At 37.9% G+C, this 288,358-nt stretch overlaps 4 protein-coding genes and 1 pseudogene across 18 annotated transcripts; 2 read left to right on the top strand and 3 right to left on the bottom strand.

The window, feature by feature from the left end:
- Positions 1 to 55,469: 55,469 nt before the first annotated feature.
- LOC101126444 (putative myc-like protein MYCLP1) lies at positions 55,470 to 59,261 on the bottom strand. Its single transcript, XM_055377069.2, has one exon. It carries the CDS (start codon positions 59,244 to 59,246, stop codon positions 58,173 to 58,175), a length of 1,074 nt encoding a protein of 357 aa, XP_055233044.1. The 5' UTR covers positions 59,247 to 59,261; the 3' UTR covers positions 55,470 to 58,172.
- On the top strand, positions 58,242 to 201,712 carry NUP62CL (nucleoporin 62 C-terminal like). Of its 3 annotated transcripts, none has more exons than XM_055377067.2 (9): positions 58,242 to 58,276; positions 156,154 to 156,258; positions 163,510 to 163,645; positions 170,959 to 171,109; positions 171,702 to 171,751; positions 171,896 to 172,030; positions 174,201 to 174,312; positions 177,352 to 177,418; positions 200,870 to 201,006. In XM_055377067.2, the coding sequence occupies exons 2-9, from the start codon at positions 156,201 to 156,203 to the stop codon at positions 200,959 to 200,961; spliced, it is 801 nt and encodes a 266-aa protein (XP_055233042.1). In that variant the 5' UTR covers positions 58,242 to 58,276; positions 156,154 to 156,200; the 3' UTR covers positions 200,962 to 201,006. The 3 variants fall into 3 exon arrangements, with proteins under 3 accessions (XP_055233042.1, XP_055233041.1, XP_018875193.1); XM_055377066.2 differs by lacking the exon at positions 58,242 to 58,276 and adding an exon at positions 86,134 to 86,900; XM_019019648.4 differs by lacking the exon at positions 58,242 to 58,276 and adding an exon at positions 125,079 to 125,394 and having other exon boundaries at positions 200,870 to 201,712.
- Positions 88,454 to 125,043, bottom strand: DNAAF6 (dynein axonemal assembly factor 6). 3 transcript variants are annotated; one of them, XM_063703072.1, is made up of 7 exons: positions 124,977 to 125,043; positions 118,634 to 118,792; positions 114,909 to 114,981; positions 112,677 to 112,782; positions 109,049 to 109,145; positions 92,808 to 92,893; positions 88,454 to 88,694 (listed from the first exon to the last, which is right to left on the bottom strand). In XM_063703072.1, the coding sequence occupies exons 2-7, from the start codon at positions 118,787 to 118,789 to the stop codon at positions 88,565 to 88,567; spliced, it is 648 nt and encodes a 215-aa protein (XP_063559142.1). In that variant the 5' UTR covers positions 118,790 to 118,792; positions 124,977 to 125,043; the 3' UTR covers positions 88,454 to 88,564. The 3 variants fall into 3 exon arrangements, with proteins under 3 accessions (XP_063559142.1, XP_063559141.1, XP_055233043.1); XM_063703071.1 differs by lacking the exon at positions 124,977 to 125,043 and adding an exon at positions 124,246 to 124,745; XM_055377068.2 differs by lacking the exon at positions 124,977 to 125,043 and adding an exon at positions 124,246 to 124,743 and having other exon boundaries at positions 118,637 to 118,792.
- On the bottom strand, positions 192,823 to 194,925 carry LOC115932314 (general transcription factor 3C polypeptide 6-like; annotated as a pseudogene).
- A 3,934-nt stretch (positions 201,713 to 205,646) lies between the features above and the next one.
- RBM41 (RNA binding motif protein 41) lies at positions 205,647 to 273,126 on the top strand. Of its 11 annotated transcripts, none has more exons than XM_055377058.2 (10): positions 205,647 to 205,745; positions 206,305 to 206,440; positions 208,438 to 208,554; positions 209,150 to 209,342; positions 209,647 to 209,851; positions 211,733 to 211,804; positions 236,355 to 236,758; positions 255,796 to 255,943; positions 257,503 to 257,640; positions 272,517 to 273,119. In XM_055377058.2, the coding sequence occupies exons 1-10, from the start codon at positions 205,715 to 205,717 to the stop codon at positions 272,534 to 272,536; spliced, it is 1,464 nt and encodes a 487-aa protein (XP_055233033.1). In that variant the 5' UTR covers positions 205,647 to 205,714; the 3' UTR covers positions 272,537 to 273,119. The 11 variants fall into 11 exon arrangements, with proteins under 11 accessions (XP_055233033.1, XP_030861832.1, XP_055233037.1 ...); XM_031005972.3 differs by lacking the exon at positions 272,517 to 273,119 and adding an exon at positions 259,438 to 263,313; XM_055377062.2 differs by lacking the exon at positions 257,503 to 257,640.
- The last annotated feature ends 15,232 nt before the right edge of the window (positions 273,127 to 288,358 follow it).

The raw sequence follows: 288,358 nt of genomic DNA, 5'->3' as shown, positions 1-288,358 counted from the left end.
AGCCCAAAGTCTTCAGTGGCTCAATGCTATCTGACAAATGAAGTCCACACTGCTGATCCCAAGCCTTCTTTCCAATTATGTTTCTTACCATCCCAGCATGAGCTTTTTATCCTTTCCCATCTTGGAACTCACCCTTCTCTGAAACCCCCACCCCTTTGCTGTCCTACATCTGTGCTTGACTGGAGGATTCCTTCCACCTGGCACGCTTTTCACCAATCTCTCCCTCCAGCAAAGTATAGGCAAGTAGTGGTAAGTCCATACTCAGAGTCAAGTCCAGGCCCTCTCACTTACTTTCAGGGCAATATTGGGCAAGTTATGTTGCCCACCCCCTCCCCCAAGTTTCAGTTTCCTCATCCTTAAATAGGGATAATCCCAACACCAGAGTATTGGGAGAAATACAAACATTTTTAAAAATATTATTCAGTCTTATTGCAAATGACAAAAAAAACCTCTAGTTGTATTCAGAAGAGTGATTTATTGAAAGAATAGCAAATTATTCACAGAATCAACTGAAAGGCTGGCTTTCCAGTTCATAAAATGGTTAGGCACTATGGTGACCCTTAACTGGCTCAGGGCCAGCGTAGCTAAAATGCCACTGCTGATGCTACCATGTCACTGGCACCATCCATAGACTTCTGACTCATCTCTGTCTTTCTGCTACTCCTCTAAGATTCAAAATCCTGGACAGAAACATCAACTTGGCCAAACATATTGCATGCGCCTGTGTTCTAGGAGCCAAGGAGCTAGAAGGCAGACTATCTGCCTCCTCTGCTTCCAGTATATATACATAGCCTGGCTCCTGGCATTTGGCTAAGTGCTTAGTAAATGGTAGCTTTCATGTTAAATCTTTACTATCCTTTAAGGCTCAACTCAATAACAATAATAATATCCACAGTTTTAAATATCCTTAAATGTTTATTATCTTACATGATCCTCCCAAGCACCTTGTCAGATAGTCAGCAGGGGCAGAACTTATTTGCCGTAGGATACATAACTAGTAGTGACAGGCTGAAACTCAGGTCTTCTGTCCCTAAATACTATAACAGTAAAATTTACCTGGTGATTACTATGTGCCAAGCACTGTTTTAAGAGTTTTGTGTGTATTAACTCATGAAATCCTAATATAACCATATGCGGTAGGTATTATATTTAGTCCCATTTTACAGATGGAGTACCTGAGCAACAGAGAGGTTTAGTAATTTACTAAAGTCATTTAGCTATTAAGAAGCACCAGATTCCAACCCAGACAATGTAGCCTCAGAGAACGTCTTAACTGCAATACCTAGGCAGTCTGATTTCAGAGTCTAAGCTCTTAACTGCTACACCGTATTGCATTGCAAGCCCTAGATCTTTTTTTAATGCAGAATAATGTTTCTCCTCCTTCACTGACTAGTCCAATCACCCCAACTAGAAGTGATGCCACACACCTAGTTCATCTCTAACCTTACAGGTAGATATGTACCAGTTATAAGACTTTAAGCTCATTAGGGCAGGGTGCTATATACCTTGCAGCACCTCAGAAACTGTTCAATGAGGAGTGAATGAAGGAAGGAAAAAGAGAAATGAATTAAACTATGAAGAAATGGACAGTGGGCCTGGGGTGAGGGTGTGAGGAGGAGCACAATAGTAGATGCCCAGAAGATTCAGGCTCAGGGATGGGCCTGAGGTTATCCTAGGCATTCGAAGGCTGAACTGGAGTCCAAGGTTTACCTATGAATGGACCCTGCCTTAGTTTGCTAAGGTTGCCATAGCAAAATACCAAGGACTGGATGGCTTAAACAACAGAAATTGATTTTGTCACAGTTCTGGAGGGTAGATGTCCAAGATCAAGGTGCTGGCAGAGTTGGTTTCCTCTGAGGCTGCTCTCCTTGGCTTGTAGATGGCTGCCCTCTTGCTGCCCTCTGTGCCTGCATGCCCCTGCTGTCTCTTATGTGCCCAAATTTCCTCATCTTATAAGAACACAAGTCAGATTGGATTAAGGCTCACCCAAATGGCCTCATTTTAACTTAATTATCTCTTTAAAAACCTTACCTCCATATACAGTCACATTCTGAGGTACTGGGGGTTAGTGCTTCAACATGTGCATTTTAGAGGGACACAATTCAAGCCATAACAGTCTCCAACCCTCATCTTCCCTTGGCTTTCTTCCAACAGTGGTAGGTGGGAAATGGTGTGGAGTGAAGCTGGCTTAGTCTCCCAGGGTAGGTAAACAAGAACCTGAGTGACTCCATGCATTTGCCTCCACCCAGAAGTGGGTAGAGAGAGTCTTTTGAGACTGGACTTAAGGCTGAACAGGACAATGCTGGCACTTAGTGCTTCTCTTTCAGATATATACAAAATGAAATTTGTGCCATCTGGCTTTTAATATTCCACATGGGTGCTGTCTATTTAGTTAATAAAAGAAAACCCTCATAGCTGTCCTTTGCTAAGTGAGCTACTATAACATCTGTTTGAACTCCCCCACACACAAGTAATTAAATAAGCACAGTGTCCTTTGGGTGTGAAGCAGGGAAGTCCTAGTTGCACTCTCAAAGTTCTCCAGCGGTACAGTTCCCAATGTCCCAGAGTCCTCGTTCATTTAGCAACTGTTTCCTCAGGGCCTACTACTGACCAGGCCTGGGCAGGGGTGGCAACAGAGACAGAGACAAGGCATAGCTTTTGCCCTTAAGGAGCATACAGTCTAGTGGCAGAGAAAGACAAGTTACCAGACCATGACAGTATGGTAGGACCAGCGCTATGACAGAGAGAGGCACTGGGAGCTGTGCATGCAGAGGGCCACTCAGCTGGCTTTAGGGGCCAGAGCGGGCTTCCTAGAGGAGGAGAAGATGCAAGAGCTCAGTCTAGAAGAAAGATAAGTTAGCAAGTTAAAGAAGGGACAGGCTGGGGTAGGGAGGTCACTAGATGCTGCAAGCCAGGAGATCGTGTGGCATAAATCCAGGGGGTGCCATTCACACTGTGGTGTATGAAGTAAACAGTGCTCACTGAAGTTGTGGTACTTAGTCACCCAAGGGAATTAGTCTCCCAAATTTCCAGAAAATCTTCAAGAAGTTAGGCTGAGAATGTGGCCAAGGTCATATGATAAAGGCAAAGAAGAAGTCTTTAGGAGGGGGCTGCAGCAGAAAGGATGAGAGTGGGAATGGACACATAGATTCCTACAAAGATCAAGTCTGAGCCCTCCACTGAAAGCATTTAAAAATGCCACCAGGACCTGTAAACAGTGCTAGGACTTGACTGGTGAAAGGTGAGGCTATCAGAAGGTAAAGCTAGAGAATGCTGGAACCTCACACCCAGGAATACTAATAGACTTGGCTCATGCCTATCAAAACCAGGCAAAACATTCACACTTAGTCTCGTGTTTTACAATGTGGAGTTGCTCATTTTCATAAGCTCACTTTCAATAAGTGATAACCCTGGGCAAGATTGCAAGATAAATTCATACTGCCTTGTATAATCTACATAAAGTTTTGTTATTCATTTTTTTATCTGAGCCTTATAATAACTCCATGAGACAAGTAGAATAGGGATTGCCATTCTTATCTGGCATATGAAGAAACCAAGGCCCAGAAAAGTTAGGTTACCCAAAATCAGTGAGCCCTTAAGTAGAACAGCCAAGCTAGATCTCAGGCCCTTGGAGATCTGGTCCGTGCTGTTTCCTCTAGGCCATGGAAAAAGGCTTGCCTTTAACAACCTTCCCACCTGCTCCCTTGCCCATGCTTCCTGCCCTGCCTTGGAGCGCCCCACTCCTTATAAGCACTCCTTGGAACCTTCTGATTTTCCTCCCTCTCTCAAGTCTACCTTTTCTAGGCCACAGCCCATTCTTCACACCTAGCCTTTCTCTTATCTCAAGAACCTGTTCATGCAGAGGAGCTCTTTTGAAGGTTCTATCCACATGAATTTCGGAGTTGATGGGGGAGAACCTATCCACTGACATCATTTACTAATTCTTTCTAAGAAGTTTAGGAAATGATTGTTATCCCTTTAAGTTCATAATGCTTTAATCCAAACGATAGATCCAATGGTGGGAATTGTAGCATTTTGAAGCAACTTTGAAGCACCTTGGTATAATATCATGTAACTGCCCCCATCCTCCCATCCCTAACACACACAAACACTTCAGGGACCCCACCTGGATGAGCTAACAAGCTACTCATCTAGTCCTTTGTGCACAGGCAAGACAAGTGCCTTCTTCCCTCTGAACACTGCGCACCCAGTGCGCACTCACTGCAGAAGGCTGGCACCTGTGGCCAGCCGGCACCAAAAGGAAAGACACCCAGGGACAGCAGCTTGTAGTGAGCTAACAGAATGCCTACTTAGTCTGCAGCTCCCTTCTCCCTATCATAGGTCTCCCCTGCCTGTCACTTCATCCCTTATGGTAGCTGGGACTTCCCATTCCATCCCCCTGAGATGCTCTGAGATCTTTGTCAGGTAAGAACCAGGAGGCAGGCCGCCCAGATTTGTCAAGATGGGAAAACAGAAACCACTGAGCCCACATGCTCTGTGCTGAGCCAAGGCCCATGTCCTAGGGCAGGTCCACTCGAGCCCCTGAGGAGACTCTAGGAAGAGAAAGACAGGGAGAGTTCCTTTTAAACAAACAAAACTCAAGCAGGAGAGCAGCTTTCTTTAGGAAGGCCTTATGCTTGGCATTGAGCTGGACAGTGGTGTGGAGTCCCAGGGGTTCATCTTGGCCTCTGTGATAGTTTCCTTCCAAGTGGGAAAAGGGAAGGGGCGCACACAGACATGGTTGGGGTGTAAGGGTGCTGAGAGGGAAGTGAAGGAGACTCTAGCACTTTGCTCTCCCTCAGACTGGCAGGTACACAGGGTGAGCTCTGACCTCTCCCCCAGCAAGCCTTTGCTTCTGTTTTCAGGACACACCTTTGCCCACTTGGCTCTCATGCAGCCATCGCTCTGGCTGGGGAGGGAAGTCCTTTATCAGGCCACACTTTCAGACTTTAGTCCTGAGACCCTGGCTCTGCTCTGCCCTCCCGGGCTTCACCCACAGAGCTCTCTTAAGGCCCCGGTGTCCCTATCCATGCCCTCAGCCAGCCCTGCCATGTCCCACTCCTCTCCTTCCTCAGCGAGGGCTCCTCAGCTGAATCATGCCCAAGCCCCGTCCCTTGTCCCCTTCACTGTAAAAAAGCCTGACTAATTGAGCTCCCTGGATCTGTTTCGATCTCTAATTTATCTGCCAGCTGGGGAATAGGCCTCCCCACTTCTGCCCCTTATTTTCTTTATTTTCTGAAATCCCTGAGTCTTCACAACTGGAACTGATATCAGCTGTAAAACATGCCATGTCAGTGGCTGTCATGAAAGTGGTTTAAATCTCTGTTGGAAATGCTTGTTTGTATTACAGTCCAAGTGTTCTGTGTTGTGTGCCAAGGCTTTTACCAGTGGCAACAAGCTATTGGAGAAATAAGTATCAAGTACAAATCAAGTGGGACCAGCCACAGGTCCCGTTTAAAATGAATGGACAGAACAGACAAATCCAAACAGAAGAGTGGAAAGGGAGTTTCTTCTAATTAGGAGGCATGGCTTTCTAGATCCTCTCATCAGCAAGCCTTTGTCTTACTTTTTATCTCCTGTGTAGTAAAGAAGTAACCAGAGAATGGGAAGGTTTAAAAAGCATTTTTTTTTCTTGAGACAGAGTCTTGCTCTGTTGCCCAGGCTGGAGTGCAGTTGTAATCATGGTTCACTGCAGCCTCGACCTCCTGGGCTCAAGCAATCCTCCTGCCTCAGCCTCCTGAGTAGCTGGGACTACAGGTACATGCCACCACACTCAGCTAATTTATTTATTTATTTAGTTAGTTAGTTAGTTAGTTATTAGTACAGACAGGAGTGTCTCACTATGTTGCCCAGGCTACTGTCAAACTCCTGGCCTCAAATGATTCTTTTTCCTTGGCCTCCCACAGTGCTGGAATTACAGGCATGAGCCACAGCATCTGGCCTAAAAGGCAAATTAAGTTAAATTTGTTTGCAAAGTCTAGGCCAGTAGTTTTCAAACTTGAGCCTGTATCAGAATCACCTGTAGTAGGTCTGGGGTGGGGCCTGAGAATTTGTGTTTCTAACATTGTTAAGGGATCTTTGGGGTGTCGTCGTTCTGGCTGGAAACTTCTGTGGCCAGTGGCGCCTTTGCCTGAATTTTGCTTGGGCCTGATGGGCTTGTTTCGCCCACTTGGCCTGGCAGGGGCGCTCAGCTCATGCTACCAGCCTGGGCCCCATGCCTGCCAAGGGTGAGTCAGGTGTGGAGTGGTGAAGGGTGTGCGAGCGAGCATGGGGTCCAGCCAGTGTGCATTCAGACACGCCAGCTGCTGCAGTGGGGTGGGCAGCTCCAGGTGCCAGCATGGGTGCCAGCTCTCTGCAAGGCTGTGACCAGACCAGGCGCACTACAAGCAGCTTGCATGCTTGGCACCAGGCAACATGTTGGCACCTGGAAGATTAGAGATGCCAGGAACCACAGGGCCCCAAAGAGGGAGTCACAGCCCTAGTTTGGGGAGCTCCCAGGTCTGGGCTCCCTGCAAGGCTGTAGCTCTTCTTTCTTTCTCTTCTTCCGCAGCATAGTGAGCAAGGGACATGCCTCAGCCCTGTTTGTGTTAGCCTCGCTATTCAGCAGGTCCCGAGTTTTTGTCCTGCAGGAAGAATGAGGTACACAGACAAGTGAAAGGTGGGCAAAATGAAGAGGTGCTTTATTGAGCAATAGAACTGCTCAGAGAAGACCTGCAGGGGGCAGCTCCTTTCCGCAGCCAGGGTGTCCCATCAAGTATTTAGCTCCTAGCAGAGAGGGTAGCTCCTCTCTGCAAGCAGGTCGTCCCCACAAGTGTTCAGCTCCCAGCAGAGAGGGCAGCTCTTCTCGGCAGCTGGTTGTCCCATCGTCTCTCCTTCCTCTGCTCTGCTCTGGCTGATCCCAGGGCTTTCATGGGCCTCAGAGGGGAGGAAGTGCATACCGATTGGTCCATGGGTGACCATAGGCGGGCCCGGAGAAGGCACCACAAATCCCTACTCTGGTCTGCCGGCCTGGCAGCCCGGCCCCCAGCCTTCAGGCACACCCTGTCCTGAAGATGGGGCCTCACTGGGGACCCGCCCCCTTCAGCCCAGAAGCCGGTCGGCCTCCTGCCGCTGTCCATGGTGCCCAGCCTGCTTATGCCAAGGGGCTCCTGCAGGCCAGCGCGGAGCTGCTCTCAGCCCCCACCTTGGCGTCCCCTCCTGTGTGCGTCTGCACCCAAATTCTGGAGAAGTCTGAGGCAGCAGGGCGCTGGCATGTCAGCGCTGGCCCCAGTACATGCACCCCTGGCCAGGCTGCGAGAACACCAAGGCTTGGCCCCACATTGCTCGGAGATTGGAGTGGGTGCCAACAGCGGGGAAAAGCCAGGCAGCAGGAGCAGGCACTTCCAAGCCTGCAAGGGTGGAGGGGCAGCCTTCCCAGGCCCTCAAGAGGGCAGAGAGGTCTGGGTCCACAGCCCTGACTTGGGCGCCTGCTGCTGCACCCAGAGGGGTTGGGTGGGGCTGCTGCCTGCTCCTAGCTCCTGCCGGCTCCTTGGAGTGTGCAACACCGGCTGTGCCCCCTCGCAGCCTGAGGCAGGGGCTTCAGGTCCTCGCTGGGCCCGGGGTGTCATCCAGGGCAGGGGCGACGTTGCCGCGAGCTTTCCCCACAGCCCTGTTGCTCAGGTGTGCCCCAGGGGTCCCCCTCACCTGGCTCGTGGCTTTATCTGGGCGTGGAGGGGGGCGGGGCGCCTCCGGGAGCAGATCGCGGCCACAGGCCCTGGGCCTCGGCCCTGGCTGTCGGGACTGTCAGGCTCGACAGTCACCCGGATGCTGGGCGGACCCTGGGGAGGCAGTCCCAGGTGGCCTCGCCCAGAGCCTCCTCCCAGGGCACAGGAACCTGGCACCCTCGGCAAGGTGGGCACAGTGGCTGCACCACTGGCTGGGTCCCCAAAGCGGGCACTGCTCCTACTTCCAGCCCCGGGCCCCGAAGTACGGTCCCAGCTCTGCACCCCTCCTGCCTCTCGTACTCCATGTGCAAGCGCAGCACCACCCTGGGCCCAGCTCCGCCTCGGGGCCCCTCTCTGCTAGACCACATAGCTCCGTCGCTGACGGGTGACCTGGCCCAGCTCCACTGAGGCAGTCCCCAGGGCGGCAGGCTGCGGGGGAGGTAGGGAGGGTGGGCGGGGGCGGGTTGCCTGCCTCTTCCCCACACCCTCTCCACAGCCGTGGCGTAATGGCAGCAGCCGCTCTGGACAGCACACCGCTGTCATCAGCATCTTTCCAGGTGGGGCTGATGTTGGTCTGGGACCACACTTGGAGAACCAGTGCTTTAGGGGTTGTGCAGAGTAGGCGTGAAGGTCAGGGGTCTCTGGTCCTGCAAGGCCTTGTGCAGAGGCAGGGACTGTGCCACACGACCTGGAGGAGGTTCTAGTTCTGATAGGCAGGGCTCTGGGAGGAGCTCCACAACCTGCTCCTGAGGCTCCTACAGTTGTCAAACAGCACGGGCCACCTCCAGGCCTCCTGGCAAAAGTTCAACCTCTTCTAGAGTTCTCTAGCTGCTACTGTCATGCCTCCCTCTTCTTGGGTGGGGAGAGGGTGATGGAGGGAACCCTGGGGCACATGGCCCAAGAGGAGCCCTGAGCCCTAGAGCAGTGATGGTTCTCAACTTGAGCAAGCATCACAGTCACCCCGGGTAACATGCAGATTACCGGGCCCATCCCCAGAGTTTCTGATCACAGGTCTGGGCTGATGGTGGCTGAGAATGTATATTTTCAGCAATTTCTCAGGTGTTGCTGGCTGTTGCTTCTTGGCAAAGGGAATAAAAAGGTGTCTATGTTCTCATGTTTTTATGACTAGGTCCTAGAGGCCTTGGACACTGACAGTCGCAGTCCAGGGAGCAGTCTGAACAGAGACTGGGAATTCATCTGGTGCCAGCTTAAGAATTCAGAATGACTTGATTTTTCTTGAGTGAAGGTTTGGCAAAAAAGCTACCAAATTACATACAACATTTATTCTTCAAAAATATTTTTGAAACTAATCATTGGTTGATGTTGTTTAGGTTCAGCCATTTCAACAAAGGGAGGAGGGAAGAGAACTCACATTTATCAAGCTCTACTAAGCTTTTTGCTAGGCGCTTCCCCTATATTATCTCATTTGCTTCTTGAAACGACCATCAGAAGAGGAGGAAATAGGCTCAGAGAGCTTAAGTGACCTGCCTAATGTCACACAGCTTATGAGAGCCAGACTTGGATTCCAACTAAGGTCTGGCTCCAAACACTTCTCACTATACTGGAGAAGGGCTAAGAGGGTACTCCTGACCCCACCTGCCAATCAGGAGGCCAATCTCTTGGGAGCGTACAAAGCTTTTGTTTAAACACTAAATCCCACAAGTAGTAAACACGCCGATACACCACGCCTGACAGCAAGGAAGACAGACAGGCCATCTAAGCACATCTTTTAGAAGGCAGTAAATGGGCATTTCTAGAGGTGCAGAGTTTTGAGTCGAACAAGAGTGAGGGCTGAGCAAGGCTTTCAACATGTGCTGTGCTTGGGGAGGAAGAAATGGCAGTGGGTCACTCCACAAGGGAGACTATGAATACTCAATCCAGACATAACGGTTCTGGTTAAAATGACTCCAGAATAGACATCTATTGTCCTTGCTTCTATGTCCTACTTAATACATTTCCCCCACCTGGAAAGATCAATCTCTGTTTTTTAAAAATATTTTATCATGAAATAATAAGATATACAAGCAAAGTGTACAGACTCGTATGATGAACACCTATTTACCACCGTGTTTAAGAAATAAAACCCTACTGTGATTGTCATCTTCTGTTTACTTCATTCCCATCCACTTGCCCATTCCCAGTAAATAGCACTCTGACTTCAGAGTTTGTCATCCCTACACATGTGAAAGCCCTTCTTTCATCTATGTAAATCCATATTCATCATATTCATCAGTAATTTTAAATGTAGTGCAAAAACTCACCTCCTTCGCAAATTGTCCTTGATTAACCCCACCACACTTAATTTCTTCACTGTCTCTTTCCTAGCTTACATCTTTCATTTTTTTAAACTCTATTCACTTTTACTTGTGGATTCATTCTTTGGAAGTAGTTCACTTCCTCCATGAGCTTTTTTGATCACTCCAGGCAGCACTAATATCTGTTCCAAAGGCGAAATATAGGTGGCTTTTAAGTTAAAATGGTTCTGGATTCAAATATGGACTCTGTCACTTACTAGCTCTGTGACCTTGAGCAATTGACTCCTTTCTCTTGGTGTCTAGTGGCTCATTTATAAGATGAGGTTATTGTAAAGATCAAGTGAGTAGTATATTGTGGTGATTCATTTACATGCATGTGAATGTTATCTTCAAGATATTTAAATCCATGACCATCACCAATTTTTAAATTATAAGCATTGATTTGGGTGCTTGAGCTTTTTTGGTTCATTTTTTTGTTACATACTGTCTCCTAATATGCTATAATGGCTCCATGTGCATAAATAAGACTTGTCTTCCCCCAGAAAAGCTGTGTTCTCATGGAAAGCAGAGCGTGAGCCATGCAGAATGACAATATAACTTACCATTCAAACCAAGACACTTTTGCGAGTGAGAAGAGGTGCTATTAATAATAATTGCCCCAGGTCTCATCACAAACCAGGACTGTCCCTGGGAAGCCAGGACACATGGCTATCCTAATCATATATTTCTTCAGAGTCTCTCCAACCCTCAGCCCAGTGCTAGCTAGGAAGTAAGTACTTGCTAAATCAATACTTGTGGAGTGGAATTGAAGGCCTGGCAGCCTCAGAAGTTAGCAAACATGGCTAGTCTTATGTAGCTCCTCCTTTCCTCCCTCTGTCTCTTGTGTGCTCTTCTTATTCAGCAGTAATGTCACCCCCAAATGGCACATTCATCATCCCAAATTAGCCATTATTAAAGCCATCCATTTGCGGGGCTGCAGCTAAAATGAATTGTGTTATTATTCCAGTTACAGCAATGAATGGCTGAACATCAAAAGCCATTTTGATTTTGTAGCTAGAAGGCAATCAATTATTGTGTTCTGTCGGCTTGTCCAAAGTAGTGCCCAGCCTGCTGCTTGTGAGTATAAGCGTCCTTCTCCATCTTGTCATACACTCACACACCTCCTTAGACCTCCCCTCACAATACTGGAGAGCCCAGGAAAGGGAAGGATATATTCTTTCTACCAGTCTGGATCAACTCTTCCTCCCAAAAGTTAGGGTCTTCTCGGCTTTGAGGCTAAAGAGGCTTCTCCTGACTTACACTGCCTTTCTCTCTCCCACTCCTGATCCCTATAGGCCTGGGCAGTGAGCCAGCCTGAGTTTCAGTCTTGGTTCGGGTCCCCCTCCACTACCCTGCTACCTACACTACAGATTGGTCTTATCTGAGGCAACTTTGTGAGGCTCAGCACCCCCAGTGACTTCATTTCTCAACCCCTCCTTTTGGAGTCACACAGTTCTCAGGACCCCACCCCAGCTGCCCAGTCTCCTCACTCCGGAAAGTTACTGATGAATGAGAGGCTTAAGGCAGCTCATCTCCCAGAAAACCCCGGAACTGTAATAGGGTCTTCACTATTTTACCTCAAAGGAATGATTTAAGCTCCCCAGAGTAGGACAGTGCACAGGAAAGGAAGAGGGTGATGGGAAGCACTGCCTAGACGGGGGACTGGAAGAGGTATTGATCAGAAGGCCCTTTCTGTGGTGGAAATAATGATAATGTTGGTGAGAATAATAGCAGCTACTGCTTTTCAGCTGTTTATACTGTGCTAGACATAAACCTAGCAGTCCAGGCCCCTCTAAATCTCACTGTGCCCAACCTCTTGCTGTTGGAAAGACTAAATGAATGAAGGTACTGCAACTCTCCAATGCATATTTCCTGTGGGCTACACTGGGTGAAGTGCTGTGAGCTCTGCTACTTCACATCACATTACACTGCAGCTCTGCTGCCTTTAGCCAAATCTCCCCATTCATAGCCTCATCTCCCTGTCACCCACTTTGCTTTAGGAATCAGGCCTGAGAGTAAGATTTAGCAGGAGTGTGTAAAGTAGAGCAAATTTCCCCGGCTCTTCTCCCCATCAACAAGTAGAAGGCAACTAGGACCATGTTGATTACCTGAAATTAAGTTCTCTCAGCTGGATAATGTCCCCAAGGGCTACCAGTATAGAATTCATTTGCCTGCGCCCAGTGACAGAAATTACGCAAGACCTGACATCTCCCTCAAGCCCCTAAAACAGGTTGCCAGCCCAATGGCTCTCTGATCACTAATATCTCCCTATCATCCCCCCCCCCCAAACACACACACACTACAGACACACAGTCACACATTCTGATGAAATTATCTAATGAGATCCTTCTAAGATGTTCACATTGCTTGTGGGGACAGAATCAAGATTGTGAAGTATTTGACGATGATTTTTGTTTATGGTTTTAAATTCCTTTCCTGTCATTACCAGGAAGAGGAAGAGTAGAAGGAATTCTCCCCACTTACAGGTGAGAAAACAAATATGAAAGATGAGAGACTTGTCAAAATTACGTTAAAAAAACAGACACTGGACTTGAGTGACAAATGTAGCCTTAGAGTTTCTGATTTGTTTTCTCACCTTAAGTAATCTGAGTTGCGAGTACTTGGCTATTTGTTCTGTTGGGCCAGGAAGATCCAAAGATTACTATGATCCTTCAGGTATCGAGTTGACTCAGATTCAACCTTGTTTTGCTCTGTTCCAACCTCTTTTTCTCTCAATAGGGAGCAAGAGCTTTCAAAATACAAATAATTGCTTTTCACAATTTAACAGCAAGGCCAGCTTATTGCAGACATTTAGAAGCTGAAGATAAGCAAAAATATATATAATCTGCAGTTTCACCACTCAGTGGTAACTGCTGTAATCATTGTGGTGCATTTCCTTTTTGTCTTTTTTCTGTGTCTATATACCCATATGTGTACATATTTTATACCATATTTCCTGCATTCTAATACACATATTCTTCATTTCTGAAATCAGGATGCATCTTATAATGATGTCAAAATGACTTGCGAATGGCCAGGCAGAGGAATCTACTGTGATATTGTTGTCATTGCTTATAAGCGTGCAGACTTAGCTGTACTGAGACTCTATCTGTACATCATGTTGTCACTTCAGCTGAGTTATTTGCATTGGTAGAACCATCATGGTTAAATTTTTAACTTAAATTTGGCTTTCTCCTTAATTGTCACTTAAAATGTCTTCTAAAAATTACACTATGATGCATCATTGAAATGAAAAATTATTGTGTCTGCAGAATATTGCCTGTCACACTCCAGACAATGCAATTAAAGGCAGTAGGAATTGCCAAATCTCTTGGAATAGATCATAAAAATTTCAAAGCTAGGAAAGGTTGGTGTGACCGTTGCATGCATTGTGAGGGACTATCACTCAGGCACTGAACGTCTATACATCAACAGTTTCTTGGTGACTTTCAAGAGAAAGTGATTGATTTCTGGCTCATGTAATTGAATTGAAAAACAAGACAAATAAAAGAAAAAAAGGAAAAAATATTAACAATGAGTTTAGCCAAACAGGAAATGTGGATAAACCCCCAGGATTCTTCTACATGCTTTGATAATCTTCTTGTCACATTATCACAAGGGGAGGTTATGAAAAGCAGCAACATGTCAGCATAGTACACTGCATCCCTGCCAATGGTCAAAAGGAATTCAGAAGAATCTTTAGAGTCTGGAATGCGAAGAAAGCTTAGACTCTGTTTCTGGTAATGTTACTTAAGAAGAAAGTGGTATATAATTATATGGATATATAGGTATGTTACCATCAGCAGAATAAAATTTTGGTATATTAAATATGCTGTTTTTTTCTTTCTACCAAAGCTATTAATAAATCAGAGTCTTACAATATATATTATCTCTGATGAGGAAGTAGTTGGGATCATGCTGTATGTATAGTTTTACATTATGATTTTTAAATTAATATTATATAATGAGCATTTTTAATGGCATTGAATATTTGAAAACATGGTTTGATGGCTTGCTATATCGAAAAATTGTTTCTCAGAAGGTTGTGCCAACTTACAATCCTACCTGTAGTGAATAAGAGTATACTCTAATTAACACAGTTAGTGGACCCTAATTAACATGGTTTTCATTAATTAAAAAAAAATTAGTGTTTTCTAATTTGACAGGCAAAAAAGACAGCATCTCATTTTTATTTAGAGTTCATTGGCTACTACCAAGTTTAAATTGAAAATGTAATTGGTGGCCATTTAAATTTTGTGTGCACAATTTGCCAGTTCATATCCTTTGCTCATTTGTCTATTGGGGTCTCAAGGTCTATCATATTTATTTCCAACAATGCACCAAATGCTGTTGATGATGCCCCATCCCATGTTCCCCTGGCCCACTGATTTTATCTGCATCTGCAGTTTCCAGCATCACCTCAAGTTGCTAGTCTCTCTTTTTTGCTTCAGAGTTTTCTCAAGCACAGTGGCAGCTTACTTTGCTACAGTCAGTTGCAACCTGGAAGTGCAGGACAGTTGATGTCACTGGAGCTAACCTTCAATCAATGGGGGTGGAAGTCCATGGATAAATACCACAGACTCTCCATCCTCCAGTGGGATGATTCTAAGAGTGTTCCACAGTTTCTCAGAGAGTCTCCAGAAGGACTGAGTCCCAGTTGCCCACAGGGTAAGCGTCTCATTGACACACTATTAACTTTCCTCCCTCGTTACACTTTCACCATTTCCTTTTTGTGTTTCCTAAGATCACCTCCCAAATAAGCCACCTCTCTCCAGATCTTTTCCTCAGGGTCCACTTTTGGGAACTGAAAATAAGAAAAAACAATAATATTTTCTGTCCACACAGTTTTTTATGGCAGTGATCACTCTCTCTCAAATTGAACTCCTCAATACGAATGGCATATTTGAAAACAAGCACTGTCCCACGAATAAACTTTGGAGTGCAGGACACAGCAATACAGAGGCCTCTATCACCTGGAGAATGCCAGTTGGTTGCTTCTAATACCCTTGCAGGAGATGGCTGGACTCTCTAAGTAGAAACAAAACTGGCTCCCTGAACTGCGAGGCTGAAGAACAGGCCCAGACTGAGTACATTCAATAAAGCAAAGTCAACTTAAGCAGGCTTACATGCCTGTTTGATATATAGAGACTTTTTAAAATGTTTGTATTTGTATATTTGTATCTGTCTATCCCCATATATATAGGCATTATACACACACACACACACACACACACACACACACACACATATGTATGTATTTGCCAGGATGCCAATTTATTAATTTGCTACAAGAAATACAATTGTTAAAAAGGCCAAAATGCTTGACTAAGCAGATCAGTGCATTCTTTCCCTGTAGACAAGTTGTGTAGGGAGCCAAATAAATTATCAAAAGATTGCTTGGTGAGCATAAAATCAGCACAAGGGAGTTAGTTCATCTTAAGAATGGTCTCTCAGCTAAGACAACTTGAAGCACTCTCATCAACTATAGGGCCAGCCTTGCCAAGGAACCCATCATGTTGGGTTCACTTGGCCAAGATCATTCTCCTGGATAGAGCTTGGCTGGTAACTGTCATTTCTTTGCATTTAGCAGGCCAACTACTTTCTATTCATTCCAAGTAGTGTATAACACAATTAACTTGGTTCCCACTCAGAAAGTTACAATTGAATTTCAGTCCTGCCTCCTTAAGATTTGTCCTAGATCACCTTGAACAGAGTTTTGAGTGTTCCCAAAATTTTTAGTCCCACTTTTACAGATAACTTCTTGGTTAATTTCCACAGATATCTAACCATATATCCTACATGTGGATTTTTGCTAGTTTAACTCTCAGATGGCAACTGCATTTGCTTTTTGTGGGAGGGGGTAAAGTGTGTATAGAGAGCATCAGAAATCTGTCCCCTTCCTGTTGAGATGGGAACTAATTTCAACCCAACAGATTTCTACCTTTTTTCCAGCTTCATCTTCCACAATCACTCTGTGTTCTAACGTACTTTTCAGCTTACCACTCCCAGCATAGTCCATGCTCTCTCTCTCTCCAATATGCCATAATGCTAGATTGTTTTCCTGCCCTCATTTCCCAATGAACTGATTCATTTTTCAAGATCCAGCTCAAATATCTCTCACTTCCCCTAAGATTCTGTATTAGGCCATTCTTGCACAGCTATAAAGAAATACCTCAGACAGGATAATTTATAAGAAAAGAGGTTTGTTTAGTTGGCTCACAGTTCTGCAGGATGTAAAGGAAGCATAGAGGCATCTGCTTCCAGAGAGGCCTCAGAAAGCCTCCACTTATGGCAGAAGGCAAAGGGGGAGCAGGCATTTCACATGAAGGGAGCAGTAAAAACAGTGAGAGAGTGGGAGGTGCCAAACACTTCTAAATGACCAGGTCTCATGAGAACTTACTCCCTTTCATGAGGACAACACCAAAGGGATGGTACTAAACCATTCATGAAAAACCATCCCCATGATCTAATCACCTGCCACCAGGCCCCATCTCCAATACCGGGGATTACAATTCAACATAAGATTTGGCAGGGACACACATCCAAATTATATCACACTCCTTCCTTGAACCACTGCCATCTCTGCTCCAACATCAAAGAGTTGGACCTTTTCTCCTTAGTGTTACCACAACACCTAATTCGAACTTGTAACATCCCATTGTACTACAGTTATTTATATGTCCATTTTCCCCACAAGAGTATACATTATTGAGAGCAGAGGCTATTGTATTATTTATTTTTATATTCCCAGAGCTTAGCATAGTGCCTGGCCCTTAGAAAATGCTTGAATAAATGAATTATCCAAAGTCCTACAGCCAGATATTCAGGAACTGCTATATTTCAAAAACTATAGTCCCGAAAGGTATATGACAGCAAATCACCATTAGTCATTTAGCAAAACTGACAGTGAGCTAGGGACTAGAATCTTGTGCCATCCATTTACTAATTTAACAAATATTTATTGAGCGCCTACTATGTGCCCAGTGCTGGGGATATAGTAGTGAGCAAGACACACAAGACCTGTACTTTCATGGAAGTTACATTGTACTGGGGGAAGACAGATGATAAGCACATAAACAATTAAAATAATTTCTAGATTTTCGTAGCTATTGTGAAGAAAATAAAACAGGGTGACATAAATGTAAGTGACTTGAAGGAAAATATTTTTTTGGGGGTGTTGAGTGTTAGGAAAAGCATTTATGAGAGAGTGACATTTGATCTGAGAGCTGAATGATGAGAAGGAGCAAGCTATGTAAAGATGTAGGGACACAGTGTACCAGGCAGAAAGAGCAGCAGGTGCAAAGTCCCTGAGGTAGAAATATGTGGTTATAAAACAGAACATTTTGTGGTGCTAAAGAATATGTGAGTGCTGGAGGCACGGTACAAGATGAAATCAGAAAGGAAGGCAGAGGCTAGGGCATGTAGGGCTTTGTAAGCCATGGAAAATTGTTTGGATTTTCTTCAAAGTACAATGGAACGCCACTGGAGGGTTTTCAGTGAGAGAGTGATGAGTTTTGATTTACATTTCTAAAAGATAACTAGCCTGTCACAGGATAATTATACATAGAAACAAAGATTCTCATCTGCAACACAAAACTAAAAGCTATCACTGAATTCTGCTACTCCAGCAGCACTTAGTATAATGATGTACTGATTCACAAGGGAGTGAAAAACCAACTTAAGGCTCTAGTATATCCTCTAGAAAGTTAATTTACAGATGGTTGGGGCAGGTCTTGGAAGCCATACCCCTTTTCAAAAAAAGATCTTTAAGCTGAAGAATGCAGAATTCATCCCAGCTGTATACTTAAAAGACGAGGAGGAAAGAAGAGTAGTCAGCAAAATGGCCTAGAATAAGCTTTCATTATTAAGGTGTAATTAGCTTTCAGCTTACTGCTAGTGGTCAATAATCTGTGCTGAAAACTCCACCTCAACTCCCTAAGATTCAGGAGTTTAGAAGAGAAAAGGGCTAAGCAGGCAGTAGTCCACAGAGCATCTACTTTCCCCTCTTGATAAATCACTGCAGAGAAAACACATAGCAACCAGGTCTCGTTCTCAGCTCCTCTCTGCCAAGTACAGGATTTGTAGCAATATAGGTGCAATTACAATTCCACCATAACATATTCTATGTACCCTGTGAGGTTCTGTATGTGGAATTTTCCTTAAATAAACCTTAGGAGAGATATTGGAATGCCGTCCCACTGGAATATTCTATCAGGAGTTAAGCTTTTTGCTTAGAGTGAACCAAGGCTTCACGCTTCTGCTGACTCCTAAGCAAGACAGAACAATATCACCAACTAGGGAGACTTTTGAGAGGACAGAACCATGGAGGCCATTTCAATCCCAAGTCCCCAACAGAGGCAGGAGCACTGGATAAGGAAGGCAGCCCTAGGACTCATAGCCTAGGAACAGTAAACATGGAGAGTTGAGCCCAGAGAGAGAAAGTAGATTTAGAAGGCAACAAGGAGGAGGGCCAGATGGAAGCTGCAAACTGCCAGGAATCTAAGGGAATGGACTGCCAGATGTACTAGCGATGCTGATAAGATGAGGTCTTCACAGGTAAAAGAAGAAAATAAAAAGTCCAAAGTATTGGGGCTGCCTAGGTAGAAGAAGGGGGCTATTCATATTGTTTGTCCCCAAAGGACACTTAAAATCCAGGGTATTACAGGCAAGGGGATCAGGGACCAGTAGTGGAAGTGAGGAAAGGTTTAAAATTCTTTCCCCAATAGGTACACAAAATTAAGCTAGCATCCAGTCCATGGATGCAATTGAAATGTTAGGTGGGAGAATTGAAGTTGTTTCCTAAAAATCCAGGGGTGTTTGGCCACCCACATAGATTACATTCAAGACACAAAGACTTAAACAGTAATCTGGCATCTATCTGGGAGCCCTAAAGAAGGGAAAGACCTGAAAATTTTAGAAATGAGCGTCTGGGGAGAGGTTATGATGGTCCCTGAGTGAAAAGGAGCCCCAAGATGAGGTCAGGAAGAAAACTGAATGGAGGAGTTCCATGCTGTGAGTAAAATGGCCTACCTAGTGAGAGGAACCTAATGGCAGTGTGTGGGAAGAGCTGATTAATTAACTGAATTGTATGAAAGGATATAATTATAAATCCACCACAATTCTATTACAGTCACTCCAGTAGGGGCAGCTATTTACTTCACAGCCCTTGAGCACCTGAATCAACAGTGCATTCAGTGCTCCTTCCCCTCCATATGAGACTATCATCCAAAATTGACTGGAGAAGATTACAGATCAGGTAGGGGCAGTGCATGAAATTATATTCAGCCAGGCACATGTGGGTTGGAGGGTGGATGGAGAGAACAATGACCTCAAGGTGGGGAGCCCATTTTTGAAGCTGCTGATTGGCCACTCTGGTGCCAAGGGCCTTTTCTTATGCACAGAAGGCCAGGATGACGGGCTATTAAGAAATATCCGAATTAGTTTCAACCTCCCCCATGCTTTTCCCAACATACATTGCAGAGCTACTTCAGGCTAGGGAAATATGACACCTGGTAAATTGGTGGGAAGACAGGATAGCAATTGGATGATATGCTGTCCATACACGGCTGAAACTGCAGGTTGGACACAAGATATTAGGGGAAATAGTGAATATCACAGCTCCTATAAAGGGACATATCACAAAGGAGTCAATTTTTATTATATTGTTTGACCCGATGTGTTTGAAGTATAGCAAACTGTCCAACTCTATGGCACTTGAAAGATTTTGGCTTGACAGTTCCTGAGCCCTTCAATATGGGTGGCATTTCATTTAGAAAAATATATGACCATTGTCAGAGGAGATATAAAACTGAAGGAGCAATTCCAGAGATAGTTAGCCAAAGCTCTCTTGGCCTTTTTCTCAACTTTGGGTTGATCTGTTAAGTTGAAATCGTATTGCATTTTCACAGAGCCTTTAGTAGTTCTTCCAAAGTGTTGAGAGAGTCAGTGGGCTATAGGGTCAAAACACTGAATCACATTCAGACCATCTGAGTTCTATCAAGTGATAGAGCAGGGATATGAGTGGCTTAACCTCACCAAGTTTCCCCCTCTATGGAGAGGAATAACACCTCATCTACTTCACAAGGTTGTTCTGGAAGTCAGCTGAGAGAAAAATGGATGTGCCTTGTAAACTGAAATGTGTGCTATAAATGTAAGAGCTTATTGTTTATCATCACCATAGATAAGGATCAATAATCTTTTTCAGTAAAGTGCCAGATAGTAAATATTTTAGTCTTTGTTGCCCTCAAAAGTTCTCCATCACAAAACCTTCTTTGTTTTTGTTGCTTTTAACCACTTTAAAAAATATAAAAACCATTTTTAGCTTACAGGCCTTATAAAAACAGGCTACTGGCCAGAATTCACCTGTAGGCTACAGATTACCAAGCCCTGTCCTAGATAATTGACATACGATGGTGCTGATGCTCCATCCTCTCCATATTTGGTAAGATTCCCCATAAAGTCTACTGTCTTGGCTATATGACTGTAAGAATTACCTAAATCTTTGAATTTTTTATTGAGGCAAAATTTGTATAACGTAAAATTCTCCACTTTATCTATATTAAAGTGTATAATTCAGTGGTTTCGAGTACATTCCCAATGTTGTGTAACCACCAGCACTAATTCCAGAATATTTTGATCACCCCCAAAATGAATCCATACAACTAAGCAGTTATTCCCCTTTCCCCACTTCCTCCAGCCCTTTGCAACCACCAATCTGCTATCACTACCTATGCATATTTTATATAAATAGAATCATGCAGTATGTGGCTTTTTGTGTTTGGCTTCTTTCACTTAGCATAATGATTTTAATGTTCATTGATGTTGTAGCATATATCAGTACTTCATTCCTTTTTATGGCTAAATATTCCACTATATGGACATTTTGTTCATTCATTAACTGATAGACATTTGGGCTGTTTCCATTTTTGACTATTAAAATAATACTGTTATAACATCCTTGCATAATTTTTTGTGTGGGTATATATTTTTATTTCCCTTGGGTATATACTTAAGACTGAAATTGCTGGATCATATAGTAATTGTATGTTTAATTTTTGAAGAACTATCCAACTGTTTTCCACAGTGACTCTACTGACTGTTTCATTTTATATTTTTGCTAGCAATGTATGAGAATTCCAATTTCTCCACATCCACACCAACACTTGGTAACGTCATTAAAAAATTACAGCCATCCAAAGGACATGAATAGACATTTCTCAAAAGAAATACAAGCAGCCAACAGATACATGAAAAAATGCTCAACATCACTAATAATCACAGAAATGTAAATTAAAACCACAATGATTTATTATCTTACAACAGTGAGAATGGCTTTTATTAAAAAGTAAAAAAGCAAACAAATGGTGTTGACATGGATGTGGAGAAGAGGGAACACTTACACACTGTTGGTGGGAATGTAAATTAGTTCAACCTTTATGGAAAATAGCATGGAGATTTCTCAAAGAACTAAAAATAGAACTACCATTGGACCCAGCAATCCCACTACTGGGTATTTACCAAAGGAAAATAAATCATTATATAAAAAAGACACTTGTGCTTGTTTGTTCACCACAGCACTATTCACAATAGCACAGTCATGGAATCAACTGAAGTGTCCGTTAACAGTTGACTGCATAAAGAAAATATAGTACATATCCACTATGGAACACTATTCGGCCATAAAAAAAGAATGAAATCATGTCCTCTGCAGCAACATAGATGGGGATGGAGGCCATTATCCTAAGTGAACTAATTCAGGAACAGAAAATTAAATACTGTATGTTCTCACTTACAAGTGGGAGCTAAACAGTGGGTACACTTAGACATAAAGATAAAAATAATAGACACAGGGGACTTCAAATGGGAGGGAGGGAAGAAGGGGGGAAAGAGTTGAAAAATTACCTATCAGGTACAACGTTAACTATTTGGGTAATGGGTACACTAGAAGCCCAATCCCACCAGTACACAATATACACAGGTAACAAACATGCACATGTAATCTGGTAGATACCCAGTAGAGGGATTGTGCACCTGAATATAAAATAAAATAATTTTTTTGAGACAGGGTATCACTCTGTCACCCCGGCTGGAGTGTAGTGGCACAATCCTGGCTCACTGCAACCTCTGCCTCCTGGGTTCAAGCGATTCTCGTGCCTCCCAAGTAGCTGGGACTACAGGCCCATGCCACCATGTCCAGCTAATTTTTGTATTTTAATAGAGACAGTGTTTCACCATGTTGGCCAGGCTGGTCATGAACTCCCGACCTCAGATGATCCACCTGCCTGGGCCTCCCAAAGTGCTGGGATTACAGGCGTGAGCCACCTCATATGGCCTAAAATAAAGTAGAAATTTAAAAATAATTATAGCCATCCTAGTGGATGTGAAATGGTATCTCATTGTCATTTTGCTTTCCATTTCCCTAATGACTAATGATTTTATGTGCTTATTAGCCATTAGTATATCTTCTGATGTCTACTAAAATGTCCACTAAAATCCTTTGCCCATTTTTAAATTGGGTTGTTTTTTGTAGTTGAGTTGTAAGCATTATTTTATGTATTCTGGATACCGGACCTTTATTTTAAATATTTTTACATCCAGTGGGTTGTCGTTTAGCTTTCTTGATAATGTCTTTTGATGCTCAAGAGTTTTTAATTTTGATGAGTTCTAATTTATCTATGTTTTTTCTTTTGTTGCTTGTGCTTTTGATGTCATATTAAAGAATCCATTACCAAATCCAAGGTTACAAATATTTCCACTTAAGTTTTCTTCCAAGAGATTTATAGTTTTAGCTCCTACATTTTAGGCCTTTGATCCATTCTGATTTAATTTTTATATGGTGTGATGGTAATTTTGTGGGTCAACTTGACTGAGCCACAAAGTGCCCAGATAATTGGTCAAACATTATTCTGGGTGTCTATTTGAGGTGTTTTTGGATGAGATTAACATTTAAATCAGCAGACTGAGTAAAGCAGATTGCTCTCTCTAATATGAGTGGATCTCATCCAATCAGTTGTAGGCCCAAATAGAAAAAAGGCTGACTTTCTCTTCCTGCCTGACTTGCCTTTGAACTGGGAGTTCAGCTTTTACCTGCCTTTGTACTTGAGCTGAAACATTGACTCTTCCTGGGTCTTGAGCCTGCTGGCCTTCAGAACGAACCTACACTATCAATTCTCCTGGTTCTCAGTCCTTCAGACCCAGACTGGAACTACATCATTGGCCTCTCTTGGGTCTCCAGATTGCTGACTTACCCTGCAGATCTTGGAATTTGTCAGCTTCCATAATTGCATGATCCAACTCCTTATAATAAATCTTTTTCTAAATATACATATATACATCCTATTTGTTCTTTTTCTCTGGAGAAGTCTGACTAATAAATATGGTGTGAGTTAAGAGTCCAGCTTCATTCTTTTGCATGTGAATGTTCAATTGTCCTGGCACCATTTGTTGAAAAGATGCTTCTTTCCACATTGAAGGGTATTGGTCCCATTGTTGTAAATCAATTGACAATAGATGTATGGGTTTATTTCTGGACTCTCAATTCTATTCCAATGATCTATATAGCTATCCTTATGCCAGTACCACAGCGTCTTGATTAGTGTAGTTTTATAGTAAATTTTGAAGTATAGAAGGGGGAGTCCTCCAACTTTGCTCTTCTTTTTCAAGATTGTTTTGACTATTTGGAGTCATTTACAATTCAATATGAATGTTAGAATCCCTTTATGCTTATAAAAAGGCATTTGGAATTTTTACAGAGATTGCAATGAGTCTTTAGACTCCTTTGAGTAGCATTGTCATTTTAATAATATTAAGTCTTCCAATCCATGACCATGAGATGTCTTTCCATTTATTTAGGTATTCTTTAATTTCCACAATGTTTTGCAGTTTTTAGTTCACAAGTTTTACACCTTTTTGGTTAAATTTATTTCTAAGTATTTTATTTTTTGATGTTTTTATAAATGAAATTATTTTCTTAATTTGCTTTTAGGTATGTTCATTTCTAGTGTATAGAAATGTAACTGACTTTTCTGTGTTAATCTTATATCCTGATGCTTTGCTGAATTTATTTATTAGCTCTAATAGTAGTTTTTGTGTATGAATTTTTCTTAGGGTTTTCTATATGTAAGATTATGTAATCTGCACATAGAGATAGTTTTACCTCCTTCTTTCTAATTTGGATGACTTTTATTTCTTTTTGCTTAACTGCCCTGATTAGAACCTCGGGTATAATATTGAATAGGAGTGGTGAGAGCAGACATTCTTGTGTTGTTCCTGACTTTAGGGTGAAAGCTTTGTTTTTCACTATTAAGTATGATGTTAGCTTTGGGCTTTTAAAACAACACTACTGAGGTATAACTGACGTGCAAAAACTGCAAATATTTAATGTATACAATTTGATGAGTTTGGACCTATGCATATATCTATGAAACTATCATCACAATTGAGGCAATAAACATGTTCAAAATCACCAAAAATTTCTTCATGCCTTCCTTTTTTTGTGGTAGTAACACATGAGACCCACCCTCTTACAATTTTTAACCTCACAATATAGTATTGTAACATCTCCTCTTTCATTTCTAATTTTATTTAAGTCTTCTTTCTTTTTTCTTAGTCTAGCTCAAGTTTTGTCTATTTATTTGTTTTTAAAAAGCCAACTTTTAGTTTTGTTCGTTTTTCTATTATTTTTCTATTCTTTATTTTGTTTGTTTCTACTGTAATCTTTATTATTTACTTCCTTCTGCTATATTTGGGCTTAATTTGTTCTTATTTTTCTAGTTCCTTGTGGTATAAAGTTAGGTTGCTTATTTGTGATGTTTCTTCTTTTTAAATGTAGAAGTTTATCATTATAAACTTTTAGTAGTGCTTTTGCTGCTTGTTTCATTTTCATTTGTCTCAAGATATTGTCTGATTTCCCTATCGATTTTTTATTTGACCAGTTGATTGTTCAAGAGTGCATTGTTTAAATACCACATATTTGTAAATTTTCCACTTTTCCTTCTTTTATTGATTTCTAGTCTCATTCCACTGTCGTCATAAAAGAGATTTGGTATGATTTCAATCATCTTAAATTTGTTAAGATTTGGCATGTGATCTATCCTAGAGAATGTTCTTTGCACACTTGAGAAGAATGTGTATTTTGCTCCTATTGGGTGGAATGTTCTGTAGATGTCTGTTAGGTCCACTTGCTCTATAGTATTGGTCAAGTCAGTTGTTTCCTTACTGATCTTCTGTCTGGATGTTTTATCCATTATTGAAAGTTAGGTATTGAAGTTTCCTAATATTATTGTATTGCTGTGTGTTTCTCCCTTAAGTTCTGCCAATGTTTGCTTTATATGTGTGTTACTCTAATGTTGGGTGCATCTATATTTCCTGATAAATTGGTCATTTTATCTTTATTATATAATCTACTTCTTTGTCTCATTTGACAGTTTGATTTAAGGTCTACTTTGTCTCATCTAAGTATAGCCACCCTGATTTCTTTTGCTTACCATTTGCATGAAATATCTTTTTCCATCCCTTCACTTTTAACCTATGTGTGTCTTTAAATCTAAAGTAAGTTGCTTATAAGCAGTGTATGATGGCATCTTTTTTAAAAAACCATTGGTCCACTCTCTGTCTTTTGATTGGGAAATTTAATCAATTTACACTTAAAGTAATTATTGATAGGGAAGGACTTACTATTGCCATTTTGTTAATTGTTTTCTGTCTGTCTTGTAGTTCTTTTCCTTTCTTACTGTCTCCCTTTGTATTTCATTGATTTTTTTTGTAGTGATATGCTTTCATTCCTTTCTACTTCTCTTTTGTGTATCTTCTGTAGGTATTTTCTTTGTGGTTACCACAAGGCTTACATAAAGCATCTTATAGTTATAACAGTCTATTTTAAGCTAATAACAACTTCAATCACATTTTACAAACTATATTTTTACTCTCCCCACTTTATATTATTTACAGCTTTTGTATTATGTATTCATTAAAATTTTTTTGTAATTATAGTTATCCTTATTAACTCAATAACTATTTTAACTTTTATACTAAAATTGCATGATTTACATGCTATCATTACAGTATTCTGTATTTGCTTATAAATTTACCTTTACCAGTGAGTTTTATACTTTTATATGCTTTTTGTGTCATTGTTTAGCACCCTTTCATTTCAACTTGGAAAACTCTTTAGCATTTCCTGTAAGGTAAGTCTAGTGGTGAAGTCTAGTGGTGATTAACTCCCTCAGCTTTTGTTTGTCTGGGAAAGTCTTTATTTTTCCTTTATTTTTTGAAGGACAGTTTTATCAGGTATAGTATTCTTGTTTAGCAATTGGTTTTCTTGCTCTCTCAGCACTTTGAATATATTATCCCACTCTCTCCTGGCCTACAAGGTTTCTGCTCAGAAATTCACTGATAGTCTCATGAAGTTCCCTTGTAAGTGGCAGGTCACTTTTCTCTTGCTGTATTCAAAAACACTTTCTTTGTCCTTGACTTTTGATAATTTGATTATAATATGTCCCAGTGTAATCTTCTTTGGGTTGGTTCTGTTTGGGGGTGCTTGAGCTCAATGAATCTGAGTGCCTATTTCTCTCTCCCAAGACTTGAAAAGTTTTCAGCCTTTTTTCTTTAAATAAGCTTTCTGCCCCTTTCTCTCTTCTCTCTCTTCAGCTCCCATATTGCATATACTGGTTTACTTGATGGTGTCTAATAAGTCATTTAGGTTTTCTTCACACCTTTTCATTCTTTTTGTTGTTGTTGTTCCTCTCACTAGTTTCAAATGATCTTTCTTTGAGTTTGCGGATTCTTTCCTCTGCTTAAGTATGCTGTTGATACTCAATTAAAAATTTCAGTTTAGTTATTGTATTCTTCAGCTCCAGAATTTGTTTGCTTATTTTTATGGTTTTAATCTCTTTATTGATAGTTTCATTTTGTTCATGTATCATTTTCCTAATTTTATTTAGTTGTCTGTTTTCTCTTGTAACTCACTGAACTGCTTTAAGATGATTATTTTGAATTCTTGTCAGGCAATTTGTAGATCTACATTTCTTTAGGGTCAGTTAGCAGAGATTTATTTTTTTCTTTGGATGTGGCATGGTTTCCTGATACTTCATGTTCCTTGCGCTTTGCATTGGTGTCTGTACATTTGAAGAAACATCCACCTCTCTCAGTCACTGACTTTGATAGAGAAAGACCTTCACCAATCAGTCTGGCTAGAGATCCTCAGAGCCGCTCAAACGTTTACTATAGATGTGCACACTCCACTCCTCTCCCTCCCTCCCTCCCTCCTGGGAAAGGACTGTCAGTGTTGTGCACCTTCTTCCAATCTTGCAGAGACATGGTGACTTGCAGTAAGCTGTCCAACCCTTTTCCCTAAAACAGTGTGCTGAAAGGCTGCAACATTGAAATAACACTCTACTCCTTTCCCTTCATCCTGGGGGAAAAGTCTCATGGTTGTTGTCATAAGTTTATTTAACGTTGTTGCTGCCTCAGTATCCATTTTTAGCCCTGACACAAGTTGTTTGAAACCCAATCATACCTTGTCATCTTTGGTCTAGTAAAAACTTCCCTATGTGGTTGTCTATGATACAGCCTGCTTCTTCCTCATCTCACTGACCCTAAACCCAGCACATGCCACAGCTGCTAACCATGATAAAAACCTAATGGTCAACACCAGAGTCATCCAAATAAGTTCCCCCCCCTTTGCTTGTGCTTTCTTTAAACGAGCCAATTTAGAACTCCCATGGGAAAGCCTAAGGAATAATACCCATGGACCTTGATCAAAGCATAGCCTCCAGTCTCTCCCCCACCCACCCTGCTCTTTTTTGCTTCTTACCCACTGTTTGAGCTCCCAGCTTTCTCTAGATTTGCTGTCTGCCTTCCAATGGCACTCCTAAGATTTTGTTTATCTGGAAATGTCTTAATTTTTTCTTCATTTTTGAAGGATAGCTTTGCCATATGTATAACTATTGGTTGATAATCTTTTACTTTCAGCACTTTGAATATGCCATCCCACTGCCTTCCAGCATCTGTGGTTTCTGATGAAAAATGAGCTGTTAATCATAAGGATCCCTTGTATGTGATGGCTTGCTTCTCTTTTGTGCTTTCAGAATTATCTTTATCTTTTGACAGTTTGTTTATAATATGTCTTAGTTTTGATCCCTGAGTTTCTCCTTCTCAGAGTTCTTGAGCTTGACATTCAGATTCATGACTTTCGTTGTATTTGCAAAGTTTTTTGCCATTATTTCTTCAAATATTTTTTGTTTTCTCTTAGGTCCTTCTGGGACTACTGTTATGCATTGTAGATATCCTTGCTGGTGTTCCACAGGTCTCTGAGGCACTGATCATTTCTCTTCATTCTTTTTTTCTTTCTGTTGCTCAGTCTGGGTAGTTTCAATTGTCCTGTATTCAAATTCACTTGTTCTTTCTTCCTCCTGTTTAGGTATGCTGTTAAACCCCTCTAGTGATTTTTAAAATTTCAGTTATTGTATTTTTTAGCCTGAGAATTCCTATTTTGTTCCTTTTTATAATTTCTATCTTTTATTCATATTGTCTATTTGCTAGACATCATTATCATGGTTTCTTTGATTTTTATATTATTTTATCTATTTGAATATATTTAAGAGAGTTGACTTAAAAGTTTTTTTCTAGTAAGTCCAATGTTGGGGATTCCACAGGAAGTTTCTACTAATTTTTTTCTTGTGTATGGGCTCTACTGTCTTGTTTCTTTGCATACCTTGTAATTTTTTGTTGAAAACTGTACATTTTAAATATTATGATGTGGCAGCTTTGGAAATCATGTTGTCTCTTATTTCCATGGCTTGTTGTTGCTGCTTGTTGTGGTTGCTCTTGTTTGTTTAGTGACTTCTAAACTAATTTTGTAAAGTCTATATTCTTTATTGTTTATGGCGATTAAAGTCTCAGTTAAGTTAGCTTAGTGGTTAGGTTAGTTAGTGAATAAAAATGCCACAAAGCTCTCCTTTCAATATTCAGCCACCTTCATCTTGATTAAACCTTGGCCTGGTTGCTATACACCTTTGATTAGTTTCCAGAGCTCCAATAAAGTTAATGATAGCTTTTGCCCATTTATTCACTCTTTTTTGTGGAGAGATGGGCTCTTGGAGATTCTTAATCTGACATTTTCATTGTTATTACCTGAATCTTTAATTTTGAAACAGAATTATAAATCTGTAAGTGTATGTAGTTTTTTGAGTTGGATAAGTCATTGAAATAATGGTATCATATGACAAGCCTGGACTCAAATCCCAGTGCCTTTATTTGACTTGTTCAATTTACTTTGCCCCTCTAGCCTCAGTGTACTCATCTGATAAGCAGGAAGAATAGAATTTATCTCATCAGGTTGTTGTGGAAATTAAACGGTGCAGTCTAGCACAGTAGGTCATGCTAAACCATTATGGATCATTACCACCTTTGCTCTAACTGGTTTCTAAGGAGAAGGTACACCTTAAGAAAAATGAGACTCAGAACAGGTCAACTGGATTAAGTAGAGGACAGCAACTTGGGTATCATTACTTATCTTCTAAGCAACCTGAACAGTATTAGCACCCTGCCTAGGGTCGGGGAGGATGAGAAGGCAGGAAAAACAACTTCTTTCTTCCTAATTTTGTCCTAGGTCAATCACCAATGGCCACCACTTATAACTTAACTTCACAGAAAGCCTCCAAAACACACACCCAAAAAGCCCAAGGTACTTTTTGCTTATAAGACCACACTTAATTTCGTACTTTTTCCCTAAAGCTTTCCTGATTTGTCCAATGAACAAAGATTTGCCCATCATTAACCTGACTCTTTGCTTGTGTCATTAATTTGGCATTAAATTTTAAATCACTCTTGTACCATTGTAGTGTTAACTTTTCATGGATTCCAACTCAACTCATCCTTCACTGCCCCTCCCTAATTGTACCATAACCTCCTTGAGAATGTGTTTGGCATGTTGTTCATTGTGTTTTTTTATAGCTCTCAACACAGTGCTATGCATGTAGAAGGTATCCAATAAATATTTTTTAAAATATTTTTTAAATGATAAAAACTTCTATCTCAAAAGATAGATGGAATTCTTCCAGCATCTCTATGTCAATGCAAATCATTTGAGTGATCATTAGTTCTCCGAGCTCAGCTACGAGCTTTCACATGCTTCAGCAGAGAACAAGTATCCTAAATAAGACTTCAAACAAACAAAGCAAAATTCTTAGCCCAAATGGAGGGAATTATCTTTCAAAGAGAACCCATTCTATCTTCAAGTCCTACTGTTCTCTGTTAATCCAGAGCTACTTCTTGCTATATCAAAAGCTCTAGAGGCTCTTCTAGCTCAAACAACCCTGGATTCAAAATCAAACTTCCTAGCACATGAAGTGTTGCTTCTCTATCTCAGACTTTGCAACAAGCAGCAGAAACTTTGCACTTGCCCATTCCTCCGCAGCCTATCAAGTCGGTTATCTCTGGGACACATCAGTCCACCCCTACAGTATCCAGGCTGTCAGAAAGTGATTATTAATGATAGGGATACTTCCTCAGCCTGTTAGTTTCCTTACCCCTTTTGATTATATAGGGCAACCTGGCCCATTCTACAGGACTGCATCTTGCCATCATATTATTGGCCCTGAGTTATGAAAGCTTTTGCCTGGAAAGCTGTGTCAGAGGTTAATGTGACTATTTTTCCTCTCTCTTCAAATTCACTTTACTGGAAACAAACTCCCCAGAATGATGCTTAGAGAGTTATTTATCTTTATAACTTGAAAAGGCCATGTTCATGCCAGGGACTCTGGGTAAATCTTACTATTGTTATTTTTCCTCTGTCACCTCTCACCAGTCTCTTCAGCTAAAAAGATCCAAAACAGACTGTGAAAGGGAGTAGGTCAATAGAGTGCAGGCTGGGCCTTCTAAAGGGCATGGCCTTTTTCCCAAAATGGTTTGTTACTGGACACTGGAAGACAAGGACCTGGATGGCTCTCTAGGGCTTTTCCATCTTGAATTTGAATGAGCCTGGCTCAGGGTGAATCAATAATGATCTTTGCTTCATGCTTTTCATCCACCCTAATATGCTGCTCAGATCTACATTACTGTTAAAACATGAGGTGGAGGGCAGTTTCTTTCTCCTGGAAGGGCAGTCACTCACTTTTTTTTTCCCGGGACTTTTCAATCTTCAACTCACGATCTCAGCTTAATCATTTCTCTAAGGCTTGAGTTTTGAGGGGAAAGTGAGTGGTCCATCCTATTTCAGAAACCAAATTGCAGCTTCTCTAGAAATGCCCCCTTCATCTGGAAGGACAAGAATATGAGAATTTGAACTATGTACTAGATATGAGAGAGCCATAGGGATGGATGGAGAGCAAGGAGTAGGCTAGCCCCAAAATCTGTTTCAAAGGCTGCCTCCTCTGGGAAGACTTAATGTTTCTCTTTCGTTTCTAGTGTACTTGCCTAATCCCCTGGCCCTGCAATCCTAATCCCCTCTACAGAGGTAACCCCTGTTACTAACTTGATATATCTGCTTTTAGAATTCCTAAAAGCAATTTATGCTTTTAGGCATAAATTGCATTCTATGAATATGCAATGCAAATATACATGAAACATAGGTTTTTTTTTCTTTCTTTCTTTTGAGACCGAGTCCCACTCTGTCACCCAGGCTGGAGTGCGCTGGTGCGATCTTGGCTCACTGCAACATCTGCCTCCCGGGTTCAAGTGATTCTCATGCCTCAGCCTTCCAAGTAGCTGGGATTACAGGCTCGCTCCACCATGCCCAGATAATTTTGGTATTTTTAGTAGAGACAGGGTTTCACCATGTTGGTCAGGCTGGTCTTGAACTCCTGACCTCAAGTGATCTGCCCACCTCAGCCTCCCAAAGTGCTGGGATGACAGGTGTGAGCCACTGTGCCCAGCCTAAACACGTAGTATTTTAAAAATAAATACTATCATGCTGTACATTTCATTTGGCAACTTTTTTTTCCTTCTAAACCAGTGGTTCTCGAACATCAGCATGCATCGGCAACACCTAGGAGACTTGTTAAAGCACAAATTTCTTGTTTCCACCTCCAGAGTTTCTGATACAGGAGGTCTGGGGTGGGACCTGAGAATTTGCATTTTTAAAAAGTTCTCAGATGAGCTGAAGCTGCTGGTCCGGGGACCATACTTTGAGAATCACTGCCTTAAATAATAGGCAGGGAGACTTTTCCATGAATACATTTCATTTCTACAACTGCTGTATAGCATTCCGTGGTAGCACTTTGTACATACTCCTTCTATAGTGTCTATACTGTATCATTACAGTTAGGAATCCTCCCAGCCATTATTGCCAACTCACCTCGCCAGTACACTCACAATAGATTGAACTCTGAAAGAAAACATTGTGTCTTTTGCCTTTATTGTGCCTGGCATGTAATGTACACCCAATATATTAATGAATGAAAGGATGAATGACTAACTGATCTGAAGCCCCTCAGAAGCTGAATGGGTATGTGGGCTTTGGGGGAAGTCCAGTAAAATTTCTTGATATCTGGGACTCCCTCTGGACTCTGATAAGACATTGATATTATATCAGTGGGAAGTATGTGTACACATTGGGGTGAGGATGGTGTATGTATACTTGTGGGAAAAGCTTGTAAGATGATTCCTATATTTCCCTCACCTTTTCCCCAACCCTCCACCCCTCACTGTCCACCTGCCGTTAAAAAAAAAGAAGTGGCTATATAAGAGGGCAAAAGAAAGATCCTCTCTCTGTGCTCAGATGTTAATTCTTTGCTGGTTACACGTTACCAGAGGTAGAAATCACTCATCCTGCACTTTAGCATTTTCATTTGCAATATGAAGTGGTACTGGGAAAGGATACTAGTTTTACACTTTGAATTTAGCACTTTTCATTTGAGAATCATAACGCATTCTTATCACTTTGTCTCCTCTGCCTAGAGTGTGATAGTTTGCTCTCAGAAATACACTTTACTACAGTCATATGCAGATACATGACATTTCTACAGTGGACTTGCAATATGTTTCTTCTGATCAGCCACATTTCTTTATTAGTGTGTGAATTACAATCCTCTGCTCATTGAATAAGCTAACTAAAATCACTTATTCATAATATTACCTACTACTAGTGTGGCACCATGCTAAAATTTGAGGGCCACAAAAGAATTTTAAAGCAAGATTTCTGTTCTGAAGGAGATTATTTGTTAAGTGGGAAGATTAGACATTTACACATGAAACATTCAAGTAGTAATATATGATGATGTGTTATTAGATGCCAGTATGTATAGAACAAATCTGTGTTGTCCAGTACTGTAGCCACTAGCCACATGTGGCTATTGAGTAGTGACAAAGATTCTGCTTGGCCAACTTTAGTCAGGTTCCTGAACCTTCTCCTAAGTCAATCTATGCACTTCCCTGTAAAACCCGGTTTTAGCAAAGGACCCTGCTAAGTCTGTTTAGCAAGAACCTCCTACCATTCTTCTCCTCCACCATCCCCCAGATGATGTCAGATCACCCTGGCCTGCCTTCAGCAAGAATCCTGTTAGGTTGGTTTAGCCAGAATCCCCTTCACCCCTGATGTTTCCTCTTAGTAATTTTCCATCCACTGACCGCCCCACCCCCACACCCTGCTCCTTGGCTATAAAATTCACTAGCCCATGCTGTATTCAGAATGAACCCGATCTCTTTCTCCTACTGCAAAATCCCATTTTCGTGGTCCCTATATCTATCACGATGGTCTTGAATAAATTCTTCCTTACCATGCTTTAACAAGTGTCATTAAATATTTTTTTCCTTTAACAATATCTGAAAAGTGACTAGTTAGAATTGAGATGAGTTATAAATGTAAAATACACACAAGATTTTAGTCTTAGGACAAAGAAAGAATGTAGAAATAGTTCATTAAGAATTTTTATATTTATTATATGTTAACTGATACTTAAAAAATATATTGGGTTAAGTAAGATATATTATTAAATGTATTTCACCTATTTCTTTCTACTTTTAAAAATATGGTTACTAGAAAATTAAAATTATATGTATATATGGTTCATACTTTCTATTGAACAGAGTTGTTATAAATAAGTGTTGTAAGAACTTGTAGGAAGAAAGGAATAATGAGCTGGAGTAGTCACAAAGGAGATGGAACTCTTGATTACAAATGATGTAAAGTCAACTCAGACTAGTTTATTCACACACATACACATACAGAGAGAGAGAGAGAGATGGGGGAGGGTATTTTGTTGGCTCACATAACTGGGAAGTCTACGGAGTATTTTGGGACTGTAGGTGGCCATCTCATCCACCATGTGAAAAGAATAGAGTCAAGACAGGCAGAATTCTGATGATGCTGTTTGATTCCCAGCTTCACAATGTCCTAGGTAAGCAAGGCAAGCAGGAAAAAAAAAAATCTCTTTTCCTCTAGCTTCAATAGAAGTTTCCTAGAGAAGATCCTAATTGGCTTGGCCACACCTGTGGTTGGGAGCGGCCAGAGCACTGTGATTTATAGCTTAATTAGGGTCACACCGAAAGGGGGAATTGTTCTCTAGCAGAACCAGAGGAAAGGAAGTAGGAAAGAGTATGTGGAAGACAAAAACCATAGTTACTATGCCCACCACAGTTGGACTATACACATGTATATACAAGCTAATGTGCTACACAATGCCAAGGACAGACATTTTTTTTTCTTTGATTAACTTTCTTTTCTTTTAATTAAAGTCAAGGAAATTTTTTTTTAAGTTTTGCCTCTGCTTCTTTCTGACATTAATGTTTCCTCCCCCCTACAGAGCCAATGTGGTATAGTGCAAAGACAAGATTTGTATTTGTCTTAGACTCAAGAATGAATTTAGGCTCTGCCATTTACTTCGTACACAACATTGATAGAATACTTAATGTCTTGAGTCTCAGTTTCCTCATCTACAATATGGGTAGAATAACATATACCTTACAAAGTTGTTACAAAAATTATATCAGCTAACAAATTTAGTTGGTGCACAATTGATAGTTCCTCATCTCCTTCTTAATATTAGAGAATATGTTTTGGAAAGAAATGCACAGAAGTGAACTATTAAATGTTTATGAACCAATTTCCTGGGTTAAAAAAATGCTATAATTTGTAGTGTTTGCCATTTTCTGTGGTGTAAATTCTCCTGTTACCAGTAGAGGGTCTTGACTATAAGTCGTCCAGTTTCTTGGCATTTTGAACAGAGTTGGACAAAACGTGCAATAAAGCAAGGAAAGAATGAAGCAAGGAAAGAACGAAAGCAGGGATTTGTTAAAAATGAAAGTACAGGCCGGGCACGGTGGCTCACGCCTGTAATCCCAGCACTTTGGGAGGCCGACGCTGGCAGCTCTCTTGAGTTCATGAGGTCGAGACCAGCCTGGCCAACATGGTGAAACCCTGTCTCTACCAAAAATACAAAAATTAGCCAGGCGTGGTGGTGGGTGCCTGTAATCCCAGCTACTTGGGAGGGTGAGGCAGGAAAATTGCTTGAACCCAGGAGGCAGAGGTTGCAATGAGCAGAGATCACGCCAATGCACTCTAGCCTGGGTGACAGAGCAAGACTCCATCAAAAAAAGAAAGAAAGAAAGACAGAAAGAAAGAAAGAAAGAAAGAAAGAAAGAAAGAAAGAAAGAAAGAAAGAAAGAAAGAAAAGAAAAGGAAAGGAAAGGAAAAGAAAAGAAAAGAAAAGAAAACAAAAAAGAAAAGAAAAGAAAAGAAAAAAGAAAAGAAAAGAAAAGAAAAAGGAAGTACATTCCACAGTGTGGTAGTGGCAGAGCAGCAGCTCAAGGACCCAAATACAGAATCTTCTCAGGTCCAAATATCCCCTGGATGTTTCTCATTGGCCACTTGGTGCTCACCTTATGTAAATGAAGTGGTGGCCTGCAATCAGTCTGATTGGTTGTGAACAGCAACCAATCAGAGGCTGAAGTGAAGTTACAAAGGTTGCACTCCTGTGCAAACATCTGATTGGTTGCAACCAATCAGAGGCTAAAGTGAAGTTATGAAGTTGCATTTCTATGCAAATGAAGACATTGAGTATTTTATTAGTTGCAGAAAGCAACCAATCAGAAGCTAAAGTGAAGTTATGAATTGCACTTCTATGCAAATGAAGACTTGGCTGGCTATCAGTCTGACTGGTTGCAGGCAGTAACCAATCAGAGGCTGGAGTGAAGTTACAAAGTTACACTCCTATACACACGTCTGATTGGTTGCAAAAAGCAACGAAGTGGAAGTACTTTGAATTTCCCATCTGCCGGGCAGAAAACGTGGGGCTTTGCAAAGGGAGTAGCCTCTGGTCGTTTTGTTACTTAGGCTTGGATAGTTAGGGTTTTCCTTTCAATTTAGTTCTAGGCGTGGATAGTTAGGGTTTTCCTTTCAATTTAGTTCTAGGAAGTCCACACGAAAGGGCCCTAGGTTCCCTGCCTCCAGACCCTATTCTCCTGCTTCATTCCCACCATGGCAGATTTCAAGATATCAATGTAAGGTCACTTAACACAAAGTTGGGAGTAGATGTGCATAATCAACTCTCATTATACCACCTTTATGACTCAATTCTCTCCTCAGATATTTAAATCAGACTGCTGTTCCCTTCAAAGGGGACTATAAAACAAAATGGAAAAGTAATTATTTGCAAATATTGTCACCGAAATTACCTCTTATACCCCTTCTGTGCCTGCTTGTTCTGCTTCCTCAAATGAATCCATAGCTATCTCAGCTTTTCTTTAGGCATAGAAGAAGATTAGTAATTGCTTTGTGGTGTTAGGGAAGCTGGCTCCCAGATGAACGGAGAAGATCTTTTAGTGTAAAAATTCAAAACAGCTTTCCAGGCAAAACCAGTTAGGAGGAGCTTAAACTGAAACAATAGGAGATCTTATTTCCAAGAAATTCAAAATAGTTTCTCCTCTCTGGTTTACCTCTTCTAAAAATAAAAGATTAACACCATTACGTACTTATCAAAATGACTAACATAAAAGATAGTGACACCACCAAATGCTGGTAGGAACGTAGAGAAACTGGATCATTCATTCATTGCTGGTAAATATGTAAAATGATATAGCCACTCTAGAAAACATTTTGGCAGTTTCATAAAAAAACTAAAAATGCAAGTGCCATATCACCCAGCAATTGCACTCCTGGGCATTTATCCCAGAGAAATGAAACTATATTCATACAGAAACCTGTATAAAAATGTTCATGGCAACTTTTACATTTGTGTTCCCCTATCTTCCCCCAAATTAATATGTTAAAATCCTAATCCCCAAGGTGATGGTATTAGGAGGTGGGGCCTTTTGGAGGTAATTAGGTCATGAGGATAGAGCCTTCATGAATGGAATCAATGCCTTATGTAAAGAACCCCAGAGAGCTCTCTTGCCCACTTTCTGGCATGTGGGGATACAACAGAAGTCAGCAGTCTGCAACCTGCAGGACAGCCCTCACCAGAACCCGATCATGCTGTCTGATCTCAGATTTCCAGTCTCAATAAATGTGAGAAATAAATTTTTTTGTTTATAAGCCACTGAATCTTTGGTACAGCAGCCTGGACTGACTAAGACAAGAGTAAAACTGGAAACCCAGATACCCTTCAACAGATGAATGGTTAAACAAACTGTGGTACATCTATACTATGGAATACCACCCTGCAGAAAAAAAAAAACTATCGATACACACAGCAACTTAAATGAATCTCCAGGGAAATTATGCTGAGTGAAAAAAAGCCAGAGTGACAAAAGGTTGCATGCTCTGTGATTCCATTCATATAACGTTATTGCAATGACAAAAATATAGAGATGGAGAAGAAAGTTGTTGTTGCCAGGAGTCAGGGACTAGACATAATGTGAGGTAGAGATAAGTTTGGCTATAAAAAGCAACATGAGGGATCTTTGTGATGTTCCAACTGTTGAGTATCTTGACTGCGATGGTGGATACATGAATCTACATGGGTGACAAAATTGTATAGAATGTAACACACAACACAGACAATGAGTACAGGTAAAATTCGGGAAATCTGAATAAAATAGATGGATTATATCAATGTCAAGATCCTGGTTGTGGTAGTATACTATAGCTTTGCAAGATGTTACCATTTGGAGAAATTGGCAAAAGTGTGCAAGGGATCTCTCTGTATTGTGTCTTATAACTGCATATGAATCTACAGTTTGAATTAAAATTTCAATTTAAAAAGAAGTCAGAGAAAAACCAAAAAGGAAAAGAAAAGAAAAACAGAGAAGTTTCTCAACTCCAGAGTTCTCCAATGAGAAGTCTTATTTTAATAGAGGAATTTAACTTACTTGCTTCCCCCAGATGTCCCCTCTCCAGCACTGACCTTTTTGTCCATTAATATTTTCATTTAAATGCCTATGGGTATTCAGTTTCTCCTAATTTGCAACTGCGTGTTACATGCATCACACACAGTGTTTCTTGGTTATCTTCTCATGTCTCTCATCTCACACACTTATTCCCACCAGTAGCATTCTTATTGGTTAACTGTTTTACAAATCTGGTGACTTAAACATAACAACAGTGTTAACAACACTGGCCCAGGCCATTGCACGACCAGCCTATTTCAATCTGACCTGGCAGCCTCACTTCATTTTCCAGGGCAAGCCTTCTTTAAACTATGCCACTCTCATGCATGTTATCTACCAGGAAGTAGTCTAGAAAAGTCTTGTATTCCAGTCATTTTTGAGAGTGTTGGTTAAGAATAAGAGCTTTGGAATTTGACGGATCTAGGTTTGAATCAAGAGGTTGTCATTTATTAGCTGTGGCCTTAGGTTGAGTGTTTTCTCACCTGTAAAATGGGGATAAAAGTAGTATCTATCTCATAGGCTGTTGTAAGAATTAAATGAGATAATGCATGTCAAGTGCCTAGCATACAGAAAGTACTTGTTTATTATTATTCTATTACTCTTTTTCTTACTTTCCTTGGACCTGCATTTCCAGCTTTATGCCCATGGGCTATTTAGGTATCTAAGTCTAGGATCCATTGCTTCAGTCTTTTGCCTCCCAGTGCCTTGCATGCTTTTGCTACCTGGTGCCTTTGTAAAGCTAAAACAGAAGACTATTGACAGAATAGTGGAGGAATGTGGTTATTGACAAGAGATATCTGAAGGTTCAGTCTCACCTTTATTTGACTCCTAAGCCTAGACTACAGTGCAGCCTTTTCTTGCCTTCTTAGCCCTTGAGTGGTATTAGTAATAGCCCATGTGGGCCACCGTAGATGTGGGGAAACCAACAAGGAGTTTATAGGCTTATCCGTTTTTTGTTTTTTGTTTTTTATTTTCCAGGTCCAACCACATCCCTCAGGCCCTAGAGCTCAACTAATCAAAAATGTGGTTTATTTGCTCAGATAATTCTGGATAGGGTGGTAGAGTAATTATTCCCCTGAAAACTAAGGGAGAATCTTTCAAAGCCCATTGGAAAAAGCAAGCAATATCAACAATGTTATCACAAGCCTTTTTTTTTTTTCCCACAGAAGAGGTAGTATATGGTAGGACAGTAATTCTCAAAGTGCAGTCTCTAGACCAGCAGCATCAGCATCACCTAGGAGTTTGGTCAAGATGCAAAATCTTGGGCCCTACCTCAGACATTCCGAATAAGAAACTCTGGAGGTAGGGCCCAGGAATCTGTGTCTTAATAAGCTCTACAGATGACTCTGATGAACACTGAAGTTTGAGAGCCACTCACTGGGGTAGTGGTTAGGAGCACAGACTCTGAAGTCAAATTGCTTGGATTTCACTTTCTGCTCTTCCATTACTAGCTATGTGACCTTGGGCAAGCCAATTACACTCCCATGCCTCAATTTCCCTATCTGCAAAATGGGAATAATAGTATTCTGTCCTTGATCCTCCTTTTATTCCCCTTCTGGCTTCAGTGACACTAAATTGTCCTCCTGGTTTATCTTCTACCTCATTGGCTCCTCCATCTCTTTTGCTAGTTCCTTGTTCTCTGCTTGATTTCTTTTTTTAAAAAATTTTTTTACATTATACTTTAAGTTCTGGGATACATGTGCAGAATGTGCAAGTTTGTTACATAGGTATACATGTGACATGGTGGTTTGCTGCACTCATCAACCCGTCATCTACGTTAAGCATTTCTCCTATTGCTATCCCTCCCCTAGCCCCCGACCCCGCAGCTGGCCCCAGTGTGTGATATTCCCCTCCCTGCGTCCATGTGTTCTCATTGTTCAACTCCCACTTATGAGTGAGAACATGTGGCGTTTGCTTTTCTGTTCCTGTGTTAGTTTGCTGAGAATGATGGTTTCCAGCTTCATCCATGTCCCTGCAAAGGACATGAACTCATCCCTTTTTATGGCTGCATAGTATTCCATGGTATATATGTGCCACATTTTCTTTATACAGTCTATCATTGATGGGCATTTGGGTTGGTTCCAAGTCTTTGCTTTTGTGAACAGTGCTGCAATAAACATACGTGTGCATATGTCTTTATAGTAGAATGATTTATAATCCTTTGGGTATATACCCAGTAATAGGATTGCTGGGTCAAATGGTATTTCTGGTTCTAGATCCTTGAGGAATTGTCACACTGTCTTCCACAATGGTTGAACTAATTTACACTCCCACCAACTGTGTAAAAGCTTTCCTATTTCTCCACATCCTCTCCAGCATCTGTTGTTTCCTGACTTTTTAAAGATCACCATTCTAACTGGTGTGAGATGGTATCTCATTGTGGCTTTGATTTGCATTTCTCTAATGAGCAGTGATGATGAGCTTTTTTTCATGTTTGTTGGCTGTATAAATGCCTTCTTTTGAGAAGTGTCTGTTCATATCCTCTGCTTGACTTCTAAATGTTGGAGGCTCCAGGGCTCAGAACAGGAACCTCTTCCCCGTTTCCATTACATTTTCTCCCTAGATAATGTCATGCAATCCCAAGGCTTTAAATATCACCTATGTGCTATTGACCCACAAATTAATTAATATATCTGACTCTGACATCCCCCAGAACTTGAGACATGTATATCTGACTATGTGATGCCTCAATTTGGAATATTATTAGGCATATCAACTTTTACATGTCTAAAACAACTTGTGGTACTTGATCACCCCCCCAACCCCCACAAGTCCCTTCTCCTTGAATCTTTCCCATTTTAGTAAATAATCCCATCATTCATCCAAGTTAAGAAACTTGGGAGTACCTTTGAATCTTCTCTTTTATACCCTACATCCAAACCATCACCAAAACGTGGTAGCCCTAAATCCAAAATACATACAGAATTGTCCTTGGTTCTGCTCCCAACCAAATTACTTCAAGCCACCACCCTCTCTCATATTGTCTTCTTGCAGTAGTCTCATAACTGGTTTCTCTGCTTCCACTCTCACTCTATTATAGTCTATTCTCCAGAAGTATCAGAGAGATCTTTAAAAATGCAAATCTGCTTAAGACCATCCAATATCTTCCCTGAACCAGTGTTCAGAACAAGAATAAAAGCCAAGCCCCTGACCCAGGCCTACAAGGCCTCCATGATCTGAACTCTGCCTACTTCTCCAACTTCCTTTCTCCCAACTCTCTCCATTGTTCCTGACACTCCCATCACACCAGCCTTGTCAGCATTTCTTCGCATGCCAAGCTCCTTCCTGCCTTTAGGCTCAGGCACTACCTATTCCTTCTGCCTAGAACATTTCTCCCCTGGGTATGCAAATGACTGGACTTTTATGATTTATATCTTGGCCCAAATGTCACCTCCTCAGAGAGGCGCTCTTTTACCAGCTAATCAAAAGTAGACTGTCCATTTCAAACACACCACCCTGTCTATTTTTAAGGCACTTATTAAAGCACTTGTCATTATATATTTGTTTGTGTTTACCTGTCTTTCTGTACTAGAACGTGAGCTCCATGAGAGCAGGGACCTTGACTATCTTGCTCACTATGTTATCCCAGTGCCTAGCACAGTGCTGGCACATAAAAGATCCTCAGTAAATATTTGCTGAGTTAATGAATATTCTCAAATAGTCGTAGCTCTTGGAAATTGGGTATTTCTCCATCTATATGCTGAAACATGCCAGACATGTTCCTACATGCATGTCTATGTTCACACCTAATCTTAGGATCGTTTTCACTCTGAGCAACTTATGGTATATAGAAAGGTGCTCAATAAATGTTCATAAATGAATAAATGAAGAAATAAACTTCTTCACGCCCTCATTTTTCCTAGCACATAGACATGAGCAACCATGAGTCTGTTACTTGTTTGACTATTTTTAGGGCATAGCCCTAAAAGCACGGCCCTCCAAATGAAGGGAGAGAGCTGCCTACACGTAATAATGGAAGAAAGTAACAGTTAAAGGAGTTAGACAAAGCAGTTCCAGAATGAGCTGCAGGCTGGGGGCAGCCAAGGGAGGGGATGGTGGGGTGGTGGTGAAGTTCAGTGAGGAGTGAAGATGGAGTGTTTTTGCCACTGTATTGGTTCTCAAACTTAAGTTTTTATACAAAAGCAGGGATGCTTATTCAGAAGGTCTGAAGCAGAGTGACCACCCATCCTGGTTTGTTCAAGACTTTTCCAGTTTTATCACTGAAAGTCTAGTGTCCAGGGGAACCCCTCAGTCCTGGGAAACCCCCAAATGATCGCTCATGCTAGTTCTGGGGTGAATTATTTTAATATAACACCCCCAGCTGTTTCTGATGCAGGTAGTTCCCAGGCCACACTTTTAGACGACACAGGAAAAAGCCTTGGTGGCAGCCCAATTTACCGCACTAACTCTGATCCCAAATAATAGGGTTGGCTCAGCTCCTTTTGTTCTCTTTCCAACCTTAGCTAAAAGGAACACTCTGTAAGGCTTCAATTGATTCAAGAAGATTGAAAATTCAGGGCTAAGTGATTAAACCTCTTACAGATGGAAGAACACTTAAATGCCTAAATTGCTTGAGTACTTTAAAAATAGGGAGAAATGGCCAAATTGTATCACCCAAAAAGTTCTAAAATAATCAGCTAAAAGGAACCACTCAGAATGTGGGTGGCATAGTGTCATTTCTTCCCAGTCTGCTGACCTCTTCGCTTCAATGGCTATGGGCAGCATAGTTAAGTGATCTATGAAATGTTAACCTTTCTATCACGACTGCAGATACTGTCACCGGAATAAATTGGAATTCAGCCTATGAAAGGGTGTAAAAGGACACCAATCTCTCTTTCCTCAATCATCTCCACTTCTTTCAAACATTTTCTGCTGCACTGTCACCGTAGCTTGAGATCCATTCCAGTTTCTTCACCCTAGATTTCATAGTTGAAGTGTACGATTAAGGATACAAGGATACAACATTTAGTTTCAAATAAGTCACAGTGAAGAGGGCCAACTACCTAAGTAAAAGTATATTTTTAATACATATGTTATTTATGGCTTGGGGTATGTGTTGGTGGAGAAGTGGAGAATTGGAACGCACATACATTGTTGGTGGGAGTGGAAAATTGTGCAGCAGTTCTGGAAAAAAGTTTGGCCGTTCCTCAAACAGTTCAACATAAAGTTACCATATTACCCAGCAGTTCCACTCCTATGTATATGCCCAAAAAAATTGAAAACAGGGACTCAAAACAGATATGCTGATGTTCATAGCAGTATTATTCACAATAGCCAAAAGGTGAAAACAATTCAAATGTCCATTGGTGGATGGATGGGTAGACAAATTGTGGCAAATATTATACATACAATGAAATGTTATTCAGCCATAAAAAGGAAGGAAATTATGATAAACATTATGACATGGATGAACCTTGATGACATTATGCTGAATGAAATAAGCCAGACACAAAAGGACAAATATTGTATGATTCCACTTACATGAAATGTTTAGAACAGGCAAATTTATAGAGACAGAAAATAGATTAGAGGTAGCCAAGGGCTGTGGGGAGGGGCAAGTGTGGAGTTATTCTTTAACTGATACAGAATTTCTGTTTGGAGTGATGAAAATACTTTAGAAATAGATTGTGGTAATGGTTGTAGAACAATGTGAATTGTACACTTAAAATGGTTAAAATAGAAAGTTTTGGGCCAGACGTTGTGGCTCACACCTGCAATTCCAGCACTTTGGGAGGCAGAGGCAGGTGGATTTGAGCTCAGGAGTTTCAGACCAGCCTGGGCAACACAGGGAAACTCCATCTCTACCAAAAATACAAAGACTTAGCTGGGCATGGTGGCAGGTGCCTGTGGTCCTAGCTACTTGGGAGGCTGAGGCAGGAGGATCACTGGAGCCTGGGAGGTGGAGGTTGCAGTGAGCTGAGATCGCGCCGCTGCACTCCAGCCTGAGCAACAGAGTGAGACTGTCTCAAAATAAGAGAGAAAATTTTATGTTACATATGCTTTACCAATTTTTTTTTAAAATATATGATAATGAGTAGTAATTGGGAAGTTGGGGGTGGCAGTGTGTCCGGGGAGAGAATGATAAGCCTGATACCCTGAACGTAGTTCCCTGGCAAGCTTAGTAGCTTTGAAGATAAAAATTAACTAGGGCCTGGAGCACTGTATGCAACAAAGATACAGAAGGTAGTACACTTCCATCTGCATGTTTAATAAGCCACTCAGGTGAGTCATGCATGTGGTCCTTGAAGCATACTTCCATCAGCTACAACATCTGTGGGTGGGTAAGTGGTATAAGTTTTGCTAAAGAGGAATTTGAGCAAATGAATGGGTATCTAGGAGCCTAGCACAGCACCTAGAAGGTGCTTAAAATAATTGTGTTGCATTATTGATTGGAGAAAATGGAGCGCTCAACAAACATTTTTGAATAAATGAATTTATATCGTTGCCTGTTTCTGAAATGCCTCTTTCTTCTATCTCTAGGAATACCATGCTTCTTCCCTCAAAACTTGACATAAACACAGACTCCTTTGTAAAGCCTTCCCTGATTTCATGTCCCCTACCCCAAGTAGATGTGACCTCTCCTGTAACTATGAGGGGTTATGGAGAGGTATAAGTGCTGGGGTTCAGAGGACTATTAGAAGCACTGGGAAAGGACAGCTGGGCTGGAAATGTCAGGAAGGATAACAAATTTGCACTTGGAATTTTTGCACTGGAGTGGATTGCTACAAGGGCAGGAAGCTGAGGGTCAATCAACAGCAAAGTAAGCAAGGCCAAATTCCCTGATTGGTCAGAAAGATGAATTAAAACTACAGGTTAGAGGGAAACTGGTAAACCAACGACAAAGTAATCCAGGCCTAGTCCCCTGATTGGTCCCAGTAATAAATTCAAAGCATGTAGCAACTGCCCTCTTTAACTTCACATTAATGTCATTGCCTCCTTCTAGAACATTCTTTCCTTCCTGTTTCTGCATGTGGAAATCCTGCCTTGTTCTTCAAGGCACAGTTCTGTTTGAAGCCCCTTCTATGAAGCTTTCTCTGATTTCATGTCTGTCATCTCTAACAGGAAGATGAGCAGACAGCACGAGATCTGGGGTGTAGGGCATTGTTGGAGGTGCCGGGACAAAAAAGATAGGATAGTGCTGTAAGAAGGACATAGGTTTCATATTAAGATTTTGTGCTTGAGTTTGTTCACTTACATTGTGGTTACTATCATTAACGAAGTAACCAACCTGGGCCTCTTATGGTAAGAACTAATTCTGTGAGGTAGGATAACACAGGTGAGTGCAGGGAGTTGGCAGTGACACCTAAGAAGAGAAGGTAGAACTACTAATTGGCAGAGCTGGAATTTGAACTCAGTTTCTTTCTCTCCTGAAACCCATGCTGATAACCTCTATATCAGTTGTTTCCAGAATTTAGTATGCATTAGAATTATCTAGGTAGCTAGTTAAAATGCAGATTCCTGGGGCTCACACCTGAAAATTTGACTCAGTAAAAGGGTCCAGGAATTGAGATTTTAATAGACCCTTCAATTGATTCTGAATCCAGTGATCCAAGGACCACCTTCTGAAAAACTTTTCTCTCTTTCCTTGGTGCCACTGACCTCAATCCTCAACCTACCTTTGTTATTCATGCTTAGTGGTGTCATAGACAACTCATTTTAGAAAAGATTATTTTTCCCCATTGATTGGTCTTGGCATCCTTGTTGAAAATTAGTTGACCACAAATGTATGGGCTTATTACTGAACTCTCAATTTGATCTCATTATGTATTTCAGTTATTTATATGTCTATCCATATGCCTATACTACACATCCTTTTTACATTGAGATAAAGTTCACATCACATATAATTCATCATTGTAACCTTTCAAGCATACAATTTAGTGCCTTTTAGTATATTCGTAAAGTTGTGCAACAATCACCAATATTGAATGCAGAAACACCCCCCAAAAAACCCAGACTTTGTACCCATTAAGCAGTCACTGCTCATTTAATTCTCCTTCCAGCCCCTGACAACCACTATTCTACTTTCTATGTCTACAAATGTATTTTTCAACTTTTAATTTTTGTGGGTACATAGTAGGTATGTATATTTATGGTATACATGTGATATTTTGATAAAGGCATACAATGCATAACAATCACATCAGGGTAAATGGGGTATCAATCACCTCAAGCATGTAACCTTTGTGTTACAAACAATTCAATTATACGGTTTTAGTTATTTTTAAATGTACAAATAAATTATTACTGACTATAGTCACCCTGCTGTGCTAGCAAATATTAGGTCTTACTCATTCTTTCTAACTAATTTTTTGCACCCAGTAACCATCCTCACTTTCTTCCCACCACCTCCACTACCTTTCCCAGCCTCTGGAACCATCCTACTCTCTATCTCCATGAGTTCGATTGTTTTAATTTTTGACTAACACAAATAAGTGAAAACATAAATGAGAACATACAATGTTTGTCTTTCTGTGTCTGGCTTATTTCACTTAACAGAATGACCTCTGTTTCCACACATGTTGTTGCAAATGACAGGATCTCATTCCTTTTCATGGCGGAATAGTACTCCATTGTCTGTACATATCAAATTTTCTTTATCCATTCATCTGTTTATGGACACTTAGGTTGCTTCTAAATCTTGGCTACTGTGAATAGTGCTGCAATAAACATGAGAGTGCAGATACCTCTTCAATATACTGATTTCCTTTCTTTTGTGTATATACCTAGCATTGGGATTGCTGGATCATATGGGAGCTCCATTTTTAGTTTTTTGAGGAACTTTTAAACTGTTCTCCACAGTGGTTTTACTAATTGACATTCCCACCAACGGTGTATGAGGGTTCTCTTTTCTCCACATCCTCACTAGCATTTGGATAAAAGCCTTTTGAAGAGGGGTGAGACAATATCTCATTGTAGTTTTAATTTGCATTTCTCTGATGATCAATGATATTTAGCACTTCTTCATAAACCTATTTGCCATTTGTACGTCTTCTTTTGAGAAATGTCTATTTAAATCTTCGGCCCATTTTTTAAATTGGATTATTAGATTTTTTCCTATATAGTTGTTTGAGTTCCTTATATATTCTGGTTATTAATCCCTTGTCAGATAGATACTTTGCAAATGTTTTCTCCCATTCTGTGCGTTGTCTCTTCACTTTGTTGATTGTTTCCTTTGCTATGCAGAAGCTTTTTAACTTGATGTGATCCCATTTGTCCATGTTTTCTTTGGCTGCCTGTGCTTGAGGGGTATTACTCTAGATATCTTTCCCCAGTCCAATGTCCTGGAGAGTTTCCTCAATATTTTCTTTTAGGAGTTTCACAGTTTGAGGTCTTAGATTTAAGTATTTAATCTATTTTGACTTTATTTTTGTATAAAGCAAGAGACAGAGGTCTAGTTTCATTCTTCTGCATATAGATATCCTGTTTCCCCAGAACCATTCATTGAAGAGACTGTCCTTTCCCCAATGTATGTTTTTGGTACCTGTGTCAAAAATGAGTTCACTGTAGATGTATGGATTTGTTTCTCGGTTCTCCATTGTGTTCCATTGGCTTATGTGTCTGTGTCTGTTTTTATCCCAGTATCATGCTGTTTGGGCTACTACACCTGTGTAGCATAATTTGAAGTCAGGTAATGTGATTCCTCCAGTTTTGTTCTTTTTGCTCAGGATAGCATTGGCTATTCTGGGTCTTTTTGTGGTACCATATAAATTTTAGGAGTGTTTTTTCTATTTCTGTGAAGAATGTCATTAGTAATTTGACATGGAATGCATTTAATCTGTAGATTGTTTTGGCTGTATGGACATCTTAACAATATTGATTCTTCTAGTCCATAAACATGGAATATCTTTCCATTTTTTGGTGTCCTCTTCAATTTCTTTCATCAGTGTTTTATCGTTTTCATTGTAGAGATCTTTCACTTCTTTATTTAAGTTAATGCTTAGGTACTTAATTTTATTCATAGCTATTATAAATGGGATTACTTTCTTGATTTCTTTTTCAGATTGTTTGCTGTTGGCATATAAAAATGCTGCTTATTTTTGTATGTTGATTTTATATCCTGCAATTTTCCTGGATTTATTTATCAGTTCCAACAGTCTTTTTGCTAGAGTCTTTAGGTTTTTCCAAATATAAAATCATATCATCTGCAAACAAGGATAATTTGAGTTCTTCCTTTCCAATTTGGATGCCCTTTATATCTTTATCTTGTCTGAGTTGCTCTAGCTAAGACTTTCAGTACTATGTTGAATATCAGTAGTCAAAGTGAGCATCCTTCTCACTTAGCAAAAAGTTTCCCAATCTTAGCGAAAAGTTTCTGTTTCTCCCCAGTCAGTATGATAATAGCTGTGGGTCTGTCATATATGACTTTTATTGTGTTGAGGTATGGTCCTTCTATATACCTAGTTTATTGAGGATTTTTATCATGAAGTGATGTTGAATTTCATCACATGCATTTTCAGCATCAATTGAAATGATCATATGGTTTTTGTCCTTCATTCTGTTGATGTGATGTATCACATTGATTGATTTGCATATGTTGAACTATCCTTGCTTCCCTGGGATAAATCCCACTTGGTCATGATGAATGATCTTTTTAATGTACTGTTGAATTCTGTTTGCTAGTATTTTGTTGAGGATTTTTGCATCAATGTTCATCAGGTTTATTGGCCTATTGCTTTTTAAAATACGTCTTTGTCTGGTTTTGATATCAGAGTAATACTGGCCTCATAAAATGAGTTTTGAAGTAATCCCTCCTCTTCTATTTCTCGGAGTAGTTTGAGTAGGATTGGTGTTGGTTCTTCTTTAAACGTTTAGTAAAATTCAGCAGCAAAGCCATCCAGCCTCACGTTTTTCTTTGCTGTTGCTGGGAGACATTTTATTGTGGCTTTGATCTCCCTACTTGTTATTGGTCTGTTCAGGTTTTGGATTTCTTCATGGCTCAATGTTGGTAGGTCATTATATGTCTAGGAATTTATTCATTTCTTCTAGGTTTTCCAATTTATTGGCATATATTTGCTCATAGAAACCTATAATGATCCTTTCAATTTCTGCAGTATCGTTTGTAATGTCTCCTTTTTCATCTCTGATTTTATTGATTTGGGTCTTCTCTTTTTTTCGTAGTTAGTCTAGCTAAAGGTTTATCAATTTTGTTTATCTTTGCAAAAAATAAGTTTTTTTTTTTTTGAGATGGAGTTTCACTCTTGTTGCCCAGGCTGGAGTACAATGGTATGATCTCGGCTCGTTGCAACCTCTGCCTGCTGGTTTCAAGTGATTCTCCTGCCTCAGCCTCCCAAGTAGCTGGGATTACAGGTGCATGTCACCATGCCCAGCTAATTTTGTATTTTTAGTAGAGACAGGGTTTCTCCATGTTGGTCAGGCTGGTCTCGAACTCCTGACCTCAGGTGATCCACCCGCCTCGGCCTCCCAAAGTGCTGGGATTACAGGCATGAGCCACCGCGCCTGGCCAAAAAATAACTTTTTGTTTCATTGATCTTTTGTATTGTTTTCTTTATTTCAATTTCCTTTATTTCTGCTCTTATTTTATTATTTCTTTTCTTCTACAAACTTTGGGTTTGGTTTGCTCTTGCTTTTCTAGTTCTTTAAGATACATTATTAGGTTGTTTATTTGAAGTTTTTCTGCTTTTTTGATGTAGATACTCATAGCTATAAACTTTCCTCTGAGTACTGCTTTCACTGTATCCCCTAGGTTTGGTATGTTGTATTTCCATTATCATTTGTTTCAATAAATTTTTCAATTTCCTTCTTAATCTCTTCATTGGCCCACTGATTATTCAGGAGCATATTGTTTAATTTCCATGCGTTTTTATAATTTCCAGAGTTCCTCTTGTTATTGATTTCTAGTTTTATTCCATTGTGGTCAGAGAAGATACTTGATATTAGTTCAAATATTTTGAATGTTTTAAGAATTGTTTTATGGCTTAACGTATGGTCTATCCTTGAGAATGATCCACATGTTAAGGAGAAGATTGCGTATTCTCTAGCCATTGGATAAAATGTTCTGTAAATATCTATTAGGTCCATTTGGTCTGTAGTGCAGATTAAGTCCAATGTTCTTCATTGATTTCCTGTCTGGATGATCTGTCCAGTATTGAAAGTGGGGTGTTGAAGTCTCCAGCTATTATTGTATTGGGGTCCATCTCCTATTTAGCTCTAATAATATTTGCTTTATATATCTGGGTGCTGCAGTGTTGGCTGCACATTCATTTGCAATTGTTATATCCTCTTGCTGAATTGACACCTTATTGTTATACAATGACCATCTAGCTGTTTTTGTAGTTTTTGTCTTGAAATCTATTTTGTCTGATATAAATATAGCTACTTCTGCTATATTGGTTTCCGTTTGAATGGAATATCTTTTTCCAACCTTTTATTTTTAGTTTGTGCATGTTTATAGGTGAGCTGTGTTTTCTCTAGGCAATAGGTCATTGGGATTTGTTTTGTCATCCAGTCAGCAACTCTGTCTTTTGATTGCAGAGATTAGTCCATTTATATTCAATGTTTATTATTGATAAGTAAGGATTTACTCCTGCCATTTTGTTATTTGTTTTCTGGTTGTTTTGTGGTCTTCTCTTCTTTCTTTCTTTCCTTCTTGTCTTCCTTTTAGTGAAGGTAATTTTCTCTGGTGGTATGTATTAATTTCTTGCTTTTTATATTTTGTGTGTCTGTTTTTTTTTTTTTTTTTTTTTTTTTTTTTTTTTTTTTTAGACAGTCTCGGTCTGTCACCCAGGCTGGAGTGCAGTGGCACAATCTTGGAATTAGGAAGAAATTAAATCTCGAATTCTTAGAGACCTACAAAGAGACTTAGACTCCCATGCAATAATAGTGGGAGACTTTAACACGACACTGTCAATATTAGACAGATGAACGAGACAGAAAATTAACAAGGATATTCAGGACTTGAACTCAGCTTTGGACCAAGCAGACCTAATAGACATTTACAGAACTCTCCACCCCAAATCAACAGAATATACATTCTTCTCACATAATTGACCACATAATTGGAAGTAAAACACTCCACACACCGGGGCCTGTGTGTGTCGGGGGCAAGGGGAGGGAGAGCATTAGGACAGATACCTAATGCGTTTGGGGCTTAAAACCTATATCATGGGTTAATAGGTGCAGCAAACCACCACGACACATGTATACCTATGTAACTAACCTGCACATTCTGCACAGGTGTCCCAGAACTTAAAGTGAAATTAAAAAAAAAATTTAAAAAGGAAAATAGCAAATGAAAAATCTTGCAACTACTGGATCTTCTTCTATCTTTCTGTGTATTTATATGTGTTGTATGTGTAATGTTTATATATGAATGAGCTCTGATTAATTAGCATAAAGAAAAGTAACCACTTAAATATTTTGTCATAAAAATAAAAACTGTAATGCCTTTTAGTAGGCTACTGAAAAAACAGTTTTACATGCAAGGTGTGTAAGGAAAGTAAAATGTATTTTTGGTAAAAGATTATAAGAAGGCAAGGGAATGTGAATTTTGGAGGGCCTAGTTTAGAGGGTTAAAAGATTGTTTTAAGTTAGATAGGATAAAGCTGAAGGTTTGAACAAGTTGTGGAAGGTTTGTGAAAAATTAATCTTATAAAAGAAATTCTGTGTGTGAACCTACTGGCTAAAGTTAAAGAAGAATTATTCAGTTTTTCTGTAAATTGAACATTGGAATAAAAGCACAACAGAGCTTTCTTAGAGCACTGATCTGCTCTGTAACAGAAAATGGTAAAGGGTTATTTAAAAAGATTTATGAGAATCTTGCCTTATGGTCATACATTAAAATTGAGTAGATTTTTCTATAAGGTTTTATTAAAAATTGGGTTTAACATCAATGTTATGCTAATGCAAAGGGTGAAATTTGGCTTTCTGTCTTGAACATGATTTTCATGTAATAATAATAAAAAGTAATAAAAAAATTTTTAAATAATTATTCTTGCTGTAGTTTATACAAATAATCAGGCCAAGTATAATAAAGCAAATTGGTCTTACCATAATTTGTCTTTAGTAAAAATAGGAAACTGGAGAGAGAAAAATCACGTTTCAAGAACTATGGTACATCTGTTATTAGACTCTAGTGTCAGTTGTTTTTGCATTTTCTTTCTGCAATTTAGACTGACACTGCTTATTTCTGTGAACCAACCAGTGATCTCTTGCTGTGGCTCAGAAGAAACAAGAGGTATAGGTAATGTAAAAATCTGGATCAGTATTCTAATTCTGGGCACGTTGTAATTGGCAAGCAACCTCACATCAGCTTGGTTCCAACAATTGTCCAGTTCATGGAAAGCCTTATTTAGTTTACTTGGAATAATTTGACTTATTTTGTTTTACTGTTGTGGAATATATTGCAGTTTTATTCTTTTTGTAGGAATGCAGGATAAGCTTACTGAATGTTTTCTTAAACTGAACACTTATTAATCTTCCAGATATCACCTTTTGTCAGAACTCAGAGTTATGAATGGCCCTCGCCATACCTACACTTTCGGACTGAGCTCTTCTCTGCCCTGAATACAAGAGACCCTAAGAGTTAGGCTGGAATATCATTGCCCCATTCAGCCTGAAGAAGTTACAGAAGATGGATCTTCTTCCCTCTACAACTGTTAGGATTAAGGGTTCCCTTGTAAAAGGGAAGGAGGAAATATGTCAGAGGCGTTTAAACCACAGTGACTCCATCTTGAATAGGGGCTGTGTAAAATAAGGATAAGGCCTACTGAGCTGCATTCCCAGTAGGTTAGGCATTCTAAGTCACAGGATGAGATAGGAGGTCAGCACAAGATACAGGTTACAAAGCCCTTGCCCATAAAACAGCGTGCAGGAAAGAAGCCGGCCAAATCCCAGCAAAACCAAGATGGTGACGAAAGCAACCTCTGGTCATTCTCACTGTTCATTATGATACAATGATAAAGGCAAGGGGCAGAGAAATTCTAGGAAGACAGGGACAGGTCCCTGGTGAAGCCCCACCCCTAAGCCAAAAAGCCTGAAACCCTGTCCCAAAGTGAGAACTTATATCCCTCTTTTCGCCTATGGAGTAGCCATTCTTTTATTCCTTTACTTTCTAAATAAACTTGCTTTCACCTTATGGATTTCCCTCGAATTCTTTCTTGCACAAGATCCAAGAACCCTCTCTTGGAGATTGGATCAGGACCCCTTTCTGGTAACATCTGTCCATATCACTATCAGCATTTTGATCAAAACCATTCAACAAGTCTCTAGGAAGTTCCAAACTTTCCCTCATCTTTCTGTCTTCTGAACCCTCCATACTCTTCCAACCTCTGCCCATTACCCAGTTCCAAAGTTGCTTCCACATTTCTGGTATCTTTATAGCAATGCCCACTTCCCAGTACCAATTTTCTGTATTAGTCCATTCTCGCACTGCTATAAATACCTGAGACTGGGTAATTTATAAAGAAAAGAGGTTCAATTGGCTCATGGTTTCTGCAGGCTGTACAGGAAGCATGGCTGGGGAGGCCTCAGGAAACTTAAAATTGTGGCAGGAGGTGAAGGGGAAGCAGGTATGTCTTCACGTGGCCAGAGCAGGAGGAAGTGGGGGGAGGTGCTGCACAATTTTAAACCACTAAATCTTGTGATAATTCACTTACAAGAACTGTACCAAAGGAGAAATCCTCTCCCATGATCCATTCACCTCCCACCAGGCCCCACTTCCAACATTGGGGATTACAATTTGACATGAGATTTGGGTAGAGACACAGACCCAAATCCTATTATATCCCATGTCATTTATGCATTCATCTGTTGATGGATAATTGGATGTTTTCACTTTTCCTGCTATCATGAATAATGTTGATATAAACATTTCTGTGCAATTTTTGTGTGGACATATGTTTTTATTTCTCTAGGAGTGCAGTTGCTGGGTCATATGGTAATTGTTATGTCTAACTTTTTGAGAAACTGCCAAATTGTTTTCCACAATTGCATCATTTTACTTTCTCACTAGCAATTTATGACAGTTCCAGTTTCCACATCTTTGCCAACACTTGCTATATTCTGGGTTTTTTTTCTTAATTATAGCCATCTTAGTGTGTGTTAGGTGTTATGTCATTATGGTTTTGAATTATTTTTCCCTAATGACTAACAGTGTTGAACTTCTTTTCATGTGCTTGTTGGTCATTTGTATATCTCCTTTGGGTAAATGTCTATTCAAGTCTTTTGCCCATTTTAAAATCAGTTTGTCTTTTTTGTTGTTAAGTTGTACAGCTTCTTTATATAATATGTATACTAGAACCTTATCAGATATATGATTTGCAAATATTTTCTCTCATTCTGTAGGTTGTCTTAACTTCCTTGATGTATCTTTGTGCTTAATAGTTTTAATTTTGGGCCGGGCACGGTGGCTTACACCTGTAATCTCAGCACTTTGGGAGGCCGAGGTGGACAGATCACCTGATGTCAGTAATTCAAGACAAGCCTGGCCAACATGGCAAAACCCCGTCTCTACTAAAAATACAAAAATTAGCTGGGTGTGGTGGCGGGCACCTGTAATCCAAGCTACTTGGGAGGCTGAGGCATGAGAATTGCTTGAACCTGGGAGGTGGAAAGTTGCAGTGAGCGAAAATCGCACCACTGCACTCCAGTCTGGGTGACAAGAGTGACTCTGTCTCAAAAAAAAAAAAGTTTTAATTTTGTTGAAGTTGAATTTATGTATTTTTTCTTTTGTTGTTTGTGGTTTCGTCATATCTATTAAGAATCCATTACTAGGCCAGGTGTGGTGGCTCACGCCTGTAATCCCAGCACTTTGGAAGGCCAAGGTGGGCAAATCACTTGAGCTCAGGAGTTTGAGACCAGCCTGGGCAACATGGTGAAACCCTGTCTCTACCAAAAGTACAAAAATTAGCCATGCGTGGTGGCTCAAGCCTGTGGTCCCAGCTACTTGGGAGGCTGAGGTCGGGGGATCACTTGAGCCTGGGAGGCAGAGGTTGCAGTGAGCGGAGATTGTGCCATAGCACTCCAGCCTGGGAAACAGAACAAGACCTTGTCAAAAAAAAAAAAAAAAAAATCCATTACCACATTCAAGGTCATAAAGATGTTTATTTCTTTTTTAAAAAAACATGTTTGATGAAACTTTTATTAGAAGATGTCCCAGAAGGCAACATTTTACAATCAGGCAATCAGAAATCAAAACTAAATACAAAATTTCAGGTAAACGTGCTTTTCAAAATAAATCAGACCCTTTTAACAGAATTTCCCAAGAGTTTTTTTTTCTTGAACAAAAAGAGTTAACACTGCTTTGCAAACAGCATACAAAAATACAATATAAAAAATACTCCCCCCCAGTATACCAAACAGCAGCTGATAAAACACAAGTTATTTAGACCCTTTTAACAGAATTACCCAAGAGTATTTTTTTCTTGTACAAAAAGAGTTAACACCACTTTGCCAAAGGCATACAAAAATACAGTGTAAAAAATACTCCTCCTCAGTGTAATACCAAACAGCAGCTTATAAAACACAAGCTATTCAGACCCTTTTAACAGAATTACCCAAGAGGTTTTTTTTTTTTTTTTCTTGTACAGAAAGAGTTAACACCACTTTGCAAAAGGCATACAAAAATACAATATACACTTTGGGAGGCCAAGATGGGTGGATCACGAGGTCAGGATATTGAGACTATCCTGGCCAACATGGTGAAACCCCGACTCTACTAAAAAAAACAAAAATTAGCTGGGTGTGGTGGCACATATCTGTAATCCCAGCTACTCAGGAGGCTGAGGCAGGAGAATCGCTTGAACCAGGGAGGCGGAGGTTGCAGTGAGCCGAGACTGTGCCACTGCACTCTGGCCTGGCGACAGACCAAGACTCCGTCTCAAAACACAAAAACAAAAACAAAACCCCCCAAAAAATATAAAAAATACTCTCCCCCAGTATAATACCAAACAGCAGCTTATAAAATACAAGCTATTCAGGTGAAACATCAGTAACCTACACTTAACCTGTTCCATAGACAGTTTCAAAAGTCAGCTGGCTCTTGTAAACCATGCTCCAGAAGGGTAAAGAGGCTATTTCCAAACATCCCCTGGAGTTCTCTGAGGGCAAGAAGCAACCTCAGAAAGAAACCATTATGGACAATAGATTTGGAAGTAGCAGCTGGTGTTCCAGAGCCACATATAATAGGACTTACCACTCCCCATCCTCCCAGCTTCCAAGCAGGCACCTGCTGTCCTAGGCAGAGTTCTGGAGAGGCTGGTCCTTCTCACAGGACAGGCTTAGGGGTTTCAGAAGTTACCCACATGACAACTGCGGGGTTGGGTGACTTTCCCAGACTGGAGGCAGCACCTGGATTCCACATGGAGCTGCAGAGTCCAGCTGGGGCAAAATCTATCATGGAGGCAGGTGGATCACCTGAGGTCAGGAGGTCAAGACCAGCCTGGCCAACATGGTGAAACTCCGTCTCTACTAAAAATACAGAAATTAGCTAGGCGTGGTGGCAGGCGCCTGCAATCCCAGCTACTCGGAAGGCTCAGGCAGGAGAATCGCTTGAACCCGGGAGGCAGAGGTTGCAGTGAGCCGAGATCATGCCATTAACCTCCAGCCTGGGCGACAAGAGTGAGACTCCGTCTCAAAAAAAAAAAAAAAAAATCCATCGTAATTGGCTAAGCAGAGCTCCTGGAGGATCCTTTAAAACACACCAGGAGGCAAGTCCACGTTGTGGAGCACTGGATGAGTCCCAACAGCTCTCCAGAAAACTTCAGAAAGGCCCAGATTCTGCGAAAGACATCTGACTCATTGCAGGCTGGTGCGAGGGCCCAAGGGTGGCTGCAGAGCCAGCAAGCTCCTTGGAGATGCACAAAAGGAACAAGTTTTCATGGTTCTAGTAGAACTTCAAATTCATCAGTCAAGGATTGAGATGAGAGGCAGGTGCGAAAGAGGAAGTGTTACAGTTCTCCCTTCTAAGGTGCCTCACACCTGCCTTGAGAAAAGATTGGGCCTCAAGGGCCCCTCAGAAAACACCTGGGCAGGGATTGCGTTCATGAGCCAGGGCTTAGGAACTTTCCCCAGGCCCCAGGCTAAGACCCATTTCCCTGTGTCTTAGGGAAATATTTTTAACCTGCAGGAAAGGGTGCTGTAGAACCCATTGCATAACAGAGGCAGAATGAGACAAAGTCCCTTGTGAAGACACAAAGTCCCTTGTGAAGACAGAAAGTTCCCTCGCTCAGAGAAGAGAGCCCAGAGGGCTTTAAGACAAATTACTTACAGGCGAAGTTCTCTTAAATGTTCTGAGTCACAGCATTGAGAGTGGGAGGAAGGGGGTTAGTCAACATCATAATATATACATATATACATACATACATATATACATATATACATATATGTAAGGTTTCCAACTCCTCAGCTACTGTAGTGTCTGACAGTGAGGTAATGGTCCACGTTGATCAAGTCTCTGAGCTTGTTTTCACCCAAGGCAGCTTGTGTGTCTCCTGGAAAAAAATGGAGCCGCAGGGAGAGCGTCCACACCCAGCTGTCCTTGCATCACCCCAGAGACATCCTTTCCTAGCCTAAAGTTCATGTAGAGTGTGAGATTTCCTCCAGGCTGGAGCCCCCAACAACATCCACCACCTGTTGCATAGCATCTGTCAGCCTTTTCTTTGGAGATAGTGAGCCAGGAAGACCCCAAGTCTCCTCAGTCAGCTGCCTGCTGAGAAGCCAAAGGTGCCAGAAAACACAAAGCACTCCCATGAGTCAGGGAAGAGAGAGAGCTGGGTTTCAAAGTTTCCAAGAATGCAAGCCTTTATATTGTTTGTGCACTGGCTGCAATGCATTCTGCAATCTACTGTCCAGAGTGTCCTGCTGTAACAAAAATGTACAAGTTACTAAAGGGGAGAGGGAGATCAAAAAGAAAACTTGTGTCTTTTTAAGATAGAATGGTCAGGCTTTTTGGTCAGTAGCTACTGAGGTACTCAATTCTTTTCTGCAATTGCCGTCGCTGGCATTCGAGCTGCCTTTTCTCCGTAGCCATCCTCTCCTCGGCTTCCGCCAGTTCTTGTAAGTATTCCGTGGCCTTGACTAGGATCATTACTTTGGAAACCCTAGAGCAGCTGGCCAGGGCGGGTACCTCGTCCCTCAGGGCCAAGAACCGCGAACGTTGATCATTCCGTCTCTTGCGCTCCAGGGAGCTGTGGTACTTCCTGGTCCAATTCTCAGTATCATAATGGATGGGTTTGGGCTGGCAGGACTGGGCAGCCTCACTTTCTGCAGGTGGGAGGCTCACAATGTCTTCATCTTCCTTATCATCCTTTCCCCCTGGAGCTTCTATCTCTAGAGCCTCTTTTGGGGGCATCCTCTTTGGAGCCCCTTCTTGGAAGCAGCTTTCTGGAGGAAAAGGGGCAGCATAGTTGTGCTGTTGCTGGTGGATGGAGATGTGGAAGAGATTCATGCGGGGATCCAGAAGGTCTGCACGCACCGCGATGATGACTGGCTTCCGCGTACTCAAAGACTGCCTCTTCTTTACTGTCACGTCGATTTCTTCACCCTCGGAGTCGCTTGGGCTCTCAGACCTGGAGCAGGCCTGGATCTTGGGCTCGCCCAACAAACACGGGAAGATGGGCGCTAGGTTGCCGGCTTCGAGCTCGGGAGTGTAGTCGGGGGTGGCGAACTCCTTGGGCGAGTATCCCGAGGGCGCGCCAACGGCAAGCAGGTCACTCACCGCTCTCTCCAGCGGCTCCTGGGTGGAGAAGCCGCTCCACATGCAGTCACGGCGGATGAGGGAGGCGTAGTTCGCGTCCCAAGCTTTCCAGTAGTCCTGGGATTCCGTCTCGTCCCCAGCGCACCCTACCGGCCACGGTTCCAGGAGACCAAAGCCGAGAGCTGGGTTCCCGGCTGCGGGACCCAAGTCCCAGGGCGGCGGCACCAACTCGAATTTCTTCCAGATGTCCTCGCTGGGCGTCGTGGAGCGGTAGAAATCCTCCCCGCCGTCATAGTCGTAGAAATAGTGCTGGTACGAGTCGCGGTCCATGTTGGCTTGCTTGCTCACGCAGCTTGCCACCTGGAGCAGACTAGTTCCCCTCCAGCTGGGGGCAGCAGGGAACTCCGCACACGCGCACAACGCGCCACCGAGCGCGCGACCCGCCCTCTGTTTATTTCTAAGAGGCTTACAATTTTAGCTCTTATATTTAGGTCTTTGGTTCATTTTGAGTTATTTTTTGTATATGGCGTGAGGTAAGGGCCCAGCTTCATTCTTTTGCATGTGAGTATCCAAGTATTCCAGCACCATTTGTTGAAGAGACTATTCTTTTCCAATTGCATGGTCTTGACATCTCTTTGAAAATCAATTGACCTTAGATGTATGGGTTTCTGACTCTCAATTCTATTCCATTGATCTATATGTCTATCCTTATGCCAGTACCACATTGTTTTGATTAGTGTGGTTTGTAGTACGTTTTGAAATTGAGAAATGCTAGTCCTCCATCATGCCCAGCTATTTTTTTTCCTTCCTTCCTTCTTCTTTCCTTCATTTTCTTTCTTTCTTGTGTCACCCAGGTTGGAGTGCAGTGGCTCAATCTCTGCTCGCTGCGACCTCCGCCTCCCGAGTTCAAGTGATTCTCCCACCTCAGCCTCCAAAGTAGCTGTGACTACAGGCGCGCGTGGGCCACCACGCCTGGTTAATTTTTTTTTTTTAATTTATTTCTAGTAGAGATGAGGTTTCGCCATGTTGGCCAGGCTGGTCTTGACTCCTGACCTCAAGTGGTCGGTATGCCTCAGCCTCCTAAAGTGTTGGGATTACAGGCACGAGCCAATGAGCTCCACCTGCAGTGCGGCTATTTTAATTATAATTTTTTAATATTTCTTTTTCAGATTGTTCACTGTTAGTGTATATAAATATAAATTATGATTTTTGTATGTTGCCCTTGTATCCTGCGTCTTTGCTTAAATCATTTATTAGCCCTATTTTTTTTTCTTTTTTTTGAAATGGAGTCTCGCTCTGTCACCCAGGGTGGAATGCAGTGATGCTATCTCGGCTCACTGCAACCTCCACTTCTCGGGTTCAAGAGATTCTCCTGCCTCAGCCTCCCAAGTAGCTGGAACTACAGGCGACTGCCACCATGCCCAGCTAATTTTTGTATTTTTTGTAGAGACGGGGTTTAGCCATGTTGTCCAGGAGGGTCTCAAACCCCTGACCTCGAGTGATCTATCTGCCTCGGCCTCCCAAAGTGCTGGGATTACAGACATGAGCCACCACGCCCAGCTTATTAGCCCTAAATTTTTAAAAAAGATTTTCTATATATAAGATTGTGTCAGCAGGGCTCGGTGGCTCATGCCTGTAATCCCAGCACTTGGCCAAGGCGGGCAGGTCACCTGAAGTCGGGAGTTCCAGCCTGGCCAACATAGTGAAAACCCGTCTCTACTAAAAATACAAAAATTAATCGTACATGGTGGCCAGCACCTGTGTTCCCAGCTACTCAGGAGGCTGAGGTAGGAGGATGGTTTGAGCCAGGGAGGTCTAGGCTGCAGTGGGCCGAGATTGCGCCACTGCACTCCAGCCCTGGTGACAATGTGAGACCGTGTCTAAAAAAAAAAAAAAAAAACATGTCGTCTGCAAAGATGGTTTTACTTTTTGTAATTTGAATGACTTTTATTTTTCTTGAATAATTGCTCTCGTTAGAACTTTCAGAACAATGTTGAATAGAAGTATTGAGAGCAGACATCCTTGTGTTGTTACTGATTCCTTTGGAAAAGCTTCCAGTCTTTCACCATTGAGTATGATGTGAGCTATGAGTTTTTCATACATGCTCTTTATCAGGTTGAGGAATTTCAGTTCTATTCCTAGATTGCTGAGTGTTTAAATCAACCTTACATTCCTGGGATAAATCCCACTTGGTCATCATATTATTATATAATTCTGTTTATATGTTACCGGATTCATTTTGCTAGTATTGTAATTTGTTTAGTGTTTTGCTTTAATAATAATAAAGGATATTGGTCATTGGTTTTATTTTTGTGATGCATATGGGTTTAGTTTCAGGATAATACTTACCTCATAAAAATGTGTTAAGAAATGCTCCTTCCAAAAAACCAAACACCGCATGTTCTCACTCATAGGTGGGAATTGAACAATGAGAACACATGGACACAGGAAGGGGAACATCACACACCGGGGCCTGTAGTGGGGTGGGGTGGGGGGAGGGATAGCATTAGGAGATATACCTAATGTTAAATGATGAGTTAATGGGTGCAGCACACCAACATGGCACATGTATACATATGTAACTAACCTGCACGTTGTGCACATGTACCCTAAAACTTAAAGTATAATAAATAAAATAAAAAAAAGGAACAAAAAAAAGAAACGCTCCTTCTTTTCTATTGTTTAGAAGAGTTTGAGAAGGATAGGTGTTAATTTTTGTTTAAACACTTGGTAGAATTCACTCTTGAAGCTGTCTGGTCTTGAGGGGTTTTTTTTTGTGGGAAAATTTTTATTATTAGTTCAATATCTTTACTTGTTCCAAGTCTATAAAGATTTTCTATTTCTTCTTGGGTCTGTCTTGTGTTTCTAGGAATTTGTCTATGTTATCTAGAGTATCCAATTTGTTGGCATTCAATTGTTCATACTATTCCCATATAATACTTTTTATTTCTATATAGGTTGGTGGTAATGTGTCTTCTTTTATTCTGATTTTAGTCATTTCAGTCTTCTGGTTTTTTGTTTGTTTGTTTTTTTGTTTTATTGGTCAGTCTAGCTAAAGGTTTCTAAGTTTTGGTGATAAATACCAAAATTTGGTTTCATTCATTTTCTCTGTTTTTTTTCTTTTTTCCAGATTTATTGGGGTATAATTGACAAATAAAAATTGTATGTATTCAAGGTGTACAATATGATTTGATATATGTATGTGTTGTGAAATGATTATCACAAATTATTTAACACCTCAATCAGTATAGTTACCATTGTGTATATGTGTGTGTATGTGGTGAAGACACAAAAAGAATTCTACTTTCTTTGTAAATTTCAAGGAAACAATGCAGTATTATTAACTATAATCATGATGCTGTCTATTACATTCCAGAATTTATTCATCTTTTTACTGAAAGTTTGTACCCTTCCGTGAACATCTCCCCAATTTTCCCCACTCTCCAGCCCCTGGCAACTACCATTCTACTCTCTGCTTAAATGAATGTGAGTTTTTTATAGCTTTTTTATAGCTAAATATATTTCACTGTATACCAAGTTTCATTTATCCATTCATCCATCGAGGGACCCTTAGGTTGTTTCTATATCTTACCTATTGTAAATAATGCTGCAATGAACATGTGGGTGCAGATATTTTTTGAGATACTGATTTTCTTTCCTTTGGGTATATGCTTAGAGGTGGGATTGACAGATCATATGGTAATTCTATTTTCATTTTTGGGGGGAATCTCCATATTGTTTTCTATAGTGGCTGCACCAAGTTACATTCCCACCAACAGTGTGCAAGAGTTCCCTTTTCTGCAAACCCTCACTAACACTTATTATTGCTTATCTTTTTGATAATAACCATTCTAACAGGTGTGAGGTGATAGCTCATTGTGGTTTCAATGTGCATTACCCTGATGACTAGTGTTGTTGAGCACCTTTTCATATACCTGTTGGGCATTTGTATGTCTTCTTTGGAAAAATATCTATTTGGATCCTTTGCACGTTTGTTAATCAGGTTATTTGTTCTTTTGCTATTGAGTTGAGTTCCTTACACATTTTGGATAAAAACGCTTCATCAGATACCTAAGACATCCATGCCATTGAAACATTTGCCTCTGGGCCAGACACAGTGGCTCACGCCTGTAACCCCAGCACTTTGGGAGGCCGAGGGGGGCATATCACCTGAGGTCAGGAGTTTGACCTCAACATGACTTCAACATGACTTCAACATGGTGAAACCCTGTCCCTATTAAAATACAAAAAAAAAAAAAATTAGCTGGGCGTGGTGGTAGGTGCCTATAATCCCAGTTACTCAGGAGGCTGAGGCAGGAGAATCGCTTGAACCCGGGAGGCAGAGGTTGCAGTGAGCTGAGATTGCGCCATTGCACTCCAGCCTGGGCAACAAGAGCAAGACTCCATCTCAAAAAAAAAAAAAAAAAAAAAAAAAAGAAAGAAAGAAAAAAGAAAAAAAAGAAACATTTGCCTCTGAATGTTTTTGAGAAACATCCCCTGGGGAAAAACTGTTAGCACTGTGTTCCTGATAAAGGCACGCTTTTCAAACCAGTCGTCCAGGGAGCCTCTGAACAAATCAAATAATGACAATTTGAGGAGAATGAGTTCTTCTCTGCTCCCCTCAGTACTAGGAATGTAACTTTTTATTTTCAAAGCTACTGCTGAGCTAGGGAGGAGGGAGTGGAATAGGACACATTAAAATATCACAAAGCTCACTCTTCTAAGATTCAGCCACTTTTTTTGAATATGTGCTTCCCAGGTTGTTGCAAGACTTTGGTTAATTTCCAGAGTTCTGAAATAGTTGAGTCTAACCGTTTTTGTCAGTTTTTCATTGTTTTAATGGAGGAGTGGAATTTTGTAGTTCCTTTCTTTGCTATTTTCACTAACATCACTCCAGCAAATGTTTTAATAATGCACTTAGTAATGGGTTTAGAATCCCTTGCCCTTGACTTCCCTAACCCCCAACATCAAATTCTACCTTTGCTCCTGGGACCCTGCTAGAGAAAGTTTCAAACAGGTAAAGGTCAGGGTATATTATTTATTTATGCTCTCCACCTCAGTTATGTTCTCCACATTGCAGTCTTTCCATTCCTCCCCTATTGACTACAAGTAGCTGTTCCAAATTTCTTCCACTCTCCTCAAGTCTTGCATACAATTCCTGTCTATCTCACTTTGTCCTCATGAATTCCACAATTCAAAATATATTTGTGTCTTATTTGTATTTCTCTTAGTAGCAGAGGTCTGAGGTCAGACCTCCTTAATTTAATTCCTGCCTTGATTTAATTCCTGCATTTATGTTTACTAGCTGCGTGATATTGAACAATTTACCACCTCACTTTGTCTCAGTTTTCTCATCCTCAAAGGGTCAGTGTAAGGATTAGATAAAATAATCCATGTACAGCTCTTAGAACAGTTTCTTCAATACATCTTCGCTATCAGTATCATCATTATCATCATCACCATCATAATTATCCCATTACTCCTATCTTTAAAGCATGTGTCTGTCCTCAATACCAGTGTTAATAACCTGTGCTCTCTTGACCCCATCTCTTCTATTATTTGTACTGAAATGATTTCCTACCTTAAATATTTAGTACTGACTCCTCTACCTTGGCCTGAAACTCATTCAAGTATGCAGATCTTTAAAAATTCAAAAACAAAAGGAAAAGTAAAAATAAAATACAAAAACAAAACAGAAAACCTAATACCACTCTCTCCCACAAACTGCTAGTCCATCTTTTCCTTTCCTGCCAAATTTCTCCAAAGTTCCCTTTTGTTACTCATTGATTTCTTCCAATCTAGATTCTACCCGCCCACAACATTGCTGTAAGGCAGTGGCCTAATCCTTTAATTCAAATAACCTTTTCAGTTCTCATTCTCCTGATCTCACTATAATATCTAACAGGTTTTACCTGGTTTCTCTTAACACTAACTTCTTCTGGGTCTTTGCCCATTTCTTCCTATGTTTTCATTCTGGCTCCTTTATTGGCACAGGGGTCAGTCTTCAGCTGCTTGTCTGCACTCTGGGGAGGGTGGAACATTCTTATGTCTTGTAGTTTTCACTAGTTTCGTTATACCTCTGTTCCAGCCCTGTTAGTGGGAGGCAAATTTAGTGCCTCAGTCCTAAGTAAAACCTGTAAAAGCCATGCCAAGCAAGCCAGCTTTGGTGGGCTAGAATGTACAGAATCTATAGCGTCTTTTAACATTACTCTTGGATTCCTATAACAGAATCTCTGTATCTACCCACTTCCATGCATCCTGCAGATGACTGACAGATTTTCCTGAAACATAAAAATAGTTAACAAGGTCATAGTTAGGAGGGGCAGGAAAAGTAGTAGGGGGAGGGGAAGAAGAAGAGGAAGAACAAGAAGAGGAAGGAGAAGTAGAAGAGGAATGAGCAGCAGCAAAAGCTGCCTTATACATCATAATTATATAAAACACAATTAAAATGCATTTTTATAACTTCATGCAGTTTTAGTAATATAGTTGATAACATTTTATATTTAATTAACATAGGCTTTCTGAAAAGGTTTATTGCTAGGCTTCCTTTAATGAAGAGCTATTTGGGCTGGGCATGGTGGCTCAGCCTGTAATCCCAGCACTTTGGGAGGCCGAGGTGGGCGGATCACCTGTGCTCAGGAGTTTGAGACCAGCCTGCCAACATGGTGAAACCCCGTCTCTACTTTAAGAATATAAAAATTAGCCAGGCGTGGTGGCCTGCACCTGTTATCCCAGCTACCCAGGAGGCTGAGACAAGAAAATTGCTTGAACCGAGGAGGCGGGAGGTTGCAGTGAGCCCAGATCACACCACTGCGCTCCAGCCTGGGTGACAGAGCTAGACTCTGTCTCAGAAAAATAAAAATAAAAAAATAAAGAGCTCTTTATATGTAGCCCTACCTTTTAAACAAAACAATACACATGCTAAAGTCTTCACAAAGTTAATTTCTTAATACGTTGAGGCACCATATCATTTTGTTTACATTATTTCATAGGAAACCAACGGAAGGTAAATTTTAGCTTAGTTCAAGTCAAACTATTTCAAAACAATGAAAATTTCCAAGTATTTTAAATGTAACTGAGGATTATGCTAGCAAGCTTTTGTGGGTCCTGATTGCTCAATCAGTCCTGGATTTAAAAAAAATAAAAGAATACTTAGAACAAGTAGGAGGTGGGAGAATGCTAGCACAGTCAATGAGAGAAAGTGACAATGATGCCTTGCCATACCAGGATTCAAAGATAATAGCTTCAAACCCGTGAAATGGTAAAGGTACAGTAGTCATGATTAAAATAGTCTGAGCCACAATCGAGTCCTAGGTCTGTCTTACTCTAGAGCCTATGCTCTTTAATTACTAGGTTATATACTGCCTCTCTTGTCTCTGTATCATGTCAATTCTCTGATAAAAATCTGGATTTATAGGATGAAGACAAAACTCTGCTGTCTTTCAAGCTCCGCCTTAATTTTTCCTCCACCTACCTAGCCAGTCTTATTCTCTGATAACTCCTAAAGCAATCATGCAATTTAGTCAGATGAGTTTCCATACTGTGCATCAAATCTGCCGTGTTCATTTCTTTTCTCTTTCCTTTTCTTTCTTTCTTTCTTTTTTTTTTTTTTTTTAGGCAAGGTCTCACTCTGTCACCCAGGCTGCAGTGAAGTGGCCTGACCTCTGCTCACTGCAACCTCCACCTCCTGGGTTCAAGCGATTCTCCTGCCTCAGCCTTCCTGGTAGCTGGGATTAGAGGCACCAGTCACAATGCCCAGCTAATTTTTTTTTCTTTTTTAGACGGAGTCCGGCTCTGTCACCCAGGCTGGAGTGCAGTGGTGCAACCTTGGCTCACTGCAACTTCCACCTCCTGAGTTCGAGCAATTCTCCTGAACTGAGGAGGAGTGCCTGAGGAGGAGTGCCTCAGCCTCCTGAGTAGCTGTGATTACAGGCATGCACTACCACACCCGGCTAATTTTTGTGTTTTTAGTAGACGTGGGGTTTCACCATGTTGGCCAGGCTGGTCTGGAACTCCTGGCCTCAAGTGATCTGCCTGCCTCAGCCTCTCAAAGTGCTGGGATTACAGGCGTGAGCCACCGCGCCTGGCCCAGTAAAAAATCAGTTTTAAAAAACAAGATGAAAAAATTGTGTCTACAGATGACAAATTATGTTGGTGTTCAGAGCAATAAGAGATCAAGGAAAGCTTCGTATAGCTAGGTCTTGATTTGGCTTTGAAGGATGGCTAAGATTTGAGAATTCCAGGTAAATGAAGGCCCAGAATTAGAAATGAACATGGCAGGCCAGGTATGGTGGCTCATGCCTGTAATCCCAGCATTTTGGGAGGCCAAAGAGGGCAGATCACTTGAGGCCAAGAATTCGAGACCAGCCTGGCCAACATGGCGAAACCCCGTCTCTACATAAAATACAAAAATTAGCAGGGCGTGGTGGTGCATGCCTGTAATCCCAGCTACTGGGGAGGCTGAGGCACGAGAATCGCTTGAACTCAGGAGACGGAGGTTGCAGTGAGCCAAGATCCTGCCACTGCACTCCAGCCTGGGCAACAGAGCATGACTGTCTCAAAAAAAATATTTTTTATCGAGTTGTACACATAACATACAATTCCCCTTTTTAGAGTATACAATTTAGTGGTTGTTAATATATTCACCAAGATGTGCAACCATGTTTTGATTGCCTGCTCTTCACCCATTGGTGAGGGAGAGAGTCCCATCCTAGGGTTATGGGGATGGCCAGATTGATAGCAGTTTATTTATCACAGATACTCAAAGCCCATAGAATGACACAGCATGCTATACAGGCCCACACAGATGTTATACTCAGGAACAGAGTGAGAGATCAAGTGGGTGAGGTGGGAGGTAGGTTTTGTAGTATCAAGAGGGCAAAGTGACCCTTGGTTTCCAAGAAAGGATGTGATTGGCTTGTTTGAATAATTCCACAGACTGGTGGGGACCTGAAATCTGCTACAGCAGTTTTGCCTAAGGATGCTCCCAGTTGAACCATTAGAGCCACACCCTCCCTCCCATTTCAGACGTCAAAGCAGCACATAATATTGAACCTTAATTTTAGGTCCTACACTACAAACCATCAACTTTTCTTTTTTCTTTTCTTTTCTTCTTTCTTTTTGATGGAGTCTTGCTCTGTGGCCCAGACTGCAGTGCAGTGGTGCAATCTTGGGTCACTGCGACCTCCGCTTCCCAGGTTCAAGTGATTCTCCTGCCTCTGCCTCCTGAGCCACTGCGCCCTGCCGTGTCACCTTTTTCTATGTATAGAACGTTTTAATCACCCCAAAAACAATCCCCATGCTCATGAGCAGTCACTGCATGTCTTAGTCAGTTTGAGCTACTATAACAAAGTACCACAGAGAGGTGGCTTATAAAAAAACAGAAATTTATTTCTCACAGTTCTGGAGGCTGGAAGTCTGAGATCAGAGTACCAGCATGGTCACATTCTAGCAAGGGCCCTTTTCCAGGCTGCAGACTGCTGACTTCCTCACATGTATCCTCACAAGGTAGGAAAGGAAGCTAGCTAGTTCTGTGGCCTCTTCTTATAAGAACATTAATCCCATTTGTGAGGCCTCTACCCTCATAATCAAATTACTTCCCAAAGGTCCCACTTCTTAATGCCATCACATTGCAGTTAGGGTTTATACATCTGAATTTTGTAGGGGACACAAACATTTAGTCTGTAACACTTCACTTCTCTCCTCTTCCCAGACCTAGGCAACCATTAATCCACTTTCTGTCACTGTGGATTTGCTTATTTGGAGCATTTCATATAATGAGAATCATACAATATATGGCCTTTGTGTCTGGCTTCTTTTTTTTCTAATTTTGCTTTTTTCTCATTTTTTTTGTTTATTTATTTTTACTTATTTATTTTTGTGTCTGGCTTCTTTTTAAAATTTTTTGATAATTATTTTTTCTTTATAGAGATGGGGGTCTCACTATGTTCCCCAGAATGGTCTTGAACTCCTGGACTCAAGCAATCCTCCCACCTTGGCCTCCCAAAGTGCTGGGATTACAAGCGTGAGCCACTGCACCCGGCCCTTTAAATTTTTTATTTTTATTTTTACTTTTTTAGAGGCAGTCTTAATCTGTCACCCAGGATAGAATGCAGTAGTATGATTGTAGCTTGCACTAACCTCAAATTCCTGGGCTCAAGGGATTCTCCTGCCTCAGCCTCCCGAGTAACTAGGATTACAGATGTGTGCCACCACACCCAGCTACTTTTTAATTTTTATTTTTTTGTAGAGATGGAGTCTTGCTATATTGCCCAAGCTGGTCTCGAGTTTCTGGCCTCAAGTGATCTTCCCCCAGTCAGCTTCCCAAAGTTTTGGGATTACAGTTGTTAGCTACCACAACTGTCCTCCGGCTTCTTTTACTTAGCATAATGTTTTTGAGAGTCATTTATGTTGCAGCATGTGTCAGTACTTCTGTCCTTTGTGTGACTCTATAATAGTCCACTGTAAGAATCTGCCATGTTTTGTTTATCCATTCATCAATTGATGGACAATTGTGTTTTTCCCCATGTTGGTTGTTATGAATAATAATTCTATGAATATTCATGTACACATTTTTGTATGGACATATGTTTTCAACTCTTTTTTGTACATACCTAAGAGTGTAATTGCTGGATCTATAGAAAATATATGTTTAAACTTTTGAGGAACCTCTAGACTATTTTCCAAAGCACCGTTTTACATTTTACTTTACTACACTAGCAAAATATGAAGCCTCCAATTTCTCCACATCCTTGCCATCATTGATTATTTTCCATCTTTTTTATTATAGCCAGCCTATTAGGTATGAAGTGGTATCTCGTTTTGATTTGTATTTTCTGAATGGCTATTGATGCTGAGGATATTTTCATCTAGTTATTTGCCATTTGTATGTATATTTTTGGAGAAATGTCTATTTGAATTCTTTGTCCATTTGAGAAAACTTTATTTTAAACTTTAGATTTATAGAAAAATTGCAAAGATATCACAGAGAGTTCCCATATACCCCACTCCAAGTCTCTGCTATTATTAACATTTTTCATTAATATGGTTCATTTTCTATAGTTAATGGTCAATATTAATACAGTATTATTAACTGAAGTTATTTTACTAAGTTACTAAAATTACTTTATTTATTAAAAAATACTTCAGGCCAGGCACAGTGGCTCATGTCTGTAATCCCAGCACCTTGGGAGGCTGAGGTGGGAGGATTGCTTGAGGCCAAGAATTCAAGACAAGCCTGGGCATCATAGCAAGAGCCCCATCTCTACAACAAAAAGATTTTTTAAAAAAATAGCCGGACATGGTGACTCACACCTGTAGTCCTAGATACTCAGAAGGCTGAGGTGGGAGGATCCCTTGAGCCCAGAAGTTCAAGGCTGTAGTGGGCTGTGATCATGCCACTGCACTCCAACCTGGGTGACAGAGTGAGACCCCCAACTCAAAAAAATATACTTCAGCTTTTACCTAATGATGTCTTTATTCTGTTCCAAGATGCCATTGAGGATAACACATTGCATTTAGCCATCATGTCTCCCTAAGCTCCTTTTGGCATGACAGTTTCTCATATTGTCCTTGACAATTTGGATGAGTACTGGGCAGGTGTTTTCTAGGATGTCCCACTATTGGGATTTATCAGATTTCTCATTGTTAGACAGGGGTGAGGGTACTTACTGTGAGCATGATTCATCACTGTCGATGTTGATTTGTATCACCTGGCTGAAGTAGTGTTCATCCAGCTTCTCCACTGTGAAGTTACTCTTTGTCTCTCATTTTCTGTAATGCACTCTGAAGGAAGTCTCTATGCACAGCCCATACTTAAGGAGTGAGGAGCTAAGCTCCACCTTTTTGAGAGTAGATTATCTACATAAATTATTTGGAATTCTTCTGCACAGGAGATTTGTCTCTTCTTGTTTATTTATTTATTTAATTAGTTATTTGTTTATATGAGTATGAACACATGGATATTTATTTTATACTTTAATGAGTTATATTCCAATATTTATTTATCCACTTTTACCACTTCCATTCAACATTTTACTAGAGGCACTAGCCAGAGCAATTAGGCAAGGAAAAGAAATAAAAACCATCCAGATTGGAAAGGAAGACTAACTCTATTTTCACATAATATAATTTTGTGCGTAGAAAAACATTAACAAATAAATTTTTTAAAAAAGAAAAAGAAAAGCACAAAGAGGCCAGGCATGGTGGTTCATGCCAGTAATCCTAGCACTTCGGGAGGCCAAGGCAGGCAGATCACTTGAGGCCAGGAGTTCTAGACCAGCCTGGGCAACGTGGTGAAACCTCATCTCTACTAAAAATATGAAAATTAGCCTGGCATGGTGACTGTGCCTGTAATCCCAGCTACTCAGGAAGTTGAGGCATGAGAATCACTTGAACCCAGGAGGTAGAGGTTGCAGTGAGCCAAGATTGTGCCACTGCACTCCAGCCTGGGCAACGGAGTGAGACCCTGTCTCAAAAATAAAAGAAAAAGAAAACCACAAAGAATGCTTTAAAAACTCTTAGAGCTGGAGACTGGGTGCAGTGGCTCACACCTGTAATCTCAGCACTTTGAGAGGCCAAGGGGGGGCAGATCACTTGAGGTCAGGAGTTCGAGACTAGCCTGGCCAACACGGTGAAACCCCTGTCTCTACTAAAAATACAAAATAATAATAACTAGCCAGACATGGTGGTGCACACCTGTAATCCCAGCTACTTGGGAGGCTGAGACAGGAGAACTGCTTGAACCTGGGAGGTAGAGGTTGCAGTGAGCTGAGACCATGCCATCACACTCCAGCCTGGGCAACAGTGCAAGACTCCATCTCAAAAAAAAACAAAAAACAAACAAACAAAAAATATCTTTGAGCCAATAAACAAGTTCAGCAAAGTTGTAGGAAACAGGATCAACATACAAAAATAATTTGTATTTCTATACAGTAGCAATGAACAATCTGAAAATGAATTAAGAAAACAATTCTACTTATAATAGCATTAAAAAATAAAATAGCTAGAAATAATTTTTTTAAAAGAACAGTATGTCTTGTACATCGAAAACCACAAAATATTGTTGAAAGGAATTAAAGAAAACATAAATAAATGGGAAGACATTTCATGGTCATGAATTGGAAGGCTTAATATTATTAAGGTAGAAATACTACAAATTAATCTACAAATTCAACACAAGCTCTATCAAAATCCCAACTGGTTTCATTTTTAAAAATTGGCAAGCTGATTCTAAAATTCATATGGAAATGCAAGTGACCCGGAAATGTCCAAACAATCATGAAAAAGATGAATGAAGAGGAAAGAAATTGGAGAAATCACACATCCCAGTTTTAAAACTTTCTACAAAGGTACAGTAATAAAAAAGTGTGTGGTATTGGCATAAGGATAGTAATATAGATTAATGGGGTAGAATTGATAGCCCAAAAATAAAGCCATACATTTATGGTCAATTGATTTTCAATAAGGGTGCTAAGACTCTTCAATGTCAGGTAACAAATGGTGCTTGGACAACTGCACATACACATGATCCTGACCTCATATCATATATAAAAATTATTTAAAGACAGATCAAAGACCTAAATGTAAGAGCTAAAACTACAACTCTTAGAAGAAAACATAGGTATAAAACTTTATGATCTTAGATTAGGCAATGATCTGGTATAAATTTTCATGACCTGGACTAGGCAACTGTTTCTTAGCCATGACACCAAAAGCACAAGCAACCAAATAAAAAATAGATAAATTGGACTTTGTCAAAATTAAAAATATTTGCACTTCAAAGGACATTATCAAGGAAGTAAAAAGACAATGCATGGAGTAGGAGAAAATATTAATATTTTCAAACTATATATCTGATATGGGACTAATATCCAGAATATATAAAGAAGCATTACAACTGAATAATAAAGTAACAACCCAATTAAAAATGGACAAAGAAAGAAGCCAATCAGTACCAAGGGGGACCGTGGTAAACCATTCATGAGAAATCCATGCCTATGATTCAATCACTTCACACCAGGCCCCACCTCCAACACTGGGGATTATATTTCAATATGAGATTTGGGCAGGGACACACTGTATTACTCTCATAAGAGCTGTATACTGTGTAATTTCAATTATATGACATTTTGAAAAAGGCAAAACATAGAGACAATAAAGGGAACAGTGGTAATGAGCAAAGGGTAGGGAGCTGATATAGTGTGGATGTGTATCTCTGCCCAAATCTCATTGAAATATAAGCCACAATGTCGGAGGTGGGGCCTGGTGGGAAGTCGTTGGCTCATGGTGGCAGATTTTTCATGAATGGCTTAGCACTATTCTCCTTGGTACTGTCCTCACGATAGAGAGTGAGTTCTCATGAGATCAGGTCATTTAAAAATGTGTAGTACCTCCCCACTGGCTCTCTTGCTCCTGCCTTCACCATGTAACATACAAGCTCCCTCTTAGCCTTCCTCCATGATTATAAGCTTCCAGAGGCCTCCCCAGAAGCAGATGTTGCTATGCTTCCTGTACAGCCTGCAGAACTGTGAGCCAATTAAATGTCTTTCTTTTTTTATTTTATTTTATTTTATTATTATTATACTTTAAGCTTTAGGGTACATGTGCACAATGTGCAGGTTAGTTACATATGTATACATGTGCCATGCTGGTGTGCTGCACCCATTAACTCGTCATTTAGCATTAGGTATATCTCCTAATGTTATCCCTCCCCTCTCCCCCCACCCCACAACAGTCCCCAGAGTGTGATGTTCCCCTTCCTGTGTCCATGTGTTCTCATTGTTCAATTCCCACCTATGAGTGAGAACATGCGGTGTTTGGTTTTATTAAATTACCCCGTCTCCGTTTTTTTTTTTTTTTTTTTTTTTTTTTTGAGACGGAGTCTTGCTCTGTCACCCAGTCTGTAGTGCAGTGGTGCTGTCTCAACTCACTGCAACCTCCGTCTCCCGGGCTCAAGCGATTCTCCTAGCTCAGCCACCCGAGTACCTGGGACTACAGGCATGCACCACCACGCCTAGCTAATTTTTGTATTTTTAGTAGAGACGGGGTTTCACCATGTTGGCCAGGCTAGTCTCGAACTCCTGACCTCGGGTGACCCACCCACCTCAGCCTGCCGAAGTGCTGGGATTACAGGCATGAGCCACTGCACCCAGCCTCAGTTATTTCTTTATAGCAATGCAAGAATGGCCTAATATAGAGAGTAAGAAAATTCCCTTCTATTTTTAATTTGTTGAGCATATTTGTCACAAAGGATGTTTAATTTTGTCAAATGCTTTTTCTGTATCTATTGAGATGATCATGAAGTAATTGTCCTTTATTCTATTAATATAGTATATTATATTGATTGATATTTATATGTTGAACCAACCTTCCATTCCTTGGATAAATCCTACTTGGTCATGGTGTATGATCCGTTTTATACGTTGCTGGATTTCATTCACTAGCATTTTGTTGAGGATTTTTGAATCTATATTTGCAAGGTTTATTGGTCTATAGTTTTCTTTTCTTGTTGAGTGTTTTTCTTGTTTAAGTAGCAGAGTAATTCTGGGCATGAAACTCTGAAGAAGCTCTAACTGCATTTTGCTCCCTCTACTGTTTTCCCAGCTTCTTGTTTTTACTTTGATTGAGGTCCACTGATCTTCAAAGCTATTGTGGAACTGGGAAGGGGATGAGGATGGGAATAGGGTAGGTTGAAATGCCACAAATTTTGCTGTTTTTACTCAGATTCAGCTATTTCTCTCGAATAAATGTACCCTGGATTGTTGTAAGCTTTTGGTTACATTTCTAGGTTCTGGAGATTTAATTCTTAGAGTTTTCACTTAATGCTCTTGTTGCTTTATGGAGGAGAGGATTTTTGCAAGTTCTGATCCCACCATTTTCACTAATGTCCTGAAGTACACAATTTAACACTTACATATTGTCGCTTATATGTTTTCTTTTGTATTATGTGTGCTACTCATGTCTTCTAAATTTAATTGCAAATTTTCTTAATGTATACTTCTGTATACCACCCCCACAGTGTCTAGCAAAAAAGTTGATTAATCAACTTTATTGAAATTGAGATTGAGCTATTGTTTATGTCTTTATGTTGAACAGGTTGTATTTGGGAAAGAAAACCAGCTGTAATCTAAAGATTCGCTGGTTTGTGCAATATATCCAGCAAAATTGGAAGCACACCACAGGTGTGGATGATAAAAAATAAAGAGAGTTCAGAGCTGCAAAGGAAGACAGAGCCATGAGGCTAGGATCAAAATCCTGTAGCTGACTTTCTCCTGTACTGACTTTTAAAAAAATTATTTTAATTTGACAGATAAGAAACAAAAAAAAAAAGAAAAACAATAAAAAGAACAAAAATAAAAGAATAAATTGACAGATAACATTTTACGTTTTTATTTTGTACAACATGATGTTTTGAAGTACATAAACATCATGGGATGGTTAAATCTAGCTAATTAATAAATGCATTACCTCACTGAGCTATTTTTGTTGTAAGAGTACATAACATTCACTCTTTTTACATTTTTTAAGAATATGTCACCATTAACTACAGTCACCTTGCTGTATTTCTCTTAAAATTTATTCCTCTTCTGTGATTTGTATCCTTTAATCAACATCTCTCCATCCCCCATCCTCACTGCTAATGACCCCAGCTTATGGTAACCACCATTCTACTCTCTACTGCTATGTGATCAACTTTTTTAGATTCCACATATGAGTGAGATCATGTGGTATTTGTCTTTCTGTGCCTGGCTTATTTCATTTAACATAATGTCCTCCAGGCTCATACATGTTGTCACAAATGGCAGGATTTCATTCTTTTTATGGCTGAGTAACATTCCATTGTGTATATATACCACATTTTCTTTTCTAAATTTATTTTTACATTTAAAAATTCTTTTTCTTTAAAAAATTGTTTTATACATAATAGCTGTACATATTTTCAGAGTACATGTGATAATTCAATATATTCATATAATCAAGTTAGGGTAATCGGGATATCTAGTACCTCAAATATTTATCTTTTCTTTGTGCTATGAATATTTCAATTTTTCTCTCCCAGATAGTTGGAAATGTACAACCGATTCATGTTAGTTATAATCACTGTACTGATCTATCGAACACCAGGTCTTATTTCTTCTAAGTGTATATCTGTACCAACGAATCAACCTCTCTTCATCCTCCCCTCTCCTCTACCCTTCACAGCCTCCAGTAACTCTCTATCTCTATAAGTATGTGGAGATAAGTACTCCACATACTTGCCAGTACTTATTATCTTTTCTCTTTTTGATAATGGCCATTTTAACTGGAGTGAGGTGATATCTCATTGTGGATTTGATTTGCATTTCCCCGATTATTAGCAATATTGAGCATTTTTTCACACGCCTGTTTTCTATTTGTATTTCTTCTTTTGAGAAATGTCTATTCAGGTAATGCACCCATTTGTCAATTGGGTTTTTTGTTGTTGTTGTTGTTATTGAGTTGTTTGAGTTTCTGATATATCTTGGATATTAGCGCCTTGTCAGATATATAGTTTGCAAATATTTTCTTCCATTCTGTAGGCTGTCTTCTCACTCTGTTAATTGTTTCTTTTGCTATGCAGAAACTTATTAGTGAGATGTAATCCCATTTGTCTAGTTTTGCTTTTGTTGTATGTGCTTTTGAGGTTTTATCCAAAAATATCCTTACCTAGACCAACATCATGAAGTGTTTTTCTATGTTTTCTACTAGTAATTTCATAGTTTTGGGTCTTACGTTTAAGTCTTTAATCCATTTTGAGTTTAATTTTGTATATGGTGAGAGATAAGGGTCTAGTTTCATTATTCTGCATATGGATACCCAGTTTTTTTCCAGCACCATTGATTCAAGAGACTTGAATCTATCCCTTTGTGTGTTCTTGGCACCTGTGAACCCCAAAAACCTGAGATAGGTCTCAGTCAATTTAGACAATCAGATATGCATTTATCTCAGTGAGCAGAGGGATGACTTTGAATAGAATGGGAGGCAGGTTTGCCCTAAGCAGTTCCCAGCTTGACTTTTCCCTTTATCTTAGTGATTTTGGGGCCCCAAGATTTATTTTCCTTTCACAAAGGTAAGATAGATATGTCTGTTAACCAATACACTGGATCAGGCATTAGGTCCTGTTTATAATTTGTTATCTTATTGTCACAAAGTCTGTTTTGTTAGTCTTATGATCTCTATTTTAACATTAATGTTGGTCAGTTGTGCATAATCTCCAAAAAGGAGGGAGTATAACAAGGCACGTCTGACCTTCCTTCCCGTTATGATCAAGAATTCAGTTTTTAAGGTTTTTCTGGGATCCCCTTGGCCAATAGTGGGTCTGTTCAGAGAGTGGGGGGGGGGGGCTTAGGATTTTATTTTTAGTTTGTAGGTATATTTGTCTGTTTTTGTGTCAGTAGCATGCTGTTTTGGTTGCTAGAGCTTTGTAACATACTTTGAAATCAGGTATCGTGATGCCTACAGCTTTGTTCTTTTTGCTTGAGTTTGCTTTGGCTATTCCAGGTATTTTTTGGTTCCATACATATTTTAGTACAATTTTTCCTACTTCTGTGGGGACTGTCATTGGTATTTCGATAAGGATTGCATTGAATCTGTAGATTGTTTTCAGTAGTACGGCCACTTTAACAATATTAATCCTTCCAATCCATGAACACAGGATATCTCTCCATTTATTTGTCTCTTTAATTTCTTTCATTGGTGTTTTATATTATTCATTATAGAGCTCTTTCACCTCCCTGGTTAAACTTACTCATAGCCATGCAGCCTGGGGTTGGGGGAGGGGTGAAGTGAGTAATGTAAAACGGCCCTTTCCATCCCCTTCAGTGTGTCTTATTATGCTAAAATTAGGTGGTGTGATCTTGCACCTGGTTTCCTTAGCGCTTATAAAGATTTTTTTCATGTGTTCAAATTGATGTTTCTGTGGGGGGGATGATTAATGGAGAGTCCTACACTGCCATCTCACTCTGCTTTTTAAAACACTACGTTTTTTTAAAAAAAGTCACTACTGACTTTTTAAAACAACCTTTTGTTAAAAAATAATTTTTGACCCACAAGAAGTGGCCAAAATCATACAGAGTTTTCGTGTTTCTTTTACTCAGCTTTCCCTCGTGCTAATGTCTTGCATAACTATAGTGCAATGATCAGAACTGAGAAATTAACATTGGTATAATATTATTAACTAAATTGCAGGCTTTATTTGGATTCCTTAACTGACCGTTAAAGCCTGTAGTACAGCACGAATTGAAGAGGACAACAAAAAGGAGGATGAAGAGAAGGTACTGCCTAAGGTTGTATAGGCCCAAAGGCATTTGAGAAAGAGGCAAGAAGTTGAAGCCAAAAGTCAGCATAGCAATGTTGAGGGCCTTTTCCTAATTTGTCTCCCTCGGGTAGTGGTGGAGGTTGTAATTTGTTTACGAAGGATGCCTTTTTTTTTTTTTTTTTTTTTTTTTTTTACCTTTTCTTCAATAGGGTAGGCTTTTCTTATTGGCATAAAGATTCCATGTTAACCTTGGCCTTGCCTTTCCCTGTACTGTGCGTTATCCACATGGAAAATGCTTTAAACAGAAATAATTATCTTTCTACCGGGTGTGGTGGCTCAAACCTGTAATCCCAGCACTTTGGGAGGCCGAGGCAGGCAGATCACCTGAGGCCAGGAGTTCGAGACCAGCCTGGCCAACATGGCGAAACCCCATCTCTACTAAAAATACAAACATAAGCCAGGCATGTTGGTGGGCACCTGTAATCCCAGCTACTCAGGAGGCTGAGGCAGGAGGATTGCTTGAACTCAGGAAGCAGAGGTTGCAGTGAGCCGAGATCATGCCATTGCACTCCAGCCTGGGTGACAAGGGTGAAACTCCATCTCAAAGAAAAAAAATTACCTTTCACACACTACTCATCCATTCAATTCCCCCTCCTGAGTGTGGGAATATTCAATGTATTTAGGTAAAAGCACTGCTTAGGTTGAAATGTGTTTAAACGAAAAATTATCTGAGACAAGTCTTAACCAATTTAGAAAGTTTATTTTGCCAAGGTTAAGGACGTGCCGCTGACACAGCCTCAGGAGGTCCTGACAACATGTGCGCAAGGTGGTCGGGGCACAGCTTGGTTTTATACATTGTAGGGAGACATGAAACGTCAATCAATATATGTAAGATGTACATTGGTTTTGTCCGGAAAGGCAGGACAACTCAAAGCAGGGAGGGGGCTTCCAGGTCACAGGTAGATAAGAGACAAATGGTTGCATTTTTTTGAGTTTCTGATTAGCTTTTCACTGAATGCACAATTTACAGGAATAGTCGCTTATGCCTTAGTCTGGCTTAGTGAAACAATAGGGCAAAGGAAGCTGTCAGGTATGCATTTGTCTCACATGAGCAGAGGGATAACTTTGAGTTCTGCCTATCCTTTGTCCACAAGGAATTTCCTCGTGGGCAAATTGTGAGGGAGGTATGTAGCTTTTTTATCTTTGTAGCTATCTTATTTAGGAATAGAATGGGAGGCATATTTGCCTGACACAGTTTGCAGCTTGACTTTTCCCTTTGGCTTAGTGATTTTGGGGTACCAATATTTATTTTCCTTTCATAGGTGATACAGTCGTTTTCTGCATGTGAGTAAGAAACAAAAACGCATTTAAACAGATTAGCAGGATAAGGAAAACTGGTTGCTTCCCATCACCTGTCAAGTTGGATGTTCATAATGATGCTTCTGAAATTCGGACTGGTATAAATTTAGTGTAAGACCTATTCATGTATGTGTGAAATGTACATATGTGAAATGTATTTTAAAGTCAAATAGAAACATTTAAAAATTATCTTGTCAGGGGAATTGACTAAAAGTGCACTGCACTCAAATTCCGTTGCTTTATAATATATTACAAATCATCAAATGCTCTTCTAGCAGCAAAAATTATGGATGATTTCATAGTAAAATTAAATGGGAGAAGGCAGAGTGTGACAGTGAATGTTTTAAACATATTTTATAATGTTCAACTTTAGAGTTAAAAAGCCAAAAATTAATTGTTCCAAAATAAATTCCAGCTGGATACAGTTAAAAGTAAAAGATGAAATCTTAATACCACCAGAATAAAAATAAGTGAATAACCTAAGAATATGCTACAAAACATAAAAACTTCATATTAAAAATACTAAACAGAATTAAAAGACAAAAAGTCCTGTGAGAAATGTTTGTAAAATATGTTACAGATAGCTAACTTTACTATTCTTAATATATAAGAAGGTTTTACAAATCAATAAGAAAAAATTAAATACTCTAATAGAAAAATTAACAAAAGACAAGAATAAATAGACCTCAAAACAAGAGCATAAATAGCCAATAAATGTATGGTAAATTGTTCAGCCTCACTAAGTATGTCAAGGAATAGAATTTGTAAAAATGATATAATGTTATTTTTCCTTATTAAGTTGTAAAGCATTAAAAAGGATGATGTTATTCAAGGTTTCTTAGGGTGTAGAGAAATGCGTACTAATATAAGCCTTTTTGACAGGCAATTTGGCTAAATTTATCAAAATATTTAGAAATGTGCATATAGAGCAATTTCACTTCTAGGACTTTAACCTGAGGAATAAAATACAAGATGCGGACAAAGAGAATGTACAATAATGCTCATATTAGTATTATTCATTTATTATTCTTGTAGAAAAAGTAGAAATAATCATTATTGGATATTCAGAGTCCATATATATATGATGGGAGACTTCAAACCATTTAAAATCATTGTTGTGGACACTATTCTGTGCCATCCATATCCTGCTTCAAGACAAAGGGCTTATTCTCCCAGCTACTGAGAGGGCTGTTGGCAGACAGCTCTCTGCTGTCATTCTTCTCTGGCAACCGCCCTTGGCTGAAGAGAGTGACCTAATGTAAGGTTATGCCCCTTCCCAGGTGCAGTTTGCATTCAATGGCCAGTCAGTGCAGGAGTATAGTCTCAGCCTCCTTGCTCCAAATGGAAACAATTCTGGAAGTTTATTCCAGATTCAGAGCTCCCCGTGTGGTCTGCTAAGGCCTTGGTATGACTGCATCATAGCTCAACCTCTTTGTCCAATTTTGCTTCCTTTTCTTCTTCCCACAAGTGTTGATCCCAAGAGTACTCCCCAGTAAACTTTTTGTCTGATTTGGAATCCGCTGTCTAGGAAATTCAGTCTATAACAATCATGTTGAAGAATATTAACATGAGAAGATATTTGAAATGTATTGCTAAGTTAAGAAAGCAGACCAGCCATTTCCAGCAATATGGTCAACTAATTACTTTTTGATATAAACTTCTATTAGCACAAGGTAAGATATACAAAATTTCTTTTAATTGAATAACTGAGCCCCCAATAAATAAGGGAAAACTCCCAAAAGCCAAAAATGAGGAGAAAATTGAAAGCCAGAGTGGTAATCTTGTGAAAGTTGTGGTTGCCCTGGTAAGGGAGTTTCAATTTTTAACAAACACAGAGACAGAAGATGTCTTAGGCCACAGGTCCTATCATAAAGCTCAGATTCTGTGCATCTTGGCACAGGGAAACAACATGGAATCCTATCTGTCTCGTCTAAGCTTTAGGTGGAAGAAAAAATTCCTCTGAGAATTAAAGCACAGGCCTGGAAGTCAAATAGGGTTGTGGTTTTAATTTATTCTACCTGAATGGCCTGGGAACATTAACTCTGAGGTTTTTTGGCAGAAGCAAAGGTAAAACTGCTTTGGAAGGATGCTCCCACAACACAGACCACAAGAGATTTTCACAGATTTTTTTAAAGCCCCATGAAAAGGGATATCACAATAAAAAATACAAGAGTAAATTACCTACTGTTGATATGAACAGGGGGCAGGGAAATACTGGGTAGAAGAGGGCAGTCCCCAGTGAGGGCCATACCCTCAAGCCTGGATCCATGGCCCAAAGTGAGAACATGCATTCCTGTTTTCTTGTCCGAATGTTGCGTTTTCCAAAACCACCCTGGCTCACCTTGCCCCCCATCCTGTACCCATAAAAACCCTAGGCCCCACTGGCAAAGTGGCAGAGTGGCAGAGAAGAAGAGAAGAGAAGAAGTAGCTGGACATCAGAGAGAAGCAACCTGACTTCAGAGGGAGGGCTTGACGGCGGAACCTCAGAGAAGAGTTTGTCCAGGGATGGCTGAGCTCCAGGGGAAGACCACCTTCCCATTCCATCCCCTTTTCAGCTCCCCAGCCCACTGAGAGTTACTTCCATTGCTCAATAAAATCTTCCACATTCACCACTCTTCAATTCATTCATGCAACCTGATTCTTCCTGGACACTGGACAAGGGCCCAGGTGCAGGTGTAAGAGGCTGGCACACTGACCCTCCACTGAACTTTTTAACACTTAAGCTGTCCATGGATGGCAAAGCTAAAAGAGCACACTGTAACACATTCCCTCTGGGGCTCCAGGGGTCATGGGCAACCCCTAGACGCTGCTGCAGGCCTGTACAGAGATCTGCTCAGGCCAGTTGCCCAGAAGCGCTCATCCTGGCCTCTGCACCTGCTGACCTGTGTGCACCCCCCTCCCACAAGGGGTTGAGAGCTGCAGTCTGAGTAAATGAGCCAACGCCTTCAGGAGTCCTGTGAAGGCGTAAAGGGAACTATCTCATTTCACTATGAGGGGGAGTCAGTGGACATAATCACTGGCAAGATTAGAATCCTGAGAATTATTAAACTGGGGAACAGATCTGAGAAAATTACCCAGTATTAAGAACAAAGAGAGATGAAAAATATGACAGAGGCTAAAAGACATGGAGGACAGAATGAAAGATTCAACCTTTACTTAAGAGGACTTCCAGAAGAAAAATACAGAAAATGGGAGAAAGGCAATATTCAAGGAGATAATGGCTGAGAATTTTTATGAATTGATGGAAGACTTAAGAAGTACAAGTGCCAAGTAAAAAAAATAAAAATAAATCTATATCTAAACATATTATAGTCAAATTGTAGAACACCAAAAAATAAAGAGAAAAATCTTTAAAACTACCAGAGAGAAAAGACAGATTATCTACACAGCAACAAAAAGACAGACAACAGACTTTTACATTACAGCAGTATAGGCCAGAATGCAGGTAAATAATATCTTCAAAGTTCTGAGGGAAAATAACTGTCTGAGAGAAATTCCCTGTCTGAGGGAAAATAACTGTCAACCTAGATTTCTAAACCCAGTTAAATTAGTATTCAAGAATGAGGGCAATAAAAATATTTTCAGAAATTAAGTGAGAAAATAAAGAACTCCCTTTGCTGAGGGAAACACTAAAGTGTGTACATTCAGAAAGGAAGCATTGATGTGGAAAAAGGATGGTGAACAAAGATACTGGTAAACACATGGGTAAATCTAGACAAGCATTGTCTGTTAAAAGCAATAATGATGATGAATAATCTGGTAATATACAAACAAAGTGACAGAGGCGTGGTTGGGTTAAAACTAAGTCCTTGAATTATTTTATGGGAGGGTAGCACTACTGAGAAACTTTAGACATTTATGTTAAAAAAACACAGAATATATAATTTTCAAACCAGTAAGAGAAAAAATATTTAAAAATTGACAAATAGCAAGAAAGGAGGAAAAAGAAGAATAAAAGATAAATCTCATGATAAAATGATATAAATACATCCACATGTATCATTAATCACAATAAATGCAACTGGACTAAAACTTGTGAGTTTAGACAGAATCTTCGTTAAATTTTAAAATCCCAGATTTAGCTACATGCTGTTAATAAAAGTCTTATCTAAAACATGGAAAACATGGAAAGTGATAGAAAATAAAGTATGCCTGAAAAATACTAACCAAAATGATACAGCCATGTTAATGGTAAACAAAACATACATTAAAACAACAATTATTAGGGTTAAACAGTTTCACAGCATATTGATAAAAGGAGTAATCCACTAGGAAGATATAACATTTCTAAATCTGTCTGTACCCAAAAATATAGCCTCAAAATATGTAAAACAAAAATGGACAGGATTACAAGGAAAAACTGACAAATCTATAATCAGTGGTAAATTTTAATATACCTGTTAGTGTTGGCAGATAAAGCAGACCAAAAATTATCAAGAATGTAGAAGATTTGAAAAACACAAAAAACTTGAATTGACATATGTACAATTCAGTACCCAACAATTACACAATATTGTCTTTTAAAATACACAGATTATTTATCACATTCTTTTACCACAATGCAATACAATTAGAATTCAGGAAAAAATATGATTTAAAAAGGAATAGACTTGGAAATTAAAATAAAGTGGATTATAAAACCAGTGTGTGCAATATCATCCCATTTGGGAAAAAATAACATCAATGTTAGGCATCGAAAATAAAAGGTTGGGAAGAGGCACCAAAATGATAACAGTGGTTTTTTATGGTTCGTTTGCTTATAGGTGATTTTAAATTTTGCTTCATTTTTAAAGAGCTTTTCTATTGTTAAAGTTTCCTGCCTGGAGCATGTCAGTGTCTTAGTCCGTTTTCAGTTGCTATGAGAGAATATCTGAGACTGGGTAATTTGCAATAAAGAGGTTTAATTGGCTCTAGATTCTGATGGCTCAGAAGTCCAAGAAGCATGGGCCCAGCATCTACTTGGCTTCTGGAGAGGGCCACATGCTGTTTCATCTCACAGTGGAAAGGTGGGAGGGCCAGCAGGCATGTGCAAAGAAAGAAGACATGAAGAGCAACTTCATTCTATAACAATCCACTCTTGCATTGTAATCCAATCCCATGAGAGTGAGCACTCACTCTTGCAAGACAACATTGATCTATTCATGAGGGATCTTCCCTCCATGACCCAAACACCTCCCACTAGGCCCCACCTCCCAACATTGCTGCACTGAGAACCAAGCCTTAGCATGTGTTTGGTGGGAACATACTATATTTAAACCATAGCAGTCTGTATGTATTTTTTCTAATTAGAATGAAATCGATAATGAATTTTATTTAGGCTAACGTATAGAATAATAACCTAGCCTATTGCAGTAGCCTTCTAACTTATCTCTTCTTTTCCATTCTTGCCTCCTAATACATTCTCTTCCCCCAAGCACTTAGAATAAATTCCAAATTCCCAATGTTAGCCTATGAGATTCCACATGACTTTGCTCCAGCCTACATTTCCAAACTTACCTCTAGTTGACCTCCCCCAGGTTTACCCTAGACTCACTGACTTTCATTTCATGGAACTCCCCAAGCTGTACTCACCCTGGGTCTTCATATTTGCTACCCCTTGCACCCAGAAGCCTTACTGTTCTCCTTCCCCCAACACTCTCTTTACCTAAGTCCAGGTATTCTTTATTTGTCAGCTGAAATCTTACATCCTTAAGATAACCTTTTCTGTTACCCCTCCCCAGACTAGGTTTGGTTCTCTGATATTCTCTAGGTACTTGTTCTGTTTCTTCATAGCAGCAATTATAATTTGAACATAGATATTTGTGTGTTTGTTCGGTTATTGTTTGTCTCCCTTGCTACACTGTCTGCTTCATGAGAGCAGCAAACCAGACCACATCTGGTTTGCTGTTGCTATATGCCCAGCACCTAATACAGTGCTAAGCATGTGAGGAGTGCTCAGTGGATATTTGCTGAAAGAATGCATAAATGAGTGAATGAATGAATAAATGAATTATTGAATCCCCACAAATGCTACCGGAGATTATGGAACAAAAAATGAGATAAAGGAGTTCATGAAGGAGATGTGTATGTAGCCTACACTATGCCACAATTGTGGTTTAACTTCCAGTTCTCCTGGTAATGGCTAAGATTCAGTAATAAATGCTGACAAGATAAGTTTCCCTTTGTATTCTCTTTTCTCCATTTGCTTTAGTGGACTATTCCTCTTTAAGGGAAGAAAGCACTGCGAATTAGCTTGAAAACAAAACAACAAAATAACTACTATAGTTGTTACTTCTGAAGCCAAGGACAGTGACCCAGGATGATTTCTAGATGGGTATGTCACTGGATCACATTTCATTGTTCTCAAAGCTGTTTCATTATATAATTGATACAATACCACATAACCAAAGCCCAATTCAAGTTGGCTTGGATATGTTCTATCTCTTCTTCCGGGAATAATCTGTACACATTTAGTCAACTTGGGTAAGAATAGTCTTCGTAATTAGGGCCAGGACATAGGAAAAAGATACATTTTCCACCAGCTTTCTGTTTCTCTCTAGAGAAGAAAAAAATACTGATTACTGTGATGGATAATTTTAGGTGTCTACTTGACTGGATTAAGAAATGCCTAGAGGCTGGGCACGGTGGCTCACACCTGTAATCCCAGCAGTTTGGGAGGCCAAGGCAGGTGGATCACGAGGTCAAGAGATTGAGACCATCCTGGCCAACATGGTGAAACCCTGTCTCTAATAGAATACAAAAATTAGCTGGGTATGGTGGCACGTGCCTGTAATCCCAGCTACTTGGGAGGCTGAGGCAGGAGAATCGCTTGAACCTGGGAGGCAGAGGTTGCAGTGAGCCGAGATCGCGCCGTTGCACTCCAGCCTGGAGACAGAGCGAAACTCTGTCTCAAAAAAAAAAGAAAGAAATGCCTAGAAACTTGATAAAGTATTATTTTTGGGTATGTCTGTGAGGATGTGTCCAGAGGAGATTATTAGCATGTGAGTTTGAGTGGACTAGGTGGGGAAGATCTGACCTCAATGTAGGTGGGTACCTTCCAATTTGCTGGGGGTGCAGACAGAACAAAAACAGAGAAAAGGCAAATGTGTTCATCCAAACTTGTACCTGAGATACACTCTTCCTCTCCTGTCCTTGGACAACAACACCAGGCTCCCAGCCTTTGGACACAAGCACCTCCCCTCCTCACCCCCATCCCCTCCAGTTCTCAGGCTTTTGACCTTGGACTGAGAGTTACACCACTGGCTTCCCTGGTTCTGAAGCTTGTGAATTTGAATTGCGCCACTACCTGCATCCCAGGGTCTCCAGCTTGCAGACAGCTTGTCGTGGGACTTCTCAGCCTCCATAACTGGGTAAGCCAATCCCCCTAATAAATTCCCTTCCATATATCTCTCTCTATATATCCTACTGATTCTGTCTTTCTGGAGACCCCTGACTAATACAGTTACTGCTTAGACTTGCCCCATAGCTTAAATTTGGGGCATCAACTTAAATTCTTAAAATATAGCCTTTTAAAAAGATGCTAAAAAAGCAAAGTATGATGCTCTTTAGGTCCTGTAACATCATGGACCTAAACTCACAGACACTAGCTTCCTTTCAGCTAATCCCACCCTCAACTTTTGCCCCCATAGAAGAAAGTCGTGTTGGTAGCTTAAATGTCAAATTCTCTGTAAGAGCTTAGTGTTCTAACACAACCATTTTTTTTCCAAAATCTCAGTCTTTTCATTCTATTTCATCATTTCATCTAGTCACAAACTAGATGCTTCATAGTTGTACATATATAATTAACTCTAGAAAATATCTGCTATTTATTCCCTTAATAGTTCATATAGAAGTGATGAACATCTTTTCATTGTTCATCTTTTCAAAATTTACTTCTTGGTAACTCCACAGTTCTAAAATAATGTATGAAGCCAAGTCACACAAGCTTTATAATGTATTCATAAATAATTCCAAAATAAACATATGCAATACAGTACAGAAGAAGGAGGGGACATTGAGACAATTCCTAAAATAGATATGTCTATTTAAGAAGAAAGATAGGAAATGAGAGCAAACAGGATTTGTAAATGTGCCACACTTTTCTTTAAATTTATTTTAAAGTCAAGGATTTCAATTGACTACATATAAATACAGTACCCAAAAAGGCAATGCTAATAATTATTAGTGCATATAAAAAATGTTTTTAACCTAACTATATCCAAGCGTTAAAAGCACAACTGAAGAAGCCAAATAATACTGTACGCACAAAAGTGTTCCTTACTCAAGTAAATATGTTGATAGTATGGTACATCAAACTATTTATTACCTGCATATTCCAGAACAATAGTGAGAGCCTAAACAGAGAACACTGTAAATCATTTGCTCAAATCAATGAAAAAGCAACCAAATAAAATTCTCTGGTAATAATAATGACCAATTGCTATGCAACTGATTGTATCACAGTGTAAATGTAAATAATTAGCATAAGTTTTTCAGACTACTGAAGTAAGTGGACCCACCATTTCATGATCATATTTCAATTATGTAATTGACCATGAAATATTCTAATTTTTTAACCTGTAAAGATTCTACTCAGCTATCACTATAAAAATAGAATAGTTTATTTACATAAGAAAACATATTTCCTTTTTTTGGTTGTTTTTTGAGACAGAGTAGCTGGGATTACAGGCACCTGCCACCACACCAGGCTAATTTTCGTATTTTTAGTAGAGACAGGGTTTCGCCATGTTGACCAGGCTGGTCTCAAACTCCTGACCTCAAGTGATCCGCCTGTCTCGGCCTCCCAAAGAGTTGGGATTACAGGCATGAGCCACTGCACCTGGCCAAGGAAACATATTTCCTAACAGAGTAATAGAAATTACTGTAAATGGTCACAATATCACTAGAATTGAATTTTGTCCCTTTCAAAAATATGTCAGAATAATAAAAAGAATATAGAAAACAATCATTTCTTTCAAAGTTTTTTAATTGTTACCAATGCCATTTTACTACTTTTTATCTTTTTCATGCAGTTTCAGAAGAAATTAGCAATATCCAACTCTCTTTTCATAGTCATAGTGATTTCAAGAGTTTCAGTCTCTGGGATATAGAATGCTTTGGCACTGGCACATTCCACCAGCTCAGGAAGAGTTATCAACAGCTTCCTAAAAAAAAACAACAAAATAAAACCTTAGCTTCCTAAAATGATGTATCACTTTCAATAAGACAATTGCAAACAACATATGCCACTAGAGTGTTAGAAACCAACGCCCCCCCAATATTTAGATAGTGTAAATATTGGATCAAAAATATGCCTAAATAACGCAAACAGTGTACCAGTTTTTCTGGACTTAAAAATCCAAGCAGTTGTTTTGGCGCCCCTATTTTTCTCCGAGTTGACCTCATTTTACATAGTCTCAGGCTATGTTTACAGGCATAGAAATAGATACAAATTTGAAAATTGGAATGGCTCTATGACACTTCTGCTAACATAGATTTAAGCAGAGTCTCTACCACAGGTGTAGTTTTTGAAACTGAGGCTGGGAATGATTTCAATACCAAATCAATGAAAGTGCTTCTCTCTCCTTGCTTCTGATTCTTTCTACTACACATTGACAAAAATTCCCTGTGATAGATTGCTAGGTTTATTTTGTGGTTTATAGTTCAGTTGCTGGATAGTTTTATGCTTTAGATGCATTGCTGGGATGAGACATCCATAATTCTGCCGTATTGGCATGAATCTAAATTATGCACGGGGTCAGCACATGCTGGTTTTGGAAGAAAATTAAATGCATGAAACACTTGTTACCTACCTCACATTTTCAGTAGAGAAGGTCTGAGTATCTCTGTAAAAGGTGGACAGGATGCTCTTTTGGAAGGTATAATATCCAAATAAGTAAAGGAATATGGTATTTTTAGGGGCACTTATTGGGTTCTTGAATTGAGAACTAGTATGTATTTGAAAACAAAACCCTTCAAAATCAATTCCTTCTTTATTCCTTTGCAAAAACCTGAGTTCAGAGGACTGGGTTCATTAAAAGTATTTATTACACATTTATGGAACCTGAAGGATAAATTTTCTGTGACTCTTGTTCCATTCCATGTGGGGTAGGAAAAACACTTCGCCTGAATACGTTGCCATTAAGTGGCAATGCATTTTAATGTAGACTGTAATATTTGGCATCTCAGGAAAAAAAAAGTGAGTGCAAAAACCGTTTAGAGTCCATCCTTTAAATCTGTTTACAATATAGGTTGTGCTAGACTTAGATTTCCTTTATACTTTATTCTATAAATGATAATATATTCACTTTTAAAAGAAAGCAAAGCTTAGTATGGTAGCTTCGTTGCACTAAAAGACAACTATAAATCAGCTGAAGAAGGAGTTCCAATGATAATGTGCACTTCTCTGTCCAGAGAGAAATAAATTCAAAAGAGACAGTGGCCGTTGGAATGATCCATCTACGCCTGCATTTCTGTGTAGTTCTAAGTAGTATGGCTTCACATAATAAAATGTTGAACAGTAGAACTGTACAACTGATTTAGGCTCTTAGGAGAAGGGAAATATTTTCGTCGTCTGTTTTACTGTCTTATTATCTGTACTGAGATTTATATTTAAACAAAATAAAAATTCTCCAAATACTTATCCATGTACAATTCATGGAAGGACATTAATGTATCTTATCTCGGTGCTCCCTTAGTGTCTAGTGGAAGACTTTATAAATGTTGAGTGAATAAATAAATGAATGAGTGAGTAAATAAATGAAGCAAGTATTCAGGTCACCACAAAATAACATTTGAATAATTACCATAGATTAGTACTATAAGATATGAACAAACATTTAAACCCAATACCTCTACTTTTACATTGACAATGTATTTGCATTTTCAGAAGTTACAGTCTAGGCAGTGATCAAAGGTTCATCCAGTGTTAATTTTCATTAGAAATTAAATGCAAACAATAATACATGAATGTAAATACAAAAAAAATCTCTACAGTGAACTCAAGTTTAGAGACTTACACTATATTAATATACACTATATTTGCTTATACTTATATTAGAGAGTTTAAGTTGATGTTGCTCACAAGAGATTTAAGCAAAGGACATCCTGGTTCCCAGCATATTCGCATAATGAAATTTTTATCTTATATAATTAACAAAATTATTTGACTTACATATCTGGGTTAAAAACCTTTTTAAGGTTTACTGAAGGAGACATAACTATTTTCAAAGAAAGTGCAGAAATAGCTACTGAGCTGCAACTCAACTATTTCATTTAGAAAACTTCTTTTTTAGCTATCAGTCTTTGAAAATCAGTCAATTCCCAATCCGAACTAAAGGAGCACAGCAAATGTGTGAGTAATCTAAAGCAGCACTCAACCAAAAATTAGCTTACATTTGTCTTTAGAATATGTTATTATTATCACATTCAAGGTATTCATTTATGAAATTCTTAGAATTCACTTAGAAAAATAATGAAATCTCATATGAAGACTTAAGAGATCCCCGTAAATTATCCAATTTTCTCCATCTTTCCTCCTCTCCATTTACTCCATGTTGGGTATCTACATGCCAAAACAACCAATTGAAAAAAGTGAAGAATTTGGTAAACTGCTTTATTTATTTTGGTAAATACCTGGGTTTTATTGGTAATTCGAATGAAATTGACTATTGTTTGACAGAAACCACTGGTCAATTCAGTTAAAATAAATTCGCTTGTTTCTGCCTTATAGATACAAGAACAGAATGCCCTCTCAAATCTTTCTCAGATTGGATAAACATAGCATTCATTATATGATGCCAAAGTTAGAAACTAAAGAAAGTAGGTGTGAATATCAATAAACTCGAAAACAAGACACATTCCCGATAATGCAATTTCAGAGAAAAGCATGGCTCTAAAGGATTCTCAAGTATTTAAGAAACATGATAAAATCCTTAATTATATCTTCTGTCTTCTATCTTAGTTAAGCAGGTTTTCTTAAGAGATGGTACCTCTCTGCACTGCGCATTTAATATATAAGTACATTATGATCCAAAGGACCTAGTGTATAGCCCATGTTCTATGTGGAAAAGTACTTTTAACCCAAAATGTATCCTCACAGAACAAACATCTCATGTTATAAAAATTGTATTCGGTATTTCTGCTGTCTCCATCAATCTTTAGGTAGCTGCTATGGCTGTGCCGTCATTACAGATATCCATCAGAATCCACTAAATGAAAGTCTCACAGACAGTGAGAACTGCTAGGGAAACGGAAATTAACTCCATGGTATTTAGACATGTGTGTGCTTTTAACAAGCTTGCAAATATCTTGGAAGATTGTTCATTTAACCAATTTTCCTTGTAAAGGTTATGTGGAAGAGTAAATTCGTGTATAAAATGCAACAAAAGGGTACAATACTCCTTGAAGTAAACAGCAGAAATAGTGAATATAATTTTTATAAATGAGATGATTGTTCTGTGAGGATACATTTTTGAAATGATGTAAATAATAAGAAAACATTTGATATATATTTATCTGTAGACCATTTTGGGTTAAATGCATTTACTATAGAAGCCAAGATTAAGCCACATATGCATATTGGGTTGTTTACACATAGGAATCTTTTGTATGAAGGATCTCCTTGTCATTTTCTTGAAGTCCTAAGCTCAACAAAGGAGAATTATAGGTACTGATAATGGAAGGAAGAAAATGTGCCAGCAACTGTCTGCCTCCCAAATCCAGTTTGAAATGTTCATGAGTTACAGAGTTAGGACCATTGCAATGAACCAGTATGTGCTCACTGCTCTATATCCAGATAAGATGTGCACAAAGCAGTGAGGTATTTAGATAGTAATTGATGGCAAGACCTTTTAGTTGATTTAAATGAAAACACTCAAATTTAACCTTACAGCCCCACAAAATGACAAAAGTATAAAGATATTGCTTCCCTTATGTAATCAATGTACAAAAACCACATATAAGACTTACAACTTAATGGCATTTTCACTTCTAGTTATTTTTTCTGATAGATAAACTGCATCTGGGTGTCAAGAATTGTGTTTTAATAGCATTAACCCACTCCAAATGCACGGATGCAAAGTAGAAAAAAGTCCAAGTATTTCCAAACATATTTATGTTTATATTAATGTAGATCAAACATCTGAATGATTAACAAAATTTTCCACTTTTCTTCAGACTTTAGGGGTGATACAAAATAACTGTACATTAAAAAAATAATATTGACTGAAGACTCTTTAATATTATAATACACTATTCCAGTTCTAAGTTTTACTCACTTCTGAGGAGTACGAAGGTCAAGGATTGTTTCCTGGATATCAATTTGAATATCAGAAGGGTTTGTATTTGGCAATTTAATTTTAGCCTGAAAGAGAAAATGAGAAGAAAAATACTGATATCTTGGAGAGCAATTAATTTGAAGAATATAAGAATATATGGGGAAAAGAGACTAATATTTATTGTCAACTATGTGCCAGGCTATGCCCTATCTTTATGTCAATCTTGAGCAGCAGAGATTATTATCCCCATTTTACAGATGGAGAAACTACAACAGAGAAATTTAGTGAGTGGCCCAAGGGCAACCTCCTGTAATCTGACTAAGGTTTCTGGCTCCAAAGCTATACAGAAACACTTTGGTTACTTGACCGTAACCTTCATTTTCTGAAGGTACATAGTAGTACACCTGTTAGAGTTGGGGACCTTCAACTGCCTTTATATCAGTTGGCAATTTGTATAAAAAAAAGTTTAGTTCTCACGTTGGGTATGAGTTGGTGATGCCATCTAATAGTCTTCTGGCATAAATTTCCATACCACATTTTCTAGGGAGGTGTGGGAGTTCAGGTGTTATGTTATCAAAACAAAAGAGAAATAACAATATGACTCCCACCTCCCCAAAAGGACAACATATTGGTTTAGTAAGATTTCACTTTAAATGTTTCATCTCAATTACCACATGGCCCAGCAATTCCACTCCTGGGTATATACCCAAGAGCACTGAAAACAGGTTTTCAAACAAAAACATGTACATAATGTTTTTGCTTATAGGAGCCCTATTCATAATAGTCAAAAGGTGTAAGCAACCCAAATGTGCATCAACTGATGAATGGAAAAAACAAAATGTGTTGTATCCATACAATGGAATATTATTCAGCCATAAAAAGGAGTAAAGTACTGTTATATGGATGAATCCTGAAAACATTATGCTAAGTGAAAGAAACCAGGGACAAAATGTCACATATTATAGGATTCTATTTATATGAAATGTCCACAATAGGCAAATTTTTGTTTCTGTTTTTTTTTTTTTTTTTTTTTTGTGGGAGACGCAGTCCTGCTCTGTTGCCCAGGCTGGAGTACAGTGGGGCAATCTCGGCTCACTGCAACCTCTGCCTACCAGGTTCAAGCAATTCTCCTGCCTCAGCCTCCAGAGTAGCTGGGACTATAGGTGCATGCCACCACGCCCGGCTAATTTTTTGTATTTTTAGTAGACGGGGTTTCCCCGTGTTAGCCAGGATGGTATCGATCTCCTGACCTTGTGATCTGCCCGCCTCAGCCTCCCAACGTGCTGGAATTACAGGGGTAAGCCACGCGCCCGGCCCACAATAGGCAAATCTATACAGACAGAAAAGAGATTGGTGGTTGCTAGGGGCTGCGGAAATGGAGAAGAGGGAAGTAACTGCTTAATGGGTATGGCGTTTCCTTTAGCACTGATGAAAATGTTCTGGAATTAGATACTGGTGATGGTTGCACAACATCGTGAATATACTAAATGTCACTAATGGTAAATTTTATACTATGTGTATTTTTACCGCAACACAAAGTCTATCTCTTACTCTCTACATGCTTTCTCTTTCTGATGGAAGTTGATGTCTATATATAGGATAGCATGGCATATGGTTTCCATAAACAAAGAAATGAAGAAAATGCAGCCCAAGGTTCAGGTAAATTATGAAGCTTTCTGTAAAATGAGATAGAAGACTTGAAATATTGGACATCTGGTGAATTCATGGCTCTAATGGCCAGAGGGAAAGCAGTAAGTTATGAGGAAAATACATATCAAATAAATAATGCGACAAATTGAGATTTCTTGTAAGAAGCTTAAAGTAGGCAGTTGTGTTTTTGCAATATAATGTGTTTGGAGCAATACATGCTTGTGAGTTATATTTTACTTTATTAAATCTGTATATAAACAAAGATTTGTAAATAGAGCTCTACAGGTGCTACTATCTAAATACTACGGTTAACATTTTCATTCAACAAAAAATTGCCTCCTAATTTATATTTTGAAAATTTGGATCTTCATAATCAGAGATGCTACAAGTGAGAGACGTACGGTTCTCAGGGGGTAGTTACAGGTGCTCTGCCTCAAAGTAAATAGGCATTCTATTCGACAAAGAAAGTCCCACCCATTTTTACTCTAATACTCAGGTCTGATAGTCAAATTGAGATCTTTAACGTCACTTGTTAACTCATGTCACCTCAAAGAAGAGATACAAATATTTGTTTCTTTAGTCTGAAATGTTTAGAATTTTCATGGCAAAATATTATTTTTCCAGGGTTAAAATGCCAATTGAGAAAGACAAAAATAGATACAATTTCTGGGTAGAACTTTAAAGTGGTTCTTAAAATCATTTGCTGTTCTAGTGAAGGGCAATTCAGAAACAACTCACTAATTTTTCTTCTTAAGGAAATTAAAATTATATACTACAGTGGTTTCAGAGAAGAGACAAGAGAAGGGACAAATTAGGTGGAATCGCACACATTAATATCTTGCAAGACGGAAGACTCAATGAGGAATCTTAACAGAAAAACAACTCCTGACACATGCATGAGATTTTTCCAGCAATACTTTAAAACAAATACCTGGAATACAGACATGGATATTAATGGACCTCTAACTGATTGCGCTCAAGACCTAACTTGTTAAACATTAGTAAATATAGGATGATGTCACTGACCAAACAATTTAAAGGGATTGATGTTCCTTTCTTTACATAGGGTGCAAATTGAATTTGCTTTAAAGAATAAGTTATTTTAATAGGTAAACTAAGGAAAACTTTAAAAATTCATTGGGAAACTTTTAACCTTCTGAGAACTCAACCTTTGGAATCAAACTTAGGTTTAAATTCTGGTTCTGTTACTTTTTAAAAATTAACTGTTTATTTTTGAGACAGGGTCTCACTCTGTCACCCAAGCTGGAGTGCAGTGGTGTGATCATGGATCACTGCAGCCTCGACCTCCTGGGCTCAAGCAATTCTCCTGACTCAGTGTCCTGGGTGTCTGGGACCACAGGTGTGCACCACCACACCTGGCTAATTTATTTTTATTTTTATTTTTGTAGAGATGGGGTCTTGCTATATTGCTCGGGCTGGTCTCAAATTCCCGGGCTCAAGTGATCCTCCCATCTTGGCCTCCCAAAGTGCTGGGATTACAAGTGTAAGCCACCATGTCCAGCCACTTATTATTTATTGTTTACTGGTCATCTATTATTGCATAACAAATTATACCTCCGCCCCAATTTATAGCTCAAAAACAACAATAAACATTTATTATGCCACATGTTTTCGTGCATGAGGAATTTGGGAATGGCTTAGCTAGATGGTTCTGGCTTAGGCTCTATTATGAGACTGTAGTCAAGATGTTGGCTGTGGTTGTAGACATCTGAAGGTTTGACTAGGGCTAGGGGATCTGTGTCTAAGATAGTTCACTTACATGGCTGTTTGTAAGGGGCCTCAGCTCTTCACCACATGGACTTCTCCATAGTGTTGCTTGAGTGTCCTTAGGATACAACAGCTGTATTCTCCCCAGAGTAAAGGATCCAAAAGATGAAGGCAGAAGCAATGCCTTTTTTAGAATGTAGCCTCATAGATTGCACTTTTTCATTAAAAAAAAAATCTTATTAGTTATACAGGTCAGCCCTACTCAATGTGGGAGGGGGCTACACAAAGAGAAGAATATCTGGAGGTGAGAATTATTGGGTGCCATGCTGGAAGCTGGTTACCCCAGTATCCATCACTAACTTTATTTCAAATATCTGCCTTCTGTCCTTATAAATAAAAAGTAACAGGAAAAAAGCCCATAATTTAATGTTTGTGAGATCCCTTCTTCCCACTTTCAGCTTCTCTTCAGGCAAGTAGTAAAAACTACTCAGTCTCTCTCTGGGAATTTACTTTGAGGCTTCCCTCAAGAGAGGTAAAGGAAGGTTAAAGTGCTTGCAAATCGTTTTCCTTGGGCTTCATTTATTGTCCTCTATGTGCTGTAAGAGAGCTGACTTACTAGGGAGTCATTATTGAGTGATTATTATTGTGAGTTTCAAATCTCTTCTTTCCTGTCGTGTTCTTATGAGAGATGTGTATGACAAGATGGTTCCTGAAAGGTCATATAATTTGTAAGTGATTAACAGGCTTCTCAGCTCCTCAGATAAATGTCTACAATTATATTATAAGATGTTTGAAAATTGACAAGAGAAGTCCAAATAGCAGGTGTTCCATGGAGGTCATCCATTCTAGGTTTCCTCTTGAACTGTCACTTCATCACCACTATAAGAATAAGTAAAAAATATCTTATATGTAACTTGACCAGCACTATTTACTGATATTTCAGTGAAGCTGCTTCACTGGAGGGTTTGGACTGACACTTTGGAAGATATTCTAAATTAATTTATTTATGGGTTCTAGATATTATAAGAATATTTCCATTTGACAGAAATACAGCAACCACTCCTCACACATTTGATTCTTAGGAAAGAAGGCTATTTGAGTTCCCATTTGAAACTTAACAATATTAGGAAATTTTGATTAACAGAAAAAGTTTGGGTAGATTTCATTCTGAATTGCTTCAACTGTTTAATTTCCCATTGTTTAACTACAGAAACATGTATAAGATATTTTTTTCCACTGCAGCCATACTAAGTATTTTATAAAAACTCTCATGAAGAATGATAATCTATAGGAAAATTTTAAAAAATTAAAGGCATTAGATCTCTGCTTTGAAATTATAAAAATATTTACTTCTGAAGTATAAAAATATAGAGGTATGTATTGTACAAAACTAGGGCAAAGGCCCAATAGGTCATGTTTTTAAATTGATGGATAAATTTCAATAATGCTACCATTTTTAAACAGTCCAGTACTATATTGCCACACCTGTCTTTTTAAAAATGCTTCATAGATGCATACCTCCTCTCCATCACAGGAGTCAAGAGTAAGCTCAACTCACTCTGTAGTAAGAACATTCATCTACCGGCATCCACATCTCCACTGGCACTCACCTTCTCCCCGAAAATAATCATAGCCTCACCACCACTACCTGTCTTGAGACCATCAGAACTAAATTCATTATACTTTTAACTCTATTTGTCAATAACCACAAGAAGTCTCAGACTCCCAAATCATTCCTTATCACATAACTACCATATGGATCTTCATATCTCCTATTATGTCTCCATTTTCCATCCCTCATCAAATCCTGAGCCTTTTCCATTAGGTCCTCTGGAATACATAGTACATCATCCCTTATCTCTTAAGCCTCTTTGAATATTCTCAGCTTCTTAATCTAACTGAAATCTGGATCTCCCCAATTACACTGCTTCCCCTATAGTCTTCTCAGTTGGCGCCAGTTTTTTTTTTCTCTCCTATTTCCTTTATAACACTGGGCCTGTCCCTTTCTTCCAGTTAAAAAAAACTCATGTCCTCCATTATGCTAAGTGAAAAATGTCAGACACAGAAAGAAAAATACTGCATGATCTCTCTTAAATGTGGAACCTAAAAAATATCTAATACATAGAAATAGAGAGAAGAATGGTGGTTACTAGAGGTGGGGTGGGAGATGAAGAGATGCAGGTCAAAGGATACAAACTTGGGTTATTTAGCATGAATAAATCTAGAGCTCTAAGGTACAGCATGAGGACTATAGTTAATATTATACCAAGTAGTGGAAATCTTCTAAGAGTAGATTTTAGGTGGTCTTATCCCCCACATACACAAAAGATACTATCTGAGACGATAACTACATTAATTAGCTTGACTGTAGTAATCACTTTACTGAGAATATGTATATCAAAACATCATGTTGTACACCTAAAACATATACAACGTAAAAACTCATGTTCTTACGTGATACTACCTATTACCCATCTTGCTGGAATCGTTTACTAATTCCTAGGACACTTCCCCTGATTTCTCTAAGAATAGTTACTTGTTCTTTATTGATATTTCTAAGATTACCTCCTGTCTTAAATCTTGGAGTTTTAAATATTCACTTAGATTAACCTTTCTAGTGTGGGTGTGGTGTGCACACCTACAATCCCAGTGCTTTGGGAGGCTAAGATGGGCAGATCACTTGAGCTCAGGAGTTCAAGACCAGCCTGGGCAACATGGCGAAACCCCGTCTCTACAAAAAATACAAAAGTAGCTGGGCATGGTGGTGCGCGCCTGTACTCCCATTTGCTTGGGAGGCTGGGGTGGGAGGATCACTCGAGTCCAGGAGATCAAGGCTGCAGTGAGCCAAGATCACACTACTGCACTCCAGCCTGGGTGACAGAGCAAGACCCTGTCTCAAACGACAACAACAACAACAACAACAACAACAAAACCCTTTCTAACATTGGAACCTCACTTCCTCATCTCTTTCAGGTGTCTGCTCAAATATTGCCTTCTTAGTGAAGGCTTTCGTGACCACACTATTAAAAATTTCAGCCACCACCAACTCTAGTATGCCCTATCACTTCCTCCTCCTTTTCTCCTCAGAGCATTTTCACCTTCTAATGTACAATACAATTTATGTGTTTATTTTATTTATCTCTTCCACAATAAGGTAAGCTCTGTGAAGGCAGTGATGTTTATGTTTTGTTTACTATGCTATCCTCTATACTTAGAACAGTATCTCTTGATTCCTGTGATGGGAGAGGAGTCATGCATCTATGAAGTATTTTTAAAAAGACAGGTATGGTAATATGTTGGGAAAAAGGTTTATGGGGTGCCTGCATGAACTGGCCATAAAAATATGGGACAATAAGTTGTGGAAAGCCACAAGAGGCCTCTGAGGACTCTTGACTCCTGTGATGGGAGAGGAGTCATGCATCTATAAACTATTTTTAAAAAGACAGGTATGGTAATATAGTACTGGACTGTTTCAAAGTGGTAGCATTATCAAAATTTATCCATCTGGCCAGACACAGTGGCTTATGTATGCAATTCTGGCACTTTGGGAGGCCAAGGTGGGTGGATCACTTCACGTCAGGAGTTTGAGACCAGCCTGACCAATATGGTGAAACCACATCTCTAGAAAAAATACAAAAATTAGCCAGGTGTGGTGGCATGCACCTGTAATCCCAGCTATTCAGGAAGCTGAGGTGGCAGAATCGCTGGAACCCAGGAGGTGGAGGTTGCAGTGAGCCAAGATTGCACCACTGCACCCTAGCCTGGGCAACAGAGTGAGACCTTGTCTCAAAAAACAAAAAGAAAAAAAAGAAATTTATCTATCAATTTAAAAAGATGACCTACTGGTTTTTTGCCCTGGTTTTGGACAATACATACCTCTACATTTTTATACTTCAGAGGTAAATATTTTTATAATTTCAAAACAGAGACCCATCACCTTTAATTTTTTTTTCATTTTCCTACAGCTTATCATTGTTAATGAGAGTTTTCATAAAATACTTAGTGGCAAATCATAGGCACTCAGCAAATATTTGTTGACTGAATGAATGAATGCAAGGATGGTTCCATATTAAGAAATTTGCTAATATAATTTACCAATAGATAAAAACTAAAAAATCATATGATCTTCACAAATGGTAAAAAGGCATTTGATTAAATTCATCATCTATTCTTGCTTAGAACTCTTAAAATCAGAATAGATGAACAGATCCTTAACACATACCCCAAAAGTCAGTATCTAACTAAATGAAGAAACACTAGAACCATTCCAATTAAAGTGAGAAATTTATATTTTTGTTCCCATTAACCAACCCCACACTTCCCCTCCCTCAATGACCCCTCCCATTCTCTGGTAACCATCCTTCTACTCCCTATGTCCATGAGTTCAATTGTTTTGATTTTTAGATCCCACAAATAAGTGAGAAAGTGTGATGTTCGTCTTTCTGTGCCTGGCTTATTTCACGTAACATAATGATCTCCAGTTCCATCACGTTGTTTCAAATGACAGGATCTCTTTTTTTAATGGCTGAATAGTGTATCTCTATTACGTACTCATATTTTTTTAATTTTTAAAAATTTAAAGTGAGAAATAAGAAATAAAGTTCAGTATTCACTATTATTACATAATATAGTTCTGGAGGTACTAACATGCAATTAAACAAGAAATAGGTTAAAATGATTGGAAAGGAAGAAGTAAAATTTCATTATCTGAGGGACTAGGTGGAATACCCAGGTGGAATGAATAACAAGGAATCGGGAAATAACTTGGCATATTGAAGGATCAAAAAGAAGGTCAGGATAAGCAGAACATAATAAACAAGGAAGAAAGTGTCACATTGGATGAAACTGTAAAAGTAGGTAAGGGTCAGATCACACGGGGCCCTTCCCTACTTTTAAGATAAGGAGTTTGGATTTTGTTCTGTAAGTGCAACAGGAAGCCATTGAGGGCTGTAAGCGAAGAGGTGATATGGTCTGATTTACTTTTTTTTTTTTTTTTTTTTTTTTTGAGACGGAGTTGCCCAGGCTGGAGTGTAATGGCGTGATCTCTGCTCACTGCAACTGCTGCCTCCCAGGTTCAAACAATTCTCCTGCCTCAGCCTCCCAAGTAGCTGGGACTACAGAAGTGCACCACCATGCTCGGCTAATTTTTATATTTCTAGTAGAAACAGGGTTTCGCCATGTTGGCCAGGCTAGTCTCGAACTCCTGATCTCAGGTGATCCACCCGCCTCGGCCTCCCAAAGTGCTGGAATTACAGGTGTGAGCCACTGTGCCTGGCCTTGACTTACTTTTAAAAAGGATCTCTTACACTCTGTGTGGAAAGGCTATAGGGAATGAAGAGTCAAAGCAGGGAGATAATGTCATTAGAGACTCGTCAGAATGGTCCGGATAGAGATGATGATCGTTAGTAACATGATAGCAATTGCAGTGGTAATGAAAATTAGATGGATTTAGAATATATTTTGAAGGTACAGCCAGTAATACTTGCTGATGGATTAGACATGAGGTATAAAGGAAAGAGGAATGATGGCTGATTTAGGTTTTTAGCTTGAGCAACTGGGTGAATGTTATTGCCACAAAGAAGATGAATGAGAAAAAGGTTTATGGAAGACAATTAAGAGTTCTGTTTTAGACATGTTAGGTTTGAGTTGTCTATTAAACAAGTAAGAGATGCCAAGTAAATAGTTATATGAGGCCGGGGGTGGTGGCTCACACCTGTAATCCCAGCACTTTGGGAGGCCGAGGCGGGCGGATCACGAGGTCAGGAGATCGAGACCATCCTGGCTAACACGGTGAAACCCCGTCTCTACTAAAAATACAAAAAAATTAGCCGGGCGTGGTGCGGGGCGCCTGTAGTCCCAGCTACTCCGGAGCCTGAGGCAGGAGAATGGTGTGAACCCGGGAAGTGGAGCTTGCAGTGAGCCAAGACCGCGCTACTGCACTCCAGCCTGGGTGACAGAGCGAGAGTTAAAAGAGTTATATGAATCCAAAGCCCATGGGAGAGTTCAGGACTAGAGAGATAAATGATACTTAAAGCTATGAGACTAGGTGAAAAGAGAATAGGTAGAGATAAAAAAGACATAGGTCAAATCTCCAGAGAACTTAAGGCAGAATAGGAAGAGCCAGTGATTTGGGAGTGAAACAGAGGAGGAATGCCTAGTGATTTCGGAAGAAAAGAGTGAAGTCTTTCCTCACTCCTCAGTGAGAATGGGGTCATTAAAGTAAAGAGAAAACTGTGTTTCAAGGAGAGAGCAGGCCGGGTGCGGTGGCTCATGCCTGTAATCTCAGCACTTTGAAAGGCCGAGGCAGGCAGATCACTTGAGGCCAGGAGTTGGAGACCAGCCTGGGAACCCGTCTCTACTAAAAATATGAAAATTAGCCAGGCGTAGTGGTGCGTGCCTGTTGTCCTAGCTACTCAGGAGGTTGAGGCAGGAGAACAGCTTGAACCCAGAAGGTGGAGTTTGCAGTGAGCCAAGATCACATCACTGTACTCCAGCCTGAGCGACAGAGCGGGACTCTGTCTCAAAAAAAAAAAAAAAAAAAAAAGAGTAGTCAACAGGGTGGAATGCTGCTGAGTAGCAGCACCCTCATATCTTCAATCCCTCTTTATCTAATCAGTGTTTTTAAACTAGAGGAAAGCAATATGGGCATTTTGTGTAGGACAATTCTTCATTCTTGAGGACTATAACTCCTATTGCAAGATTTAAGGCAACCCTGGCCCTGAATACTAAATGACAATAATATCCTGTAATCAGCTGGGCATGGGGGCCCTGCCTGTAATGCCAGCACTTTGGAAGGCCGAGGTGAGAGAATTGCTTGATCCCAGGAGTTTGAGACCAGTTTGGGCAACATAATGAGACCCTGTCTCTACAAAAAATAAAAAACAAAAATTAGCAGGGCATTGTGGTGCATGCCTGTAGTCCTAGCTACCAGAGAGGCTGAAGTGGGAGGATCGCTTGAACCCAGGAGGTTGAGGCTGCAGTGAACTGAGATCAAGCCACTACGTTCCAGCCTGGGTGACAGAGCAAGACCTTATCTCAAAAAAACAAAAAATTCTGTAATCATTGTGACAACCAAAAATGCCTCCACCTAGGGGCCCACACCATGACTACTTTTTTTTTTTTTTTTTTTTTTTTTTTTTTTTACTGTTTGTTCATTAGCTCTAGTGACACACAGTAGGAACTAAATAAATATTACATGGATGAATGCATGGATTCTTGTCATCAGCTGAAATGCATACTTAAATCTCTCCTGTCTTAAAAAAACTCCCCTAAATCCTGCCTCCTTCTCAAAAATCATTTCCTCATTCTCCTCCTCTTCACCACTAAACTTCCTCAAAGAACAATCTATATTTGCTGGCTTCTCTTCCTCACTTCCTCTTCACTTCTCAGCTTTCTTCAATCTGGTGTTGGCCATGCCACTGAAGCTGCTCTCTTCCAAAGATCACCAAAGACTTCTTAACTGACAAATCTCAAAGTTCTTTCTGCATCCTAATCCTGCTTGACAGCAGCGGATACTACTATGGTTTCCCTCCCATCTCTGAATATCCTTCTCAGTTCCTCTACCTTTATTCATCCCTCAAGTATTGGTAATTTCCAAGGTCAATCTGTGAATCTGCTTGCATGGAATCGGGAGTTTCTGCCAGGTCCAGCTCAAGGATTCCAGACCATGTGATTCAGATATTTTGATGAAACCTCAAAATGACATCATCAAAATGTAAAATTACTGATACATATATGAAGTAATATGTATATGACATCTTTTACCTTTATTCCATCCTTGACCATAGCCTATTTCAAACACACACACACTCTCTCTCTCAATTTTTCTCCATCTCATTATGATGGACTTTTATCATCAACTCTACTAATTTTGGTATTGCTTAAAATTTTACATATATATTACTTCCATAATCAGAAATATACTGTCTATATGATTAGATTAGCTTTTAAGGAAGTATTTGTTACCATGTCCCACAACCACCATCATTATGAAGGAGTGTTATGACATTAACTATAAATGTATATATTATGAATATATTACTGAAACAACGATTAGAAATTTAAGTGAAGGTTTACTGTGCTGCCTGGAACTGACAATAAGGAATCATAATACAGATCAAATATCCTTCCCTCTGCCACATGGTCTGGTATACAACCAATCAAACAAGGTTAACATAATCAGGAAGCCTACCAAAAAAAAAACTAGGTCCATCCTCTAGAGTGGAATAGAATGGAGAACAAAATCTATTTCATTATCAAGCAGCCAAATACATTTTTTCATTAAAAGTAAACAAATATAGGCCAGGCACGGTGCCTCACGGCTGTAATCCCAGCACTTTGGGAGGCCGACAGGTGGATCACCTGAGGTCAGGAGTTTGAGACCAGCCTGGCCAACATGGTGAAACCCCATCTCTACTAAAAATACAAAAATTAGCCGGGCTTGGTGGTAAATGCTTGGAATCCCAGCTACTCGGGAGGCTGAATCAGGAGAATTGTTTGAATCTGGGAGGCCGAGGCTATAGTGAGTTGAGGCTGCACTCCAGCCTGGGTAACAAAGTGAGCCTCTGTCTCAAAAAATAAAAAATAAAAAATAAAAAAGTAAATAAATATAACTGTTTTAACCTTAAGAAAGAAATCAGGATTTGAAGAGCAGACCATTCAGGAAGCAAGTGAATTCTTAGAGGATGAGCAAATACTTTGCTCAAAATGATTGATAGCACTTTCTGAGATAAATATGTATGATAAACATGTGACTCCTGGTTGTGTCTGCCTGCCAGATGGTGACTGACTTCTATCCCATCCCTGACTCTCATCCCATTCTCAGTGAGATTTAAAGATGGGGGAAGAATCATATCCTAGGGAGGAGGTGATGTTGGGAAAAAATAGGCTTAGTGGCTTGTTTCTTGGGTCATATCAGAATGTCGCCTTATCAATATAGATCTATCAAAGTAAAACATCAAAATATGTGTTCATTCTAGGTCAAAGAGCATCAAGCTATCTGCAAGCTGCCTTTCCCCTCTCCTAGAACAAACAAAGGGTAATTTGGCAGAATACCAATAACCCTAGGCCCATTCATTTTTGGATTTTGGCACCATGGGTGAAAATGAGAATCTGCTGACCTATTTTTCCAATACACCCATCCTATTTCCTGCCACAAATAATCCTATGGAGAATTAGGGTATCTTGCTACATATTTTTGTACCTATAGTTCCTTTTTCCATACTCCTCAACTGGCACCCAAGAGGTCCAGTACTTCAGTCAGTCTGGCAATAACCAGTAGTCAGTAATAGCAAAACTGCAATTACTTTTGCACCAACCTAATATCACACCCATTACAGTGAGAGCTTTGGGGAGAGGGATGGAGAATATAGCTAGAGGATAAAAAGAAAAACAAACAACCAAAACAAAATGAAATAAGCTAGGGCCTTCCACTCGTGGGGTTTAAAGAAAAGCATATATGTCACCAAGGAAAAAGAAGCCCTCTAGATTTCTTATTATTCTTCCATTAATGTATATGAGTATTTGAAACCTTGTAAGCCTAACCTTAGTTTATCAACTGTAATATCAGGATGAGAAATTAGATCAGCATCTTTCAAACTGTGTTCCAAGGAGCCTCAGCCATTCTCCTAAGAGCTGCCTCATGGGTGATAGTACCTTCTTAAACAAGGCAGTGGTACTTTTTATGTTTATTACACTGGGCTTACTCATAGAATTTTATTTGGAAAAAAAAAGCTTGAGAGCTAGAAACAAAACAAAACAAACCTGTAGACCACTGGCTAGCTCTAGCTCTAAAATACATAAGTATAGATTAAGGCAAGGGAAACTTGGTGGCTACAAACTCAGGAGTAAAGCAGTTGCAGAGCATAACAATAGGGCAGGGAGTGTTTGGTTAATGGGGCTCTTTGGGTTTGAGGTTCGAAGGGTTTGCTGAAGACATTCCTAATTCATAATTTTGTTTAGGACCATTGCTTTGATTTAGGATTCATAAATCTTGCTTTCTTATTTGGAGTCTGGGGAGGGTAAAGGAAAGGATGGTCCTTGTGAATTTTTAAACCCCAAATCACTTCTTGTACGTAAACAGATTGTATTCCTATTGCCTTACTCGGTTTAAGTAAGGATTTTTTCTTAAAGTTTTTGGATTGGATTGTTACATATAGACCAGGTCCAGGACACAAATAACATATTTAGGCAATTCTCAGGTACAATTTTCCCCACAGTTTAATGTTTCTGATATTGAGACGAACTGCACAATCAATGGTGGTATAATATGGTATTATATCTATTTTCCTCTGAAACATTGTTATTGTTAAATAAATGGCACATTTACAATTTTATGATGTCTTAGATTCAAGGAAACACCGTATTATCAAGAAGAATGATAAGCATATACATTTGAGCAAGAAATACTTGAGATGGGCTCAACAACCTATTTACTCTGAGACTTGTCAGTGGAGTAAGCAATGATAGTGGATGTCATCATTAGTATGCCTACAGGATAACATTCAAGCTACAAATAAAAGCTACAAGCTTTTATCTTTTTTGAGAGTCAGCTTACTAGTCCATTATTACCGACACTTACTCTTTATTCTTGTTATATTCTCTGTTTACTCAAATATGCCATGCTATTTCATGCCTGGATACCTTTCCACGTGCTCTTACTTCTGCTTGGAATGCCCTTCTTAGAATGTTGTCCACTGTAGGAATATTATCCACTTCAAGTTGATCTCTTCCTGCTTTATGTCACTATGTACCTGATATATGTCTTTATTTTTCTATCTTTAATTTTTATGGGTACATAATAGGAAAATATATTTATGGGGTGCATGAGATATTTTGATACAGGCATACAGTGTATAATAATTACATCAGGGTAAATGGGGTGGGTTTGTATCACCTAAATCATTCATCATTTCTTTGTGTTATGAACATTCCAATTGTACTCCCTCAGTTACTCTAAAATGTACAACAAATTATTGCTGACTGTTATCCTTCTGTTGTACTATCAAATACTAGATCGTATTTATTGTATCTAACTATATTTTTGTACCCATTAACCATCCCCACATTTCCAACTCCCACTGCCCACTGCTCTTCCCAGTCTCTGGTAACCATCATTCTGTTCATGGTGTTTGCCTCTAAATATGTACTTACCATACTGAACTGCAGTGATTTATTAGGTGTCAATCTCCTTTACTGTAAATTCCTTGAGGACAATTGATTGTTTATCATTTATTTTTGTATCTCTAGTACTTAGGACAGTCCCTGGTATGTAGTAACATTCACTAAGTATTTAAAGATGTAATAAATGAAGAAACAAAGAGAAATAAAGGAAAGAAAGAGAAAAGGAACAGTATACACGTGACAAAGTGCCACAGTATCAACAAATGTGTTATTTGCTGCTGCCTTTCAGTGGTGTCCATGACTTATCCCAACCTTCTGAACTTCTAGTCGACTTATAATTGTTTACACTGAGTTTAATTCTTAATAATAAAATTGGTTCATTTATGTTAGTTTTGTCTCCCCAGTTGATTATAAATTCATTTGAGAGAAATATCAAGTCTTCTGTATATACTTATTGAGTTTTAGATAAACCATATATTCCTATTATGAGGTATGATTTAGTTTCCAAGATTCTTCATTCAGGATACCTTTATTATTAAAACTAGTGGCAATTTTTGCATGAGATAAACTGTAAGGCTTGCAACAGTTTTATTTATTTAGGGCCTAGAATTCCTCCAGAATTTAGAGCAATCCCCAACACTACACATCAAAAACACAATTTTACAATAATTTAAGAGAGAGGAATTTGAATATTACTGGTAAAACCCTGGGAGCTAATTACTTCAAGATTACTTGAAAGCGTAACTCATTAGAGTTTGAAAAATCTCCTGAGGTACTTAAAGCCACTATTCCCATTATGTTACTTGATTGAATTGAATGTCGTAGATTTTGCTAATAAGAGAAAACCTGAAGTTCATGCAAAAGAGAAATTCCATTTATCATTTGCTTAAGGAAAAAATATTACACATCTCCCATGGGCACCATGGTATTCTATAATGTATTGTAAGAAAGGAGGAAAAAAAATAGAAGCAAAGTTCCCGATCTCAAAAAATAAAATTTTAACACAAGAATTACTTGTTAATGTTGCTAAAATGAATCAAATTCCACACTCTGGGTTAGGCCCAGATTTTTCAACAAGGTCATTATCAGGATGAAATAAGCAAAAGTAAGGTGGTATCATTGATATTGTTGGTATTGCCACAACTGTTATACAGAAACAGTGACCTGGTAAGGATGCTCTCCAACATTCTGTAGCGTCATTCAGATAAGAAAGCAAAGTAACATTTTAGATGTCTTTCTTAGTGTTTTTAATCAGAAGTCAGATCCCAAAATTAAGAAAATCCCTTTTTAAGTCCCACATTGTAAGCTGAGTCATTATGAGAAATACAGAAATAAGAGATAAGACAGATGCAGGGAAGGAGATATTTCATTCTGATTGTCTGTCAATTCATCATAAGTTAATAACCAATCAGTTGGCATGCATGGGACGGAACTAGGATGGAAGAAAATCCAGTCCAATCCAATTGGGAAGTTTTAATAGGAATAAAAATAGAAATTGTGTATTGTGTCATATGATTCCATTATGTTTATTTGTAAATCTCATCCAAATGTGTAAACTTAGTTTATTTTGTACAAGTTAACAATTTTAAACTGTCTATCCCATTATTACCCTAGTACGTGAAACATAGCAACCACGATTTTTAAAGAGTTTACAATCTTGCCTACAATATTATGTATATAATAGTCAGTCAATTTAGCTACAATGGTTGTATAGAAAATGAAGAAGGGGAGGAGAGGCTTACCACTAGTTCACTGCAACAACCTGTTGAGGAGTCCTTTTTTGACAACCCTAAAAATATATCTTCAGTTCCCACCTGCTGTCTGAATATAATCTCATACCTGAAAAAAATCAATGATTATAGGGACTCAGATGAAAGAGCAATTTCCTGTCACAGAAAAGAAAACTAGTAACTTATGAGGATATGCTATTAGATAAAATAAAAGGACTAAACAAATAAAGTGCTTGCAGGTCTTCAGGCATATAATAGAACATAAAGGAAAAGAAGTCTAGAAATGTGGTCAAAATAAACACTGAAAGGCAGGATTGCTATTATTTTCTAAAATAAAGCTTTAACTGTTTCAGAGCTAGACAAATAAAATAGATTGAGGGAACTTGTAATAAGATTCTAGTAAGATTAAAAGCAGAAGAAAAAAAAAGGAAAGTCTGTTCCTGAAAAACAATAGCTCAGAAAAATACTGAGTCCATAACCTAGGGATTGATAGAAACCTTCCTCTGCCAAGTTTAAACCACAGAGCAGAGGAGAAAATTCAGGTTTAGTACTGTTTCTGTCATTAACTGTGGACCTTGGTCAAGTCACAAACTCATGGGGTCTCAGTTTCTACATTTGTATGATTTATGGGAGGGAGGGGTGAGTTTGAACTGAATGATCTCCACAGCTAAAATTCTACAATAGAAACACTGGTAATGTAGTCAGCACAGCTACACTATAGTGCTTAGAATCTAGTCTTACAGAATTCTGAGTGTAATGAAAGGTTTTCCTGATATTTCACCCCACACATGACAATTCACAAATCATTCCTCCCTCCAAATTTGGGCCTCCAGGAATACAATGGTTTATAGAAGCACCCACCACAAGGTACCCCATCTCTTCAGATAGAATGAAACAAATATTTACAAATTATTATTATTATTATTATGCTTAATGCTACCTTAATGAAGAAATTGTAGATCTCTGGATAGTAAGACTAAAGGACTTGATTGAACTTCTGACCATTTGCCAATAGGAATGCCCAAAAATAAAAAAGGGATTTCTCTGAGTTTGAACATGGCTAACAATAAGCAGCAATTTGCTATGGGGCACTTTTCTCTTAATAGGCTATAACATCTACCAATTATTTATGAAGGTGAAGCCAGGTTAAAACAAACAGAGGATTGATCTATATGTTCATTACTCCTAATGGATTTGCTCAAGCTCCTGCTCTTATCCACCTGTAGTCCCAGCTACTTGGGAGAGTAAGGTGGGAGAATTGCTTGAGCCCGGGAGGTTGAGGCTGCAGTGAACAATGGGCGGGGCCGGGGGGGGCGGTGGTTGGCGAAGAAAAAAAACAAATTTGGTTGGGCACTGTGGCTCACGCCTGTAATCCCAGCACTTTGGGAGGCTGAGGCAGGTGGACTGCTTGAGGCCAGGAGTTCAGGACCAGCCTGGCCAACTTGGTGAAACCTCGTCTCTACAAAAAACACAAAAAACATTAGCCAGGCCTGGTGGCATGCACCTGTAGTCTCAGCTACTTGCGAGGCTGAGGCAGGAGAATCGCTTGAACCTGGAAGGCGGAGGTTGCAGTGAGCCGAGATCACACCACTGCACTCCAGCCTGAGCGACAGAGCAAGACTCTGTCTCAGAAAAAAGGAAGAAAGAAAGAAAGAAAGAAAGAAAGAAAGAAAGAAAGAAAGAAAGAAAGAAAGAAAGAAAGAAAGGGAGAAAGAAAGAAAACAAAAACAAACTCACTGCTTCTTCTTAACCTATAATTCCTATCAAAGTTAATGGCATTATCATTTCCTCAGTCACCCAAGCTAATAACTTCAGCATCATCTTTGACGCTCTCCTCTCATCCATTTTATCTAACCAAATACCAACTCTTCATCCAAAACTCACTCAAATAAAGACCCTCATACTTCTCCCCAAGGCCAGTGCCTTAGCTCAGCTCCTTGTTATTCTTTTACTTGGCCACTTGTGATTCTTCTTTTTTGAACTGCCTGTTCATATTCTTTACCTATTTTCCTCTGTATCCATTGAGAAATGTTGAAATGTATTTTCATAAGGTAGAAGATGAAGATTTTTAAAATCTTATAAAGCAATTTTCCTCATAATAACCTGAAGTTATTATTCATTTAAAGCTTTCATGGATGTTCTATCTACCTAACATCAAACATCAGGATGAAAAGGGAAAAATTACTCAAATTTGAAGTTTGCTGCATATGGATATTTGACATTCGTTAGACAATATGACAAATAAGTGACTTAATTATTACTTTTCATATGATACGTGGACACTATATAAACATAACTTCAAATTTACTCTCTTCGTTCTCTAAGAAATGTTTTAAAATCTCCTTTGATTTTTTATGAGGTTTATGGTCTTGACATTGTTTATTTGAAAGCTGGATACTTCTTTCTAGTTAATTGTCTGCAGTCTCCCACTGCTTCTGTTTTCAGAACTTATGTAGAAGGCAGAAGCATGGAGTTTTTGTTTATTTGCTTGTTTTATACTGGACAATTTTGGCTGGGTGCAGTGGCTCATGCCTGTAATCTTAGCACTTTGGGAGGCTGAGGCGGGCGGATTGCCTGAGGTCAGGAGTTCCAGACCAGCCTGGCCAACATGATGAAACCCCGTCTCTACTAAAAATACAAAAATTAGCTGGGCATGGTGGCAGGTGCCTGTAGTTCCAGCTACATGGGAGGCTGAGACAGGAGAATTGCTTGAACCCAGGAGGGGCGCAGGTTGCAGTGAGCAGAGATTGTGCCACTGCACTCCAGCCTGGGCGACAGAGCAAGACTCTGTCTCAAAAAAAAAAAAAAATACTGGATAGTTTTGTATTCAGTATTAGAAAAGTTGTCAGATCACTTGCCATAGAAGTCTTTAAGAATTTATATAGTACATTATAATTTAGTAAGTGGTGGCTTTATTTTTCCTGCTATTCTAAATAGTCAATCCAAATTTTATTTCAAAATACACATATGTAAAGCTTAGTCTATTTGACCAATAATTTCATCTATGTATATAAATATATTTTAAGGTTCTTAAAAGTATGAGTGCTTTTAAAATCAGAATAAAAGGCTTTTTATAATAATTCTAAATTTCATATTTACAACTTAATTGTATTGAAAAGGCTACAAAGCAAGTCTTGAACCCTGCTTGCAAAATACACTGAACACTAAATATAATCTTAGAATATCTAGTAAACAAGTCTGGGTAATAATTGATCATTGGAGACAGAACATAGCCTTTTACTGAAATTGTGGAACATTGAGTAATTAAAAGCAAGTGCTTGACAAATAAACATGGCATTTTAATTTAGTTTGTATGAATGCTTGCAATTTAATGGGCTGGCTTTCTCCAACTGCTAGTTCCACATTATACAACAAACTGACATTAAATATAAATTTATAATGGAAATGACTATATTTTTCATTTTTGCTAGATAATAACTGAAAGGAAGGTGTTATGCTTTATTATTTGTTTCTGCTCTAGAAGGAAAAAAATAATCAATTACACATGCCTTCCGTGTGTCACTGTAGTTTTATCTTTTATGTGGTATGTTACTTTATGAATCTTGTAAAAAATAAAATGTTATCAGATGACACGGCTAACTTAAACTCCTAAAGACATTCCTGGCTTCATTTGACTTACTCTGGGATTTCTCTAACATCCCACATATCATCATATTCTGCTCCTTCTGGAATCTCTTCTGAATTCCAGATGTCCTTGTTATTTTCCTCGCTGGTTTCAGGGATGACTGTGAAGAAAGGGAAGATAAAGCTGAAGCTCATGCTTTTTTCCTTCTCTAAATTGCTCCTGTTCTTCTTCACACTCAGTTTGGGATCATTGAAATAAAACATTATTTGTAATCGCTAGCTTTTTTTTTTGATCAAAACAAACTAAATTGGTAACTACTGACTAAATGTTTCTATCAATACAGAACCAATACATTGTAGAATTTTAATAACAACTGTAGAGAATTTGGCAAAAACATAAACAAAAAGAAGAAAATAATCTACAATCCAACTGCCTGGAGATAATCAATGTTAGTATTCTGTTGTGTATCATTCCAGTCTCTCTCTCTCTCTCTCTCCATATACATATGCAAAGAAATATTATACATTTTTCCAGAAACATAAATAGGATTATATTTAAAAATATTTTTATATAAAAGAAAAAATCACAACTACAATCAATCTGATGTGGAGAGAAATGTCTTATCTTGCATTGTTTTTACTATATAAAAACGCTTTGATATCTTTTCCATGCAAGCATGACATAATTCTCAAAATAATACTATCAATTAAAGAAACTGAAAGCAGTGGATACAATGATCATTTTTTAGTCCAGCATTTTCCTCATGCAGAGCTGAGCATGAGGTTGGGTTTCTGCATGTCATCTTTAAATGTTTAAAAATGGATAGGCTCCAGTAGGCATGCAAAAACCCAGCTCACATTTGTTTTAACTATTGTAGCATCCGGTGGAGGCCTGCATTAGGTGCAGAACACTGCTTTGAGTCATTTTAAGCATTCCCAGAAATGCACCCGATTGTTAGGTTTTCAATTCTGGCAATTCTTTTGAAATGATCAGCTTCTATCTAGCACGGGCTTTGTAAAGCCTAACTACAGATTTATATATAACATTTTACATATGAATCATTGCCTTCAGAATTTAAAGATTATTAGACCTACATTATCAGAAATACAGGCAGCACAGAAATACATGAAATGTGAACTAGACTGCCATGGAGCGAATATCTCTTGAGTAAGGCAAATAGCCTCTTGAGTATGTATAGCAATAATAACTGAAATTTTAAAACCATCCTTAGACCTCATTTTAGCCATTATTTTAAACATTTGTCCAGATTAATCTTTTGCAATTAACTAAATTGATGAATGAAATTCACTTCCTCTCCCTTCCTATCCTCTGGTTAATGGTGATCATGACCAACAGAATTAGAGCCTTTTATATTTTTAAAGATTTGTAAAATGTTCAACTCCGTAAAAATGTATAGCTCAAAATGCTGGGGAAATGTAAAAATATTATTTAGCCTTATTTATTGGACTTTTAAAATAAGTAAACTCAAAGATGTTAATGTATAAGCCTCTTAATGTAAGATAAAATTGTGTAGTTATTTGTTTTATTGTCTTCTCCAAAAGTCTATTAGCTCAATCAGAACAGGGACTTTTTCTGTTTTGATCTGCATTGTAGTATCAGAGATGGTCATACTGCCTGATACATAATAGGTTATCAATAAATATTTATTAAACAATTCAATGAATGAATTCCATGAAATTGCTAGAATATAGGAAGGTAGAAGGTAAAGAAGCTAAGCATCTTGGTAAATAGACCCTAAGAAATAAAAAATGATCTAACCACACGTAACTTTCTTGGTCTTCTATCTCAGAAAATATGCAAGGAATGTGGATAATTCAAGGCAAATATATTTCCATTATTAGAAAAACTATTTACCTGCAGTGGTAGAGTAAAAACAGCATCTTTATATGTAAATGGCTATTCATCATTTCCATGATTATTTTAGTTCATCTTTTTTCTTTTTAAAAATTATTTATTCATTTCTCCATTTTTAATGAACAAATAAAAATTGTATATATTTATGATATACCATATGATGTTCTGAAATATGTATACATAGTGGATGACTAACTCAAGCTGATTAACATATGGATTACCTCACCTACTTATCATTTACTTGTGATGAGAATACTTAAAATCTACTATCTTAGCAATTTCCAAGTATACAATACATTGTTATTTAGTTCATCTTAATAAATACTAGTATTAGTACTTATTACTCTCCCTATAATTTCTCTACCAGGGAAAAGATTATATTGATCTATATTGCTTTGTTAAATAACTTACCTTTGAGCTCTTCTATTTGGGGTGGTCCAATATTCCCAGGACCCATGGCTCCAATAGTAGATAAACCATTTGTCTGAGGGAGGAGAAAAAGTTCAATATTCTATAATTAATACTTGTATAACCTATATGACTAGTGATACTTCAAATTTGATAGGATTTCCATCAAAAAAACTCATGGAGCTTTCCACTTTAATTACCCATCATTGTTATAAAACAGAAAGACAGATGTCAAGTACTATTCGAATATGCTTTCCTTGTTCTTTCAAAAAGTGTTTGGTTTAATAGACTCAAGAGCAGAATTGATCTTTGGTCAGGCTAAAACCCTAGTTCCAGCTCAGTGAATCATGTATCCCTGGGGATAGAGGAATGAGCCACATTCATCTCTATGAAGGTTAGAACCAAGTATTAGTATAAAGGCATTGACACTTTTGGGGTTTAGCAGTGTCTGGTTGTAGTCAGATGGAGGACAGAGTATGTGAAAGTTTTATAGAAATAAAAACTAACACTAAGCAGAAGCTAAGTATTCAGACTTCAGATTAATCATTCAAAAGCCCTGATAACTGCTTTTACTTTTTTCCAATATAGGTATGAAACACTTCCCTGTCCCACCGCCTCATGACACTGAACTAGTGGATTTAAACAGCAACCACAAATTAATAGTCTCTAATACATGCTGATGTACTTCAGTCTTCATAACTTCATAAGTTTATTTTTCCATCTTCTGCACAAGCATACACATCCCCAAAGGACTTGCCCTGACTCACCAATACAAGCAATCTTCATTTTTTTCAACTAAGTATAACACATATTACACTATTGTTATAGCGACACCACCTCATTGGCCTGTCTCAGGGATTCTTTGATATTTCAAGAAAATCCCAATTTCTTACCAATTGTTTTTTGCTGATGACAGACCCTGCAGCTCCAACTCACTCCACTGCTGGCAGTCAAAAAATTCTTATCTCCTTGCCTACTGGCCAACTAGCACCTCTATCTCTCTTTTCTCAGGCCCCTGTCCTCATCTCCTAAGACTTTAGACAGGTACAAAAGTTAGAATGTCTTGTTTGGGCAAGGAGAGTAGTGTCTGTCCTTGAAAGCTGATGGAACAGCTCACGTGGGTCTTTATTATGTGAAACTATTCTAACAGTTATAAATCAGAAATTAATCTATAATCTCTCAGCAGTGTCTGAGACAGTAACTATTCCTTTCCAAAAGGTGTTTCAAAAGTGCTCTGTCTGCGGTTAAGGCATTACAGGCATTTTTATGTGAAAATCCCAAGATAATATTTGGGATATTTTTTCCCTCTTTTTAATCACTAATGTCATGTAAATGTGTAGTACTTTTCTTAAATTATTTATCATCAGAACACTAATAGTCAGAGTAAAGCATTTCTCAGAACATGAGGGCCTCTTGTTTAGTTGAGTGCTGCCTTCCACAGAAAATTAAAAGCAGTAGAAGTAAAACCTTGGACATTCTTGACAAAAATTGGTATACTCTCCATGGACAGTGATTGGCTCAGAACACATGGGAGTTTCAATTTATTAATTTAATGAAAATAAATGATTAAAAATAAAATTTTCAAGTTAAAAGATGGAATGGGATCATAAAAACATTAAAAACCATCTGGCAATTGTTTTCTATTAGAACATCATTTGAGCCTTTACCATGAATCTACAGCCAATTATCTGAGCAATTTATCATTGCAATTCATGCCACTTTGTAATATGTAAGACAGAACATCCTCGTTATAATGTCTGTGAAGAGCAGTGAACCTTATTTCCCACAGGCCTTAATATCCCCTCATGGCTTTGAAAAATGACAGACACACTCTCTCCCCAATCTCCCAGATTCTTAACAAGTCATATAGAAAAGGGATAGTGTAAATGAAGCAATGTGTATGCAACTGTTCTCTTGCTGTTTTCAGAGAGCATATTTTCAAAAACACATCACTCTTGTAATCATCCCACAGTTCCCAAGATTAATACATGTTAAAAAATGAAAAGCAGTTTCTCTCCTGGAAAATGTAATAGTTCATTAGAAACATTAATTATTCTCCCACTGTTCTGATACTGTATGTCCTCTAATGATATCTGTACTGTGGTGTCTGAATGACCAATTATCTCAAAATTGTTTATAACCCAGATATACAGAATCATACATTATTATAGTAATTTTCCTTTATAAACTGTACAACTCAGTAATATTATGTTAGTCTATTCTCATAAGCACTCATCTTTCCTCCTAGAAACACCTCTAGATGCAAATAAACACCTCCAGCCATAAACACCAAATGGAATAGGCTCTGTAACCAGGGTAAATCCTTATATTTGAATCTGTCCCAGTTACAAGTTCCACTTCACTATATTCAAGGTCACTGTTTCACAAATACATGATATACTTTTTCTATATGGCATAACCTTACCTTTCCTAGGATGTAGGCTCCAGAAAATTATTATTCTGCTACTCAACTAAGGTAGCAAAAATGAGCTTGCCTTCCCAACTTCATTGATACATTGTTCCTAACTTTTTCTCCTGTATCCTGTTTGTTGTGCATAGCTAATGCTGTCATTAACATCCTGATGTTTCTTTGTTTAGCCTCTACTAAGACTTTTCCCTGACTAAAACTTCCTGGTTCCTGATCCTGGCTCCAAGCTGACTCAGTTCTTCTACAAATGTTATTCCCGTTTCACATCTTATTTATTCTGCCCTATTCCACCTAAGCTCTTCCTTAGGGTGGTAGCTCAGTTCAGTGTCAATCTGAGCCACTGAATTTGCTGCCTGTTCATAGCTTGCTTTTTTCTCCACATTGTGGCAACAATAAATTTTGGGAGGAGTAAATTGGTATGTACATTTGTGAAAGATGATTTATTCATGATAAATTGGTCATATAACAAAACACTTCAGTAAAATAATTTTATGCAAATTGACAGATTCTGTTATGATATGGGATTTTTTTGCCCCAAATTTTGTTTGCCCTATCATAGGCAGTCTGATAGCCAAGGCTCACTGATAGTTAAGAAATAGGAGAATGGAGAGCAGGGAGTTTTAAAAGTGTTTTAATTGTTCTGGGAATACTGGCAGTAACCTTGGAGTGGTCAAAGATCAGTTCAATGAACTCTTCTACCCAAAATGAAGCCCATCTTGCTACTGCAAGCCTTGCTGGCATTACCTATCTTGACCCCAAGTGCTACTCAACTAATTAGACTCCACAACTTTATTTGTGCATTACTGGGAAGCCAATTTTGGTAGGCTGAAACTAGTTTGCTCTATTATTTGGCTCAAAAACTTTCTTTTCTGCGTTAATGTGTAGACAAATTAAAAAATTAAGGGACTGGTACTTGGTGGTCCAATTAATACTGTATAACTGAAAATATTTGTTTTATAGAAATATTGTCTGGGCTTAAACAATCCTGGCTACCACTCTGCAATGGTTGTCAAGCATTCTTTGGCTATAAATATAAATGACAACGTTTTGAAATGTGGCTATTGCTACCACAGTTACAGAACTATTTTCCTATTCAGTGTTCAGGTGGTTTAGAAAAATATAATTATCTTTGCTAGAAATGTACTACAGGTTACATTGTCATGCATAATCAGCCTTGTAGCTTCCTGTGAATGTATCAAATGACACAGCTCTGTTCCCACAGCTAGGTGGGAACAGGTTATTCAAATAGAGTTCCACAACTTCCCATGAACAAAACTAATTCAACTGTTAAGTATATGACCACCTGTCCATAGTCAGAATCATCCTCTTCTTCAGGATTAAGTAGCTTAGAGAGGGCTTCCAGAGCTGTAACTGAAGAAACACTCTCAAAGTCTACATTTTGAGATTCCATATTTTCTGTCTTCATATTTTCAGAATCCATATTTTCAGATTCCATTATCTGAAGAAAAAGATAATCAGAAAGAGGTATTTTACTTTTCTGTTTTATTTAAGACATGAAGATGTTTTATTGTCATATCTCCCTTCTTTCCCTGGATCACTCCATTGGTTCTTATACTTCCTTGGAAATCCTTTTAAACTCCTTCAAATATATGTATTTTGCTAACTCACAGACCTGGAGCACCAAGTAAACTCAAACATTCAGCCTGCTTTACTAAAATGTCATACTCAAGCTAACAAGCACTTATTGAGCACCTAGTATAGTGGTTCTCGGGTTTTAATGTGCTTAATAATCACTTGGGGGAGTTGCTTTAAAATGCAGATTCTTAAGCCCTACCTCTAGAAAAAGTGTATGATACATTATGTATCATCATTTGGGAACATATTTTTTAGACATGAGCAGTGCTTCAGGGCAGAAAGGTTGAAGTCATGGTTACAGGGAGACCTATTTGGGGTGAAGAAGGACGCTGGCCTATAGAAGGTGGGGTACAGTTCTTGAGGATTGTGCACAAGTTGACTGCTAGAGATGAAGGTTCAGAATAGGGCAGAATAGGGCTCAAAGTTCCAGCTGGAAAAGAGAAAACAAACCAGGCACTGCATCGGTGGCTTTCTCATGTCACCTAGGTACCCACAGTGGAGGTTATGAAGGAATGTTATGGTTCCTTTGGTACATTGGATACTGGATTTAGAAAAACCAGATTAATTCTAATCCCTACCAGTTATTTGGAAAGGAACTCTGGCCTGGTTCTCATTAGGTGGGAAGCAGGCCAGTGTGAGCAGTGGGAAGCTATACCTGTAGATTTAGTGTCTTTAATAACTGCAGCTGGCACATAGTCAGCAGTTGATTAATACCAAATGAAGCATGACTAAATTCATTTGAATGTTATATTTCAAAATAGTCATTTGGAAGGTTATACACTGATGTAAATTATGCTATCAATGCTCAAAATATTTTGGGATTTTTCTTTTTATTTGGAATTGCATTCATATGTATCACCAAGAAAATAGGTATCATTATGGTATCATTTGGTTTGATTACACATCAGATTTGTCGCCAAGTGATTTCTAGATATATTTAGATATCATGTCTACTTTCAAAATATGAAGATTTTCTTCTTTGAGGATATTCAAAAGAATGTGCTACATGCCTCAAGGTGATTCTAAAACAGAAGTTTCAAAAGCAATTTTAGCAATAACAACAACATTAGAGTAAATAGATTAGTCTCCTAAAGTGACTACTTCGAAGGGGATGGTCCTCCTTGGAATATGTACACTTGTTTTTGTTAAATTATTCACAATAATTCTTAGTAACACTTTATATATCTGAAGCATATTAGGAGTTAGACTTCTTAAAGTACAATTGGACTTCCAAATTATGCTGGAATAAAATGCCATAGATTTGCACTATAGCTCAATTAAAATAGAAATATAATAATAAAATTACCACTTTAGCCAAAATATTTTTACCATATCAAATGTAATAATCTGTAAACACAAATTAATAAATCATGACAACAAAAATAAATAAATAAATCATGACAAGTTTGTTGATATTGTATTTTGATAAACAAAAGAATCCCAAATATTTTGTGACTAACTAGTTAAATGGTTCAAAGTATCAAAAGAGAAAAACAGTTTGTGAATTTTTAGAAAAAAACATTCAAAATTCAGTGGAAAGGAAGATTCTACTAGCTTTTTAAGAAGTCTAACATATTAAGAATAACTTATTCAACTTTATTAAAAAACATTTATTAAAATTCATTTGACACAAGTGGATCACAGCTGAAAAACTAAAACAGGAGGACTTTTTAGGAACTACAAAGAACTATTTGTAGGGAACTATCTTCACTACAATGAACTATGCAGTGTTAGTTTATAGCTCTATCTTTTATTTCTAAATGTGATATACATTTAAGTTCATCCTGAGTCTGGCAATTAAGGTCCTTCAGGATATAGTCCCAACGTAATTTTCTGTCCTTCCCTTCTATTATTCTCCTACATATTCTGTTAAAAACTAAACTGCTTATTAAACATACTCTATAATTTCCTGCCTTTGTACCTTGGAGTGTATTCTTCCTTTTGCCCTGACTTATTGGATAGTACAGTGTAGCGATTTTTAAAAAGAAGATTCTGGCCGGGTATGGTGGCTGACTGACGTCTGTTAATACAAACACTTTGAGAGGCCAAGATGAGCTCACGGGTCACGTGAGCTCAGAAGTTCAAGATCAGCCTGAGCAACATAGCGAAACCCCGACTCTACAAAAAATACAAAAATTAAGACGGGCGCGGTGGCGTGCCCCTGTGGTCCCATCTACTCAGGGGCCCAAGGCAGTATGATTGCTTGAGTCCCAGAGATGGAAGTTGCAGTGAGCCTAGATCGGGCCACTGCACTCCAGCCTGGGAGACAGAGTGAGATCCTGTTTCAAAAATAAATAAATAAATAAAATAATAACAATAAAAAATAAAAAAGAAGATTCTGGAGCCACACTGCCTAAAATGTTTGAATCTGGCACTGTCACTTAAATAGGCCAAGAATAAATTTAAAGTAAGAAAAATTTAAGAGTTTCAGTGAAAACAAAATATATTACTGTCTTTTATTTGAGATTTGTATTTAGAAAATAAATTTTTTAGGCCCTTTGTTTTTCTTTCTCTCCTTCTCTTTTGCTAGGCCAATGCTAATGGCAACATTTTCCAGACAGAGCCTTTGATTTTCCCACATTAACCTGAGTACTTGGGGTCTTCATAAATAGAGGCATGATTGGACCATCTACTAGCCACAATGAGCTAAAGCAACTGACACTCCAGAACCAGCTCATTACCATAACACTGGAGCCAGTCAGGGGCTGAAAAAGTTCAACCAGGTTGGCTCCAGACCCGCAGCACTTAAGCAACATCAGTAACCTTGAGTTAAAGTCAGACTGGTTGTAAGGCTGGGATCATGCTTTCTATTTTATTTGTCTCCTCCACAGTATCAATAAAGATGGCTTTTGACATCAGTTAATTGTAGAAAAGTCTAGGTTAAATTAGTGAAAACTCTGAATTACAGACTATTCAAATAGATAATAGATTTTATTAATTTAAGTATATATGGTAAATAAAATCAGGGTGATAAAGAACCACCAAGCAGGGCTGGGCGCAGTGGCTCATGTCTGTAATCCCAGCACTTTGGGAGGCTAAGGTGGGTGGATCACCTGACGTCAGGAGTTCAAGATCAGCCTGGCCAACATGGCGATACCCCGACTCTACTAAAAAACACAAAAATTAGCCGGGCATGATGGCGGGCGCCTGTAATCCCAGCTACCTGGGAGGCTGAGGCTGGAGAATCACTTAACCTGGGAGGTGGCCGTTGCAGTGAGCCGAGATCATGCCACTGCACTCCAGCCTGGGTGACAGAGAGAAACTCCATTCCCCGCCCCCCAAAAAAAGTCACCAAGCAATATCCTTTTGGAACTTGTTTAAGTAAATAGATATATCCCTATGTAAAATACTGACTTTAACACAATGATTTGCAAGTACTCAAAATCTATTTATTCTCTAAATAAATTTGGCATATCTTCTGCAACTTTATTTTTATTTATTTTTTTAAATCAGCTTTCCTAGATTGAAGCAACTTTATTTATATAGTGCCTTATTTAGCAATTCCTCCATTAAAATTCTTCTGAGAACACAACAGTGATATCATCTCTGCCTATGTCTGAATTAAATTATAATATACTGACTAATTGCTTTCTGCTTTGCATTTTTTGATAACTATACTCATCAATGATTTCCCACCTATTAAAAATAATTCATTTTGAATTTATCTTTACAATACTAAGAATGGTTTCTTTTTCAGGTCTCTAACTTTCGCTACCATCAAATGTACTAACTCATAAGTAACTATGGGAACTTAACAGTTTTCGTTTCAAATTTAAAATATATTTAAGGAAGATGCTTTTTGAAAGTACCTAGAATCTTTCATAGAAAAAGAAGTCAAGAAATTAAACAGTTATTGATTACTAAATCAAAAAAAGTGTCTTTTGGCTGGGCGCGGTGGTGCATGCCTGTAAACCCAGCACTTTGGGAGGCCGAGGCCGGCGGATCACTTGAGGTCAGGAGTTTGAGACCAGCTTGCCAACATGGTGAAACCCCGTCTCTACTACAAATACAAAAATTAGCCAGGCATAGTGGCACGCGCCTGTAATCCCATCTCCTCGGGTGGCTGAGGCACAAGAATCGCTTGAACCCGGGAGGTGGAAGTTGCAGTGAGCCGAGATCGCACCACTGCATTCCAGCCTGGGCGACAGAGCGAGACTCCATCTCAAAAAAAAAAAAAAATTGCGTCTTTTGATTTAATATTTCCTCTGTTTTAGTCATTTATTCATAAGCAGTCTGTACCATCCCAATCCTTTTTGAAAATGGAGGGTTTTTGTTTGTTTGTTTGTTTGTTTGTTTGTTTGTTTTTTGAGACAGGGTCTTGCTGTAGCCCAGGCTGGAGTGCAGTGGCGCGATCTCGGCTCACTGCAGCCTCGACCTCCCTGGCTCAAGTAATCTTCCCACCTCAGCCTCCCAAGTAGCTGGGACTACAGGCTGCGCCACTGCACCCGGCTAATTTTTGTGTTATTTGTAGAGACGGGGTTTCGCCGGCTAATTTTTGTTATTACTTGTAGAGACGGGGCTTCACCGTGTAGCCCAGATGGGCCTCGAACTCCTAAGCTCAAGTGATCCCTCGCTTAGGACTCTCAAAGTGCTGAGATGACAGAAAAAATAGTTTTAATATGGAGAGGCAAATCCTTGGTATCTGTAGAACCCATCCTGAATTATCGAATGCTCTATAGTACATTTCAGACAAACAATACACTTAATATTTTTTTCTCTTTGTTTATCTATCTCAAGTCTCATACTCCACCTCTATCTAAAAAGAAGTTGGAGGGACTTCTTTTTAGATACAGGTGGAGTATGAGAACTCTTTTGTTTTTGAGACCACATCTCACTCTGTCGCCCAGGCTAGAGTGCAGTGGCGCCATCACGGCTCGCTGCAGCCTCGATCTCCAGGGCTCAGGTGATTCTCCCACCTCAGCATCCAGACAGGCAGGCGCCAACATGCCCGGCTAATTTTTGTATTTTTAGTGGAGCCCAGGTTTCGCCATATTGCCCAGGCTGGTCTCGAACTCCTGACCTCAAGTGATCTGCCCGCCTGGGCCTCCCAAAGTGCTGGGATTACAGGCGGGAGCCACCGCGCTCGGCCTGGCAAATTTTCTTGCTGTGCTTTAAATTTTCTCCCCAGTCCTATTTTTTTCCTTTCTTCAGGAAATATGGTCTCTGTTCTGAATCCTTATCACAAGAAGCTCCTAAGGAGTAATGACTCCTCCCTCTTTGGTCAAACTAGGTTCTCTCCCTTCACTCAGATTTAATTTTTTTGGTCACACTTCCCCACCTTTTGACAGTTACAGTCAAACGACATGTAATACTTACTCTCCCAATCAGCCCTTGGCGAGTAGCAGGTCTTGTAGGTACAAGTAGTCTCTGCACAGTACACTGGGGCCCACCAAGTGAAGGTCTGATTACTTCTCACTCCTCAGCTTATCTAACCAAGCAACACTGGAACCCTCAGACCACAGCGTTCAAGTTGTCGCACAAAGGACATTGTTCACATAGTAAGTACTGGGGCCATTTTTTTTCAGTCTGAAGTGTGATATCCCCCAAAACATTTCCTAACCAAGGCATGCTAGGCCAGGATAAATCGTGCCTGCACATATAAAACAGAAGGGTACAGTGGCTGCTCCAGTTTGGAGCACCCAGGTCCTCCTATAAGAAAATATGGTTTACATTCCCAAATTAGTCATTATTAATGGGAAGGGAGAACCAATAAGTGCATGTGAGAGTTGAGAGAAGACCAGTTGGGAAACTTTCAGATGTTTACTTTTGCCTTCTGACAGTCGATCAGCATCCATCTTTCACTCACATCCTGTAAAACCGAGTTTTGTTAAAGCAGCGTCCTGTTTCTAGAGTCTAGGATAGCGGGATTTAGGGAAGAGTCTAGGATAGCGGGATTTAGGGAACGGGTCTTCTCCACCTTGCCCAACTTGTGGCTTTTTGGGGTATCTCGCAGAGTTATAAATATCTAGAGTTCTCCCTAGTTTTTCTGATAGCCACAGCATCTGAGGACCCTGTCTTTCCCCCTCTTGAGGTTCGAGTTTCCTCACCTTGGTCAGTTTTCCGGTCTCTGGCTAGGCTCCGAAAATAGACTGTGCAGAGCATGGCGTCTCTCCGTTGCTAGGGTAACAACTTTGTTTTGTTCCCGCCCCCCACCTGCCAACCTCCGGGTTCCCGCTTGACTTTTCTGGCCAATCATAGAAGAGTCTCATCTGAGACAACACTGGAATCGACCAATCCGAGCGCGTCCAGGTCAGGGTCACTGGTCGCCCTTTCTAGTTAACCAGGTCGACCCCTTTTAAGCCTCAGTCTCGGTTAGCTTCACTTCAGTGGGAACCTGCCCACTGAGGAGGCCGGTTCTTTCCGGCTCGAGCAGGTCCGGACCCGCCCCTCTGGCGTCTAGCAGTCTCGGAGGCCTGCCCGTATAGTTCAGGGCCGGACAGCGAGCGGCGGCGACTTGCCAGTAAGGTAAGTTTGTGGGGTTTTCGTTTGTCCCATTCGTCAGCAGGCTTCGCTCTCTTTTACGCTTTTCCCGCGCGTGAATTCCCGATCTGAGGACTCGATCTCCAGCCGATCTGGAGAGACGGGGGCAGAAGGGTAGGATCAGTGGGCCGGGGATAGAGAAGGTTTTGCTACAGTCCTCCACGCCCCCAGCCTTTCACGTCTCCCCCACGCGACAGAAACACGTGTTGTGCTTCTGTCTTGGCTTGTCGCGGGCGATAGTGTGTTTGTATGTGTGCAGGTGGGATCGCGCTTTTTATTCTCCTCTGTAGGCAAGGCTTCCGGGCCCCAAGTCCCCGGGGGAGCACCTGGTCAACTGCCACCCGGTTCCTGTGGGGCACTGGCTTGAGCTACGTGTCGTTCCCACTCTAAGGAGCATCGCGACTCCGGGAGCTCTGCTTTTCCCGCCTCGGAGTGGAGAAAAGCAGGCGCGCCGCTCGCTTGCCACTGCTAGGGAATCTGGTTGTCTTAAGTTCACTTAGAGATAGAGTTGTTACCCTAGTTTCCCATAAATTCCGTGGCTTGGTTTTAAACAAAGGGGCGGCGGGGGGATGGCGTAATAAATATTTGGAGTATTCAGGACTGATTAGCCATATCAATAGTAGGACCTCACAGAAGGTTTTAATGAATGGTTACTTTTGGTTATTCAGGTATTGGAATTTGATTATGAATGAACTAAACTGCTTCCCTTCTTTCTATATACCATGCATTTCTTAACGACCATCCCGTCTGGCATAAGAGATAGTGAAGTTTGATTAATTTGTCCCTTCTACTTGTTATTATCTACAGTAAACAAAAAATGGGGGTAGCATAAGGTTATTGGCTAAAGTAACGTTATTGGCCTTTTGGCCAAATTACCAATACCTTAATTCCGCTTATTACTGTGAATGATCAGAGTTTTGCTGTCTTGCATTTTGCTAATTCACTAGATACTTGTGGAGCTTAAATTATAGATATTATGCCATCTCCTTCTTCTTGCTTTTTTGTTTTTATTCTGCCTCATTGTGCATTATTCTAAGTCTGTAATGCTCAGCCGGTGTTTTTCAGACCTTTTGACTGTGACCGACAGTAAGAAATAAATTTTATATTGTGACCTAGTACACATGTAGACAATATATAACCGACAACTGTTTTTACAGAAACAACACTTAACACTTACTACCTGCAATATACTCTGATAATTTCCATTACATTTTAAAAAATGTACACCACAACACCCTAATGATTTGTCCCTAGACCTTTAGTTTTCAAACTTGTGTGTGCACTTATTTAAAATTTATTTAAATAAATAATTTATTTAAAATGCAGATTGCCCTGGCTCCCTCCAGAAATTGGTTCTGTGGTCTAGTGGGACCCAGGAAGATATACAATATAGCATATATGAAATACTTGGTACAGTGTCAAGTGCACAGGTGTTCAGTGAATATTAGTTTTCTTCTTGGGGAACAAATGTTATTTATCTTTAGGGATATAATCAACTCCAAGGTTTCATCTGTCCCTGGCAAGGTGGCGTCCAATACTAAGAACTGTTTTCCCCAGGTAGAGGAAGTAGCGGGGTGGGGGATGGGTCCAGGATCTGAGATTAATCTTTAAGCAGTTGGCTTCCCTGAACAATGTCGGAAATACAGAAGCTTAGAGGTTGAGGAACATAAGGATTAGAGAGGTTCTGTGACTTTCCCAGGATTGTGCTGTCTGTAAGTGGATCTCCGAGACTAGAAGTCACTTGCTTAAGTCTAATATTCTTGTCCATTCTGCCTTGATAGCAGCCGCAATCTGGAGGCAGTAGTTGAAGCAGAAAGAGAGCTTCCCTAACTTGCCTATCCCAAAGGAGAGACAACTGAATTTGACTCCTAGTTCGGTTTTAAAGTAATGAAACTTCTAACCTGCACATTGTGCACATGTACCCTAAAACTTAAAGTATAATAATTAAAAAAAAAGAATAATGGTGAAATAAAGGTGTTTTTAAAAGGGAAAAAAATAAACCTGAGAGATCTAAAATATTTTTTAAAATACACCCAAAGGTTTCTGTGGATTTATAGCTATGAAAAATGGATATAGTTTAGCTAATTCTTTTATATAGAGTATTTTAAAACACTGGTTAAATAATTTATTAATGCAACATTGAAAGAAATTAAAGATGAAAAATCTCACTGAATTCTGCTACCATAACTGATAATTCTGTTCCCCTCCTATCTTTATCCACATGTACCCATGTTTTTACATGATTGTGATCCTTTTTCATATACTTTTTTGTTATTTTTATTTAATACTGTTTTGGAAATTTTTTTCTATGTTGTGATGGTCTTTATATTTTGCATTATTAACAGCAACCTAATATTTCATAGAATGACTTGGCTGTAATTTACTTAGCCTAACTAACCAACAACAGAAAATAAGATACTATGTGTCCTTTGAAAAGGGAGATGTAGCCAGGTGCGGTGGCTCACACCTGTAATCCCAGCACTTTGGGAGGCTGAGGCGGAAGAATCACTTGAATCCAGGAGTTCAAGACCAGCCTGGGTAACAAAGTGAACCCCCATCTCCATAAAAAATATTAAAAATTTAGTCAGGCTTGGTGGCATGTGCCTGTGGTCCCAGCTACTCAGGAGGCTGAGGTGAGAGGATCGCTTGAGCATGGGAGGTTGGGGCTGCAGTGAGCTGTGATTACGCCACTGCACTCCAGCCTGGGCGACAGAACAAGACTGTGTCTCAAAAAAAAAAAAAAAAAAAGTAAAGGGAGATGTGCTAATATAGTTATTCCCTCAAAAAAAAAAAGTAAAGGGAGATGTGGTAATATAGTTATTCCATGATGTCTTGGGTTATTTAAAATCATTTCTGTAACTTGTGTCTTACATAACAGTGAGCTCAATAGGAAGCCTAACAGGAAGGCCAGATCTAGATCTGGACCTGAGCTGGGAGTTTTTGCCCCTCTTGGATGTATGAATTTGACAATCAAGATTTCTATGTGCTAGAGCAGGCAGTGATCAGCCCTGGTGTCCTTTATACATATGAGTTAGGTTGAATGTACTTTTTTTTTTTTTTTTGAGACGGTCTGCTCTGTCGGCCCAGCTGGAGTGCAGTGGTATGATCACAGCTCACTGCAGCCTCGACCTCTGGGGCTACAAGTAGCTGGGACTGTAGGCACATGCTACCATACCTGGCTAATTTTTTTTTTTTTTCTTTTTTGGTAGGGACTGGGTTTCACCACGTTCCCCATGCTGGTCTCAAACTCCTGGGCTCAAGCAATCCACCTGCCTCAGCCTCCTAAAGTGCTGGGATTGCAGGCATGAGCCACTGGGCCCAGCCATGAATTTTTTTTTTTTTTTTTAAGACAGTCAAGTGAAGCAACGGGAGTGGAGAAGGAACAAAGAATTCTGTAACTGGTTGTGATTAATTAGTTGTATTAATAAATACCACTGTACTCAGACCAGCCTGAATTTATTTTTTTTACTAAGTATAGACATTTTTAAAATGATTTACTTTAAAAAATATATGAATCACAGCAGCTTCACATAGGTTCAAGTGCCATAGTAACACTCACACTGTCACTTTATGAATATTTTTTCGAAGATTATATGAGTGTGTATTAATTTATAATTTAAACAATTTTTATAAAGGAGCCAATTAAGTTGGCTGGGAGAATAAAGGCTACAATTAGTCTATATTAGCACATCTCCATTTTCAAAGCACACATATTGTCTTATTTTCTGTCATTCTAAAACATTACTTCTTTAAAATTAAGAAATATTTCAAACAGAAAAATAGACTTATGAACCATCATCCATGTATCTACCAAATATTTAACAATTGTTATAATTTTGCCACATTTTCTTTAAGGTGTTGATCTTTTTAAAGAACTAAAACATTACAGCTATCTCCTTATACCCCTTCCCAATCTCATTTCCTTCCCATCCCAGCGATACTTTTCCAAAGTTGGTATATATTTTTCCAATCTATATTTATAAGTGCCCTGACATGTGGCCATAAATGATTTGTAATATATTGTTTTGTGTGTCTTTAAGATTTATATAAATTGTATAATTTATTCTTCTGCAGTTTTTTTTTTTCTTTTTTGAGATAGGGTCTCACTCTGCTGCCCAGGCTGGAGTGCAGCCACGTGATCTTGGCTCATTGCAACCCCCACCTCTTGGGCCCAAGTGATCCTCCCACCTCAGCCTCTGGAGTAGGTGGGACCACAGGTCTACAGGTGTGCACCACCATGCTTGGCTAATTTTTAATTTTTTTTTTGTAGAGACAAGGTCTCACTATGTTGCTCAGGCCGTTCTTGAACTCTTGGGGTCAAGTGATCCTCCTGCCTCAGCCTCCCAAAGTGCTGATATTACAGGTGTGAGCCATTGTGCTTGGCCCTGCAGCATTTTTTTTTCTTTTGGTCAACAGTATTTTTGAGATTTTAAAATGCAAATAAAGTTATTTTTTATTGCTATATAGTATTCCAATATATGACTAAATCACTTTTAAAAAAATCTCCATTCTGTTATTGCTGTTGGACATTTAGGTTGTTGTAAATATAGAGATAAGATTCATATAAATCATGCAAATATTGTTATGATTCCACTTGCATGAGGTACCTAGAATAGAGTAATTCGTAGAGACAGAAAGTAAAGTAGAGGTTACCAGGGGCTGGAGGAGGGAGGAAAAGGGAGTTAGTGTTCAGTGAGTACAGAGTTTCTGTTCAGGATGATGAAAAAGTTTTGTCAACAGATAGTTGTGACAGTTGAATAACATCATGAGTGTACCTAATACTACCAAAACTGTACACTTTAAAATGGGTAAAATAGCAAATATTATATGTATTTTACCACAATTAAAAAACTAAAAATTAGAAACATAAGAATTATGCTTATTTTTTCAGAAGCATATGTTTAATTGCTTTATTTTCTGTGGAGTGAGGCCATGAAAAAAGTGAACATTCCTATTAAAAAATAAACTTTAAGTTATATTAGCCAGATCTGTTTTTCCTTGTAAATAACAGTTTTTGAGATCTTTATATGACAACTTTTCTTACTTGCATGTTTGCAAAAGGTTTTTATGATTATCATTCTTCAGAATTCTCCAGTTTTTTGTTTTTTGAGGGCTTTTTTGCTCTACTTTTCCAGAGTTTTGGGAAAGATTCTTATAAATATGGGCGTACCTTTGAGGCTGTCTTTTGCATTTGACTGCTATTCACCAGTTAGTTCTTTCAAGTATTTTACTCTCTCTCCTCTCCTCACCTACCCTCCCCTATTCCCTGCCCTCTCTTGCATCCCTCCACCCCCTTTCCAAGCAGCCATACCTCTTCCTAGGTCTTCATGCCCACACATACACTCTGCCATCCCTTGGGTCCTTCTCAGCTCCTCCAAGATTCTCTCTCTCTCTCTCTTTTTTTTTTGAGACGGAATCTCGCTCTGTTGCCCAGGATGGAGTGCAGTGGCGCGATCTCGGCTCACTGCAACCTCCGCCTCCCAGGTTCAAGCGATTCTCCTGCTGATCAGCCTCCTGAGTAGCTGGGATTACAGGCACTCACCACCACGCCTGACTAATTTTTGTGTTTTTAGTAGAGACGGGTTTTCACCATGTTGCTCAGGCTGGTCTTGAACTCCTGACCTCATGATCTGCCCACCTCGGCCTCCCAAAGTGCTGGGATTACAGGATCAAACTTCACATGAGCAATTAACAGTCTTCAGCAATATCACACTTTTAACATTTGAAGAATTGATCCATCCTCATTTTGGGATTAAAATAAAAACTTTTTCTAGTTCTTAAAATTAGATTCTGACCTTAAGGCTTTCAGAAGCTATAGTATGAAGGGGGAAAAAAGAACTTAATGTGAAAGATAATCAGCAAATTATACTGCTTAAGATGTTTAATATGAACTTGAGACCAATGCACCATTTTCAGAAGCCCTATATTTTGTTTTGGCATAAGATGATTACCATTTGAAGTTTGATCCCTCTCTGTTTCCTTCAAAATGCCTGGGCTAACTTCACCTCTCCCTATCAATTTCTCTCTGGGAACAGAAACATTTAGAGTAAGACATTAGTAATTCAGTTTTTACTTCCAGAGTTGGCATGCATAACTATTACTGACAAATAGGGTCATTACAGTGCTTTGAGGCTTAGATTTTTCTACTTTCTTCTTGAGTACTTTTTCTGGAAGACTTTATATCTTGGTAGAACAAGGGGTTTCTTCTATGAATTTGTACTTCCTTTGCATCTCTGCCTCTCTAATTAATGATGTGTTAAACAATCATATGTATTGCCAGAGGTTGCTATTTATAGAAATGGTTTTATAACATGACTAATCATATGTGAATTTTCAGGCCAGATCTCTCAGTCATGATGTTCTTGAGAAGGTTGAGTGCATTCGTGGAACTTGATGATTGTCAATAACTAGGCGGTTTAGGGAAAATGTTGCCTCTAAAGAAGAATAGTCTATTTGCTTCTAAGAAACTAGGAACAATTTTTAATAAATCGTATGGCTAAGCTTCTGTGCTAGTCACCTCTTGACAGTCATTTCTCAAAGTAAATGTAGGGGAATGAATGATTACTCTCAAAATCATTTATACTTTGTGAGACAGAAATCCTTAAACATTATGCTGAAATGGCTTATAATAGGTACCCAGGCTTGAACTGATTTTGTTTCTGCCTTTTGACACACAGTAGATTTATCTTCCTAATGATGTGTTGCTTAAGCTAGTATTAAAATAGAAGAATAGTGTCCGGTTCCTTCACTTACTAGTTGCTTTACCCTAGGAAAGTTAGTGTCTCAGAGCCTCTGCTTCCTCAGCTATAGAATGGAGATCAAAATACCTTTATGGTTTGTTGTTAGGTAATGAAGGTAAGGGATTTCAGTTTCAATAAGTGCTTCCTTTTATCTTTTCCCCTTTATATTACATAAGAGAGTCTAGAACTTGAGTGATAAAGTGGTGTGTCCTGAAATGACCATCATTTATTGATTCTAGATCAGGTTTCCTACTACCGAGAACACTCCCAGAATCAATAAATAATAGTAGGTAGTACACAGAGCAGATAATCTGCATGCTGATACACGAGATAGGTGAATAGTAATTTTTTAAAATTATAGTTTGAAATCCAGTTTATGTTCACTGTCTGGGCCAGCTGATAGTGTGTCCAGAATTGGTTCCTTCTGGTGGGTTCTTGGTCTCGCTGACTTCAAGAATGAAGCTGCGGACCCTTGCGGTGAGTGTTGCAGTTCTTAAAGATGGTGTGTCCGGAGTTTCCTCCTTCTGGTGGGTTCGTGGTCTTGCTGACTTCAGGAGTGAAGCTGCAGACCTTTGCAGTGAGTGTTACAGCTCTTAAAGGCAGTGTGTCTGGAGTTGTTCATTCCTCCTGGTGGGTTCGTGGTCTTGCTGGCTTCAGGAGTGAACCTCCGTGGTGAGTGTTACAGCTCATAAAGGTGGTGCGTCCAGAGTTGTTCTTACTCCCGATGGGTTCGTGGTCTCACTGGCTTCAGGAGTGAAGCTGCAGACCTTCACGGTGAGTGTTACAGCTCATAAAGGCTGTGTGGACCCAAAGAGTGAGCAGCAGCAAGATTTATTGTGAAGCGTGAAAGAACAAAGCTTCCACAGCCTGGAAGGGGACTTGAGTGGGTTGCTGCTCCTGGCTCGGGTGGCCAGCTTTTATTCCCTTATTTGGCCCCACCCACATCCTGCTGATTGTTCCATTTTATAGAGTGCTGATGGGTCCATTTTACAGAGTGCTGATTCGTCCGTTTTTACAGAGTGCTGATTGGTGCATTTACAAACCTTTAGCTAGACACAGAGCGCTGATTGGTGTGTTTTTACAGAGTGCTGATTGGTGTGTTTGCAAACCTTTAGCTAGACACAGAGCACTGATTGGTGTGTTTACAAACCTTTAGCTAGACAGAGTGCTGATTGGTGCATTTACAATCCTTTAGCTAGACAGAAAAGTTCTCCAGGTCCCCACCTGATGAGTTAGACACAGACCTGATTAGAAGACACTGATTAGTTCTTCACCAGCAGTGAGGATAACCCCAGCATTATATTTTGGAAAGCTTTCACATAGCACTTTACATAAAATTAAATTAGACAAGGTAATATATGTGAAGAGTCCTTTGCAAACTTATTTTTAAAATAATATTTTGGTTATTCACTTAATTGAACCGTCAGAATTTTAGAAGTGAGGAAACTGAGGCTCCAAATGCATTTAAATGACTAGAACAGTCTAGTGTGCATCAACACTCATTCAGTTGTTTTCTTTCTCTCCAGCCATTTAGTTAATTCAGTAAGCCCCATTTAGATTGGACTGCCAGGTAGGGAACATTCTGCTCATTTCTAGTAGCCCTTCTAATAAGCTCTGATGATTTTTGGGGGCCTAGTGTGCTTTCTGCTGAGGGCCTTTATCATCTAGTATTCCTTTCTTTGAATATGTGTGCTTGCATTGAGTCACCCAAGAGAGACTGTAAGCTGGGCTCAACATACAAAGCTGTAGTTTTGTCAGCTTTAAGCTCCTGTAGTTAGGCAGTGTGGATAAGGAGAGGTTACTTAGAAGAGGAAGAGAGGTTGTCTGGAGAAACCCAACAAGGCAGAGATAGCGTATTCCTCTTGATTGCCACAGATAGGGAGTACAGACCTGTTTCCCATTTTTTAATAAAGTAATGATATGCATAGGGAAGGTAAAGTGTGCTAAGTTCCTGTTTGTTAAAAAAGGATAGGGAATACTGAATAATTTCAGACTTTGTTTTAAAAAATATAAATTTAACTCTGTGTGAAAAGAAATAATAATTCAAGAGAATGCTTACAAATTAATAGAATATGTAACTTCCACGCCTGGGAAAAATTAAGAGAATAAAGAAAATCTCATCAATCCAAATATGCAGAAAAAGATAAAAGATATATAGAGCCTGGCAAATAAAAAATACAAAGTAAGATGGAAGAAAAATCCAGTAGTGTTAGTAGTCACAATAAATGTAAGTAAGTTAAACTTACTAAGAGACTGTCAGATTGGATTTAAAATATTTCGGCTATGCTACTTACAAAAACCACATTTAAAATGACACAGAAAGGTTGAAAACAAGGGAATAGAAAAAGATGCACTAGGCCAATACCAACCTAAAGAAAAATGGTGAGGCAACATCAGTGTCAGACAAAATATGATTTAAGGCAGTTTAGTAATAATTAGTTACTTCATACCGATGAAAGAAAGAAAATTTACCAAGAGTCTGTCAACTGTGAACTTCATATAGGCCCCTAACAATACAGTCTTGAAATACATAAAGGAGGCCGGGCGTGGTGGCTCACGCCTGTAATTCCAGCACTTGGGGAGGCTAAGGCGGGTGGATCACCTGAGGTCAGGAGTTTGGGACCAGCCTGATCAACATGGTGAAACCCCATCTCTATAAAAATACAAAAAAAAAAAAAATTAGCCAAGCGTGGTGGCACATGCCTGTAATCCCTGTTACTTGGGAGGCTGAGGCAGGAGAATCACTTGAACCTGGGAGGCGGAGGTTGCAGGAGGTTGCAGTGAGCCAAGATTGTGCCATCGCACTGCAGCCTGGACAACAAGAGTGAAACTCCATCTCAAAACAAACAAACAAACAAAAGAAATATATAAAGGAAAAAGCAATGGGATTATAGGGAAAAATTGACAATTCATAATAATTGGAGGCTTTTAAACACCTTTGTCAGAAACTGGTCAAGCAAAATAGATTAAAAAATAAAAAAAGCTAAGGATATGAAATATTTACGATCTAAATGAGATGGAAGGGCAAGAATATTTAATTCCAAATTTTTAGTGACAAAAATGTACTTTTAGTCCAAAAAGTGATTTTTTTTTGTTTTATTTCTCAAATTTCTAAGGCAGAAAAAATTAAAGTTATGTGCTACATTTAATAGGAAGATTCTTAAATTATTTCCAAAAGAATAGAAATTCCATAAATGCAAGGGCATAGGAAAAAAAATCCACCTTTTGATGGCTACCAGAAAACTTTAGTTTTGTCTGCAATATGACATTGATGACAATACCTAAATCTGGAAGTGTTTGTCAATTTCTTTTACAGGATAAACACCCACCATGGTTTGACAACAATGAATTTTTCTATCAATATTTATATTATCATCATGTATATTAAAACATATAACACATAAATAATTATGTTATAAAACCTATAATAATATTATAATTTATAACAACATAGCACTTGTAACCTCAGGAAAGTGGTACACTTGGGAATATAAAACTAAACACAGCAAATGCTCTTATTGCTTCCCTTTCTGTGCCTTCCAGGATTGAGTTGTTACAGTTGAAATCACCATTTGGAGCTCACATTTAAAAAGTTTTAAGATGTGTATAAGACTTGAAAATAAGCATGTTGTAACTAACACATTCAGATAAATGTTGTCCTTCAGAGTTACTCTTGGGAAAGTTTTCCCTTATACCCATGACACTAACAGTATTCAAGATGCTATATCTCAGCCATTTAAAGAGGTGCATTTTTTTCATATCTTAACATCTCTGAAATGGAGGCAAGTCTAATAGTTGAATGGTATATTTTGGCCAGGTGGCAGTTGTGACGTGATAGTTGTTCCTGCATGCACAGATAATATCAAAATGTTTAGGATCAAAACTTTCATAATGGATGACTGAAGTGAAAAATCCCTGAGACAATGGAGGGTCACCTTTAACTCTTAGAAAATAGTGGTTGTGGGGAGAGAATGGAGGAGATAGTAAATCAGATTTAGTTACCAATATGCTGAAATGGGAGACAAAAGGAAGCTAGTCTACATATTTGCAAAGCTGACTTAAGAGCATAGCAAAAATGGCTTTTAGTTCTCTTATAATTTATTTTTTAAAATGCTGCTTTAACAGTGCCTCTGGTGGCATAGAAGTTATCAAGAAATTTGTGTTGACAATTGGGGCCTGGCACGGTGGCTTATGTCTGTAATCCCAACACTGTGGGAGGCTGAGGCAGGCAGATCATCTGAGGTCAGGAGTTCGAGACCAGCCTGGCCAACATAGTGAAACCGAGTCTCCACTAAAAATACAAAAATTAGCCAGGCATGGTGGCACATGCCTGTAGTCCCATCTACTCAGGAGACTGAGGCGGGAGAATCGCTTGAACCCGGGACGCGGAGGTTGCAGTGAGCTGAGATTGTGCCACTGCACTCCAGCCTGGGTGACTGAAGGAGACCGTCTCAAAAAAAAAAAAAAAAAAAAAGAGAGAAAGAAAAGAAAATTGGACTCAATGTGAATTTTTGAGATGCATTAACCAAGTTACTTTGCTTATACGTTTTTCTAATATATGCATGTTTGATTAAAATCTATGTCTACAATGAAAAGAGCTCTTTCAAAAAGTATTTAAAAATTAAATAATAAGGAATTATGACAGGTTGGTGGTTTTTCTCCCTTCCTTTCCTAGTGGTGCATAAAGTAATGCAACTCTTAGTTTTGATGAGACATTTTTGAAATTTGTTAGAATTGCCTTTCAGAGCTACTGTGTTAAAAACTAATTTTTAGTCATCTCATTTTATTAATTTTGACTGGGATAGAATTATAAGTTCACAATGACTTTTCCCTTAACACTTTTAAGATATTTTCCCACTGTCTTCTAATGTTTATTATTGCTAATGAAGAGCCTGCTGTCAATCTAGTTGTTGCTCCTTATTAGGTAAATTTGTTTTTTTCTCTCTGGTAACTATGATAATTTTTTCTCTATAGGGTTTCAATATATTGTATATAACGGTATGTGTGTTTGTATGGTAGTGAGCAGGGATTGCCTGCTTGCACTTGGTGGCTTTTTAAATCTGAGAACTAATTTTTCTTCAGTTCTAGGAAATTCACTTATCAACTCTTTGAATACCGCCTCTGCCATTCTATTTTTTCCTTCTCCATTCCTTCTGGATATATTGGAGCTTCTTTTTCTCCTTATCTCTTAATTCTCTCCCCTTTTCCATCTTTTTTATTTATTTATTTTTATCTGCCCTCGGTACTGCCAGATTTTTTTCTGTTCTCGCTTCTAATTTGCTAATTTTTTTCTCTTCAACTGTGTAGTCTATTATTTAAATCTGTCTTTTGAGCATTTTTATTTCTAATACTGTTAGGCGTTTCTTGGATTTCCTTTTGGTTCTTTTTCACATTCACTTAGTTTTATGGATGCTATTTCTTTCTTGAGCTCTTTGAACATATCAGACATATATTTTGATGTGCTGTTCAGATTGTGCTTTTATCTCTAATTTCTTGGATAAGAATTCTCTCGTTCTCTTAGGTCTAAAGATGACTGACTTAGATGTTTTGTATATCTTGTCTGTGAGTTAACCTTCTAAGGGCTTTTTTTTTTGACTATATGTGACCTAGGAAGTGGAGATGTCCCTTTTGAGTAATGTCATGGGCAACCTGCCTGGACCTTGAAGGTTTTATCAACTCCTAACCAGTTTTTATGATAACATCTTATCTTGAAGTTTCTACATCACAAACATAAATTGAATTTGAGCCATCTATGCATATCTTCTGTAGCAGTTTGGGATTCTCACATGTTTCTTGTCTTTTCCATCCTCCTGTAGATGTTTCCCAGATTTAAACTTCACTAGGTCTCTGCTGATTCAGGAGCCTGTGGCCTTACCAGGTAGCCTTAAATCGTACCCCAAATTCAGCACTGTATTTCCAGCTATTAAGGCACATATCTCATTCAAGGTATCATCTTGGGCTAATCAACATTAACTTCTGCTCATGGGTATGAATTCCCTTTCTGTCTGACACTTGAAAAATTGTCCTTCTTTCTGGAAAAACTTTGCTTTGTATTAAAAAATGTTTTTATTAAATGATTGTAAACTGGTATTTCTAGAATTTTGGAGTACAAGGGAGCAACTCCAGTGTGGCTTCTGTCCACCATCTTTTCTTTGAGGTCTCATTGAGAGCTCTAATTTTTTTTCCCATTCTTCTCTTATCCTTTTTTAGGGTTTGGAGTCATGAGCAGGTTTAATTTTGGAGGAACTTTACAGGTGGGTTCATTATTTGGCTCTGCAAAAACAACAGTGACTACTTCCACTACAGCGTTTATTTTCTCTACATCTGGAATAGGAGGGTTAAATTTGAGGGTTTTGTCCCAACCAGTTGCAAGTGCATCTTCATCTTCCACTGGCTTATTCACATCCAGCTCCAGCTACACAGACTACAGGATTCATTTTTGGAACACTGGTTGTGTCAACTCCTGCCCCAGTAGCAACTGAATTTTCCTTAGAGTAAGAGCAATACAGTTTCTGATTTTTTTTAGTGGATAAAAAGGTAATTGTCTCTGAGAGACAAACTGGGTAAAGAAATGATATGTTATTTCTAAATCAATTATTTCTGGCCTGGCGCAGTGGTTCACGCTTGTAATCCCAGCACTTTGAGAGGCCAAAGCAGGTGGATTGCTTGAGCACAGGAGTTTGAGACCAGCCTGGGTAACATGGCAAAACTCCGTCTCTACAAAAAATACAAAAAATTAGCCGGGCGTGGTAGTATGTGCCTGTAGTCCCAGCTACTCAGGAGGTTGAGGTGGGAGGATTGCCTGAGCCCGGGAGGTCGAGGCTGCAGTGAGCCATGATTGCACCACTGCACTCCAGCCTGGGTGACAGAGCGAGACGCTGTCTCAAAAATGAACATCTATTTGGAATTATGCTATGTATTCCCAAGGTAGTCTACCAAATTGAAGGCAGCTGAGATTTGAGGCACAAGGCACACTGAATTCTGTACTGTGGTCTCCCTTCATTTTATGTGAACCATAGGAGGAGTACTCACTGAGTTTTGGAAATGTATCATCTTGAAATTAGGCTACTTGCTGAATAAATGACTCTTTAGAGAGATCTTTTTCTATTGATCATTGTAATGAACTCATTATATAGTTTTCCCTCATGCATCTCAGAATTTTGAAGGAGGTACTCATTTCATGCCTTTTTAGGTAAATCCACTTGTTTTTTTGTAGCACTGATAGCCTCATGTCTTTTAGTAGCACCTGAGAACCTGGTGAAAGCAAGGGTATTCCCTCTGGAATTCTCCTTTATCCTGTTATAGTTATCTAATAACTTGTAATTGAATGCTAAATAATCTTTCTTAGGAGGATTAATTTAAATATTGAAGCATTTTGTCATGGGTCATGAAATACATTTAAAAATTTCTAAACTTTTCTGAAGTTGGTTAGTGTGGAAAAAAAGATAAAAAATCTCTAAAAATTGTTTTAAAGAGATGCGTGTTGTTTGATTTAGTGTCTAAAACAAAAACTTGTGTTGTTTAATAAAGTGCTGGACTGGCAGAAAGAGGAAGTATAAGTCCTTTTTTTTTGTTTTGAGATGGAGTCTCACTCTGTCGCCAGACTGGATTGCAGTGGCGCGATCTTGGCTCACTGCAACCTCTGCCTCCTGGGTTCAAGCAATTCTCCTGCCTCAGCCTCCTGAGTAGCTGGGATTACAGGCGTGCGCTACTGTACCTGGCTAATTTTTGTATTTTTAGTAGAGACAGAGTTTCACCATCTTGGCCAGGCTGGTCTCAAACTCCTGACCTCGTGATGCACCTGCCTCGGCCTCCCAAAGTCCTGGGATTACAGGTGTGAGCCACGGCGCCCGGCCATATAAGTCCTTTTGTCTCTACAGAAGACAAAATTTTCTGAACTACTCTTTCCCCATTAAAACATTTTTAAATGTTTTTTCCCTTAAGGTGGATCAATTAGGTAACCTTTATCTATGAATGAGAAATATGGAGCTCTGTACATATATTCCTGTATTAATATCTGGTTATCTTTCTGTATTGAGATGAAATAACCTATAGAACAAAACCTTCACATTTAAAACTTAATTTGACAGGAGCCGTGTTATCTAGTTGCCTTTTAATATGTCAGATAACTATTACGTTGATTTTTGTTTCCTTTTTTCTATTTAGAATGTGCCTGTATTAAAATACCTCATGTAACCGTAAAGTTATACACCTACTAAGCCCACAACAATTTAAAAAAAAAAAAGTTGGACAACACTGCTTCCACACAACCTACAGTGATTACAGGGGCTTCTGGGGTAGGTGCCAACACCCTTACTAATGCTGCAACTAGCAATACCCTGTCACATGAGGTGACAGCATCCACTCCTTTTGCTTTTGGCTCTTCTCCCTCCTCTGCTATTTAGGTTTCTCATTCATCGGTGGAGGCACACCTCAGACTGGGAGCACCAGTTTCAATATTGTTTCCATGAGGCATGCCGCTCAGCCAACAGCATTTGTAGAATTACCCCTTATTCCTGCTACTTAGGCATCTAGTGGCACAACTGCTGTACAACCAATAGCTCCTTTCGTCCTTGGCAGACAGTCCACAAGTAAGGTTTGAACTCTGCTCTCTAATGGAGAAGCACAGTATTCAAGATTGATTTTGAGATTCTTACTTGATTGATTCAAATCCAAATGTGGTCACTTCTCTTGTTGGAGGTTAGTGTTATTGATGAATACAGGGGAAATTAAATACAAAGTGCCCCTTCTGGTTTATAGTTTTAGGTTTAGAACCAATCAATCTTTGTTTCTGAAAAAGCAACAAACTCCTGAGAACCAGTAGTCTAGACCAATTGGCATATAGTAATCAGAGTTACCCTGAAATATTTTGGTCAATTGTTTAATGCTTATGTTTAACAAATATTTCTTGTTCACAATCTGTTGATTGTTTTTCTTCCTCTCTTAAAACTTCTGAAATGAAATTTATCAGGAGGAACAATAGAACAAGAAAGCATATCTTTAGGGTAGTATGACATTTTAGAGAATATTATATGATGCAATAAGTCAGTTATATGGCATGATTTGGGAATGGTATATTCTTGCTAAAATATTTTGGCTAGTGGAGACATCTTATATACTATATATGGGTAACCAGTTTCCAGTTAGGTTTCAGTAAAATACATTTAACTTGTATTCAACATTAATGAGAAGACATTCAGGATCTTGCTAAACCAAAATGCAGTTAATAAAATGTTATATACAGTGGACCATATACTATATAATCTTTTGGGAATGCCTTTTTTCACTCAGCGTAATTTTCTGGAGATTCATCCAGATTGTTGTCTGTATCGATTCTTTCTTTCTTTCTTCCTTCCTTCCTTCCTTCCTTCCCTCCTTCTTTCTTTCTTTCTCTCTCTCTCTTTCTTTCTTTCATTGAGACAGGGTCTCGCTCTCTCTCTGGCTGGAGTACAGTGGCACGATCATGGCTTACTGCAGCCTCGACCTCCCAGGCTCAAGTGATTCTTCCATCTCAGCCTCCTGAGTAGCTGGGACCATAGACGTGCACCACCACACCTGGCTAATTTATTATTATTATTATTATTATTATTATTATTTGTAGGGACGGGGTTTCACCATGTTGCCCAGGCTGGTCTCGAACTCTTGAGCTTAAGCAATCCTCCTGCCTTGGCTTCCCAAAGTGCTGGGATTACAGGCATGGGCCACTGTGCCTGGCCTGCTTGTTTCTTTTTATTGCTGCATACTGTTGTATTGTATGGATGTATTACAGTTTTTTTAAAACTATTATCTATGAATGGATATTTGTATTTTTTCTACTTTTTGGCTATTATGAATAAAGCTGCTATGAACATTTGTGTACTGATTTTTTTCATGAATATAAGTCTTCATTACTCTGGGATAAATACCCAGTAGTGCAATTTCTGGGTTATACAGTAGTTGCATATTCAGTTTTATAAGAAACTGCCAAACTTTTCCATGTTAGCTGTACCATTTTACATACCCACCAGCAATGTATACAAGATCTAGTTTCTTTGTATCCTCACTATCATTTGGTGTTACTATTTTTTATTTTAGCCATTTTTGTAGATAGTAATATCATAATTGTAGTTTTAATTTACAGTTTATCTGATAGTTAATGATGTTGAACATCTTTTCCTGTACTTATCATCTGTATATCTTATCAGTTCATGTCTTTTTTTAGTGAGAAAAAAAGCATCCAAAGTAGCAATGTATTGTAGGGATCCTTTTTGCGTGAGGATTTGAGTAATGCCAGTGGATAATATGATTTTACAAAAGACAGAATGTTGTTTGTGATTTTTTCTATTGTTAAACTTATACCTAGGTATTTCTTTTTTTTTAGAGATTGTACATGATATTGCGTTTGCTTTTCATCACTAGTATATAGAAATACAGTTGATTTTGTATGTCTATCTTGTATCCTGAAACATTGGAGAACTCATTTATTCTAGGAGTTTTTTTTGTAAATTTCTTATGATTTTTCTACATAGATAATTATGTCATTTGCAAATAGAGATAGTTTCATTTCTTCCTTTCCAATCTGATGCCTTTTTTTCTTGCCTTAATGCAATAGCTAGAACTTCCAGCACTGTTTTGGATAAGAGTGGTGAGAGCAAGTTGCTTTGTTATTGATCTTAGGGGGAAAACATTCGGTCTTTCACTATTAAGTATAGTCTTAGCTGCAGTTTTTTGTTGGCGTTCTTTATCAAGTTAAGGAAGTTCCCCTCTCTGTATTCCAATTTTTTTTGGCGGGGCGGGGGGAGTGGTGGGGGGTAGTTCTTACCATGACTGGGTGTTGAAGTTTTTCAAATGCTTTTTCTGCATCAATTGATATGGTCATGTGATTGGTTTTCATTATCCCGCTAATACAGTGAATTACATCAACTGGCCCTAAATATTTTAACAACCTTGCATCTCTGAAATAAATCCCACTTGTCATGGTATATAGTTCTTTTATATATTGTTGAATTATATTTGCTATTATTTCATTAAGGATTCTTGCATTTATGTTCATGAAGGATATTGGTCCGCAGTTTTCTTTTTTCTATTGTCTGTCTGGTTTTGGTCAGTAAGTAATACTAGCTTCATAAAAGGAGTTGGTCAGTGAGTAATACTAGCTTCATAAAATGAGTTCTCCTGTTTTATTTTCTGAAAGAAATTCTTCAAACATTTGGTAGAATTTTCCAATGAAATCATCCCAACCTGGAGATTGATTTTTGGGAGTTTTCACATTTATGAATTCAAATTCGTTAATTGTCATAGGGCCAGTCAAATGATGTTTCTCATATTGATGAATTGTGGTCGTTTATGTTTTTTTGAAAAGTTGGTCCATTTCTTCTAAATTATTAAATTCATGGGCATAGTATTCTTTTGATGTCTGCTGGGTATGTCATGATATCCCCTGTTTTCATTCCTAATATTTGTAATTTGTGTTTTCCCTCTTTTATTGTCAGTCTTACTAGAATTGTTAATTTTATAGATCTTCCCAAAAATCAGCTCTTGGCCGGGTGCAGTGGCTCACGCCTGTAATTCCAGCACTTTGGGAAGCCTAGGCGGGCGGATCACCTGAGGTCAGGCGTTCAAGACCAGCCTGGCCAACGTACCGAAACATCATCTCTACTAAAAATACAACAGTCAGCCGGGCATGGTGGTGCGCGCCTGTAATCCCAGCTACTCCCGAGTACTCCCTACACGGGAGGCCGAGGCAGGAGAATTGCTTGAACCCGGGAGGCAGAGGTTGCAGTGAGCCAAGACTGCACCACTGCCCTCCAGCCTGGGTGACAGAGCCAGACTTCATCTCAAAATAAATAAATAAATAAATAAATAAAAGAATTAGCTGTTTGTACAATTGTTTTTTTATTGTTTTCGTTTTTAATTTTACTGAGTTTTTGGTCTTTTTTTCTGTTTGCTTTGGGCTTATTTTGCTATTTTTTTTTCTCAGTTCTTCAGTTGGGAGCTTAAATTATTGATTAGATTTTTCTTCTTTTCTAATGTGTACATTTAATGCTGTAACTTACCCTGTCTGTACTGCTTTGTGTCTCACAAATTTTGATAGGATGTATTTTCATTTTCATTCAATTTGGTGTATTTTTAAATTTCTCTTGAGACTTCCTCTCTGACCCATGTATTATTTAGAAGTGTTCAGTTTCCAAATGTTTGAAGATTTTCCTGTTATCTTTCTAGTTTGATTCAATTGTAGTTGGAGAATGCACTCTGTATCATTTTAATTCTTTTAAATTTGTCGTTGTTTGTTTTATGGCTAAATATATGATCTATCTTGGTATTTCTTTCATGGACACTTGAAAAGTATGTGTATTCTTTTGTTTTGTTTTTTGAGACAGAGTCTAGCTCTGTCACCCAGGCTGGAGTTCAGTAGCGTGATCTGCAACTTCCACCTCCCGCATTCAAGCAATTCTCCTGCTTCAGCCTCCCAAGTGGCTGGGATTACAGGCATGCACCCCCATGCCCGGCTAATTTTTGTATTTTTAGTAGAGACAGGGTTTCACCATATTGGCCAGACTGGTCTCGAACTCCTGACCTCAAGTGATCTGCCCACCTCAGCTCCCAAAGTGCTAGGATTACAGGAGTGAGCTATCATGCCCCGCTCGAAAAGTATTTTTTACTACTATATAATTCATCCATGTAACCAAAAACCACTTGTACCCCAAATGCTATTGACATTTTTTTAAAGTAGTAGATATGTAGGATGAACAAGTCTAGAGATCTAATATATAACATCATGAGGATTATAGTTAACAAAATTGTGTATTAAAAGTATCTGCAAAACTGAGTAGATTTTTGCTGTTACACAAAAAAATGGATAATTATGTAAGATGATGGCTATGTTAATTTGCTTAACTATAGTAACTGTTTTATTATTTATATGTATCCCATAACATTATGTTTAATATATTAAATATACCCAATAAATTGATTTTTAAAAACGAAAAGTATGTGTATTCTGCTTTGTTGGGTGAAGTGTTCTATAAATGTCAATTAGATCCTGAAGGTTCATGATGTTTTTGAGTTCTTCTGTATCCTTGCTGATTTTCTGATAAGTTCTATCAGTTGGTAAGAGAGGGGTATTGAAATCTCTAACTGTGTAATAGTGAATTTCTCTGTAAGTTTCATCAGTTTTTGCTTTACATATTTGGAAGCTCTGTTGTTTGGTTCATACACATATGATTACTAAGACTTCTTAGAGGATTGGCCCTCTTATCATTGTGTAAATATCCTCCTCTGTCTATGGTAATTTTCTTTGTTCTGAAGTCTACTTTGTCTGATAATAATATATCTACTCCCTACTCCCTTTTGTTAAATGTTGCATGGTATATTTTTTCCCATCTTTTAACTCTTAACTTGCCTATATCATTACTTTTGAAGTGACTTTCATACAGACAACATATAGTTGAGTCGTGTTTTTAATTCCTTCTACCAATTTTTAATTGGTATGTATAGGCCATTTACATGTACTATAATTATTGTATTGCTGTATTAGGGCTTAAGTGTGTCATTTTTTAAATTATGGTTTTCATTTCTTTCTTTTCCATTTCTGCCTTCCTGTTGGTTATGTGAACATTTTTTAGAATTCCATTTTGATTTGTCTATAGTGTTTTTGAGCGTATCTTTTTGTATAGCTTTTACGGTCACTCTAGATATCATATACAGTATACATATCTTATCACAGTCTACTGGCATTGCTATTTTACCAGTTTGAGTGAAGTCTAAAAATTGTTCCTCCCTGTATGTCCCTTAACCCTTCCCCATTTGTAATGTAATTGTCTTGACTATTTCCTCTACATATATTTAGAGCCATATCAGACAGGGGTATAATTTTTGCTTCAGCTTTCAAACATAATTAAGAAAACTGAAGGTAAGAAGGAAAGCCTATTATATTTACCCATATTTTTGCTTTTATTTGTTGTTTTTTACTTTCCGAGGTTCCAAGATTCCTTCTTTTATACTTTCCTTTCTCTTTTAATAATTTCCTTTAGCCATTTTTTTTTTTTTTTTTTTTTTTTTTTTGAGACGGAGTCTCGCTGTGTCGCCCAGGCTGGAGTGCAGTGGCGCGATCTCGGCTCACTGCAAGCTCCGCCTCCGGGGTACACGCCATTCGCCTGCCTCAGCCTCCCGAGTAGCTGGGACTGCTTTTACGGTAGTCTATTGGCAACAGATTTTCTGAGCTTTCCATCATCTCTCAATGCCTTGATTTCCTCTCTTTTTTCTGGAGGGTATTTTCGTTAGCTGTGAGTTGACAGTTCTTTTCTTTCAGCACTTGAAAAGTATTGGGCTACTTCTTTCTTGCTTTCCTGCTTTCTGATGAGAAATCCTCTGTCATTTAAATAGTCTTTTCTCTCTTGGTTAGATGCCATTTTTCTCTTACTGCTTTCAAGTTTTTTTCTTTGCCTTTGGTTTTCAGAAGTTTAATTATTATGTGTCTTTGTGTAAATTTCTTTGTGCTTATCCTTTTTGGGTTCGCTCTGCTTCTTGAGTCTGTTCATTTATGCTTCTTTGGCATAAATTTGGGACATTTTCACCTATTTTTCTATCAGCTATTGTTTACTTTTTAGCTCTACCCTCTTTCTCTTCTTGTCTCTGATGACACGAAAGTTAAGTCCTTGGTTATAGTCCAACAGGACCTGATGCTCTGTTAATTTTTTTTCAGTCTATTTTTCCCTGTTGTTTGGATTGGATAATTTCTATTATTCTATCATCTAGTTCACTGATTCTTATTTCTGTACTCTCCCTCTATTCTACTACTGGGTCCTTCTACCAACCTTTGCATTTCATCTATTACAAATTTTTCATTCTAAAATTTTTGCTTGGTTCTTTATAACTTCCATTTCTTTACCAATAATTAGTTAGTTAGTTTGTTTCTTTCTTTCTTCTCTTTTTTGTGCTGAGGCGGTATTTTTCATTTGTTTGAAGTGTGTTAATAATTGTTTGTTGATGAATTTGTTTTACATGAATGCTTTAAAATCTTTGTGATTTTTAAACTGAAACCTAGATATTCTCATACTATGTTATGAGACTCTGGATCTGATTTAAACCTTTTGCTTTGGCTGGGTTTATTTGACATTGTTCTGGTGGACGGGGGGGAAGTGCTGCCTTTTTACTGCAGAATGGGAGTAGGACTTCAGTTTCCATACTTGGTCTCAGTGGACACCTGAAATGAGGGTCTCCAAGTTACTGCTAGGTGGAGTGGGGATTCCTGCCCCCGACATGGTTTCTGCTGGCAAGGTGAGGATGGAGTTTATTAACTGCTGGCAGGGATGAAAAACCTGGCTTCGAGTTTGGCCTTCTTTTATACCACCCTGGCGAGGGTGTTGGGATGCCTTATAGCCTCACAAGGGTGGGTGTCTAGGCTCTCCTGGTGTTTGCTAGCATGAGTGCAGATAGGACCACAGATTTTTCTGTGGTGGTTGGTTATAGTTAGAGTGGTTATTGTCTAAAAGTTTTCTGACTTGCTTGGCTGCCCCCTCCCTTGCCCATTGTCTAAAAAAAGCAGACTTTTTTGTTAGGGCTTTTTGAAAAATTTATACCCATTGCCATTTCTGGGTTGCCAGCCTGTTCAACTCCAAGCCTGGGAAATATGAGGCAAAAAGAAAACCTAGGGAACTCACCACCATATTGTTCCTTTGGTTTTGGAATCCCTAGCCAGTTTGCCTTCTTCTCTCTACCTTTCAGAATCTTCTTAGGTTTATTTATTTTTTATCTTATTTTACTTTTTTCTGTTTTTTTAAGCAATAGAGCCAGGGTCTCATTATGTTGCTCAGGCTGGTTTTGAACTCCTGAGCTCAAGTGATCCTCCCACCTCAGCCTCCCAAAGTCCTAGGATTACAGGTGTGAGCCACCACTCCTGGGCTTCTTACGTCTATTTTATATGTAACGTCCTGGGGTTTTAGTTGTATCTAGGGGGAAGAAGAGGGAGAAGTACAGCTGCTCCATCTGCCCTGAAATGGAAGTCCTTAAGATTTTAATTAATTAGAGACATGGTCTCACTCTGTTGCCCAGGCTGGAGTACAGTGGCACAATCACAGCTTACTGCAGCCTCAAACTCCTGGGCTCAAGTGATTGTCCCGTCTCGGCCTCTAGAGTAGCTAGGACTGCAGGCACATGCCGCCATGCCTGGCTGATATTTTTCTTTTAAGACAGGGTCTTGCTGTGTTGCCCAGGCTGGTCTTGAACTCCTGGCCTCAAATGATCCTCCCTCTTTGTCCTCCCAATGCACTGGGATTACAGGCATGAGCCACCACACCTAGCCTAAGATTTTAGTTATTATGTTGTCAAAACTTTCATTTTTTAGGGGTTCTCTCAAAGCTTATTCATATAGGCCTTTCCATCTCAACATTCTTATTTTTTTGGTTATTTTGTGTTTTATATTTTTAAGAATCTTAATTTTTCCCCCTAAGAGATTAGTGAATTGAACCATTGTGTTTTGTTAAATAGACATCCTTTCTCTATTAATTGAAGTTGCTGCCTTCCTGATACACCAAATTATTGTTTGACTTGGCTTGACTCTGCTTCTAGGCTTTCTATTCTGTTCTGTTGATCTCTTTTTCTTGTTCTAGTACTGCCATTTTTGTTACTGTAGCATGCCCCCCCATCTTGTAGTGTAAGGCCACTACCTCTATTCTTTTAAAAAAAACTGCTATTTTCTATGTCCTACTATTTATTAAGATAGTTGGCATTTTCTGAAGTTCTTAAATGTAAAGGAATTAAGGCTGATTTTGGGATCCTTATAGCACTAGATGGAGGAAATTGTGATATTGAACCCTTCTTCTAGTTCAGTAGTTCTCAGCTGGAGACAGTTGGCCCCACCATGGGGGAATTTTGGCCAAATCTGGAGACATTTTTGGTTGTCAAGACTAGGGAGATGCTACTGGCATCAGAGCCCAGGGATGCTGCTGAACATCCTACAGTGCACAGTTCAGTCCCCCACAGCAAAGAATTATTTGGTAATGTCGAACAACTCTGATCTTGTCCTTTGATTAGGAAGCTAAGGTTTTTGTCTCTTAAATCCTTTTCTAAGATTCATTTAACTTAAAAGCAAATCATATTAAGTGGTATTTGCTCCCCTAGTTACCTTTAGGTATGTGATTTAAGGTCAGGCGCCTGAAATTATGCCAGTATCTGGGACAAATGATTAAGATTTTTAAATACGGGCATAAATCAAGTGTAAATTTAATTAGAGATAGTAAAGAGGTTTCAGTAATATGACCAGTTACAAAATAAATAATACAAAAATCAATAGCTTTCCCATGTTTAAGCAATAGCAGTTGGGAAATATAATGGAGAAAGGTCTAATTAACAATTTCAGCCAAAAGTATGAGATGCATAGGAGTAAACTTTTAAAAATATGCATGACTTAGATGAAGCAAACCACAAAATTTTACTGATGAATGTAAAAGAGGATGTGAATAAATGAAAAGACCCACTGAATGCTCAGACCCTATAAGATAAAGATGTCATTTATCTTTGAATTAATCTATACATTTCATGCAATTCTCGTAAAACCATAATGGGAATCCTTTGGGGGAAGGAAAGGAAGGAAGGACTTAACAAGATTTTAAAGTTTATATGGGGGAATAAATGCATGAGACTAGCCACCTCTATTTTATTTTTTAGGAAAGTAATGAGAACTTGCAAGAAAATATGTGAAAATTATTATAAATTTATTCTTTTCCTGTAAATTTAAAATATTATGTAACATAAAAATAAAATAATTCTAGTGCTATGGAACAGGGATAGAAAGAAAAATCAGTGAAATATTTTGAAGTACAGTGCAGAAACAAACCTGTGCTTGTGAAGGTGACATTTCAAATTTGTGAGATAGAGAATAGAGTAGCGAATAAATGAATTGCAGTAGCTGGCTAACCAGTTATTGTGGGTAAGGGGATGAATTTTGCCTAAAAAGATTAACTGAAAAAAATCCTTGGTTACTTAAGGTAGAAAGTAAAACCATAGCCAGGTGCATGGCTCATGCCTGTAATCCCAGCACTTTGGGAGGGCGAGGTGGGTGGATCACTTGAGGTCAGGAGTTCAAGACCAGCCTGGCCAACATGGTGAAACCTCGTCACTACAGAAAAAAAAAAAAAGTTGGGCGTTGTGGTGCATGCCTGTAGTCCCAGCTACTAGGGAGGCTGAGGCAGGAGAATCACTTGAACCCAGGAGGCGGAGGTTGCAGTAAGCCGAGATCGTGCCACTGCACCACTCCAACTGGGTGACAAAGCGAGACTCCACCTCAAAAAAAAAAAAAAAAGCGAAACCATAAATTTTTTTAAAGCATAGGTGAATATGAAAATATGTAAATAATATTTCTGGAGTTGAGGAGATAAGCATTTCTATAAGAGTTTAAAATAACATAGTCAAATGGTTCAAAAATAAAACTATAAATAGCATAAATAGGTATATTATTCCCCATCTGCATCTTTATTACCCCTGCCCCTTTCCCATACTCAGTTAACCACTGTAATTGCATATGTCTTTCCAGAGCTTCTTCATGAGTTTGTTGAGAAATAAAAATACGTATTCTTAGTCCTGCGCCTTTTTTGATATAAATGGTATACTCTAGACACTATTCTGTACCTTGCTTTTAAACTTGTATTCTGTACCTTACTTAAAAACTTTATATGCTTATTTTACACATTTGGAATGTTTTCACATTAGTCAGTACATAGAGAACTTCATCAGTATGTTTTTCCTCAGTATTTTTTATAGGATCGTAGTATTCCATGCTCTGGATGTGCTATAATTTATATATCCAGTCCCTTGCTGATGGCCATTTGGGTTGTTTACATAATCCTTTACTAATACAAACAGTGATGCAATGGATATCATTTTACATGTCATTTTACAGGTATTCAAGTATATTTTTGTGGCTAAATTTCCAGAAAAAGTATTGCGGGTTCAAAAGATAGATGCATTTGTAATTTTTAAAACATTGACCAGTTGTTTCCCATAGTTGTACCAATTTATCCCCCCATTTGGAATCTGTGAGGCTGCCTGCTTGTTTATAGTGTCCTTAACAGAGTGTGTTTAGTTTTTGACTTATTGTCATTCGTTAAATGAAATTATTCTCAATGTAGTTATAATTTGCAATTTTCTCTTAAAAATGAGGTTGAACACCTTTTCATATGTTTAAGAGAAAAGTCTTTTTAAACATGATATGAAGACATAGACTATTATATAGAGACATAGACCAGAGAGAAAAAATGATGGAAAGATTTGACTACATAAAAATAAAATAAAAACTGAATGGCAAACTGCGGTAGAGGAATTATTGCAACATATGACAAAATAAATAGCCTTGATATACACTTTTATTAAAAATCAGTAATAGTGTTGGTAGGAATATAAATTGTCTCAATTTCTATGGAAAACAATATGGAGATTTCTCAGAGAATTAAAAATAGAACCACCTTTTGACTTAGCAATTCCACGCCGGGTATCTATACAAAGGAAAAGAAACCAGTATATAAAAACGACACTTGCACTTACATGTTTATTGAAGCACCGTTCACAATGGCAAAGTCATGAAATCAACCTAAATGTCCATAAGTGGTTGATTGGACTATGCAGCCATAAAAAGAATGAAATCATATCGTTTGTGATATCATGGATGGAGCCAGAGGCCTAAGTGAAGTAACTCAGAAACAGACAATCAAATATTGCATGTTCTCATGTATAAGTGGGAGCTAAACGGTAGGTACACATGGACATTAAGATGAAAATAATAAACACTAGGGACTCCAAAAGGGGAGAGTTGGGGGTAGGGGTAAAGGTTGAAAAATTACCTGTTGGGTACTGTGTTGACTATTTGGGTGATGGGTACACTAGAAGCCCAACCCCCACTATTATGCAATATATCTACGTAACTTTAAAATAAAATTTAAAAATATCAGTAATAAGACAGTATTCTTTGATGTGAAAATGGGCAGATGACATGAATAGGCAATTTCAAATGAAAAAATTGAAGTAGCAATGAAACCCATATTAAAAATTCAACCTCTCAGATAGGTAATGAATTGTAAATATAAATGCCTTTGCTATACAATTGGTTATTTCTTTTCTTTTTCTTTTCTTTTCTTTTTTTTTTTTGAGATGGAGTCTTGCTTTGTTGCCAGGCTGGAGTGCGGTGGCACGATCTTGGCTCAGTGCAACCTCCGCCTCCTGGTTTCAAGCGATTCTCCTGCCTCAGCCTCCTGAGTAGCTGGGACTGCAAGCGTGTACTACCACACCCAGCTCATTTTTTTTTTTTAGTAGAGACGGGGTTTCACCATGTTGGCCAGGATGGTCTCTATCTCTTGACCTCTATCCTCCTGCCTCGGCCTCCCAAAGTACAATTGGTTATTTCTTTAAAAGTGTACATATGGTTCTTCTCCTAAATGAAACATAGGGATATTGCACTGTGTAAATTTTAAGTAGCTTTTGTATGTGGTAAAGTTTCCAATTCCTTCCCCACATCTCCTTTCTGTCTCTTTCACCCCCAGAGGACCTAGATGTTTTGGATAGCAGAATCTTACATCATTTGTCACCATGACAGTTGAATGCAGGCAATAATAGGTGCAAGTACCGTTACTTATTAAGCACCTTTTTCCTTTTAAAGGTGAAATAGAATATCTGTAATTATGTGTTAGAGTCTAGAAAAAGTTGGTTCAATTCAGCAGAAACATTTATTGAACAATTACTATTATGTGCCATGTGCATTGATCTGCAGTGAGGATGAAAAGATATGAACTTTGCTTTCAAGTAACTCTATCTTATTTGTGTCATTATGCATTAATTTATCCTTATAGTTTTCTTTTTAAAGAGGCAGGTAATCTGTTTTCTGAAAATTTATTCCAGACCTTCATTTATTCTTTACATACTGTACAGCCATTTAAAATGTACAGTTCAGTGGTTCACAGAGCTATGCAACCATTACAACAGGCCGTGTTAGAATATTTTCATCATCCCCAAAAGAAACTCTCTACTCATTAGCAGTCATTGCCCATTCCTCCTTTTCCCCAGTCTTTGGCAACCACTAATCTACATTTTGTCTCTGTAATGGAATCATATATTTTTTATAAATGGAATAATATATTATTCAGTCTTTTGTGACTAGCTTCTTTCACTTAGCGTGCTTTCAAAGCTCATTCATGTGGTAGCGTATATTACTACTTTTCCTTTTATGGCAAGTACAATTCTATTGCTTGGATATGCTGTATTTTATTCATCCATTCATCAGTTAATAGGCATTTGGGTTGTTTCTACCTTTTGTCTATTTTGAATAATACTGCTATGAATATTCACATATGTTTTTGTGTGGATATATGTTTCATCTCTTTTTGGCATATATATATATCCCTAAGAGTAAAATTGCTGGGTCATACGGTAACACTATGTTAGCGCATTGAGGAAATGCCAGACAGTTTTCCAAAGAGGTACAGAATTTTACATTTCCAACAGGATCCTCATCAACACTTGATCTATCTTTTTGATTATAGCCATCCTAATGGGTATAATGTAGTATCTCATTGTGGCTTTGATTTGCAATTCCCTAATGACTAAGGATAGTGAGCATGTTTTCATGTGCTTTGTTGGCCATTTGTATCAGCAATTTTGTATCTTTCTGACCATTCTCTTGTAGTCACATCTGCCTCTGACCACATCCTGGAAAGGTTCTCTGCTTTAAGGGATTGGGGTCATTAAATTTTCTCACTTGGATAATTCAGGATAATCTCAAGGTATTTAACCTTAATCCCATCTGTAAAATCCCTTTTATCAAGTAAGGCGATATGTTCACAGGTTCTGGGTATTAGGCCATCTTTGGGGACTGGTTTTCTGTCTATCACACCATCTTAACAATATTAAGTCTTTTGATCTATAAACATGAGATCCTTTAGAACATCTTTAATTTCTTCCAATGATGTTTCATATTTTTGCGTACATTATGTAATTTAAAAATTGTCCTTAAGTATTTCCTTTTGAGCAATCATAAATGGAATTATATTCTTAATTTCTTTCATTTTGTATCGTTCATTGTTATAATAGAGAAATGTAATTATTTTTATATATTAATCTTGTATCCTGCAACCTTACAAAACTTGTTTATTGTTCTAGTAGATTTTTTTTATTTCTTAGAATTTTCTGTATTCGTGATCATGTCATCTATGAATAGAGATAGTTTTACTTCTTTCTTTTCGATCCACATGTGTTTTATTTCTTTTTCCTGCCTATTGTCCTGGCTAGAATTTTCAATGTATTGTTGAATCGAAGTGGCTAGAGCAGACATCCTTGTTTTGTTTCTGATGGTAGTGGGAAAGTATTTAGTCTTTCTCCATTAAGTGTGATGTTACTGTAGATTATTCATTAGTGCCCTTTATCCTGTTTAGGAAGCTCCCTTCTCTTCCTAATTTGTTGAGTGTTTCTGCCATGAAAGGGTATTGGATTTTATCAAATGCTTTTACTGCTTCTATTGAGATGATAAAGTGTTTTTTTTAATAATAGCATAATTGAGGTATAATTCACATATCTTAAAATTCACCGTTTTAAGTATACAATCCAGTGGTTTTTAATATAGTCACAGAGTGTACAACTATCACCACTATGTAATTTGAGAACATTTTCATCGCCCCCCCGCAAAAAAAAACCCTATACCCATTGGCAGTCACTCCCCATTACCCATTCCTCCCAGCCCCTGGGAATCATTAATATACTTTCTTTCCATGAATTTGTCTATTCTGGACATTTCATATAAATAGAATTTCACAATATGAAGCTTTTTGTTTTGTTTTTTTTTGGTCTGGCTTCTTACATTTAGCATAATGTTTTCAAGATTCATCCATGTTGTAGCATACATCAGTACTTAATTCTTCCGATTTCAGGACGGACCTTTTCAGCTTTCTTTTTCCCTGGTTATCTCTGATAAACTATCCGACTTACACCCTAAATTGTTATTCTCATAAAGCTCCCTGCCTCCTCTTAATTGTTTACCTCCCAAATCTCCATTTTTTAGAGTAATGTTTTGGGCTTGAATGTCCTCACACTCTGTTTCAAATAAAGTCAGTTATTTGGGGGATGGCTTGGGAGCTCTCTGTTCTTATGAATGGCCTTTATCCCTGGCCAGAATCGTTCAGCCAGTGCTTTGGGTACTGAGCAGTAGCAGTAGCCACTGGTCTTCTTGCTTACCTCTTCAGGTGTGGACCTTAACCCTGCAAGTGAACTGGGGTGGAATAATCAGGGTGAGGGTGATTGGGGCCTCAGTATTCTCAGTCTTCTCTACTTGGGGTAGAGTCTCCACCCTGTGAGTAAAGGAAGGGAGCCCCTGAACTCTTGGCTATACTGAACAGGAATTTCACCCCTTCAACTCTGTGTTGGAAGTGATAAGAAATGCTGGCTACCTGTCCCTCCCATTGGGATACTCTATTCCTTGATTGGGAGCTGGGGTCAGAGGGAGTACAGTTTTGGCTACCCCTCCCTAGAGAGTAGCTTCCATCAAGGTAGACAAGGGGATGGTGAAAGGAAAGGAGTGCCTTGTGGCTCATATGCCATAGACTGTCACTGTTACATTACTGAGTTTTAGTAGATTTTCTTGAATAAACGTTTCTTCATTTGCTCTGGGGTCTTAGAACAATTTCCAGCCATTTCCGATTTAAAGAAAAAAAGTAACTTTTTGCTGGTTATGGATTTACTTGGGAACAGTTCCATGGGACTTTTTATGCTGCAGTTCTGGAAGTGGATCCCCCCTCTTAGGACTTCTTTTTCAGTAAAGTAGAATTTCTTTGTTATGATGGTGCTAGAAGACTGACTATACTAAAGTAGTACCAATGAACTGTTTTTTAAATCAAGCTTTTACTCTGTCTTATTGATTAGGTTTCAGGATACCTGCTTTTCCTTGCTTTGTTTTTATTTCTCCATATTAATGAACCTTGTCATAATGTTGTTTTACTTTTAAAAATTATTTTTAGTGACATATTTTTCTGCTTGTTACTTTGATTTTTAGGTTTGGCTCCAGCAGCTGCTGTTGCCACTACCACTAGTTCAAGCACCATGCAGTTTACCTCAATATCAAATTCTTTGACGTCCACTGCTGCTATTGGGCTCTCATGTAAGTTACTAATTCTAAAGAAAATACTGTTATTTCCCATGAGGCCACCTTACTCAATTTGCCAGTATATGCTACAGATCTCTGTCTCAGAAATTATCATTATTCTTGAACCCATTTATAATTGCTGATATCAATAGTAGCTTTGCTTAAGAACCTAGATTCTCATGGTTTTAGCTGTGAATTTTTTATATTAACATGGTTATTATAGCTTAAAATGCTAACTTTAAGCATATAATTCATTAATATTGTGATGCATTGAAACAACTTGAAGCTATTAACAGAAGGGAGAGTGGGAGTTTTGCCAAGTATTTCTGAAGGGAAGAAGTCCTTATCCATGTGACTAAGATAAAATGGGAAATAAATATAGGAGCCTTGCTATAGTGTGTTTTTTGATACCGACCTGGTTTGTGGTCCTTACATTTTACCTATCAGAAGTGGAACATGACAAAGGACCAGCTGTAGTTTTGGGGTTCTAATTGACATTGTGTGATGTCTTGTGACCTCTCCACCTGAAGAGGACCATCTATCTGGATGCTTTGAGCTAAGAGGTGAGACATTATCTCGTAACCCCAACTTCTTTGTTACACATTTTCCATTAGTATAGTAATAGCAAATGTTGACAATATTGAATTCAGGCCAGGCTCAGTGGCTTATGCCTGTAATCCTAGCATTTTGGGAGGCCATGGCAGGTGGGTTGCTTGAGCCCAGGAGTTTGAGACCAGCCTGGGCAACGTGGTGAAACCCTGTCTCTACAAAAAAAAATACAAAAATTTGCCGGACGTAATGGTGCGTGCCTGTAGTCCCAGCTACTGGGGAGGCTTAGGTGGGAGGATTGCTTGAGCCCAGGAGGTCAAGGCTGCAGTGAGCCAAGATTGCACCACTGCACTCCAGCCTGGGTGACGGAGTAACACCCTGTCAAACAAAAAAAAAAAAAGGAAAGAAAGGAAGAAAGAAAGAGAGGGGGAGAGAGAGGGAGGGAGGGAGAGAGAGAAAGAAAGAAAGAAAGAAAAAAGAAAAGAAAATACTGAATTTTGTATGTCTTAGACAATTTTTTCTTACAGGCCTCTATAAACTGACTTCTTTCAAGGTTTCTTCTTCACAATATCATAATGTTCATCATTAAATTTTGTTGTAATCCTAGCTGTAATAGCCCCCCTCCCCAGCTCTATGACAGTAAGATTGTCTCCATTCCTGGGAATACAACTAGCCAGAAAATGTTTGATGCTTAATTGAGCATGAATAGTGCTCAATTAACCATCACCATCCTCTTGTGTTATTGGCATAGTTAGGCATTAGTTAAGATTGGTTACCACATGAATTATGTTTTCTACCACTTAGACTTCAATTTTGAGACATGACTATGATTCTGGAATCATTTTGATATATGTAAGCAGTATCCTTCTCAACTATGATAGATTTCATGAATATGACCATGTCCAAGGTTTGGAGTTAAAATTATTGAATTAATTCCATGTTCAGTCAAAACTTGCTCTCTGACCTTTGACAGGTTCCCCCACTTTTCTCCCTCTGATGTCCTTGTCTACAAAATGAAAAGATATTGGGACCACAATATCTTTTAATTAATTTTAATGAATTATAACTTACACATCATAAAATTAACTTAAAGTATGCAATCCAGAAATTTTATTAAGTTTATCGAATTGTGTAACCATCACTGTGTTTAGTTTTAGAGCATTTCCATCATTTCAGTAAGATCCCTCAGCCACAGACAACCACTAATCTGTTTTTCATCTCCATATATTTGCCTTTTCTGGACATTTCATGTAAATGGTTTGACCATGGTTTTTTGAAGTTTAACCAAAAGTTTCTAAAGGACTCTTCAGATGAAAAAGACTATATAAATTTCTCACTGTTTTTGATTTAAAGGGTAATAGTTAATATTATGTTGTTCTCTGCAGTTGGTGCTCCAACAACTTCGGTTAGAACACTTGATATTATAACCTTGGGATTTGCATTAAAATTCCCTGGAGCAGGTGGAGCAGCTCCTACTGCAGTTAGTAAGATTTTAGAATTATCAGGATGTCTTGGGGCTCTCATTGGAAATGTGCTTCATAACAAGCAGTAAGTAGGTTCTATGGCTTTTAGGGCTAAGTGGTTTTGACCATCTCATCAGAGTATCCAAAAGGTACACCAATATGTTTATGCAGATGATTGCCAAAGAGTACAATGAGACAGTTGATATCAATGATGCTACTTCTTTGAGATGACTACAGGCAAAACAGCTGCCAAATTCTTGCCAACCATCAAACTTAAGAATTTTTGTTATTGATCACAGTATTTAGCTGGTTGAGACTGATAAAGTTTTTTTTTTTCTCTAAAAGTTAATTTAAGTTTTGACCTCTATTAAAGTTGGCCCTCTTCTAAAGTTGGTTATAGGAGTTTCCCTAGACCTATTCTAAATTTGTTTCTGCCAGTTAGGAGCTAGTTAGGTTGTAGATGGAAGAAAACTTGGTTATCCATTGCCCATAGCTATTAGAGCTGGGTGGTAAGGGGTCATCTACTCAAACCTGTCTTTTAAGTTAGACTCCATTTTGGAGAAGTCTTGTTTGTTTTTACTGTAAGAAGTTTACTTAGGGATTAAATGAATCTTTTTTAATCTGGCTTAAACTAAAAGTCAATCCCTTTTAAGCTTAAAATAATTATTCCTAAACAGACATGTATATCATCCCTCCTTTTTTTTTTTTAAGATACAGTCTCACTTTGTCACCCAGGTTAGAGTGCAGTGGCGTGATTATAGCTGACTGCAGCCTAATCTCCTGGATTCAAGCGATCCTCCCACCTCAGCCTTCTGAGTACCTGGGACTGCAGGCATGCACCACCATGACCAACTGATTTTTTTTTTTTTTTTTTTTTTTAGTAGAGATGAGGTCTCACTACATTGTCCGGGCTGGTCTCAAACTCCTGGGCTCAAGCTATCCTCCCACCTTGGCCTCCCAAAGTGCTCAGCTTGTAGGCTTGAGGCACCACACCTGGCCTCATCTCTTTATTTCTTCTTTTACATGACCTTATGAGTTTCTACTGTTTAGTAGACTTAACTGGCCAATGTATGAGACTTGTGAAGGGTGTGTCATAAGAACATTACAAGTTACCATATTCGCAAAAAATGTAACACATTTCCCCATAAAACAATGACCAAAAAAAAACCCTGATTCTTTTAGTCGTGGGTTGAATCACTGAAATATGAATGGGCAGCCTCTTTGATGATGCTGTCATACCCAGCCCTTATCTATATAAGTCTCAAATTCCTTCCTACAAATATTACTTTTGCCACTAGCCCATCCCTTAGCACCATGATATGGTTTGGCTATGTCCTCACCCAAATCTCATCTTGAATTGTAGCTCCCATAATTCCCATGTGTTGTGGGAGAGACCTGGTGAGAGGTAACTGAATCATGGGGACAGGTCTTTCTCATGTTGTTCTTGTGATAGTGAATAAGTCTCACAAGATATGATGGTTTTATAAAAGGGAGTTCCCTTACACAAGCTCTCTTGCCTGTCACCATGTAAGATGTGACTTTGCTCCTCATTCACTTTCTGTCATGATTGTGAGGCCTCCCCAGCCATGTGAAACTGTGAGTCAATTAAACCTCTTTCCTTTATAAACTATCCAGTCTTGGGTATGTCTTTATTAGCAGTATGAGAACAGACTAATACACACCATTTCACCCACCAGGACCTTAAGCACTTACCCTTCTCCCCGTTAGGTATGTCTCAACCTGACAGCCCCAATTTGGGGTGTTTTCTTCCCCCTACTTACCTTTCTTTCTCTTCAAGTGTATTTACTTATTCAGATTCTTCATCTCACTAACCAGTCTTGCAGAGCAGCTTTCAAGCATCTGTATCTGTAGATTTACAGCCATTTGGGATTACTGTCTGCCCTAGGTATAATCAGCAAATTTTAAGAGAAATTTGCTTTTTATAGTTTGGGAAGGTGATGATGTCCATTTCCAGCATGGATTGAGATGTATAGTTGTTGATCAGGGACAGGATAGGAAAATTTGATAGTAGAATATTTTAAAGGCTATTTTCATTATTTTTTAAATGTGAGTTCAAATTTGGTGTGTAGTTTTTCGTATTATTTTTAGAACCATACTTCCCTTTTACTACACAGATATTGTAGGATTGACTGTATTAAGTGGTTAAGACCAAAGTTGTAATTTGCAAAATCAGACTGTAATAGAACTTTCAAACCCATTCCTTTATTTGGTATTAATTGAAATATTATTTGAATATGCCAGAGTTAATTTATGCCTTTAAAAATAGCATGAAAGATAACAAAAATAAAACTGTATAAAAAGTTAAAATAGGCCGGGTGCGGTGGCTCATGCCTGTAATCCCAGCACTTTGGGAGGCCGAGGCGGGCGGATCACGAGGTCAGGAGATCAAGACCATCCTGGCTAACACAGTGAAACCCCGTCTGTACTAAAAATACAAAAAATTAGCCGGGCGTGGTGTCACGTGCCTGTAGTCCCAGCTACTCGGGAGGCTGAGGCAGGAGAATCACTTGAACCCAGGTGGTGGAGGTTGCAGTGAGCCAAGATTGTGCCACTGCACTCTAGCCTGGGTGACAGAGCGAGACTCCATCTCAAAAAAAAAAAAAAAAAAAAAAAGTTAAAATAATCATACCATTTTAAAATGACTCAGGATTCCTTTATGTTTGGGCTGCTTATAGGTAAAAACAATTCGTACATGCATATATACATATCACTCCCTCTAGAGAGAACAGTTTGTTTATCTTTCTAGACTTTTTTCTAAGCATATACATACATTAAATTTGTTTTATAAAAATGGTACCATACTCTGTGTGTGTGTACACATTCTTAGAATTTGCTGTTTCCTCTTAAGTACACATCTTTTTTTTTTCTTTTTTTTTTTTTGAGACAGAATCTCGCTCTGTCGCTCACTTAGCCTCCTGGGTAGCTGGGATTACAGGTGTGCACCACATCTGGCTGATTTTTGTATTTTTAGTAGAGATGGGGTTTCACCATGTTGGCCAGGCTCGTCTCAAACTCCTGACCTCCAGTGATATACCTGCTTCGGCCTCCCAAAGTGCTGGGATTACAGGTGTGAGCCACCATGCCTAGCCAATTATATATCTTTGAATATCTATCCATGTTAGGAAATACAGATTACTTTATTAGAAAACCATCTTTGGGTGAAGATATTCTGCTTTACAAGAAGGGCTCATTTTTTTTTTAAAAAAATTTCTTTCTGTCTTGAATGCAGTAGTTACTCAGTGTTTGGGTGAATTAATCAATAAAGGGAGTCTGTTGGCATTATCATTAATTTTTAGCATTTGTGAGGAAGGTTTTCCTTTCAGGTAAGATTTTTGTTCTCAGATGAATAAAATGATGACTTATGGTTGTAAAGAATATCACACAAGATCCAATCTGTAATCTCTCCACTGTTCTAACCATAGTGACTCCTGGGCTTCTTTGTGATTGGGCATGGTCTTCCTCTGTGGTGCACATTTTACCCTCACAAGGGCTAACATAAAGAATGGGGAATTATCATAAGAACCTTTGTGGCCAAAAAGGAAATGGAGTCTTGTGGAATTCAAGTAAAGTCATTGCCACAACACTGTTACCTTAAGGAAATTGGAACTTAAGATTATTCTTAAGGCAGCTTTAGGGACCTCCCAAATCAAACATTGCATATACATAATTCGGTTATTCTCCCTTTGTCTACTTTTTTCTTTTTTAAAATTTCTCATTGGTTTCCTTACCTCTTTCTCTGCCTTCCTGCTGTACCTTATTCTTAATTGTGACTTGCTCATGGTCCCTTACTTCTACTTCATCTCCTTCTTCTGTCAGTCCTATCAAGTCTTTTTGCCTATAGTTGGATTCCTTCTATACTTTTGGAAATATTTCCCAGTATCTGCCTAGAGTCAGATTTTTTCCATATTGCTAAATTTTTGAAAATGAAATTCTGACTCATATTAATCCTGTTTCACTAGAGCTTTTTGTGCCGGACTCTCAGGTAAGCTGCTAGTAGTACATTGGATGGCTTCCCATCCTTCAGTTGGCCATCCTGCCCAGTCAACTTTGAACCAGGAACAAAAAGGACAGAGTTATCTGGAACAAAAAATAGGTATTTGAGCTTGTTCCCTCAGCAGGAATGTTCCCTCAGGCCAGCCTCCCTCAGAGTAGTCAGTGCTTGCAGCAGGCACCATGGTTTATGCATTTATCTAGTGTGGCCATTAACCTGAAACTATTGCTAATTGGGAAAGCAAAGCTAACATAAAACAAACAATCATGTACGTTATATTTTCATAACAGATTTCTTGTTACAGAAGCAGCATTTACTAGTTGTAAGAACATTTGAAAATGCAGAGAACCAAAAAGAAGAAAATAAAACCTTCCCAGTGCCCTAGCAGCCACAATTTTCTGTGCCTCGTTCATTAAGTGCTCAGTGTGTAATAAGAACCAAAAGTGCTGCAGAAATTTAGAAAACCAAAGGAAACTATGAGTAGGAGAGAAGTGGGTGATAAATATGGGGAACAAAGAATTTGAGTCAAGCCATGAAGTATACTTAGGATTTTATCTATAGAGAGCAGGACATTCTGATAGGGGTGTAACAGAAAAAGACATATAGGAGAGAGTCTGGGCTGTAGATAAAGCTTTGAGAGGCTTTTGACTAGGGTTTGCAAAAATGCATGCCTAGTATTGGCTGTGGTATAAAGAAATAGGCACTCTTTCCTATTGATAGGGACATAAATCGGCAAAATTGTTTAGATAGGGCAATTTGGCAAGTTATGTTAAAATTTAGAGCATGCTGACACTTTGACCTAGAAATTTTATTTCTAGGAATTAATTACACAGATACAGTCATGTAAATATGCAAAGATATAGATGTACAGAGATCTTTTGTAAATTGCAATTATTCTTTTCTTGAAAGTTTCATAAAACTTACCAGCAGTGGCATCTGGGACTGGAGTTTTCTTTACGAGAAGAATTTTGAGGATTGATTTGATTTCTTTCATGGTTATTGGGCTGGTTAGAAGTTTTATTTTTCTATGAATTTATCCAGGATTTTCAGCTGGAAAGTTAATCCAGGTACCTGGCCTGCCATTTATTATTTCATATTACAACAGTGTTGAATTCAAATCTGCATCTTTGAGTTCAAATTTGTATTTTTAAAAATGCCTCCATAATTTTAAATCTGAATGATCAAGGCTTAAATGAAACAAATTTCTCATTTCTTACTAACATTATACACTTTATTTTCCAGTTACAACTTCAACGACTACCACCGCCACTTTCACCACCAACACTACTACCACAATCACCAGTGGCTTTACTGTGAACCAAAACCAACTGTTATCAAGAGGGTTTGAAAACCTTGTACCTTATACTTCAACTGTTAGGTAAGCCTATTTATTTAAAAACTTGCATGTGTTTCATTTTATTTATCATGTACAAGACATTTGCTTGGATAACTTTAGAATAATATTTGAAAGTTAGCTAAATGACTGAGTTGAGGGAACAGTCAAGAGAAGGATTTCTGTAGCTTAGGAAGTTGAATAAACAGCAGCACACCTTTACCTTCTGAATATCATTATAATAGAATCATTACTATTACTAATAATAGCTACCACTTATTATGCAATTACTGTGTATGTAATCTGTGTATGTTTAGCAAGATGACAATGCATTACAAGCATCATGTCATTTATCCTCACAGTAACCCTATGAGGTAGGCAGTATTTTCATTCCCATTTTATAGGTGAGGAAACAAGAGCATATAGACATTTTATAATCTGCTCATAGTCGCATACTTGTTAATGGTTGAGCCAGGATTAAAATTCAGACAGTCAAGCTCTGGAGCCTGTATATGATGTTTCTCTCTAGTATTTGTTCATTTTTTAAATTAAGCTTTTTATTTTGGGATAATTGTAGAGTCACATGTATATGTAAGAAATAATACACAACATTCTGTATGGTCTTTATATCATTTCCTCCAATGATAACATCTCAACAGTATTACAGTATAATATCACAACCTAGATATTGATATTGCTACAGTCAAAATACAGAACAGTTTTATCACTACAAGGATTCCTCCTGTTGCCCTTGTATAGCCACACCCACTCCCCTCCTTTCCTTGACCCTGAGCAACAATTAATGTTCTCTATTTCTATAATCTTGACATTTCAAGAGTGTTGTACAGATAGAGTATATATATGTGACCTTTGGGGATTGGATTTTTTTATTCAGCATAATTCCTTGTGATCCACCCAAGTTGTCGTATGCATCAACAGTTTGTTCTTTTTTATTTCTGAGTAGTATTCCATGGTACTGTGGATGCACCATGGTTTGTTTAACCATTCACCTGTTGATGGACATATAGGTTGTTTCCAGTTTTTTGGATATTATGAAAAAAGCTGGTGTGAACATTGATGTATATGTTTATTATGAATATAAGTATTTCTCTGGGATAAATGCCTAGGAGTGCAGTTGTCGGGTGGTATGGTGGTTACATGTTTTTTGTTTGTTTGTTTTGTTTTTTAAGAAACTGTCAAATTCTTTTCCAGAGTACTGTGCCATTTTACATGCCCACTAGCAATGTATGGGTGATCCAGATTGTCTGCATTCTTGCCAGGATTTGGCGTTGTCACTACTTTTTATTTGAGCCCTTCTGACAGATGTGAAGTGATATCTCATTATGGTTTTAATTTGCATTTCCCTGATGACTAATGATGTTGAACGTCTTTTCACATGTTTATTTGCCATCAGTAGATCCTCTTTGGTGAAATGTCTGTTCATATCTTTTGTCCATTTTCTACTTGGATTATTTGACTTTTTTACTGTTTGGTTTTCAGAGTTTGTTATGTACTCTAGATGCCAGTCTTTTGTCAGATATGTGGCTCATAAGTATATTCTTTAACTGTGTAACTTGGCTTTTCATCCTCTTAACAGGGTCCTTTTGCTGTATCAAAACCTTTAATTAATGAGTTACAGTTTATCACATTTTCTTTTAATGAATTGTGCTTTTAGTGTCAATTATAAGAAATCTTTTTTTAGCCCTAGATCCCAAAGATTTTCTTCTGTGTTTTTCTAAAAGTTTTATAGTTTCACATTTTACATTTAAGCTTGTGATCCATTTTGAGTCAATTTTTATATAAGGTGTGAGGTTTAGGTCAAGATTAATTTTTTTTTGTCTGTGGATGTCGAGTTTTTCCAACATCATTTATTGAAAGACTATCTTCCCCCCTGAATTGCTTTTGCACCTTTGTCAAAAATCAATTTGTGTCAAATGCTTTTTCAGCCTCAATTGATAGTCTTAAGATTTTGTTTCTTTATCTTGGTGAAGTGGTAGATTACACTGATTGATTTTCAGATGTTCAACCAGCCCTGCATATGTGGAATAAATCCCACTTGATCATGGCATATAATTTTTTGATACATTTAAAAAAATTTGGTTTCCTGGTATTTTGTTTGAGGACTTTTGTATCTAAGTTCATGAGAGATATTAGTCTGTAGTTTTCTTCTTTTTTTATGTCTCTAGTTTTGATATCAGGGTAATATTGGCTCTATAAAATGATCTGGAAAGTATTCTGTTTTGTTTTCTAAAAGAAATAGTGTAAAATTAATGTTAATTCATAAAATGTTGGCAGAATTCTCTAGCGAAAACTTCTCGGCCTGTATCTTTCTTTTAAAGGGGTATTTATTTATTTATTTATTTATTATTATTATTTCTTTTTGAGACAGAGTCTCACTGTGACGCCCAGGCTAGAGTGCAGTGTCAAGATCTTAGCTCACTGCATCCTCCACCTCCCAGGTTCAAGTGATTCTCCTGCCTCAGCCGAGGCCTCCTGAGTAGCTGGGATTACAAGCTCCCGCCACCACGTCCAGCTAATCTTTGTTTTTTGTTTTTTGGGGTTTTTTTTGGTTTGTTTGTTTGTTTTTTTGAGACGGAGTCTTGCTCTGTCGCCCAGGCTGGAGTGCAGTGGCGCGATCTCGGCTCACTGCAAGCTCCGCCTCCCAGGTTCACGCCATTCTCCTGCCTCAGCCTCCTGAGTAGCTGGGACTGCAGGCACCCGCCACCACGCCCAGTTACTTTTTTTGTATTTTTAGTAGAGGCGGGGTTTCACCGTGTTAGCCAGGCTGGTCTCGAACTCCTGACCTCGTGATCCTCCCGTCTGGGTCTCCCAAAGTGCTGGGATTACAGGCGTGAGCCACCGCGCCCGGCTAAAGGGGCTTTTAGGCTAAAGGGGCTTTTAAATTACAAATCAATTTCTTTAGTGGTTCTAGAACTATTCAGGTTATCTAGTTCATCTTTGATGAATGTATTGTTTTTAAAGAGTTGGCCCATTTTTTATGTTGTTAAAAATAAAGTAGTTCATAGTATTCCATTATTGTCCTTTTAATGGCTGTAGGGATATTCCTGTTTCATTTCTGATGTTAGTGGTTTGTGTCTTTCTTTTATCAATTTTATCGATCGCTTCCCAAAGAGCCAGCTTTTGTTTAATTAATCATTTTCTATTCTTTTCATGTTTTCAATTTCACTTGATATCTACTCTATTTTCCTTCCTTCTGATTGCACTGAGTTCATTTTGCTGTTTTTCTAGTTCGTTGAGGTATGAACTCAGACTATTGATTTGAGACTTTTCCTATTTTTTAACGTACACATTTAGTGCTATAAATACCCAACTCAACACTTCCTTAACTGTGACCTACATATTATGTTATATTGTGATTTCATTCAGCTCTATATACTTCTTAAATTTCCTTTGTGAATCCTTCTTTGACTAATTTATTATTTAGAAGTGTGTTGTTTAATTTCCAAGTGTTTGGAGATTTTCTTGTTGTTTTTTTCTGTATTGATCGCTACTTTGATCCCATTGTGGTATTAGAATATGCTTTGTACGATTTTAGTTCTTTTAAATTTATTTAGGTTTGTTTTGTGGGTGAGGATACAGTCTGTCTTGATGAATGTTCCATGGACATTTGAAAATTGTGTTTTCTGCTGCAGGGTGGAATGTTCCATATATGTTAATTAGATTCTGTTGCTTCACTGTAATTTCAGATTCTGTGTTATTGGAGTCTTTCTGTCTAGTAGTTCTTTCAGTTGTGGAGAGTGGCTTTTTGAAGTCTCTGCCTTTAATTGTGGGTTTCTCTATTTCTCCCTTTAGCTCTATCAGTTTTTATTTCATGTATTTTGAGGCTTTCTTGTTTGGTCACCTATACATTTAGGATTGCTAGCCTTCTGGATGCCTTGATTCCTTTATCACTCTGTAGTGTCTCTCTTTGGTTCTAGTAATTTTCTTTGCTCTGTAGTCCACTTTATCTGATATTAATATAGCCATTTCTTTTTAAAAAATGAACCTTGCATGGTACATTATTTCCATTCTTTTACTTTCAAACTATGTATTAATATATCCTTGTATTTGAAGTGAATTTCTTATAGACGGTATATTGTTGGATCATTTTTTATTCACTCTTCCAGTCTCTGTATTTTAATGGGTATGTTTAGCACATTTATATTTAAGGTAACTATTCACATGTTAGAGCTTAAATCTGCCATTTTATTTGTTTGTTGCCTCTGATTTTTGTTCTTCTCTTTCTTTTTTTTACCCTGCTGTCAGTTGTTTGAGTATTTTGGGGGGGTTTCATCTTGTTCTGTTTATAGTGTTTTTAAATACATTATTTTGTATAGTTTTATTACTGGTCGCTCTAGATGTTACAGATACACGCATTACTTACAACAGTGTAGTCATACCACTACAGTGTTTGGGTGAAGTGCAGAAACCTTAATTCCATTTAGTTCCTTTTACCCTTCTTAGCTTTTAAGTATGGTTGTCTCAGCCGTTTCTTCTGTGTACATTGAATATCACATCACATGGGGTTATAATTTTTACTTCAGCCATCAAATGATTTGAGAAACGAGAAGTAGAATAGTATATTTACCTTGTCTATACCCATTTTGATATTCCTTACTTTATATCAGGGGTCCTCAACCCCTGGGCTGAAGACCAGTACTGCTCTGTAGCCTGTTAGGAACCGGACCACACAGCAAGAGGTGAGCAGCAGGTGAGCGTGCATTACTGCCTGAGCTCCGCCTCCTGTCAGATCAGACATTAGATTCTCATAGGAGCGCGAACCCTATAGTAAACTACACATGCAAGGGATCTAGGTTGTGCGCTCCTGATGAGAATCTGATGCCTGATGATCCTCCCCCAGGCCCCTCCCGCCGTCTGTGGAAAAATTGTCTTCCACAAAACCAGTTCCTGGTGCCAAAAAGGTTGGGGATCGCTGCTTTATATGATGTTCCAAGTCTTCTGTTTTCATTTCCTTTGTGTTTAATCTTCAAGGGTAGGTTTACTAGCAACAAATTATCTTGATTTGACTTTGTGTGAGAATATCTTTATCTCCCCCTTCATTTCTGAAGGACATTTTCACCAGATACAGAAGTCATTGTTGACACTTTTTCATTCAGTGCTTGAAGCCTGCATGGTTTTAGATGAGAAATCTGGTGTCATCTAAACTGATACTCCCTTTTAAGTAATGCATTTTTTTCTTTCTGGTTGCTTTCAAGATTTTTTTTCTTTGTCTTTAGTTTTCAGAAGTTTAATTATTTTGTGTCTTAGCGTGGATTTGAGTTATTCTGTTTGGGGTTTGTCCAGCTTCTTGAATCTATGAGTTTATATCTTTTCACAAACTTTGAGAGTTTTCAATCTTTTTTTTTTTTTTTAAATACGTTTTTCAGTCCCATTCTCTCTTTCCTCTCTTTCTGGAACTCTTATTATACAAATGTCACTGCTTTTATTATTGTCTTCCAAGTCCTTGAGACATTTTTCATTTGTTTCTGCGAAGTTTTTCTTTGTTTTTCTGTAAATTATATTTGTCTGTCATCAAGTTTTCTTATTCTATCCTCTGTTGACTCCATTCTGTTATCAAATTCCTTAGGTGAGCTTGTTATTTCGGTTATTTTACATTTCAGTTCTATATGTTTCATTTGGTTGTTTTTCATAATTTCTATTTCTTTGCTGAGATTTTCTATTTTTTCATTTGTTTTAAGAAAATTTGAAATGGCTTGTTTGAGCCTTTTTTTGATGGTCGCTTTAAAATTCTTTTCAGATAATTCCAACATCTGATACCTCTCAGTGTTGGCATCTGTTGTCTTTTCTCTTTCAAGTTGTGGGTTTTCTGGGTTTTGATATGATAGGTAATTTTTAAAATTTTATCTTGGACGTTTTGTCTATTATGTTAGGAAAGTCTAGGTCCTATTTTCATATATTTTTTTCATCAAGCATCTCTTTTTTGACATGTAGTACAAGGGGTGGGTGTGTTTGTATGTTCAGCTTCCCACTGGACCTTACCCACACCACTCCAGCAAAAGTGGAGCACTTACCACGCTGCCTCAAGGCAGATGGGTGGTATGGAAACTGCTTCCCGCTTAGCCCCACTGACTCATCCCTCATGAAAGGTGAACATTGCATGCTACCACTTTATTGCCAGTAAGCGGAGATGTAAGCTGAGCTCCCAGCTGGGCCCTGGAGCCCCCAGATCAAGGGGAAGTGGAGGACTGACTCACACTGCTTAGTTGCTGCACATGGAGGCAGAATTTCAGCTTCCTGTTGGCCCCACTGACACAAGGGGAGGGAAGAAGAAGCATAATGTCAACTACTCTGTTTCATATCACTTCATTCAGCCTCCTTGGTTGGTATGAAGGCTTAGCTCTCTACTGGGCCCAGCTGACACAGGCTCATGGGAGAAGGGGGACAAAGTACTGACTAGGCGCTCTTTGCCCTACCTCATTTAGTCTTGGCTTTGCCAGTGGATGTGGAGGTCAAGCTTCTCATTGAGTATTGCTGACCCCATGGATGGCAGGAAGTGGGATCCCTACAAGCCCTAACTTGAATCACCTTGTTCAGTTGTAATGATGCTGGGTGGGTATAGAGATTCAGCTCCCCACTGGGTCTCTCTGACACCAGAGGCAAGAGGTGAAGCCTAATGGTGACTAACCCTGCCTCATTCTGCCTCATTGAGCCCTGTTGCTACTGAGTAGGGATTTAGGTTCAACTTGTCATTGGATCCCACAGAAAGAACCCTGGTGGAGGAATTGGAATCGTGCCTGTGTCTTCCACTTAGGGAATTGATGATTACCTTCCCACTGAGCCCTGCTGACACTGCCCCAGCAGAGGAATCACCATTGACTGGCTCTGCTGGCCAAAAGATCAGCTAGTTGCTGAGCCTTTTTTGATACCACTTGGCAGGGGAATCAGAGTTCTGCATGGTTCTACCCAGTGGGGAATGCCCACTCTCTTCTGGATACTACTCAAACAGGGAATGGGTCACTTTGACTAAGAGCTGGGGGAGAGAGAATCCTATCTCCTTAGCTATGCCTACCCAGAAAGGAGCTTCTCTCATGCTGAGCTGGGATGAGGGGAAGAGAAGGAGCAGATTATGGCACAGACTTTAGCTATTGTTGCTGTGATTTAGTAGGTTTCTTAATAAATCTTTATTTACTATATTCACCTAGGATAATTTCAAGTGACTTTGAGGGGTTGTTTTTTTAATCATCTTTACCAGTTATGTTTGTTTTCTTGGGAAGCAGGTATGGGAAATTCCTTACATGCTGTTTTCTTCTCAGAGTCCTCCTTTGTTCGTTTTTCAAATCTGATCACACTTTTTAAAGTATGATTATTGGATCATCCTGCATCTTTTTATGTTTTAGTGTTGTAGCAACTCCTGTGATGACATATGGTCATCTGGAGGGTCGTATAAATGAGTGGAACCTTGAGCTGGAAGATCAAGAGAAGTACTTTCTTCTCCAGGCCACTCAGGTCAATGCTTGGGACCATACATTGATTGAGAATGGTGAGATGGTAAGAAGATATTTTCATTAATCTACCTACATTGTGCAAGTATTTGCAGATGAACACAAGAAAATAGACCTGTGTTTTGTGGTTTTCTTTGTTGTTGTTGTTTTGTTTATGTTTTTGTTTTTTGAGACAGGGTCTTGCTCTATCACCTAGGCTGGAGCACAGTGGTGCAATTACAGCTCACTGCAGCCTCGATCTCCCTGGCTCAAGCAATTCTCCCACCTCAGCCTCCTAAGTAGCTGGGACCACAGGGGCACACCAGCACCCCCAGCTAACTGTGTGTGTGTTTTTTCAGTAGGGATAGGGTCCCACTGCGTTGCCCAGTCTGGTCTCAAACTCCTAGGCTCAAGTGATCCTCCTGCCTCAGCCTCCCAAAGTGCTGGGATTATAGGCATGAGCCACCATACCCAGCCCTGTGGTTAATTTTCTATTCCAATATTGGTGAGCAGCTCAAAGTATATTCCTTAGGCAATAAGTACCCTGAATAAAAGGAAATCTTTCATATTTGAAGTGTATTTGAGAAAATTAATACTGCTCTAAAATTGTTATATAAATTCAAATACTTACATTGTTGTATTCATATTTCTCTTTATAGATTCGTATTTTACATGGAGAAGTGAACAAAGTGAAACTGGATCAGAAAAGGTAGAACCTTAGATTTCCTTGGTTGAAAGATTAAAGACCTATCTTTTTATTCAGTGTTTTTTTCCTTCTGTAGTTTGTTAACTCTTTTCTTTTTGTCACTCCAAATTCCTTTCATCAGCCTTTTTATTAACTTATTTTATTCAGGTTGGAACAAGAATTGGATTTTATCCTGTCACAGCAGCAGGAACTAGAATTTCTGTTGACTTATTTAGAGGAGTCTACGCGCGACCAGAGTGGACTTCATTATCTGCGGGATGCAGATGAGGAGCATGTGGAGACGTAAGTAACTGAATAAAGATTGAAGAATGGGGCAGGACTTACGTATTATGAGAGCATTCCAGGAACAGAGGGGAAAAGTCGAATTGGAAGGCAAGGAATACAAATCTGTAGAAAGGGACAAGCTTTTGTAGTTGACATTTATCAATTTGTTTGATTGTTTTCTGGTTATCTTTTCTGGATGCTTGTAAATGAGGAAATCATTCTGGCAATTTTGTTTTATAGCATTTTGTTTACTGTTATTACTGTCAACCTTATGCATGTTCACTGTAAAGTTTTTGTATTTGTCAAATTTGTTCTTAAATTAGAAGTACAAATTTTATGTGTATGGTGTCATGGTATTGTGGGATATTTATGGTCTCCTCTTTATGTTGATTCTGCTAAAACTAATAGTCATGCAATTGCTTTAGTGTTAAATCATTTGCTATTTTAAAGGCAATTTGTTAATCTGGAGGCAAACTGTATAGCTTTCAAAAATGGAGTGATTTTGTCAATGTCTTAGGAGGGCTATATTTTATTTGTGAACTCTTCAGTCTTTACCTTCTGTCAATACAGTGCCAGTATTCCCAAAGTAACTTTATTTCTCTGGAACTGAGGTTTGGTAATTGGCCAATTTATTAAGTATTAGAATTTGTATGAATGAACAACATAATCTAGATTGAGACTAAATTGGACACATTTTATCAATGACTTATTATGAGTTAAGACTAGGCCTGTTTTTAACATGCTTGCAAGTTAACTTTTTTGTAGGAGCATTAAATGTGGTAAGTACAACTAATCTATACTAACCTAAATCAGTTTCTGCTTTTGTATTTCAACCTTTGTGAATTTTTCTTTTCTTTGTATTGCTTTCTATGCATTCTATCATTTTTTTTGAAACATATAGAGTTACATTTTTGGCCGTAAGATCCTAACTGTAGTTTGAAGAAATCTTCATGACATTAGTTCCTTTCCAGTTGCTCCTTTGTAGTTATATATATATATACATATTCTGAATATATATATACATATGTATATCCAGAATATATATATATCTGAATATATATATATCTGAATATATATATATCTGAATATATATATATATATCTGAATATATATATATATATTCAAGATGAAGTCTTGCTCTGTCGCCCAGGCTGGAATGCAGTGGCACGATCTCGGTTCACTGCAACCTCTGCCTCCTGGGTTCAAGCGATTCTTCTGCCTCAGCGTCCTGAGTAGCTGGGATTTACAGGCATGCGCCACCACACCCAGCTAATTTTTTGTATTTTTAGTAGGGACCGGGTTTCACCATGTTGGCCAGGCTGGTCTCGAACTCCTGACTTCATGATCCACTCCCCTCGGGCTCCCAAAGTGCTGAGATTACAGGCATGAGCCACCGCGCCCGGCCCAGATTTATATTGTGATGAAATATTTACCAGAATCTTCAATAATGTAGGCAACCAATTCTATGGCGTAAGTACTATGCCATAGAAAGGCAGTAGATAGTTGTTACCTACAAATCTAATTGACTCTTTCAATCTTTATACACATTAAGGTTGAAAAATCCTCTGGCCACTTTAATTCTCATAAACATATTTATTGACTGGGTCGTCTGTGTGTGTGTGTGTGTGTGTGTGTGTGTGGTTTGGGTGGAAATCTCGAGAATTTAGGCAACTAACTTGTGAACTTAGCAGGTTTGTCTATCTTTGATTATTGTGAAGCTCATTTCTCAAAACATCTTTTTTGCCTGATGAAGTATATTTATATGAGGTTTTATTTTGAAAATTTGTGTATTCAAGATCATTGAAGACATCTCAGCATTTATTGAATATTGCCAAACCCTAAATAACTTCTCTTTTGTATGTAAATGTCCTATAGGTGTATTTTGACACCTTAAAGGATTCCTTTGCTCTACAGATCCCCAGGGTATTCACCTAGAGGATAAATAGGTGAAGGTAAAAACGCAAGGTAGATAAAAGTCTTCTCATTTGGAGTCTTTTTAGAACATGGTAATAATAACGTCACAAATGCTGCATCCATGAAAATATATCAGTAGTCATAACTGAGCTCCACTGAAAAGATAGGGGAATTAGGGCAAATCCAATTGGCAGTGTCATGTTTATATGTCAATAACAATAGGTAGTGGAGAAAACACTTTTTGTTAATCCCTTTATTTTACTTGTCTTTTCAGTTACAGATTAGCAGAAAGTATAGATGCTCAGCTGAAACAAATGGCCCAAGATCTCAAGGACGTTGTTAATCACCTGAATACATTTGAAAGTTCTTCTGACACTACTGATCGGGTATGTTTACTGCTTTGTGTACTTAGGCAACCAAGATTTAGTATGAAATTAGCATACAGCCAGGTATGGTGGCTCATGCCTATAACCCCAGCACTTAGGTAGGCCGAGGCAAGAGAACTGCTTTAGGCCAAGAGTTTGAGACCAGCCTGGGCAAAATAGTGAGACCCTGTCTCTATAAAAAATGAAAAAATCTATCTGGGCATGGTGGTACATACCTATAGTCCTACCTACTCTGGAGGCTGAGGTGAGAGGATCACTTGAGCCCAGGAGTTGAAAGCTGCAGTGAGCTATGCTTGCACCACTGTGCTCTAGCCTGGGTGACAGAGTGAGATCCTGTGTCTAGAAAGAAATTAGCATTCTGTGGTTCTTTTAAGCTAGTCCCTTTTTTCCGTCTTCTATAGTGTTTCTTCCTGCCTCTAGAAATATGAAGCCCCTTGGGTGTGGTTAGTGGAGCAGGAAACATCTAGAGGCAGAAAAGTTTGTGAGTTTTTTGTGGTTATTCCCAGGAAGGTGAAAATATTACTCTTCCCTAAGTTGTCATACTTTTCTCCCTTATTCTTCACATAACTAAGTATGTACCTGTATTTATTTTTCTGTTCACTTAGCCAGTTCATTCTTCTTTTTACATATTTGTTTACATACTCATATAAGTGTTAGTAGGTATGCTTGTGTCTGTTCAACACAACCAGGCAATCCTTAATTTATGGTTAGATTGTATTTTAAAATTTGTTAGGTTGACTATTTGAGACTTTACATTTTTCTATAGAAACTTGGTGAAATATGGTTATTAGGTTTACACCTGCCCCCACAGAATACTACTTAGTTCATAATAAATGTATTATATTAGTGGAATTACAGCTGAGGCTCCAATTAGAGTTAAGGTGCTGTGAATTAATTTGGCAGTAAGAAAGAATTGTTTTTTTTTCTTTCTCTATACTCTGATTAAACAGCTTATTTCCTGTACCTTTCCCTGTTGTCTTAGCAGCTAAATGGAGTCCTCCTTTTCCCGCTCCCACTCTGTGGCAGTAGTAGTAAGAGGGATCTCCCATTGTGGGAGTTCCCATTGTGCTTTCTATCAGTTAATCATAATCAGGAGTGAGGCCAGGATCGGGTAGGTGAAGATGAATGACATATATGTAAGTGGTGATTATTCTTTAGTAAGCTCTTTCTTCAATTATATACAGACAGTTCTTTATCTACATACACATTACCATTTTTTAAATTATGAAGATACAGTGTGTTATAGCTGAGAAAGTATTAGAATTTTGTTTAAGTCATTTAATCTCTCTGGGTCTTGGCTCCTTCTTTTGCAAAATGTCAAGGATAGACTAAATGATCTGTAGGTCCCTTCCAGCTATAAAAATTATGCCATTCTGTACTTTGGGTGAATCTAAAGTTGAACAAAGACAAATATAAATTAATCTGAAATTATTCATGCTACCATGTCCCTGTGTTCACACAGATGATCAAGAGTTTGCAAAATACAGATTTTCTCTTAATGAAATATTAGATTACCATTGTAATTCCAAAATTCAAAATTGTTTTGTTGTAATAGAATTTTGGTGCATAGGTAAATATATGCAGATTTAGACATTCAGCAGAGTTGATTTCTAGTTTCTCTGTGTTGAATTAATATAAGTGGAGTGTTCTCAATCAAGTAACTAAAAGGAGACTATAATTCTGTCTTTGTCCATTTTCTCTACTTAGCCCTGGATTGTTTTATTTTATTTTAGTAGTGGGTAGTAAATGGTTTGAGTCTTTTTGTTTTCCTGGCAGGGGTGATTGGGATGTTTAAGATGAGTCAATTAAAGGGTAATTGCTGTTTGATTGCAGAATAAAAGAAGAAAGAGATCACTGACAGCTCTTTTTGCAGATAGCATAAATCCTTGGACAAGAAACGGGAAAAACATTTTCTGAACAATAATATTCCTGTAGATAATTTATTGTAACCGGGTTAACAAAGCTTTATTACTCTGGGTCATATACTAGGGTAGAAAAATAGGAGCTATGTGTTCCAGTATTCACGGTGATGAGATTTATCTATTTTTATTCCCCCTTTTTTTATGAGCGGCAATGGGAAAGACCACCTAATGTCTAAAAGTTTTATTAAGTAAGTTCGTATTATGCACTGTGTTATTCAGTCACATTTTCTTACAAAATCCATAAGGAAAATTAAGTCATCTATATTAACAGTACCCTGATAATATACTGGTGTATTTCTTTCTAGTCTTTTTTGCTATGCTGCTAAAAATACTTCTTTTGTTTTAAAGAGTACTGGAAACTATATAACTTTTTGTATTCTATCTTCACTTAATATTCTTTCATGGTCTTTCCCCAAAATTTTAACCATTCTTTGAAAACATGAGTTTTAATGGTACTATAATGTTTCATCAGGGTTGACTTTACCATGATCTATTTAATCATTTTTTGATTGGTAGAGATATTGTTTCCAATCTTTAGCCAATATAAAATAGTCCAGTAATCACCACTTATATTTAGATTTGATTATCTCCTCTGGATAACAGAAATAGAATATACTGACTCAGTCAAAAGGTATGAATATTTTAAAGCTTTTGATATGTATCATAAAAATTTACATTTTGAAAGGTTGGGTCAATTTATATTACTATTGGCTATATATGAATGTACCTATTTTTCCCACACACTCGATAACTGAGTAAGACCATTTTTAAAAAATTGCTGATTTGGTTGACAAATGGTGCTATTTTTAATTTTTTTATGTGAATTCATTGTCTTGTGAAATGTGTCTTAATGTTCTTTATACTGTGGTAGTCAGTTTCTTATTGAATTATAGGTATCCAATTCATGATAGTTACAAATAATTAAATTGAACCAATATATAAAGATAATGAACATTGCAAATATGAATTAGCAACAAAAAATTAGTATTTAGTAATTCTCAGTCCATTTCTTACCAGAAGAAATTAAAAGTCACTTCCTAATGTCAATTTCTTATGTTTATTTTTTATTTACCACCTCAGAATAATCATAATCTAAAAGTCTTATATGTATTTTTAGCTCCACCAGATCTGCAGAATTCTGAATGCCCATATGGACTCCCTGCAGTGGATTGATCGGAATTCAGGTGGGAGTTTGCTTGTATGCCACTCTGTGTATTTATTGCAAGTAGAAAACGTGATACATGTCAGTTGTATGCTCCATGACCAAACTCATATAAAAGCTGTTGTATGGGTGTTGCTTAACGCACAGTATGTGTATTATAGTTCTGAAAAACTGTAATTCCTTATTTTTTTAAATGAAGTACACATAGGATAAACTAGAAATTAATGAAAATAGAGGATGGATAGGAATGGGGCACATAGAATTGGGATAGAAGCAAGACTTCTATGAATATGCCTTTTTACACAGTTTTGACTTGGGGGCCATATAAATGTTTTACATACCAAAAAATTAGAATTAAGTCAAAAATAATGAGAAGGAAGACAAATACTAAAATTGAATACATACTGAAACTAAACAAACCTACATAACTAATTTATAACAATCGCCCAGTTCAGATAACTTTTGAACATAGTGTTCTTGATGATGCATCCTTCTAGGAGGTCATCTTAAGGATATAAGGAACATCAAGGAAATTTTAAACTTTCTCTTAATAGGTTTATTATTAGTTTCAGAATTATAATACCAGTATTACTACCATTTCATATATATTGAGAAATAAAGTAAAGCATATTAGTGATAATAGAAGTCAAGATTTTCATTGAAAGTCAAAGAGATACAAGTTATTTTTCCTCTTCTTTTCTATTTGCATTATAAATTTGAATTTAAGATATGAGTAATGAATTCCTGTTCCTTTGTTCTATACACAGAAATGGCCTAGAAGCAATGACAGACATACCCCAGTGGCAATGAGCACACCTAGAACCTAGATCTTGGTTTCTAAATGCCATTCACACTAAAAGGAACCAAGTCTTCTTGGGGAACTGTCTAATCTCATGCCTCAGGCTGGGAAAGTACAGAGTGAGCTTGAGACTTCTTGTGCAAGAAAGCAATCATTGTTCAGTGACTAATAAGGTTATATCAGGCCACAAGATTGTGCTTGAAGGGACTCCCACTGGCCACATTAGGATGGTTTGAACATCAAAAAGAATAGTAGTAGTAACAGATTATAATAGATTGAGGGAAAATAAAATCTCATGAATCTATAATGATACTCCAAAAAAAGGAGGTACAGGAGAAAGTCTACAGAAGCATGCCAGCTAATTATTAAAAGAAGGAATGATAAAATTAGAAAACTACTATTAATAAAACTTTCAACAGAACACTTTCATTAAGCTCACTCTCATCTTGAACACCTGCCTCATTCGTAAAATGTTCAAACTGTCATTTCTTGGCAGAAAAATATGCTAGCAGAAAATGTACCAAATACAGTCTGTAAGTTGCTGAGTTAATTTTTTCAAAACAGTTTTGTTGAGGCATAATTTACATACCATAAAGTTCACCCATTTTAATTGTACACTTCAATGAGGAAAAGAGCCATTTTGCAACCCCAGCACAATAATTGATTCAGGCAAGGATCATCAATGAATGCTAAAACCACTGAGTTTAAGATCGTTGGAGAATAGGATATTTATGTGGTCTCAAAAATATCACTCCATAGATTACTGAATAATTACAAAGGACAAAATGTGCCTTTACAACAGCTATCTAACTTGTACCACTTTAATGAAGTGATCAAACTTAGCCTCTCCAATAGTAGGATAACTGGACTTTATGTGCCTCTTGATCTGACATGATAAGAAGTATACAATACCATTTATGTAGTAGTCTTATCAAAAATGTTTAAGTTGAATCTAATCATAAGAAAATAATCAGATATTCCACATGTGAGACATTCTGAAAGATGATGTAGTATTCTTACCCAAAATGTTTAACTTGAATCTAATCTCAAGAAAATAATCAGACATTCTATGTGTGAGACATTCTGAAAGATAATTGGCTTGGACTCTTCAAAAAGTTCGTTATGAGAAAAAAAATTCGAAACAAGCAAACAAAAATAAGTAGATAGTCTTAGATTAAAAAAGCCATAACATTCAAGTCTACCTTGTTACCCTTGATTAGGTACTGATCAAAACTAAAAAGATATTGTTTAGAATATTGGGGGATTGAATATGGACTGTATATTAAATGATATTAAGGAATTGTTTATTTTACTAGATGTGATAGTTATTATGTAGGAAAAGATCCTTATTCTTAGAAGATTCAGGCTATGTTATTTAGAGAATTCTCATGTCTGTGGTTCACTTTCAGCAAAAATTTGCAAAGAGGAAGATTTAGCAATTTGTGGCAAAATGTTAACAGTGGGTTAATCTAGGTAAAAGGCATACAAGTGTGTGGTTTTTACTATTCTCTCAACTTTCCTATAGACTTAAAAATTGGGGGGTGGAAATCATTTTTATAGACTTTGCCTAATTATGGAATATAATGAAGCCTAAGGAATTAAGACAAATGGGAGCTAGTTAACCAGAGTTACTACTTTTAAAGATGTGGCCTTAAAATAATACAAATTTTATTATTTGGCATTCTAGATTTTTCATTTTCTGCATTAATAGAGGTCATCAACCATGAACTTCTTCAGCTTCTTTCCCTTCCAGACATACCTATATCATCATTCATCTTTACTTCCTTCTCTCCTGTGTTAAGGAAAAAATATTCTATCAATTTTGAAACTATTTTGAATTATCAGAGGGAGGTTAAATTCTATATCGCTTTAATATTTTTTAAAACTGCCTGATGGGGAGAGTTTCTAAGTCAGATAGATACGGGTTCAAGTCAAGGCATTACCACTTAATTGTTGTGTGACCTTAATTGTTACTTAATCTCTCTGAGTCTGTATCTTCATTTTTAAAATGAGGGATAATATCTATCTTTTAGGGGTTTTGTAAGGATTAAAAGAAGCAATGTCAGTAAATGGTAGTGGCAGAACTGGTTACTGATTATCAGAATTTACTATGTTTATGTGGTCAGGTAAGAGAAAAGAAGGGTCATGTGATTCAAAAGGTAGCTATTAAATTGGATCTAGAGAAGGTAGTTCCAGGTAGTTTATCACCAAAAACCACTTACCTAGACAAGTTATAAGAACTGCTGAGATGTGAGAGTGTCAGTAACTAGAAAACACTCAGGAATGAGATTAAACAATGCTTGACTTAGTTGTCTTCCTGTCGCATGTTTTTCTACAGTGATCAGTGCTTCTCGGGTAGAGTTGAGGAAGGTGTCAAAAAGTAATTTGGGCTGTAGAGAAAAATTATAGTGATTTTTTTCTCTTGGCAGGGATTCTCTTTGTCATAAATGAAATCTCAAGGCTTTCAGCCAGTGTTTCCTTAATAAAATTAAGATTGTTAGCATTGAAAAGGGACTTACTTTATTTAAATGGAGAAACTGTGGCTCAGAGAGGCTGAATGACTTCTTTAAGAACACACAGCTAATTAATGGCAGAGCTAGGACCAGGATCCAGACTTCCTTATTATCAGAATGGTGTTCTTTCTTCTGGTATGCTCTTAAAACAATTGTAATGTAGGATCACTAAATATAAAAACAAATCTTAGTCATGTACCTAATAGTAGAGGACAAAGGTTATCAAAGTATGATAGTTCTTTGGATAGGATATAAGTTCTAGGTATCTGGGGAAAGTTCTAAGTAAACACAGGATAAAAAGAGTAAAACAATGAAGAGTAATGATTACTTGGAGTTACTTTTTTGCTAAAAATTCATTTGAGCTGGAGAGGCGATGAGATTTCATATTGGTTCTCCACTGAGACAAAGGAGGCCATGAAAAAGAATGAGAAAAAAAGCCTGGTATTTCTTGACTCTGTGGGCTCCTTTTTGCCATTCCCACCCAAGGAGACTTTCTTTTTCATATCAGGAAATGACAAGATGAAGAAATTGAGAGTGGCAGGGTTTAATTATGCTGTCTTAAGAGAGGTTGTTTTTTGTTATTTTATTTTGTTTTTTAGTAGTTAATTGGATCATGTATGCTGAAATGATCTGTGGACTGAAAAGTTTTTTGAGTAAGCTCAATGAATCCATTTATTTCTACTCAAATAATCGTTATAGAAAAAGTAATAGATGTGTTATTTTAATAATACAAATATTATAGTTTTTTCCTAAAGAGAAATCTTCAACTTGTATATAATCAAATCTTTATTTTAAAAGGATTCTGGGAAATGTTTTGATAATTTAATATCTTTAATTTTAGTACACATTTTTTTCCATCATAAAACATGACAACTGTTGCACTAAGAAGATCATATATTTAACTAAAAAGTTGGCTCTTTAAAAGTGATTTGGAGGCTGGGCACTGTCTCTCATGCCTGCAATCCCAGCACTTCAGGAGGCCAAGGTGGATGGATTGCTTGAGCCCAGGGATTCGAAACCAGCCTGGGCAACAAAGTGAGACCTCATCTCTTAAAAAAAAAATAGCTGGGTGTAGTAGCACACACCTGTGGTTCCAGCTACTTGGGATACTGAGGTAGGAGGTTTGAGCTTGGGAGTTCAAGGCTTCAGTGAGCCATGATTGCATCACTACACCCTAGCCTCGGTGACAGTGAGACTGTGTCTAATAAAAAAGCGTGATTTGGAAATGAAACATTACACTTTAAATATGTTAAAATATTACATAAAAGTCCAGTCAACTTTTCAATATCCATGAATAAGTTACAGAGAACCAGGCCCCTTTCTTTCTCTAACTTATGTGATGGGTTAGATAAGTGATGGGACTGAACTAGAAAGGTGTCAAAGTACTAGATAATTGAATTAAGGAGTGTCTGAACATGTGTAGGTAATGACCAATTTTTACATTTGATATTTCCCTCCTTTGTTTAACATTAACTATGCCTTTTTTCCTCCCGATCAGTCTAGATAATTGGGAATTAGTAGTAACTATAGTCAAATACCAGTTTCCCCTCTTGTTATTCTCTTTGTAAAAATTTACAACATTATTTTGAGGTTGACTTGATGGCAATGCTGCAGTCACACATCTGTCTTCTGAGTTGGTAGTCATTGAAACTGCAGCAACTCCAGTTCTTCTGGGACCACTTATGACAGAGTTGGCAATGCATGTGAGCCAATTTGTTACTAGTTTTAAGTATATGGTGCTACTTCTCTTAGAGAGGCAACATGGGGTGAGGGATAGGCATTTTCTGTTTCTTCATATACCAAACCATAATCATGTCTGGTAATATTTATCCAACACCCCAATAAAGGAATGGGCAATGGAAAAATCTTATACTTGTAATTATTTGAAAGTTCACTGAGTATTTTCATGGCATTTTACTTCTTTCATAAAGTATCCCAAAGCTTCAAGACTAAAATATATTTCTTCCATAATTATTGCAGTCTCTTAAGGAATAGAACTGGATAATTATTTAATAGCTGCTCACAACATTTAGGCTGCTATTTAGGGCAGAGTTACTCCTTAGAGTAACTATAAGCACCATAGGGATTTTGTAATATTTCCAAAATAAAATCCCATTAGTACTAAGCTGAATGGCTATGAACACCTTATTTTTTTGGTGCAAAACATTCTTAGTTGTCTCTCATGATTTGACTAACTCTTGCATAAAATGTCATAGGATCATTTTAGAGAAGTAGTTTTGTGTGATATGTAATAATCATACTTCATATTTACCCAGTGTTAATATTTATTGTCTGAGGGTATTGTTTTTAATTAGATTTTTTGGAGTTGGATTTTTTTAAGAAGCTTTGGTCCAGACAAGAAAGATTTTTTAAAAATACATATATATGTATTTTTTGAGACAGGGCCTCACTCTGTCACCCAGGCTGGAGTGCAGTGGCATGATCTCGGCTCACTGCAACCTCTGCCTTCCGGTTCAAGTGATTCTCCTGCCTCCCGAGTAGCTGGGACTACAGGCACGCACCACCATGCCCGGCTAATTTTTGTATTTTTTGGTAGAGACAGGGTTTCATGGTGTTGGCCAGGCTGTTCTCGAACTCTTGGCTTCAAGTGATCCACCGCCTCGGCCTCCCAAAGTGTGAGGATTACAAGCATGAGCCACCACACTCGGCCTAAAAATATTTTTATTAATTACTTTCATCCATCCTTCTCATATCTGAAGAGTATCAGATGCTGAGATGCCAAAAGATGCCTTTGAATTCCAATTAAGGTGCCTTCTTCCTGTTTCGTCTTCTAGAATAGAGTCTGATTTACTGAGCAAGGTTGTTTCATTTACTTCCTCTTTTTCTTTAATTCTTTGGGAAATCTTGGTGGCATTGGTTGATTGGTGAGGTGATCTCTTGTGTTCTTGAGTATAATGTTCCACTTCACCTACTTGAAAAGTGAATGCCCTTGTTCTGCCAGAGATGCGGCAGCAACACAAAGACATCTCTGTTTGTGAGGTTCACTTTTAGCGTCTCTTAACCTCAACAGAGACACTTGGTTGTTCCCAGTGCTGTTAATTGAAAGGTATTTTATGTCTTTCCACTGTTTATTAGCCACTTGCTCATCTTTGTTCCTCTTTACAGACAAAATAGATTTGTTGTCACACCTTTGTCTCTTGATTCTGAAGAACTTCTTGTAGGTTTGATTAGGGTACTAAAATTAGAATTGAGCAAGTATTCAGCTGCTGTTAGGAAAGCACATGTATGTTGTGATGGTTAACATTCTCAGAGCTCCACTTCCCAAACTTCCTTTTCTATATGTAAATCCAGATTTGAAATACACTCAATACATCTGCAAAATTAGATTTCTCACTAATCCTACTTATGTACATTTTGTGCCCAAGTGAATTTCCTCAAGCTGGAGAGACTCCCCAGATGAAATATGTAACATAATTTAAATCACTTCCAAGTAGCAGAATATATATTGTTTGTGAGAAGGACGGATTTTTCTCCAAAGTAATTTTATTTCTGTTACTGACCAAAAAACAAACACAGTACACTGGAGTCTTACTCTAATGCTTTTTTGGGGGCCCATCTCAATGGCCACCTCATGGATAAGATAAACTGATGGTATTTCACCAATTAAACTTTGCCAGATGGGATTCAGATAGGCCAGCCACATTCTAAGCACTTCAGTGTTTGAAGGGACAACAAATAGTATTTGCTGCAATGCCAGTTATTAGCTCAGCATAATACTTTTTATTAAAAATTGCACAGCATTTGGCAAACAGGTGTACTGTAACAGAAAAAGCACTCTTATATGGGAATCTAAAGATACAGGTCATAGTAGAAATTCATTAGCTTTGGCCTTTGAGAGGTAACTTAACCTTCTTGAGTTTTTAATTATTTGTTCCATCCCAGGGTATTGTGGGTAATATATATTGGCATTTTGAAAACTGAGTGCTATATAATTGGAAGATGTTCTTTTAGATGCCAGTTGAAACAGCACAGTAGTTGTGACTCTAAATACAAAGCATCTACTATATGCCAAGTCATTGTGTATCTCAGTGTAGGAGGTATAAATATTAATGGCACCTCTGCCTTGAACAGATACAAAGTGAGGGGGTAGGGGTATGGTAAAGGAAGAAGAACATAATATTCAGTTGATTTCCTAGAAAAGGTAGAATTTGAAATGAGACTTGAATAAGTAATAATTTCAACAGGATGACTGAATAAAGACCACTTAAGATATAATAATTCTACTACATTTTTCTCCTCTGCCTCCATGAATTCAGGATGCTTTCACCATCTTTTCTTTTTACACTCTTCCTTGAAATGTATTTTTTATTAATTTTGTGTGAAGGGCAGTGCTACACACAAGCAGAATGTCTTGTCACCACCTTAATATATCAGTGGCAGGACCAGTATGTGTATTCTCATGGCAGAAATGGAGCTTTGTACATCTCTGTAAATACTCTTTCTCCCATCAGACATACTTAGCACTAGGAATTCAGGTACATTAATTCTGAGTGTAACTTTGATTTTAATAAACTGGGTATCTTAAAAGAAGCTATGAGTAGTGAGAAGACAGTATTCTCTCTTTCATCCTCTTGCCTCTCCCCTCTCCCTGTATCCTTCCCTTCCTCCGTTTCTGAATGAGAAATAAACCTTAATTATGGCAAGCCCCTAAGATTTCAAGGTTGCTTTTAAACAGCCTAACTAACAACCTAACCAACATAGAAGGTAGATTGGACAATAACTGAAACCTTAAAATGTGGCACTGGCTTAGCAGGCAGGCAACAATGAGGAAACATACGGTGAAGGCTGAAAAGATGGCCAGCCATATTAAGCAGTTAGAACAGATTTGGTAAAACTGTTGCCTAACATAAATTGGGGGTCGTATTATATGGTTACTGAGCTGGCAGTTGTAGGAAAAGAGGTTGGGAATCAAAACTTATTTGTGTGCGTTGGTCTTTTTTTAATTGAAGTTTCTATTGAGGTAGTTGTAGAATAATATAGAAGTCATGTTAATTCTTTACCTAGTTTTCCTCAGAGGCAACATCTTGCAAAACTGTAGTACAGTATTACAACTAGGATATTCACATTGATAAAATCTAATCTACTTCAGATTTCCCCAGTTTTACTTGTGTATGTGTATTTAGTTCTGTACAGTTTTATCACATGTAGATTTGTATATCTACCACCATAGTCAAGATACAGAACAGTTTCATACCACATTTCCTCATGTTCCCCTTTTATCACAGCATCCACCTTCCCTCCCTTCTACCAAGTTCCCTTACCCACCCCTCTACCGCATTTCCTAATTAACTCCTTGGCAACCACAAATCTGTTTTCTATTTCTAAAATTCTATCATTTCAAAATACATAAATAGAGTCATACAGCATGTAACCTTTTGGGATTGGCTTTTTTCCCCCTCAGCATAATTCTCCAAAGATTCATTGTGTTTCTGTGTGTATCAATAGTTTGATTCTTTCTATTGCTGAGTAATATTCCATGGTATGGGTATACCGCAGTTGGTTTAACCATTCACCTGTTGCAGGACATCTGAGCTGTTTCCAGTTTTAGGACATTATGAATAAAACTGCTGTGAACATTTATGTACAGGTTCTTTTGTGAATGTAAGTTTTCATTTCTCTGGGATAGATATCCAGGAATACAATTGCTGGATCATATGGTAGTTGTGTGTTTAGACACTGCCACATTATTTTCCAGAGTGGCTGTACCATTTTATGTGTCCCCCAGCAGTGTATGAGTGATCCAGTTTGTCTGTGTCCTCATCAGCATTTGGTATTTTCGCTATTTTTCATTTTAGCTCTTGTAATGGAGGTGTAATGATATCATGGCAGTTTTAAGTTGCATTTCCCTGATGAATGATGGTGCTGAACCTTTTCCTGTACTTACTTCCCATCAGTATAAACTTTTCAGTGAAATGCCTGTTTGTGTCCTCTGTCCATTTTCTAATCAAATTGTTTATTTTTTACTGTTGTGTTTTGAGAATCTTCATGTGTTCTAGATGCAAGTCTTTTGTCACATATGTGGTTTGCAAATATTTTCTCACAGTCTGTAGCCTATCTATTCATTTTCTTAGTAGAGTTGTTCACAGAACAGTTTTTTAATTTTGATGCAATTCATTTGATCAGTTTTATTTTATGGATTATGTTTATGGTGTCCAGTCTAAGAACTTTTTGCCTAGCCCCATATCCCCAAGATTTTTTCCTATATCTTTTTTCTACAAGTTTTATCATTTTACATTTAAGGCTGTGACCCATTTTGATTTAATTTTTATATAAGATAGGAGGCTTAGATTAAGATTCTTCTTTTTTTTTCCTACAAATATCCAGTTGTTCCAGCACCATTTTTGAAAAAGTATCCTTCCTCAATTAAATTGCTTTTGTGCCTTAAAAAACAACAACAACAAAAAAAAAACCAAAAAAAACCCTGCTTGACATATTTGTGTGGGTCTTTTTCTGAGATCTCTATACTATGGGTCTATGTGTCTTTCCCCCAATGCTTTCATTACTATAGCCATACAGTAAGAAGCCTTAGTATCTGGTAGAATGATTCTTCCCACTTTATTCTACTCTGTCAAGATTGTTTTAGTTTCCATGAAAATTTCCTGGGATTTGATAGGAATTGCATTTAACCTATAGATCAATTTGGGGAGAATTAACATCTTTACTGTGTTGAGTCTTCCCATCTATGAACATATGTCCCAAAATTTATCTAGGTGTTCTTTGATTTCTTTCATGAGCATTTTGTAATTTTCATCACCCACATCACATACATGTTTTGGTTTTGTTAGATTTATACCTTAGTATTTTATTACTTTGTAGTGATTATGAATGGTATTATGTTACACAAGTTTTTGTTAGTGTAAAATCAACACAATTTTTGTATGTTGATTTTATATCTTTTGACATTGCTGAACTCACTTGTTAGTTCTAGGCGGTTTTTTTGTGTGGATTCCTCGGAATTTTCCTTATAGACAGTTATGTCATCTGCAAATAGAGTATTATTTTTTCCTTTCCAATCTGTATGTCATTTATTTCTTTTTCTTGTCTTTTTGCACTGGCTAGAACTTCCAGTATACTATGTTGAGTAGTAGTGATAAGAGCAGACATCCTTGCCTTGTTCCTGATCTTATGTGGAAAGTCTTCAGTCTTTCACCTTAAGTATGATGTTATTTGTAGATTTTTTTTGTAGACGCCCTTTATCAAGTTGAGGTAATTCCCCTCTGGGAGTTTTTGTTTGTTTGTTTGTTTTACCATGAACAGGTACTGGATTTCGTCAAAATTCCTTTTCTATAGTAATTGACATAATCATGATTTTTCTTCTTTAACTCATGATACAGTGGATTACATTGAGATATAATAATTTTATTTTATTTTATGTTTTGAGACAGAGTTTCACTCTTGTTGCCCAGGCTGGAGTGCAATGGTGCAATCTTGGCTCACTGCAACATCCACCTCCCAGGTTCAAGCGATTCTCCTGCCTCAGCCTCCCAAATAGCTGGGATTACAGACGTGCCACCACACCCAGCTAATTTTGTATTTTTAGTAGAGACAGAGTTTCACCTTGTTGGTCAGGCTGCTCTCGAACTCCTGACATCTGGTGATCCACCCGCCTCAGCCTCCCAAAGTGCTGGGATTACAGGCATGAGCCACCACGCCCAGCCTACGTTGATATATTTTCAATCTTGAGTCAGCCTTACATATGTGGAATAAATTCTACTTGGTCAGGGTTTATAATTCCTTTTATACATTGTAGCCAAATACATCTAGTATTTTGTTGAGGATTTTTAAATGTATGAGAGATTTTTCAAGTGTTCATGATATGTATTGGTTGGTAGTTTGGGGCATTTTTTGTTTTGTTTTCTTTTGCTGTTTCTGCCAGGTTTTGGTAATAGTATAATACTGGCCTTTATTTTTTAGAAGGATTTGTGAATAATTGGTATTAATTTTTCTTTAAGTGCTTGGTAGAATTTTCCAGTAAAGTTATCTGGGCCTGGATATTTTGTTTTTGAGAGCTTTTAAATTACAAATGGAATTGCTTTAATGTTTCTAGGACTATTCAGATTATCTGTTTCATCTTGGTTGAGTTCTCATAGTTTGTAGTCTTTTAGGAATGGTGCATTCCTGCTAAGTGGTTGACTTTATAAGTATAAATTTGTTGATAGGATTTCCTTTTTACCCTTTTAATGGCAGTAGGATCTGTAGTGGTATACCCTGTTTCCTGGTTTTGGTGATTTGTGTTTTCTCTATTTTTTTTTCTGTCTTGCTAGAGGTTTATTAATTTTATTGATTTTTTTCAGAGTCAGCTTTTTGTCTCGATGTTTTTCTGTGATTTTTCTGTTTGCAATTTCATTGATAACAACTCTTTGTTATTTTCTTCATTCTGCTTGCTTTGGGTTAATTTTGCTCTTTTTCTGTTTTCTTAAGGTAAGAACTTAAGATTATTGATTTGCAAACTCTCCTTCTTTTTAATAAGTGACTTATGGGTTGGAGGGTAGCATATACAGCATGGGTGTTGTTAGACAAAGGGATGATTCACATCCTGGGTGGGGCAGAGCTGAACTGTGTAAGATTTCATCACACTACTCAGAATGGTGCACAATTTAAAACTTATACATGGTTTATTTCTAGAATTTTTCATTTAACATTTTCTGACCACAGTTGACCACTGGTAACTGAAATCACGTAAAGTGAAACCATGCCTAAGGGAGGACTACTGCATTCTCCTTATTTATTTATTTATTTATTTTTGCCAACGCGCCCAGCTAAGGGCTTATTTTTAATCGTAAATAATATTGCCTAATATTACAGCTGACATTCCATTATTACCTTGCCTAGTAGGTTTCCAGAGAAACAGTGCTGAAAGCCAAACTCGAGGTCATTTCACCAGGGAGAAAGAAAAGGTTTTATTAACCCTTTACTCATAGCAGTCCAGGGTAATCTCACAGTATCAGGACCCAGTCTCCTATATTGCTGCTCTGCCATTCATGGCTTCTATTTCCAAGGTTACTTTGAAGTCCAAGAATCCTGCTGGAGCTCTAGCTACCACATCCATGTTCTAGCAGGAACAGAAGATGAGCCCACCTGCTTCCCCTTAAGCCTTTAAGTTTAAAGAAACTTCCCAGAAGCACCACTAAGCACTTGTTATTTTCTTTTTTCTTTTTTTTTCCCATCACTCAGCACTTCTTATTCCATGTCAATTCCAGAACTTAGTCATATGACCACATGTATCTGCAAGGAAAGCTAGGCACATTGCTAACCTGAATAAATTCTGGGATTCTGATACAAAGCAAAAAAGGGAGAACAGATCATTGGGTCAGGCAATTAGCATGCTCTCCTATACATACATAAGGGGGAAACAATAAGCTTTTTATTAAAAGATGAGACTAAAAAAAAGTCATATAAATTAGCTGGGCATGGTGGCACGTGCCTATAATCCCAGCTACTTGGGAGGCCGAGGCATGATAATCGCTTGAACCTGGGAGGCAGAGGTTGTGGTGAGCCAAGATCATGCCACCGCACTCCAGCCTGGACAACACGAGTGACAGACTATCAAAAAATAAAAAAATCAAAAAGTCATGTAGACATTGGGATATAGATGATTGCTTATAATCATCTGCTTATGATTTTAAAATGCTTTTTATCAAGGTAAGTCATTTTCCAATGAAATACAAAACTTTTGAAAGAAAAAAATTCTTTGGGCCAGGCATGATGGCTCACACCTGTAATTATAGCACCTTGTCGAGGCAGGAGGACCACTTGAGCTCATGAGTCCGACACCAGCCTGGGCAACACGACAAAACCCCGTCTCTACAAAAAATACAAAAATAAGCTGGGCATGGTCGCACACGCCTGTAGTCCCAGCCACTAGGGAGGCTGAGGTGGGAGGATGGCTTAAGCCCAGGAGGTGGAGGTTGCAGTGAGCCCAGACTGCGCCACTGCACTACAGCCTGGGCGACAGAGCCAGAACTTGATTTTTAAAAAAATTATTCATCCTGGAACGTTAGCTCTCTAATCTGTTAAAATAGTTTTATCTCCATCAATTGTGAGATGTAATTAACATGAGGTATATTTTAACTTACTGGTGCTAGGTTAAACTATAGGAAATTGCTGTTTTTTGTAGTCGGAAACAATAAAATATTGGCAATTTTACACAGCTCAACCTGTAACAAAGTATCAAAGGGTGTGAATAATTTACTTAAAAAATATAAACTAGCACAGATTTAGTTTACTGCCATGATAAAATGACTAATACAGCTGAATTTCAATAATCTTTCTCAAGTGGGAAAGGAGCAAAATTACATCTGGAATATTTGGAATTGTTCCTTTATCCTCAAGCACTTCAAAATTCTTTTTCTGTTCCTAGATAAAATACTTATTGTAGTAGACTAAGAATAGGCCCCAAAGACTTCCATGCCCTAATCCCTAGTATTATGCCTGTGTATGTTAAATGACCTAGCAAAAGAGACTTTGCAGATGGAATTAATGTTGTTTTGTTTTGTTTTGTCTTTGAGATGGAGTCTCGCTCTGTCGCCTAGGCTGGAGTGCAGTGGCGCAATCTCAGCTCACTGCAACCTCCACCTCCCGGGCTCAAGCAATTCTCCCACCCCAGCAACCTGAGTAGCCGGGACCACAGGTGTGCGACACCATACCTGGCTAATTTATGTATTTTTAGTAGAGACGGGGTTTCGCCATGTTGGCCAGGCTGGTTTCAAACTCCTGACCTCGTGATCCACCCGCCTCGCCTCCCAAAGTGCCGGGATCACAGGCGTGAGCCACTGCGCCCGGCCAGAATTAATCTTATACACCTTCAGCAGGGTGCAGTGGTTCATGCCTGCAATCCCAGCACATTGAGAGGCCAAGACAGGAGGATCACCAGAGCCCAGGAGTTCAAGACCAGCCTGGGCAACATAATGAGAACCCATCTCTTAAAAAAAAAAGGTAAAAAAACAACCAGGCATGGTGGTGTGTGCCTGCAGTCCCACCCACTCAGGAGGCTGAGATGGGAGGACTGCCTGAGCCCGGGAGTTCAAGGCTGTAGTAAGCCACGGTCACGCTACTGCACTCCAGCCTGGGCGACAGAGCGAGACCCTGTCCCAAAGGAGAAAAAAAAAAGTTATCGACCTTAAAATAGGGAGATTATCCACGTGGGCCCAGAGTAATCAAATAGACATTTAACAGTGGGAATGGAAGACAGCAGGGTAGGTCAGAGAGAGGGATGATGGAAGAAGTAACAGGAATGATTCAGAATGGGAGAGGGACTTCACCCACTATTGCAGGCTCTGAAGAAAAGGGGATCATGAGCCAAGGAATGAAGGCAGCCTTCAGAAGCTAGAAATGACCCTCAGCTAACAGACAGCAAGGAAAAGAGACTTTGATCCTTCAACTGCAAAGAACTGAATTCTGCCAACAACTGAATAAACAAGGAAATGGATTTGCCCCCAACCCCAAAACCTCCATAAAGGAATGCATTCCTGCCAGCACTTTGAATTTAGGCCAGGTAAGACCCGTTGTCACACTTTTCACCTACAAAACTATAAGACAATACATTTGTGTTAACTCACTGAGTTTGAAGTAATTTGTAACAGCCTCAAAGGAAAACTTATATACTTACCTTAATAAAACCTCGAATTTAAAGGACTCAGAAGGGTCCCTAAAGTCATTTACAAGTATTTCATTTTACTTATTTTTTGAGACAGGGTCTCACTGTGTCACCCAGGCAAGAGTACAGAGGCGCAAACGCAGCTCACTGCAGCCTCGACCTCCCATCCCAGGCCATCCTCCCAGGCCAGCTGCCCAGTAGCTGGTACCACAGGCGCACGACACTATGTCCAGCTAATTCTAAAAAATTTTTTGTAGAGACGGGGCCTCCCCACGTTACCCAGACTGGTCTCAAACTCCTAGGTCCAAGTGATCCTCCCACCTCGGCCTCCCAAAGTGCTGAGATTACAAGTGTGAGCCACTGCACCCAGCCCAAACTGTATTTTAAAAATCCAATTCATGTCTGGTCCCAAATGATTCTGGTAAAATAAGTTGTGTTATGACTGGATATGTGTGTATAGCCAGTAAAATGCAATAAAACATTAAAAGACTGAAAGCTACACAGCAATTATTTTTATGTAAGAACTCTAAAAAGTTCTTGACAAGTTATTATGGGAAACATTTCATCTAGGAGTGATTTCTAAGGCAGCATTTGAGTTTCCATAAAAACAGAACTTTCTCAGAAGGTATATCAATAAGAGGACCAGAATCTTCTATTTCCAAGTGCATTGGTTTCTCCTGTTCACAACGCAGGTTTGAACTCTCGTTCATTTGAATCTTTTCCTCTTCCAATTCCAAAGATTTATCTGGGGCTGAAGCTACCACTTCTTCGTCTTCATCTTCATGTAGAAAGCTACAAATCATGTTGGGTCGATAGGAGAAATCATTATCCTTTATTTGCAACCATTCCATCCCACCTATGTTTTCTTCTCCTTCCTTCTTCTCTGTCAGAAGAGTTCTTGTCATGCTGAGCTTCTTCATTGTGTGACATTTATATTTTAACACTGTTTTATTATTGCCTTCTGTATCAGCATGTTCAACATTTTCTTCAAATATAACACAGGTCCCAAGAGTGTCTTCATACTCCCCAGCAAAGACACAGCTGTCCACTTGCAGAATGGGCCTCTCAGTGTCAATGCCCAAAACCTTGCATTTATTTTCACATTTGAGAGAAAGTCTGAATCAATAATTCCTGATAATTCCACTAGAACCAACTGCTCCTCCTCTTCCTCCTCTTCTCCATCCTCCAGACCCTGCTAGTCGGCCGCGGCCTTGGTCCCGTGGCGCCTCGCCTACTAGTCACTGGCGACGCCCTCCCGGAGCTGCCATCTTGAGTACCGGCCCTACATTCTCTTTTAAGGCATTTCTGATAATCAGCAATTTAAAAACCCTAGTTGTTATCGCCAACTGTCAATTTCACTAATGGTTCCTTTACTATCCATTATAAAGCTCCATGTTAACAAACATCTGCACATAGATATCCCAAAGGCTCAAATTAAACTTGTCTAAAACTAAACTCCTTATTTTCATATTCTCCCGGGTCTCCCAGATCTGTAACTCCTTTTCTTTTTCTCAGCAAAAGACTGCTGCTATTTACTCAGGAATCTAAAGCAGGCTATTTCTATTTCTTCAGTAAGTGATGATGATTATACTTCTTAAATAGCTCTTGAATCCTTTCTCTTCACTAGTTTCCCACTACCACATCCCTATTTCAGGCTTTCTTTGTCCCCCACCTTGAAAATATAATTTTTTTCAGGTTTATGAAAAACATCAGCTCCTTGTCCATACCTTATTTTCTTACTCCCTAGGGGCAATCACTTTCAATTATTTTAGCTAAATTTTGCAACTATTTATTTTTATATTTTTAAACATCATGTAGTGTTACTTTTTAGTTTTTCCGTATTAGACCTTCTCTACTGACTTTCCAAAATGGGTGGAGGGGAGGATTTAACTCTTTTATATCATATATATATATATATATATATATATATATATACACACACATACACACACACACATTTTCCTCATCCTAATATGTATATATTATAAATTTCACATAAATCAATATTTAATATTTGGATTATGATTGCATAAATGTTATTTGCAGCCTGGCCATGTAGTATACTATATTATGTCTTCTTCCTTTTACAAGTTTTATTTTCCTTTGAATCTTATTTCTTTATTTACTTAGTTTTCTATATACTTTTCTAAGTCCCTGCTTTTACTGTAAATCTATCAGTTGCCTCTTTGATTCATCTCTGCCAGAGTCCTCTAATCTCCATACTACAGTCCTTAATTGTTGCTTTCTTGGTCTGCTGCTCGGCTATGGTCTGTCTTCTATAGCATTCTTATATTGACTATACTCTTTGTTAGTTCTCCAGTTTCATGGCTCTTACTTACACTTCTGTTTCTTGGTTTATTCCCTTGTTTCTGATATAGCACATATTCTAGCAGTTTCCAGAAAGAGTGCATAGGAAGTAAACTTTTTGAGACCTTGCCTGTCTGAAAAGGTGTTTATTCTACCTTCACATCTAATCGATAATATCGGGTATTGAATTTTAGCTTGGAAATAATTTTCCCTGGAACTTTTGAAGAAGTTGTTCTGTTGTTTTCTAACTTTGAGGGCCATTTTGATTCCTGAACCTCATGTGAACTTTTCATTGTGTTTTTCAATGGAAGGTTTTAGGATCTTCCTCAAAATACTGAAATACCAGATGATGCGTTTTGGTGTGGATCTGTTTCACCCACTGAGCCCATTATTGGTGACTCAAGGAATTCATTTCTTTCCGTTTGGGTCTATTTTCTTGAATTAAGTTTTTGCTCATTCTTTCTGGAAATACTCTTTTTCTAATGTTTGATGCCCTCGACTGATCTAAATTTAATTTCTCTCCTATTTTCTCGTTATATTTTTGTTAAATTTTCTGGGGTATGTACTGAACTTTTTATTTGTCTTTCTACTGATCTTTGATTTCTGCTATAAGTTTAATTTTGCAAGAGATTGTTGTGTTGTTTTATGATTATATATATGTACTTTGTAAATAGTATCCTGTTCTTATTTCATGAATTCAGTATTATCTCTTTGAGGATATTAATGATTTTTTAAATGTATATTTTATTCTTTCTGGAGTATTTCTTTTAGCTTTCTTTATATTTCTGTTTTGTTTCAGTCTTTCTTATGTTAGAGGCTTTCCCCAAATATCTGGTGATTCTTGGTTGTCCATTTATATTCAAGAATGATATACTGAAAAGTTTTGTAGGTGGGGCTTGTTAACTTACTATAGGATAATTTGGCTAGACATTTTCATTGGGGGACCTCTAACTGTTATCTTCAGGATTTATCTCTTTAGCTGGTCAAATTCTCTGGAGAAGAAACTTCCAGCTCCTGGCTAGAGATAAGCCTGGTGTTAAGCCAGTGTTCTGAGAACTGTTAGAGAAGAGACTGCAGGCTCAGTGTTCAGCTTGTAGGCTTTCACTTTATCCCTGTATAACTTTGACTTAATTCCCGTTTTGGTACAGAATACTTGCCCTCTGCTCTGCCTGGTGTCCCTGCTCCACAGCTTATTTGGTTCACCCTCTCCAAAGGAAAATTATCTCCAGGAATTGGGTAGGGAGAATTGCCCAGATATAGGATGTGGATGAGAGGAGGGGTCTGTTTCTTATCCTCTGACAATTCTGTTTTTAGCTCCACTTTCAATATCACTTTGAATTACCTAGCTCTACTAATTCCATATTCTTTCTAGGGTTCTCTCATACAAATCCAGCTGCAATTTTCATAGTTTTTTTGTTGTCTCCTTTCTTGTTTTTGTCCTTATGATTTTATGCTTTTGTCTTTTTCTTCTTCTGTTAAAAATATCTTTACTGCTATTTGACAAATGTTTTGAAATAGAGCAGTGGTAAATGCATGTGCTTAATCTCTAACTGGTAACCTTAGTGGTCTCCTCCGCCTAGTCTTAACCCATTCTAATTCACTTTCACAATACTGTCAAGATGATCTTGATAAAGTCACACTCTATTCTAGTCATCTCTTTATTAAAACCCTTCACTAGTTCCCATTGTCCAATGATAAATTCGATTCTTTGCATAATATACAAAGTACCCTGCATAATCTAACCCCTATCTGGTTCTCTAGCCTCATCTTGAAGAAGTATTTATGGTTTTCTAAACGCCTGATATTCTTTCCTCATCTATATTTTCGGACGTTCAGTTTCTTTTGCGTGGAGTACTCTACCCCATCATCGTCTGCGTGGTAGCTGCTCCCATGTCAAGATGGTTTGTGAAGCCTTCCTTGACTGCCTTGGCTCATCATTCTAATAGTTGTTTATCCCCTTCTTTGTATCCAGGCTGTGTTCTACATAATGTAGTATTAGCATTTATCATATAATATTGCAGTTATTTGTCTACATGTCTGTTTACTGGAATTTGAGCTTCTTGATAGAGATAATATCTTAATTATTTTTGTATCTTCAGAATTTAGCAATGCCTGGCATGAGCTTGGGGTCCAATATATGGTTTCAATTTATTTGTTGCCTGATATTTACACAGCATACTGTATTTAGCTTTTGGTGGAGAAAGAGATACAAAGCTAACAGACATGTGCACATGACCATCTTTCCATGTTATTAAACATTCTACATTTAATGGCTGCTAAATATTGCATTATATGGATATACCATAGTTTGTTTAGTTAATAGCCCATTGTTAGGTATTAGTTAATGTTTCAAACTTTTTGCTGTTTTAAATCATGCTGCAGTAAAAACCTAGCTGTAGGTAAATTTTAAGGTGTACATCCATGATTACTGGACATAAATAAAATTCTTAGAAGTTAAAATGCTAAATCAGTAGTAATGTCTGTTTTAAAAGCTTTTGGTATATATCCTTCCAGGTAGGTTGTACTTATTTATATTTTCACCAGAAATTCATTGGGGGGACCCATTTTTCTGCACTCTTTCCAGTACCACTCCTGTAATTACTACCACCACCACCACCATGATCATTCTTTGCCAAAATTTGCAAGTTAAAATAATATTTTCCTGGTTTAATTTGCATTCCTCTGGTTACTAATGAGGTTGAATATTTTGAAAATGTTTATAAATAATTTGTGTGTCATTTTATAAGTTGCCTATTTGTGTCTTTAACTGTTTTACTGTCAGGATTTTTTTTTTTATCTCACTGCCTCAATTTTTTTCTGGGAGAAATGAGAGATATACTATATAGCATTGTTTATGAAAGTACATTGTGTTCTTTGACAGTGAATTTAATCTCATCTAATAATTTTTATATGTATAACTTAAAATTTTCTTAAAGCATTAATTACAGTTTCTAGAAATCTGTGTTTGGGTTTAATGACTAAATCTCTTTTCCTAATCTTTTTTGAATATTTACCTAAAGTATTTGCAAAAGGCTAAGTTGAAGAAAACATCTGTCTCCAAAACAGAATGACACTGACTGGAAGCAGCTTCACCAAAATCTTTTGAGAATAATAAATAATTGTTTTAAAATATTTTAAAATACACAAATATACCACCTTAACCAATAGCCATTTAGTTAGGCCTATAGAGTTGTACAGACATCAAACAATCCAGTATTAGAACACTTTTGTTACCGCCAAAATTTTCTCTTGGCCATTTGCAGTTATTCCCCATTTCTATCCCAAACCCCATGCAACCACTAATCTACTTTCTGTCTTTATAGATTTGCCTTTTCTGGAGAGTTTATGTAGATTGAATCATATTATATGTGGCCTTTTGTGTCTGGTTTCTTTCATTTAGCATAATATTTTCAAGGTTCATCTATGTTGTAACATGTATCAGTACTTAATTCCTTTTATTGCTGTGTATCATTTCATTGTACAGTCATACCATATTTTGTTTATCCATTCATCAGTTGATGGACATTTCTTGGTTTTTTTTTTTGAGACGGAGTTTCTCTCGTCACCCAGACTGGAGTGCAATGGCACAATCTCAGCTCACTGCAACCTCCACCTCCCGGGTTCAAGCGATTCTCCTGCCTAAGCCTCTTGAGTAGCTGGGATTACAGGCGCCTGCCACCACACCTGGCTAATTTTTGTATTTTTAGTAGATACAGGGTTTCACAAGGTTGGCCAGGCTGGTCTCGAACTCCTGACCTCAGGTGATCCTCTTGCCTTGGCCCCCCAAAGTGCTGGGATTACAGGCATGAGGCACAGCACCCAGCCTCTTGTTGTTTTTTAAAATATAGTTTTAGCACTTACATTTAGATTGATAATCCATCTTGAGTTAATTTTTGTATATAGTTAAAGGTGGCGGTTTGATTTCATTTGGATGTAGATATCCAGTTGTCCCAGAGCCATTTGTTGAAAAAGATTATGATTTCTACCATTGAATTGCCTTGGTACCTTATAAGGTTTTATTTCTGGACTTTGTTTCTGTTTCATTGATCTCTATGGCTATTATTGCCCATATCATGCTGTCTTGATTACTTGATTAAGTTTTAAAATTAGATAGTGTTAAATCCTACAGTTTGTTCTTATTTTTCAAGATTGTTTTTTTCTGGATCCTTTGCCTCTCCATATACATTTAAATTAAGCTTGTCTATTTCTATAAAAAGAGCCTGCTAGAATTTTCGTAGGGATTACATTGAATCTGTAGATCAACTTGTGGAGAATTGCCATCTTAACAATAGTGAGTCTTTTAATCCATGAACATGGAATATATCTCCACTTATTTAGATATTCTTTAGTTTTTCTTAGCAATGTTTTTTTGTTGTCAGTGTACAGGTCTTATACTTCATTTGTTAAGTTTATTCCTAAGTATTATAATTCTTTTTGATGCTATTGTGAATGAAATTGTTTTCTTATTTTCATATTGTTTAGTACAATTATTTTTTAATAATGTCAATATGTGTATGCCATATTTAATATGCTGGCAGGAACCAGTCAATCACTGATGCTTGTCATGGGACCAAAATTCTGGGCATTAAGTACCTAGGTGCAGTTTTTGCCCTTAAAGAATGAAAGTCCTAAAAAATTTAAAGTATGTTAATACAGAAATAGTCCTGGGAATTCAATTAGAAGACATGACAAAATGCTAATAGTAAGGCTCTCTTAATAATGCTGACTTGTATTTCTTGACAGTTTATTGATTTTTAAAATCTTTATAAATGTACCCCTTTGCATTTAATATGTATCAATCAGCAAATTACTAGAATGTGCCTATGTTGACACTTCTGATCTCAAGTTAATGGTTTGTTGTAGTGCTCATCTGTGCTTCCATCATATTAAAAACTGTTATTTAGGGGAAAAAATTGCACCCCGCAGTTAGTTATTACAACAAAAAGGAGATATATTTTGCCAGGTTGAACATAATGTTTTTCTGGCCTTTTATAGACAGCCAGCATTGAAATCACTGTCCTTAAAGCATGATCTTGCAGAATGTCTCTATAAGATAAAATGAGGTATTACACTTTAAAAACTGGGTAACATTAGGGTTTTTCTGACTGGGTGAAGAAAATTAAAGTATATTACAGCTGGCCCTTCAACAATGAAGGGTTTAGGGGTGCTAATCCCTACACAGTAAAAAACCAAATATAACTTTTGACTCCCCAAAACTTAACTACTAATAGCCTACTGTTGATGGCAGCCTTACCACTAACATAGTCAATTAACACGTATTTTGCATGTTATATGTATTATTATATACTGTATTCTTACGATAAAGTAAGCTAGAGAAAAAGAAAATGTTAAGAAAATCATAAGGAAGAAAAGAAACATTTACCAGTTATTAAGTGGAATTGGACCATCATAAAGTTCTTCATTCTCGTCATCTTCATGTTGAACAGGGTGAGGAGGAAGAGGAGAGGGTGGTCTTGTCTCAAGTGTGGCAGAAGTGGAAGAAAATTCACGTATAGTGAACTTGCGCAGTTTAAACCTATGTTTTCCGAGAGTCAACTGTATATCGTTTAAATTTTTTAGTGTTTCTCTTGTAAATTGTTTTTCTTCTTGGGCACCAGTTATGGCTTATTCATGAGTAACCATTAATGAATACTAAAAGAAATGACCAAGTTTATTTGTGCATGTTAATAGAAAAACTCAAGAGTATCATGCTTACTTCAACAGCTTAGTTTTACTAGCAGTTACTGTTTCATATGATAAAATTAATGGTATTCTGTGGTACTCTGCCCCTGAGAAAATTTAAGAACCACCAAGTTAAATAAATCATTATTGGAAAAGAACAGAAATGTAAATATACTCAGTGCACTCATTTGCTTATAGGTAGCTAAGACCCACCAAAACCTATACTCCCAATTTAATGACTACCCTGTATGTCACTTTTAGGGTATAATGAGTCAAAAAGCAGTTAACACCTCATCCTAACAAAACATAAATGTCAACTAGACAGTTATTTGCCTGAAAGCTAGGGAGAGCAGAAAAAAAAAAAGTCTTGTCCATTGTTTACACAGTTTCCAAACAGATAGATGAGTGTTTTTTTCTTATGTGTTTTCTAAAACGTAAAGCTATTGAAATTGCTATGTAAAATTTTGTTAATCATGTGTTGAAAGGAATACGTAAATTATGTTCATGGGATATTTTGGCCTTAGATTAATGGTTGTGTGACTTTTTCTCCTATAGGCATGCTGCGAAGGAAGGTAGAAGTGGTAACACGGGTTTTCGAGGATTATCATCACGAGGAGCATGCACACAATGTCAACACTGCTTTTTAGTGAATGATCATATCTTCAGCATGTCGTTTCTGGATTATTACCTACAAATTCTGATGTTAAATAGAGTAGTATTTATACTTAATATTTCATCTTGATCATAATGAATTGTGCATCCTTTTTTCATTTAAGTATTGTACTGTTGAGAATTATACCTTAGTTTTGTTTTTAGTATTAGAAAATCAAAATTATACTAGCCCCTTTGTCCAGACAGCAACCTCTTAGATGTTGACTCTATATGTGTAATTTATGTCTTACTCTCCCTGGCATCAGTACACATCATCCTTCTCACTCCATTTGAATCATAGGGTGATGTCTGCCAAAAGTACATGCCAACCTATATAGTGCTAGATACTGTAAAGTCTCTTCTTCTGAAAGGAACCTACTGTCTAGTTTGAGATATAATTAATGCTTGTCTGCATAAAAACAATATAGATAATATAAAGAAGTGCAGTAAGAATTATAGAAAGTGTGTTATAGAGGTTCAGAGCAGGGAGGAAAAGTTAGGGTATATTATTATTAAAGGGTTAAGGAAAGGTAAGTTTCAAGGAATTTGGTTATTTTTAATGTATGGATATACTGGCATTTTATTTGGTTTTAGCATATGATTTATAGTTGGTGATTTCCGTGTATTTGTTTGCTTTTCTTTTTTTTGTTGTTTGTTTGTTTTGTTTTGTTTTAAATAAGCCTTGTTCTTAGGTTTGGAACAGTCTGGTCTCCTGTGTTTCATGTTTCACCTAAGTCATAAATAAAGGTAATGTCCTAAAAAAAAACATGTAATACTGAAATTAACTATTAAAAGTTTTTAAGTGAATAGAGCTCAGTAAACTATAATTTATTGAGCTAAATTTTCTGTTGTACTGATTGCACACGACCATCCTGGCGGGTACACATTACACGAAGAAATATTTTTGAAATGAATATTAGCAACGATTAGTCTTATGAGCAGACTAAATGCCAAAATTGACATGGACTCTTTTTTTTCTACTCAAACTTTTCCAAGCAGCAGCTTCTTATCCAGTAAGTTTTTGTAACCACGCAGAATTATAGAATGTGAAAATAATCCAGAACTCATATAATCTTGTGAATTATTTCTGTAGATACACAACTTTTAAGTATAATCTTTAGTAATCTCTAATTTTTCAGTTCAGTATTATTACTCTTATACTGTAGATAATAGTAATACTAAAGACATTTTTTCCCATTGCTTTTGGAGATTCAACTCTTGTAAAGTAGCCTGTGTACAAGTTCTACATTCAGTAATGAAAATATAGTTTATCAGAGGAAACACTGACTCTAGTCTTGTTCCTGCCTAATTAACTGGACAAATAATTTCATCTTGGGCATTATCTTTGTCCATAAATGAAAGAGTTGGATCATATTAGGGTTTCCCAAACTGTTTTGTGAGAAGGAACTGGTTTTCATTTCTCTGAAGTTTTGAGATTCCTTTATGTCTTTTCACTGTGAGTAGAGTGCTTACTCTATATTTCCTAAGTAAAATAAAGAAAAAGGAGACTACAATACTGCTTATACTATCTTACTGTTACATTATCTTCAGTGGGAGTTCTAGTGTTTTTCCTAGTACATAGAAGATGCCAGAGTATAGCAACTGGCTTCTAGATTGATCTAGTAATGTTATTAAGACTTACAGGGTGATCTCAGTATACTGTCTGGAATTGTACATTGGACTAAATCATAAATCATCTCTAAGATTCTTCCTGACCATTTCTAACATGTAAAGAAATGACATTGTTGAACAATTTTTTTTGTTTTGTTTTTTGAGACAGGGTCTTGCTCTGTCACCTAAGCTAGAGTGCAGTGCCGTGATCTTGGCTCACTGCAACCCCTGCCTGCTGGGCTGAAGTGATTCTCCTACCTCAGCCTCCCAAGTAGTTGGGACTACAGGTGCACACCACCACACCTAGCTAATTTTTGAGTTTTTTGTAGAGATGGGGTTTTGCCATGTTACCCAGGCTGGTCTTGAACTCCTGGGCTCAAAGGACCCACCCGCCTTGGCCTCCCAAAGTGCCAGGATCACAGGCGTGATCCACCGTGCCCAGTCATGTTGAACAAATCTTAATTAAAAGGTCAGAAATACAGAAATAAGCTATTTTTACCAGTAATGTTAAAGCATCATTTATCTTAGGCACTGGAGTCTTCAGCCCCTTCGTAACCATTGTTAACCAGCTGACATATTAGCTGAAGAATTCTTAAATTTAAAGTGTTGACACTATCCCAGTACATACCCATTTTTTAATCTTTTGAAAAGATGCTATATTTGTTCTCTATAACAGCATTTATGCTATTTCGTTTGGGAAATTTGAAAGACTTGCACAGTTGTTTACTCTTAATATTAGATGGTGAGTAGATTCAAGAGAAGATTTTTGGTTTTAACATCCTCTTCCATATCTTGGAATCATAACTGCTTAATAATGTAGTCTTCAGAAGCGTGCCACAAACAAAGCACCTAAAAAGGACAAACCCAGAAAATGTGTCTTTGTTAAGAAGGAGCTTCTGGATTAATTAAACTAACCTTGTTAAATTGACAGAAAGACAAATGAGGCATATTTTTTGGTTTGTCATAAATTCTTCTAGGGGTAAAATTGTGAAATTAGGTAAGATCTCTGTGCCCATGTATAACATCTAGAGATCTCCAAGGCTTTGTATACACTGTCTGATGTCCTTTTAAGCTGGGGAGAAGAATGTTGTGGGAAACAGAATAGCTATTATTACACAGTTAACAAGTTTGGCAGAATTAGAAATGGCCTGGTTTTCTTTTTAGTGTAATTTTCTGAATGTTTGTCTGTTTGTACCTATCACTTGCACTGGTTACAGTTATACACAGGTATGTAGAGTACTTCTTATGACCTTGCTTTCCAGTTGCAATTCCACAGCTATGTGAATACATATCTTAGCTATTCATTCTCCACTCATCCCACCTAGTGGATTTGCAATGTAATGTGTATCATTTCAGTATCAATAGGCTATATGTTTTATTAGAAGTTGTACACAAATTTGGTGTGATAGTTGGTGTAATATTTGTTCCACCCTTTGCCACCGTCCCAGGGGATAAGCACACTAGCAACCTTGGTGTATTTTTCCATTTCCTTGTCAATATGTCAATTTGGACAGATTGGTTGAGCCACAAAATTCAGCTCTACCACCATATAGGATTTACCTGGTGCAGGCGATGATGTGACCCCCCATTTTGTTTATACTTATATTCAGTTCATGTTCTGTGCCAAAGCTACAAAGTGGTACATGCTATGCCTGCAGTCATTCACCTTTATGCTTCAAGAGCACAGTTATTTGCATGTGACAGGTCTTAAGTAGCTCACCATGACATTTTCAATCTGATAGAAGTTCTCAGGATAGGAAATTCTACAATGTTTTTCAGTAGCTGCTTTTTGGTCCTTTGCTCTAACTTGAGCATGGCAATACAAAGCAGTTTGGATAAGTCTAAATCTACTGATTAACATTTGACTATTTACTCATAGATTACCACTCAATCATGGAATAACTTTAAAACCATACCTTTGTATGTGCTTGACAGTCACCCTATACTTAGGAGGTATCCTCATTTTACAGATGAGAAAACTGGCCTAGACCAGTTAAGAAACTTACTGAAACCCACATGGTCTAGTAACTTACCAGAGCAAAAATTCAAGTCCAGATTGCCTCTAAAACCCTGTCGTGCTATACTGTCAACTGAGAAGTGAGATTCAAATCCAAGTAGTGTGCCCCGCCCCCCACCGTTACCTACAATCTTTTCTTCTTTGGCTTCTTGAGATGTAAGAGGGTTTCTCTTTAATTAAAAAAGTATTGACTAGGTAATGTAGTCATGGGTTCAAAATTCAAAGGGCACAAAAACATACGTGAAGAATTTTTTCTGCCCTTGTCCCTCAGCCATCCAGTTCCCCTACCTGGAGGCATTCACTCATCATTTGTCTGTAAGTTCTCCCAAACATATTTTGTGCATATACAAGCAAACACACGTATATATAAGTTTTTAAGTGACTAGAGCTCCCCTTTTTATGCAAATAGAAGCATAGTATACATATCGTTCTGCACCTTGCTATTGCACTAACTATATTTTGGAGATTGTTTAGTAGCAGTTCATAGAGAACTTTGTCATCTTTGTAACTGCTGCATAGTTTTTCATTGAATGATACATTTTCATAGAATGTTCTTGGATATTTTCATTTCTGTTTTTATAAACAATGTTGCAAGGAATGATAGTAGGTTAGAGGATATATAGTATTGAGGATTCTATTCATAACTGAATTGCTGCTTTAAAGGGAATGTACATTTATGGTTTTAGTAGTATCCTCATTTGCCCCCAATAGATGTTGTACCAATTTATATTACTACCACTAGTGTATTGAGAGCGCCTGTTTCCCCACAATCTCAATAAAACAAGTGTGTTATCAAACTTTTGGATCTTTCCCAATCTGTTAGGTGAAAAATGGTAGTTTAGTGTACTTTTAAAAATAAACTTTAAGTTCTAGAACAGTTTTAGATACAGAAAGGTTGCATAGTACAAAGTTCCACATACCTACAACTCAGTTTCCCTTGCATAACTCTGATAAATTTGTCACAGCTAACGAACATTGTTATTAGCTAAAGACCATAGTTTGTTCACATTTCCTTAGTTTTTACCTCATGTCTTTTTTTCTTTTCCAGGATCCCATCCAAGATACTGCATTACTTTAGTCATCATGACTCCTTTGGTTCCTGTTGGCTGTGACAGATTCTTATGTTTTTGATGACCTTGCTAGTTTTAAGAGGTACTGGTAGTCAGTGCACTTTAAAATTTGTGAGATTGGACATCTTTTCATACACTTAAAGACATTTGCATTTCCATTTCTGGGAACTAAGAGCCTATGCTTTTAACCACTATACTATACCTCTTTCTTGATTCACCATAATTCTCAATAAAACATGTGTGGGCCTGAACACACGCAGACTTCTGATTCTGAGTGGAGAAAACTCTCAAGTCTCTGTTACTGATAGAGGAGAACCATTAGTACAGGTGATATAGTCAGACTCGTGTCTGATGACTCTGGCTACATCGTGAAGGATGAAGCAGAGGCTCGACTGGAAACGGTAGGTAGGCTGGATAAATCCTTGAAAGAAAAGCAGTGTTGATAAGTTCAAAGGAAATTACAGAAGAGCCAGGAATTAGTGGTAATGGATGAGAGAATCAAGAAGTCAAAGGTGACTCGTTTTATGAGCTGGATATTTTGGGTCTTCTTTTGAACCTAAATGAGAAATTCAAAATAAATATTTGGACAATGTTCAGCATACCTGTCACTTGAGATCTACTTTCTCTTTCTGTTGCCATAGCTCTGTGCTACTACAATTCCCAGAGCCCCATGCTCCATCACAATCCCCTTAGAGTCCGCCGCGCGGAGTTCTGGGACTTGAGGTCCGCGGCCTATTTACCCAAGTTGGAGGTAGGGGCCTGTGGAAACATGAAGAGGTAAGGACTTGTCTGAAGAGCAGGCGGCAAGGGGAGCTTTGTTCTACCTTTTCTTTTGAAAATGGCTTCTATTGCTTTCTGGTTTGGGTATTGCACGTTCTCAGGATGCGGTTTCGTGGGAGCGGGAACACGACAAAGGAGACGGGAGGAGGGGAGACGGGCTGAACAGGCCTGCAGAGCGAGGTTCAGGAAGGGCTGCCACCGGGGCCGGCTGCTGTGGGAATGCCCTCCCGGCACGGGCCCCGGGAGATGGCCGGGTGCTGCGGCTTCGTCGTTTCACCCGGACCCAGCTGGGCAAAACGGTTTGAGGCTGACAAATTCCTGGCGCCAGAGATGTAGGTACCTCGGGCCAGCCCCTCGCCGTCCTCCCCTACCTCCACCTCCACCTGAGAAAGGCTCGGGGCGGGCGCATTTATCTGCAACGTCTGTGTGTTAAAGACTACTTGCTCGGGCCCCGAAACCATGTAGCGCTTTCCAATCTTAAAGTAAGGGAGCGGTACTTTGTTTCTAAATGTGGAAGGACAGCACCGAAGCGGTTCGATTTATGGGGTGGGGGGAGGGGAGGTGGAAGGCATTGCTGGGCTCAGTTCCCCTTACTTGTCCTGAGGTAAATGGCCGCTTGAGCCTAAATGGCCTGAGCCTCCTAACTATTGACAGGCTTAAATTAATTTTAGATTCACTCTGCAAGTAGAATCATCACTCTGGAATAGTGCAGTGCATTTAAAATTCTTACTGATATGCTTTCCTGCACTGTCAGTTCCTTGCATCTTTTAAAAAACCGTTTCTGACTTTGCCTGCCTGAAACTAACCTTTAACATTTTTTTATGATATCTCCTCCATACGAAATAATGTATAATGTATACATACAGCTTAAAGAATAATAAAGGTTCGCATCCACTACAAGCTTAAGAAATAGGACATTGCCAGTCCCTTAGAAGTCTACTGTGTCTCTTCCCTCCCTTCGTTCCCCCTTGAGGTGACCACTATCCGGAATTTTGTGTTACTAATTCCCTTGCTTTTAAAAAAGCAAATTGTTTCTAGTACATATGAATTTATCCCTAAACAAAATGTTCCTAGTCATGTATTTGAAGTATTCCTGATACTTCATGCTGGCGTTTCTATTGTAAAAGCTACTAGACTCAGTGTGGCTAAAACAATACTGACTTTCCCTTTCCCAAATCATTTATTCCATCTGGAGCTTTGTCTTTCCTTCATTGGTACCATTGTTCTCTCAGTTACACAGACTGAAATTTTGGGATTATCTTTGACTTCCTTGCCTCTGCCTCCAAAATGCCTCTCTCATCTAACCCTTTCTTTCCATTTTCACTATTACCATTTCAGTCTAGACCTTCATCACCTTTTACTTCAGTAGTTTCGTAACTAGTTCTTCTTTTTTCTTCCCTTTGAATCTCTATGGCATATTATAACCACATTCATCTGTCTAAACCATCACTTGCACTGTGTCACTTAACTGTTTGATAAATTACTACTTCTTATTATCCTTCAGTATATATTACTGTCCCTTTGTACTCTTTCCCTGTTCTCCTTTTCTTCATCACACACCTTTGAATGTCAGCTTAAAAGTACCTTTCTGAAGTCTTCTTTTACCACCTTTATCTCCCAATTTTCTCTTCTGTGAATTTCTACTAATTTCGCATATGCTTCTATGTGTTATTATTCTCTCCTCCCCCCGCCGCCAAGGCACATGCACACAACACATAAACACACGCTTCTTCTCCCTAAATAGATTGTGGGCTTCTTGAGGATAGGGACTATGTCTTAAACACCTTTGACTTCCCTCAGTACCTAGCATAGTGCCTTCTGTGTAAGCAGGTATTTAGTAAGTGTTCATGGACTAAATGGTAAAGGGCAATGAATTGTTGGAGAAGTGTCTTTGAATAAATGGGGTCAGTAATGGTAGATAATATAGATAAGGAATATATTTTGAGACTCACAGTCTCTTCCGTTTTCTGTATATATTCTTATGTCTACTCCAGGGTAAACAGCTGTGTGAAGAGTGATGAGCATGTCCTGGAGGAGCTGGAAACAGAAGGGGAGAGGCAGCTGAAAAGCCTCCTTCAGCATCAACTTGATACTTCTGTCTCCATTGAGGAGTAGGTATTGATTTTGCAAACGGAGAGTATCATAGACTCTTACCTCCAGGTGACAGATCTCTCTTAAAGCCTAGATGGAATGTTCCTCTCCCACCTCCCTTTCTTTGTTAGACTTCAATGTATTAGGTAGGGTTTTAATTCTGTGTCTCTTCCTCTGGGAAGCCTCCCATATCTCACTAAGTCTGGGCCAAGTACCTATTTTATGTCCTCCTACAGCATCCCATATTTCCCTTATCATAGCACTTGTAACCCAATATTATCATTGCCTGTTTACTTGCCTCTGTTCCACTGTTTTTCCACAAAAGCAGGAGCCATTTTTATCTTTTTTATAAAGCTATTAAATCCTTAGTACCTAGCAGAGTATCTGATGCATAGTAAGTACTCAATAAATATTTGTTGATTTAGTTTATTATTCCTGGATGACGGCACTATTGATGGAGTTCCATTTTGTTGCAGTGGTGCTTCAGCTTAGAAATAAGAAGTAAGAGAAAATTTGCTAGTGAGTTTCATTGTACCTCTTACAGTGTTGAACCTCCATTTTTGTGAATGATAGTAACCTCAAGATGTTCTTACTCTCCTCCTGCATGTTTTGCAGATGTATGTCTAAGAAAGAGAGCTTTGCTCCTGGTACTATGTACAAGCCCTTTGGGAAGGAAGCAGCTGGGACTATGACTTTGTCCCAATTCCAGACACTGCATGAGAAGGACCAGGAAACTGCTTCTCTCAGGGAATTAGGGCTTAATGAAACAGAAATCTTGATCTGGAAGAGCCATGTTTCTGGTGAAAAGGTGAGTGGGGTAATGTTTTTTTTGTTTGTTTTTCTCCTCAAAGAAACAGAGCAAAATATCTTCATTTTAGCACTGAGAGCCTTTTCATTTCTAGTTCTCACAAAACTGAGCTTGGTGTCTGAATCTTCTTTGATTTTTAGAATGCAGACATTGGTAAAAGAGAAGCTGTTCTTTAACTTCTTAGCTAACACTTTCTGTAAACATTCATTTCTGGGCCCACGTCATCTTTTTACTTGAGATACCAGATCATCATGTTCAGGTTGTGCCCTCTATGATACATGCCATCTCATTCCTCTGGTTTCAGAAGACAAAACTGAGGGCAACTCCTGAAGCAATACAGAACCGTCTTCAAGATATTGAAGAAAGGATCTCGGAGCGTCAGCGCATTCTTTGCCTGCCACAGAGATTTGCAAAGAGCAAACAGCTGACCCGGCGAGAAATGGAAATAGAAAAGTCTTTATTTCAGGGAGCTGATCGTCACTCCTTCCTTAAGGCTCTTTATTACCAAGGTATGTGATCCCCACTGACTTTGATATATTCTTTCACTGAGAGAAAGATTAAACAGCAGGGCATTAAATATGAAGAGTTAGTGAAGGGAATAGGGGAAAGACAAATTGTCACTACTTTTGAGAAATGTATAATACCATAAGAGAGACAAATATGTGCACAGTTAGTTGCATGACAACATGGAAACTGCTATTATAGAGATTTGAATAAAATGCTGAGGTAGTGCAGAACACAGAGCATCTAAGTCTAGTTGGGGGAGTCAGAAGTTGACATTTATACTAACTCCTGATGGATCAATGGGCATTTGTCAGGTAAATAAAGGGGAATGGAGATTAAAGGTAGTAAATAGCAACAGGATTATGAAAGAACCCTGTGTGTCTAAGGAACAATGAGAAGTTTAACGTGGCAGGAGTAGAAGAAGTGGCAGGGAATGACAGGAGGTGACACTGGAAGGAAGGGGAGGCGAAGCTAGATTGTGAAGGGTCTTTAGGCTGAACTACAAATTAGCACAAAATATATAGATAAATAGTATGTATCTTAACCAGAAGGATTTAGTTTGACAGATAAGTTTTACTAGACGCTGTGGAAGGTGCATGGAAGTTTAAGAAATGGTTCCTCACCTTGTGCCAAGTATAGTCTGGTTGGAGAGATAAACATGTAACATTTAGTGACAATACTAGATACATTTGTTAAGTGTTGTTGGAGTTCAGAGGAGGCAAAGGCCACTGTGTATTGGTGTGATTGAAGAAGGCCTCTCAGAGGAGGTAAGATTTAAATGTTCTTTTAATACTACCTATTCTTTAGAAAAGAGAGGTAATGACATTTCAGTTGCAACAGATGGTGTGAGCACTAGGGAGTGTGCTAACTGTGGAGGAGATGTGAGACAAGGTTAGAAAGGTAGCTAAAAATTTTGAACTGTATTTGGTAACTAGTATAGACTTATACAGAGTTAGTTATCAGTTAGTTTCAATATGGTTGAAGGTTTTTGAACCAGAAGTGACATGATAAAAGCCATATTTGAAAATTATTAATCTGGCGGTCAATAAATAGGATTAGAGAGAGGAAGAACTGGAAGCAGGCAGAATGGATAGGAGATATTACAGTCATTTAGGCATGAAGACTTGGTCTAGAGTGATAGCAGTGAAATTGGAGAGAGGTAGGTTTATAAGGGAAGAACTAATAAAACTCGTTGACTGAAAATGAAGGAGGGAGGTCAATGCAGAGGTATGTGTCAAAGATAATCCAGAGGTTTCAAGGCTGTGTGACTTACCAATTGGCAAAATTAAGAAAGCCTTTATGGGGAAATTTTGAGGAAGGATGATGAGTTTGATTTTAAACGTGGAATTTGTGAGAATGGCAGGATCATCAAATGCAGATGTTGAGGAGACAGTTGGAAATGCAGCAGTGAAGCTCAGGAGAGAGGTCAGAACTGGATATATAGAACTGGGAATCATCTATCCTTAGATAACATGTTAAGGCCGTGAGAATGGATGAATGATTTGTTAGAGATAGAAAGATCATAGACATGGCAGAGCAGTGGTGAAGGAAGGAATGAATGAACAAATGAATAACCTTTTGTGGAGAGACATTTAGCATAATGATTAAGAACATGGGCTCTGGAGGCAGACTGCCTGGGAAAATCCTGGCTCCCCCACTTAACTAGCTATGAGATGCTAGGCAAGTTACCTCTCTATGCTTCAGTATCTTCATCTGTAAAATGAGAATATTAATAGTAGCTATGTTACAGGGTTACTAAGAGGATTAAGTGAGAGAATACGTGTAAATCACTTAGAGCAGTACCTGGTATTTGGGGTGGAGGGTGGGTGGTGTGTGAATCTGTTCTGTTTCCTATCTTTGAAACTCCTTGCTTTAAACCTTCACAGCATACCACAAAAAGACAAGTGCAGACAAGTACATGACCTCAATGAAGAGGAAGATAAAATTAGGCACAAAAGGCAAGTCGAGAGTTTTCTTATAGTGTTAGATTTAGGAATGTAACCTAGGGTCCCAGTTGAGCACTTATTTAATTCCATATTCAGTATATGACAATGTTTATAGGAAATGATCCAGAGGGAGCATATTATCCTGATACAGAATATTAAAGAGAGGAGTTAGTAGAAGTTGTAAAGCTTTTACATTTACTGCTGTTGTTTTTTCTCTATACATTTAAATTATTGTACCAGACATAAATTGACCTTAATGATTTTTAGATCCCATTTCACAAATAATTCTGAATATTTTTATTAATCAGTAAAGTATAATTATTGATGATGATGATGATGATATGATAGCTAATATTTTCTTACTTTTGAAATGAACTTCCAATAAAATTGCATGGGGCTTCTTCTTTTTTGGTGTACAATTCTGTGAATTGTAAATCATGTAGATTCATGTAACCGCCACCACAATCAAGAAAGAGAATAGCTTCATCACCTTAAAAAACTCCCTCATGCTGTCCCTTTATAATCATTCCCAACCCACCATAATTCCTGACAATCACTGACTGTTTTCCATCACTGCAGTTTTATCTTTTAGAAAATGTCATGTAAATGGAATCACACAACATGTAACCTTGTGAGACTGGCTTCTTTCACTCAGCATAATGCCTTTGAGACTCATTTGAGTTGTTGCGTGTATCAATAGTTCATTCATTTTGTTGAGTAGTGTTTCATCATATGGACATTCCAAAGTTTGTTTATCCATTCACCCATTGAAGTGCATTCAGGTTGTTTCCAGGTTATGATGGCTATGCATAATATTGATATGAACGTTCTTGTACAGGTTTTTTTGTGAACATAAGTTTTTATTTCTCTAAGGTAAATATCTAGAAGTGGGATTACTGGGTCATATGGTAAGTGTACATTTAACTTTATATGAAACTGCCAAACCATTTTCCAGAGTGGCTGTACCATTTTGCATTTTCACCAGCAATGTATGAGAGTTCGAGTTGCTCTACATCTTTGTCAGCACTTGGTATTGTCAGTATTTATTTTGGTTATTTCAATAGCTGTGAAGTGGTACCTCATTGTAGTTTTAATTTGCATTTCTTTAATGGCTAATGATGTTGAACATCTTTCATTTGCTTATTTGCCATCCTTATATCCTGTTTGCTAAAGTGTCTGTTCAAATCTTTTGCTGTTTTATAATTGGGTTGTTTATTTTCTTCCTGATGACTTTTGAGAGTTCTTTGTATATTCTAAACACAATCTTCTGTTGGATATGTGATTTTCACACATTTTTTCCCAGTCTGTAGCTTGTCTTTTCATTCTCTTAACAGTGTCTTTTGCAGGGCAAACTTTTTTTATTGTGGTAAAATATACATAAAATTTACCATTTAAACCATTTTTAAGTGTGTAGTTCTATGGCATTAAGTACTTTCACATTGTTCTGCAACTATCACAGCCATCCATCTCCAGAAATTTTTCATCTTCCCAAACTGAAACTCTGTACTTATTAGATACTAACTCCCCGTTTTCTCCATCCCCACCAGCCTCTGGCAACCACCATCCTACTTTCTGTTTCTATGAATTTGACTACTCTCGGTATATAAGTGGAATCATACAATATTTGTCCTTTTGTGACTGGCTTTAGTTAGCATAATATCTTCAAGATTCATCTAAGTTGTAGCATGTGTCAGAATTTTCTTTTTAAGGTGGAATAATATCCCATTGTATGTATATAGCACATTTTGTTTATCAATTGATGGATGCTTAAGTTGTTTCCATGTTTTAGCTTTTGTGAATAATGCTGCTACGAACATGGGTATACAAATACCTGTTTGAATACCTGCTTTCAATTATTGTGGGTATATACTCAGAAATGGAATTGCTGGATCACATCTTAATTCTACATGTAATTTTTTTGAGAAACTGCCATATCATTTTCCATAGAGACTGTACCATTTTACATTCTCACCAGCAATGCACAAGATAAGAGTTCCAGTTTCTCCATACCCTTGGCAACACTTACTATTTTCTTAAAAAATAATAGCCGTCCTAATGGGTATGAAATGGTATCTTATTGTGGTTTTGATTTCAATTTCCCTGATGATTAGTGCTGTTGAGCATCTTTTCACATGCTTTTTGGCCATTTGTATATCTTCTTTGGAGATGTATCTGTTCAGATCTCTTGTCCATTTTTAAAATAAGTTTCTGGTTTGTTGTTGAGTTGTAGAAGTTCTATATATATTCTGTATATTAATTCCTTATAAGATATATGACTTGCAAATATTTTCTCCTATTCCAAGAATTGCCTTTTCACTCTGTCCTTTGATGCACAAAGTGTTTAATTTTGATGAAGTCCAATTTGTTGATTTTTTTCTTTTGTTGTCTATGCTTTTGGTGTCATATCCAAGAAATCATTGCCAAATCCATTGTTATGAAATGAAGGCTTTTCCTTATGTTATCTTCTGAGAGTGTTATAGCTTTAGCTCTCATGTTTAGGTCTTTGAACCTTTTGAGTTAATTTTCGTATATGGTATTAAGGTAAAAATTCAGCTTTATTATTTTCATGTTGATATTCAGTTTTCCCAGTGCCACTTGTTGAAAAAAGACTGTTCTTTCCACACTGAATGATCCTGGCACCCTATTCAAAAATCATTTGACTATATATACCTGTCTTTATGCCAGTACCACACTGTTTTAATTACTGTAACCTTGTAGTAAGTTTTGAAATCAGGAAGTGTGAGAACTCCAACTTTGTTCTTTTTCAAAATTGTTTTGGATATTTGGGGATTGGTTGAGATTCCATATGAATTTTAGAATGGATTTTTCTATTCCTGTAAAAAAAATGTTATTGACGTTTTGGTAGGACTTACATTGAATCTGTATATCACTTTGGTTAGTATTGATGTCTTAACAGTATTGTCTTCTAAGTCATGAACATGGGGTGTCTATTTATTTGTGTCTTGTTTAATTCCTTTCAGCAACATTTTGTAGTTTTCAGTGTATAAGTCTTTTACCTCAGAGAAAATGTTTTCAAGTCTTGTTTCAAATCTTGTTTATCAGTTGATCCTTTCATGGGTTGCCTTTTATGTATGTGCATTTATATGTATCTAACAACTCTACCTGTTCATGAAAAAGATATTTTCCTATGTTTTCTTCTGATAGTTATACAGTTATACATTTTACATTTAGATCTATGATCCATTTTGACTTGATGTTTATATAAGGTATGAAGTTTAGGTTAAAGTTCACTTATTTTTTTTTTTTTGGCTTCAAATGTCCTGTTGTTTTAGAACCAACTGTTAAAAGAGTATCCTTTCTCCATTTACTTGCCTTTGCATTTTTGTCAGAAATCAATTGGCCACATTCGTGTGTTAATACTTAACCTCATAATTAATGGTGAAAAGTTGAAATTCTTCCCCAAAGATCAAAAATAAGACAAGGATGCCCACTCTTGCCACTTCTGTTCACAATGGAATGAAATTCGAAATAAATAACAGAAGGACATTTAGGAAAATTACAAATATGTGGAAATTAACACTCTACCAAACAGTCAATGAATTAAAAGGAAATCAAAAGGAATATTAGAACATATTTTGAGGTAAATTAAAACACAACATGCCAAAAACTTATGGAGTAAAATAAAATCAGTGTTTAGGGGGATATTTAGCTGTAATGCCCATAGTTGTATATGCCCATATTAATAAAGAAAAAAGATTTCAAATTAATAACTGAAATCTCCACCTTAAGAACTTATTAAAAGAAGAGCAAACTAAATCCAAATCAAGCTGATGAAAAGAAATAATAAAAAATGGAGCAAAAATAAATGACATAGGGGAAATAATAGAGGAAGTCAACAACATAACCAAAAGTTAGTTCTTTGAAAAGATCAAATAATGTGTAATCCCTTAGCTAGACTGATCAAGTTAAACAGAAAGAAGACTCAAATTTCTAAAACTCAGCTCCACTTTGGTTCTTATTTGTATGGGACATCTTTTTCCATCTTTTTGCTTTTAATCTATTTGTTTTTGAACCTAAAGTGTGTCTCATGACAGCAAATAGTTTGGATTATATTTTCTCTTTTTAATCAATTATTTCAATCTCTGCCTTTTGAGTGGAGAGTTTAGTTCATTTATTTTAATGTATTTAATTAGAGTCTGTTAAGGATTTACATCTGCTATTTTGCTTTTTGTTTTCTGTTTCTCTTGTATCTTTTTTGTTCCTCTGTTCCTCCATTTATTCCTTCTTTTATGTTAAATAGATTTTTCCAGTGTGCCATTTTAATTAACTTCTTGCCTCTTTTACTATTTTTGTGTATGTGTGTGTGTGTTAGTGGTTGCTCTGGGGATTACAATTAACCTCTTGGCTTAAATAAATTAATTTGTATTAAAACCAACTTAATTTCAATTATATTAAAAAACTTTGTTTAGCTGTTCTCTACCTCCCATACTTTCTGCTGTAATTGTCATACCAATTACATCTCAGAATGTGGCTTTTCATTGAAGTGCCAGGCAGGTCAAATAGTTCCATCCAGGTAAAATAGTGAAAATTCTCCAAGGATGGGGCTTTTATGGTGCTCCAGAGCTGGTCTGCCACTCCAGTTTCAGATAGGCTGCTGGTTTTTGCAGCTTCTGTTGTTGCAAGGTTGTTGGTTTTCAAGGCTACTGCAAAGCTAGAGAAGGGGAGATAGGATGATGGAAAGTCAAAATGCTACAAACCTCACTGTTTGAGTTACATTCATCTCTTAGCATATGGATAGCCAATTGTCCTGGTGCCTTTAGTTGAAAAGACTATTCTTTTTCATTGAATTGTCTTAATATCTTTGTGAAAAATCAATTTACCATAAATGTAAGAGGCTTTTTAAAATGTTTTTTTCCTCTTTATTTTCAGCAATTTGATTATGCCATGTCTCTTCTGCGCATGAGTTCTTTGTTAGTTCAAATTCTTGGTTTCTTACCCCTTCCTCCTGCTGCCATTCACTCTTCATAGCATTTAAATGTACCATACATTCTCTCCAGGTTTTATAACTTTATTCAATGGGAGTCACGGAGTGAAGTGTGCTAACTTCATCTTACCCAGAAACAAGTCCCAATAGCTACTAATTTTGAGGACTTATTTGTGCCAGTCCTTGCTAAGTATTTTTGTAAATTATCACGTTTAAACCTTACAGCACCCTATGAGATAGTACAGTATTATACCCAATTTACAGAAAATGAAATTGAGCTTCAGGGGGCATAAGTGATTTTCTTAAGATCACAATTATTAAGTGGCCATGCTGGGACTTAAATCCATGTTTGTCCTTACACAAAAGTCTGTACTTTTGTCCACAGCACTTGTATATGTGATTGGAAAAGATTTATTGGTTTACTAAGTGTGATTTTACTATATCTCGAGACAAACTTTTCTGGAGTTATACATATCCCATTTTCTAACCTTGAATCAGTGAGAAAGAAACATATATTATCTCTAGAAATATATTTCCTCTGAAATCTTCAACTATAGTATGGTACTCTCTGACTACAACCTTTCTCTTATCCTTCTGGCTCGCATAACTCTCTTAAATTCACATACCATCTCTTCAACCCTGTTTATATCTCCAGTTCCTTGACCTTTTAATTTTCTCCCAATCTGTCAGTCCCTTTCTATTTCTTCTTCCTTTCAAATCTCACTTAGACCCTATCATCCATTATTTAACCACCCATCTTGACAATGAATCATTCTCTTTGCTTCCTTGTCTATGTATCACATCCACCCAGCAAAACCTCAAACTCAAATCAACCAAACTAATTGCCTTCTCTATTTCTACATCATGGCTTCTGGGCATTGCTAGAAAGAAATCATAACTTTGTTGATTATAGCCTCTACAACTTTCTCGTCTCTGTTATTGGTTAGAGCCTCTCCCTTGTTCAACAATCTATCTCCTAGTCCCTAGTCAGCTCACTATTTCATTCCTTATAAATACTATTTTAAATCCTCATTACTCTTTCCTTTCCTACTATTTTGTCATTTTTAACAGTCTTCCATCCTATTTCAAAGGAAACTGCCATCAGCAAGAACTTTCATCCATTTCCTGCTTCATGCTCTGCTAACTTCTGTATCCTCACCCTTGTTTTCTTCTCTCTTGACTCAGTGCTAGGGAAGTCCTTTCTGCTTAAGGCTAATGTGTATAATTTTGTGCTGGATCCTATCCCTTTTATCTTCCAAATAACTTCAGTCATCCCCAGTATTGCTTCTTTCTTTTTAGGGTTTTAACATGACTTGTATACTTGTCAGACTCCATAGTCTACATACGCTTACCATGAACTATCTAAAGAAAATGATAAAAATGAAAAATGTCTTTCAATTGATTAGCTACTTGAACAAATAATACATTTAGATTTTCCTCTTTTTTTATTATACTTTAAGTTTTAGGGTACATGTGTACAACGTGCAGGTTTGTTACATAGGTATACATGTGCCATGTTGGTGTACTGCACCCATTAACTCGTCATTTAACATTAGGTATATCTCCTAATGCTATCCCTCCCCCCTCCCCCCACCCCACAACAGGCCCCGGTGTGTGATGTTCCCCTTCCTGTGTCCATGTATTCTCATTGTTCAATTCCCACCTATGAGTGAGAACATGCGGTGTTTGGTTTTTTGTCCTTGCGATAGTTTGCTGCGAATGATGGTTTCCAGCTTCATCCATGTCCCTACAAAGGACATGAACTCATCATTTTTTATGGCTACATAGTATTTCATGGTGTATATGTGCCACATTTTCTTAATCTAGTCTATCATTGTTGGACATTTGCGTTGGTTCCAAGTCTTTGCTATTGTGAATAGTGCCACAATAAACATACGTGTGCGTGTGTCTTTATAGCAGCATGTTTTATAATCCTTTGGGTATATACCCAGTAATGGGATGGCTGGGTCAAATGGTATTTCTAGTTCTGGATCCCTGAGGAATCACCACACTGACTTCCACAATGGTTGAACTAGTTTACAGTCCCACCAACAGTGTAAAAGTGTTCCTATTTCTCCACATCCTCTCCAGCACCTGTTGTTTCCTGACTTTTTAATGATTGCCATTCTAACTGGTGTGAGATGGTATCTCACTGTGGTTTTGATTTGCATTTCTCTGATGGCCAGTAATGATGAGCATTTTTTCATGTGTTTTTTGGCTGCATAAATGTCTTCTTTTGAGAAGTGTCTGTTCATATCCTTCGCCCACTTTTTGATGGGGTTGTTTGTTTTTTTCTTGTAAATTTGTTTGAGTTCATTGTAGATTCTGGATATTAGCCCTTTGTCAGATGAGTAGATTGCAAAAATTTTCTCCCATTCTGTAGGTTGCCTGTTCACTCTGATGGTAGTTTCTTTTGCTGTACAGAAGCTCTTTAGTTTAATTAGATCCCATTTGTCAATTTTGGCTTTTGTTGCCATTGCTTTTGGTGTTTTAGACATGAAGTCCTTGCCCGTGCCTATGTCCTGAATGGTATTGCCTAGGTTTTCTTCTAGGGTTTTTATGGTTTTAGGTCTAACATGTAAGTCTTTAATCCATCTTGAATTAATTTTTGTATAAGGTGTAAGGAAGGGATCCAGATTCAGCTTTCTACATATGGCTAGCCACTTTTCCCAGCACTGTTTATTAAATAGGGAATCGTTTCCCCATTTCTTGTTTTTGTCAGGTTTGTCAAAGATCAGATAGTTGTAGATATGCGGCATTATTTCTGAGGGCTCTGTTGTGTTCCATTGGTCTATATCTCTGTTTTGGTACCACTACCATATTGTTTTGGTTACTGTAGCCTTGTAGTATAGTTTGAAGTCAGGTAGTGTGATGCCTCCAGCTTTTTCTTTTGGCTTAGGATTGACTTGGCAATGCGGGCTCTTTTTTGGTTCCATATGAACTTTAAAGTAGTTTTTTCCAATTCTGTGAAGAAAGTCATTGGTAGCTTGATGGAGATGGCATTGAATCTGTAAATTACCTTGGGCAGTATGGCCATTTTCACGATATTGATTCTTCCTACCCATGAGCATGGAATGTTCTTCCATTTGTTTGTATCCTCTTTTATTTCATTGAACAGTGGTTTGTAGTTCTCCTTGAAGAGGTCCTTCACATCCCTTGTAAGTTGGATTCCTAGGTATTTTATTCTCTTTGAAGCAATTGTGAATGGGAGTTCACTCATGATTTGACTCTCTGTTTGTCTGTTATTGGTGTATAAGAATGCTTGTGATTTTTGCACATTGATTTTGTATCCTGAGACTTTGCTGAAATTGCCTATCAGCTTAAGGAGATTTTGGGCTGAGATGGTGGGGTTTTCTAGATATACAATCATGTCATCTGCAAACAGGGACAATTTGACTTCCTCTTTTCCTAATTGAATACCCTTTATTTCTTTCTCCTGCCTGATTGCCCTGGCCAGAACTTCCAACACTATGTTGAATAGGAGTGGTGAGAGAGGGCATCTCTGTCTTGTGCCAGTTTTCAAAGGGAATGCTTCCAGTTTTTGCCCATTCAGTATGATATTGGCTGTGGGTCTGTCATAGATAGCTCTTATTATTTTGAGATATGTCCCATCAATACCTAATTTATTGAGAGTTTTTATTCAATGCAAAAATCCTCAATAAAATACTGGCAAACCGAATCCAGCAGCACATCAAAAAGCTTATCTACCATGATCAAGTGGGCTTCATCCCTGGGATGCAAGGCTGGTTCAACATATGCAAATCAATAAACGTAATCCAGCATATAAACAGAACCAGTGACAAAAACCATATGATTATCTCAATAGATGCAGAAAAGGCCTTTGACAAGATCTTCTTCTTTTACTGTATACCATAATAAGTAGCAGTTCGTTTAAAAAGTTGAAATGTAAAAATTTAAGCCCTAAAAAAGATAATATTAAATAGATAACATAATATGTTGATATTTTTGATATCCTAATGGGAAAAGGTTTTTTCTATTCTTTGTTTTCAGTGAAAATTTTCAAACACACAGAAAAGATGAAAGAATTTTATCACAAAGAACCATTATATTACCATCTGGAATCTACCATTAATATTTTGCCTTATCACAAATCTATCTATACCCATACCCATCTATCAATCCATCTTTATTAATGTATTTTAGAAAACCGCTGATGTAAATTCCTTCCCCCGAAATACTTCAGCATGTATACTGTTAATTAGAGTTAAATATTTATTAATGATTTTTCTTTTGTTGCAAAATTTGCAAGCTGTTAAATGTAAAGATCTTTTAAGTGTTCATTTGCTGACTTTTGACCAGTGTATAAATCTGTAGTGATATACTGGTAAATGTTTAACAACCAGGTCTCTGGCGGGGGGGTAGGGGAGGGGAGCGGGGAAAACAGGCCCTGATTTGTATCATTTGCCAGTTTCCAAGGTGTACGTATTACCACCATAGCCAGTTTCAAGCTACCAATATGTTATCACTGAACATGGAATTGGGAATAAAGACAATCATCGGACCATCTCCAGGACACACTGCATCTGTGTAACCTAACCCCTATCAACACAGAAGATTACTATCACCACAGAAAGTCTCAGCATACTTCTTTCCAGTAATTCCCATCCTACCTTCTCAGAGGCAACTAGTGTTGTGATTTTTTTCCACCATAGATTAGTTTTGCTTGTTCTAGAACTTCATATAACTGGAATTGTACAGTATATGTTCTTTGTGTAAGGTTTCTTTAATTCAACGTAATGTTTTTGGGATTCATTCATATTGTCGTATGTATCAATAGTTTGCCCTTTCTACAGCACAATTCTTAGAAGAGTTTTCTATAATTTCTGTATTAGTTTCCTAGGGCTGCTGTAACAAATTATTATAAATCTGGTGGCTTAGAACAACAGAAATTTATCCTCTCCACAGTTCTGGAGGCTAGAAGTCTAAAATCAAAGGTGTCAGCAGGGCCATGCTCTCTCTGCAGGCTCTAGGAGAATATCCTTCGTTACTTCTTCTAGCTCTGGTAGTTGCCAGCAATTCTTGGTCTTCCCTGGTTCATAGATGCATAATTCCTATCTCTGCCTCTGTCATCACATAGCATTCTCATGTATCTGTGTTTTCACATTGCTCTCTTAAAAGGATATCAGTCATTGGATTTAGGCCCCACCCTAATCTAGTATTACTTCATCTTAATTTAACTACATCTGCAAAGACCCTATTTCCAAATATTTCACAATCTGTGGCTCCAGGTGGACATGAATTTTAGAGGTATACTGTTCAACCTAGTACAGTCTGCCCTCTGGTGCCAAAAATTCACATCTATCCACGTGCAAAATATGTAACATCCCCAAAAGTCTTAACCCATTCCAGCACCAAGTCTGAGTCCCAAATATCATCTAAATACCAACTCAAAAAGTCCTAAGTCTCATTATCTAAATCATCTATATCAGGTATGGGTGAGGTTCTGGATATGGTCCATCCTGGGGCAAAATTTCTCTCCATCCAGAGACTGGTGGAGCTAGAAAACAAGTTATCTGCTTCCAAAATAAAATAGTGGGATAGGCATAAAGTAGACATTCCCATTCTGAAAGGGCAAAAATGAGGGAATAAAGGGGTTACTGGTCTAAAGCAAGTTTGTAGCCTAGCATGGCAAATTCCATTAGTTTTCAAGGCCTGTGAGTAATATTCTGGGCTCAGTGCTTTGTCCACTGGGTCCATATACTCAGTCTATCAGGGCAGCTGTAGCCCCATCCTCTCTGGCCTCTATGTCTGTGGCTTTGCTCTTGTAATCATCCTTCCTTTGTCCTGTCTCTGTCTCTTTCACACCAGGCTGGCACTGGTGGTTTTTGCTGGTATAAGATTCTCAAAAACATTGTCAGTCTCATATATGTCAAGAGATTTACACCATTAGACATGAGGTTTCTCTACAGATTCTTCCTAGATAACCCCATCTGTATTCCTGGCTTCTGCTGAGGTGGTTGATTGGATCCTAACACCCTAACACTTAATCTCTTCAATGAAAGTTTGTCCATCTATACTGTTGGCCCTGTTTCCAGAGCACGCTATCTGTATAGGCTGAGAATTTTCCCAATCATCAGGTGTTGTCCCCTTTTTTATTAACAGTTCCTTCTTCAATTTTCCTCTGTCCTCTTTTATTTTATTATAAGCATCAGGGAGAAACTAGCCTGCATCTTCCACACTTTGCCCATTCATCTCCTTAGTGAAATATCAGTTTGTCACTTTTAAGTTAGACTTTTTGCCCAACAGTAGAACTCAATTCAGCCAAGTTTCTGCCACTTTATAACAAAGATTGCCTTTCCTCCAGTGTCTAATAACATGTTCATCATTTCCTTCTAAGGCCTTACCAGAAGTACCTTTAACATTTATACCTCTAGCAACATTTTGTTCATGATTACGTGTATGTAATCATGAACACATATATTCTCTAAGGTAATAGAAGCTTTCTCTACTGTCTATTTACTTCTTTCTGAGCCCTTACCAGAATTGCCTTTAACATCCGTATTTCTACCAACAATCTCCTCAATGTAATATAGGCTTTTACCATCAAGCAGCTCAAAATTCTTCCAGCCTCTACTCATTACCCAATTCTAAATCCAATTCCACATTTTTAGGTATTTGTTAAAGCAGCATCTTACTTCCCAGTACCAGTGGTACTTTGTTATGGCAGACCTAGGAATCTAATACAGACTTTGGTACTGGGAAGTAAGATGCTGCTTAAAGTGAATGGCTTAAAACAACAGAAAGTTATTCCCTCACAGTTGTGGAGGCTACAAAATCAAGATGTTGGCAAGGCTGGGTCCTTCTAGTGACTCTGAGGGAGAATTTGTTCCATGCCTCTTTCTTAGCTTCTGGTGTTTGCTGGCAGTTCTTAGATTATCTCTCTAATCTCTGCCTCTGCCATCACATGGCATTCTGGTTGTTGACTGTGTCTGTCTCTGTATCTTCACATGTCCTTCTTATAAGGACATCAGTCGTTGGACTCAGAGCCTACCCTGTGACTTCACCTTAACTAATTATATCTGCAAAGACCCTATTTCCAAATAAGGTCATATTCTTAGGTTCTGGGTAGACATGAATTTTGTGAGGATTCTATTTAACCCAGTACATTTACTTATTGCCACTTGTTCACCTCTCATTCACTTTTTTTGCAAACGATCTCTTTATAGTGAGATAGATCATGACAAACAGCACTTAAAACATTTTTAATCAGATCAAGAAACAGAACATGCCGATACTCCAAAAATCCCCATATGTCCCTCACAAATCACAACCCTCTTCCCACTAGATATAACTACTGCCCTAACTTGTGATAATTTCCTTATTTTTCTTTATATCTTTACCACCCATACGTGCAGCACTAGACAGTCTGGTTTGGTTTTGCCTGTGCTTAAGCATTGTGTCAGTGAATTATACTGTATGTATTCTATTGGGTCTTCCTTTTCTACTCAATATTGTGGTGTTTTCTGGCAATTATATTTGAGATATTCGTACATATTGCTATGTGTAGCCATAGTTCATTTTCATTGAAGTATAGTATAGTATTCCTTTATATGAACATACCATAGTTTATCCGTTCTACTGTAGTTGCACGTTTGGGTTGTTTCCATTTGGGGGGCTGTATATATCACTTCTGCCACTGTGATCTTTCTTGTACATGTTTTCTGGGACACGTGTGCAGGAGTTTCTCAGGGTATATATCTAGGAGTGGAATTGGGTGGTGAAGTGTTCACATGTCTTCAACTTTAATAGCTGTTAACTAATTTCTGAAGGGATTCCCCCAAGTTAAAATTCCACCAGCCATGTGGAAATGTTTAGGTTGCTCTACATCCTTGTCCACAACGGGTATCGTCAGACTCTAATCTGATGAGTATTTACTTGTATTTTGTTGTGCTTTTTTCCCTTTATTATTAGTTAACATTTATTTATGTTACTTTTTTTTTTCTTTTTTTTTGAGACAGGGTCCGCTGTGTCGCCCAGGCTAAAGTGCAGGGGCATGATTTCAGCTCACTGCAACCTCCACTTCCCAGGTTCGAGCAATTCCCGTGCCTCAGCCTTCCGAGTAGCTGGGATTACAGACGTTTGCCATCACCCCTGGCTAATTTTTATATTTTTAGTGCAGACTAAAAATACAAAATATTCACCAGGGACAGTGGCACACGCCATGTTGGCCAAGCTAGTCTGGAACTCCTGACCTCAAGTGATCCACTCACCTCAGCCTCCCAAAGTGTTGGGGTTATAGGCATGAGCCACCACACCTGGCCAATTTATGTTACTTTTTTTAAAGCCTTTAGTCAAGTGTTATTTTCCTCAACCTTTTATTTTGGAAAATATCAAATGTGGAGAAAAGTTGAAAGAATACACCCACACCCTTCACCTGCATTCACCAACTGTTGACAACTTGCCACATTTGCTTTACCTCTCTTCCTCCATATGAGTGTATGTGTATGTAGTTTGTTTACTGATAAACTATTTGGAGTAAGTTTCAGAAATAAGAAGGATTTACTCCTAAATACTTAATTGTGTATCTCCTAAGAACAAAGGCATTCTCCGGTGCAATCACAGTATAATGATCACTCTTAAGAAATTTAACATTGCTTCTCTAATGTTGCAATCAGGTTTCTCAATTATAAATCCAGAATACAATTGGAGATCACACATTACACTTAGTTTGCTTTAGAACAGTTCCCCGAACAGTTCCCCTGCCTTCGTGTTCGTGTGTGTGTGTGTGTGTGTGTACCTTTCAGGATGTCATTTTAAGAGTCTGAGCCTATATTGTTTGTTTGTTTCATTGTGGTTTTAATTTCATTCTTGATAACTAGTGATGTTGGATACCTTCTTACACATTGACTGGCCATTTGGACAGCCTGCTTTGTGAAATGGCTATTCAGTTCTTTTGCCCATTTAGCAAATGTGAAAATGCCTATTTACTATCTGAATGTCTTTCCATCTGTTTGTATCTTTGTCCAGATGCAGTCTTGGTTCAGAGGTCACTTTAGGCATCTATCAAAACAATAGCTTGTGAATCTTGAAGTCAGCAGATAAATAACTTTAAAGACAAAATAACCAATGGGTGAACACCAAAGCACTAAGATATAGCACATCTCGGTTATTGCCACCTCTCTACAGGAAGGAAGGAGGTAGGAAAGTGTTGAGGTTATACATCCTGAATACTCTGTATCCAATTTTTCTCTAATCATAGGTGCATTTTCTTATATATTTGTACCAGTCTTTTTATTATTATGGATACTTGTTCTTTGTTGGTAATATATGTTGAAAATGTATATTCCAATTCTGTAGTTTATCATTTCACTGCCTTTATGGTATCTTTTGGTGAACAACAGTTGTTGATCTCTATGTAATAAAATTTATTAATTTTTTCTTTATACTTAGTGGTTTTGTGCTTTGATTAATAAATCCTTTTTTTTTTCTGAGACAAAGAGTCTTCCCCTGTCACCCAGGCCGCAGTGCAGTGGCCTGGTTCACTGCAACCTCCGCCTCCTGGGTTCAAGCAGTTCTCATGCCTCAGCCTCCCAAGTAGCTGAGATTACAGATATGCGCCACCACGGCCAGCTAATTTTTGTATTTTTAGTAGAGGTGGGGTTTTACCACGTTGGCCAGGCTGGTCTCGAACTCCTGACTTCTGGTGATCTGCCCTCCTTGGCCTCCCAAAGTGCTGGGATTACAGGCATGAGCCACCGCGCCTGGGCCTGATACTGTTCTTTATTCTAAAAGCTTTATGTTTTTTGCCTTTCACATTTAAGTCTTTAATCCACCTGCAATTGATTTATGTATATGATATAAAGTAGGGTTCCAGTTCCTTTTTTCCCTCATGTAGATAGCCTTCTAACACCAAATATTGAAAATGTCTAGACTGTTATTGTGTTGCAATATCAGGTGTTCATATATGGATGGATATTCTGTCATATATCAGGTGTTCATATATGAATGAATTTTTTTTTTGATTCTCTCTTTTGTTCCTTTGGTCTTTTTGGCTATTTTAGAATCAATATCATACAGTCTAGCTTTATGATGTTTTAGTATCTGGAGAATAATTCTTTCCAACTTGTTTTTCTTCAAAAGTGTTTTGTCTACTTTTGACACTTTGCCTTTCCATGTAAATTTGAAAATCTATGAAGTTACACATGCACACATACCTTTATATGATTTTGATTGGGATTCCATCGAGCATTTAAGTCAACTGAGGTCAATTGACATATCTATGAGTCTTCAAATCTTCAAATGTGAACATGGTACCTTTCCATTAATTTAATTATCCTTTAATGACTTTCAGTACATTTTCTGTTTTCTATTTCTTCTCACCTTTTGTGATTCTGAATAATTTGTTTATTTTTAAACTGCTTTATTGAGGTATATAATTTATACATGATAAAATCCACCTATTGTAAGTGTTCAATTCAGTGATTTTTAGTAAATTTATAGAATTGTGCTATCAAATCCAGAGTCCAATTTTAGGACATTTCCATCACCCAGGGCAAAATTCCCTAGGGCTCATTGGCAGTAAATGACTCCCACATACACCCCAAGCCTTTGTTTCCGTAAATTTGTCTTTTCTAGATATTTCATAATGAATGGAATCTTACAATACGTGGTCTTTTGAATCTGGCTTCTTTCAGGAACCATAATGTTTTTGAGGTTCTCCATGTTGTGGCATGTATCAGCAATTTGTTCCTTTATATAGCTAGTTTTTTTATTTTACAGCTTTATTAGTCTGTTCTCAGACTGCCATAAAGAAATACTGGAGACTGGATAATTTTTAAAGGAAAGAGGTTTAATTGACTCACAGTTCTGCGTGGCTGAGGAGGCCTCAGGAAACTTAAGATCATAGCAGAAGGGGAAGCAGACACCTTCTTCACAAGGTGGCAGGAGAGAGTGTGTGTGTGAAGGAGGAACTGTCAAACATGTATAAAACCATCCGATGTTGTGAGAATGAACTCACTATCACAAGAACTGCATAGGGGAAACCGCCCCCATGATCCAGTCACGTCCCACTAAGTCCCTCCCTTGACACGTGGGGATTATGGGGATTACAATTCCAGATGAGATTTGGGTGGGGACACAGAGCCAAACCATGTCAATAGATACACCACACTGTTTAATCTTTTCACCACTTGATGACATTTATGTTGTTTCCACTTTTAGCTATTATCAATAATGTTGCCGTGAACATTTGTATGAACATGTTTTCATTTCTCTTGAATGAGTAGAATTTCTGTGTCCTACAGTAATTCCGTGTATAACCAATTTGAGGAATTGACTATTTCCTAATGTGGTTGTATCATTTTACTGTCTCATCAGCAATGTATGAGTTCTTATTTCTCTGCATCCTTGCCAATACTTGTTATTACCTGTCTTTTATTACAGCCATTTCGGTGTGTGTACTGATAGCTCATTGTAGTTTTATTTTGAATTTCTGTAATAACAAATGATCTTGAATACTTTTTCATCTGCTCATTAGCCATCAATATGTCTTTTTTGGTGAAATGTCTATTCAAGTCTTTTGCCCATTTTTTGATTGGGTTGTTTCTGAGTATAAGAATTCTTTATTCTGAATACAAGTCCTTTATAAGGTATATATATGATTTGCAAATGTTTTCTTCTAGTCTGTAGCTTGTCTTTATTTTCTTAATGGTGTCTTTTGAAGCACAGAAGTTTTTAATTTTAACGAAGTTCAATTCATTATTTTATAGCTTGTGCTTTTGGTGTCATATCTAAGAAATCATTGCTGAACTCAAGGTCAGAAAGATATTCTATTTTTTTTTCTGGAATACTTATAGTCTTAGATTTTACATCTAGATATATTATACATTTGAGTTGATTTTTATGTGTGAAGTAAAGGGTCCAAGTTCATATTTTTGTATATGGATGTCCAGTTGTTCCAGCACTATTTAAAGGATGTTATTTTTCCCATTGTCTTGGCACCTTTGTGGAAAAATCAATTGACCATAAATGTAAGGCTTTATTTCTGGACACTCAACTTGGTTCCATTGATCTATATGCCTATCCTTATACTCTAAATCTTTTTACTGTACCTTTATAGTAAGTTTTGAAATTGGGTAGTATGACTCCTCCAACTTTGTTTCTCTTTTTTAAAATCACTCTTTTCTATTCTAGGTGCTTTGTATTTCCATGTAAATTTTAGAAACAGCTTGCCAATATTTTAAGAAAAATAAGCCTGCTGGAATTTAATAAGGATTGAGTTGAATCTATAATTCAATTTGGAGAAAACTGATCTTTAATCATTAATCTTTTAATACAAGAAAATAGAATGTCTCTTCCTTTGTTTAGATCTTCTACAATTTATTTCAGCATTGTTTTGTAGTTTTTAAGTTACATTTATTTTATCAAAGTTAATCTTATGCTTTCTTTATTGAATTTATTTATTATTTTTTAGAGACCGGGTCTTGTTCTGTATTCCAGGCTGGAGTGCAGTGACACAATCATAGCTCACTGCAGCCTCCAACTCCTGAGCTCAAGGGATCCTTTTGCCTCAGCCTCCTGAATAGCTAGGACTACAGGTGCATGCCACCATGCTTGGCTAATTGTTTTTAAAATTTTGTTTAGAGATGGGGTCTCACTGTGTTGCCCAGGCTGGTCTCAAACTCCTGGCCTCAAGTGACCCTCCCACATCATCCTCTCAAAGCACTGGGATTACAGGTATGAGCCACCACACCCAGCCTTTCGAATTTATTTCTAAGCATTTTAATGATTTTCATGTTCTTGTGAATAGAATTGTTTTCACATTTCATTTTCCAATTGTTGCATGCAATTATATAGAAATTGAGTTGATATTTCTTTTTTCTTTTTTTTTTTTTTAGATGGAGTCTTGCTTTGTCACCCAGGCTGGAGTGCAGTGGCACTATCTCGGCTCACTGCAACCTCCGCCACCTAGGTTCAAGCGATTCTCCTGCCTCAACCTCCTGAGTAGCTGGGATTACAGGCATGTGCCACCACGCCTGGCTAATTTTTGTATTTTTAGTAGAGACAGAGTTTCACCATATTGGCCAGGCTGTTCTCAAACTCCTGACCTCAGGTGATCCTCCCTCTTCAGCCTCACATAGTGGTGGGATTACAGGCATGAGCCACTGTGCCTGGCCTAAAGTTGATTTTTCTATATTAATTTGTATCCTGTGACTAAACTCTTTTATTCTAAAAGTTTTATTATGGATACCTTAGAGTTTTCTACATAGACAATCCTATTTCCTGTGAATAAAGACACTTCTTTCTTTCCATTTTGGAGGATTTTTTTTTTTTTTTTTTGCCTCCTTATACTATCTGGAACCTTCAGTACAATGTTGAATGGAAGTGATGAGAGCTAACATCCTTACCTTGTTCCCAGTCTTAGGGGAAAAGTATTCAGTTTTTAACCATTAAGTATGATCTTAGCTCTGGGTTTTCTGCACATGCTCTTTGGCAGTATATTACTTTCCTATGAAAAGAAAGGTAATTAGTATGTAACTAATTACCATATATTTAGTGGCTTAAACAATATAAATTTCTGCCCTTATAGTTCTAAAGGTCAGAAATCTTAAGATGTCAACAGGACTGCATTTCTTTTAGAGGTTCTGGTTGAGCCTTGTCCAGATTCTAGAGGTTACCTGCATGCCTTGGCTCTTGACCTCTTCCTCACATTATCCTCTGCATACATCATCACATCTCCCATTCTGTCTCTGACCTTCTTGCTTCCTTCTGATAAGGACCCTTATGATTGCATTGGTCCCACCTGCATAATCCAGAATCATCTTCCTATCTCAACCTTAACATGATCACATTTGCAAATTCCCCTCTGCAGTATAATTTAACATTTTCACAGATTCCAGGGATTAGGATGTGGACATCTTTGGGGGGCCATTATTCAGCCTACCATAAGCAGGTTGAAGATGCTCCCTTCTAGTGTCAGTTAATTGAGCTTTTAAAAAATTATAAATGGGTATTGGATTTTGTTTAATGCTTTTTCTGCACCTACTGTGATGATCATGTGATTTAAGATTTAATCTATTGATTTTTAGATGTTACACCAATCTTTCATTTCTGGGATAAATCCCACTTATGTGTGTGTGATTCTTTTGTATGTTGCTGGATGAGGCTTGCTAATATTTTATTAGGTATTTTTGCATCTATATTCATGAGGAATATTGGTCTGTGGTTTTCTTGTAATATCTTTGTTTAGTTTTGTTATCAGTGTAATACTGATATCATAGAATGAATTGGAAAGTATTTCCTTCTCTTCCCTTTTCTGAAGTGTTTCTGCAGGATTGGTATTGTTTCTTTAAGTATTTGATAGAATTTACCAATGAAGCCATTTGGACCTGGGTTTTTCTTTGTGGGTTGTTTATTGAGTACTAATACACCCTCTTGTTATTCGTTTTTTCTTTGAGACTGCTTTGGTAATTTGTATCTTTCTATGAATTTTTCCATTTATCTAGGTTTCCTAATTTGTTGGCCTAAAGTTATTTATAATATTCCTAAATAATTGTTTTTCATTCCCTAAAGTTAGTAGTGATGCTTCCTCTTTAATTATTGATTTTAGTCATTTTTGTCTTCTCTCTTACTTTCTTGTTCAGTCTAGGTAAAGGTTTGTCATTTGTTAAACTTTTCAAAGAACCAGCTTTTGGTTTTGTTGATTTTTCTCTATTTTTCCATTTTCTATTGCGTTGATTTATTTCTTAATATTTATTGTTTTCTTCCTTCTACTTGCTTTCTGTTTAGTTGACTCTTTTTCTAGTTTCCTAACTTGGAAGCTCAGGTTTTAAATTTGAAACCATTCTTCTTTTCCAATACAGGGCATTTAAAGCTTTAACTGTCTGTCATATGGATGCAGCATTGTTTTAGCTGCATCCATAAATTTTGATATGTTGTGTTTTCATTTTCATTGAGGTCAAAATATTTTTAAATTTCCTTTATGAGTTATTTGACCCATGGGTTATTTAGAAGTTAGTTGTTCAATTTCCAGATATTTGTGTTTTCCCGTTTCTTACAGTAGTGGATCACTAATGTGTGTCCATTGTGGTTACAGAACATACTTTATATGATTTCAGTCTTTTTTAGTTTTTTGAGACATACTCCTACCTTGAGACCTCACTCTAATATCAGTATGATAGATACCCTTGCTTTTTTCAGGTCTTCACTCAAATAGCACCTTCTCAATGAGACCTATCCAGACCAACATTAAAAATTACAACCACCCCATAGCTCTTCCAATCTTATCTTGTATTTTTTTTTCTTTTTTATAGCACTCCTACCTTCTAACATGCCATGTAATTCACTTAGCTCTACAAAGGGAGGAATCCTTATTTATTGATGCATCCTTAATTATTTTTTAGTGTATTTATTAATCTATTCATCCACTTGGACATACGTAGCTGAAATTTGTTCACTTTCTTTGGATGATAGTATTTCATCATATAAACGTACCAGAATTTTATAATTAATTCTTCTTAGATGAACATTTGTATTTTTGCTAACTCTGGGCAATTATAAATAGCAATGATCTGAAAATTCTTATTATCGTGTCCTGGTGCATATATGCCTACATTTTTCTAAGGTATATATGTGGGAGTAGAATTGATGGGTTGTATGTTGAGCATATCTTCAACATTAGTAGATGATGTCATGTTGATTTGCACTGTGTATACACATTCCCACTAGCAATATGTGAGGGTACCAGTTGCTCTACAACTTCACTGACATGTAATGTTGGCATTCTTTTTAATTTTTGCCAATATGTTGGTTTTCTATTAGTATCTTATACCCTTCCTAATTTGCATTTCCCTGAATTCTAATGTGGCTGAGCACTTTTGTATATATTTATTTCCTTATTTTTTTTTAATTTAGAGACAGAGTATCACCATGTTGCCCAGGCTGGTCTTGAACTCCTGGGCTCAAGGAACTTTCCTCCTGCCTCAGCCTCCCAAGTGCTGGGATTACAGGCATGAGCCACCACGCCTGGCCCACATATATTTATTAGCTATGTGTATTTCCTCTTTTGTAAGGTATCTCTTCAGTATTTTGCCCATTTTCCTAATGGTTGTTCATCTTTTTCTTATTGATTTGTAGGAGTTATTCATGTATTTTAGTTTTAAGTTCTCTGATAATTCTTTGTGTAGCAAATATCTTTTCCTATCCTGTGGGTTTTTTTTTTTTTGGTCCATCTCTTTATGATATTTTGATGAACAGAAGTTCTTAATTTTAATGTAGTTGAATTTATCAATCTTTTCCTTAATGGTTAGTGCTTTTTGTGTCTTAGGAAATACTTACATAACTACTCCTATGCCTTGCTGGTGGAAATATAGAATAGTATAACTCCTACAGCATGAAATTTAACAATACATAGAAAAATTACATACATATTTGCCCTTTGTCTCAGCAGTTTCACTTCAGGGAATCTATTTTAAACATATACTTGAAAAATACCAAATCCTGTATGCACAAAGCTGTTTATCAGGACATTATTCATAACAGTATGAGACTGGATATAAGACCAACGTGTATCAGGAGGGGAATAGTTAAATAAACTATGGTACATCCACACAATGGAGTACTGTGCAGCTTTACGAAGGAATGAGAAGAGCTCTACACATTAATATGGAACTATCTCCAGGACATATTGTTAAGTGCAAAAAAGTAAATTGTAGAACAGTGCTTATAGTAAGTTACTTTTTATGTAGGAGAGAGGTATAACTAATGAATTATGTGTATGTGTATATATGCCTATTTGCTTATATTTTCAAAAAGGAAACAATGGAACCATAAGCCAAAACCTAATAAAAATTATTATTTATGGGGAAGGAAGGGAATGGGATAAAGGGGACAGAGATGGAAGTGAGACTTCTGTGAAGATACTGTATAACAGTTTCACTTTAGATCCATGTAAATATTTTGCATCATTTAAAAGTTTAATCAAAAAGGTAAAATTCAATCCCTAAAATTCAAAAACAACCTGAAGCAAATGAGCCTAATGATAAATAAAGTTAGTAGCATAAACACACAATTGGAAAACAAAACAGTTACTTATAGTGACTTTAAAACATTTGTATATTTCCAATGGGACCCATATTCTAAGGGCAAAAGTAACTGCAAAGAAATATAAAACTATATTCAGCAGTTTTATTGGTGATAGTATTGTTATTGACATTTTAAAATTCTGTAAGTATATTGTAGGAAGAAGCTAATGAATAATTTTGCTAATATTATTTTAAGCATATGAGAGGAGATACACTCTAAAATAAAGGAGTTTAAGTAAAAATCTTGTTATCTTAAATTTGAGTTGGAAATACCAATATAAACTCATGGTTTACTTTTCTCTTTAAAAATGTCCCTCTTGCTCAACAAACTAACACAAGAACAGAAAACCAAACACCGCATGTTCTCACTCATAAGTGGGAGTTGAACAATGAGAACACATGGACACAGGGAGGGGAACATCACACACTGGGGCCTTTCGGGGGGTGGAGGGAAAGGGGAGGGAGAGCATTAGGACAAATACCTAATGCATGTGGGGCTTAAAACTTAGATAATGGGTTGATAGGTGCAGCAAACCACCATGGCACATGTATACCTATGTAACAAAACTGCATATTCAGCACATGTATCCCAGAACTTAAAGTAAAATTTTAAAAAATAATAAATAAAATAAAATAAAACCATTCTAGTGGATCATTTTAAAAAAAATGTCCTAGCTTTTGTCCACTGAAAAGGCCTGGAAACAACAACTTGGAAGTTGCTTCTGCACACACCAGCAACACACTTTGGTTTCTAAATACCACTTCCTACTAAAAGGAACCAAGGGTCCCTACAAAAATATTCCAGGTTTGAGTTAGGAGGTATGCAAGATGAGCTTAGGATATTTGGCTGTGCCAGAAAGCCGAGAAGCAATACAGGAGCTGATTTGAAGGGGCTCCCACTGGTCTTAAGTGGGATAATTTGGCCACTAAAAAGAATAATGAGTATGTTTAATTGACACAGATAAAGTATATGAAAATACACGATTTCATTATTATACTAAAAATAACCATTGGTCACCATTGGACATTTTTTTTGTTTTGAGATGGAGTCTCACTCTGTCGCCCAGGCTGGAGTGCAGTGGCGCGATCTCGGCTCACTGCAACCTCCGCTTCCCAGGTTCAAGCAATTCTCCTGCCTCAGCCTCCCGAGTAACTGGGACTACAGGCGCCCGCCACCATGCCCGGCTAATTTTTGTATTTTTAGTAGAGATGGGGTTTTACCATATTGGCCAGGCTGGTCTCAAAGTCCTGACCTTGTGATCCGCCCGCCTCGGCCTCCCAAAGTGCTGGGATTGCAGGCATGAGCCACCACGCCCGGCCTCCATTAGACATTTCTAAGGTGTCAACTCTTACTCTCATAATTGGTAAATAATGGCAAAGAATCAAGCATTTATCCTGCCATTCCCATATGATCTACATTTTTAGGGAAACCACATAGTTGATGATGGTAAGTTCATTTTAGAATTATAGATAATAAGCGTAAAAGAAAGAATTAGGAAAGCCATGATTTGAAACTCTTAATAAATTAATAGACTAGGCAATGGTCATCAATGGATGTAAAAAACCCATTAGGTGGAAGGTGAATGGGAAAATTTAATAATGGAGGGATGAGACTAATACCATCTACCACCTCAATCCACTGATCAATTTCAGTATCACTAAAAATAGGACCACCAAACGTTATGTGTCTTATGACATGATACAATAGGAAGTACATATCTGTCTATAAAGGATTCTTTCCTAAAAATATTGAACCTGAACCTAATCAAACCTCTGGATCAGCACTGTCCAATGCAACTTTATAAAATGATGTAATAGTTTTTATCTGTTCTGTCCAATATGGTATCCACTAGCCACATGTGACTGTCGAACACTTTAAATTTGTTAAGTTCAACTGAGGAACTGATATTTAAAAATTTATTTAAATAGACACATGTGACCAGTGGCTACTATATTAGGTAGCATAGTTATGGATTATCTGCCAAGAAATAGAAGGGATTAAGGAACAAGTTAAACAACACCATCAGAAAATGATTAATCAAATTTATCTGTTCATAGAACAAATGTAGTTTATTTAATCAATGGATGAGTGAGAAAATGAAATAGAGGGGTGGGAGAGACGAGGCACTGTTTTAGAATAAAAGTATCTTAAGAGATATAACAGCCAAAGGCTAGTTTAGATTTTGAATTGAATAAACAAGTATAAAAAAAATCTTAGATGGAATCAGGACAATTTGAACATAACATTGGTATTAGATGATACTAAGGAATTATTAATTTTGTGAAGTATAATGCTATATTGCTTATATGTTTTTAAATGTCCTTATCAATTAGAGGTGCATATATTTGCATGACTCTAGGTGCCTCACTTGCCTCACCATAGTTCTGGCCTATAGTTCTGCTTGAAATATACTATAATAAGATAACTATTTACCATTGTCATTTGTCACAGGTTGTAAAGACCTGCCCCAGCAGTGTTTCTTTATCTGAGGTCCAGGATTTAATTTTTATTAATTTGTCAAAGGTTGTATTGGTAGGCTTTGTAGAACTTCCCTATCTCTTTGTCTTGATCCAGATGAACCCCAAAAGAAGAACAAAGGTGATCCCATGAACAACCTGGAAAGTTTTTACCAAGAGATGATAATGAAAAAACGTCTTGAAGAGTTTCAACTTATGAGAGGTGAACCCTTTGCTTCCCACTCACTGGTCTCAGCTACATCAGTGGGTGATAGTGGCACAGCTGAGAGCCCATCATTACTCCAGGACAAGGGAAAACAGGCAGCACAGGGTAAAGGCCCCAGTCTTCATGTGGCAAATGTTATTGATTTTTCACCTGAGCAGTGTTGGACTGGGCCTAAGAAGCTGACGCAGCCAATAGAATTTGTCCCAGAAGATGAAATCCAGAGAAATCGTTTGTCAGAGGAAGAGATCCGAAAAATTCCTATGTTTTCTTCATATAATCCAGGGGAACCAAACAAGGTATAGGCCAAACCAAGTAAAACAACCTGGGTTGATTTCGCTTTTATTTACCTCTACCTAAAGTAATACTTTTAAATTAGCTTTGATTATACCAAAGAATCATGATATAGGCACAGTGATTGTGTTTGTCCTTGACCTTGACTATTCATTCTCTGCATACTATATAAGTAGCATATTTCCTATAAGGTTCTTGTTTGCTAAGGTCCTGAACTACCCTTAGCGTTTTAAAGAAATCTTGATAAGACTCTAGTCCATACCCATTAGAAGCCCCGAATTGAAGGAAGAGTAACATCCAATTTCCTACGGTGTAATAATCAAATAGTGTTCATAGGACCACCATAGCTGGTAGCCATGGTGCCTCTGGAATTAGCCAATAATTGACTGGCTGGTCGTGAGTTGGGTATATGCTACCACATGAGTCTTCTCTTCAGAATGCTCTACCTGGCTGTCATATGACATATGACTTAAATTGCTGTTGGCAAAGCAGCAAAGTGAAAAGGTCCTATAAGCTTTAAGAAATTGTCCAACAAGGCCAGGTGTGGTGGCTCATGCCTGTAATCCGAGCACTTTGGGAGGCTGAGGCAGGCGGATCATGAGGTCAGGAGTTCGAGACCAGCCTGACCAACATGGTGAAACCCCATCTCTACTAAAAATACAAAAATTAGCCGGGCGCGGTGGTGTGTGCCTGTAAGCCCAGCTACTCAGGAGGCTGAGGCAGGAGAATCGCTTGAACCTGGGAGGTGGAGGTTGCAGTGAGCCGAGATCATGCCACTGCAAAATCCAGCCTGGGCAACAAACCGAGACTTCGTCTCAAAAAAAATTGTCCAATATGTAACTAAATAACGTTGTAGATAATTCTTATTTTATTGATCAAATCATTATTTCACATTCATGTTATATGTTACATCTGGAATGGAAAACTCTTCATTACTATATTACTCAAAGAGACAACACAAGCCCCTGGAGCATATACTTTGTTGTGTCTAATTTAAAAAACAAAACCAAAATTATTATGTTAGTTTTTGACTGTCTCTGAATTAAAAAAAAATCATTCTAGATGAGGGATATTAAAACAGTTTGTTTGACTGATTGAATTTCTAATAGTTCAGGGGTATTTATACTATTAGTTCAAGGGTAGCTTTGTTTTTATTTACTTTTTGTTATGAAATATTAATATACCAAAAGTTATATAGAATAATATAGCAAATACCTGTGTAGCCAGCCAACCTTTATTAATCATTATCAATTCCTAATATTTTCCATATTTGCTTAATTAAAAAAAAATAAAGCATTATAGATATTCCTGAAGACTTCCACATATTCCTCACCAATCCCTTTCTCCTTTATCCTTTCCAGATGTAACCACTATCCTGAATTTGCTATTTATAATTCCTGTGCACGTTTTTATATTTTTACTACATAGCCGTATATTCACAAATAACATATAGTTTTATATGTTTTAAAACTATATAGATGACATACTCTATCATTCTACAACCTTTTTGACTTGATATGCATAATGCTTTTGAAATTTATTTCTAAAGATACAAGGAACTATATAGTATTCCACTGTAGAAATAGACCAGCATTTGTTATATTTATCCACTTTCCTGAAGATTTGTTCTTTCTGTTATTTTGCTATTACAGTTAATTCTGCAACAAGTATTATCGTACACCTCTTGTTGCACATATGCCAGACTTTTTCTAGGACAGTGTTTTTCAAACTTAGATTACAATTAGTAGGTTACAACCAATGGGATTTTTTTAATGAAATGGAATAGAATAGAAAATATCAAAAAGTGTTCCCTACAGTATGTTAGGGTAATTACTGTTTCTTAAAGCTTTTTTTTTATATGTGTTTGTGTATATGTGACATAATGTGTGTGGGGCCACATTGAAGAATGCAGTTCTTCCTGTAGATCTCAATCAAAAGTGTTGGGAAGGTGTCATTCTATTACAGTGTCTCAAATGTTAGTGTGCATCTGAATTGCCTGGGGGGCTTGTTAAAACACAGATTGCTAGACTCCACCCCCAGAAATTTTGACTCAGTAGATCTGGAGTGGGGCCTGAGAATTTGCATTTCCAACAAGTTCCCAAGAGATTCTGATCCTGCTGGTCTGAGAGTAACAATTTAAGAATCATCATTCTAGGTTATATACCTGGGAGTGGAATTACTGTGATATATAGGGTACGTATATCTCAATTTCTAATGTAACAGGGTTTCAGGGATCCTCTTCACATTCTTGCCAAAACTTTGGAGTATTATTTTGCCAGCCTAATCAGCTTGAAAAGTTATCTCATTGTTTTAATTTGCATGTTTCTGATTTCCAGTAAGGTTATGCATGTATTCTTAACATTTATTGGCCTTTCAGGAACTTTCTGTGAGTTACCTGTTACATTCCTTTGCTGAATATTTAATTGTTTGTTTTTTCATGTTTATTTATAGGGATTATTTTAAAATTCTGCATATGAATCCTTTCTGTTGTTTAGCCAATATCTTCGCCCAGGGGATGACTTACCTTTTAACTTTGTTCCTGATGTCTTTTGTTGAGCAAAAGTCTTTCATTTTAATGTTATCAGATTATCAGTATTTTATTCAATGGTTTGTGCTTTTTGAATCATTTTAAGGAGATCCTTCCCTACAAATCAATAAGAAAAATACAAACAACACAATAAAAATAAAAGTGTTTATAAAAACAGACATAACAGGCAGTTCACAGAGGCAAAAACACCAGTGGCCTATAGACTTAAGAAATCTCATTAGTAATCAATAAAATGCAAAATAAATCTATACTATGATATATACATTTAGTACTTAGAATGCTGGCATATATTTAAAGGCCTGACAATGCCAAGTATTGGTGAACATACGAAACAATAAGAACTCTATGTAACCTCAGCACTTTGGGAGGCCGAGGCCGGCAGATCACCTGAGGTCAGGAGTTCGAGACCAGCCTGGCCAATGTGGCGAAACCCCGTCTCTACTAAAAATACTAAAAATTAGCCGAGTTTGATGGCACACACTTGTAATCGCAGTTGCTCAGGAGGCTGAGGCATGAGAATCTCTTGAACCCAGGAGGTGGAGGTTGCGGTGACCCGAGATCATGCCACTGCACTCCAGCACTCCAGCCTGGGTGACAGAGCGAGACTGTCTCAAAAAAAAAAAAAAAAAAAAAAGAAAAAAAAGAAAAACAATAAGAATTCTAATATACCTCCAGGGGAATATAAATGAATACAACCACTTCCAAGAACATTATGGCAATGTCTAGTAAAATTGAAGATCTTCATACACTGTAAGTCAGTAGTCTCACTCTTCATTATCTATCCTAGAGAAACTCTTAGACATCCACATTAGGAGATGTTATAATGATGCTTGTTGTGGCATTGTTCATCAGCAGGAGTATAGATAAAACATGGTATATTTATAAAATAGAATACTACACAGTAGAGAAAATGAATAAAATAGAATTATAGGTATCAATTTGGATGAAACTCACAAACATAATTTTGAACAAAAATAGCTAGTTGCAGATTTCTAGTTTCAGCTTCAACATGTGAAGTCCTTAGAAGTCATCACTCCTGTCTTACAATAAGAAAAACAGTTGAACAAACTAAAAATCAATGACTTTTCTTAGACACAACAGAAAATTTAAGTCACAGGGCAAACTGTAATCTTGAAATCTGAAGAAACGGGCAGTTACAGAAAATCACATCCCAGATTTGCTTATCAGGAGCAAAAGGCACTGGAGCCATAAACTGGTAGAAACACTTAGGTGGTAACTTTGACAAATTGCTGGAGTCAGAGTATAGACTAGTGTAGGAATGACAAAACTGGGGGCCCACAGTCTTAGAGGTTTTGATTGCTTCGAGGAACCCCACAAGTTTCAAGGTAAAGACCTAAGAAAAAAAAATCTCTTGTTTCTGGCATGGAGAGAGGAAACATTATCATTTTTAAGTGTATCTAGAACTTTCTACTTAGTAAAGGGCTACCCAGCAAGGAAAACAACTTTACCAAAGCCTTATCCAACTCCAGGCTCTTCTAGCCTTCCTGTCTCATCTAAGAGAGAAAAAAAGCTGTGAAATGCTTGTGAAGGTTACAGGCTGGAGACACAGGCACACTAAAAGATTGAGACTTCATCATAGGATTAGAGAATGCCTCCCCTTCCACACCTTGCTACTACATCAACAGAGCTTCAGTATAATAATCGTGGATTATAGCTGAAAGACCTGCAAGGATCAGACTCTATTTAAGGAGGTTTTTTTGTTGCTGTTTTGTTTTGATTTGTTTTTTTTTGTTTTTTTTTTTTTTTTCTGTAAATCCAAAGGAAACAAGGGAGACAAAAAGACACTAGAAGAAACAGAAACTTCTGACACCTACAGCTACATCAAACATTAAGCACAGCCCAACTCCTGGCCAGATTAACATAAAACCTCATACTAATGGTCTCTTTGGATTAGTTCCTATTACTTGATAGATCATGTCCAGTTTTCAACAAAAGAAATTATAACGTATGCTAAAAAAAAAAAAAACACATTCTGAAGAGGCAAAACAAGCATGAGAACCAAATTCAGGTTTTGGAATTATCAGATATGGAATTTAAAATAACCACGATTAATATACTAAGTAGGCTATGAATAAAAGTAGATAACATGCAAGACCAGATGGCTAATCTAAACAGAGAGAAACTCTAAGAAAGAATCAAAAGGAGTTGCTAGAAATCAAAAACACTGTAACAAATGAAGAATGCCTTTGATAGGCTCATCAGTAAGTTGGAAACAGCCAAGGAAGGAATCAGTAAGGTTGAAGACATGGCAATAAAAACTTCCCATGCTGAAATACAAAGGAAAAAAAGACTGAAAAAAAGGAACAGAATATCCAAGAACTATGGGACGATTTCAGAGTATAACATACATGTTATTGGAATACCAAAAGGAGAAGAGAAAAAGAAGGAGAAGAAATATTTGAAGTAGTAATGGATGAGAATTTTCCAAAATTAATAGCAGATAACAAACTACAGATCTGGGAAGCTCCAAGAACACCAAGCAGGATAAATACCAAAACTACACCTAAGCATATCATGTTCAAACTACAGAAAGACAAAGAAAAGATTTTTAAAACAGCCAGAGAAAATAAACACTTTACCTATATAGAAAGAAAGGTAAGAATTACATTTCTCATCAGCAACTGTGCAAGCAAGAGAGTAGTGTGAAATATTTGTGTCAAAAGTAAAAAGAAAACACCCACCTAGAATTATTTATCCAGCAAAAAAAAAAAAAATCCTTCAAAAGTGAAGGAAAAATAATAAAGACTTTCTCAGACAAACAAAACTGAGGGAATTTTTTCACCAGTAAATCCCACCTTGTAGGGGAAAAAAAATGCTTTCGAAAAAAGTTCTCCAGAGATAAGCAAAATTATATAGGTCAGAAACTCAGATCTGCATAAAGAAAGAAAGAGCATAGGAGAATGCATTAAGGTAAAATGAAATCTTTTATTTTCTCATTTTAAAACAATCTAGAAAAAAACTTTTCAAATTAATAATAGGAATGTGTTGGATAATGATAGTATATGGATAAGTGAAATGAGTAACAGTGATATTATAAGGAATAGGTTGCAGGAATTAGTGTATATATATAAATACAAATTTGTCTTTGTTATAAGGTATTTGCACTATCCATAAAGTGGTATAGTTTTATCTGAGAGTGGACTTAGATCAGTTGTAAATGTATATTGCAAACTCTAAGGCAATTACTAAAAAAAAATTATATAAAGAAGTACAATTGATATGGCTAAGAGAAGGGTGAAAATGGAAGCATATAAAATAATACTCATTTTTTACAGTCTTTTTTCAGAAAACAGAAGCAGAGGGAACACTTCTTAACTCATGAGACCAGCCTTAGCTTAGTACCAAAACCAGATAAAGACATTACAATGACAAAAAACTACAGACAGTATCCCTCGTGTATAGAAGCAAAAATCCTCTATGTTAGGAAAATCAAAACATTTGATTGAAATATTGATTGAGAAATCAAAATGTTAGGTAATCAAATTCAATAATGTATAAAAATAATTATATACTATGATCAAGTATGATTTATTCCAGATATCCACCATAGGTTCAACATTTGAAATTCAATTAATATAACCTGCCACATCAATAGACTAAAGAAGAAAAATCATATGGTCACTTCAACTGATGTAGAAAAACATTTGAAATATCTTAACATCGATTCATGATAAAAACTCTCAGCAAACTAGGAATAGACTATAACATCCTTAACTTGATAAAGAATATCTACAACACCCTACAGCTAACATTATACTTAACAGAAACTGGATGCTTTCCCCTTTGATCAGAAATAAGGCAAAAATGTCCCCTTTCCCCACTTCTTTTTGACACTGTACTAGAAGTACTAGCTACAGCAATAAAACAAGTGAAGGAAATTAAAAGTATACAGTTTGGGAAGGAAAAAATAAAACTCTCTTTGTTCACAAGTAACATGTATGTCTGTGTAGAAAATCCCAAAGAATCAGCCAAAAAACAAACTAACAAACAACTCTTGGGACTAGTAGGTTAGTATAGCTTGGAGGTTACAAGGTTTATCCACAAAAGTCAATTGCTTTCCTCTATACCAGAAATGAACAATTGGAATTTGAAATTAAAAACAACACCATTTACAATAGCACCAAAAAAGAATGAAATACTTAGGTATAAATTTAACAAAGTATGTACAGGTTCTATATGCACAAAAGTGTAAAACTGATGAAAAATTAAATAAGATCTAAATAAACACACAGACATTTTGTGTTCTTGGATTGAAAGACTTAATATTGTTAAGATATCAGTTCTTCTCAAATTGATTTGTAGATTCCACACAATCCCAATGAAATCCCAGCATGTTATTTTGTGGATATTTAGGAACTGATTCTAAGTTTATATGAAAAGACAAAAAACCCAGAACATGTAACACACTCCTGAAGAAGAACAAATTTGAAGGACTGACACTACCCAACTTCAAGACTTACTATAATCAAGCAGCATGGTGTGGTGTTGCTGAGGGAAAAAAAGACATACAGATCAATGGAGTAGAATAGAGACCCAAGGATTAGACCCACATAAATACAGTAAATTGATACTTGACAAGGGATCAAGGACAGTTTAGTGGAGAAAGAATAGTCTTTTCAACAAATGGTGCTAGAACAACTGAATAGCCACAGGTAAAAAAAAAATGAATCTGGATACAAACCTTACATCCTTCATAAAAATTAACTCGTAATGGTCATAGACCTAAATATAAAACACAATACTATAAAACTTCTAGAAGAAAAAGATTAAAATCTAAGTGACCTTGTGTTTGATGATGTATTTATCAGATATATCACCAAAAGTACAATATATGTAAGGAACAATTGGTAAGTCAGACGTTATTAACATTATAAACTTCTGCTATATGAAAAACACTTTTAAGAGAATCAAAAGACAAGCCACAGACTAGAAAAATATTTGCAAAACTCACGTCTAATAAAAAACTTGTATCCAAAATACACAAAGAATTCCCAAAATTCAACAGCATTAAAAAACTCAATTTAAAAAATGGGTAAAAAATAAGAACAAACACGTCACCACAGAAGATATATACATGGCAAATAAGCATACGAAAAGAAGCTCATCTTTATTTGTCATCAGAGAATTGAAAAATGAGAAGTGCCACTACACACCTACTTGAATCGCTGAAGTCCACAATAAAACTGACAATACCAAATTCTGTTCAGGAAGCAGAGCAACAGGAACTTTTTTAAAAATTATAGATGTTGAAGATACAAGTGCAGTTTTGTTTTGTTTTGTTTTGTGTTTTGAGGCAGAGTCTCGCTCTCTGTCACCCAGACTGGAGTGCAGTGGTGCAGTCTCAGCTCACTGCAACCTCCGCCTCCCGGGTTCAAGCAATTCTCCTACTTCAACTTCCCAAGTAGCTGGGACTACAGGTGCGAGCCACCACGCCCAGCTAATTTTGTATTTTTAGTAGAGATGGGGTTTCGCCATATTGGCCAGGCTGGTCTCAAACTCCTGACCTCAAGTGATTTGCTCGCCTCGGGCTCCCATAGTGCTGGGATTACAGGCATGAGCTACCGTGCCCGGCTGCAGTTTTTTTTTTTTTTATGGATATATTTCACAGTCATGAAGTCTGGGACTTTTATTCATTGCTGGTGGTAATACAACCTCTTTGGAAGACAGGTTGGCCACCTCTTACAAAGCTGAACATTATTTTACCACACAGTCCAACTACTGCATTCCTACTTACTTACCCAGTTGATTTGAAAAGCCTGTGTTCAACAAAAACTGCCATGTGAATGTTCGTAGTAGCTTTATTCATAATTGCCAAAAACTGGAAGCAGTCAAGATGTCCTCCAATAGGTTAATGGATACATTCACCTGTGGCAGATCTATACAATGGAATATAATTCAGCAATAAAAAGAAATGCATGTCCAGCCACAAAAAGACATAGAGGAACTTTAGATGTATATTAATAGCTGAAAGAAGCTAGTATGGAAAGACTGCATATTGTATGATTTCATTATATGACATTCTGGAAGAGGGAAAACTATAGACAGATGATAAATGACTGCCAAGGGTTTGAGGGAAATGGAGAAGGGAGAAATACATGAAACACAGGGAATCTTTAGGGCTGTAAAATTATTCTGTATAATACTGTAGTTGTAGAGGCAAGACATGCATTTGTCAAAAACCATTAAACTACATAGCACAAAGAGTGACACTTAATGTATGCAAATGTTAAAAACTCATTTAGGAGGTTGAGGGACCCTAGGAAAGAATGCAGACAGTGAGAAGAGAGTCTAACTGTAAAACAGCCTCATCGAAGGGATGGGGGAAAAGATGCTGAACTAAGCATCTTTGGAAATATGTGGAGTCTGAAAGACTAAAAGCAAATGGAACTTCACATAAGCACGGTACCCTTGTTGATAAGGTTATTTCCCATGGCGGGTACTGGTTACTTAGGGAGTAACAATTCTGATACTATTATACATGCATAATGGAATGGAACAATTAAGTAAATGTATGGCAGATGGCGGGGGCCAGGTTTCTCACTGTTGCAATCTACAGATAAGTAAAGGGAGGAAGCTGAAATGATCCATGTGATAATGGTTTACAGTTGGAGACATCAGGATGAACTCATGTTTAACTTAATATAGATATAAGTGTTTACATATAGAAATATTTATATGTGTTTATATATACATGGATTAGTATAAATACATATTTTTTGTTCTGTGAGATAAAAGGACCCAAATGAAAGGACACACCAGTAGCAATGAGCTTGCACAGCATCCTTATCTTGGTTTCTAATACCATTTTCTAATAAAATGAACCAGGGCTCCTTAGAGAAATGGCTGCTTCTAATACTGGGGCAGGAAATATACAAGATGAGCTTTGTGCATCTTGTAGTGCCAGAAAGTAAGGAAGTGCTAAAAAGAACAATATAAAATCATTATTTTATTGTTCTTTGACATGATGATTTTATGTTGTTTTTTTGACATTAGGGGTATTTCAAAGGAATACAGGAGCCAAATGAAAGAGCTTCCAATGACTAAAGCCAGAACAATTTGTGCAACAAACTAAATAAAATAAAATAAATTATTATCTTAAATCATTTTATTGTTCTTCGACATGACGATTTTATGTTTTTTGACATTGGGGATATTTCAAAGGAATACAGGAGCCAAATGAAAGAGCTTTCAATGACTAAAGCCAGAACAACTTGTGCAACAAACTAAGATAAAGTAAATCATTATCTTAAAATCATTATTTTATTGTTCTTTGACATGATTTTATGTTGTTTTTTGACATTGGTATTGCAAAGGAATACAGGAGCCAAATGAAAGAGCTTCCAATGACTATAGCTGGAACAATTTGTGCAACAATCTAAAATAATGTTGGATAATCCAATGTATAGAATAAACATCCATGAGTCCAGGTAATATAAATAAGTGATTGAGTAAACAAATATATAGAGGAAAAGAAATATACACCTCCCATGAAAAAGAATTTCATACAACTTATGTAGATACTCTGCCTCAGGGAGGGAGAGCATAACTCCCCATTCCTTAGCTTTGAGCTGCTCATAATGACTTCTTTCCAAAAGAGTACAGGAAGAGAAAGCAGGAAAAAAGAGTAACTTTTCAAGAAGAAACCTGACAAACTACCTAAGCCAGGTGATTAAGGCCAACACCAATAGTTGTTAATCATATTGATGAATCATATTGATTGTGTGTATGCTTAACATTATGTGATCAAAACTGTACTTCTCCTGTGTGGTTTTCTTCCCAATAATCCATAACCCCAGTCTAAATGTAATGTAACCTAGATCCTAGAACAGAAGAAGGACATTAGGTAAAAACTAAGGAAATCTAAACTGTGGACTTTAGTTAATAATAATAATGTATCAATACTGCTTCATTAATTGTAACATATTAATGTGAGGTTACATTACATTACATTAATGTAAGATATTAATAACAGGGAAAACCATGGGGTAGATGGGAGTTCTCTGTATTCTCAATTTTTCTATAAATCCAAAACTGTTCTAAAATTAAAATCCATTTTTAAAGAGTTTTTAAAAATGTAGCTGTAGAAGAATGCATATTGTTTATATAAAGGGCTATATTATATTAAGTTGAAAACATGTAAAATAATACCGTGTATTGCATAGGGATACCAGGAAGAGCTTTATGCTGTATTATCACTTGGAGGCTCTGTTTTTCTTTTTCACAGCTTTATCTATCTTGTTTTTGAACCTAGCTTTATCTGTGTGTGTGTGTGTGTGTGTGTGTGTGTGTGTGTGTGTGTGTGTGATGTATGTTGTGGATACATTCATACATACATACAAGTCTGCACTTGTGTGTGTATATATGCAGAGGGGATGCATCCCAGCATCCCCTGACAGAGCCACCTCAACCAGAAGTCCTCTTTATTTTTAAAAATTGTTCATATTGGCCGGGTGCGGTGGCTCACGTCTGTAATCCCAGCACTTTGGGAGGCCGAGGCGGGTGGATCACCTGAGGTCAGGAATTCGAGACCAGCCTGGCTAACATGGTGAAACCCCATTTCTACTAAAAATATAAAAAATTAGCTGGGCGTGGTGGAAGGCACCTGCAATCCCAGCTACTGGGGAGGCTGTGGCAGGAGAATCGCTTGAACCTGGGAGGTGGTGGTTGCAGTGAGCCGAGATCACGCCATTGCACTCCAGCTTGGGCAACAAGAGCGAAACTCTGTCTCAAAAAAAATCATATCAAAGGGAACAGTCTTAGTATGGGTCTTCCCTAATGGATGAGAAACTCGAAGTTTGTTTTCACATACCCCTTTCTATGGTTATTTAATTTGATATTTTCATGATTAGTATTTGAGAGCATAGGCAAGTCAATTATTCCATGCCCTTGCCTTTAAGATATGAACATACATAAATGCTAAATATGTTAATATCCAGGTTTTAAAGATTTTGAAACTTAAAGATTCTACTACTTGTTAACAATATTTAATATATTTATTTATACCTTTTAGCACTTAAGTCATTTAAGAGGTATATTTGCTTGTTCTTTGCTTTTGCTGCTCCTGCCTGAATTCTTCCATAGTTCCTTTAAGCTATAAAGGATATAACTAATGCTAGGTAATGTATGAGACTTTTTTCCTCCTCCATTTTTTTAAATTGTGTTTTAAAAACACAAGATCTATCCTCTTAACAAATTTTTAAGTGTACAATACAATGTTGTGAATAATAAGCACAATGTTGTACAGCAAACCTGTAGAACTTTTCTATCTTGCATGACTGAAACTTTATACCTGTCGAACAGCAACTCCCCATTTCCTCCTTCCCCCAGCCCTGGTGACTACCATTCTACTTTCTGTTTTACTACTTTAGATACTTCAGTAAGTGCAATCATGCAATATTTGTCCTGCGACTGGCTTATTTCACTTAGCCTATAGTCCTCGAGTTTCATTCATGTTACAGCATAATGACATATAAGATTTCCTACTTTTTTAAGGCTAAATAATATTCCATTGTATTTATTTTATTTATTTATTTATTTATTTATTTATTTATTTATTTATTTATTTATTTGAGACGGAGTCTGGCACTGTCGTCCGAGCTGGAATACAGTGGTGCGATCTCGGTTCACTACAACCTCTACCTCCCAGGTTCAAGTAATTCTCCTGTCACAGCCTCCCATGTAGCTGGGATTACAGGCACCCACCAACGCACCCAGCTAATTTTTTGCATTTTTAGTAGAGATGGGGTTTCACTATGTTGGCCAGGCTGGTCTCAAACTCCTGACCTCATGATCTGCCCGCTTCAGCCTCCCAAAATGCTGAGATTACAGGCGTGAGCCACCACACCCAGCCCCCATTGCATTTATATGCCACATATTCTTTATCTATTCATCAGTCAATGGACACTTAGGTTTTTCCACCTGTTGACTATTGTGAGTATTGCCGGGATGAACATAGGAATGCATATATCTCTTTGAGATGCTAATTTCAGCTCTTTTGGATAAATACCCAGAAATGGGATTGTTGGATTGTATGGTAGTTCTAATTTTAATTTTCGGAGGAACTTCCACACTGTACTTCATAGCAGCTGTACCACTTTACATTCCCATCAACAGTGCACAAGGGTTCCAACTTCATATCCTTGCCAACATTTGTAATTTTCTGTTTTTTTTTTGATAATGGCCATTGTAACAGGTATGTGGTATCTCATTGTGTTTTTCATTTGCGTTTCTCTGTTGATTAGTAATATTGAGCATCTTTTCTTATACCTGTTGGCTATTTATATCTCTTTGGAGAAATGTCTATTTAAGTCTTTTGCCCATATTTTAATGAGGTTGTTTTCTTGCCATCAAGTTGTAGAGTTCCTTATATATTTTAGATATTAAATATGGTTTGCAAATATTTTCTGTTACTCCATAGGTTGCCTTTTCACTCTATTGTTTCCTTTGCTGTGCAGGGCTTTTTAGTTTGATGCAGTCCCACTTATCTATTTCTGCTTTTGTTGCATGTGGTTTTGGTGTCATAGCAAAGAAATCATTGCCAAGACTAATGTGAAGAAGGTTTTCCTCTATGTTTTCTTCTAGGAGTTTTACAGTCTCAGGTCGTATATTTAAATCTTTAATCCATTTTGAATTGACTTGTGTGTATGGTGTAAGATAAGGGTCCAATTTCATTATTTAGCATGTGGCTGTCTTTTCAACATTTTGTTAAAGAGACTATCTTTTTCTCATGTTATATTTTTGGGACACTTGTAGAAGATCAGTTGACTGTAGCTTCATGGGTTTATTTCTAGACTCTCAAATTGGTTCCATTGACCTATGTGTCCAGTTTTATGCCAGTACCATACTGTTTTGATTACTGTAGCTTTGTAATATGTTGTGAAATAAGAAAGTGTATGGCCTCTAGCTTTGTTCTTTCCCAAGATTGTTGTGGCTATTTGGTATCATCTGTGGTTCTATATGAATTTGGGGATTGTTTTTTCTATTTCTGTAAAAAATGCCATTGGGACTTTGATAGAGATTGCATTGAATCTGTAGACTGCTTTGGATAGTTTGGATATATTAATATTAAGTCTTCTAATCCATGAACACAGGATACCTTTTCATTTATTTGTGTCTTCTTTAATTTCTTTCAGCAACATTTGTAGTTTTCAGTGTACAAGTCTTTCACCTCCTTGGTTAAGTTCTTTCTTCAGTATTTTATTCTTTTCAATACCGTTGTAAATGGGATACCTTTCTTAATTTCCTCTTCATATTGTTCATTGGTAGTGTATAGAAACCACAACTGAATTTTTCTATGTTGATTTTTTATTCTGCAACTTCACTGAATTTGTTAATTAGTTCTAATTTTTTGGTTTAATTTTTTTCTATTATTTCCGTTAATATAGTCATAATTCCATGCCAGTAATAAAATGGTATAATTAAAACAGAAAAGTGATGTTCTCAAGAGGTCTTCCATGAAAGCTATTTGAACTGTGGGCCAAATAAACATGGTACCACCATTCACCAGGTAGCAGCTTGTCTCAGCTGCAAAGTACCCAAGGGAGAAAAATCGATGTCTTGATTGCTGCACTTGCGAACCTTGATTTATTATTTTATTTATTTTCTTTTTAAAGTTTTTAAATTGACATATAACAATTGTACATATTTATGGGGTACATACTGATGTTTTGATACATATAATGTATAGTGAACAGATCAGGGTAATTAGCTTATCTACCATCTTAAGTATTTATCATTTCTTCATGTTGGGAAAATTCAATATCCTTCTTCTAGCTATTTGATACTGTATAATATATTATTGTTAACTATAACCATTCTACAGTGGTATAGAACACTAGCACCTATTCCTCTTATCAAACTGTAATTTTACATCTTTAACAAGTCTCTCCCTATCCTTTCCTTCCTCCTACCCTTCACAGCCTCTAGTATCCTCTGTTCTACTTTTTACTTCTATGAAATCAATTCTTTTTAGCTCCCACATATAAGGGAAAACCTGCAGTGTTTAACTTTCTGTGCCTGGTTTATTTCACTAAACATAATGTTCTCTAGTTCCATCCACATTGCTCTGAATAACAGGATTTCAATATTTTTATGGCTGAATAGTATTCCACTGTGTATATATACCACATCGTTGGGCACCTAGGTTAACTTCATATCTTGGCTGTTGTGAATAGTGCTGCAATAAATATGAGAATGCCATTGTCTTTTCAATATACTGATTTCCTTTCCTTTGGATAAATTCTCAGTAGTGGGATTGCTGGATCGTATGGTAGTTCTAGTAGTTTGTTGAGGAACCTCCGTACTGTTTCCCATAGTGGCTGTAAAAGTTTACAGTCCCACCAACAGTCTGTAATAATTTGCTTTTCTCCACATCCTCATCAGCATTTGTTAACTTTTGTCTTTCCAGTAGTAGCCATCCTAACTGGAATGAGATGATGCCTCATTGTGGTTTTGATTTGCATTTTCCTGATGATTAGTGATGTTGAGTATTTTTTCATATATTTGTTGGCAATTTGTATGTCTTCTTTGGAGAAATAGCTGTTTAGATCATTTGCCCATTTTTAAATCAGGTTGTTTGTTTTGATGCTGTTAAGATGTTGAATTCCTTGTATAGTCTGGATATTAATCCCCTGTTGGGTGAGTAGTTTGCAAATATTTTCTCCCATTCTGTAGTTCGTCTTTTCACTCTGTTGTTTCCTTTGATGTGCAGAAGATTTTAGTTTAATATAATCCCGTTTGTTTATTTTTGCTTTTGTTGCCTGTGCTTTTGAGGTCTTATTCATGAAATCTTTTCCCAGACCAGTGTCCTGAAATGTTTCCCGTATGTTTTTTCCTAGTAGTTTTTTAGTTTCCGGTCTTACGTTTAGGTCTTTGATCTGTTTTGAGTTGATTTTTGTATAGGGTGAGAGATGGGGGTCTGGTTTCATTCTTCATGCATATAGGTATCCAGTTTTCTCAGCACCACTTATTGACGAGACTGTCTTTTCCCAACTGATATTCTTGGTGCCTTTATTAAAATATTAGTTGGCTGTAGATACATGGGTCAGTTTCTGAGTTCCCTATTCTGTTCCACAGTTACATGTGTCTCTTTTTATGCCAGTACCATGCTGTTTTGGTTACTACAGTTTTGTAGTACATGTTGAAGTCTGGTAGTGCAGTTCCTCCAGCTTTGTTATTTTTGTTCAGGATTGCTGTGGCTTCAGAGTCTTTTGTGGTTTCATAAAAATTTTAAGATTTTTTTTCTTTTTCTATGAAGAGTGTCATTGGTATTTTGATAGGGATTGCATTAATTCTGTAGGTTGCTTTGGATAGTATGGTCATTTTAACAATGTTCTTTCAGTCCATGAGCATGGAATATCTTTCTGTTTGTATCCTCTTCACTTTTCTTTCATCAGTGTTTTGTAGTTTTTCTTGTAGAGGCCTTTTACCTCCTTGGTTAATTTATTTCTAGGTATTTTATTTTGCTTTTTGTAGCTATTGTAAATGAGATTGCTTTCTTGATTTCTTTTTCAGCTAGTTTGCTGTTGGTGTGTAGAAACGCTACTGATTTTTGTGTGTTGATTTTGTATCCTGCAACTGTATGGAATTTGTGTATCTGTTCTAAGGGCTTTTTGGTAGACTCTTTCAGGTTTTTTTTAGGTTTTCCTCTATATAAGATCATGTTGTCTGCAAACAGGGACAATTTGACTTCCTCCTTTTTGCTTTGGATGCCTTTGATGTCTTTCCTTTGTCTAATTGCTCTGGCTAAGACTTTCACTACTGTGTTGAATAAGTGGTGAGAGTGAGCATTGTTGTCTTTTGCCAGTTCTTAGAGGAAAAGCTTTCAGCTTTTCCCCGTTCTACTGATGTCTAATTTTTTGTTGTTGTTGAGTCTTTAGTGTTTTCTACATGGATGATCATTTCAACTGTGAACAGAGATAATTTTACTTCTTTATTTCTGATTTGGATGCATTTTATTTCTGTTTCTTGCCTATTTGCTATGGCTAGAACTTCCAGTACTATGTTGAATAGAAGTGAGAGTAGGTATCCATGCCTTGCTCCTGATCTTAGAGGAAAAGCTTTCAGTTTTTTAATATTGAATATTATAGCTGTGGACTTTACATATATGGCCTTTATTATGTTGAGGTAAATTCCTTCTATTAGTAGTTGAGTGTCTTCATCATGAAACAGTGTTGAGTTTTGTCAAATGCTTTGTCTGCATCTGTTGAGATAATCATGTAATTTTTATATTTTGTTCTGTTAATGTGTTGTATTACATTGATCAATTTTTGTATGTTGAATCATCCTTGCATCCCAGGGATAAATCTCCCTTAGTCAAGGTGTATGATCTTTTTAATGTGCTGTTGAATTTGGTTTGGTAATATTTTGTTGAGGATTTTTACATCTGTTTATTAAGGATATTGGTCTGTATTTTTCTTATAATGTTTTTGTCTAGGTTGGTCTCAGGGTAATCCTGGCCTCATAGAATAGCTAGCATATAGTTGGATTTTGTTTATCCATTCAGGTACTCTGTCTCTTGGGGAGTTTATTAATATTTAATGTAATTATTGCTAGCAAAGGACTTACTATTGCCATTTGTTAATTGTTTTCTGTCTCTCTTGTAGCTCTTTTGTCTCTCCCTCTCAGCCGTCTTCCTTTGTGGTTCATTGGGTTTTGTTTTTTTTTTTTTTTTTTGTAGTGATATACTTTGATATCTTTCCCATTTTCCTCTGTTTATCTTTTATAGGTATAGGGCATGGTAAAACAATCTGTTTTAAGCTGATAACATCTTACGTTCAATCACATATAAGAGCTCATTTTTGTTCTGTTGAATTTTTTTTTTTTTTGGGACAGGGTCTCACTCTGTTGCCCAGGCTGGAGTGTGGTGGTATAGTGTGATCATAGTTCACTACAGCCTCAAACTCCTGAGCTCCAGTAATCCTCCTGCCTCAGCCTCCCAAATAGCTGGGACTTGTAAAATTGGCCAGTTGTGGTGGTGCATGCTGTTTGCTCACAAGTAGCACATGCCACCTTGTCTCTTTTGCAGAGACAGGGTCTCACTGTGTTGCCCAGACTGATCTCAAACTCCTGGACTCAAGTGATCCTCTCATCTCAGCCTCCCAAAGCACTGGGATTACAGGAGTGAGCCACCGCACCTACCCTCCCATGCCTAATAGGTAGAATAATTTCTCTTATTTTCTTGAGGATATTAGTTATGGTTTGTTGAAGTTTTTTCCTATTTCCTTTCTTTTCTTTATGTTTGTTGTGTTCTCTCTTTCACATTAGAGGATTTCCTAAGATGCCTGATAATCCATGCCCAACTTTATAAGTAGGAACTAAAAAGCAGATTGGAATCTCTGAGCACACAAATGGCACTTGTTGACTTTGAGCTTCACTTTAAAGTGGTCTGGCTGGGTCGTTTGTTAGAGAAATTCCTCATCCCAAGTCAGTATTTTTATATCTTTCCTCCTAGGACTTACCAGTTTTCCCAGAGAAGACTTCCAAAATCTTTCTTACGAGGGTACTACCAGCGTTCTAGGAGCCAAATGGCAGAAAAGGACTGGGAGGACCTCAACATTTAGTATTCTCTTAGTTTCCTTGCTTTCAGAAACAGTGTTCACATCTTCAGCCATGTATGGCATTTCCCATCTTCTGACAATGAGCCTCAAGTTTTCTACCAGGATTGGCAAGTTATCTTTTACCCCATAGCATATTGTGAGGGAGGGTATTTAAAAATCATATTGGCTTTTAGACAGCCTTCAACTGATTTGCCTTATTTTAACCCCATCCCTTTACATTTATTTCTGAAGGTAAGTGAAATTATCAGTTCCTGAACTATTTAAGGATTCTTAAGTGGTGACGGGTGTGTTCTTGGCTCTCTCCACTACCAGTTTAAAATTCAGCTTTCTTCAGCGTGCTGAGTTGGTTCCTGCTCATCCAATTATTTTTCATTTTCCAGATTATTATTGCTGTTGTCTCCTTTTCTTGTTCCTCCTGACCTTGTTGATTTGTGTTTTTTGGTTTTTTTTTAAGTGCCCGTAGTTTTAGAGAGTTTTCTGGATGGAATGAAATTAAATGAATGTGTTCAATCCACCATTTTTATGTGAAACTAATTCTAATCATAATGAAAGAGTTTTCTTACGGCTGGGCATGGTGTCTCACGCCTGTAATCCCAGCATTTTGGGAGGCCAAGGCGGGTGGATCACCTGAGTTTGGGAGTTCAAGACCAGCCTGGACAACATGGTGAAACCCCATGTCTACTAAAAATACAAAAATTAGCCAGGTGTGGTGGCACATGACTGTAATCCCAGCTACTCGGGAGGCTGAGGCATGAGAATCACTTGAGCCTGGGAGGCCAAGGTTGCAGTGAGCAGAGATTGCGCCACTACACTCCAGCCTGGGTGACAGAGTGAGACTTTGTCTCAAAAAGAAAAAAAAAAAAGAGTGCCTTACCTCCTTTATATGATATTTTGGTTGATCCTCAATTTGTTTTAGGTGTTATACCTGAAGAACCTTAGCCCTCGGGTGACTGAAAGAGATCTTGTGTCATTGTTCGCCCGGTTCCAGGAGAAAAAAGGACCTCCAATTCAATTCCGAATGATGACTGGACGAATGAGGGGCCAGGCTTTTATCACCTTTCCCAGTAAGTAGTTTCATCCAGATGATTACTCAGTTGCCCCTCAGTTCGCTAGAGATTACCTATAACCTCTCTAATTTAGATATAGTCCTTTGATTTCTCCACAGCATGTGAGAACAAGACAATGAACAAAAAATATGTTTTCAGTGTTTCTTTCTGTTTCCTCTCCTCCATTGACAGTGCATAGCCACACTACCCCAGTGTCCTCAGTTTTTCCCAGTCTTGGTACTTCCTTCTTACCCTACCAAAATCTGTACTCCCTTCACTGACAATAGTATTTCTAGTCCAAGTTATAATTAGATTACTCATTAATTAATGTGTTAGTATTCTGATCAGAACACATGTACTTGGCTTATGCGCTGTTCCTTTAGGACTAAGTGAGAGCAAGCTAATATACTAATTTATTACTAATTCATAATTAGTAGATGATGATACAGTCTTCTAAATATTATTTGCATATTAATTAATGCATAGCTTCTAATCCAACGGGAAGAATAATATACGAATTTCAGTTTCTATGACAGACCAGATAATATGTTGTTTTGGGGGAAGGCTTTGTAGGATCTGTACCTTTCAGTGTCCCTAAAGTATCGTCATTTCTAAATAGCCTATTAATCTATATGTGGGCAAGTGGTTTTACACATGAATACTGCCAAACTCCCCTCCATTGTTTTCATACAGTCTTGTATCATCTTTCCTATCATACTGAAGGTTTTTAAATCCTCTATACCAGTGGTTTTCAGTCTTTTCAAGTGTAAGAACCCCTTTTAAATTTAAAAAACCGTTTATGGGTGCCCCACATAATACGATGTATTAATTGAAAAAATACATAATAAAAAGGCTTTTTAAAGCAAGTACTTTAAAATGTGTAGCTGTTTTACTAATCTTGAAAGCTATACACTTAAAAAAATTTGTAGTACATATATATGAAACAAAATTGGTTTAGTCTACTTGTCTACTTAGGATTCCACAAACTCCTGGCCACAAATCATCCCTTCCTTATTTCTTACATCCAGGCTCTTAGACCCATAAGTTGAATACTCCTGGCATATAGTATATATTCTCACATTTCAACCTTCAATATGCCTACAAGTGTTCTTATACTTATTTATCCCAATAAGGTGGCCCAGAACCACTCTCCCACTGAAAAAAAGTGGCAAAGTGCCCTCGATAACATGATAACTTCTTTTGTGTTGCTCATTTTGAAAATGATTGATTCTAATAATACCTATAATCTGTTACCTAAGATAGAGACTTGTGTATAATTACTAATAGCTGAGACTTCTTTAGCACGCTGCCTATGTCTTTGTTTCTCTACTTGTTTCTTTGAATTAGGAGACACCCTCAAACACCCATTTTGAGTTTTTATTGTTATTATTTTTAGCCATTAATTTAATTTTGCTGAATAATGCAAATGGGAGATTATAGAAAAAATGATCAAATCAAATGACTATATGGCCTTATAGCTTACATTTAACTCCAAGGCAAAATAATCTAAACTAGACCTGGAATAGAATTGAATTATTAAGTCCTATGTAAATTGAAATTTTTTCTTTCTCTTTTAGATAAGGAGATAGCATGGCAAGCATTGCATCTAGTAAATGGATACAAACTACATGGGAAAATATTGGTGATAGAGTTTGGAAAGAACAAAAAGCAACGGTCAAATCTCCAAGCGACTTCTCTCATATCATGTGCTACAGGTAGCACTACAGAAATTAGTGGTAGCTAGAATATATATAAATTGTGGGTCCTGGATGGTCTTTCTTGAATTGGAATCTTGGATCTAGGATTTATGTATAGACACCAGTTTGTTTGGAGTTGAAGAGGAAAAACTAACTGAGGGAGGGGAAAAAAGTAATTTCAGCTTTTGGAGAGAACTGGTAGAAAACATTTTCTATTATATAATTGAAGACTATATAGGACAGATGATATGCGGAGTATGAAGGGTAAAGTGCAAAGAGTATTATTTTCTCAGGATGAATTACAATGGATTATTCCTAAGGATTTTTAAAAATCTTTATAATTTTTCTGGGGTCCTCAATATTTGTCTCTAGAGATAACATTCTTTCTTAGACTGCTTCGTATATACAGAAATAAAAAACTAATTAAATGTTGAAATATTTCTTTACTAGAGCCCATTTGCCATATTTCATCCACCTAGTAAATAAAAGAGTAGGACCCCCAGGCCTAAGCATCAACAAATGCTATTAAGTCAGAACTATCAGCAGTAATAGTAGGTAGTTTCATAAGTCAGTTGACTTATTTAATGAATGCTTCCTCCACAAGTTATCAGTCTTCAAAAAGCTATATATTTTTCTAGTGAAATATTTTAGATCAAAATGTTGGTGTTCTCACAGCCATTTAAGCTAGCAACCATTGAGTATCATTGAATTCAAAGCAATAAACATTGATTAAGTGTCTAATATATGTTAAATATTAGGCATATGAATTTTAGAAGAGGAACATACAAGCAAAGAATGCCAAAGGGAAATGGAAATAAAGCGTTCTCTAGAAAAGAGGATGCCAGTCACAAATCCCGCAGTTGTTTGTTTATGGTTGCTGGAAAATAAAAAGACAATATACAGAGAGGAAGTAGTACAAACTGGAGTCAGACCTGTACAGCCACACTTAACATTCTATGACCTTGGCAAGTCACTTAATCTGAGCCTCACATTTTTCATCTATAAAGTGAGGATAATAATGCTACTTACCTCATTGGGTTGTGAAGATGAACTGAGATATTATCCAGGCTGAAGAACAGAAAGGAAAACAATGAATAAAATTGAACAAGAGTATAGAACCTGTGTGACACCATTAAGCATTCCTACATATTTCTAATGGGAGTACAGGAAAAAAGGAAAAGAAAAGAAAGAACAGAAAAATATTCTAAGAAATAATGGCTATAAATACCCCCGATTTGATGAGAGACATTAACCTATACATCCCAGAAGAAAAAGAAATTACAAACAGATACATCATAAGAAAAATGCTAAAACCCAAAAACGAAAAGAAAATCTTGACAGCAATACGAGAAAAATGAGCCATCACTTACCAAGGAACCCAAATAAAATTAGTAGTTGACTTCCCCTCAGAAACAATGGCAGTGGCAGTGGAATAACACATTCAAAGTGTTCAGAGAAAATAACTGTCAACCAATAATCTTATGTACAATAAAACTGTTTTTCAAAAATGAACGTGAAATAAAACGTCTCACATAATCAAAAACCAAGAGAATTTGTTGCTGGCAGACCTGACTTGCTGGAAATACAAAAGGAAGTTCTTCAGCCTGAAAGCAAGTGACCTCAGACAGTAATCTGAATCTACACACATGCAGAAAAAGAGCACAGGCAAAAATAATTATGTAATTATCAGAAACAATCTATGCATTTTTCTTTTTTCTCTTAACTAATGTAAAACACAGTTGTATAAAACAATATGTATATAGTTGCATCGTTTGGCCTATAACATATAAAATATAATATATTTGCCGATAACAGGTTGAAGAAGCTGAGTGGAAGCAAGACTGTCTTGTACTAAAGAACTGACTCCAGATGGTAAGACAAATCCACAGGAACAAAGGGAGAGAACGTGAAATAGGAAATCAGTTTAATATAAAAAAGCTATAAACATATACTTACTCTTCTCTCAGCTTCTTTTAAAGATGTAAAATTATATTAAGTAATTATAATAATGTGTGTTGGGTTTGTAATGTATAGGAATAACATATATAACAATAATACCACAAAGCGGGGGATGGGTTTATATAGGAATAGGGTTGTTACATTGGAATTAAGTTAGTGTTTATCTGAAGCCTATTCTGTTTAGTTAAGATGTGTATGGTAAGCCCTAGAGCAACCACTAAGGAAATAACTTTTTAAAAATCAAAAATATTATTAAAGAAATGTAAATATCACATTATGAAATAATGCAAAAGAAGGAATGGAGAAGCAAAAAGCTTGAGGCATATCAAAAACAATAAAATGGCAGTCATAAATCTTCCTATATCAAAATAACAATGTGCATGGATTAAGCAATACTATAAAAGGCAGAGATGTCAGAAACAAGTCTGATTCAACTTCATGCCATCTATTTGAGACACACTTTAGATTAGAAGATAGAAAGAGATTAAAGGTAAAAGGATGGAAAACAAATATATCACACAGACAACAGCCATAAGAAAGCTGGAGTGGCTATTCTAATACCAGACAAAATAGACTTAAAAAAATGTTACTGGAGATAAAGAGTAAAATGTTACAATGATAAAAGGGTCAATACATCAGGAAGATGTAACAACTGTAAATATATATGCATCTAACAGTAGAGCCCAAAATACATGAAGCAAAAACTGAAAGGAAAGGAGAAACAGATAAGTCCATAAAAAGAGTTGGAATATTCTATACCCCTTTTTCAGTAATAGAGCACCTAGACAGAAGATAAACCAGGAAATAGAAGACTTGAACAACATTATAAGGCAAATTGACCTAAAAGACATCTATAGAACTTTCCACCCAACATCAGAATACATATTCTTCTCAAGTGCATATGAAACATCTCCAAAATAGGCCATAAGTTAAAGCATAAAACAAGCCTTAATAAATATAAGTAGACTGAAATCATGCAAAGCATGCCCTCTGACCACATGGGATGAAGTTAGAAAACAATGAAAAGTTGGGAAACTCACAAATATGTGGAAATCAGACACACTTGTAAGTGACTGGCTGGGTGCAGTAGCTCACGCCTGGAATCTCAGCACTTTGGTAGGCCGAAGTGGGAGGATTCCTTGGATCCCTTGAGACCAGGAATTCAAGACCAGCCTGGGCAACACAGCAAGACCCTGTCATTACCAAAAAAAAAAAAATGTGTCAAAGAAAAAAATCATAAGGGAAATTACAAAACCCTTTGAGATGAGTGATAATGAAGACACAACAAACCAAAACTTACAAGATGCAGCTAAAGCAGTGTTTACAGGGAAATTTATAGGTATAAATGCCTGTACTTAAGAAGAAAAAAGACCAGGCACAGTGGCTTATGCCTGTAATCCCAGCACTTTGGGAGGCCGGGGCGGGTGGAGATCATGGGGTCAGGAGATCGAGACCATTCTGGGTAACATGGTGAAACCCTGTCTCTACTAAAAATACAAAAAATTAGCCAGGCGTGGTCATGGGCACCTGTAGTCCCAGCTACTTGGGAGGCTGAGGCAGGAGAATGGCGTGAACCTGGGAGGCAGAGCTTGCAGCGAGCCAAGATTGCGCCACTGCACTCCAGCCTGGGCAACAGAGCGAGACTCCGTCTCAAAAAAAAAAAAAAGAAGAAGAAAGACCGTAGCACTAACCTCACTTTACACCTTAAGACCCTGGAAAAAGAAGAGCAAACTAAACCTAGAGCCAGGAGAAAGAAGGAAATATAAAAGATTAGATGAGAATAAATGAAATAGAGTGAAAAAAAGTAGAGAAAAATCAATGCAACCAAAAGTTGATTCTATAAAAAGATCAATAAAACTGACACACCTGCTAGACTGACCAGGAAAAAAGGAGAATCAAATTGCTAAAATCAGAAATGAAGGAGGGAACATTTCAACCGAACTTGTAGAAATAAAAAAGATTATGAAAGCATATTATGAATAATTTTATGTCAATAAATTATCAATGAAGTGGACAAATTCCTAGGAAGACAAAAACTACCAAAACCAACTCAGAAGTAGAAAACTTGAATAAACCTATATCAAGTAAATAGGTTAAATGAGTTTTTGAAAAGATACCCACAAAGAAGAGCCCAGGCTGAAATAGCTTCTTAAATGAATTCTACAAAACTTTTAATGAAAAATTAATACAAATTCTTCACAAACTTTTTCAAAAAGTAGAAGAGTGGTGAACACTTCTGACACATACTACAACATGGAAGAACTCAGAATATGCTCAGTGCAAGAAGCCAGTCACAAAAGACTACATATTATATGATACTATTTATATGAAGTGTCCAGAATTGGCAAATATATAGAGATAGAAAGTGGATTAGTGGTTGCTTAGGGCTAGCACAGAGTTGGGGGAATGGGAAGGGCTGGGGGTAACAGTTGAAGTGTATGAAGTTTTTTTAGAGGTTGATGAAAGTGTTCTAAAATTGGTCGTGGTGGTGATTTCACAACTCTGAATATACTAAAAACCAGGAATTGTACACTTTAAATGGGTGAATTGTGTGGTGTATGAATTATATCTCAATAAAACTCACAAAAGTAGGGATGTCCATCAATAGGAAAATGGGTAAATAACTTATGGTACATCTATTTAGTACAATACTATGCAGCCATTAAAATAGTGAAGTGTATCTATGAATATATTATGACCTATACTCATGTCCAAGGTTGTGTATTAAGTTAATAAACGAGATGCAGAAATATGTATAGTATGAATACATTTTTATGCAAAAGCATTCATTTATGTATAGTATGTATGTATATAGATATTTCTGAATAAATTTAAGAAAAAGCTGGGAAATAGACATAGAAAGTTGTAAACCTTTGGAAGTGGGATTGAATAGGCTGAAGGAGGACTTTCACTTTGTAAAATTTTTAAAGTGGTGTGATTTTGGGGTGATTTTTACTTTTTTCATTTTTTTTTAACTAAAAAGAAATTTAAAAAAAAATATTCTGCCAATGGCATGGCTTCCAGAATATTTGTCAGGCCTACTCTGGGGATATCATCTGACTATACTCAGGACAAACTCCTATTCTTTTGATATACTGCTCACTTAGGATTAACACTCTAATTTCAGACATAGTTAAGTGACAAGGAATAAATTATCCTGATATAGCCTCTGATACATGTTACCAGGGGCATACTTCTAAGCTGGACTTTTTAGAAGGAAATGCTTCCTGTTAGGTAGAAAATTTCACCTCTGCTTTTTACTAGACCTACAGACCACTGCAATTGAGGAACATAAAAATGAAGGATATCCTTCAACTGGTGCATAGATAAACCGTAGTATATCCATGCAATGGAATCCTACTCAGCAATAAACTAATGAAATACACATGCAACCACTTGGATGAATCTTAAATGCATTTTACTAAGTAAAAGAAGCCAAACTCAAAAGGCTACTTACTGTTTGATTCCATTCATATTATTTTCTCAAAAAGCAAAACAATAGGGATGGAGAAAAAACTTCAGTGGATGTCAGGGGTTAAGGTTGGAATGCTCCTTGACTACAAAGTGGTAGTACGAGGAATTTGTCTTAATAATTGAAATTTTCCGTGTCTTTATTGTAGTTACATAAGTATATGCATTTGTCAAAACCCATAGGCTTGTACACTAAAAAGGATGAATTTTACTGTGTGTAATTTTTTTAAATAAATGTTATTTTTATGGAGGAAAGAAAAACTTGGAGAGACGGTCATTTCTGTTAAGTAGTTTTTTATTCTGTGGCCTTTTGATTACAGTTGAAAACTTAAAGCCACATTGCTACTATTCCTTATTTTCTGCCCACAGGTCAGCAGAAATCATCAGTTAGAAACATTCGTAGGCCAGGCACGGTGGCTCATGCGAGTAACCTCGACACTTTCGGAGGCCAAGGCAGGAGGATCACTTGATGCTAGGAGTTCAAGAGCAGACTGGGCAACATAGCAAGACACTGTCTCTAAAAAAAAGAAAGGAAAAAATTCGTATACACATATACATATAAGCCCACCATTTTAAAAAATACAAAAGACAAGCTGGAAAATATATTTATCCCATACAAGGAGCTAATTTCTTAGTGTACAATGTATATAACTTTTTAGTATACATTAAAAAATCCAATAAAAAAGTGGGAAAAGGAAATTTGTTGAAAAGAAAATATAAATGACCAATAAACTAAGACAAATGCTCAGAGTAGTAATGCAGATTAACACAGTGGGCTCTCATTTTCAAAAAGCCTTTTAGATTTATAGAAAAGTTGTAAAAATAATAAGAGAGTTGTCATATATCCTCACTCAACTTCCCCTAATGCTAACATCTTACTTAACTATAGTACAGTTATCAAAATCAGGAAACTAATATTGATACAACACTATTAACTATATTAGACCTTATTTTAATTTTGCCAGTTGTCCCATTAATGTCCTTTCCTGATCCAGGATCAAATCCAGGATGCCACATTGCATTTTGTTATCTCCTTATTCTGTTCCTATTTGTGACAGTTCTCAGTCTGTCTTTGATGACCATGACAATTTTGAAGAGTACTATACTGGTCAGTTATATTGTATAATGTCCCTAATGAGGGTCTGTCTGATGTTTTTTCATGTTTTGTGTTTTTGGTGAGAATGCCACAAAAGTGATTTTTAGCCCTTTTTAGTGCATTATATCAGGACATATTTGATGATAGTTTTTAATACTGGTGATGTTAACCTTGATCACTTGCTTAAAGGGGTGTTTGCTGGATTTCTTTACTGTAAAGTTACAGTTTTCCTCTTTACAATTACTAAATACCTTCTGGAAGATGCATTGAGGCTGTTCAAATATTCTGTTTCCCATCTTACTTTTGCCCACTACTTTTAGCATTCATCAATGGTTCTCTACAGCAGCAATTATTACGGTAGTGTTTACCTAGTGGGGATTGTCTTAGTTTGTTTGTGCTACTATAACAACAATTAAAAAAATGGAGGCAGGGTAATTTTTAAAGAACAGATACTTATTTCTCACAGTTCGGGAAACTAGAAGTCCAAGATCAAGGTGTTGGCAGGTTCAGTGTCTGGTGAAGGCTATTCTTTCCTTCCAAGATGATACTTTGTTGCTACATCCTCCAGAGGGGAAGAACGCTGCTCCCTTTTATGGTGGAGGTACAGGGTAAAAAGGGCAAATCCCTTTTTATAACATCATTGATCCCAATCATGAGGGCTCCACCCTCATGACTTAATCATCTCCTAGAGACCCACCACTTAATACTATCACATTGATCACACTGATGATTAAGTTTCAGCATATGAATTTGAGAAGGCACATTCAGACAGCAGCAGTGATTTTCTTTTTTTTTTTTTTTCGCTCTATATTGAAATTCTGTAAGGAAGATGTCCCATCTCCTGCTTATTTTCTCATGTATTTATATCAACATGGATGTTTATTTTACTCTGTGGCTTATAACCTAATATTGTCATTGTTTTGTTGCTCAAATTCTTCTACCTTTGGCCATCAGGAGCTCCTTCAGGTTGGCCCCTCTGTTCTTAGACATGTCCGCAATTTTTGCCCACTTCCTTGTTTTCTGGTACCACAAGATGTTCCAGGCTCATCTTGTTTTTTCCCTACCCTAGCACTGGAATTAATCATTTCTGCATGGATCCCTACTTCCTTTTATTGGGAAATGACTTTTAGAAACCAAGATCTGGGCACTAGATGTTGAGTTGTCATTTTTTAACCTGTCAGAATGTCAGATATAAAAATTGGTAACACTAAATGTTGCTAAGGGTACGGAAAATAGACACTCTTGTAGGCTTTGGATGGGAGTATAAGTAAGTATAACCTTTGGGGAGGGCATTTGGCATTATCTATTAAAATTTTAAGTATGTAGATCTAGAAAATCCACATTTTGATCTCTATTATATAGAAATACTTACATGTGTTCAAAGAGATAGGCACAAGAATATTCATTGCATCGTAATAGCAAAAACCTGGAAACAAAATTTCATCAATAGGGGACTGATTGGTTTAAAATTATGGTACAACCGTGCAATAAAATATGTTGGCAGTCAAACGAGAGCTTCCTCCTTGTTTGTTTAATTTAATTTAATTTAATTCAAAGTTCCAGGATACATATGCAGGACGTGCAGGTTTGTTACATAGGTAAACATGTGCCATGGTGGTTTGCTGCACTTATCAGCCCATCACCTAGGTATTAACCCCCACATGCATTAGCTATTTATCCTGATGCTCTCCCTCCCCTTCCCCCCACCCCACCCCACAGGCCCCAGTGTGTGTTGTTCCCCTACCTGTGTCCATGTGTTCTCATTGAGAACCTCCTCATTGTTATAGACTGAATGTGACTCCTCAAAATTAATATGTTAAAATCCTAAACCCCAATGTGATGGTTTGAGGAATTGGGGCCTTTGAGAGATAATTAAGTCAGAGGGGTGGGGCCTCAGGATGGGGTTAATGCCCTTAAGAAAAACATATGTATCATTACTACTTATAAGATATTCTCTAAGATGCCATTGGGATACTAGGTTAAACAATAAATATATGAGTCACTACCTTCAAGAATCTCAGCTTATAGGGGAGGTAAGAAACCTGTTTGTAAGCTGTAACATAGAGTGATGAGTACCGTAAAGAAAGATGCAAAGCACTGTGGGAGTTTAGATCCCATCTGGTAGGTAAGGGGATCAGAAACAAAAAAAAGAGACCCAAGAGTGCTGTCTCTCTGCCATGTGAGGATACAGGGAGACTTCAGTAGTCTGCAACCTGGAAGAGGGTCCTCACCGGAACCTGACCATGAGGGTACCCTGATCTCAGATGTACAGCCTCCAAATTGGGAGAAATTTCTGTTTATAAGCTACTCAGTCTGTGGTACTTTGTTATAGCAGCCTGACACGAGGCCCTTATTCTTTCAATACAAATCTACCACCTACTTACCTTTGTGCCTACACTGTAGCTTCCTCCACTTACGGAACAGTATAATGGTTAAGGGCATGTGATCTAATGCCATATTCCCAGTGTATGGCTCTACCATACACTGTCTTTACTATTTACTAGCTCTATAACCAAATCTGGCCACTATTTACTACCTGTGTGAACCTGAGTAAGTTAAACTCACTACACAGTCGTTTTCTCATTTTTGAAATGAGAGCAATAATACTATTACCTCACAGGGTGGTTGTGAGAATTAATACATGTAAGGTGTTTTGAATAGTGCCTGGTATGAACTCAGTAAGTGTTAGATTATTACAATAGACAAAGTGTCCTTGTTGCTATCAAAGATCATCTTTTTTTTTTTTTTTTTTTTTTTTTTTTTTTGAGATGGAGTTTTGCTCTTGTTGCCCAGGCTGGAGTGCAATGGCGCAATCTCTGCTCACTGCAACCTCCGCCTCCCAGGTTCAAGTGATTCTCCTGCCTCAGCCTCCCAAGTAGCTGGGATTACAGGTGTGTGCCACCACGCCTGGCAAATTTTGTATTTTTAGTAGAGACAGGGTTTCACCATGTTGGCCAGGTTTGTCTTGAACTCCTGACCTCAGGTGATCCACCCGCCTCGGCCTCCCTAAGTGCTGGGATTACAGGCGTGAGCCACCACGCCTGGCCTCAGTGTGGTTTTGATTTGCATTTTCCTGATGATTAGTGATGTTGAGTATTTCTTCATGTATTTGTTGGCAATTTGTATGTTTTCTTTTGAGAAATGTCTGTTCAGATCACTGGCCCATTTTAAAATCACAGTTTGTTTTGTTGCTGTTGAGATGTTGAGTTCCTTGTGTAGTCTGAATATTAATCCCCTGTTGGGTGAGTAGTTTGCAAATATTTTCTCCTTCTGTAGGTTCTTTTTGCTCTGTTGATTGTTTCCTTTGCTATGCAGAAGTTTTTTAGTTTAATATAAACCCATTTGTTTGCTTTTGTTGCCTGTGCTTTTGAAGTAAATAGAGTACTTAAACATTTAAAATCACTTAAACCTAACAGACAATCTATAGAACACCCAAGAACAACAGAATTCACATTATTCTCCAGTGCGCATGGAAGACTATTCTCTAGGACAGATTGTACGTTAGGCCACAAATCAAGTCTCAGTAAATTGTAAAAGATTGAAACAATATGAAGTGTCTTCTCCAAATCCAATGGAATGAAAGTAGAAATGAAGAACAGAAGTAAAACTGGAAAATCCACAAATGAGTTAAAATTAAATGAAAGATGCTTAAACAACTAATATAACAAAAAGAGACAAATGAAAACAAAAACACAACATACCAAAAATTATGGGATGCAGCAAAAGCGGTGCTCAAATGCGTATTTTTAAAGTGCAAACATCTATTTTTTTTAAATAAAGAACGATCTCAGATCAATAACCCAGCTTTACACCTTAAGGAACTATAAAAATGAAATCAAAGTAAACCAAAAACTAGTAGAAGGAAGGAAATAATAAAGATTATAGTTAAGGGTTGGGCACAGTGGCTCATGTCTGTAATCCCAGTACTCTGAGAGGCCAAGGTGGGAGGATTGCTTGAGCCCAGGAGTTTGAGACCTGCCTGGGTAATGTAGTGAGACCTCGTCTCTACAAAAAAATTAAAAAATTAGCTGGGCGTTGTGGCTTATGCCTATAGTCCCAGCTACTTAGGGGGCTGAGGTGGGAGAATCACATGATCGCTGCAGCGATCCATGATTGTACCACTGCACTCCAGTCTGGGTGACAGGGTGAGACCCTGTCCCAACAACAACAACAAAAAAAGATAATAGTTAAGAGAAACGAAATAGGGACTAGGAAACCAATATAACCATTAAAATGAAAAAAAAAAGATTATATGAGAAGATCACCAAAATTGGCAAACCATTACCTATAGTGGTTAAGAAAAAGAAGATTCAATTTATTTAAGAAATTAAAATGGGAATATTACTGTCAGCCTTACAAAAATAAAAAGGATTATAAGAGAATACTATGAATAATTATACACCATAAATCAGATTACCTGGATGAAATGGACAAATACCTAGAAACACACAACTACCAAAATTGACGCACAAAGAAAAAATCTGAATAGACTTATAACAAGAGATTGAATCAGTAATCAAAAACCTAACAAAGAAAAGCCCAGGAACAGAAATTTCTACTGATAAATTCTAGAAGCATTTAAAGAAGAATTAACACCAATCTTTCTCAAACTCTTCAAAGAAATGGAAAGGAAGGAAAGACTTCCTAACACATTCTATGAGGCTAGTATTACACTGCCGTCAAAGCCAGAAAAATACACAAGAAATGAAAACTACAGGCCAATGTCCCTTACGAATACAGATACAAAAGTCCTCAAGAAAATACTGGCAAATCACACTGAACAGCATATTAAAAGCATTATACATCATGACCATATGTGATTTATCCCAGGAATGCAAGGGTCATTCACATAAGAAAATCAATCAATGTAATAAGTTACATTGATAGAAAGGAAAAAAACACATGATCATCTCATTTAATGCAGAAAAGTCATTTGGCAAAATCTAATACCCTTTCATGATAAAAACACTCAGCAAACTAGGAATAGAAGGGGACTTCTTCAACGTGATAAAGAACATTTATGAAAAGCCCACAGCTAACATGATACTCAGTGGTCTTCCACCTGATCATAGGGGAAAAGATTTTAGTCTTTCACCATTGTGTATGATGTTAGTTGTGGTAACCTAAATATAAGGGCTAAAACCATAAAACTCTTAGATGAAAACATAGGGATAAATCTTTGTGTTCTTAGATTTGACTAGTCATTAGGGAATTGCAAATCAAAACCACAATGAGATACCACTACACACCACAAGGATGAGTATAAGAATACATTTCTAAGAAGGAAAGTAAGTGTTGACAAGAACTTTGAGGAATTCAAACCCTCATACATGGCTGGAAGGCATGTAAAATAGTGCAGCTGCTATGGAAAACAGATTGGCTGTTGTTCAAAAAGTTAACCATAGAATTATGATGTGGTCCAGTAAATAATGAGTCATTCAAATAAAACTTGGCCAGGCGCAGTGGCTCACGCCTGTAATCCCAGCACTTTGGGAGGCCAAGGCGGGCAGATCATGAGGTCAGGAGATAGAGACCATCCTGAGTAACACGATGAAACCCTGTCTTTACTAGAAATACAAAAAATTCGCTGGGCGTGGTGGCGGGCGCCTGTAGTCCCAGCTACTCGGGAGGCTGAGGCAGGAGAATGGCGTGAACCTGGGAGGCGGAGCTTGCAGTGAGCCAAGATCATGCCACTGCACCCCAGCCTGGGCGACAGAGCAAGACTCTGTCTCAAAAAAATAATAATAAAAAAATAAAACTTGTACTCTAGCGTTTGTTGTAACACTATTCACAATAGACAAATGGTGAAAACAACTCAAATATCCATCAACTGATGAATGGAGAAGCAAAATGTGTTATATAGCCACACAATGGAATATTACTCAGCCATGAAAAGGAATTGAGTACTGATACATGCTACAATATGTTTGTACCTCAAAAACGTTATGCTATGGAATAAGCCAGACACAAAAAGTCACATATTGTATGGTTCAATTTATGAAATATCCAGAATAGGCAAATACAACAGAGATGGAAATATTAGTGGTTTCCAGGGGTTGGGGGAAAGAGAATGGGGAGTTACTGCTTAATGGTTACCCAGTTTCATTTTGGCATGCTGGCAATATTCTGGAGTGAGATAGAGGTGATGGTTGCACAACATTGTGAATGTACTTAATGTCCACTGTATTGTGCACTTTAAAATTGTCTACATGGTTGCTTTTAGCCACCCGTTCAGAAACTTTGTGCCATCAAGCCACCCAAGTGCTCTTAAATTTCCTCGCTACCTGTGGCTACAAGGTTTCCAAACCAAAGGCTCAGCTCTGCTCACAGCAGGTTAAATACTTAGGTCTAAAATTATCCAAAGGCACCAGGGCCCTCAGTGAAGAACGTATCCAGCCTACACTGGCTTATCCTCATCCCAAAACCCTAAAGCAAGTAAGAGGGTCCTTGGCATAACAGGTTTCTGCCAAATATAGATTCCCAGGTACGGCGAAATAGCCAGACCATATACACTAATTAAGGAAACTCAGAAAGCCAATACCATTTAGTAAGATGGGCACCTGAAGCAGAAGCAGCTTTCCAGGCCCTAAAGAAGGCCCTAACCCAAGCCCCAGTGTTAAACTTGCCAATGGGGCAGACTTTTCTTTATCTGTCACAGAAAAAAAACAGGAATAGCTCTAGGAGTTCTTACACAGGTCCGAAGGATGAGCTTGCAACCCATGGCGTACCTGAGTAAGGAAATTGATGTAGTGGCAAAGGATTGGCCTCATTGTTTACGGGTAGTGGCAGCAGTAGGAGTCTTAGTATCTGAAGCAGTTAACATAATACAGGGAAGAGATCTTACTGTGTGGACATCTCATGATGTGAACGGCATGCTCACTGCTAAAGGTGACTTGTGACTATCAGACAACTGTGAGGAAAGTAACAAATCATAAATCCCCATGGCCCTCCGTTATCATATTTTTCTCTTTACTGTTCTCTTACCCCCTTTCACTCTCACTGCACCCCCTCCATGCTGCTGTACAACCAGTAGCTCCCCTTACCAAGAGTTTCTGTGAAGAACGCGGCTTCCTGGAAATATTGATGCCCCATCGTATAGGAGTTTATCTAAGGGAAACTCCACCTTCACTGCCCACACCCATATGCCCCGCAACTGCTATAACTCTGCCACTCTTTGCATGCATGCAAATACTCATTATTGGACAGGGAAAATGATTAATCCTAGTTGTCCTGGAGGACTTGGAGCCACTGTCTGTTGGACTTACTTCACCCATACCCGTATGTCTGATGGGGGTGGAATTCAAGGTCAGGCAAGAGAAAAGTAAAGGAAGCAATCTCCCAACTGACCCGGGGACATAGCACCCCTAGCCCCTACAAAGGACTAGTTCTCTCAAAACTACATGAAACCCTCCGTACCCATACTCGCCTGGTAAGCCTATTTAATACCACCCTCACTCGGCTCCATGAGGTCTCAGCCCAAAACCCTACTAACTGTTGGATGTGCCTCCCCCTGCACTTCAGGCCATACATTTCAATCCCTGTTCCTGAACAATGGAACAACTTCAGCACAGAAATAAACACCACTTCCATTTTAGTAGGACCTCTTGTTTCCAATCTGGAAATAACCCATACCTCAAACCTCACCTGTGTAAAATTTAGCAATACTATAGACACAACCAGCTCCCAATGCATCAGGTGGGTAACGCCTCCCACACGAATAGTCTGCCTACCCTCAGGAATATTTTTTGTCTGTGGTACCTCAGCCTATCGTTTGAATGGCTCTTCAGAATCTATGTGCTTCCTCTCATTCTTAGTGCCCCCTATGACCATCTACACTGAACAAGATTTATACAATCATGTCGTACCTAAGCCCCACAACAAAAGAGTACCCATTCTTCCTTTTGTTATCAGAGCAGGAGTGCTAGGCAGACTAGGTACTGGCATTGGCGATATCACAACCTCTACTCAGTTCTACTACAAACTATCTCAAGAAATAAATGGTGACATGGAACAGGTCACTGACTCCCTGGTCACCGACTCCCTGGTCACCTTGCAAGATCAACTTAACTCCCTAGCAGCAGTAGTCCTTCAAAATCGAAGAGCTTTAGACTTGCTAACCACGGAAAGAGGGGGAACCTGTTTATTTTTAGAAGAATGCTGTTATTATGTTAATCAATCCAGAATTGTCGCTGAGAAAGTTAAAGAAATTCGAGATCGAATACAATGTAGAGCAGAGGAGCTTCAAAACACCGAACACTGGGGCCTCCTCAGCCAGTGGATGCCCTGGGTTCTCCCCTTCTTAGGACCTCTAGCAGCTCTAATATTGTTACTCCTCTTTGGACCCTGTATCTTTAACCTCCTTGTTAAGTTTGTCTCTTCCAGAATTGAAGCTGTAAAGCTACAAATGGTTCTTCAAATGGAGCCCCAGATGCAGTCCATGACTAAAATCTACCACGGACCCCTGGACCAGCCTGCTAGCCCTTGCTCCAATGTTAATGACGTCAAAGGCACCCCTCCTGAGGAAATCTCAACTGCACAACCCCTACCATGCCCCAATTCAGCAGGAAGCAGGTAGAGCGGTCGTCAGTCAACCTCCCCAGCAGCACTTGGGTTTTCCTGTTGAGAGGGGGTACTGAGAGACAGGACAAGCTGGATTTCCTAGGCCGACTAAGAATCCCTAAGCCTAGCTGGGAAGGTGACCGCGTCCACCTTTAAACACGGGTCTTGCAACTTAGCTCACACCCGACCAATCAGAGAGCTCACTAAAATGCTAATTAAGCAAAAACAGGAGGTAAAGAAATAGCCAATCATCTATCGCCTGAGAGCACAGCAAGAGGGACAATGATCGGGATATAAACCCAGGCATTCGAGCCAGCAACAGCTACCCTCTTTGGGTCCCCTCCCTTTGTATGGGAGCCCTGTTTTCACTCTATTAAATCTTGCAACTGCAAAAAATAATAAAATAAGTCTAGATGGTATGTTTTATGTTATGTGCATTGTCCACATTTTTTAAAAAAGCAAACTTCTTATCATAGTCTACAAAGCCCTATACCAGATCTCGCTATTGACCACCTCTCTGACCTCTTCTCATACTACTCTGCCCTTACACATACAGCAGACATATTGGCATTCTTTTCTAAGAAGTCAAGCTTCTCCTTACCTTAGCATCTTTGTTCCCTTTGCCTAGAAAGTTGTCCCCCCTCCGCCAACCCACAACCCCATATGTACACATGGCTGCCTCCTTCATCAGGCCAAATGTCACTTCCCTTAGAAAAGCTTTCTTTGGCTACCTTATTTATAAAGAATTTCACCAACTCTCCTCTCAGTCACTTTCTATCTCATGACCCTGTGTACATCCTTCATACCACTCAACATTATGTGAAATTATCTTACCAATTATTTTCATACTTGATTATCTGTTCCCCTATTAACATATGACCTCCAAGAGGCCAGACGCAGTGGCTCACACCTGTAATCCCAGCACTTTGGGAGGCCGAGGCATACGGATCACTTGAGGTCAGGAGTTCGAGACCAGCCTGGCCAACATGGTGAAACCCTGTCTACTAAAAATACAAAAATTAGCCGGAAATTGCTTGAACCCGGGAGGTGGAGGCTGCAGTGAGCCGAGATGACGCCACTGCACTCCAGCCTGGGTGAAGAATGAGATTCTGTATCAAAAAAAAAAAAAAAAAAAAGATATGACCTCCAAGAGAGTAAAAATATTTTTTTAATTGCCATGTTTCAAGCATCTAGAATAGTGTCATATAGTTGCTTAATAAACAATTGTTGAATTCGTGAATGAGAAGATATACTTGACACATTAGCTAATTCTTACAGTCTTTCCCTCTTCAAACAATTATAGTGAGAAACTAACATGCCAAAAATTATTTCTCCTATAATACCTGAGCAACCGTGGATGTCTTCTGTTTTCTGGCGGAATAAGCTTGTCCATAGTGAGTAGGGTCATCAGTCACAAGTATGCTCACAAGATTTTGACTTTCTCTCTGAGAACTTAACTTTCCTTTTTGGCCTAAACTTATAAAGAATCAGAATATGAATCCTAAAAGTCCTAACATTATGTGGACTGCTATTTGAAAAGTTCAAATGATTCTTGTAGTGAGATAATAATAGTAAGCATAACAATTTACTTACCATTGCTATGCTAACATGTTTTATATATCGTACAATCTCATCATTTTTACAAAAACCCTCCCTTGATGTCCTCCCAGCTGACATCCCATTTCTATACTCCCTTTAATAGTAAAATTTATCCAGAGTTGTTTATACCTCTGTAAAGGTTCACAAGTCTGGCGGGGGCTTAGAGTAGACCCAGTTGCAACAGCAGTTCCAATAACATGAAAACAGCTGCGAGGAGCAAAAGGACCCCCAGTATCTCTACCACCTGTGTGAGTTTAGTAAGACAGGACACTTGTACAAGTCAAGAAAAGCTGCCTTATTACTCAAAGATAGGCAGCAAGGATAAACAGAAGCCTAGGATCCAGAGTGAGCTGATCTCTCAAAGGCTCAGGAAAGTGCCCAAGGTGATTGGAGTCTTGTCTGCACGTACCCTACATTGCACAACAGCTGAGTGACCCCGAAACTGCTCTGCTGTGGTTTTATATATTCTGGATGCCACTTGTCCCACTGAGCACAAATGTTGCAAAACAAGGTCATAGCTCAGATTTTTCCAGACACTTCAACTAAGAGGAAGGAGTGGGAAGAACTAGGTTGGCTGAGGTTATCCAGGCACCTGTCCTCGTATAACCTCTTTATCTCCAATTTTCCTCCTTAATTCAGTTTAGTCAGGCTTTTGGCCCTACCAGTTTACTGAAATAACTCTTTAAGGCCACCAGTTGCCAAAAGATGTCACGGCCATCTTTTTGTCCCCACTTAACCTCTCAGCAGCATTCAACACAGTTGATCACTCCCTCCTTGAAATGTTTTCTTCACCTGGCTACTGTTACACCTTAGTCTTGGTTTCCTTCCTCCCTCACTGGCTGCTCTTTCATTCTTTCCTTTGCTGGCTGATTTGTCTTCTCTCATCTTTAATGTTGGGTTTTCCCAGGGCTCAGTACTACAGAATATTTCTCTATCTGTACTAATTGATGACACTCAAATTCATTCAGATTGGGACTCCCCTGAATTCTACTTGTATATCTAGCTGCCTACATGATACTTCCACTTAGATGTCTAATATGCATGTCAAACTGAGCTCATCCAAAACAGAACTCTTGATACACTTCCTATTCAAAAACTGGTTCCATTCCCAATGTTAACACCTCCCTAAATGATCCAACTATTCACATGGCTGCTAAAGATAAGAATATTGAAACAACTGTAGTGCTTAGAACAGTACTTGACACATAGAAGGTGAACAATAAATATTAATTGAATGAATTAATAAAATTAATCAATATAATTCTCATAAGCCCATTTCTACTTGATGTAATGAAGTGCAACCCTGCAGGATATAGAAGATAGGAACACACCTCCCTCCTACTGTAACAACAATATATGTATATATGTATATGTGTGTGTGTGTGTATATATATATATATATATATATATATATAGAGAGAGAGAGAGAGAGAGAGAGAGTTCTTTCTATGTGAGTGGAGATTAATGAACACTTTCCTTCCATGGGCATCTGCCAAGTCTGGGTATGGGCTGATAATTGTTTTTTGCCATAGGCAGAGAGACTCTGCTCAGGAGATAAAAGTAGTAGAATTTTTGACAGCCTCATGAGCTGACATGAAAGATCAGAATTTGGAGAACCCTCAAACTTGAAGTCAGGTCTCACCTTGGTTTTTCCCCACTGACTTTTCTTGAGCACTGGAGCGGCACTGGAGCCTCAGAGGATGGGCTGGAAAGTCAGAGATAAATCTCTTGCAATCTCATGATTTATAGGAGACAAAGTCTGGGTATAGAAAAGATTGTCTCCCAAAAGGGAAGAATCTATTTTCAGATTTTGCCCTCAAGAATTTTAGTTAGGACAGAGTGGAACTAAACCCACAACCCTGTGCCAACCTAGCTCAATTTCTAATTGGTTTGAAGTGATTACTTCTCACCCATTTTCCTGACAAAAGAGCCTTCCCTCTCTAAGAGGAAAAAAAATCGTTGATATCAGAATCTATATCACTTTTGCACAATTTTCATTATTGTGGAGGCTAAACCAACTCCATCGTGGAAGCTAATCCACCATGCTGGCTTCCGATTAACCCCTGTTCCAGGAAGGCCTCCAAGATTTCCAGTTTATCTATTGTTCCTTGTGTAAGAGCAGGTTCTTACCATAAATCCTGTCCTTAGGTCAAACAACTTTGATGTTATCATACTTCATTTGTCCTACATAACCCTTCTGAACCACCCCCTCCCCTGTTGTATATAAACTCTGGGTCTAGGGGGTAATGGCACAGGAATCCACCATCTTGTCTCATCACCACCTGAGACAGACATGGCTTCTGTTCCTAAGTCGCTGTTAAATGTTTCTTTCTAAGAAACTGGATCTAAGAAACTGGATTTGTCAGCCTCTTTCTTCAGCCTCTCAGCTTCCTCGGACTTTGGGAAAGGTTTGCATAGACTTGTCTCCTGCAAAACAAGCATATCAAAAGATTATGAGACATATGAAGAAACAGGAAAATGTGACCCATAATCAAAATGAAAACAGTCAGTATAAGTAGACCCACTAGTGATCCAGATGTTGAATGTACTGATACGTGATGCAGCACAGCTATACCCCAACAACATGCTGAATGAAAGAAGCCAGGAACAAAATGTCACATTTTTTATTCCACTTATATGACATAGCCAGTATAGATAAATCCACAGAGACAGAAAGCAGATTGGTGGTTGCCAGGGTCTATGGGTAGAAGGGAATAGGGAGTGAGTACTTAATGGATATAGGGTTTACTTTAGGGGTGATTAAAATTTTTTGGAACTAGAGGTGGTGGTTGGACAACACTGAAGGTACTAAATGCCACTGAATTTTACACTTTATTAATTTTATGTTTGTGTATTTCACTTTAATTCCTTGAATGGGTTTATTAGTAGACTGAACACAGCAGAAGAGTAGTGAACTCAAAGACAGTGCAATAGAAACTATTCAATTGAAGTACATGGAGAAAAAATAATGGAAAGAAGAGAAAACAACACGAGAGTTATGTAGGAGATTGTCAGCCAGTATAATATTAGTGTAATTAAAATCTCAGAAGGAAAAGAGCAAGAGAATGAGGCAGAAAAAAAAACTATTCAAAGTGATAATGGCTGATAATTTCTCAAAAGTAATGACAGACATCAACCCACAGATCCAGTAATCTCAGTAAACCCCAAGTAGGATAAAAACAGGAAAACCATACTTAGGCACATTATAGTTCAACTTCTGAACGAAGGATAAAGAGAAAAACTTAAAAGCAGCCAGAGCTGGATGAAGTGGTTCATGCCTGTAATCCCAACACTTCAGGAGGCTGAGGTAGGAGGATCACTTGAGCCCAGGAGTTTAAGACCAGCCTGGGCAATATAAGGGGACTCTGTCTCTATAAAAAAATTTTAAAATGAGCCAGGTGTGGTGCTGCACACCTGTGGGAGGTGGAGGTGGGAGGATTGCTTGAGCCTGAGAGGTCAAGGCTGCAGTGGGCCATAATCATGCCACTGTACTCCAGCCTGTGCAACAGAATGAGGCCCTGTGTCAAAAAAAAAAAACAAAACAACAAAAAAAAAAACAAAAAAAACAAAAAAAAACAAAAAAAAAAACAAGCAAAAAAAGGCCAGAGGAGTGTGGGGAAAGGCAAATGACCTTAAAGAAATGAACATAAGACTAACAACAAACTCCAAAACAGCACAATACATGGATGTCAGAATATAGTATAATCACATCTTTAAAATACTCTAAGATAAAATTGCTAATCTATAATTATGTGTCCAGTGAAAATCCTTTAAAAATAAAGATTAAATAAAGATTTTTTTGGACAAACAAAAGTTGAAAGAATTCATTGCCATCAAAACTGCACTGTAAGAAATACTTTTTCCTTCAGACTGAAGGAAAAGGATACTACATTAAAGAACAGCACCCCAGGAAGAAATGAATAGCATCAGAAAGGGTATACATGTACATAAATATAAAAGATTATGTATTATTTAAAGTAACAATAATAACAATGCCTTGTGGAGTTATATGTAGAAGTAAAATATATGATAATAGTAGAAATGATGGGAGCAGATAAATGGACCTTTACTCTTGTTTAATTTTTTGCATTATGAAGTGCTAAGGTACTAACTAAGTAAGGAAGATTGTAATAAATTAAGGATGAAGGGTTTCTAGAGCAGGGTTTCTTAACCTTGTCACTTTTGACTTTTGGGGCTGGATAATTCTTTGTTGTGTATGGCTAACCTTTGTATTTTAAGCTGTTTAATGGTATCCCTGGCCCCTACCCACTAGATGCCAGTAGCACCTTCCCCAAAATGTGACAGCCAAAAATATCTCTAGACATTGTCAAATGTTCCCTGGGTAACAAAATCACTCCTGTTTAAGAATTATTGCTCTAGAATATCCACTAAAAACATTGGAAAGGTATAAACAAAATGTTAATGGAGGACTCAAAATGAAGTTGTAATAATGAAAAACTGAATTAATCTAAAATAAGGTAGCATAAGAGGAACAAGGAAACAACTGACAGATTAAACAACTAGACAACAATAGCAAAATAGTGGGCTTAAATGCAGCCACAGTCATGAATTGCATAACAATATTTCAGTCAAAAAGGGACTGCAAATATGATGGTGGTCCCATAATATCATAATGGAGCTGAAAAATTCCCATAATCTAGTGATGTCATAGCCATATAATGTCATAGTGCAATGCATTACTCATATGTTTAAGGTGATGCTGGTGTAAACAGTAGCATGCTGTAGAGATTTGTAGCCTAGAAGTGATAGGCTATATTATATAACCTAGGTGTATATAGTAGGCTATAGTATCTAGGTTTGTGTAAGTACACACTATAATGTTCGCACAATACCATTCTCAGAATGTGTCCCTGTCATTAAGCAATGCATGGCTCTATATCATTAGTCACATTAATACAAATAAACAAAATACTCCAATGAAATACAAAGATTGTCTGACTGGAAAAAATCAAGACCCAACTATATACCGTTTACAAGAGACACATTTTATGTATGAAGATACAGACTGAAAGTACAAAAATGGAAAAATATACCATACAAACTCTAACAACAACAACAGTAAAGCTGTCATGGTTATACTAATGTCAGACAAAGTAGTCTTTCAGTCAAGAAGTATTACCGGAGATAGGGAACACGAGCACATTTCATAATGATAAAAGGGTCTGCCGGGTACAGTGGCTCACGCCTGAAATCCCAGCACTTTGGGAGGCTGAGGTGGGAAGATCACTTGAGCCCAGGAGTTCGAAGCAACATAGGAAGATCCCATCTCTATAAAAATTTTAAAAAGAGTCAATTTAACAGAAAGACAATAGTCCTCATAGTATGAGGTAGGGAGTAGTTTTAATTATTCTAATTTTTACAGATGAGGAATCGAGGTCTCAGAAAGATTAAAGGGCCTACAAAGATAGTAAATAATGTATCCAGAACAAGCTTAAACTTTTAACTACTATAGAGTATTCTGTGGCAAAAAAAAAACAAAAACATCATTTTCTTCAAAATTGAAGTGAAAGATTGGCAGTACCTGAGCAACAATGCCACTTTTCTACATTCCTTTAGGAAAGCAGGGGAATTTCTTCACAAAGGCATTAATTATTTAAATTTTTAAACTTCGACCAGAATGAGGTCTTGATATGTCATTTCAGTTATGAAGGTAACAGAAAGATGTTCTATGATACCAAACCCTGAATGTGGAGGTGCAGTCAGTGCAGCTGTACTCTAGGCTTCTCCTAAAATACTTCAAGCTACTTCAAAGAATCAAGTTCAAGTCATGCCTTTCTGGATTTCTGGAAAACAAAGTGGAAACTTTCTCTTTCCATTACCACTCAGACTGCTTTAAAAAACTAAGTCCTATATTCCTGAAAAGAAGGTTGGAAAGGATATGAGTGGAATTTGTCAGGAAAATAAATAAAAAAGAAATTTCCAGTAGGTCATATTCCTCTGTTCTCTGGGGGGGGAAAAAAAGAATATTTTTGATCTTTTCAAAGAAGCCACTGATCTGCAGGGAGTCATCTGGTCCTTGGCATAATTTTTCTACTTTAAAAAATATGAGTGGCTGGGTGCAGTGGCTCACGTCTGTAATCCCAGCATTTGAGAGGCTGAGGCAGAAGGATCACTTGAGGTTGGGAGTTTGAGACCAGCCTGGCCAACATTGTGAAACCCTGTCTCTACTAAAAATACAAAAATTAGCCGGGCACGGTGGCACACACCTGTAGTCTCAGCTACTCAGGAGGCTGAGACATGAGAATCACTTGAACCCAGGAGGCGGAGGTTGCAGTGAGCCGAGATCACACCCCTGCACTCCAGCCTGGGCGACAGAATGAGACTCCGTCTCAAAAAATAAATAAAAATAAAAAATAAATAAAAACATGTTATTAGTTGTTTTATTATTAAACTAATACATGCTGGAAAGGGAGAAACAGTAACTTGAATGTGGAGAAACAGCAAATACCACCTTAACCAAGTGATCAAAGTGAACATCAGTAGGGATAAGTCATGTTGTTATCATGTACACCAGTATGATGCAAAGAGGACACATCGATTATATCATATTTCTCCCAAAAACTCAAACCTGGTCTAATTTTTAAAAATAGCCAATAAACACAAATTAAGAGGTATTCTTCAATATTCCTGCCTAGTACACCCCGAAACTATCAAGTTCATAAAAAAAACAAGGAAAGAAACTGTCACAGGACAGAGCAGACTAAGGAGACATGACAACTAAATGCAATTGGATTGGATCCTGGAAAGGAAAAAAGGAAATTAATGGAAAAATTCGTCAAATGTGATTGAAGTTTGGAATTTAGTTAATAATGTACCAATGTTGGTTTCTTACTTTAAACAAGTGTACCACAGTAATGTAAGATGATAACATAAAGAGAAGCTGAAACCATGTACTATCTTTGCAGCTTTCCTGTAAATCTAAAAATATTCCAAAATAAAAAGTGTATTAAAGAATATATGATTGTGATGCAAAGAAAAAATAAATAAATGAAAGAATAAAGAAGGGAAATAAGTAGAGAAAAGAAGGAAGGAAACAATTAAAAATCATTGTCAAAAGTAACTAAGTTTTAAAAATTTTTCATCTCAGTCTTAAAGGTAAACTATTTTATACATTCATTTTTATGTATAATTCCAGACTTTTCTATGTAGGTAGGCTTATTCAAATATATGTTACATTTTACAGAGAAGGAATAATATTATATATGTCTCATAATTTGATTTTTCATTTGGTATATAACTACTGTATTTTCACTAATTCATGCATTTATTTTGTCAGCAAATATATAGTGCCTGATAATTATTCAGGAAGGAAGAGTATGTGTATGTGGTCTTGCTAGCATTTCCTGAGGGTATTATTCTGCAAGCCTTGGGAAATACCAGAAAAGGAAAGGGAGAAAGTGGAGTACATGGTAAGTAATTTTTAGGGCTGCTCTTCAGGACTCTAAGATTTTTAAAAGACTGAGTCTTTGCCTAGAAAGAAAAGGACAGATGTTCTTGCATGTGCCCAGATTTCTTGGGTGTAAAAACACCTCTACAGCTTAAACCCTAGCCATTTCACATGAAAAAATTGCCCAGTTGGACCGGGTGTGGTGGCTCTTGCCTATAATCCCAGCACTTTGGGAGGCCGAGGTAGGTGGATCACCTGAGGTCAGGAGTTCAAGACCAGCCTGGCCAACATGGCAAAACCCCATCTCTACTAAAAAATACAAAAATTACAGGTGGTGTGTGCCTGTAATCCCAGCTACTCAGGAGGCTGAGGCAGGAGAATGACTTTAACCTGGGAGGTAGAGGTTGCAGTGAGCCGAGATCACACCATTGCACTCCAGCCTGGCTGACAAGAGGGAAACTCCATCTCAAAAAAAAAAAAAAAAAAAAAAAAGGCACAGTTGTTGAACAGTTGGTGGGGAAAACAATTTAACCTCTTGTGGACCATTAGTAGTGAACTGAGGGTGTTTTCAAGAGAGCTCTATACCAGCACAAGGGAAAAACGTAGAAACTTGGTGATATGGTTTGACTGTGTCCCTACACAAATCTCATCTTGAATTGTAACTCTCACAATTCCTACATGTCATGGAAGGGACCCTGTGGGAGGTAATTGAATCATGGGGCGGGTCTTTCCCCTGCTGTTCTCATGATAGTGAATAAGTCTCACGAGATCTGGTGGTTTTATAAAGGGGAGTTTCCCTGCACAAGTTCTCTTCTCTTATCTGCCACCATGTGAGACGTGCCTTTCATCCTCTGCTGTGATTGTGAGGCCTCCCCAGCCACGTGGAACTGTGAGTCCATTAAACCTCTTTCTTTTGTAAATTGCTCAGTCTCAGATGTGTTTTTATCAGCAGCGTGAAAACAGACTAATACACTTGGACTGGGACATGCTACTGAGCTGCAGCAAGAGTGGCATATACCAGATGTAGAAACAAGAAGGACAATGATGAAAAAAAATAATAGTAAAGTAATTAGTTTTCTCCAGGGAAGCAAAGCATCAGTTAGAAAGACCAAAATTTGAAGACTCATGAGCTGGCATTTGAAAGCATTAAGAGCCACAGGGATGCACAGAGTACACTCCTTCCTACTTAGGAGAGTATGGGAAAAAAAAAGGTATCTACTAAGTTTAAGGCTGGAAATACCTGTCGAAGACAACCAAAAAGAGGAGCAATTAATAATGAAGATCAGACCCACCTCAAGCTAGTGAAGGCAGGGGCTATCCTAGAGACACACTGCTAAAGTTCTAGCTTTCCACCCAAGGACAGACACTTCTTACTCCTTCCCATGTTGCACATGATGTGGAAAAGAGAGAAGGAAAATGCTAAGCTTCTAAGCCAATAAAAAGAGAAGCCCTCAAACAACTGAAGTGACTATAGAGACTGGTACAATGATGAAAAGTTCAAAGAAAAAGAAAATCTGTGTCCTCTTGTAATCCCTCAAAAGGAAAACCACTGGATAAAGAGGTACAAGGATCCCACAAAGTAAGCTGGCCTACTAAAGGCGGGGGATGAGCTTATGTACAAATACTGACCATAAAATCCCATCTGTTTTTTTCCCAACTGTAGTGAACATTTACTGTTTTTATCTACCTAGCATCCATCTCTCTATCCTTTTGGTAATAATATCCTGATTTTCACTCAGGTAGCTATCCCTTATTACCCAACACAGACCATGTGTTTTAGATGAAATGATTCCATGCCCAGATTCAGTTCTATATTGACTTAAGCTAATTTGGTCTAAGGAGACAGTTGCTGGAGGCTTCAGTATAAAAACTCCCTTGGTGAAAAGGAGGAAGTGTTGACTTTCTTTTGGATGTGAATGAGGAAACAAAGCCTCCAGAAGTCAGTTTGGAGGGAATAGATAGCAGCCTTAAAGTGAAGTGGATATCAATGAAGGCAGCAAATAAAGATGAAAAGATGTTGGGTCTTTGGTGACATCACTGAGCCATTGAATTGGGCCTCACTTGAAACCTCACCTAACTCTGGACTTTTTGGTTACAAGGAATAATAAGTTATCTTTATTATTTAAGGTAATGTATTTCCACTTTTCTGTTACATACAGCTGAAAGTTGTAATACACTAAAGTTGGAGAACATCCTGGAAAGTTCGAAAGGTTGGAAAAATGAGTTTGTCAGAGAATGCCAGTTGCCTTCCAATATCCAATTGACTAACTGGGTACTATGTATTTTGTGTACAGATTACACAAATCTGAGTCATATTATTTTAAAGCTGAAATTTTCCTGAAAGACTTATAGAAACATTAGCAGTTATGTGCCTGGCCCAGGTGATATGCGAAGCATGGCTTGCCCAGTGCTGTAGATAGCGTTCCATCCCTTAGGTACTTAGACAGATGTCTATCCTTATGTTACTACCACATGATTATTTATTACTGTAACTTAAACAGTACTTAGGTACTACTGTCTAGGTACCTAAGGGGTGGAATGGCTGGATCATATGATAGGTATATATTTAACTTTTTAAGAATATGCCAGCCGGATGCAGTGGCTCACGCCTGTAATCCCAGCAGTTTGGGAGGCCGAAGGGGGCAGATCACCTGAGGTCAGGAGTTCGAGACCAGCTGGTCAACATGGCAAAATCCCATATCTACTAAAAATACAAAAATTAGCCAGGCGTAGTGTGTGGTGCTTGATGATACGTGTCTGTAATCCCAGCCACTGGTGAGGCTGAGGTGGGAGAATCGCTTGAACCCAGGAGGTAGAGGTTGCAGTAAGCCTGAGATCATGCAACTGCACTCCAGCCTGAGCGACAGAGCTAGACTGCGTCTAAAAATAAATAAATAAATAAATATGGCAAAAACAAGCGGCCTAGTCTTGTACCTGATCATAGGGGAAAAACTTTCAGTTTTTCACCATTGAGTATGATGTTAGCTGCAGGCTTTTCATAATGCCCTTTATCATGTTGAGGAAGTTTCCTTTTATTCCTAGTTTACTGAGTGTTTTTATCATGAATGACTTTTCTGCATCAAGTGAGATGATCATGTGGGTTTTTCCCGTCTTTCTATTAATGTGATTTATTATATTGGTTGATTTTCTTATGTTGAATGACCTTTGCATTCCTGGGATAAATCCCATTTGGTCATGATGTATAATCCTTTTAATATACTGCTCAGTTTGCCAGTATTTTCTTGAGATATTCACATGCAAATTTATAAGGGATATTGGTCTGCAGTTTTCATTTACTCTGGTGTCTTTTTCTGGCTTTGGTAATAGGATACTGCTGGCCTCATAGAATGAGTTGGGAATGTTTCTTCTTCTCCAATATTTTGGAAATGTTTGAGAAGGATTCGTATTAATTCTTTACATGTTTTGTATTAACATAATTCACCAGTAAAGTCATCTAGCTCTTGATTTTTCTTTTTTGGGAGATTTTTGATTACTGATACAATCTCTTTACCTATTACATCGCTGTTCAGATTTTCTGTTTCTTCTTAAGTCATTTTGGCAGTTTATGTTTCCAGAAATTTGTCCATTTATGTAGGTGATCATATTTGTTGCTATACAGTTGTTTATACTATTCAGCTATGGTACTTTTATTTCTATAAATTTGGTAGTAATATCTCCACTTTAATTTCTGATATTAGTAATTTGTCTTTTCTCTTTTTTTTCTTAGTCAGTCTAGCTAAAGATTTGTCAATTTTTTTCATCTTTTTAAAGAACTAACTTTTGGTCTTGTTGATTTTCTCTGTTGTTTTTTCTGTTCTTTTTATTTCATTTATCCATGTCTAATCTTTATTTTTTCCTTCCTTCTGCTGGTTTTGGATTTAGTTTGCTCTTCTTTTCCTAGTTTCTTAAGCTGTAAAGTTGGATTATGGATTTAATATTTATCTTTCTTTTTCTCCTTCTTCTTTTTTAAGAGGTCTTGCTCTGTTGCCCAGGCTATACAGTGCAGTGGCGTGATCCTAGCTCACTGCAGCCTCAAACTCCTGGACTCAAGCAATCCTCCCACCTCAGCCTCCTGAGTAGCTAGGACTACAGGCATGCGCCACCACATCTGGATAATTTTTCTATATTTTTTTAAGAGATGGGATTTCACTGTGTTTCCCAGGCTAGACTCAAGCTCCTGGCCTTAAGTGATCCTCCCACCTTAGCCTCTCAAAGTGCTGAGATTACAGGTGTGAGCCACCATGACCAGCTGTTTTTTACATTTTTAATGTAGGTGTTTATAGCCATTTAAATTTCCTCTGAGCACTGTTTTTACTGCATCACGTAAGTTTTATTATGTTGTGTTTTCATTTGTGTTCACCTCAAGGTATTTTCTCATTCCTCTTGTAGATTTCTTATTTGACCTATCGTTTTAGAAGTGTGCTATTTAATTTCTATTTTTTAAATTTTAAACTAAAAATACATTTCTAACTATTACTTAAAATCCATGTTATATTGTTATATGTTGCCTCATTAAAAATACATTCTTGTGTATTTTTTCACAGTATATTTATAATTGTTATATTGAATATATATTTATTTATTTATATATTTTTTAAAAGTTTTACTTTAGGTTCCGGCATACATGTGCTGGTTTGCTATACAGGTAAATTGCATGTCATGGGGGTTTGGTGTACAAATCATTTCATTGCCAAGGTAATAAGCTTAGTACCCAATAGGTAGTTTTTGGATCGTCACCCTGCTCCCACCCTCCACCTTCAAGTAGGCCCCGGAGTCCGTTGTTTCCCTCTTTGTGTCCATATGTTCTCAATGTTTAGCTCCCACTTATACGTGAGAACATGCAATATTTGGTTTTCTGTTCCTGCATTAGTTCTCTTAGAATGATGATGGCCTCCAGCTCCATCCGTGTTGCTTCAAAGGATATGATCTCATTCTTTTTTACGGCTGTATAATATCCCATGGTGTATATGTACCACCTTTCTAACTTTCTTTCTTTCTTTCTTTCTTTCTTTCTTTCTTTCTTTGTTTCTTTTTCTTTCTTTCTTTCTCTTTCTTTCTTTCTTTCTTTTGCTTTTCTCTTTCTTTTTTTTTTTTTGACAGAATTTCACTCTTGTCACCAAGGCTGGAGTACAATGGCGCGATCTTGGCTCACTGCAACCTCTGCCTCCCAGGTTCAAGTGATTCTCCTGCCTCAGCCTCCCGAGTAGCTGGGACTACAGGCGCATGCCACCACATTTGGCTAATTTTTGTATTTTTAGTAGAGACGGAGTTTCACCATGTTGGCCAGGCTGGTCTCAAACTCCTGACCTCAGGTGATCCACCTGCCTCGGCCTCCCAAAGTGCTAGAATTACAGGCATGAGACACCATGCCTGGCCAGTACAACATTTTCTTTATCCAGTCTACCATTGATGGGAATTTAGGTTGATTCCATGTCTTTGCTATTGTGAATAGTGCTGCAACAAACATACACGTTCCTGTGTCTTTATGGTAGAACAATTTATATTCCTTTGGATGTATACCCAATAATGGGATTGCTGGGTCAAATAATAATTCTGTTTTAAGTTCCTCAAGAAATCACCAAACTGCTTTCCACAATGGCTGCACTAATTTACATTCCCACCAGCAGTGCATAAGCGTTCCCTTTTCTCCACAACCTTGTCAGCATCTGTTATTTTTTGACTTTTTAATAGCCATTCTGACTGGTATGAGATGATATCTCATTGTGGTTTTGATTTGCATTTCTCTATTGATTAGAGATGTTGAACACTTTTTATATGCTTGCTGGATGCATGAATGTCTTCTTTTGGAAAGTATCTGTTCACCTCCTTTGTCTCTTGCTAAGAGAGTAGATTTTAAGTGTTCTCACAACAACAAAAATGATACGTATGTAAGGTAACACATATGTTACTTAGTTCAATTTAGACAATCTATAATGTTTACATATTTTAAAGCATCATGTAATACATCATAAAGACAATTTTGTCAATTAAAAAAATAAAATCTTTGTCTAGTAAGCCTCCTATAGTTTGAATAATGGTATCTCCCCCAAATTCATATGTTGACACTTAATTGCCAAAGTGATAGTATTAAGTGGGGCCTTTAAGAGGTCATTAACTCATGACGGCAAAGCCCTCATGGGTGGGATTAAGGCCAATATAAAAGGCTTTGGGAGAGTTCATTCATTCTTTTCTGCCCTTCTGCCATGTCAGGACATAGCTTTCCTCCCTTCTGGAGTATGGAACAAGAAGAAGATACGAGGCCCTCACCAGACACCAAATCTGCTGGTATCTTGATCTTGGCATCCCAGCCTCTAGACATGTGAGAAATAAATTTCTGTTTATAAATTACCCAGTCTGTAGTAGGATTTTTTTTTTTTCTAGAAGCACCAAAGGCCTAAGACAAAGTCCAATGTCTGGGCTTCCTCGAGGACAATTTCTGTTTATTTATTTTCTTCTTTGAATGGGCCATACTTTCCTGTTTCTTTGTATGTTTTGTGGGTTTTTTGTTGTTGTTGTCGAAAACTGGACATTCACATATCATAATGTGGTAGCTCTGGAAATCAGATTCTCTCCCTCTTCCCCAGAGTTTGTTAATCTTGATTATTGAAGGCTTTGGTTGTATTCCATGTGTCTTTGACTGAGGT

The sequence above is a fragment of the Gorilla gorilla genome, chromosome X (genome assembly GCF_029281585.2).
Source record: "Gorilla gorilla gorilla isolate KB3781 chromosome X, NHGRI_mGorGor1-v2.1_pri, whole genome shotgun sequence".
NCBI classification, from domain to species: domain Eukaryota; kingdom Metazoa; phylum Chordata; class Mammalia; order Primates; family Hominidae; genus Gorilla; species Gorilla gorilla.
The sequence above is the reverse complement of the archived record's forward strand: the minus strand, read 5'-3'. Positions and strand labels throughout refer to the sequence as shown.

Excerpts from the sequence above, each read along its gene's own strand:
- DNAAF6 (XM_063703072.1), bottom strand. The coding sequence starts at position 118,789 with ATGGAATCTGAAAATATGGATTCTGAAAATATGAAGACAGAAAATATG. Across the intron at positions 112,783-114,908 it reads CCAAATAGAAGAGCTCAAAG|TCATCCCTGAAACCAGCGAG; the intron begins GTAAGTTATTTA and ends CTTTCTTCACAG. Across the intron at positions 88,695-92,807 it reads GACCTTCGTACTCCTCAGAA|GAAGCTGTTGATAACTCTTC; the intron begins GTGAGTAAAACT and ends GTTTTTTTTTAG.
- LOC101126444 (XM_055377069.2), bottom strand. The coding sequence starts at position 59,246 with ATGGACCGCGACTCGTACCAGCACTATTTCTACGACTATGACGGCGGG.
- RBM41 (XM_055377057.2), top strand. The coding sequence starts at position 205,715 with ATGTTTTTGATGACCTTGCTAGTTTTAAGAG. Across the intron at positions 209,343-209,646 it reads GCCATGTTTCTGGTGAAAAG|AAGACAAAACTGAGGGCAAC; the intron begins GTGAGTGGGGTA and ends CTCTGGTTTCAG. Across the intron at positions 211,805-236,354 it reads GATAAAATTAGGCACAAAAG|ATGAACCCCAAAAGAAGAAC; the intron begins GCAAGTCGAGAG and ends GTCTTGATCCAG.
- NUP62CL (XM_019019648.4), top strand. The coding sequence starts at position 156,201 with ATGCAGTTTACCTCAATATCAAATTCTTTGACGTCCACTGCTGCTATT. Across the intron at positions 171,110-171,701 it reads TGATTGAGAATGGTGAGATG|ATTCGTATTTTACATGGAGA; the intron begins GTAAGAAGATAT and ends TTCTCTTTATAG. Across the intron at positions 171,752-171,895 it reads GTGAAACTGGATCAGAAAAG|GTTGGAACAAGAATTGGATT; the intron begins GTAGAACCTTAG and ends TATTTTATTCAG.